General features: G+C 47.6%; 2 protein-coding genes across 3 annotated transcripts in view; both read right to left on the bottom strand.

Moving 5' to 3' along the window:
- The window catches only part of RDM1 (RAD52 motif containing 1), a 230,737-nt gene extending 152,185 nt beyond the window's left edge, over window positions 1–78,552 (bottom strand). Inside the window, exon 1 of the mRNA XM_063959462.1 lies at window positions 78,344–78,552. Coding sequence (XP_063815532.1) covers window positions 78,344–78,442 — 99 coding nt within the window. The 5' untranslated portion in view covers window positions 78,443–78,552. The remainder of the gene's footprint in view (window positions 1–78,343) is intronic.
- An 82,652-nt stretch (window positions 78,553–161,204) lies between these two features.
- Window positions 161,205–282,905, bottom strand: LOC135055418 (ADP-ribosylation factor 1-like). Of its 2 annotated transcripts, none has more exons than XM_063959460.1 (5): window positions 282,787–282,905; window positions 189,566–189,730; window positions 189,371–189,481; window positions 187,843–187,967; window positions 161,205–163,776 (listed from the first exon to the last, which is right to left on the bottom strand). In XM_063959460.1, exons 2-5 carry the CDS (start codon window positions 189,711–189,713, stop codon window positions 163,615–163,617), a joined length of 546 nt encoding a protein of 181 aa, XP_063815530.1. In that variant the 5' UTR covers window positions 189,714–189,730; window positions 282,787–282,905; the 3' UTR covers window positions 161,205–163,614. The 2 variants fall into 2 exon arrangements, with proteins under 2 accessions (XP_063815530.1, XP_063815531.1); XM_063959461.1 differs by having other exon boundaries at window positions 282,790–282,905.
- Between the last annotated feature and the right edge of the window lie 5,453 nt (window positions 282,906–288,358).

Here is a 288,358-nt window from a genome sequence, read left to right as displayed (position 1 = left end):
GGAAATCGTCACAGCCCACCTGTATGAATCACCCTATGACCTTTTGTTATGATGCAGGGCCGAATTCCTTCGGCCAATGGACAATGGGATTGTAGGACCAGGAGATTGCATTGTGTGTGGGGCATAAATAGGCAGGCCGACCACATCCAGCTCTCACTCTCTCATCAACGGTTATCTGCTGATAGCCGGGAGCTGGATATCGAGGCGCAGGCGATCATACCCTTTGTGCGTAAGTTTCTCTCCGTAATCATTGTCTTTCTGTGAGCCAATTTCTCTCATCTCATCTCTCTCTCTCTCTGTTCTGTTCTCTCATATCTCCCCTAGACTAGGCTAGTATTGTATTGTATTAGATAGTATTGTATTGTATTGCATTTAGGTCAGTGTAGTATTGTCTTTTTGTATTTATTGTTTAGTTCTGTGGTTAGGAAGTCTCTGTTATATTGTAGTGTATCATTTGTACTGTTATCCCCTTTTACAAGTATATTAGATATAATACAGTTAATAGGCTTTGGAACCTAAACCAGCATCTGTGTATTTCCTATAGTGTTAAGTGTTCACTTGAGCGTCGGTGACGCTCAAGCAGCTTTGTAGTTAGTCAGGTTACACAAGGTTGCACTTACACCCTGTACTCACATTAAGGTATTCAGTGTATTTCATTGGTATAAGGTTTTATCATAAAGGTATAGTGTTGTGAGCGTATGCGCCGCTGGTGATCTCCTCGTGGTCTCGAGCGTCCGCTACGCCATAGCGAATCATTACCCTAGACATAACCAATAACGTGTCCTGTGATCGCTGGGCCGTGAGCGAACGTGACGCTTGAGCGTCTCGCCTACGGCTGAGCGATCGTTACGCAACTAGCGTACCATTACGGTACTTCTTAAGTAAACAGCGTACAGTGTTCTTAGCTTCATAAAGGGTTGTTTATACGACAAAGGAATTTAGCATTGTCAATTGGGGACTCGTCCTATCCTTCTCATATCTGCACTAGGTAGATCAGCAGACATTATCCCTCCAGCAAAGGGTGGGAGGTTGTCTCACAGTGCTGACGGGATAAGCGTCTGCTTCGCTTAGATAAAGAGTGCTGAAGGAACCCGGTAACCGGAAGTAAGAACAAAACGCTTGTGTCCTTTTAAAACTGTTTATTTTTCTTTTGTCTTGCGTACGCACGCATATATCTGCATTTCTGTTTCATTTTCGTATATCACTATTCCTGTTTGCCAATTTTATAGTTGATAGAAAGTGCTAAAAAGAGATTTGCTGTTATTTCATAGTAGAGGTAATAGTTAAAGTATAGAACAACACACGGTTTGTCTGAGATACAAGGCAGTCAGTGTGGATTGCGGTAGATGATCAGGGATCATTTACATTGATAAAAATAGAAATTGTGTTACGGTGGATCTTTTATATTGCGTACACGTGTCGCTAACAAAGACTAGCGTACGCAATCCAAAGGCAGACGCACGCAGCGTTCATTACGCAACGTAGCGTCCGGTTACGCCCACGTAGCTCAAGTTGTGATAAAGTGAAGTAACGCAAAGGCGATAATTAACGCACAGCGGTAGATAACGCGAAGCGGTAAATAACGCAAATCTATTTTTGGAAAATCTGAAATTTAGTTTAACAGATCCTGCTCCTAATTGGTAACACTGTTGGGCTAAAGACAAATTTCTGCGCAGAAATAGATATAGAAACAAAAGTGTACTTGTGTTGAGTGAGTGTGTTTTGTATACAAAAGTTTATATAACTTTAAGGTGGAACCAAAAGGAAAGCCGGGTACTCGTCAAGGGACATACGTGTAAGTGACATATACGGTGGCTAGGGAGGCATCCCTGGTTAAATAATATTTGAGCATTAGAGTATAGCGGACCATAAGGTAACAAGACCAGGAGGTCATAAGGTAACAGACCAGGAGGTCATAAGGTAACAGACCAGGAGGTCATAAGGTAACAGGTAAAATAGACAAAGAGGTCCGCTATAAAAGTCCAGTGGCACAACGCCTGGGGTGTTGGTGCAGAACCCATATAGGCCATACAAGCTCTTGCTGAAGGAATCGCGGCCGGAAACATCGATTCCATTGATCTTTCAGTACATGACAAGTAGTGCTCGTGTACTGAACGATTGGACCGCACGTAATTGTGTGCAGTAGTTAGTAATCTGACCTAATACCATTAGAGTAAAGTGGTCACAAACGCTATTTGTACATTCTGACGTGATTGTGTAATTTTTTATTTTTGGAAGGGAAGTTCGCTGGTCACTCAGGAACTATCCAACAACCGATACTTGCTGGGGAACGCGCCCCAGTAAATAAAGGTTCACAGGGGCCCTAGGTTGGGTACAGCAGCTCTGGTTACAGTGATTGCAGTACTGGCCAACGTGGGCGAGAAGTAAGTGGGGTACTTGATAAACCACCACCGCCGGCCTGCCCAAGGACATCTTGGTTTGTTTGTAAGGGTTCGCTGAAAGCCTTGATATTCAAGGAGGAATAAGCAACGCCTGCAGATTATGGGGGCCAGTTGTTCAGGTAGGGGGCGATCAACCTCGGTTCGGGTTGATTCAGAGAACCGATCCATCGGGTCGGCACGATATGTGATGTGTAAGAAATATGGAAATCACGCTGAAGTTTTATGTGATGAATGGGAGAGAATGACTGTACAAGACAGGGACAAATTCCCAAGAATAGGTAGCTTCAGTCCAGTAGTGTTACAAAATTTAAGGAGGAGGATAAGTCTCATTGAACCAACGAAGAGACAAAATAAACATTATGAATATTTACAGTTATGGCAACAGGAAAGTGAATTACAAAAAGAGTCTATTGACTTTTCTGACTCTTATCTTGAGAGGAGAGACATGGCAGCAGGAGAGGAGTTGATTGCGGAGAGAAAAGCACAAAGGTGGAACAATAAAAACGCTCTTAGCAACTGTAATATAGATTATAAGGATAAGTGTAATAAATGTAACCATGATTATTGTAATACTGTTGAATGTACAACTATTAACCTGTGCAAGCTGCACCCCATGTCAAACCTCCCTCAGGAATACAAACAAGAAAGTGAGCCCAGAACGATGTCGGCACCTCTTCCAGAAGCCATCCTACAAGACATCCAGGTGGACACGACCAAATTGGTAAAGGCAATAATCGAACCCCCTAACAGAGGGTCAGGTGAGGTCGTGTCCACAGGTACGTACAATGTTTCATATCACGCACAAACAGATGTACCCCATATTGTAAGACCAACACAAGATGATGTAGCTGAGCTCGATCTGGCCAGGGTGATCTCAGTCCCCAATGGGAAGACTGACGATCAGGGAATCATTCCCGTCAAGGACAGTGCAATGCGCTGTCTCTGGTCCCGGACCGAATTGAGATCAATTATGTCTGAATTTCCTGATCCTAGGAGAAATCTAGCCAAATGTCAAAGGTTTATTAAAGAACTAGGAAACGCCACAGAACCCACCAACAAAGAGTGGCGGACAGTGCTGAGGGCATGTTTGCCCTCCAGGGTTGACCCTGAAAAATTCATTGCTGATTGTAAATTAAACACGGAGGTACCTTGTATGGAGGAACACAATCAGGAATGTATTAGGCAGATTAACCGACAGTTAGGAATATATTTCCCAGCTGCTGTCAAGTGGAATGACATTCTCTCCATAAGGCAAAACGAAAGGGAAAATGTTTCTAATTATTTCAATCGAGCACTGCAAATAATGGCTAGAAACACTGGGATCGCAGACATCAAGACAAATGCACAACATAAAGGAATAGCGGTTAAGGTATTAATGAATGGTTTAAAGGATGAATTAAAAACAAGGGTACAGACCACCAACCCAAACTGGAGAGATATCTCGGTGGCCGCACTAAGAGAGGCCGTCATTAATCATGACCAGAATATCACCAGGTACAGAGAGTCACTAAGAGATAAGTTAATGGCAGCAAATATACAGGCCCAAACCACACGACCACCCCAACAAAAGCCCCACACCCCTGCGAGAAACCCAGATATGGTAGTCTGTTACCATTGTCATAAAAAGGGACACATCGCAAGAGATTGTAGATCAAGAGAAAGACAACGACATAATCATGGTATCCAAGGAACCAGGGAAGTACAGGGGAAACGATTGATGATGATGAGCATCCGAGCGTTTGAGGAGGCATCAAATCAACCAAAACCTCAGGTCATTGACACGTGGAGGGAGCCCAGGATTTGTTACCATTGTAGGAGAGAAGGGCATTATGCCAGCAACTGTAATAACACACATAAAGTTAGACCCCCTAGACCAAGAAATGAGCAAAATTACAATACACACCATTATAATCAAGGATCACATAGGCAGGAAAGGTGATTATTAGGAATGGAGGCAAGCCTGAAGTAACGGTTAATGAAATGGGAGGTCATTCACTAAAGACACAGGAATGACCAGGTGAAAAGTTGTAAATGTATTTGTGAAAAATGTTTTTCTCTCCCTCTCTCTATCCCCATCTCTGACTAGTAGTGGTAAGAATTCACACATTACATATCCACTTGGTCCTTGCAGAAGTCTACCAAACCCCAGCATGACCTCCGCCACAATGTATTTCTGGCCAGATACAGACAGTGGAGTAATGCAGGTGCTGGTGGGGAGGGACTGCTCAAGGAGACCAGTAGACACATAGATATGACAGCCTAATAAGTCTGACAATGTTTTTCTAATGCTAACAATGTTTTCTTACAATGTTTAAAAATGCTTTGTTTCTCTTTTCTTATTGATGGTTATTGTCGAGTTATGTAATGTATATATGCACATGAATTGTTCTCTATCTCTTTTGTTTTTTTATTTTCTCTCTCTTCTCACTCATGTTTCCATGGTTTAAAGATGCTATGTCACCCCTCAGTTGGACCAATGGTAATGCCAGATTTTTGCTCCTTACAGAAAGATCGTCGGTTAGGAAGGAATATTGCATCACCAGAATGATCGTTTTTGAAGACTGAGAGACAACACCTTTGAGAGGACAGCAGAACAAGAAGAACAACAAGACGAGAGAACTTATTATCGTAACGAGTTCTCTCCCCCTCAAACTGATTTTCTTATACCCCATTTACAAATTTCTTCTTTTCTCCTCCTGTAAGATGGACTTGCCCCAAGAGACTGTGATATGGATTTTTCCCGTTAACCATGATGTTGACCAGAGCAGTCTGTTTCGGTGAGAGTACCAGTGAGGTCGAGAAAGGATCCAGAAAGGTCCTGATGACTGAGACGGAGGTGTAAATTTCCAATAGCAACCCAATCACCAAGCAAAGGCGAGTACCGGGCACGATCTAACAACCATGTTATTTGTAAACAACTGTGAAGGAATGTTAGTTCAAAAAAGAAAGTTGTATCTGTAGGCTCTGTAACAAAGAAATGCCAATCCAGTTTTAATATCCATATGGACCGGCATCCATTGAGTGACTATCACTCTCTAGTGGGTAACGTGTTAAACCAAACAGATTGTTGGGTATGCTCTCAAGTACCTCAGGGTCACAGCAAATCAGGGCTAGTACCATTTCCTTTAACGTTAGGGGAGGTACTTGAGCTAAGTGGTGGGAGACCGGTGGACCGGAGGTTTAACATCTCCAGCCCTCCTAGTTTGAAGCTCCACCAATACCATGTGGATAGGTCTCTCTTATGTTTTAACATCTCCAATCCTAGAAAACCGGGAAATTGGGAAGTGTCATGGAGTAACCACACCATGACCTTTTCACACAGAGCAGATAGAATGCCTACAGATACAGAGCTCGTACGCCACATAGCCAGTAGAGGAAAATCTTTCCGGTATCGATATACCTTAGGAAATAGGATTACTAGAGTTGGAGAGGTATCACCAGGATACTGTGCACATATCGTACAAACCGATACGTGCATTAGGCAGATGGAAGAATTAGGGTCAGGAGATTTCACCTGGAAGGTTTGTAACATGGTCATGTCCTTCTCCGTCCCATATGTTCTCCCCGATGATGCATATTTCATATGCGGGAGAAAGGCGTACAAGTGGCTTGCCCCAAACTCTGAAGGATTGTGTTATATTGGAAAAGTATTGCCTGAAGTGATGACTGTTACACATGACAAAATGAAGGACATACACCGTGGTGCCCAAGCTCCTTATACTCACACTCATTACGAGCACCGAGTTAAAAGACAACTGTCAGAAAGGTTAGAGCATCCGGCCTCTGATCTTATCCATGAATCCACCGGGATTCAGGTTCTGGTAGCGTTAGATTTCACTCGTACCGCTCGAGGTGTGATGAATTATAGATACATTTCCGCACTCGCCAATTTGTTAGATAATATCACTGAAATGTATGATGACACGTTTAGATACACTGGAAGAGAACTTCAAGCTTATAAAACAGAACTAGTTCAGCATAGGATGGTTCTTAATTATCTTACAGCAGTAACAGGCGGATATTGTGTTACATTGGCAACACAGTACGGCATAAAGTGTTGCACGTATATCACAAATAGCACCGAGGATCCGGTAGAGGTCATAGACCAAAAGATGGACGATATTCTCCAACTAAAGTGGGAATTTCGTCGAAAACACAATCTCACCCTTGCTGCTGTAGGTAATGAGCTGACTGGTTGGGTGTCATGGTTGAACCCGCGAAATTGGTTCTCCGGTTTGGGAGACTGGGCTCAAGGAGTCATAATGGATGTTGGAAAGTTTCTACTATGTATCTTGGGTGTCATTATATCGATTGGATTGATATTTAGATGCGGGCAGGCTTTAATGAGGTGCAAACAAAGTACAAAAGTGATGAGCTTGAGGAGTGAGGAAACCGTAATTAACCTGGATTTGATTTATGACCCAATGATAGAAACCAGAATGTGATGAAAATGCGATTATACGGTCCGTTTCTTTCACCTGTTTTTCTGCTTTTCTCCCAGATACAAAGACCCCCTTGGACGAGGAAGCTGACGAGACGAGATGTATACAGACAACGGATTGACCAAAGAAGAAGATTTGACAACTTTAAATATGGACACTTGATGAACTTTGCCATGGATCCCCAGTTTCCCTAGTATTTTTAAACTCACGCTAGCCCAACATTTTTTGTAAATCTGATGGCACTGACAAAGCTTGTTGCTCATGCCTAAGGAGCAAAACAGCGCAAAGAAGACGACTCTCAACAGATACCGAACACAACTTCAACAACAGATGTACATTTCCCTGACATAGAATATCATTGCATTTTTCGTAAGTGTTCTTTATCTTCATCTCTACAACCCTCAGGTAACGACACACATAGACGATAGGGAATACAGGCACAGATATTAGCAACCACATACCTCCCCCATTCATGTATCATCAACTAAAATGTGCATCCCCATTTTGTTACAACCACAGCCGAAATGAGCTCGGTAGAGTTTGACAGCCCATCCACAGACCTGTACCACAGGATAAGAAGGAATTCAAATGTATACTTCGCAATACCTCGAAGCTTGATTTACAACACGTACGGCACGATGATACATGACCCCCCAAACATGGATTCATACACACATGCTTCTGCTATCTCACTAGGTCATACCCTCTTCACACCTTCTCTCTCCTCCCTTACCCAACCATGGAAATCAATTAACCCCTGACTTACATTTTTCTCCTTAAATGTTTTGTGGCAGTTATTATTGACTGCCAAAGGGTGGACTGTCAAAGTCAGAAAAATGTCTCAATGCACGTTGCCATATTTGCACCGCACACTGGTCCGCGCTGCGCGTGCGTACGCTCTCCCGTGGAGGCGCATACCCGCAATAGCGTGCACTCGCAGGCGCGGTATGCGTATTTACGGTAGAGTTTATATAGTCGTAGCGTGCGACTCATTCGTTACATATTTTCACAATTAATGTAGTTTATAGATCATGGTCCCTTTGATAGATTCTGAAAGTTTGGTTAAAATACAATGTCCCAGAGCTGAGGAATCCCTCTTTATATCGTACGAAGGGTCTAACAGGAATCATACAGCAGTGTTTGGTACCCATCGGAAGAGTATTTAATTAGCAATATTCCGGTGTTGGTTTGGAGCGTATTAATCGCTCGTGCGAATAGTTATGGACATAAGAAGTTTATGTCCATTTCTATTATTTACACATACTCAGGTATGCGGCGGGAAACCCAGTTTCCCACCCACCTGAGCTGTTGGAAATCGTCACAGCCCACCTGTATGAATCACCCTATGACCTTTTGTTATGATGCAGGGCCGAATTCCTTCGGCCAATGGACAATGGGATTGTAGGACCAGGAGATTGCATTGTGTGTGGGGCATAAATAGGCAGGCCGACCACATCCAGCTCTCACTCTCTCATCAACGGTTATCTGCTGATAGCCGGGAGCTGGATATCGAGGCGCAGGCGATCATACCCTTTGTGCGTAAGTTTCTCTCCGTAATCATTGTCTTTCTGTGAGCCAATTTCTCTCATCTCATCTCTCTCTCTCTCTCTCTCTGTTCTGTTCTCTCATATCTCCCCTAGACTAGGCTAGTATTGTATTGTATTAGATAGTATTGTATTGTATTGCATTTAGGTCAGTGTAGTATTGTCTTTTTGTATTTATTGTTTAGTTCTGTGGTTAGGAAGTCTCTGTTATATTGTAGTGTATCATTTGTACTGTTATCCCCTTTTACAAGTATATTAGATATAATACAGTTAATAGGCTTTGGAACCTAAACCAGCATCTGTGTATTTCCTATAGTGTTAAGTGTTCACTTGAGCGTCGGTGACGCTCAAGCAGCTTTGTAGTTAGTCAGGTTACACAAGGTTGCACTTACACCCTGTACTCACATTAAGGTATTCAGTGTATTTCATTGGTATAAGGTTTTATCATAAAGGTATAGTGTTGTGAGCGTATGCGCCGCTGGTGATCTCCTCGTGGTCTCGAGCGTCCGCTACGCCATAGCGAATCATTACCCTAGACATAACCAATAACGTGTCCTGTGATCGCTGGGCCGTGAGCGAACGTGACGCTTGAGCGTCTCGCCTACGGCTGAGCGATCGTTACGCAACTAGCGTACCATTACGGTACTTCTTAAGTAAACAGCGTACAGTGTTCTTAGCTTCATAAAGGGTTGTTTATACGACAAAGGAATTTAGCATTGTCACCTGATATCACTGCCCTTAGAGACTCCATTTTGAACTTGAACTCCCTCAGAAAGGGGTTTAGTGATTTTAAGTTCAGAACAGGCCTGACCGAACCATCCGGTTTCGGTACCACGAAAAGGTTTGAATAATAACCTTTGTTTTGCATATGAGGAGGTACTGATACAATAACCTGTGCCTCAACCAACTTCTAGATGGCTTCTTGCAGGACCGTCCTGTCTGCCAGCAGAGCTGGCAAGCCTGATCTGAAAAATCGGTGAGGAGCGAGATTTTGAAATTCCAGCCTGTGCCCCTGGGACACAATTTCTTGCACCCTGGGGTCCAGGCCAGAGGACACCCAGACATGATTGAAATGTCTGAGTCTCGCTCCCACCGGCCCCACCTCCGGGGCGTGCAGTCCACCGTCATGCGGAGGACTTTGGTGTACCTGAAGTAGAATTCTGTTCCTGGAAACCTGAAGCCGCAGGTTTCTTGAACTTGGGCAGACCTCCCCAAAAGAAGGTGTTGGACGGCTTGGCCTTTGTGGGCTTGTTAGACTGAAAGGGCTGTGATGTAACTGAAGAAAAGGGTTTCTTCGGAGCAGGTGTAGCTGTGGGAAGAAAGGGTGACTTACCAGCCGTAGCTGTGGAGATCCAAACATCTAACGCTTCCCCAAAGAGAGCCTGTCCTGCATAGGGTAGGATCTCCACACTTCTCCTGGATTCCATGTCGGCAGACTACTGGCGCAACCACAGTCCTCGACGAGCTGATACCTACCGACATGGAGGAAATCCCCGCAGCCATGGAACCCATGTCTTTCATGGATTCTACCAGAAATCCTGCCGAATCCTGAATGTTACGTAAAAACAATTCAACATAACATTTCTCTATAGTATCCAAGTCCTCAAGTAACATGCCTGACCACTTTGCTATAGCTTTGGCAATCCAAGCACTGGCAATAGTGGGACGTAGCATCGCCCCAGTAGCCGTGTACATGGATTTGAGCGTATTATCAATTTTACGATCAGCCAGCTCTTTCAAGGCGGTAGATCCTGGAACAGGTAAAACCACCTTTTTTTAAAGTCTGGATACTGACGCGTCAACAATAGGCGGGTTTTCACATTTTTTTCCTATCCTCTACCGGGAAAGGAAATGCTACCAGAACCCTTTTAGGTATCTGGAATTTTTTATCCGGGTTTTCCCAAGCCTTTTCAAATATAGCATTTAATTCCTTTGACACAGGGAAGGTTAGCGAGGCTTTCTTATTTTCAGTGAAGTAAGCCTCCTCAACCTGCTTGGGTGCTGTATCAGCAATATTCAACACATCCCTAATAGCCTCCATCATCAACTGCACCCCTTTTGCAAGAGATGCAGCCCCCCGCAATACATCCCCGTCACCGTCGGCAGTATGAGAATCGGTATTATCCTGCATGATCTGAGCAAGAGCACGTTTATGTGAATATACAGCGGGGAGTCCTGATGTACCAGAAATGGGCCAGACTGCCATAGAGTTCTGTAAAGCCTGAGTTGCAGATTCATTTTGTGCAACCCTATTTGAAATCTGAGAAATCAGATTTGATAGAGGATAACCACTCAGGCTCCCTTGCTGGAATCTGTGCTAAACCAGTGAAATCCTGATTACATGGAATGGAATCATCCTGAGAGGACATATCCTCTGCAGCATATGACACAGAGTCCCTGGACATTGCTTAATGGAGACCACAGACACTCCAAACACACAGGGGAGGGCAGACAGAGTTTTACCCCCAAGAATGGCAAAAGAGAGACAGAGATTGGAGCCAACCCACACCTAGCGCTTTTAATATAAAGGGAGACCCCCTATCAGCACTGACTGTGCACCTTAATAGGTTACACAGTCGTTCTGCAGCCCCCCCCCCCCCCTTCTACAACCCCCTGGTGCCGCGATAGATAGCTGGAGTTGCTGTGGAGGGACTTGCTCTTCACTGACAGCGATTTGCAGGCAGGAAAATGGCGCTGAACACTGCTGGGTCCGCTCTGAGGAAAAGCTCGGCCCCCAAAATGGCGCTGTCTACCTGCTCATCATAGGAATATACTGGCCAGAGGATTTATGCTGGCCGAGATCCGGGGACCCCGACAGGCTGTGTGACCAGTGTAGGGTGTAGACGCTGGCTCAGGGCGCCCCTCACAGCACCGCACTATGTACTGCTGAGCCTCCAGAGCGCAGTTAATACTGCGCTCCTACCCTTATGCCGCCATCTTCACACCAGCCCCCCGCTTGCTAGGGGGATCAGTGACTCACTCGCCACAAATTCTTTAGCTCTGTAAGGGGCTGGCGGCATGCTGCTGGGGTGAGCGATCCCCTTGTCGGGGAACGATCTGTCTCCTCAGGAGCTCAGAGTCCTGTCAGCGAAGATAGTGGCTCAGACCCCGCACGGCGGACAATACTTCCCCCCCCCCCCCCTCCCCTTAGTCTAACGAAGCAGGGAGGCTGTTGCCAGCAGCCTCCCTGTAAAATAATAAACTTTAAACTAAACCTTACTAGAGAAACTCTGTAGAGCTCGCCTAGCTGTGACCGGCTCCTCCGGGCACATTTTCTAAACTAAGTCTGGTAGGAGGGTATAGAGGGAGGAGCCAGCCCACACTCTCAAACTCTTAAAGTGCCAATGGCTCCTGGTGGACCAGTCTATACCCCATGGTACTAATGTGGACCCCAGCATCCTCTAGGACGTAAGAGAAACACAATGAATATGTTATAAATATCTTCTTTGTATTATTCTAATCATTTTTATAGCCAAAACTCTAGAGTAAAAAGTCTACCTCACCTGATTACCTTTTTCACTCATCTCTGATCAAACTCACAAAATTTCCAGGAACTTATACTGCTGCACCTATTTATAATGCCCAGATGCACCGTTTGGCTCATATTACGTGCAAATCTGGCTCTGGTGATAGACAGTGCCTCCTGAGCATTTTAGCTCACCACACATCCCAGCTTTGCTAGGTATGTGCCAAGCGCTGTTAGATGCAGAGGTAATAAACTTGTTCAGGTTATTAGTTCACTTTGTCCAGAAAGTAGCTGAAGAACAGGAATATTGTACTTGGGGGATAATTCAGACCTGATCGCTGCTGTGCGTTTTTACACAGCAGCGATCAGGTCTGAACTGCACATGCGATCGCCTCTGCCTGACTGACATGGGTGGAAGGGGGGGGGGGCGGTCCGGAAGCGTTTGGCTGCCGTTTAGAGGGCGCGGTCCAGGCCCGAACAGTTGGGGGGTGGGCCTCGGCGGCTGCATGACGTCACATGCAGCTGCTGCGACCCGGGTAGCGACCAGTAGCTCCCTACCAGCGCGCAGGAGCTGCGCTGGCTGGGAGCTACTCTTCCAGTGCAAAAGCATTGCTGCTGTGCGATGCTTTTGTACTTGTGCGGAGTGGGGGTCGGGCCTGACCTACGGGGCGGGCTAGCACTTTGCTGCGCGTCCCACCGCATGTCTGAAGACTGATTGTAGACGTGTTAAATTTAGCACATCTACGATCAGGTCTGAATTAGGCCCTTCATGAGTCGAAATCCTTGTGATGTCTGGCTACACAAATAGTGAAAGACCATGGTCACTAATTTTTCTGCACATTTCTTAATCGTTCAAGAAAAAGAAAAAAAAAAAAAATTAGAGTGTACTGATCATGACATGCCTATGTCCCCACTGCTCCAGAGGCAATTTGCACCAAACTGAATTCCCCACTATTTCTGGACTCCAGACAATGGGAGAGATAAAGTACTAACCAGTCAGCACCTGTCAGGTTTCAAATACAGCCAGGTAGAGTAAAGTAGTTAGAAGCTGATTGCTTGGGAATTTAGCTCTCTCTCCAAGCTTTGATACATCTCCCCCAGGGACTGCCAAGACAGTATCACATTGATGTTATGCAGCAAAAAATAGGATTTTAATTACCTACCGGTTAATCTTTTTCTCGTAGTCCGTAGAGGATGCTGGGGTCCACATTAGTACCATGGGGTATAGACGGGTCCACTAGTGTGGGCTGGCTCCTCCCTCTATGCCCCTCCTACCAGACTCAGTCTAGAAACTGTGCCCGAGGAGACGGACAACTTCGAGACAAGGATTTTACACAGATAGTGGAGAGATTCACACCAGCTCACACAAACAAGGAAAACCAAGCTAACTAGCTTGAAAACTCAGCAACAGCTGAATAACATTACTGAACCAAGTAATAACGCAGTACTTAACTAAGAAATAAGCAGTACTGAATCAAGTAACCACTGCAGAACCACGAAGCACTGGGCGGGTGCCTAGCATCCTCTACGGACTACGAGAAAAGGATTTACAGATAGGTAATTAAAATCCTATTTTCTCTTACGTCCTAGAGGAAGCTGGGATCCACATTAGTACCATGGGGATGTACCAAAACACCCAGAACAGGAGGGAGAGCGAAGGAGGCTCCTGCAGAACGGATTGATCAAACTTAAGGTCCTCGAGAGGCAAAGTAACGTACCTGTAGAATTTTGCAAACGTGTTCGACCCAGACCAAGTAGCCGCTCAACAAAGCTGTAAAGCTGAGACACCCCGCGCAGCCGCCCAGGAAGAACCCACCTTACGAGTAGAGTGGGCCTTAACAGATTTTGGACACGACAATCCTGCCGTAGAATACGCATGTTGGATAGTATACCTAATCCAGCGAGAGATTGTCTGCTTAGAAGCAGGACACCCAAGTTTCTTGGGATCATACAGGACAAACAGAGTGCCCGATTTTCTGTGACGAGCAGTCCTCTTCACATATATTTTAAGCGCCCTTACAACAACCAGAAACTTAGAAGGAATTGAGGAGTCAGTAGCAACTGGCACCACAATAGGTTGGTTGATATGAAAAGCCAACACAACCTTTGGAAGGAACTGCTGGTGTGTCCAGAGCTCAGCTCTGTCTACATGGAAGATCAAGTAGGGGCTTTAACAAGACAAAGCACCCAGCTCCGACACACGTCTAGCAGAAGCTAAGGCCAACAGGTGACAGCCTTTCACGTGAGAAACTTGACCTCAACCTCCTGTAGAGGGTCGAACCAATCCAATTGGTGGAACTGCAACACCACGTTAAGATCCCAGGGTGTCGTAGGCGGCACAAAGGGAGGCTGGATGTGCAGAACCCCCTTTCAAAAAAGTCAACCTCAGGGAATGGATGTCAGCTGTTTCTGGAAGAAAATTAATAAGGCTGAAATCTGGACCTTTACGGATTCCAACCTCAGGCCCATATCTTGGAGGAAGAGGAGAAACCGTCCCAGTTGAAACTCCACCGTAGGAAACCTCTTGGATTCACACCAAGATATATACTTCTTCCAAATGTGATGGAAATGTTTAGACATTACTTTCCTAGCCTGTATCAGGGTAGGAATAACCTTGTTCGGAATGCCCTTCCGAGCTAACATCTGGCGTTCAAACTCCATGCCGTCAAACGTAGCAGCGGTAAGTCTTGATAAGAGAGCGGCCCCTGTTGTAGCAGGTCCTCCCGAAGAGGAAGAGGCCTCGGATCTTCCAGCAGTTGACCCAGAAGATCCACGTACCAAGCCCTTCTTGGTCAGTCCGGAGCAATGAGGTTTGTCTGAACTCTTGTTCTCCTTATGAGCTTTAGAATTCTTGGAATGAGTGGAAGCAGAGGAAACACGTACACCGACTGGAACACCCACGGAGTCACCAGGGCGTCCATCGCCATTGCTTGCGGGTCTCTTGACCTGGAACAATAACTCCAAAGCTTTTTGTTGAGGGGGGGAGGCCATCATGTCTATTTGAGGAACCCTCCCAAAGATTTGTCACCTCCATGAACACCTCTGGATGGAGGCCCCACTCTCCTGGATGGAGATCGTGTCTGCTGAGGAAGTCTGCTTCCCAGTTGTGCACTCCTGGAATGAAAACTGCTGACAGCGCCAGCGCGTGTCTTTCTGCCCAAAAGAGGATTCTTGTTACCTCTGACATTGCAGCTCTGCTCTTTGTTCCGCCCTGTCGGTTTATGTAGACCACAGTCGTTACATTGTCTGACTGTACTTGAACGGCTCGATCTCGCAGAAGATGTGCCGCTTGGAGAAGACCGTTGTACACGGCTCTTAGTTCCAGAATGTTTATCGGAAGACTGGATTACAGACTTGACCACCTTCCTTGGAAGGTTTCCCCTTGAGTGACTGCGCCCCATCACCGGAGACTTGCATCCGTGGTTAGAAGGATCCAGTCCTGAATCCCGAACCTGCGGCCCTCCAGAAGGTGAGGTATTTGCAGACACCAAAGGAGTGAAATCCTTGCTTTCGGCGACAGACATATCCTCAGGTGCATATGTAGATGAGAACCCGACCACTTGTCTTTGAGATCCAGTTGGAAAGATCAAGCATGAAATCTTCTGTATTGTAGAGCTTCGTAGAAGGCAACCACCTTCCCCAGAAGGCGAATGCACTAATAAACTGATAACTAGGCTGGCTTCAGGACATCCTGGACCATTGATTGGATCACCAATGCTTTCTCCTCCGGTAGAAACAACCTCTGCACCTCTGTGTCGAGGATCACCCCAGGAAAGACAATCTCCTTGTCGGCTCCAAATGTGACTTTGGAAAGTTCAGGATCCAACCATGTTCCCGGAGCAGATGAGTTGTGAGAGCAATGGACTGCAATAGTGTCTCCCTTGTCGATGCCTTTATCAGCAGATCATCCAGATATGGAATACTGTTTACTCCCTGTCTGCGGAGGAAAACCATCATCTTGGTGAACACCCTCGGTGCCTTGGAGAGACCGAATGGTACTGCCTGAAACGGATAGTGACTGTCTAACAGTGCCATCCGGTTTCGGTACCATGAAAAGGTTTGAATAGTAACCAATGTGTTGCATATGAGGTGGAATTGGAACAATGACCTCTGCCTTTTCCAATTTTTGGATGGCTTCCTGTAGGATAGCCCTGCCTGTCAGTAAAGATGGTAAGCCTGATTTGAAGAACCGGTGAGGCAGGAGTTCATGAAATTCCAGTCTGTACCCCCGGGACACAATATCCTGTACCCAGGGATCCAGGCCGGACGACACCCAGACGTGGCTGAAACGTCTGATCCTCGCTCCCACCAGTCCATCCTCCGGGCTGTGCAGTCCACCGTCATGCTGAGGCTTTTGAGGAACCAGAAGCAGGCTTCTGGTCCTGGGAGCCTGCATGTGCAGGCTTTTTGGATTTTGCACGCCCACCTCTAAAGAAGGTGGTAGGAAGCTTGGACTTTTTTGTCTTAGCAGTCCGAAAGGACTGCGATGCAGATGAAGAAAAGGGTTTCTTCGCAGAAGCTGTCGCTGAGGGAAGAAAAGGTGACTTACCCACGGTTGCCGTGGAAATCCACGCATCCAACGCTTCCCCAAATAGAGCCTGACCTGTGTAGGGTAGGTTCTCCACACTTCTCCTGGATTCCGCGTCTGCAGACCATTGGCGTAGCGAGAGACCCTTGCGAGCTGAGACCAACATGGAAGATATCCTTGCATTCAGCGTAACCAGGTCCTTCATGGACTCCACCATGAACCCCGTAGAATCCTGTATGTTACGTAAAAACAGTTCAATGTCAGTTCTATCCATTGTATCCTAAATCCTCTAGTAACGTGCCTGACCACTTTACTATAGCTTTAGAAATCCATGCACAGGCAATAGTACGCCTTAAGGCCACCCCTGAAGCAGTGTATATGGATTTGAGTGTAGTGTCAATCTTACAATCGGCCGGTTCATTTAACGCGGTAGAACCAGTGACAGGTAAAACCCCCTTTTTGGAGAGTCTGGAGACAGATGCATCAACTATGGGTGGGTTTTCCCATCTTTTTCTATCCTCCTCAGGGAAAGGAAAAGCAACCAGAAACCTCTTGGGGATCTGGAATTTTTTCTCCGGTGTTTCCCAGGACTTTTCAAATAAAGCGTTTAATTCTTTAGACGCAGGGAAGGTTAGCGAGGCTTTCTTATTGTCTGAAGTAAGCCTCCTCAACCTGCTCAGGCGTTGTGTCAGTAATGTTTAACACATCTCTAATGGCCTCAATCATGAGCTGCCACCCCTTTGCCAGGGATGCCACCCCCTTCCCTCCCCCAGCACATCCCCATCACCGTCTGCAGTGTCAGAGTTGGCATCCGTGTCATCTTGCATAATCTGGGCAAATGCACGTTTCTGTGGTTAAATGCTAGGGGTTTTGGAAGGAATAGGAACAGAACCTGACCAAACTGCCATAGAATTCTTTTAAACCTGAGATTCAGTCTCAGTGTGAGCTACCCTAGAAGAGATCTGAGAGATCATTCCCTTAACAGAGGTCAGCCATTCTGGCTCAGCAATAGGGATTTGAGAGAAGACATTACATTCCTGTGTACATGGAATGGATTCCTCTGGAGAAGAAATGTTTTCTGCTGCATAAGACAGAGAGTTCCTGGACATGGCTATGTGAGAAAGCATTTACCCACACACACAGGAAAATGTCAGACAGTTTCCCCACCAAGTACCTTCAAGGAAATACACAGCTTGTAGCCAACACACACACACAGCGCTTCACTAGGCAGTTATAATTAGATTTTACTCACCGGTAAATCTATTTCTCGTAGTCCGTAGTGGATGCTGGGGACTCCGTAAGGACCATGGGGAATAGACGGGCTCTGCAGGAGACTGGGAACTCTAAAGAAAGATTTAGTACTACCTGGTGTGCACTGGCTCCTTCCTCTATGCCCCTCCTCCAGACCTCAGTTAAGGAAACTGTGCCCGGAAGAGCTGACATTACAAGGAAAGGATTTTTGGAATCCAGGGTAAGATTCATACCAGCCACACCAATCACACCGTTTTACTCGTGATAAACTTACCCAGTTAACAGTATGAACAACAAATAAGCATCACTCAACTGATGCCACATAACATAACCCTTTAGTAAGCAATAACTATATACACGTATTGCAGAAAGTCCGCACTTGGGACGGGCGCCCAGCATCCACTACGGACTACGAGAAATAGATTTACCGGTGAGTAAAATCTTATTTTCTCTAACGTCCTAGTGGATGCTGGGGACTCCGTAAGTACCATGGGGAATATACCAAAGCTCCCAAACGGGCGGGAGAGTGCGGATGACTCTGCAGCACCGAATGGGCAAACTCAAGGTCCTCCTCAGCCAGGGTATCAAACTTGTAGAACTTTGTAAATGTGTTTGAACCCGACCAAGTAGCAGCTCGGCAAAGCTGTAATGCCGAGACCCCTCGGGCAGCCGCCCAAGAAGAGCCCACCTTTCTTGTGGAATGGGCTTTCACTGATTTTGGATGCGGCAATCCAGCCGCAGAATGAGCCTGCTGAATCGTGCCACAGATCCAGCGAGCAATAGTTTGCTTTGAAGCAGGAGCACCCAGCTTGTTGGATGCATACAGGACAAACAGCGAGTCAGTCTTCCTGACTCCAGCCGTTCTGGTCACATAAATCTTCAAAGCCCGGACTACGTCAAGCAACTTGGAATCCTCCAAGGCACCAGTAGCCGCAGGCACCACAATAGGTTGGTTCAAATGAAAGGATGACACCACCTTTGGCAGAAATTGCGGACGAGTCCGCAATTCTGCCCTATCCATATGGAAAACCAGATAGGGGCTTTTACATGACAAAGCCGCCAATTCTGACACACGCCTAGCCGAAGCTAAGGCCAATAGCATGACCACTTTCCACGTGAGATACTTTAGCTCCACGGTCTTAAGTGGCTCGCACCAGTGGGATTTCAGGAAACTCAACACCACGTTAAGATCCCAAGGTGCCACTGGTGGCACAAAAGGGGGCTGAATATGCAGCACTCCCTTAACAAACGTCTGAACCTCAGGCAGTGAAGCCAGTTCTCTTTGGAAGAAAATGGATAGGGACGAAATCTGGACCATTATGGACCCTAATTTCAGGCCCATAGTCACTCCTGACTGTAGGAAGTGCAGGAATCGACCCAGCTGGAATTCCTCTGTAGGGGCCTTCCTGGCCTCACACCAAGCAACATATTTTCGCCATATACGGTGATAATGCCTTGCTGTCACTTCCTTCCTAGCCTTTATCAGCGTAGGAATAACTTCATCCGGAATGCCTTTTTCCGCTAGGATCCGGCGTTCAACCGCCATGCCGTTAAACGCAGCCGCGGTAAGTCTTGGAACAGACAGAGCCCCTGTTGTAACAGGTCCTGTCTGAGAGGCAGAGGCCACGGGTCCTCTGTGAGCATTTCTTGCAGATCCGGGTACCAAGTCCTTCTTGGCCAATCCGGAACAATGGGTATTGTTCTCACTCCTCTTTTTCTTACAATTCTCAGCACCTTTGGTATAAGAGGAAGAGGAGGAAACACATAGAACGACTGGAACACCCACGGTGTTACTAGTGCGTCCACAGCTATCGCCGGAGGGTCCCTTGACCTGGCGCCATATCTTTTTAGCTTTTTGTTGAGACGGGACGCCATCATGTCCACCTGTGGCAGTTCCCATCGATTTACAATCTGCGTGAAGACTTCTTGATGAAGTCCCCACTCTCCCGGGTGGAGGTCGTGCCTGCTGAGGAAGTCTGCTTCCCAGTTGTCCACTCCCGGAATGAACACTGCTGACAGTGCTAGTACGTGACTCTCCACCCAACGAAGAATCCTGGTGGCTTCTGCCATTGCCACCCTGCTTCTTGTGCCGCCCTGGCGGTTTACATGGGCCACTGCCGTGATGTTGTCTGACTGAATCAGCACTGGTTGGTTTAGAAGCAGAGGCTCCGCTTGACTCAGGGCGTTGTATATGGCCCTTAGTTCCAGGATATTGATGTGCAGACAAGTCTCCTGACTTGACCACAGCCCCTGGAAGTATCTTCCTTGAGTGACTGCCCCCCATCCTCGGAGGCTTGCATCCGTGGTCACCAGGACCCAGTCCTGTATGCCGAACCTGCGGCCCTCGAGGAGGTGAGCACTATGTAGCCACCACAGAAGAGACACCCTGGCCCTGGGGGACAGGGTGAACAGCCGATGCATCTGAAGATGCAATCCGGACCACTTGTCCAACAGATCCCACTGAAAGATCCTCGCATGGAACCTGCCGAAGGGAATGGCTTCGTATGACGCCACCATCTTTCCCAGGACTCGCGTGCAGTGATGCACCGATACCTGTTTTGGTTTTAGGAGGCCTCTGACCAGAGTCACGAGCTCCTGAGCCTTCTCCTCCGGGAGAAACACCTTTTTCTGGTTTGTGTCCAGAATCATGCCCAGGAAGGGCAGACGCGTCGTAGGAATCAGCTGCGACTTTGGAATATTCAGAATCCAGCCGTGCTGTTGCAACACCTCCTGAGATAGTGCTATGCTGATCAGCAACCGCTCCCTGGACCTCGCCTTTATGAGGAGATCGTCCAAGTATGGGATAATCGTAACCCCTTGCTTCCGAAGGAGCACCATCATTTCCGCCATCACCTTGGTAAATATTCTCGGTGCCGTGGACAGGCCAAACGGCAACGTCTGGAATTGGTAATGACAGTCCTGTACCACAAACCTGAGGTACTCCTGATGAGGTGGATAAATGGGGACATGCAAGTACGCATCCTTGATGCCCAGAGACACCATAAAATCCCCCTCTTCCAGGCTTGCAATGACCGCTCTGAGCGATTCCATTTTGAACTTGAATCTTTTCAGATAAATGTTCAGGGATTTTAAATTCAATATGGGTCTGAACGAACCGTCCGGTTTCGGTACCACAAACATTATGGAATAGTATCCTCTTCCTTGTTGAAGGAGGGGAACCTTTACCACCACCTGCTGGAGATATAACTTGTGAATTGCCGCTAACACTACTTCCCTTTCTATGGGGGAAGCTGGCAGGGCCTATTTGAGGTAACGGTGAGGGGGCATCACCTCGAATTCCAGCTTGTATCCCTGAGACACCAATCTGTATAGCCCAGGGATCCGCCTGTGAGCGAACCCACTGGTGGCTGAAATTTCGGAGACGCGCCCCCACCGCTCCTGGCTCCTGTGGAGCCCCAGCGTCATGCGGTGGATTTAGTGGAAGCCGGGGAGGACTTCTGTTCCTGGGAACTAGCTGAATGGTGCAGCTTCTTTCCTCTACCCCTGCCTCTGGCCAGAAAGGACGCACCTCTGACCTTCTTGCTTCTCTGTGATGGAAAGGACTGCATTTGGTAATACGGTGCTTTCTTAGGCTGTGAGGTAATATATGGCAAAAAGTTTGACTTCCCAGCCGTAGCTGTGGAAACTAGGTCCGAGAGACCGTCCCCAAACAATTCCTCACCCTTGTAAGGTAACACCTCCATGTGTTTTTTGGAGTCGGCATCACCTGTCCATTGCCTAGTCCACAGGACCCTTCTGGCAGAAATTGACATTGCATTTATTCTAGAGCCCAGTAGGCAAATGTCCCTCTGGGCATCCCTCATATATAGGACAGCGTCTTTTATATGCCCCAGGGTCAGTAAAATGGTATCCTTGTCTAAGGTATCCATTTCCTCAGACAGATTATCTGTCCATGCTGCTACAGCACTACACATCCAGGCCGACGCAATAGCCGGCCTCAGTATAGTACCCGAGTGTGCATAAACAGACTTCAGGATACTTTCCTGCTTCCTATCTGCAGGATCCTTTAGGGCGGCCGTATCCTGTGACGGCAGGGCCACCTTTTTAGATAAGCGTGTCAGAGCTTTATCTACCCTAGGGGAGGATTCCCAGCGCATCCTGTCCGTTGGCGGGAAAGGGTACGCCATAAGTAACCTTTTGGAAATCAACACTTTCTTATCGGGGGAATCCCATGCTTTTTCACATAATTCATTTAACTCATGTGAAGGGGGAAAAGTCACCTCTTGCTTTTTCTCCCCATACATATACACCCTTTTGTCAGGGACAGGGTTTTCCTCCGATATGTGCAATACATCCTTCATTGCTATAATCATGTATCGGATGGCTTTAGTCATTTTAGGCTGCAACTTTGCCTCATCGTCATCGACACTGGAGTCAGAATCCGTGTCGACATCTGTGTCAACTAACTTGGATAGTGGGCGCTTTTGAGACCCTGACGGCCTCTGAGCTGTAGAATCAGACACGGGTTGAGACCCTGACTGATTATCCAACCTTTTATGCAAGGAGCTTACGTTATCATATAACACCTTCCACATATCCATCCAATCAGGTGTCGGCGCCGTCGGCGGCGACACCACAGTCACTTGCACTTGTTCTGCCTCCAAGTAACCATCCTCGTCAAACATGTCGACACAAACGTACCGACACACCGCACACACACAGGGAATGCTCTAATTGAGGACAGGACCCCACAAGGCCTTTTGGGGAGACAGAGAGAGAGTATGCCAGCCCACACCCCAGCGCTATATAACCCACAGATTACACAGTAAATTAGTGTTTACCCAGTAGCTGCTGTTTATGATAATTTGCGCCTACATTTATGTGCCCCCCCTCTCTTTTTACCCTTTTTCTACCTTGATACTGCAGGGGAGAGCCTGGGGAGCTTCCTCTCAGCGGAGCTGTGAAGAGAAAATGGCGCTGGTTAGTGCTGAGGAAGAAGGCCCCACCCCCTCAGCGGCTGGCTTCTGTCCCGGGTCTGTGTAAATTAAATGGCGGGGGCTCGTACATATATACAGTGCCCAGCTGTATATATGTGTCTTTATGCCAAGAGGTATCCTAATTGCTGCCCAGGGCGCCCCCCCCTGCGCCCTACAGTGACCGGAGTGTGCGGGTAGTGTGGGCGCAATGGCGCACAGCTGCAGTGCTGTGCGCTACCTCATGTGAAGACAGGAGTCTTCTGCCGCCAATTTCGATGTCTTCTTGCTTCTGCCGGCTTCTGACTTCTGGCTCTGCGAGGGGGACGGCGGCGCGGCTCCGGGAACGGACGACAAGGTCAGGTCCTGTGTTCGATCCCTCTGGAGCTAATGGTGTCCAGTAGCCTAAGAAGCGCAACCTAGCCGCAGTTAGTAGGTTTGCTTCTCTCCCCTCAGTCCCACGTAGCAGAGAGTCTGTTGCCAGCAGAAGCTCTCTGAAAATAAAAAAACCTAACTAAAATACTTTCTTATTAGCAAGCTCAGGAGAGCTCACTAAAAGCACCCAGCTCTCGCCGGGCACAGATTCTAACTGAAGTCTGGAGGAGAGGCATAGAGGGAGGAGCCAGTGCACACCAGGTAGTACTAAATCTTTCTTTAGAGTGCCCAGTCTCCTGCGGAGCCCGTCTATTCCCCATGGTCCTTACGGAGTCCCCAGCATCCACTAGGACGTTAGAGAAAATAGATATACCCGGCGCCAACTGTGTACCTTAATAGACTACACAGTAAATACACAGCCTCCACCCCTTTCTACAACCCCCTGGTACCGCAAAGGATAGCTGGAGTAGTGTGGAGGGACAGCACTACCTGTCAGCGTCTCTGTAGCTTGATCTGCAGGGAGGAAAATGGCGCTGAACGCTGCCGTATCCGCTCTGAGGAACTCCACCCCCTGATGATGGCGCGTCTTCCCGCACTTTCAAATGTTATACTGGCCAGAGGATTTTAGCAATCAGCGTTACAGAGGTCCCTGAAAGCCCTTTTAGTGACCAGTGTAGGGTATTAACGTCGCTGGCTCAGGGCACCCCTCCTGGCACCGCACTGATGTACTGCTGAGCACTCCGGAGCGCCATTCACACTGGCTCCCTGCTTGTCAGGGTGCCGGTGACTCACTCGCCACCGGAATCTTCTGGCTCTGTTAGGGGGTGGCAGCATGCTGCGGGAGTGAGCGGTCACCTGGGGCGGCTAACAATCATAACCCTCAGGTGCTCAGTGTCATGTCAGCAGAGATAGTGGCCATTAACCTCTCAGGGTTGGACACTATTCCCCCCCCCCCTCCCCAAGTCCCACGAAGCAGGGAGGCTGTTGCCAGCAGACTCCCTGTACCTAACTCGAATAAAACTAGAAAAACTCCTATGGAGCTCCCCTAGCTGTGACCGGCTCCTCCAGGCACATTTTCTAAACTGAGTCTGGTAGGAGGGGCATACAGAGAGTGGCCAGCCCACACTCTTAAAATGCCAGTGGCTCCTAGTGGACCTGTCTATACCCCATGGTACTAATGTGGACCCCAGCATCCTATAAGACGCAAGAGGGAAAAAATAAGAATTTACTCACCGGTAATTCTATTTCTCGTAGTCCGTAGTGGATGCTGGGTACTCCGTAAGGACCGTGGGGTATAGACGGGCTCCGCAGGAGACTGGGCACTCTTAAAAGAAAGATTAGGTACTATATCTGGTGTGCACTGGCTCCTCCCTCTATGCCCCTCCTCCAGACCTCAGTTAGGGAAACTGTGCCCGGAAGAGCTGACATTACTAGGAAAGGATTTGGAATCCAGGGTAAGACTCATACCAGCCACACCAATCACACCGTACAACTCGTGATAACTATACCCAGTTAACAGTATGAACAATAACTGAGCCTCTCTCAACAGATGGCTCATACAATAACCCTTTAGTTAAGCAATAACTATATACATGTATTGCAGAGAGTCCACACTTGGGACGGGCTCCCAGCATCCACTACGGACTACGAGAAATTGAAATACCGGAGAGTAAATTCTTATTTTCTCTGACGTCCTAGTGGATGCTGGGTACTCCGTAAGGACCATGGGGATTATACCAAAGCTCCCAAACGGGCGGGAGAGTGCGGATGACTCTGCAGCACCGAATGAGCAAACTCAAGGTCCTCCTCAGCCAGGGTATCAAACTTGTAGAATTTTGCAAATGTGTTTGAACCCGACCAAGTAGCAGCTCGGCAAAGTTGTAAAGCCGAGACCCCTCGGGCAGCCGCCCAAGAAGAGCCCACCTTCCTCGTGGAATGGGCTTTTACTAATTTAGGATGCGGCAGTCCAGCCGCAGAATGTGCAAGCTGAATCGTGCTACAGATCCAGCGAGCAATAGTCTGCTTTGAAGCAGGAGCACCCAGCTTGTTGGGTGCCTGCAGGATAAATAGCGAGTCAGTTTTTCTGACTCTAGCCGTCCTGGAAACAAAGTTTCAGGGCCCGGACTACGTCCAGCAACTTGGAATCCTCCAAGTCCCTAGTAGCCGCAGGCACCACAATAGGTTGGTTCAAATGAAACGATGATACCACCTTAGGGAGAAATTGGGGACGAGTCCTCCATTCTGCCCTTTCCATATGAAAGATCAGATATGGGCTTTTTACATGACAAAGCCGCCAATTCTGACACAAGCCTAATCCAAGCTAAGGCCAAAAGCATGACCACTTTCCACGTGAGATATTTTAGCTCCACGGTCTTAAGTGGCTCAAACCAGTGGGATTTTAGGAATCCAACACACGTTAAGATCCCAAGGTGCCACTGGAGGCACAAAAGGGGCTGAATATGCAGCACCCCTGTAACAACGTCCGAACTTCAGGCAGTGAAGCCAGTTCTTTTTGAGAGAAAAAGGGATAGGGCTGAAATCTTGGCCTTTATGGATCATAGTCACTCCTGACTGTAGGAAGGGCAGGAATCGACCCCCCTGGAATTCCTCTGTAGGGCCTTCCCGGCCACACACCAAGCAACCTATTTTCGCCATATACAGTGAAAAAGTCTTGCTGTCACGTCTTTCCTAGCCTTTATCAGCGTAGGAATAACTGCATCCGGAATGCCTTTTTCCGCTAGGATCCGGCGTTCAACCGCCATGCCGTCCAACGCAGCCGCGGTAAGTCTTGGATCAGACAGGGTCCCTGTTGCAACATGTCCTGACTGAGAGGCAGAGGCCATGGGTCCTCTGAGAGCATTTCTTGCAGTTCCGGGTACCGAGTCCTTCTTGGCCAATCCGGAGCAAAGAATATTGTTCACACTCCTCCGTTTAATACAATTCTCAGCCCTTGGGTCTGAGAGGAAGAGGAGGGAATATATAGACCGACTGGAACACCCACGGTGTTACTAGTGCGACCACAGCTATCGCCTGAGAGTCCCTTGACCCAGCGTAAAACCTTTTTTATCTTTTTATTGAGGTGGGACGCCATGTAGTCCACCTGAGGCAGTTTCCATCAATTTGCAAAACTGCGTGAAGACTTCCTGATGAAGTCACCACTTTCCCGGGTGGAGGTCGTGTCCACTCCGGGAATGAACACTGCTGACAGTGCGCTTACTTGATTCTCCGCCCAGTGAAGAATTCTGGTGGCTTCTACCCTCGCCACCCTGCTCCTTGTGCCGCCCTGGCGGTTTACATGAGCCCCTGCGGTCTGACTGGATCAGAACCGGTTGGTCGCGAAGCAGGAACTCCGCTTGACTTAGGGCGTTGTATATGGCCCTTAGTTCCAGGATATTGATGTGAAGGCAAGTCTGTTGGCTTGACCACAAACCTTGGAATTTTCTTCCCTGTGTAACTGCCCCCCACCCTCGGAGGCTTGCATCCGTGGTCACCAGGACCCAGTCCTGAATGCCGAATCTGCGGCCCTCGAGAAGGTGAGCACTCCGCAGCCACCACAGGAGACACACCCTGGCCCTGGGGGATAGGGTGATTAACCGATGCATCTGAAGATGTGATCCGGACCACTTGTCCAGTAAGTTCCATTGTCCTTGCATGGAACCAGCCGAAGGGGATGGCCTTGTATGATGCCATCATCCTTCCCAGGACTCGAGTGCAGTGATGCACTGACACCTGTTTTGGTCTCTCTCTATCGGGAGATAAACCCTCTTCTGGTCTGTGTCTAGGATCATGCCTAGGCGAGGCAGATGAGCTGTAGGAACCAACTGCGACTTCGGAATATATAGAATCCAGTCGTGTTGCCGTTTCACTTCCAGAGAAGGTGATACGCTGTCCAGCAACTGCTCTCTTGATCTCGCTTTTATGAGGAGATCATCCAAGTATGTGATAATAGTGACACCTTGCTTCCGCAGGAGCACCATCATATCCGCCATTACCTTGGTGAAATTGGTAATGACAATCCCGTACCGCAATTCTGAGGTACGCCTGATGAGGTGGATAAATGGGGACACGAAGGTATGCATCCCTTATGTCCCGATTCATTTCAGGCTTGCAATGACCGCTCTTAGCGATTCCATCTTGAACCTGAACCTTTTCAGGTATATGTTCAGGGATTTTAATACAATATGGGTCTAACCGAACCGTCTGGTTTCGGGATTATAACATGGTCGAATAATAACACCCTCTTGTTGAAGGAGGGGACCCTTGACCACCACTTGTTGAAGATACAATTTACGAATTGCAGTTAACACTGGCTCCCTCTCTTGGGGAAAGCCCGCCGGGTCCTCAGTGAGGGGGCATCTTCTCACAGTCCAGCCTGTATCCCTGCGACACAATTTCTATTGCCCAGGGATCTAACAGGGAGTGAACCCACTTGTGGCTGAACTTACGAAGGCGTGTCCCCACCGGGCCTAGCTCCGCCTGTGGAGCCCCAGCGACATGCGGTGGATTTTTGTAGAGGCCGGGGAGGACTTCTGTTCCTGGGGACTAGCTGTGTTGTACAGCTTCTTTCCTCTGCCCCCGGCTCTGACAAGAAAGGACGCACCTCAGATTTTCTTGTTTCTTTATTCGAAAAGCTGCATTTAATAATGTCGTGCTTTCCTAGGCTGTGCAGGAATCTAAGGCAAAATATCAGAATTACCAGCTATAGCTGTGGAGACCAGGCCCGAGAACCTTTCTCCACACAATCCTCAGCCTTCCATATGCCTCTTAAGTCGGCATCATCTGTCCAATGTATATTCTACAGGACACGTCAAGCAGAAATCGACATAGCTTTTGTCTCTAGGACCCAGTATACTCATGTCCCTTTGGGCATGCTTTATAATTATATATCTATCACTTAAGACAGCATCTTAAAATATTTATATGCATACTAGGGTCTCAATCTCTGCTGATAAGGTACCTGTCCACGCTGCCACAGCGCTATAAACCCATTTCGACACAATCGCCGGTCTGGGTAGTATACTAGAATGTGCGCACTATCTGCAGGATCCCTGAGAATAGCTAGTGCAAACAGGACACCCAAGGGGAAGATTCTCAACACATCCTGGCCCTAGTGGGGAAAAGATACAGCCTGAGAATTCTCTTGTGGGAAGCTGCCGTCTCTTGTCTGGAGATTCCCGCTCTTTTTCCTCATGAGGGGAGGGAAATTTGCCTCAGCATTCTTCCCCTTAACATGTGTACTCTCGTGTCAGGGACAGATGAGTCATCAGTGATATGCAAATCATCTTTTATTCCAATAATCATATTTTGAATATCTTTTAGCCCTCTTGGCTGTTACTTTGCATTATCGTAGTTGACAGTAGAGTTAAACTCCGTGTAGATACTTTGTTATTTTGGATAGTGAACATATAGAGACTCTGAAGGACTCTGTGACATAGGGACAGACCAGGGTAGATTTCCTTTCTGCTCCCTAACCTTTTGTGCAATAATTTTACCTCAGCACTTACACATATCCAAACAGGTGTCGGCGTTGTCGACGGAGACACCCTCCCACACACATATCCGCTCTATCACCTCCTTAGAGGAGCCTTTTACCTCAGACATGTCGACACACGCGTACCGACACACCACACACACAGGGGATGCTCTATTTGAAGACAGTTCCCCCACCAGGCCCTTTGGAGAGACAGAGAGAGAGTATGCCAGCACACCCCACAGCGCTATATAATACAGGGATGTACACTATACTGAGTGATTTTTCCCCTATAGCAGCTTATATACACAGTTTTGCGCCTAAAATTATGTGCCCCCCCTCTCTTTTTTACCCTTTGTGTACCAGGATACTGCAGGGGAGAGCCTGGGGAGCTTCCTTCCAGCTGAGCTGTGAAGAGAAAATGGCGCCGGTGTGCTGAGGAAGAAGGCCCGGCCCCCTCAGCGGCGGGCTTCTGTCCTTTTATGTACTTTAATGGCGGGGGTTAATGCACATATACAGTTTATCATACTGTATTATGTGCTTTTCGCCAAGTAAGGTAATCTAATTGCTGCCCAGGGTGCCCCCCCCCCAGCACCCTGCACCCATCAGTGACCGGAGTGTGTGGTGTGCTAAGGGAGCAATGGCGCACAGCTGCAGTGCTGTGCGCTACCTTAATAAAGACCGGAGTCTTCAGCCGCCGATTTTCAACTTCTCTTCGTTCTTCTGGCTCTGCAAGGGGGACGGCGGCGCGGCTCCGGGACCGGACGACCGAGGACTGGGCCTGTGTTTGATCCCTCTGGAGCTAATGGTGTCCAGTAGCCTAGAAGCCCAAACTAGCTGCAAGCAGGTAGGTTCGCTTCTCTCCCCTAAGTCCCTCGTAGCAGTGAGTCTGTTGCCAGCAGATCTCACTGAAAATAAAAAACCTAACAAATACTTTCTTTTCTAGGAAGCTCAGGAGAGCCCCTAGGGTGCATCCAGCTCTGGCCAGGCACAGATACTAACTAACTGAGGTCTGGAGGAGGGGCATAGAGGGAGGAGCCAGTGCACACCAGATATAGTACCTAATCTTTCGTTTAAGAGTGCCCAGTCTCCTGCGGAGCCCGTCTATACCCCATGGTCCTTACGGAGTACCCAGCATCCACTAGGACGTCAGAGAAAACAAACAAACAATTGAGGATAGATAGATAGATAGATAGATAGATAGATAGATAGATAGATAGATAGATTAGTGCACTCCCAGACAGATGAATGTTATACCCCTTTCAGACAGACAGCTTGTTAACCAGGTTATTGCACGAGCACGCATAACCCTGGGTTGCTGTGCGGTCTGAAAGGGGCCAGGGGAAATATCCTGGGTCGAGCGACCAGATAATTCAACACTGGTAGCGACCAGGGTTAAACACTGTTTCAACAATGGTTGATGTGCGGTGTGAATGGGTTGCCTGGTCGATGGGACCCTTATCCCATTCACACATTATAGGCAGGCGGCGCTTAGATATCATCCGATCTCCAACCGCTGCCTCCGTACGTGTCACCACTGACTTCGCCAACCCGGCATTATGCCGGGCTGGGGATGTCGCTGTGAAAGGGGACGAGGTGGGTCGCACCCGGGAAGCACCTGCGTACGGCTCCCGGGTGCGACTCCAAAGGGATGCAGTTAATTAGACGGCTGTCGGGATCCCGGAAGTCAGGATACCGATGCCGGAATCCCGGCGCACAGGGGCTATTCCCACTCGTGGGCGTCCACAACATTTATAGCATACCGTCCAACATTTTACACATGAAAAAAAAAAAACGGTTCAAATTAGGAAAGGGGTCATGGCCACTGGTAAAGGGGGTGTGGCCATGCTCCCTTTCCTATACTTTCAGTGTAAATTTGGAGAGTCCAAAATCAGTACAAGGTCCCTTTTGGCTGGTACAGACCATTAGGGGTAGAAAAAAAAATAAGAATTTACTTACCGATAATTCTATTTCTCGGAGTCCGTAGTGGATGCTGGGGTTCCTGAAAGGACCATGGGGAATAGCGGCTCCGCAGGAGACAGGGCACAAAAAGTAAAGCTTTTCCAGATCAGGTGGTGTGCACTGGCTCCTCCCCCTATGACCCTCCTCCAGACTCCAGTTAGGTACTGTGCCCGGACGAGCGTACACAATAAGGGAGGATTTTGAATCCCGGGTAAGACTCATACCAGCCACACCAATCACACCGTACAACTTGTGATCTAAACCCAGTTAACAGTATGATAACAGAGGAGCCTCTGAAAGATGGCTCCCTAAACAATAACCCGAATTAGTTAACAATAACTATGTACAAGTATTGCAGATAATCCGCACTTGGGATGGGCGCCCAGCATCCACTACGGACTCCGAGAAATAGAATTATCGGTAAGTAAATTCTTATTTTCTCTATCGTCCTAGTGGATGCTGGGGTTCCTGAAAGGACCATGGGGATTATACCAAAGCTCCCAAACGGGCGGGAGAGTGCGGATGACTCTGCAGCACCGAATGAGAGAACTCCAGGTCCTCCTTTGCCAGGGTATCAAATTTGTAGAATTTTACAAACGTGTTCTCCCCTGACCAAGTAGCTGCTCGGCAGAGTTGTAATGCCGAGACCCCTCGGGCAGCCGCCCAAGATGAGCCCACCTTCCTTGTGGAATGGGCCTTAACAGATTTAGGCTGTGGCAGGCCTGCCACAGAATGTGCAAGTTGAATTGTGTTACAAATCCAACGAGCAATCGACTGCTTAGAAGCAGGCGCACCCAACTTGTTGGGTGCATACAGTATAAACAGCGAGTCAGATTTTCTGACTCCAGCCGTCCTTGAAATGTATATTTTTAAAGCTCTGACAACGTCCAACAACTTGGAGTCCTCCAAGTCGCTTGTAGCCGCAGGCACTACAATAGGCTGGTTCAGGTGAAACGCTGATACCACCTTAGGGAGAAAATGCGGACGCGTCCGCAGCTCTGCCCTATCCGAATGGAAAATTAAATAAGGGCTTTTATAAGATAAAGCCGCCAGTTCAGATACTCTCCTGGCGGACGCCAGGGCCAGTAACATAGTCACTTTCCATGTGAGATATTTCAAATCCACATCTTTTAGTGGTTCAAACCAATGGGATTTGAGGAAATCTAAAACTACATTTAGATCCCACGGTGCCACCGGAGGCACCACAGGAGGCTGTATATGCAGTACTCCCTTGACAAAAGTCTGGACCTCAGGAACTGAGGCCAATTCTTTTTGGAAGAATATTGACAGGGCCGAAATTTGAACCTTAATAGATCCCAATTTGAGACCCATAGACAATCCTGATTGCAGGAAATGTAGGAAACGACCCAGTTGAAATTCCTCCGTCGGAGCACTCCGATCCTCGCACCACGCAACATATTTCCGCCAAATGCGGTGATAATGCTTCGCGGTGACTTCCTTTCTTGCCTTAATCAAGGTAGGAATGACTTCTTCTGGAATGCCTTTTCCTTTTAGGATCTGGCGTTCAACTGCCATGCCGTCAAACGCAGCCGCGGTAAGTCTTGGAATAGACACGGTCCCTGCTGAAGCAGGTCCTGTCTTAGAGGTAGAGGCCACGGATCGTCCGTGACCATCTCTTGAAGTTCCGGGTACCAAGACCTTCTTGGCCAATCCGGAGCCACTAGTATCGTTCTTACTCCGCTTTGCCTTATGATTCTCAATACCTTTGGTATGAGAGGCAGAGGAGGAAACACATACACCGACTGGTACACCCAAGGTGTTACCAGCGCGTCCACAGCTATTGCCTGCGGATCTCTTGACCTGGCGCAATACCTGTCCAGTTTTTTGTTGAGGCGAGACGCCATCATGTCCACCATTGGTCTTTCCCAACGGTTTATTAGCATGTGGAAAACTTCTGGATGAAGTCCCCACTCTCCCGGGTGAAGATCGTGTCTGCTGAGGAAGTCTGCTTCCCAGTTGTCCACTCCCGGGATGAACACTGCTGACAGTGCTATCACGTGATTCTCCGCCCAGCGAAGGATCCTGGCAGCTTCTGCCATTGCACTCCTGCTTCTTGTGCCGCCCTGTCTGTTTACATGGGCGACTGCCGTGATGTTGTCCGACTGGATCAACACCGGTCTTCCTTGAAGCAGAGGTTCCGCCTGGCTTAGAGCATTGTAGATTGCTCTTAGTTCCAGAATGTTTATGTGAAGAGACTTTTCCAGGCTCGACCACACTCCCTGGAAGTTTCTTCCTTGTGTGACTGCTCCCCAGCCTCTCAGGCTGGCGTCCGTGGTCACCAGGATCCAATCCTGTATGCCGAATCTGCGGCCCTCCAATAGATGAGCCCTCTGCAACCACCACAGAAGAGATACCCTTGTCCTTGGAGACAGGGTTATCCGCAGGTGCATCTGAAGATGCGACCCTGACCATTTGTCCAACAGATCCCTTTGGAAAATTCTTGCATGGAATCTGCCGAATGGAATTGCTTCGTAAGAAGCCACCATTTTTCCCAGGACTCTTGTGCATTGATGTACAGACACCTTTCCTGGTTTTAGGAGATTCCAGACCAGGTCGGTTAACTCCTTGGCTTTTTCCTCGGGAAGAAAAACCTTTTTCTGAACCGTGTCCAGAATCATCCCTAGGAACAGCAGACGAGTTGTCGGCATTAATTGGGATTTTGGAATATTCAGAATCCATCCGTGCTGCTTTAGCACCTCTTGAGATATTGCTAATCCCATCTCTAGCTGTTCTCTGGACCTTGCCCTTATTAGGAGATCGTCCAAGTATGGGATAATTAATACGCCTTTTCTTCGAAGAAGAATCATCATCTCGGCCATTACCTTTGTAAAGATCCGAGGTGCCGTGGACAAACCAAACGGCAGCGTCTGAAACTGATAGTGACAGTTTTGTACAACGAACCTGAGGTACCCCTGGTGTGAGGGGTAAATTGGAACGTGGAGATACGCATCCTTGATGTCCAAGGATACCATAAAGTCCCCTTCTTCCAGGTTCGCTATCACTGCTCTGAGTGACTCCATCTTGAACTTGAACTTCTTTATGTACAGGTTCAAGGACTTCAGATTTAGAATAGGCCTTACCGAGCCATCCGGCTTCGGTACCACAAAAAGAGTGGAATAATACCCCTTCCCTTGTTGTAGAAGAGGTACCTTGACTATCACCTGCTGAGAGTACAGCTTGTGAATGGCTTCCAAAACCGTCTCCCTTTCGGAAGGGGACGTTGGTAAAGCAGACTTCAGGAAACGGCGAGGTGGATCTGTCTCTAATTCCAACCTGTACCCCTGAGATATTATCTGCAGGATCCAGGGATCTACCTGCGAGTGAGCCCACTGCGCGCTGTAATTTTTGAGACGACCTCCCACCGTCCCCGAGTCCGCTTGAGAAGCCCCAGCGTCATGCTGAGGCTTTTGTAGAAGCCGGGGAGGGCTTCTGTTCCTGGGAAGGAGCTGCCTGTTGCTGTTTCTTCCCTCGACCTCTGCCTCGTGGCAGATATGAATAGCCCTTTGCTCTCTTATTTTTAAAGGAACGAAAGGGCTGCGGTTGAAAAGTCGGTGCCTTTTTCTGTTGGGGAGTGACTTGAGGTAGAAAGGTGGATTTCCCGGCTGTAGCCGTGGCCACCAAATCTGATAGACCGACTCCAAATAACTCCTCCCCTTTATACGGCAAAACTTCCATATGCCGTTTTGAACCCGCATCGCCTGTCCACTGTCGCGTCCATAAAGCTCTTCTGGCCGAAATGGACATAGCACTTACCCGTGATGCCAGTGTGCAGATATCCCTCTGTGCATCACGCATATAAAGAAATGCATCCTTTATTTGTTCTAACGACAGTAAAATATTGTCCCTGTCCAGGGTATCAATATTTTCAATCAGGGACTCTGACCAAACTACCCCAGCACTGCACATCCAGGCAGACGCTATAGCTGGTCGTAGTATAACACCTGCATGTGTGTATATACTTTTTTGGATATTTTCCATCCTCCTATCTGATGGATCTTTAAGTGCGGCCGTCTCAGGAGAAGGTAACGCCACTTGTTTTGATAAGCGTGTTAGCGCCTTGTCCACCCTAGGAGGTGTTTCCCAGCGCTCCCTAACCTCTGGCGGGAAAGGGTATAATGCCAATAATTTCTTTGAAATTATCAGCTTTTTATCAGGGGCAACCCACGCTTCATCACACACGTCATTTAATTCTTCTGATTCAGGAAAAACTATAGGTGGTTTTTTCACACCCCACATAATACCCTGTTTAGTGGTACCTGTAGTATCAGCTAAATGTAACGCCTCCTTCATTGCCAAAATCATATAACGTGTGGCCCTACTGGAAAATACGGTTGATTGGTCACCGTCACCACTGGAATCAGTGCCTGTGTCTGGGTCTGTGTCGACCGACTGAGGCAAAGGGCGTTTTACAGCCCCTGACGGTGTTTTAGGCGCCTGAACAGGCACTAATTGATTGTCCGGCCGCCTCATGTCGTCAAACGACTGCTTAAGCGAGTTGACGCTATCCCGTAATTCCACAAATAAAGGCATCCATTCTGGTGTCGACCCCCTAGGAGGTGACATCCCCATATTTGGCAATTGCTCCGCCTCCACACCAATATCGTCCTCATACATGTCGACACACACGTACCGACACACAGCAGACACACAGGGAATGCTCTAAACGAAGACAGGACCCACTAGCCCTTTGGGGAGACAGAGGGAGAGTCTGCCAGCACACACCAAAAAGCGCTATATATGACAGGGATAGCCTTATAATAAGTGCTCCCTTATAGCTGCTTTATATATATCAAGATATTGCCATTAAATTTGCCCCCCCTCTCTGTTTTACCCTGTTTCTGTAGTGCAGTGCAGGGGAGAGACCTGGGAGCCGTCCTGACCAGCGGAACTGTGAGAGGAAATGGCGCCGTGTGCTGAGGAGATAGGCCCCGCCCCTTTTTCGGCGGGCTCGTCTCCCGCTATTTTGTGAATACAGGCAGGGGTTAAATATCTCCATATAGCCTCTGGGGGCTATATGCGAGGTATTTTTAGCCTTTTAATAGGTTTTCATTTGCCTCCCAGGGCGCCCAGCGCCCTGCACCCTCAGTGACTGCGTGTGAAGTGTGCTGAGAGGAAAATGGCGCACAGCTGCAGTGCTGTGCGCTACCTTTAGAAGACTGCAGGAGTCTTCAGCCGCCGATTCTGGACCTCTTCTTACTTCAGCATCTGCAAGGGGGCCGGCGGCGCGGCTCCGGTGACCATCCAGGCTGTACCTGTGATCGTCCCTCTGGAGCTGATGTCCAGTAGCCAAGAAGCCAATCCATCCTGCACGCAGGTGAGTTCACTTCTTCTCCCCTCTGTCCCTCGTTGCAGTGATCCTGTTGCCAGCAGGAATCACTGTAAATTAAAAAACCTAAGCTAAACTTTCTCTAAGCAGCTCTTTATGAGAGCCACCTAGAATTGCACCCTTCTCGGCCGGGCACAAAAATCTAACTGGAGTCTGGAGGAGGGTCATAGGGGGAGGAGCCAGTGCACACCACCTGATCTGGAAAAGCTTTACTTTTTGTGCCCTGTCTCCTGCGGAGCCGCTATTCCCCATGGTCCTTTCAGGAACCCCAGCATCCACTAGGACGATAGAGAAAAAAAAGAATTTACTTACCGATAATTCTATTTCTCGTAGTCCGTAGTGGATGCTGGGGACTCCGTCAGGACCATGGGGAATAGCGGCTCCGCAGGAGACAGGGCACAAAAAATAAGATTTTACTTACCGATAAATCTATTTCTCGTAGTCCGTAGTGGATGCTGGGGACTCCGTCAGGACCATGGGGAATAGCGGCTCCGCAGGAGACAGGGCACAAAAAGTAAGCTTTTAGGATCACATGGTGTGTACTGGCTCCTCCCCCTATGACCCTCCTCCAAGCCTCAGTTAGGTACTGTGCCCGGACGAGCGTACACAATAAGGAAGGATCTTGAATCCCGGGTAAGACTCATACCAGCCACACCAATCACACCGTACAACCTGTGATTTGAACCCAGTTAACAGTATGATAACAACGAAGGAGCCTCTGAAAAGATGGCCCACAACAATAACAACCCGATTTTTGTAACAATAATTATGTACAAGTAATGCAGACAATCCGCACTTGGGATGGGCGCCCAGCATCCACTACGGACTACGAGAAATAGATTTATCGGTAAGTAAAATCTTATTTTCTCTAACGTCCTAGTGGATGCTGGGGACTCCGTCAGGACCATGGGGATTATACCAAAGCTCCCAAACGGGCGGGAGAGTGCGGATGACTCTGCAGCACCGAATGAGAGAAACTCCAGGTCCTCCTCAGCCAGGGTATCAAATTTGTAGAATTTTACAAACGTGTTCCCCCCTGACCACGTAGCTGCTCGGCAAAGTTGTAAAGCCGAGACCCATCGGGCAGCCGCCCAAGATGAGCCCACCTTCCTTGTGGAATGGGCATTTACAGATTTTGGCTGTGGCAGGCCTGCCACAGAATGTGCAAGCTGAATTGTACTACAAATCCAACGAGCAATAGTCTGCTTAGAAGCAGGAGCACCCAGCTTTTTGGGTGCATACAATATAAACAGCAAGTCAGACTTTCTGACTCCAGCCGTCCTGGAATTATATATATATATATATATATATATATATATATATATATATATATATATATATATATATATATATATATATATATATATATATTTTCAGGGCCCTGACAACGTCTAGCAACTTGGAGTCCTCCAAGTCCCTAGTAGCCGCAGGCACCACAATAGGTTGTTTCAGGTGAAACGCTGACACCACCTTAGGAAGAAACTGGGGACAAGTCCGCAGTTCTGCCCTGTCCGAATGGAAAATTAAATATGGGCTTTTGTAAGACAAAGCCGCCAATTCTGACAATCGCCTGGCCGAGGCCAGGGCCAACAGCATGGTCACTTTCCATGTAAGATATTTCAAATCCACAGATTTGAGCGGTTCAAACCAATATGATTTGAGGAATCCCAACACTACGTTGAGATCCCACGGTGCCACTGGAGGCACAAAAGGGGCTGTATATGCAATACTCCCTTGACAAACTTCTGGACTTCAGGAACCGAAGCCAATTCTTTCTGGAAGAAAATCTACAGGGCCGAAACTTGAACCTTAATGGACCCCAATTTGAGGCTCATAGACACTCCTGTTTGCAGGAAGTGCAGAAATCGACCTAGTTGAAATTTCTTCGTGGGGCCTTCCTGGCCTCACCCACGCAACATATTTTCACCACATGTGGTGATAACGTTGTGCGGTCACCTCCTTCCTGGCTTTGACCAGGGTAGGTATGACCTCTTCCGAAATGCCTTTTCCCTTAGGATCCGGCGTTCAACCGCCATGCCGTCAAACGCAGCCGCGGTAAGTCTTGGAACAGACATGGTACTTGCTGAAGCAAGTCCCTTCTTAGCTCCCGAGGCCATTAGTCCTCTGTGAGCATCTCTTGAAGTTCCGGGTACCAAGTCCCTCTTGGCCAATCCGGAGCCACGAGTATAGTTCTTACTCCTCTACGTCTTATAATTCTCAATACCTTGGTTATGAGAAGCAGAGGAGGGAACACATACACCGACTGTTACACCCACGGTGTTACCAGGACGTCCACAGCTATCGCCTGAAGGTCTCGTGACCTGGCGCAATACCTGTCCCGTTTTTTGTTCGGGCGGGACGCCATCATGTCCACCTTTGGTCTTTCCCAACGGTTCACAATCATGCGGAAAACTTCCCGATGAAGTTCCCACTCTCCCGGGTGGAGGTCGTGCCTGCTGAGGAAGTCTGCTTCCCAGTCGTCCACTCCCGGAATGAACACTGCTGACAGTGCTATCACATGATTTTCCGCCTAGCGAAAAATCCTTGCAGTTTTGCCACTGCCCTCCTGCTTCTTGTGCCGCCCTTTCTGTTTACGTGGGCGACTGACGTGATGTTATCCCACTGGATCAATACCGGCTGACCTTGAAGCAGAGGTCTTGCTAAGCTTAGAGCATTATATATTTGCTCTTAGCTCCAGTATATTTATGTGGAGAGAATTCTCCAGACTTGATCACACTCCCTGGAAATTTTTTCCCTGTGTGACTGCTCCCCAGCCTCTCAGGCTGGCCTCCGTGGTCACCAGCATCCAATCCTGAATGCCGAATCTGCGGCCCTCTAGAAGATGAGCACTCTGTAATCACCACAGGAGAGACACCCTTGTCCTTGGATATAGGGTTATCCGCTGATGCATCTGAAGATGCGATCCGGACCATTTGTCCAGCAGATCCCACTGAAGAGTTCTTGCGTGAAATCTGCCGAATGGAATCGCTTCGTAATAAGCCACCATTTTTACCAGGACTCTTGTGCAATGATGCACTGACACTTTTCCTGGTTTTAGGAGGATCCCGATTAGCTCGGATAACTCCCTGGCTTTCTCCTCTGGGAGAAACACCTTTCTCTGGACTGTGTCCAGAATCATCCCTAGGACCAGCAGACGTGTCGTCGGAACAACTGCGGTTTTGGAATATTTAGAATCCACCCGTGCTGTCGTAGAACTACTTGAGATAGTGCTACTCCGACCTCCAACTGTTCTCTGGACCTTGTTCTTATCAGGAGGTCGTCCATTTTCTTTGAAGACGAATCCTCATTTCGGTCATTACCTTGGTAAGGACCCGGGGTGCCTTGGACAATCCAACCGGCAGCGTCTGAAACTGATAGTGACAGTTCTGTACCACGAACCTGAGGTACCCTTGGTGAGAAAGGCAAATTTTGGGACATGGAGGTAAGCATCCCTGATGTCCCGGGACACCATATAGTCCCCTTCTTCCCGGTTCGCTATCACTGCTCTGAGTGACTGCATCTGGATTTGAACCTTTGTAAGTGTTCAAATATTTCAGATTTAGAATAGGTCTCACCTAGCCTTCTGGCTTCAGTACCACCATATAGTGTGGAATAATACCCCTTTCCTTGTTGTAGGAGGGGTAATTTTATTATCACCTGCTGGGAATACAGCTTGTGAATTGTTTTCAATACTGCCTCCCTGTCGGAGGGAGACATTGGTACAGCAGACTACAGGAACCTGCGAGGGGGAAACGTCTCGACATTCCAATCTGTACCCCTTGGATACTACTTGTAGGATCCAGGGGTCCTGTACGGTCCCAGCGTCATGCTGAGAACTTGGTAGAAGCGGTGGAGGGCTTCTGTTCCTGGGAATGGGCTGCCTGCTGCAGTCTTCTTCCCTTTCCTCTATCCCTGGGCAGATATGACTCTTATAGGGACGAAAGGACTGAGGCTGAAAAGACGGTGTCTTTTTCTGCAGAGATGTGACTTAGGGTAAAAAACGGTGGATTTTCCAGCAGTTGCCGTGGCCACCAGGTCCCATGGACCGACCCCAAATAATTCCTCCCCTTTATACGGCAATACATCTTTGTGCCGTTTGGAATCTGCATCACCTGACCACTGTCGTGTCCATAAACATCTTCTTGCAGATATGGACATCGCATTTACTCTTGATGCCAGAGTGCAAATATCCCTCTGCGCATCTCGCATATATAGAAATGCATCCTTTAAATGCTCTTATAGTCAATAAAATACTGTCCCTGTCAAGGGTATCAATATTTTTAGTCAGGGAATCCGACCAGACGACCCCAGCACTGCACATCCAGGCTGAGGCGATGGCTGGTCGCAGTATAACACCAGTATGTGTGTGTATACTTTTTAGGATATTTTCCAGCCTCCTATCAGCTGGCTCCTTAAGTACGGCCCTATCTGTAGATGGTACCGCCACTTGTTCTGATAAGCATGTGAGCGCCTTATCCACCCTAAGGGGTGTTTCCCAACGCGCCCTAACTTCAGGCGGGAAAGGGTATACCGACAATAATTTTCTATCGGGGGAAACCCACGCATCTCACACACTTCATTTAATTTATCTGATTCAGGAAAAACTACAGGTAGTTTTTTCACATCCCACATAATACCCTTTTTTGTGGTACTTGTAGTATCAGAAATATGTAACACCTCCTTCATTGCCCTTAACGTGTGGCCCTAAAGGAAAATACGTTTGTTTCTTCACCGTCGACACTGAAATCAGTGTCCGTGTCTGGGTCTGTGTCGACCGACTGAGGTAAATGGGCGTTTTACAGCCCCTGACGGTGTTTGAGACGCCTGGACAGGTACTAATTTGTTCGCCGGCCGTCTCATGTCGTCAACCGGCTTGCAGCGTGTTGACATTATCACGTAATTCCATAATTAAGCCATCCATTCCGGTGTCGACTCCCTAGAGAGTGACATCACCATTACAGGCAATTTGCTCCGCCTCCTCACCAACATTTTCCTCATACATGTCGACACACACGTACCGACATACAGCACACACATAGGGAATGCTCTGATAGAGGACAGGACCCACTAGCCCTTTGGGGAGACAGAGGGAGAGTTTGCCAGCACACACCAAAACGCTATAATTATACAGGGACAACCTTTATATAAGTGTTCCTCCCTTATAGCATTTTAATATATATTCATATCGCCAATTCAGTGCCCCCCCTCTCTGTTTTAACCCTGTTTCTGTAGTGCAGTGCAGGGGAGAGCATGGGAGCCTTCCCACCAGCATTTCTGTGAGGGAAAATGGCGCTGTGTGCTGAGGAGAATAGGCCCCGCCCCCTTTTCGGTGGGCTTCTTCTCCGGAGTCTGTGATATCTGGCAGGGGTTAAATACATCCATATAGCCTCAAGGGCTATATGTGATGTATTTTTCGCCATACAGGTATTATACATTGCTGCCCAGGGCGCCCCCCCCCCCGCGCCCTGCACCCTCCGTGACCGCTGTGTGAAGTGTGCTGACAACAATGGCGCACTGTGCAGTGCAGTGCTGTGCGCTACCTGATGAAGACTGAAAGTCTTCTGCCGCCTGGTTCCGGACCTCTTCAATCTTCAGCATCTGCAAGGGGGGTCGGCGGCGCGGCTCCGGGACGAACCCCAGGGCGAGACCTGTGTTCCGACTCCCTCTGGAGCTAATGGTGTCCAGTAGCCTAAGAAGCCAATCCATCCTGCACGCAGGTGAGTTCACTTCTCTCCCCTAAGTCCCTCGATGCAGTGAGCCTGTTGCCAGCAGGACTCACTGAAAATAAAGAGCCTAAAAACTTTTTCTAAGCAACTCTTTAAGAGAGCCACCTAGATTGCACCCTGCTCGGACGGGCACAAAAACCTAACTGAGGCTTGGAGGAGGGTCATAGGGGGAGGAGCCAGTACACACCATGTGATCCTAAAAGCTTACTTTTTGTGCCCTGTCTCCTGCGGAGCCGCTATTCCCCATGGTCCTGACGGAGTCCCCAGCATCCACTAGGACGTTAGAGAAATAAAGCTTTAGGATTAGGTGGTGTGTACTGGCTCCTCCCCCTATGACCCTCCTCCAAGCCTCAGTTAGGATACTGTGCCCGGACGAGCGTATACAATAAGGAAGGATATTGAATCCCGGGTAAGACTCATACCAGCCACACCAATCACACCGTATAACTTGTGATCTGAACCCAGTTAACAGTATGACAAACGTAGGATCCTCTGAACAGACGGCTTACAACAATAACAACCCGAATTTGTTTGTAACAATAACTATGTACAAGTATTGCAGACAATCCGCACTTGGGATGGGCGCCCAGCATCCACTACGGACTACGAGAAATAGAATTATCGGTAAGTAAATTCTTATTTTCTCTAACGTCCTAAGTGGATGCTGGGGACTCCGTCAGGACCATGGGGATTATACCAAAGCTCCCAAACGGGCGGGAGAGTGCGGATGACTCTGCAGCACCGAATGAGAGAACTCAAGGTCCTCCTCAGCCAGGGTATCAAATTTGTAGAATCTTGCAAACGTGTTTGCCCCTGACCAAGTAGCAGCTCGGCAGAGTTGTAATGCCGAGACCCCCCGGGCAGCCGCCCAGGATGAGCCCACTTTCCTTGTGGAATGGGCCTTGACAGATTTAGGTTGTGGCAAGCCTGCCACAGAATGTGCAAGTTGAATTGTGCTACAAATCCAACGAGCAATCGTCTGCTTAGAAGCAGGAGCACCCATCTTGTTGGGTGCATACAAAATAAACAGTGAGTCAGACTTTCTGACTCCCGCCGTTCTTGAAATATATATTTTCAATGCCCGGACCACGTCCAACAACTTGGAATCCTCCAAATCGTTAGTAGCCGCAGGCACCACAATAGGCTGGTTCAGGTGAAACGCTGACACCACCTTAGGCAGAAAATGAGGACGCGTCCGCAGTTCTGCCCTGTCCGTATGGAAAATCAGATATGGGCTCTTATATGATAAAGCCGCCAATTCTGATACTCTCCTGGCTGAAGCCAGGGCCAGTAGCATGGTTACTTTCCATGTAAGATACTTCAACTCCACCGATTTGAGCGGCTCAAACCAATGGGATTTGAGAAAATCCAAGACTACATTAAGATCCCACGGTGCCACTGGGGGCACAACCGGGGGCTGTATATGTAGTACTCCTTTTACAAAAGTCTGGACTTCAGGAACTGAAGCCAATTCTTTCTGGAAGAAAATCGACAGGGCCGAAATTTGAACCTTAATGGACCCCAATTTGAGGCCCATAGACAATCCTGTTTGCAGGAAATGTAGGAATCGACCCAGTTGAAATTCCTCCGTGGGGGCCTTCCTGGCCTCACACCACGCAACATATTTTCTCCAAATGCGGTGATAATGTTGTGCAGTCACCTCCTTCCTGGCTTTTACCAGTGTAGGAATGACCTCTTCCGGAATGCCTTTTTCCCTTAGAATTCGGCGTTCAACCGCCATGCCGTCAAACGCAGCCGCGGTAAGTCTTGGAATAGACACGGTCCCTGCTGAAGCAGGTCCCGTCTTAGAGGTAGAGGCCACGGATCTTCCGTGAGCATCTCCTGAAGTTCCGGGTACCAAGTTCTTCTTGGCCAATCCGGAGCCACTAGTATCGTTCTTACTCCCTTTTGCCGTATAATTCTCAGTACTTTTGGTATGAGAGGCAGAGGAGGGAACACATACACTGACTGGAACACCCACGGTGTTACCAGAGCGTCCACAGCTATTGCCTGAGGGTCTCTTGACCTGGCGCAATACCTGTCCAGTTTTTTGTTGAGGCGGGACGCCATCATATCCACCATTGGTTTTTCCCAACGGTTCACAATCATGTGGAAGACTTCTGGATGAAGTCCCCACTCTCCCGGGTGTAGATCTTGTCTGCTGAGGAAGTCTGCTTCCCAGTTGTCCACTCCCGGAATGAATACTGCTGACAGTGCTATCACATGATCTTCCGCCCAGCGAAGAATCCTTGCAGCTTCTGCCATTGCTGTCCTGCTTCTTGTGCCGCCCTGTCTGTTTACGTGGGCGACTGCCGTGATGTTGTCCGACTGGATCAACACCGGCTGACCCTGAAGCAGGGGTTTTGCCAGACTTAGAGCATTGTAAATCGCTCTTAGCTCCAGTATATTTATGTGAAGAGACATCTCCAGGCTTGACCATACTCCCTGGAAGTTTCTTCCCTGTGTGACCGCTCCCCAGCCTCTCAGACTGGCATCCGTGGTCACCAGGACCCAGTCCTGTATGCCGAATCTGCGGCCCTCTAACAGATGAGCACTCTGCAACCACCACAGAAGAGACACCCTTGTCCGTGGCGATAAGGTTATCCGCTGATGCATCTGCAGATGTGATCCGGACCATTTGTCCAGCAGATCCCACTGAAAAGTTCGTGCGTGGAATCTGCCGAATGGAATCGCTTCGTAAGAAGCCACCATCTTTCCCAGGACTCTTGTGCATTGATGCACAGACACTTTCCCTGGTTTTAGGAGGTTCCTGACAAGTTCGGATAACTCCCTGGCTTTCTCCTCCGGAAGAAACACCTTTTTCTGAACCGTGTCCAGAATCATTCCCAGGAACAGCAGACGTGTCGTCGGGGTCAACTGAGATTTTGGAAAATTCAGAATCCACCCGTGTTGTTGCAGCACTAGTCGGGTTAGTGCTACTCCGTCCTCCAGCTGTTCTCTGGACCTTGCCCTTATCAGGAGATCGTCCAAGTAAGGGATAATTAATACGCCTCTTCTTCGCAGAAGAATCATCATTTCGGCCATTACCTTGGTAAAGACCCGAGGTGCCGTGGACAATCCAAACGGCAGCGTCTGAAACTGATAATGACAGTTTTGCACCACGAACCTGAGGTACCCTTGATGTGAAGGGCAAATTGGGACATGCAGGTAAGCATCCTTTATGTCCAGGGACACCATAAAGTCCCCTTCTTCCAGATTCGCTATCACTGCTCTGAGTGACTCCATCTTGAACTTGAATTTTTGTATGTACAGGTTCAAAGATTTCAGATTTAGAATAGGTCTTACCGAGCCGTCCGGCTTCGGTACCACAAATAGCGTGGAGTAATACCCCTTTCCCTGTTGTAGGAGGGGTACCTTGACTATCACCTGCTGAGAAAACAGCTTGTGAATGGCTTCCAATACCGTCGCCCTGTCTGAGGGAGACGTTGGCAAAGCAGACTTTAGGAACCTGCGAGGGAGAGACTTCTCGAATTCCAACCTGTAACCCTGAGATACTACCTGCAGGATCCAGGGGTCCACCTGTGAGCAAGCCCACTGTGCGCTGAAATTCTTGAGTCGACCCCCCACCGCTCCTGAGTCCGCTTGTAAGGCCCCAGCGTCATGCTGAGGGCTTTGCAGAACCCTGAGAGGGCTTCTGTTCCTGGGCAGGGGCTGCTTGCTGCCCTCTCTTACCCCTTCCTCTGCCCCGAGGCAGATATGACTGTCCTTTTGTCCGCTTGTTCTTATAGGACCGAAAGGACTGCGGCTGAAAAGACGGTGTCTTTTCTGTTGGGAGGGGGTCTGAGGTAAAAAGGTGGATTTTCCGGCAGTTGCCGTGGCCACCAGATCCGACAGACCGACGCCAAATAATTCCTCCCCTTTATACGGCAATACTTCCATATGTCGTTTGGAATCCGCATCACCTGACCACTGTCGCGTCCATAAACTCCTTCTGGCAGATATGGACATCGCATTTACTCTCGATGCCAGAGTGCAAATATCTCTCTGAGCATCTCGCATATAAAGGAAAGCATCCTTTAATTGCTCTATAGTCAATAAAATACTGTCCCTATCCAGGGTATCAATATTTTCAGTCAGGGAATCCAACCAGACGACCCCAGCACTGCACATCCAGGCTGAGGCGATGGCTGGTCGCAGTATAACACCAGTATGTGTGTATATACTTTTTAGGGTAGTTTCCAGTCTCCTATCAGCTGGATCCCTGAGGGCGGCCGTATCAGGAGACGGTAACGCCACTTGTTTTGATAAGCGTGTGAGCGCCTTATCCACCCTAGGGGGTGTTTCCCAGCGCGCCCTAACCTCTGGCGGGAAAGGGTATAATGCTAATAACTTTTTTGAAATTAGCACTTTTCTATCTGGTTAACCCACGCTTCATCACATACATCATTTAATTCCTCTGATTCAGTTAAAACTACAGGTAGTTTTTTCACCCCCCACATAATACCCCTTTTTGTGGTGCTTGCAGTATCAGATATGCAAAGCCTCCTTCATTGCCGTGATCATATAACGTGTGGCCCTACTTGAAAATACGTTTGTTTCATCACCGTCGACACTAGATTCAGTGTCTGTGTCTGTGTCGACCGACTGAGGTAAAGGGCGCTTTACAGCCCCTGACGGTGTCTGAGACGCCTGGGCAGGTACTAACTGGTTTGCCGGTCGTCTCATGTCGTCAACTGATTTTTGTAATGTGCTGACATTATCACGTAATTCCATAAACAAAGCCATCCATTCCGGTGTCGACTCCCTGGGGGGTGACATCACCATTATCGGCAATTGCTCTGCCTCCACACCAACATCGTCCTCATACATGTCGACACAGACGTACCGACACACAGCAGACACACAGGGAATGCTCTTATCGAAGACAGGACCCCACTAGCCCTTTGGGGAGACAGAGGGAGAGTTTGCCAGCACACACCCAAGCGCTATAATATATATGGGAACAACCTTATATAAGTGTTGTTCCTTATAGCAGCTTAAATATATCAAAATATCGCCAAAAAATGCCCCCCCTCTCTGTTTTACCCTGTTTCTGTAGTGCAGTGCAGGGGAGAGTCCTGGGAGCCTTCCTCACAGCGGAGCTGAGCAGGAAAATGGCGCTGTGTGCTGAGGAGAATAAGCCCCGCCCCCTATTTCGGCGGGCTTTTCTCCCGGAGTTTTAGATATCTGGCATGGGTTAAATACATACATATAGCCTCAATGGCTATATGTGATGTATTCTTTTGCCATAAAGGTATTAAATATTGCTGCCCAGGGCGCCCCCAGCAGCGCCCTGCACCCTCCGTGACCGCTTGGTGTGAAGTGTGTGACAACAATGGCGCACAGCTGCAGTGCTGTGCGCTACCTTCATGAAGACTGAAGAGCCTTCTGCCGCCTGTTTCCGGACCTTCAATCTTCAGCATCTGTAAGGGGGGTCGGCGGCGCGGCTCCGGGACGAACCCCAGGGTGAGACCTGTGTTCCGACTCCCTCTGGAGCTAATGGTGTCCAGTAGCCTAAGAATCCAATCCATCCTGCACGCAAGTGAGTTGAAATTCTCTCCCCTAAGTCCCTCGATGCAGTGAGCCTGTTGCCAGCAGGACTCACTGAAAATAAAAAACCTAAAAACTTTTTCTAAGCAGCTCTTTAGGAGAGCCACCTAGATTGCACCCTGCTCGGACAGGCACAAAAACCTAACTGGGGCTTGGAGGAGGGTCATAGGGGGAGGAGCCAGTACACACCACCTAATCCTAAAGCTTTATTTTTGTGCCCTGTCTCCTGCGGAGCCGCTATTCCCCATGGTCCTGACGGAGTCCCCAGCATCCACTTAGGACGTTAGAGAAAATAAGATTTTAAACCTACCGGTAAATCTTTTTCTCGTAGTCCGTAGAGGATGCTGGGGACTCCGTAAGGACCATGGGATAGACGGGCTCCGCAGGAGACATGGGCACTTTAAGAAAAACTTTAGATCTGGGAGTGCACTGGCTCCTCCCTCTATGCCCCTCCTCCAGACCTCCGTTAGAGAAACTGTGCCCAGAGGAGACGGACAGTACGAGGAAAGGATCTTTGTTAATCCAAGGGCAAGATTCATACCAGCCACACCAATCACACCGTACAACTTGTGATATACTACCCAGTTAACAGTATGAAAACAACACAGCATCAGTCCAAGACCGATGAAAACTAGAACATAACCCTTATGTAAGCAATATCTATATACAAGTCTTGCAGAAGCAGTCCGCACTTGGGACGGGCGCCCAGCATCCTCTACGGACTACGGGAAAAAGATTTACCGGTAGGTTTAAAATCTTATTTTCTCTTACGTCCTAGAGGATGCTGGGGACTCTGTAAGGACCATGGGGATTATACCAAAGCTCCCAAATGGGCGGGAGAGTGCGGATGACTCTGCAGCACCGATTGAGCAAACAGGAGGTCCTCCTCAGCCAGGGTATCAAACTTATAGAACTTTGCAAAGGTGTTTGAACCCGACCAAGTAGCAGCTCGGCACAGCCGTAGTGCCGAGACCCCTCGGGCAGCCGCCCAAGAAGAGCCCACCTTCCTAGTGGAATAGGCCTTGACCGATTTAGGTAACGGCAATCCCGCCGTAGAATGTGCCTGCTGAATCGTGTTACAGATCCAGCGAGCAATAGTTTGCTTTGAAGCAGGGGCGCCAATCTTATTGGCTGCATACAGTACAAACAGTACTTCTGTTTTTCTGACTATAGCCGTTCTGGCCACGTAAATTTTCAAAGCCCTGACCACATCAAGGGACTCGGAATCCTCCAAGTCACGCGTAGCCACAGGCACCACGATAGGTTGGTTCATATGAAAAGATGAGACCACTTTTGGCAGGAATTGAGGACGGGTCCGCAATTCCGCTCTATCCATATGGAAAACCAGATAGGGGCTTTTATGTGATAAAGCCGCTAATTCCGACACTCGCCTAGCTGAAGCCAAGGCTAATAACATGACCACCTTCCAAGTGAGATATTTTAACTCCACCGTTTTAAGTGGTTCAAACCAGTGTGACCTAAGGAAACTTAACACCACGTTAAGGTCCCAAGGCGCCACCGGAGGTACAGACTTGTAATCTGTGCGAAGACTTCCTGATGAAGTCCCCACTCCCCTGGATGCAAGTCGTGTCTGCTGAGGAAGTCTGCTTCCCAGTAGTCCACGCCCGGAAAGAACACTGCTGAAAGTGCGCTTACATGATTCTCCGCCCAGCGAAGAATTCTGGTGGCTTCCGCCATCGCCACTCTGCTCCTTGTTCCGCCTTGGCGGTTTACATGAGCTACTGCGGTGACGTTGTCTGACTGGATGAGAACTGGTTGGTCGCGAAGTAAGGTCTCCACTTGACGTAGGGCGTTGTATACGACCCTCAGTTCCAGGATGTTGATGTGAAGACAAGTCTCTTCTTGACCAAAGACCTTGAAAATTTCTTCCCTGTGTGACTGCTCCCCAACCTCGGAGGCTCGCGTCCGTGGTCACCAGGATCCAGTCCTGAATGTCGAACCTGCGGCCCTCTAGAAGGTGAGCACTCTGCAGCCACCACAGGAGAGATACCCTGGCCCTGGGGGACAGGGTGATCATCTGATGAATCTGTAGATGAGACCCGGACCACTTGTCCAGTAGGTCCCATTGGAAGGTCCTCGCATGGAACCTGCCGAAGGGAATGGCCTCGTATGATGCCACCAACTTTCCCAGGACTCGAGTGCAGTGATGCACTGACACCTGTTTTGGTTTCAATAGGTTCCTGACTAGAGTCATGAGTTCCTGGGCCTTTTCTATCGGAAGATAAACTCTTTTCTGGTCCGTATCCAGAATCATGCCCAAGAAAGTCAGACGAGTCGTAGGAACCAACTGCGACTTCGGGATATTGAGAATCCAGCCGTGTTGCTGTAACACCTTCCGTGAAAGGGATACGTTGTTCAGCAACTGCTCTCTTGATCTCGCTTTTATGAGATCGTCCAAGTACGGGATATTTGTGACACCTTGCTTTCGCAGGAGCACCATCATTTCCGCCATTACCTTGGTGAAAATTCTCGGGCCGTGGAGAGACCAAACGGCAACGTCTGAAATTGGTAATGAAGTAGATAAAGACAACCTTTCTGTCAAACTTGACAGGTGGTAACACCTCCTTGCTCCTAGGCGCCACCCCCTTTAATATTAAATTATAGTGTTTTATATCGCTTTAATATAAAATTTTATATAAATTTATAGTGTTCGATATTAAACCGTATTAAAAGTTAATGGCTTTGAAAAGAATGTCACATATGACACTCACAAAAAAAAAAAAAAAAGATATATTTTGAAGTAACACAAAATGTTCTTACATTCCAGCAGCTGAAACTTCATGCTTGGCACATATGGTACTATTTAAAAATCATACTATGTCACACATGGCACTGGTTTAAAAAGCATACTGATTTTAATGACCGTGTCCATTTTCTTAGATGCACGGAAGCATCACACCTGGTACGGATTTAAAAAGCGTATTGATTTTAATGGCAATGCATGATTACTGATGACAGCACAAATTTCAAAATGACATTCTCACACGTTATTTTTTGCAAACATATGTAGAAACAGCATATTTGGTTTTAAATTGAAGAATATTTAAAAAGCTTAACTGTATATTACAACCTATGTTGCATACATGACATATGTTACTGTGTGTTAAATAGCACTAAAAAGTTTATCTTTATTATGGCCGATCGCTGAACTTTGATTGTAAGCAGACATGAACAGACTTGTCGGTATTACAGCGTGACATGTCCAGACCTGTATATTAACGATAAAAGATTTGCACCAAATACCCCATATTACTGTGTATTAAACCGTTTATATCGATGCATACAGAACACATATTACAGTGTATTACAGAGTGTATAGCACCGTATACAGACCACATATTACAGTGTTTTACAACGTGTATAACGCTGCAAGCATACCACATATTACTGTGTATTAAACCGTTTATATCGCTGCATACAAGCCGTATGTTACAGTGTATTTAACAGTGTGTATATCGCTGCATACATGCCATATATTACTGTGTATTACAGAGTGTATAGCACTGTATATATTACAGACCACATATTACTGGGTATTACAATGTGTATAACGCTGCAAGCATACCACATATTACTGTGTATTAAACCGTTTATATCGCTGCATACAAACCATATGTTACAGTGTATTAAACAGTGTGTATATCGCTGCATACATGCCATATATTACTGTGTATTACAGAGTGTATAGCACTGTATACAGACCACATATTACTGGGTATTACAACGTGTATAATGCTGCAAGCATACCACATATTACTGTGTATTAAACCGTTTATATAGCTGAGCACCATATATTACTGTATATTACATCGTGACATGTCCAGACCTCATGCAGCTCGAGGACTGAGGGCTCACCTCCCCATGTTTTAACGATGATCTAAGAACTAATGACCACAATGAGCCATGAGGTACTACAGGCCTCTGTGGCATAACTAGTTAAAAAATTGATGGGCAAAATCATTCATTTTTGGTCGACGCGGGCTGCGTTTGTTCGGGTTGATACAGCCATGATGTATCCACATAGCCAACGGACTAGCATTCTTCTTTAGGCTGTTATGTCCGATCGAGGGCGTTGCAAATTGTTCGTTCGCCGTTTCAGCGACGGTTGTGCGAATTGTTGTTTTGCCCAATTATGCTAGGACAGTGCATTAGCGCATCTGTAACATTGCAACTTGGTAAACTAATAGGATTGATATATATGAATGGTATTGAATGTGATTTAAAAAAAAAAAAAACAAATCAACTCTAGGTAACAGACTATAATAGGTAGCATGTATCACCATCCCAAGTTTGTGATAAACCCCAGGGCAATTCCACTGGATATTTATCCTATAATTTTGGTATAATTTTTAAACAAATAATACTATGTGATCATGTGCAATCTTCCTATCTACACCAGTATTATGTGTTCCAGAATCATAATATATTTGATAAATGTATATCGTTTAAATAAGACACAGATGCATTAAATTGAATAGTAACAATACTCGTATGTTATGTTGGTAATAATGTAACGAGCTATTTTAACATAACAGATCCTATTTAGGAAAATGATGACATGATATGCCCAGCGACCCAAGTTATTAAAACTTTTTACTGTAAATATAATGTTTGTGCACGCATACACCATGAGATATGTACTTCTATTAAGCACAAACAAGCATATTGGCATTCTACTCTAACATTTAGGGTAAAAGATTAGAATGGATCAAGGTAACATAGCGTAAGGACAGATATAGGTTCAGCGGCCTCTTTGACAATCCATGTTATGGATATGAAGTAAACCCACCATTAATAAGCATTAAAAAGGATACCATCCTATAACTTTGGTATCATTTTTAAACAAATACTACTATGTGATCATGTGCAATCTGACTATCTGCACCAGTATTATGTGTTCCAGAATCATAATATATATGATAAATATATAGCGTTTAAATAAGATACCGTATTCTCACACTGACATGCATATGAAAACCGATAATAAGCAGTTCCGGCTACTGTAATCCTTTACATGATGATTTTGGTATATACACATATACTACAGGCCACTAAGAAGATATGAATCATGATATATAAGATCGCTAAACAAAACAAGTGATCTGTAATGATTTCTGACTAACTAGTTAACTCAGTATACAGTAATCATATAGGTCCCTGTGTCGTATAGATATGTGCTTGGCATAAATATTTCCAAATGTTCCTAAATCTAAGATGTTTCATGCATGTTGTAACACTAAATATTGTAAATAGAATATCAACATGACAGATGATATAACTGAATTTTTCATGATGAATCTTATATGTTCCTATATTTTGCTAATGTAATACCCTTATGGGGGTATGAATTTTAAACAAATAATACTATGTGATCATGGGCAATCTTCCTATCTACACCAGTGTTACGTGTTCCAGAATCATAATATATTTGATAAATATATATTGTTTAAATAAGACACAGATGCATTAAATTGAATAGTAACAATACTCGTATGTTATGTTGGTAACAATGTAACGGGCTATTTTAACATAACAGATACTATTTTGGAAAATTATGACATGATATGCCTAGTGACCCAAGTTATTAAAACTTTTTACTGTAAATATAATGTTTGTGCACGCATACACCATGAGATATGTACTTCTATTAAGCACAAACAAGCATATTGGCATTCTACTCTAACATTTAGGGTAAAAGATTAGAATGGATCAAGGTAACATAGCGTAAGGACAGATATAGGTTCAGCGGCCTCTTTGACAATCCATGTTATGGATATGAAGTAAACCCACCATTAATAAGCATTAAAAAGGATACCAAGAATATGATTTTGACATATGGCCCCAGATTTTCAAATAAAGGACGTGCAGCGTATCTCCTTATTTAATCCTAATGGAGTCATAGTATTCAACAGGCATATGTATCAAGATTTTTCTTTAGTGACTTCTTAGTAATGTTACAACCACTTATACCTAGCTCAAACTGTTCTAGATCATACATTTTCACCTTTTTGTGATTACTAGTGTGGAATCGTAGAAAGTGTCATGCCAAAATTTGTAATTTTCTTCATGTTGCTTATATCTCTTTGTGTATTTTTAATGATATACACATGATCCAATATTCGTTTTTAAAAAGCATCTTAGTCGTGCCGATATATTTATAAATGAAAGGGCCTATTAAGCAGTAAATTACACCAAATGTGTGGAGCAGTTAATTCTTTTTTTTTCTGTTTTATTGTTGTTTCTGTCAGAGAACTTCTGAGTGATATGAATATATTGGCATGCCTGACATGGTCCACAGGGATAACAGACAGATAATGATGTATTTTTCCCTCTGATGCTTGTAAAAGTGATTTCTAAACAAATTATTCCGTAAATTTGTTGATATCTTCCAGATGATCTGTATGGTCTTATCAAATTCTTTCTTCAGAGCAAAAAATAAGAATTTACTTACCGATAATTCTATTTCTCGGAGTCCGTAGTGGATGCTGGGGTTCCTGAAAGGACCATGGGGAATAGCGGCTCCGCAGGAGACAGGGCACAAAAAAGTAAAGCTTTACTAGGTCAGGTGGTGTGCACTGGCTCCTCCCCCTATGACCCTCCTCCAGACTCCAGTTAGGTACTGTGCCCGGACGAGCATACACAATAAGGGAGGCATTTTGAATCCCGGGTAAGACTCATACCAGCCACACCAATCACACCGTACAACTTGTGATCTAAACCCAGTTAACAGTATGACAACAGAAAGGGCCTCTTAAAGATGGCTCCTTAACAATAACCCGAATTAGTTAACAATAACTATGTACAAGTATTGCAGATAATCCGCACTTGGGATGGGCGCCCAGCATCCACTACGGACTCCGAGAAATAGAATTATCGGTAAGTAAATTCTTATTTTCTCTATCGTCCTAAGTGGATGCTGGGGTTCCTGAAAGGACCATGGGGATTATACCAAAGCTCCCAAACGGGCGGGAGAGTGCGGATGACTCTGCAGCACCGAATGAGAGAACTCCAGGTCCTCCTTTGCCAGGGTATCAAATTTGTAAAATTTTACAAACGTGTTCTCCCCCGACCACGTAGCTGCTCGGCAGAGTTGTAATGCCGAGACCCCTCGGGCAGCCGCCCAAGATGAGCCCACCTTCCTTGTGGAGTGGGCTTTTACAGTTTTAGGCTGTGGCAGGCCTGCCACAGAATGTGCAAGTTGAATTGTGTTACAAATCCAACGAGCAATCGACTGCTTAGAAGCAGGTGCGCCCAACTTGTTGGGTGCATACAATATAAACAGCGAGTCAGATTTTCTGACTCCAGCCGTCCTTGCAATGTATATTTTTAAGGCTCTGACAACGTCCAACAACTTGGAGTCCTCCAAGTCGCTAGTGGCCGCAGGCACCACAATAGGTTGGTTCAGATGAAATGCTGATACCACTTTAGGGAGAAAATGCGGACGAGTCCGCAGTTCTGCCCTATCCGAATGGAAGATTAGATAAGGACTTTTATAAGATAAAGCCGCCAATTCAGATACTCTCCTGGCAGAGGCCAGGGCTAGTAACATAGTCACTTTCAATGTGAGATATTTCAAATCCACCTTTTTCAATGGTTCAAACCAATGGGATTTGAGGAAATCTAAAACTACATTTAGATCCCACGGTGCCACCGGAGGCACCACAGGAGGCTGTATATGCAGTACTCCCTTGACAAAAGTCTGGACCTCAGGGACAGAGGCCAATTCTTTTTGGAAGAATATTGACAGGGCCGAAATTTGAACCTTAATGGATCCCAATTTGAGACCCATAGATAATCCTGATTGCAGGAAATGTAGGAAACGACCCAGTTGGAATTCCTCCGTCGGAACCCTCCGATCCTCGCACCACGCTACATATTTTCGCCAAATGCGGTGATAATGTTTCACGGTGACTTCCTTCCGTGCCTTAATCAAGGTAGGAATGACTTCTTCTGGAATGCCTTTCCCTTTTAGGATCTGGCGTTCAACCGCCATGCCGTCAAACGCAGCCGCGGTAAGTCTTGAAAAAGACAGGGACCCTGCTGTAGCAGGTCCCTTCTCAGAGGTAGAGGCCACGGTTCGTCCGTGAGCATCTCTTGAAGTTCCGGATACCAAGTCCTTCTCGGCCAATCCGGAACCACTAGTATTGTTCTTACTCTTCTTTGCCGTATGATCTTCAATACCTTTGGTATGAGCGGCAGAGGAGGAAACACATACACTGACTGGTACACCCAAGGAGTTACCAGTGCGTCCACAGCTATTGCCTGTGGATCTCTTGACCTGGCGCAATATTTGTCCAGTTTCTTGTTGAGGCGAGACGCCATCATGTCTACAATTGGTCTTTCCCAACGGTCTATTAACATGTTGAAGACTTCTGGATGTAGACCCCACTCTCCCGGATGAAGATCGTGTCTGCTGAGGAAGTCTGCTTCCCAGTTGTCCACGCCCGGGATGAACACTGCTGACAGTGCTATCACGTGATTCTCCGCCCAGCGAAGAATCTTGGCAGCTTCTGCCATTGCACTCCTGCTTCTTGTGCCGCCCTGCCTGTTTACATGGGCGACCGCCGTGATGTTGTCCGACTGAATCAACACCGGCTTTCCTTGCAGGAAAAGTTCCGCCTGGCTTAGAGCATTGTAGATTGCTCTTAGTTCCAGAATGTTTATGTGAAGAGACTTTTCCAGACTCGCCCTGGAAGTTTCTTCCTTGTGTGACTGCTCCCCAGCCTCTCAGGCTGGCGTCCGTGGTCACCAGGATCCAATCCTGAATGCCGAATCTGCGGCCTTCTAATAGGTGAGCCTTCTGCAACCACCACAGAAGTGACACCCTTGTCTTTGGTGACAGGGTTATTCGCAGGTGCATCTGCAGATGCGACCCTGACCATTTGTCCAACAGATCCCTTTGGAATATTCTTGCATGGAATCTGCCGAATGGAATTGCTTCGTAAGAAGCCACCATTTTTCCCAGGACTCTTGTGCATTGATGTACTGACACTTTTCCTGGTTTTAGGAGGTTCCTGACCAGATCGGATAACTCCTTGGCTTTTTCCTCTGGAAGGAAAACCTTTTTCTGAACCGTGTCCAGAATCATTCCTAGGAACAGCAGACGAGTTGTCGGGATTAAATGGGATTTTGGAATATTCAGAATCCACCCGTGTTGTCTTAGCACCTCTTGAGATAGTGCTAAAGCTGTCTCCAGCTGTTCTCTGGACCTTGCCCTTATTAGGAGATCGTCCAAGTATGGGATAACTAATACGCCTTTTCTTCGAAGAAGAATCATCATCTCGGCCATTACCTTGGTAAAGACCCGAGGCGCCGTGGACAATCCGAACGGCAGCGTCTGAAACTGATAGTGACAGTTTTGAACAATGAACCTGAGGTACCCCTGGTGTGCGGGGTAAATCGGAACGTGTAGATACGCATCCTTGATGTCCAAGGATACCATAAAGTCCCCTTCTTCCAGGTTCGCTATCACTGCTCTGAGTGACTCCATCTTGAACTTGAACTTTTTTATGTAGAGGTTCAAGGACTTCAGATTTAGAATAGGCCTTACCGAGCCATCCGGCTTCGGTACCACAAATAGAGTGGAATAATACCCCTTTCCTTGTTGTAATAGGGGTACTTTGACTATCACCTGCTGAGCGTACAGCTTGTGAATGGCTTCCAACACCCTCTCCCTTTCGGAAGAGACGGTTGGTAAGGCAGACTTCAGGAAACGATGAGGAGGATCCGTCTCTAATTCCAACCTGTACCCCTGAGATATTATCTGCAGGATCCAGGGGTCTACCTGCGAGTGAGCCCACTGCGCGCTGTAATTTTTGAGACGGCCCCCCACTGTCCCCGAGTCCGCTTGAGAGGCCCCAGCGTCATGCTGAGGTTTTTGCAGGAGCCGGGGAGGGCTTCTGTTCCTGGGAAGGAGCTGCCTGTTGGTGTCTCTTCCCTCTTCCTCTGCCTCGTGGCAGGTACGACAAGCCCTTTGCTCTCTTATTTTTGTAGGAGCGAAAAGGCTGCGGTTGAAAGGTCGGTGCCTTTCTCTGTTGGGGAGTGACTTGAGGTAAAAAAGTGGATTTCCCGGCAGTAGCCGTGGCCACCAAGTCTGATAGACCAACTCCAAATAACTCCTCCCCTTTATACGGCAAAACCTCCATGTGACGTTTTGAATCCGCATCGCCTGTCCACTGTCGTGTCCATAAGGCTCTTCTGGCTGAAATGGACATAGCACTCACCCGAGATGCCAGTGTGCAAATATCCCTCTGTGCATCACGCATATAGATAAATGCATCCTTTATTTGTTCTAACGACAGTAAAACATTGTCCCTATCTAGGGTATCAATATTTTCAATCAGGGATTCTGACCAAACTACTCCAGCACTGCACATCCAGGCAGTTGCTATAGCTGGTCGTAGTATAACACCTGCATGTGTGTATATATTCTTTTGAATAACTTCCATCTTTCTATCTGATGGATCCTTAAGTGCGGCCGTCTCAGGAGAGGGTAACGCCACTTGTTTGGATAAGCGTGTGAGCGCCTTGTCCACCTTAGGGGGTGTTTCCCAGCGCGCCCTAACCTCTGGCGGGAAAGGGTATAATGCCAATAACTTTTTTGAAATTATCAACTTTTTATCAGGAGCAACCCACGCTTCATCACACACGTCATTTAATTCTTCTGATTCAGGAAAAACTGTTTGTAGTTTTTTCACACCATACATAATACCCTGTTTTACGGTATCTGTAGTATCAGCTAAATGTAACGTCTCCTTCATTGCCAAAATCATATAACGTGTGGCCCTACTGGAAAATACGTTTGAATTTCTACCGTCGTCACTGGAATCAGTGCCCGTGTCTGGGTCTGTGTCGACCGACTGAGGCAAAGGGCGTTTTACAGCCCCTGACGGTGTTTGAGGCGCCTGGACAGGCATTAATTGATTGTCCGGCCGCCTCATGTCCTCAACTGACTGTTTAAGGGAAGATAAACCATCACGTAATTCCACAAATAAAGGCATCCATTCTGGTGTCGACCCCCTGGGGGGTGACATCTGCATATTTGGCAATTGCTCCGCCTCCACACCAATATCGTCCTCATACATGTCGACACCACGTACCGACACACACCGCAAACTCACAGGGAATGCTCTAATGAAGACAGGACCCACTAGCCCTTTTGGGGAGACAGAGGGAGAGTCTGCCAGCACACACCACAAAGCGCTATATATACAAGGGATATCCTTATATTAAGTGCTCCCTTATAGCTGCTTTAATATATATATATATAGCCATTAATGTGCCCCCCCTCTCTGTTTTACCCTGTTTCTGTAGTGCAGTGCAGGGGAGAGACCTGGGAGCCGTTCTGACCAGCGGAGCTGTGACAGAAAATGGCGCCGTGTGCTGAGGAGATAGGCCCCGCCCCTTTTTCGGCGGGTTCTTCTCCCGCTATTTTTCCAGTCAGGCAGGGGTTAAATATCTCCATATAGCCCCTATGGGCTATATGTGAGGTATTTTTAGCCTTGTATAAGGTTTATATTTGCCTCTCAGAGCGCCCCCCCCCAGCGCTCTGCACCCTCAGTGACTGCCCAGTGAAGTGTGCTGAGAGGAAAATGGCGCACAGCTGCAGTGCTGTGCGCTACCTTATGAAGACTGAGGAGTCTTCAGCCGCCGGTTTCCGGACCTCTTCACGCTTCAGCATCTGCAAGGGGGTCGGCGGCGCGGCTCCGGGACCGGACTCCACGGCTGGGCCTGTGTTCGATCCCTCTGGAGCTAATGGTGTCCAGTAGCCAAGCAGCAAATCCACTCTGCATGCAGGTGAGTTTACTACTTTCCCCCTAAGTCCCACGTTGCAGTGATCCTGTTGCCAGCAGGACTCACTGTAAAGAAAAAAACCTAAACTAAACTTTCTCTAAGCAGCTCTTTAGGAGAGCCACCTAGATTGCACCCTTCTCGTTCGGGCACAAAATCTAACTGGAGTCTGGAGGAGGGTCATAGGGGGAGGAGCCAGTGCACACCACCTGACCTAGTAAAGCTTTACTTTTTTGTGCCCTGTCTCCTGCGGAGCCGCTATTCCCCATGGTCCTTTCAGGAACCCCAGCATCCACTTAGGACGATAGAGAAACAGTGGTGAGTATATATCGATATTTGTGTAATGACGCATTGATGTGTATCCACTCTTTACAGTATGTAACAATGTATCTTATTTGGCACAAGTTGCGTTCTCTTGTCTTGGTTATAAGTAAGGATATACATTGTTACATACTGTAAAGAGTGGATACACATCAATGCGTCATAATAGAAGTACATATCGCATGGTGTATGCGTGCACAAACATTATATTTACAGTAAAAAGTTTTAATAACTTGGGTCACTAGGCATATCATGTCATAATTTTCCAAAATAGTATCTGTTATGTTAAAATAGCCCGTTACATTGTTACCAACATAACATACGAGTATTGTTACTATTCAATTTAATGCATCTGTGTCTTATTTAAACAATATATATTTATCAAATATATTATGATTCTGGAACACGTAATACTGGTGTAGATAGGAAGATTGCCCATGATCACATAGTATTATTTGTTTAAAATTCATACCCCCATAAGGGTATTACATTAGCAAAATATAGGAACATATAAGATTCATCATGAAAAATTCAGTTATATCATCTGTCATGTTGATATTCTATTTACAATATTTAGTGTTACAACATGCATGAAACATCTTAGATTTAGGAACATTTGGAAATATTTATGCCAAGCACATATCTATACGACACAGGGACCTATATGATTACTGTATACTGAGTTAACTAGTTAGTCAGAAATCATTACAGATCACTTGTTTTGTTTAGCGATCTTATATATCATGATTCATATCTTCTTAGTGGCCTGTAGTATATGTGTATATACCAAAATCATCATGTTAAGGATTACAGTAGCCGGAACTGCTTATTATCGGTTTTCATATGCATGTCAGTGTGAGAATACGGTATCTTATTTAAACGCTATATATTTATCATATATATTATGATTCTGGAACACATAATACTGGTGCAGATAGTCAGATTGCACATGATCACATAGTAGTATTTGTTTAAAAATTACCAATATGCTTGTTGGTGCTTAATAGAAGTACATATCTCATGGTGTATGCGTGCACAAACATTATATTTACAGTAAAAAGTTTTAATAACTTGGGTCACTAGGCATATCATGTCATCATTTTCCTAAATAGGATCTGTTATGTTAAAATAGCCCGTTACATTATTACCAACATAACATACGAGTATTGTTACTATTCAATTTAATGCATCTGTGTCTTATTTAAACAATATATATTTATCAAATATATTATGATTCTGGAACACGTAACACTGGTGTAGATAGGAAGATTGCCCATGATCACATAGTATTATTTGTTTAAAATTCATACCCCCATAAGGGTATTACATTAGCAAAATATAGGAACATATAAGATTCATCATGAAAAATTCAGTTATATCATCTGTCATGTTGATATTCTATTTACAATATTTAGTGTTACAACATGCATGAAACATCTTAGATTTAGGAACATTTGGGAATATTTATGCCAAGCACATATCTATACGACACAGGGACCTATATGATTACTGTATACTGAGTTAACTAGTTAGTCAGAAATCATTACAGATCACTTGTTTTGTTTAGCGATCTTATATATCATGATTCATATCTTCTTAGTGGCCTGTAGTATATGTGTATATACCAAAATCATCATGTAAAGGATTACAGTAGCCGGAACTGCTTATTATCGGTTTTCATATGCATGTCAGTGTGAGAATACGGTATCTTATTTAAACGCTATATATTTATCATATATATTATGATTCTGGAACACATAATACTGGTGCAGATAGTCAGATTGCACATGATCACATAGTAGTATTTGTTTAAAAATGATACCAAAGTTATAGGATGGTATCCTTTTTAATGCTTATTAATGGTGGGTTTACTTCATATCCATAACATGGATTGTCAAAGAGGCCGCTGAACCTATATCTGTCCTTACGCTATGTTACCTTGATCCATTCTAATCTTTTACCCTAAATGTTAGAGTAGAATGCCAATATGCTTGTTTGTGCTTAATAGAAGTACATATCTCATGGTGTATGCGTGCACAAACATTATATTTACAGTAAAAAGTTTTAATAACTTGGGTCGCTGGGCATATCATGTCATCATTTTCCTAAATAGGATCTGTTATGTTAAAATAGCTCGTTACATTATTACCAACATAACATACGAGTATTGTTACTATTCAATTTAATGCATCTGTGTCTTATTTAAACGATATACATTTATCAAATATATTATGATTCTGGAACACATAATACTGGTGTAGATAGGAAGATTGCACATGATCACATAGTATTATTTGTTTAAAAATTATACCAAAATTATAGGATAAATATCCAGTGGAATTGCCCTGGGGTTTATCACAAACTTGGGATGGTGATACATGCTACCTATTATAGTCTGTTACCTAGAGTTGATTTGTTTTGTTTTTTTTTAAATCACATTCAATACCATTCATATATATCAATCCTATTAGTTTACCAAGTTGCAATGTTACAGATGCGCTAATGCACTGTCCTAGCATAATTGGGCAAAACAATTCGCACAACCGTCGCTGAAACGGCGAACGAACAATTTGCAACGCCCTCGATCGGACATAACAGCCTAAAGAAGAATGCTAGTCCGTTGGCTATGTGGATACATCATGGCTGTATCAACCCGAACAAACGCAGCCCGCGTCGACCAAAAATGAATGATTTTGCCCATCAATTTTTTAACTAGTTATGCCACAGAGGCCTGTAGTACCTCATGGCTCATTGTGGTCATTAGTTCTTAGATCATCGTTAAAACATGGGGAGGTGAGCCCTCAGTCCTCGAGCTGCATGAGGTCTGGACATGTCACGATGTAATATACAGTAATATATGGTGCTCAGCTATATAAACGGTTTAATACACAGTAATATGTGGTATGCTTGCAGCGTTATACACGTTGTAATACCCAGTAATATGTGGTCTGTATACAGTGCTATACACTCTGTAATACACAGTAATATATGGCATGTATGCAGCGATATACACACTGTTTAATACACTGTAACATATGGTTTGTATGCAGCGATATAAACGGTTTAATACACAGTAATATGTGGTATGCTTGCAGCGTTATACACATTGTAATACCCAGTAATATGTGGTCTGTAATATATACAGTGCTATACACTGTAATACACAGTAATATATGGCATGTATGCAGCGATATACACACTGTTAAATACACTGTAACATACGGCTTGTATGCAGCGATATAAACGGTTTAATACACAGTAATATGTGGTATGCTTGCAGCGTTATACACGTTGTAATACACTGTAATATGTGGTCTGTATACGGTGCTATACACTCTGTAATACACTGTAATATGTGTTCTGTATGCATCGATATAAACGGTTTAATACACAGTAATATGGGGTATTTGGTGCAAATCTTTTATCGTTAATATACAGGTCTGGACATGTCACGCTGTAATACCGACAAGTCTGTTCATGTCTGCTTACAATCAAAGTTCAGCGATCGGCCATAATAAAGATAAACTTTTTAGTGCTATTTAACACACAGTAACATATGTCATGTATGCAACATAGGTTGTAATATACAGTTAAGCTTTTTAAATATTCTTCAATTTAAAACCAAATATGCTGTTTCTACATATGTTTGCAAAAAATAACGTGTGAGAATGTCATTTTGAAATTTGTGCTGTCATCAGTAATCATGCATTGCCATTAAAATCAATACGCTTTTTAAATCCGTACCAGGTGTGATGCTGTTAGGGTCTCCTGCCCTGTGCTGCCACGTCGTCATGGCAACCGGGAGACAAGTGCTAGCGGAGTAACCTGAGCGCAGCTGATACTCCGGTTCGGGTCTTTTGCTGTGCAGTGGTTATAGGCTCTGTGCATGGCAGGGGATCCGGTGCTGGTTTTTGTGCTCACAGTCTGTGAGGTCTGAGTGGGGCGTGGACAGCACCTGCTTTATAAGGCCTCTTTTCAGGGTAAGCAGATGCTGCTGAATCTTTGTTGGTTAGTCAGTTTCTGAAAGTTAGCCAGTACTGTGTAGCTTTGTATTTGTTTGTTGCTTACTGCAAATAGGCCTGGGGATTTGGTATTACACTCTGCCAATCCAGACCTAGCAGTAAGACTGGAGTCAGTCGTTTAGCTTGCTGGGGTTCTGTTACTACTCTGTGAACTTAGCAAGTTTGCGGCTGTATTCTAAGACTTGCCTGTCTAATCCTGTCTCACTGTGCTAGGTGTCAGGGGTCAGTTTAGTGGCAGTAAACCGAACCTGTGCACTGCAAGTGAGAATTAGGATTGTGGAGAATCTCCTTGTGTCTATCATTCCATCTCTGACCAAGGAGTTTACTGCCACACCCGTTGGTAACCCTTTAGGGTTTTGCTGTTGCCCTTAGCAACAGCATTTCGGGTTTTCTATGTATTAAAACACAACATCTTGCTTTTCACATCTGAGCAGTTCTAATACAAGGGAGATACCCAGTTCCTTAGCCTCTGGGCTTCTCTGTTCACGTTGTGTGTATTTTGTTACCCTACCACCTTCTGTGTACGTTATGTCATATTCCCTAGTCTGTCTGTGAGTCCATTTGTTTTGCATAACAGTTCAAACACCAGTACATTTCTGCAGGCACTGGAGTGCATAACAGTCCTGACACCAGTACTTTCCTGCAGGCACTGGTGTGCATAACATATTCAGCAGCCCAATACTCCTGTTGAAATTTTGTGGGAATATGGAGCATACCCCTCAAAATACGTTGCAACAGGTGGTTGATCAGGTGCAGGTCCTGACTCAAAAATGTAATGAATTGTCCATTAAAATGCACACCTCCCAGGCTGCTGGCGGAGCTCCCGCAGCAGCAGCACCTGCAGGGGTTAAGGAGCCGAAAGTAAATCTCCCGGATCGTTTTTCTGGAGATCGCTCGCAGTTCTTTTGTTTCAAGGAGAGCTGCAAGCTATACTTCCGGCTTAGGCCTCAGTCTTCTGGGTCGGAGATTCAGCGGGTGGGCATAGTGATTTCCTTGCTACAAGGAGACCCACAGGTCTGGGCATATGGGTTGCAGCCTGACTGTCCGTCGCTTAAAAGTGTTGATGCTTTTTTTACGGCACTGGGCATGTTGTATGATGACCCTGACAAGACGGCCTCAGCCGAGGCTCAGATTTCGATCCTTAAGCAAGGGCGAAGGCCAGTTGAGGTTTACTGTACGGAGTTTCGGAGGTTGGCCCATGATACCCAGTGGAATGACCCAGCCCTGAGACACCAGTACCGAAGAGGTCTTTCTAACCAGATAAAGGACCAACTGGTACAACATCCCTTGCCTGATAGCTTGGATCAGCTCATGCAGTTATCCATCCAGGTGGATAGACGGCTGAGAGAGCGTAGGCTTGAAAGGGAGACTGAGATTTCCTTCCTTCCCAAGGGAACCTCAGACTCTGAGGAATTTTCCGAGGAGCCTATGCAGATTGGGGCTACCCGCCTCTCCTCGCGTGAGAAGATGCGGAGGAGACAGCAGGGGTTGTGTTTGTACTGTGGGAATAAAGGTCATGTGGTAGTATCATGCCCAGAAAAGCCGGAAAACTTCAGGGCCTGAGGGTGATGGGAAATATCCTGTCAGGCCAGAAGTCAGAATTTCCCAAGAAGACTTTTATCATTCCGGTGACCTTGAAGATCCTCGGTCAAACTGTCAAGACTGAGGCCTTTGTGGACAGTGGGGCCGACGGGGTTTTTATGGACCGCCAATTCGCCCTGAAACACTCTGTTCCCTTAGTACCCTTGGCATCGGAAATTGAGATTTGTGGGTTAAACGGGGAACCATTATCCCAAGGTAAAATTACCTCTTGCACTAGCCAGATTTCTTTGTTTATTGGAGCCACACACTCTGAAAAATTGTCCTTTTATGTGACTGTCTGTACTTTTGCCCCATTGGTGTTGGGGTTACCCTGGTTAAGGGCCCACAATCCTCAATTTGACTGGGTCTCTGGGGAGATTCTTAGTTGGAGTACTGATTGTTTCAGGAGTTGCTTGAGCCTTCCAGTCAGGTTCTCGCAGCTAAGTTTGCCAGGATTGCCAGGGTGTTATGCAGATTTTGCGGACGTGTTCTCCAAAAAAGTTGCAGAGGTACTACCTCCCCATCGCTCCTATGACTGTGCCATTGATTTGTTGCCAAATGCTAAGCTTCCCAAGAGCAGGTTGTACTCCCTGTCACGTCCTGAGACTCAGGCTATGGCAGAGTACATTCAGGAGAACTTGGCTAAGGGATTTATCAGACCTTCACAGTCTCCAGTTGGGTCGGGGTTCTTCTTCGTGGGTAAAAAGGACGGTTCGTTGCGACCCTGCATCGACTTCAGGGAATTGAACCGTATCACGATTAAAAACTCATACCCACTGCCTCTCATTTCGGTCTTGTTTGACCAGCTTCGTACTGCCACCATTTTTTCTAAGATTGACCAACGCGGTGCGTACAATCTAATCCGAATAAGAGAGGGGGATGAATGGAAGACTGCCTTTAATACCCACTCGGGGCATTATGAATATTTGGTGATGCCTTTTGGGCTCTGTAATGCCCCGGCAGTCTTCCAGGATTTCATGAATGATGTGCTCAGGGAATATTTGGATAGATTCTTAGTTGTATACTTAGATGACATCCTAATCTTCTCCCATTCCCTGGAGGAACATCGGAAGCATGTACGCTTAGTCCTCCAGAAACTCAGAGACCACCGGCTTGGGGCGAAGCTGGAGAAGTGCGAATTTGAAGTTCAGCAAATCGCATTTCTAGGATATATTATCTCCCCAGAAGGTTTCCAAATGGAGGGTTCCAAGGTACAGGCAGTCCTGGATTGGGTGCAGCCCACTAGTTTGAAGGCGCTTCAGCGTTTCCTGGGCTTTGCGAATTTTTCTAGACGATTTATCGCTGGATTTTCGTCTATAGTGGCGCCCTTGGTGGCACTCACTAAGAAAGGGGCGGATGTTGCTCACTGGTCTTGTGAGGCTAAAGCGGCTTTTGCCCGTCTCAAAAGGGCATTTGTTTCGGCCAAGGTGCTGCGACACCCAGATCCAGAGCGTCCTTTTGTGGTGGAGGTGGATGCCTCTGAGATGGGTATTGGGGCAGTGCTTTCTCAGATGGGAGTGTCAGATAATCGCCTTCATCCCTGTGCTTACTTTTCCCGTAAATTTTCGCCTGCCGAGATGAATTATGACGTGGGTAACCGGGAATTGTTGGCTATTAAGGATGCACTCGAGGAGTGGAGACACTGGCTTGAGGGGGCTAAGTTTGTGGTCTCAATTCTCACTGACCATAAGAATCTGGCATATTTAGAGTCAGCGAAGCGTCTCAATGCCAGGCAGGCACGATGGGCTTTGTTTTTTGCTCGCTTTAATTTTTTGATAACATATCGCCCTGGGTCAAAAAACATCAAGGCTGATGCGCTCTCGCTGAGTTTTGCTCCAATCCAGGAGACCACCGAGGAGCCGTTGCCCATTGTTTCCCCATCATGTATTAAAGTGGGCATTACCCAGGACCTCTTATCATTAGTCCTTAGAGCACAGGAGCAGGCTCCTCCAGACCTTCCGGTAGGTCTTTTGTTTGTGCCTCCTAGGTTAAGACAGCGAGTGTTCCTGGAATTCCATGCCAAGAAGTCTGCAGGTCACCCGGGTATTGCCAGAACTCGGGAGTTGCTATCTAGGGCGGTGTGGTGGCCCTCGGTGGCTAAGGATGTGGATCAGTGGGTTCGGGCATGTGACATCTGTGCCCGAAATAAGACTCCTAGAGGGGTTCCTGTTGGCCCACTACATCCACTCTCTATCCCATCTAAGCCATGGACCCACATTTCAATGGATTTTGTGGTGGACTTGCCCAAATCCTCGGGGATGACAGCCATCTGGGTTGTCGTTGACAGGTTTTCGAAGATGGCGCACTTCGTTCCACTGGTTGGGCTGCCATCGGCCAGACGCCTGTCTGAATTATTTATGCTGCATGTTGTGCGTCTCCACGGGTTGCCACTTGATGTGGTCTCTGACCGCGGATCCCAGTTTGTGGCCAAATTCTGGAGGGCATTTTGTTCCGATCTCCAGATTTCTGTCAGCTTGTCGTCGGGCTACCATCCGCAGTCTAATGGGCAGACTGAAAGGGTGAACCAGTCCTTGGAGCAGTTCCTCAGGTGTTATGTCTCCAAGTGTCAGACTGACTGGGTTGCTCATCTGTCCATGGCGGAGTTTGCCTATAACAACGCGGCTCACTCTGCTACAGGGATCTCTCCCTTCCTTTGTGTGTATGGGCATCATCCTAAGGCCAATTCTTTTGACCCCCTGGACTCCACGCCTGGTGGTTCCTCTGTGGTTTCGGTCCTTAGAGGTATTTGGCGGAAAGTGAAGAAAGCCCTTGTGTCTGTGTCATTAGTGACCAAAAGGGTTTTTGATAAGCGGAAAAGACCCTGCAGCTTCAAATTAGGAGACTTCGTCTGGTTGTCTACCAAGAATTTGAAGTTGAGACAGCCATCTCATAAGTTAGGCCCCCGGTTCATCGGCCCTTATAAGATCACCAGGGTTATCAATCCGGTGGCATTTCAGTTAGATCTGCCCCGTTCTTTGGGTATCAATAAAACATTTCATTGTTCCCTTTTAAAACGGGCGATTAGTAATCCTTCTTCCAGTGGAAGACCTTCCCCTCTTCTGATACGTGGCCAGAGGGAGTTTGTTGTTGAAAGGATTCTTGACTCCAAGGTGGTTCGGGGTCGGCTGTCATTTTTGGTGCACTGGAAGGGGTATGGCCCGGAGGAGCGGTCGTGGGTGCGCAGTTGTGATCTTCATGCCCCCAGACTGATACGCTCTTTCTTCTCGCAGTTCCCCGATAAACCCGGTGGTAGGGGTTCTTTGACCCCTCGTCAGAGGGGGGGTACTGTTAGGGTCTCCTGCCCTGTGCTGCCACGTCGTCATGGCAACCGGGAGACAAGTGCTAGCGGAGTAACCTGAGCGCAGCTGATACTCCGGTTCGGGTCTTTTGCTGTGCAGTGGTTATAGGCTCTGTGCATGGCAGGGGATCCGGTGCTGGTTTTTGTGCTCACAGTCTGTGAGGTCTGAGTGGGGCGTGGACAGCACCTGCTTTATAAGGCCTCTTTTCAGGGTAAGCAGATGCTGCTGAATCTTTGTTGGTTAGTCAGTTTCTGAAAGTTAGCCAGTACTGTGTAGCTTTGTATTTGTTTGTTGCTTACTGCAAATAGGCCTGGGGATTTGGTATTACACTCTGCCAATCCAGACCTAGCAGTAAGACTGGAGTCAGTCGTTTAGCTTGCTGGGGTTCTGTTACTACTCTGTGAACTTAGCAAGTTTGCGGCTGTATTCTAAGACTTGCCTGTCTAATCCTGTCTCACTGTGCTAGGTGTCAGGGGTCAGTTTAGTGGCAGTAAACCGAACCTGTGCACTGCAAGTGAGAATTAGGATTGTGGAGAATCTCCTTGTGTCTATCATTCCATCTCTGACCAAGGAGTTTACTGCCACACCCGTTGGTAACCCTTTAGGGTTTTGCTGTTGCCCTTAGCAACAGCATTTCGGGTTTTCTATGTATTAAAACACAACATCTTGCTTTTCACATCTGAGCAGTTCTAATACAAGGGAGATACCCAGTTCCTTAGCCTCTGGGCTTCTCTGTTCACGTTGTGTATTTTGTTACCCTACCACCTTCTGTGTACGTTATGTCATATTCCCTAGTCTGTCTGTGAGTCCATTTGTTTTGCATAACAGTTCAAACACCAGTACATTCCTGCAGGCACTGGAGTGCATAACAGTCCTGACACCAGTACTTTCCTGCAGGCACTGGTGTGCATAACAGATGCTTCCGTGCATCTAAGAAAATGGACACGGTCATTAAAATCAGTATGCTTTTTAAACCAGTGCCATGTGTGACATAGTATGATTTTTAAATAGTACCATATGTGCCAAGCATGAAGTTTCAGCTGCTGGAATGTAAGAACATTTTGTGTTACTTCAAAATATATCTTTTTTTTTTTTTTTTGTGAGTGTCATATGTGACATTCTTATCAAAGCCATTAACTTTTAATACAGTTTAATATCGAACACTATAAATTTATATAAAATTTTATATTAAAGCGATATAAAACACTATAATTTAATATTAAAGGGGGTGGCGCCTAGGAGCAAGGAGGTGTTACCACCTGTCAAGTTTGACAGAAAGGTTGTCTTTATCTACTTAATGACAATCCTGTACCGCAAATCTTAGGTACGCCTGATGAGGTGGATAAATGGGAACATGAAGGTATGCATCCTTTATGTCCAGAGATACCATAAAATCCCCCCTTTCCATGCTGGCGATGACCGCTCTTAGCGATTCCATCTAAACCTTTTCAAGTATAGGTTCAAGGATTTTAAATTTAATATGGGTCTGACCGAACCGTCCGGTTTCGGGACTACAAACAGGGTCGAGTAATATCCCCTTCCTTGTTGAAGCAGGGGAAAACTTGACCACCACCTGTTGAAGATACAATTTGTGAATTGCATTTAACACTATCTCCCTTTCCTGGGGAGAAGATGGTAGAGCAGAGTTGAAAAACCGGCGAGGAGGCACCTCTTCGAATTCCAGCTTGTAACCCTGAGAAACTATTTCTATTGCCCAGGGATCCACCTGTGAGTGAACACAGATGTGGCTGGAAATTCGAAGACGTGCCCCCACTGGGGCGGACTCTGGGAACTAGCTGTGTTGTGCAGCTTTTTTCCTCTGCCCTTACCTCTGGCAAGAAAGGACGCACCTCGTACTTAATTGTTTCTCTGTGATCGAAAGGACTGCATTTGATAATGTGGTGCTTTCTTAGGCTGTGAGGGAATATAAGGCAAAAAATTAGATTTACCAGCTGTAGAGACCAGGTCCGAGAGACCTTCTCCAAACAATTCCTCACCCTTGTAAGGTAAAACCTCCATATGCCTTTTTGAGTCGGCATCACCTGTCCATTGCCGGGTCCATAGGACTCGTCTAGCAGAAATTGACATAGCGTTGATTCTAGAACCCAGTAGACTAATGTCTCTTTGAGCATCTCTCATATATAGGACAGCATCTTTTATATGCCCTAGGGTCAATAAAATGGTATCCTTATCTAGGGTCTCAATCTCCGCTGATAAGGCATCTGTCCACGCTGCTACAGCGCTACAAACCCAGGCCGACGCAATTGCCGGTCTGAGTAAGGTACCAGAATGTGTGTAAATGGACTTTAGGGTAATCTCCTGCTTGCGGTCAGCAGGATCCCTGAGGGTAGCCGTATCCTGGGATGGCAGCGCTACCTTCTTGGATAAGCGTGTCAATGCTTTGTCCACCCTAGGGGAGGATTCCCACCGTATGCTGTCCGTTGGCGGGAAAGGATACGCCATTAGAATCCTTTTGGGAATCTGCAGTTTTTTGTCTGGAGATTCCCAAGCTTTTTCACATAATTCGTTCAACTCATGTGAGGGGGGAAAGGTTACCTCAGGTTTCTTTCCCTTATACATGTGTACCCTCGTGTCAGGGACAGGGGGTTCCTCTGTGATGTGCAAAACATCTTTTATTGCAATAATCATATATCGAATACATTTAGCCACTTTTGGCTGTAACTTTGCATCATCGTAGTCGACACTGGAGTCAGAATCCGTGTCGGTATCTGTGTCAACTATTTGGGATAGTGGGCGCTTTTGAGACCCCGAAGATCCCTGCGACATAGGGACAGGCATGGGTTGACTCCCTGACTGTTCCCTAGCTTCAGCTTTGTCTAATCTTTTGTGCAATAAGTTTACATTAGCACTTAAAACATTACACATATCCATCCAGTCAGGTGTCGGCGTTGTTGACGGAGACACCTCATTAATTTTCACCTCCTCCTGAAAGCCTTCTACCTCAGACTTGTCGACACACGCGTACCGACACACCACACACTCAGGGAATCCTCTTATCTGAAGACAGTTCCCCCACAAGGCCCTTTGGAGAGACAGAGAGATGCCAGCACACCTCCCAGCGCTATATAACCCAGGAAAAAAAACACAATAATTTTATGTTTACCCAGATAGCGCTGTTGTATACAATATGCACCTAATTATGTGCCCCCCCTCTTCTTTAAAACCCTCTTTCTACCGTGGTATAAGCAGGGGAGAGTCCGGGGAGCTTCCTCTCAGCGGTGCTGTGGAGAAAATGGCGCTGGTGAGTGCTGAGGGAGAAGACCCGCGGCGGCGGGTTTCTGTCCCGCTTAAAACAGTAAAAATTGGCGGGGGCTTATATATATATATATATATATATATATATATATACACACACACACACACATATATATATATATATATATATATACACACACACACACACACACACATACATATATATATATATATATATATATATATATATATACACACACACACACACACACACACACACACACACACACACACTGCTCAGCTGTATATATACTTATTTGAGCCAAAAAGAGGTCTATATGCTGCCCTGGGGAGCCCCCCCTGCGCCCTGCACCCTTACAGTGACTGCCGTGTGCGAGGTGTATGGGAGCAATGGCGCACAGCTTTACTGCTGTGCATTAACTCAGTGAAGATCATGAAGTCTTCTGCCGCCTCTGGAGTCTTCTTTTCTTCTCATACTCACCCGGCTTCTATCTTCCGGCTCTGCAAGGGGGACGGCAGCGCGGCTCTGGGACAGATGGCGAGGGTGAGACCTGCGTACCGATCCCTCTGGAGCTAATGGTGTCCAGTAGCCTAAGAAGCAGAGCCTTTCAACTCACAGAAGTAGGTCTGCTTCTCTCCCCTCAGTCCCTCGATGCAGGGAGTCTGTTGCCAGCAGGCTCCCTGAAAAGAAAAAACCTAACAAATATACTTTGTCAGGAAGCTCAGGAGAGCTCCCTGAAAAGCACCCAGTCTCCTCTGGGCACAGTAGTAAACTGAGGTCTGGAGGAGGGGCATAGAGGGAGGAGCCAGTGCACACCCAGATCTAAAGTCTTTCTTAAAGTGCCCATGTCTCCTGCAGAGCCCGTCTATCCCATGGTCCTTACGGAGTCCCCAGCATCCTCTAGGACGTAAGAGAAAAATTAATAAAGTACTGTACCTGCCAAAAGGTATAGTTGGAGGGTACGCTATAGCGGGAATAGAACCTGAGGCAGGCACAGCGAGCCCACAAGGGTTCTTTTTGCCCTCAGCCCGCTGCCAGCATTCTGGCGGACGGGATGCTGCTGTCGGGATACTGACAGCAGGCATCCAGGCCGCTGGGAATACGTATGTATTTTAAAAATAAGATTTTACTCACCGGTAAATCTATTTCTCGTAGTCCGTAGTGGATGCTGGGACTCCGTAAGGACCATGGGGAATAGCGGCTCCGCAGGAGATTGGGCACAACTAAAGAAAGCTTTAGGACTACCTGGTGTGCACTGGCTCCTCCCTCTATGACCCTCCTCCAGACCTCAGTTAGGATACTGTGCCCGGAAGAGCTGACACAATAAGGAAGGATTTTGAATCCCGGATAAGACTCATACCAGCCACACCAATCACACCGTATAACTCGTGATACTATACCCAGTTAACAGTATGAAATATAACTGAGCCTCTCAACAGATGGCTCAACAATAACCCTTTAGTTAAACAATAACTAACAAGTATTGCAGACAATCCGCACTTGGGATGGGCGCCCAGCATCCACTACGGACTACGAGAAATAGATTTACCGGTGAGTAAAATCTTATTTTCTCTGACGTCCTAAGTGGATGCTGGAACTCCGTAAGGACCATGGGGATTATACCAAAGCTCCCAAACGGGCGGGAGAGTGCGGATGACTCTGCAGCACCGAATGAGCAAACTCTAGGTCCTCCTCAGCCAGGGTATCAAACTTGTAGACTCTTGCAAAAGTGTTTGAACCCGACCAAGTAACAGCTCGGCAAAGTTGTAAAGCCGAGACCCCTCGGGCAGCCGCCCAAGAAGAGCCCACTTTCCTCGTGGAATGGGCTTTTTCAGATTTAGGGTGCGGCAGTCCAGCCGCAGAATTTGCAAGTTGAATCGTGCTACAGATCCAGCGAGCAATAGTCTGCTTAGAAGCAGGAGCACCCAGCTTGTTGGGTGCATACAGGATAAATAGCGAGTCAGTTGTCCTGACTCCAGCCGTCCTGGAAACATATTTTCAGGGCCCTGACTACGTCCAGTAACTTGGAGTCCTCCAAGTCCCAAGTAGCCGCAGGCACCACAATAGGTTGGTTCACATGAAAAGCTGATACCACCTTAGGAAGGAATTGGGAACAAGTCCTCAATTCCGCCCTATCCATATAAAAAAATTAGATAAGGGCTTTTGCATGACAAAGCCGCCAATTCTGATACACGCCTGGCCGACAGCATGACCACTTTCCACGTGAGGTATTTTAGCTCCACGGATTTAAGTGGCTCAAACCAATGCGACTTCAGGAAATCCAACACCACGTTGAGATCCCACGGTGCCACTGGAGGCACAAACGGGGGCTGAATATGCAGCACTCCCTTAACAAAAGTCTGAACTTCAGGCAGTGAAGCCAGTTCTTTTTTGGAAGAAAATGTACAGAGACGAAATCTGGACCTTAATGGAACCCAATTTTAGGCCCATAGCCACTCCTGACTGTAGGAAGTGCAGAAATCGACCCAGTTGAAATTCCTCCGTTGGGGCCTTCCTGGCCTCACACCAAGCAACATATTTTCGCCATATGCGGTGATAATGTTTTGCGATCACATCTTTCCTAGCCTTAATCAGCGTAGGAATGACTTCCTCCGGAATGCCTTTTTCCTTTAGGATCCGGAGTTCAACCGCCATGCCGTCAAACGCAGCCGCGGTAAGTCTTGGAACAGACAGGGCCCCTGCTGCAGCAGGTCCTGTCTAAGCGGCAGAGGCCATGGGTCCTCTGAGATCATTTCTTGAAGTTCTGGGTACCAAGCTCTTCTTGGCCAATCCGGAACCACGAGTATAGTTCGTACTCCTCTCCTTCTTATTATTCTCAGTACCTTGGGTATGAGAGGCAGAGGAGGGAACACATACACCGACTGGTACACCCACGGTGTTACCAGAGCGTCCACAGCTATCGCCTGAGGGTCCCTTGACCTGGCGCAATATATTTTTAGCTTTTTGTTGAGGCGGGACGCCGACATGTCCACCTGTGGCCTTTCCCAATGGTGTACAATCATTTGGAAGACTTCTGGATGAAGTCCCCACTCTCCCGGGTGGAGGTCGTGCCTGCGGAGAAAGTATGCTTCCCAGTTGTCCACTCCGGGAATGAACACTGCTGACAGTGCTAACACATGATTTTCCGCCCATCGGAAAATCCTTGTGGCTTCTGCCATCGCCATCCTGCTTCTTGTGCCGCCCTGTTGGTTTACATGGGCTACCGCCGTGATGTTGTCTGACTGGATCAGCACCGGCTGGTGTTGAAGCAGGGGTCTAGCCTGACTTAGGGCATTGTAAATGGCCCTTAGTTCCAGAATATTTATGTGTAGGGAAGTCTCCTGACTCGACCATAGTCCTTGGAAGTTTCTTCCCTGTGTGACTGCCCCCCAGCCTCGAAGGCTGGCATCCGTGGTCACCAGGACCCAGTCCTGTATGCCGAATCTGCGGCCCTCTAGAAGATGAGCACTCTGCAGCCACCACAACAGCGACACCCTGGCCCTTGGAGACAGGGTTATCAGCCGATGCATCTGAAGATGCGACCCGGACCACTTGTCCAACAGATCCCACTGGAAGATCCTTACGTGGAACCTGCCGAATGGAATTTCTTTGTCAGAAGCTACCATCTTTCCCAGGACTCGCGTGCATTGATGCACCGACACCTGTATTTGTTTTAGGAGGTCTCTGACTACAGATGACAACTCCTTGGCCTTCTCCTCCGGGAGAAACACTTTTTTCTGTTCTGTGTCTAGAACCATACCCAGGAACAGTAGACGCGTCGTAGGAACCAGCTGCGACTTTGGAATATTCAGAATCCAGCCGTGCTGTTGTAGCACTTCCCGAGATAGTGCTACTCCGACCAACAACTGCTCCCTGGACCTCGTCTTTATCAGGAGATCGTCCAAGTACGGGATAATTATAACTCCCTTTTTTCGGAGTATCATCATTTCGGCCATTACCTTGGTAAATACCCTCGGTGCCGGGGACAGACCAACGGCAACGTCTGGAATTGGTAATGACAGTCCTGTACCACAATTTTGAGGTACTCCTGGTGAGGAGGGTAAATGGGGACATGCAGGTAAGCATCCTTGATGTCCAGTGATACCATGTAATCCCCTTCCTCCAAGCTTGCAATAACCGCCCTGAGCGATTCCATTTTGAACTTGAACCTTCGTATATAAGTGTTCAAAGATTTCAATTTTAGAATGGGTCTCACCGAACCGTCTGGTTTCGGTACCACAAACATTGTGGAATAGTAACCCCGGCCTTGTTGAAGGAGGGGTACCTTGATTATCACCTGCTGGAAGTACAGCTTGTGAATTGCCGCCAGTACTACCTCCCTTTTCTCCGAGGGCAGCAGGCAAGGCTGATCTGAGGTAACGGCGAGGGGGAGTCGCCTCGAACTCCAGCTTGTATCCCTGTGATACTACTTGAAGAACCCAGGGATCCACCTGTGAGCAAGCACACTGGTCGCTGAAGTTCCCGAGACGCGCCCCCACCGCACCTGGCTCCACCTGTGGAGCCCCCGCTTCATGCGGTGGACTCAGATGCAGCGGGGGAAGATTTTTGATCCTGGGAACTGGCTGTCTGGTGCAGCTTTTTCCCTCTTCCCTTGTCTCTGTGCAGAAAGGAAGCGCCTTTGACCCGCTCGCTTTTCTGAAGCCGAAAGGACTGTACCTGATAATACGGTGCTTTCTTAGGCTGTGAGGAAACCTGAGGTAAAAAATTTTCTTCCCAGCTGTTGCTGTGGATACGAGGTCCCAGAGACCATCCCCAAACAATTCCTCACCCTTATAAGGCAGAATCTCCATGTGCCTTTTAAAGGCAGCATCACCTGTCCACTGCCGGGTCCCTAATACCCTCCTGGCAGAATGGACATTGCATTAATTTTGGATGCCAGCCGGCAAATATCCCTCTGTGCATCCCTCATATATAAGACGACGTCTTTAATATGCTCTATATTAGCAAAATAGTATCCCTGTCTAGGGTATCAATATTATCTGACAGGGTATCAGACCACGCTGCAGCAGCACTATCCATGCTGAGGAAATTGCAGGTCTCAGTATAGTACCTGAGTGTGTATATACAGACTTCAGGATAGCCTCCTGCTTTTTATCAGCAGGCTCCTTCAAAGTGGCCATATCCTAAGACGGCAGTGCCACCTTTTTTGACAAACGTGTGAGCGCCTTATCCACCCTAGGGGATATCTCCCAACGTGACCTATCCTCTGGCGGGAAAGGGTACGCCATCAGTAACTTTTTCGAAATTACCAGTTTCTTATTGGGGGAACCCACGCTTCATTCACTCATCTGATGGGGGAACAAAACACTGGCTGCTTTTTCTCCCCAAACATAAAACCCCTCTTTTTTTGGTACTTGGGTTAATGTCAGAAATGTGTAACACATTTTTCATTGCCGAGATCATGCAACGGATGTTCCTAGTGGATTGTGTATATGTCTCAACCTCGTCGATACTGGAGTCAGACTCCGTGTCGACATCTGTGTCTGCCATCTGAGGTAGCGGGCGTTTTTGAGCCCCTGATGGCCTTTGAGACGCCTGGGCAGGTGAGAAGCCGGCTGTCCCATAGCTGTTACGTCATCCAGCCTTTTACATAAGGAGTTGACACTATCGGTAAATACCTTCCACTTATCCATCCACTCTGGTGTCGGCCCCACAGGGGGCGACATCACATTTATCGGCATCTGCTCCGCCTCCACGTAACCTTCCTCCTCAAACATGTCGACACAGCCGTACCGACACACAGCACACACACAGGGAATGCTCTGACTGAGGACAGGACCCCACAAAGTCCTTTGGGGAGACAGAGAGAGAGTATGCCAGCACACACCACAGCGCTATATAACGCAGGGATTAACACTATAACTGAGTGATTTTCCCAATAGCTGCTTGTATACACAATATTGCGCCTAAATTTAGTGCCCCCCCTCTCTTTTTAACCCTTTGAGCCTGAAAACTACAGGGGAGAGCCTGGGGAGCTGTCTTCCAGCTGCACTGTGAAGAAAAAATGGCGCCAGTGTGCAGAGGGAGATAGCCCCGCCCCTTTTTCGGCTGACTTTTCTCCCGCTTTTTTTATGGATACTGGCAGGGGTATTTATCACATATATAGCCTCTGGGACTATATATTGTGTAGATTTGCCAGCCAAGGTGTTTAATATTGCTGCTCAGGGCGCCCCCCCCCAGCACCCTGCACCCATCAGTGACCGGAGTGTGAGGTGTGCATGAGGAGCAATGGCGCACAGCTGCAGTGCTGTGCGCTACCTTGATGAAGACCGAAGTCTTCTGCCGCCGATTTCCAGGACCGTCTTCTTGCTTCTGGCTCTGTAAGGGGGACGGCGGCGCGGCTCCGGAACCGGACGATCGAGGTCGGGCCCTGTGTTCGATCCCTCTGGAGCTAATGGTGTCCAGTAGCCTAAGAAGCCCAAGCTAGCTACAAGCAGGTAGGTTCGCTTCTTCTCCCCTTAGTCCCTCGTAGCAGTGAGTCTGTTGCCAGCAGATCTCACTGAAAATAAAAAACCTAAAATATACTTTCTTTTCTAAGAGCTCAGGAGAGCCCCTAGTGTGCATCCAGCTCAGCCGGGCACAAGATTCTAACTGAGGTCTGGAGGGGGGTCATAGAGGGAGGAGCCAGTGCACACCAGGTAGTCCTAAAGCTTTCTTTAGTTGTGCCCAGTCTCCTGCGGAGCCGCTATTCCCCATGGTCCTTACAGAGTCCCAGCATCAACTTAGGACGTCAGAGAAATAGTGTAATTTACTTATGTCAGTGAATAAAAAAAAACCTTATGCGTATATTAGATTACCATAGTTTATTAGAAAGAAGACATCATTAAAAGATTACATTTGGACTGTATAATATATGTAAACCACGTATTGTGAATTAAACCCTGTCAAGCACATTACACGCAACAACTGCAGATACTGCTGAGAAGAAAATCCAGAAACCTAAACGCCTAATAAAAGCCAGCAGAGGCAGCATTAGAAGCCAAGCCATGCACTACACATCCCAGCAGCGCACACAGACACCATGCAACAGACGCGCAGCATCACACAACTCACATAGATGTCTCCCTCTGGCAGCTGCGACTTTATGTTCCACACAAAGACAATTTTATTGCTTTCTGTGGGGATGGTGAAAGTCACAACCTCCGGCTCCATCCCCTGCTGCTGCGTCAGACGAACCGGTAAAAACTGCGGCTGCTGTAGACCCAGCACCAACTTCCTTCACTCGTAATCACCGCCACAACTCAAGCCCTGCCTTTATCATCTCTCAGCCAATGCTCGCTTATATTGGGACACGAGCACGCACTGGAAAGGGCAGTGACGTTTTGGAAACCTGCGTCAGCCATCTTTATTTTGGGCACAGAAGCAACGCAACAAGATGCGCTGCTGTAGCTTTCATATTCCATACCTCCCAACATGACCCTCCCAAGGAAGGACAAAATGCTCTACTTCTGGACTTTTCTCTTAGTTTATGATTGCTGGCGCCTGTTTTGAACAAGTTAATGGATAAGAAAGGTGCTTCAGCACAGGTGTTGGCAAATATAAATTAAGAGGGCAGTCCAGGAGCAGATAATTCTGTCCTTCCTGGATAGGGTCATGTTGGGAGGTATGATATTCATAACTTTCGATTATTTAATTTTTAAGGTTACACATGAACAGTTTGTTCCGTGTAACTAGCACGAGAAATGCAGACCAATCACATGGATACATAGCAGCCTCATATATATATGTATATATATATATATATATATATATATACATATATATATATATATAGTACATGGGTGTAACTATAGTGGATGCAAGGGGCCCAGAGGCTTGGGGGTGGGGGGGATTAATATACAATTTTGACTGTTTCGACAACGCACTTTACGTATAAAACGCGTGTCAGTTTTAAACTGGTGAGTCTTGCTTCACTCTCTACATATCTACTTTTAGCCCAGTTCGTTTATTATGTACACAGAAATGTATTCATTTTTATATTATCTAGTTTTATTATGTGTACTACATACTGCTACAGCGGAGGTCGCCTTGTAAGACATTAGACACAGCTTTGCATAGACAAAGTTCAAACTGAGCGGATCAATGATGCACTGAAGTTTAACCTGCTTTCCTGTCAGGGAGATTTTGTGTGTGTACTGTAAATCTGTAATGGTGCCCACACACGGTGCTATCTTGTGCTAGGTGCGATTTAAGCTATACTATGTGTGCTATGCAATTTGTACACTAGTGGTATGCTATTTGAATTACATGCGATTTGAACTACACCCGAATTTGACTACACTACAATATGTAATATATGCGATGTAGTTCAGAAATACCTGCCTGCACATACCATTTTGTCTTGCAATCAGAGCTGGCCTTAACCAATATGATGCCCTAGGCAAGATTTTGTCTGGTGCCCCCTAGCACCACCGCTGGTTCCGCCTCTGACCTTGCACCTCTTTCCCAGCACCATCACCCCTCACCCATAGCAGTCCTTATTTTGGTGTTTGTACCCCCTATTTCTCTTACGTCCTAGAGGATGCTGGGGACTCCGTAAGGACCATGGGGATAGACGGGCTCCGCAGGAGACATGGGCACTAAAAAAGAACTTTAGGTATGGGTGTGCACTGGCTCCTCCCTCTATTCCCCTCCTCCAGACCTCAGTTTGATACTGTGCCCAGAGGAGACTGGGTGCATTACAGGGAGCTCTCCTGAGTTTCCTGAAAGAAATACATTTTGTTAGGTTTTTTATTTTCAGGGAGCCTGCTGGTAACAGACTCCCTGCATCGAGGGACTGAGGGGAGAGAAGCAGACCTACTTTAATGCTAGGCTCTGCTTCTTAGGCTACTGGACACCATTAGCTCCAGAGGGAACGGAACGCAGGTCTCACCCTCGCCGTTCGTCCCGGAGCCGCGCCGCCGTCCTCCTCACAGAGCCGGAAGATAGAAGCCGGGTGAGTATGAGAAGAAAGAAGACTTCAGAGGCGGCAGAAGACTTCAGAGGCGGCAGAAGACTTCGGATCTTCACTGAGGTAACGCTGCGCGCCATTGCTCCCACACAACACACACATGGCAGGCACTGTAAGGGTGCAGGGCGCAGGGGGGGCGCCCCGGGCAGCAATTTAGACCTCCGATCTGGCTAAAAAGAATATATACAGCTCTCCACTGTATATAAGAGATCCCCCGCCAGTTTTTTTAATGATTTCAGCGGGACCGAAGCCCGCCGCTGAGGGGGCGGAGCTTGTTCCTCAGCACTCACCAGCGCCGTTTTCTCCACAGCACACCGCTGAGAGGAAGCTCCCCGGATTCTCCCCTGCTGAACACCGTGAAAGAGGGTTGAAAAGAAGGGGGGGGGGCACATCATTTGGCGCAGATATATATAATAGCGCTATCTGGGTAAAAAAAGATATTGCTTTTTTTTTCCTGGGTCAAATTGGCGTTGGGTGTGTGCTGACATACTCTCTCTCTGTCTCTCCAAAGGGCCTTGGGGGGGAACTGTCTTCAGATAAGAGGATCCCCTGAGTGTGTGGTGTGTCGTACGCGTGTGTCGGCATGTCTGAGGTAGAAGGCTCTCCTAGGGAGGAGGTGAAGCAAATGACTGTGGTGTCTCCGTCGGCAACACCGACACCTGACTGGTTGGATATGTGGAATGTTTTCATTGCTAATGTAAATATATTGCACAAAAGGTTGGACAAAGCTGAGTCCAGGGAGTATACAGGGAGTCAAGCCCTACCTGCCCCTATGTCGCAGGGACCTTCGGGGTCTCAGAAACGCCCACTATCCCAAATAGTAGACACTAATACCGACACGGATTCTGACTCCAGTGACGACTACGATGATGCAAAGTTACAGCCAAAATTGGCTAAAAGTATTCAATATATGATTATTGCAATAAAGGATGTACTGCATATCACAGATGACCCTTCTGTCCCTGACACGAGGGTACATATGTTTAAGGAAAAGAAACCTGAGGTAACCTTTCCCCCATCTCATGAGCTGAACGAGTTATTTGAAAAGGCTTGGGAATCTCCAGACAAGAAACTGCAGATTTCCAAAAGGATTCTTATGGCGTATCCTTTCCCGACTACGGACAGGATACGGTGGGAATCCTCCCCAAGGGTGGACAAAGCGTTGACACGCTTATCCAAAAAGGTAGCACTGCCATCCCAAGATACGGCAACCCTCAGGGATCCTGCTGATCGCAAGCAGGAGGCTATCTTGAAGTCCATTTACATACATTCTTGTACTTTACTCAGACCGGCGATAGCGTCGGCTTGGGTTTGTAGCTCTGTAGCAGCGTGGACAGATACCTTATCGGCGGAAATGGATACCCTAGATAAGGATACCAGTTTATTGACCCTGGGTCATATTAAAGATGCTGTCTTATATATGAGAGATGCTCAGAGAGACATTGGCCTACTGTGTTCGAGAGTCAACGCTATGGCGATTTCTGCTAGACGAGCCAAATGGACCCGACAATGGACGGGTGATGCCGACTCGAAGAGGCATATGGAGGTTTTACCTTACAAGGGTGAGGAATTGTTTGGGGAAGGTCTCTCGGACCTAGTTTCCGCAGCTACGGCATGTAAATCAACTTTTTTGCCTTATGTTTCCTCACAGCCTAAGAAAGCGCCACATTATCAGATGCAGTCCTTTCGGTCACATAGAAACAAGAGAGTGCGAGGATCTTCCTTTCTTGCCAGAGGTAAGAGCAGGGGGAAAAATCTGCAAACCACAGCTAGTTCCCAGGAGCAGAAGTCCTCATCGGCCTCTACAAAATCCACCGCATGACGCTGGGGCTTCGCTGAGGGAGTCCGCCCAGTGGGGCACGTCTTCGACTTTTCAGCCACATCTGGGTTCACTCACAGGTGGATCCCTGGGCAATAGAAATTGTTTCCCAGGGTTACAAGCTGGAATTCGAAGAAGTGCCTCCTCGCCGCTTTTTCAAATCGGCCCTACCAGCTTCTCCCCCAGAGAGGGAGATAGTTTTAAATGCAATTCAAAAATTGTGTCTTCAGCAAGTGGTGGTCAAAGTTCCCCTGCTTCAAAAAGGGAGGGGGTATTACTCAACCCTGTTTGTAGTCCCGAAACCGGACGGTTCGGTCAGACCCATTTTAAAATTTGAAATCCTTAAACCTGTACTTGAAAAGGTTCAAGTTCAAGATGGAATCGCTCAGAGCGGTCATCGCCAGCCTAGAAGGGGGGGATTTTATGGTATCCCTGGACATAAAGGATGCATACCTTCATATTCCCATATATCCACCTCATCAGGCATACCTTAGATTTGCGGTACAGGATTGTCATTACCAATTTCAGATGTTGCCGTTTGGGCTTTCCACGGCCCCGAGGATTTTCACCAAGGTAATGGCGGAAATGATGGTGCTCCTGCGCAAGCAGAGTGTCACAATTATCCCGTACTTGGACGATCTCCTCATAAAAGCGAGATCACGAGAGCAGTTGTTGAACAGTGTATCACTTTCACTGAAGGTGTTACAACAACACGGCTGGATTCTCAAAATCCCGAAGTCACAGTTGGTTCGTACGACTCGTTTGACCTTCTTAGGCATGATTCTGGATACGGACCAGAAAAGAGTTTATCTTCCGATAGAAAAGGCCCAGGAACTCATGACTCTGGTCAGGGACCTATTGAAGCCAAAAAGGGTGTCAGTGCATCACTGCACTCGAGTCCTGGGGAAGATGGTGGCGTCTTACGAGGCCATTCCTTTCGGCAGGTTCCATGCGAGGACATTCCAATGGGACCTACTGGACAAGTGGTCCGGGTCACATCTACAGATTCATCAGATGATCACCCTGTCCCGCAGGGCCAGGGTATCTCTCCTGTGGTGGCTGCAGAGTGCTCACCTTCTAGAGGGTCGAAGGTTGGGCATTCAGGACTGGATTCTGGTAACCACGGACGCGAGCCTCCGAGGTTGGGGAGCAGTCACACAGGGAAGAAACTTCCAAGGTCTCTGGTCAAGCCAGGAGGCCTGTCTTCACATCAACGTCCTGGAGCTGAGGGCCATATACAACGCCCTTCATCAAGTGGAGAATTTGCTTCGCGACCTACCAATTCTGATTCAGTCAGACAACATCACCGCAGTGGCTCATGTAAACCACCAAGGCGGCACAAAGAGCAGAGTGGAAATTGCGGAAGCCACCAGGATTCTTAGCTGGGCGGAAAATTATGTAAGCGCACTGACAGCAGTGTTCATTCCAGGTGTGGACAACTGGGAAGCAGTCTTCCTCAGAGGACACGATCTACATCCAGGAGAGTGGGGACTTCATCGGGAAGTCTTCGCACAGATTGCAAGTCAGTGGGGACTGCCCCAGATAGACATGATGGCATCCCGCCTCAACAACAAACTACAGAGGTATTGCGCCAGGTCAAGAGACCCTCAGGCGGTGGCAGTGGACGCCCTGGTGACACCGTGGGTGTTCCAGTCGGTCTATGTGTTTCCTCCTCTTCCTCTCATCCCCAAGGTGTTGAGAATAATAAGAAAAAGAGAAGTACAGACAATTCTCATTGTTCCAGATTGGCCGCGAAGGGCCTGGTATCCGGATCTGCAGGAAATGCTCACAGAAGATCCGTGGCCTCTTCCTCTAAGACAAGACCTGTTACAACAGGGGCCCTGTCTGTTCCAAGACTTAACGCGGCTGCGTTTGACGGCATGGCGGTTGAACGCCGGATCCTAGCGGAAAAAGGCATTCCGGATGAGGTCATTCCAACTCTGATAAAGGCTAGGAAGGACGTGACAGCTAAACATTATCACTGTATATGGCGGAAGTATGTTTCTTGGTGTGAGGCCAGGAATGCTCCTGCAGAAGAATTCCATCGGGGCCGTTTCCTCCACTTCCTACAAACTGGAGTGAATTTGGGCCTAAAATTAGGCTCCATTAAGGTTCAGATTTCGGCCCTATCCATTTTCTTTCAGAAGGAATTGGCTTCTCTACCAGAAGTAAAGACTTTTGTGAAGGGAGTGCTGCATATTCAGCCTCCTTTTGTACCTCCAGTGGTACCTTGGGACCTGAACGTGGTGTTGCGGTTCCTGAAGTATCACTGGTTTGAACCACTTAAAACGGTGGAATTAAAATATCTCACTTGGAAAGTGGTCATGTTGTTAGCCTTGGCTTCGGCTAGGCGAGTGTCGGAGTTGGTGGCTTTGTCTCACAAAAGCCCCTATCTGGTTTTCCATGTGGATAGAGCGGAATTGCGGACCCGTCCTCAATTCTTGCCCAAGGTGGTTTCATCTTTTCATATGAACCAACCTATTGTGGTGCCTGTGGCTACGCGAGACTTGGAGGATTCCGAGTCCCTTGATGTGGTCAGGGTTTTGAAAATTTACGTGGCCAGAGCGGCTCGGGTCAGAAAAACAGAGGCACTGTTTGTCCTGTATGCAGCCAACAAGGTTGGCACTCCTGCTTCGAAGCAGACTATTGCTCGCTGGATCTTTAACACGATTTAGCAGGCTCTTTCTACGGCTGGATTGCCGTTACCAAAATCGGTAAAGGCCCATTCCACTAGGAAGGTGGGCTCTTCTTGGGCGGCTGCCCGAGGGGTCTCGGCATTACAGCTGTGCCGAGCTGCTACTTGGTCGGGTTCAAACACCTTTGCAAAGTTCTACAAGTTTGAAACCCTGGCTGAGGAGGACCTCCTGTTTGCTCAGTCGGTGCTGCAGAGTCATCCGCACTCTCCCGCCCGTTTGGGAGCTTTGGTATAATCCCCATGGTCCTTACGGAGTCCCCAGCATCCTCTAGGACGTTTCTATTTAAAATAATAAGATTTTAAACCTACCGGTAAATCTTTTTCTCCTAGTCCGTAGAGGATGCTGGGCGCCCGTCCCGGTGCGGACTACATCTGCAAGACTTGTATATAGTTTTTGCTTACATAAGGGTTATGTTACAGTTAAGATCAGTCTCGGACTGAGGCTGTGTTGTTTCATACTGTTAACTGGTTCGTATTTCCCATGTTATACGGTGTGGATGGTGTGGGCTGGTATGAATCTTGCCCTTAGATTAACAAAAATCCCTTCCTCGTACTGTCCGTCTCCTCTGGGCACAGTTTATCTAACTGAGGTCTGGAGGAGGGGCATAGAGGGAGGAGCCAGTGCACACCCATGCCTAAAGTTCTTTTTTAGTGCCCATGTCTCCTGCGGAGCCCGTCTATCCCCATGGTCCTTACGGAGTCCCCAGCATCCTCTACGGACTACGAGAAAAAGATTTACCGGTAGGTTTAAAATCTTATTATTTTAAATAGGAACAGTTCGCACATTTGGCGCACAGCCCAAAAAGGGGTGTGTTTTTCTGGCAAGGGGCATGGCCACACAATAGTAACCCCAATTCCAATTACGCTACACAGTACTGCAACTTTATTCACATTTTATCATGCGATAGTGTCCATAATTCATATTACATCTCACAGTAGTATCACTTTACCTTATAAACGTTACTCCTCACAGTAGAGCCCCTAATTCACATCACATCACACTGAATTGCTCCTTATTCACATTACACCACACCCTATTGCTCTTTATTCACATTAGGCGACACAGTAGTGCCCTTTCTATATGCAACGCCACATAGTAGAGCACCTTATACACATAATGCCACACATTAGTAATGCATTTATACACAATTCCACACAATAATGCCCCTTACACATATGAGACACATTAATGTCCTTATAAACATAATGCGCCTTACACATTATGACAACCTTTATTAATGCCCTTTTACACATAATGTCCCTTACACATATGCCACACATTATTATTGCCCTTATACACATAATGACACACATAGTTCCCCCTACACATTTGCCGCACATTATTAGTGCCCCTATACACATAATGGCACAGATACAGTAGTACCCTGTTACACATATGCCGCATATTATTAATGATCTTATACACATGACACACATAGTGCCCCTTTACACATATGTTGCACATTATTAATGCATTTTTACATGACACACATAATGTTCCTCAAAGATATTCCTAACACTACTGCACAACCAACCCACTCACATGCACACAGCACTCACACTGCTACTAACACTGTGACCTCTGCCTGGATACAGATGTGTCCTCATAAATCTTGCCTCAATGCTAACGTCGGGCACCTTTTTTTATGAAAATGCATCTTATTTGCATTGCTATGTGGCTAGGATGCACAAGCAGCTTCTGCTGATTAAACGGATATGCAGCATGCCTATATACTGTGTATGACTGTTGCTGTATCTGTATATGAAAGGCTACATACAGAATATAGGCATGCCGCATATCATTTTAATCAGCAGAATCTGCTGATGCCCCTAGGCATATCAAATGCCCTAGGCAATTGCCTAGTTTGCCTATGCCCGGCTCTGCTTGCGATATTGACTACACGGGAGTGCGCATCGCATCGCAAGGGACAATACACATGGTGCAATTTGAGCTAGATGTGATGCTAAAAAGATCAAACAGCATGTGAGAATCGCATCGTGTGTGGGCACCATAGGTTTTCTTGTTAATATTATTTTCTAAATAAGCATTGTACCATTTTTTTGTAAATAAAGCCTTTCTTTTTAGTCTCTCATATATGCTTTCAGAACACAATCCTTTGAAGAGATTGCAATTTATGTGAAGAAAATAGAGAATTATACTCACCAATAATTCCATTTCTTCATAGAGACCCCATGGCAGCCTTTACAATGGGATATCACCCCCATCCTAAAGGTTAGACAGGATGGTTTCTAGGGACTGCCAAGCTGCTAGTATAAAGTCTACTCCTCCCCTTCCTTCTGTGTCTTTTGAAGTGTCTCCATTACATAGGTCCCTGGAAAAACTACATTGGGAGGGTATTCTGGAGGCTGCCATGGGGTCTCTCTGAAGAAATGGAATTATTGGTGAGTACAATTCGCTATTTTCTTTTATGTCCCCCCATTGCAGCCTTTATAATGGGATATACCAAAGCAGAATAATAGGTAGGACAAATAATCAAGTACTGATATAAACTTACCAGTTCATTCCGCAAGTGCCCATTGCAAAACTTGACCCCCGAAAGCGGGCGGTAGACACATTAAGTGTATAATGTTTGGAGAAAGTATGAATTGAAGACCATGTAGCTGTTTCACAGATGTCCTTCACTGAGGTTTGAGCCTTTCTAGCCCATGAGGTAGCCATTGCACTAGTTGAGTGTGACTTAATCACAGCTGGAATTTGAAGGTCTTCTCTCTTGTATATGAACACAATCAGTTCTCAAATCCATCTTGAAATGGTATGCTTAGTAGGAGCATGCCTTTTTTACAGCCTTCAAAAATAGCAAATAAATGTTTGGACTTTCTGAAGTCTTTTGTTGTTTCCAAGTATACTGAAAGGGCTCTGATCAAATGTAGCATATGCCACTTTTCCTATTTTTAATTTTTGGGATCAGGAAAAAAATGAAAGTAATATGATTTCCTGGTTTAGATGAAAAGATGTTACAACTTTGGAAAAGAAAAATTGGGTTCGTTCTTCATCCTTTTACCACTTTATCCTCCATCATATTTGAATATGGCTGTTCAGCCCATAAAGCTTGTAGCTCACTTACTCTCCTGGCTGACGTAATTGCCACCAGCAATACAATTTTCCATGTCAACAACTTTAATGAAACATCTCTTAGAGGTTCAAACGGATGCAACATAAGGGAGGACAGAAGTAAGTTAAAATCCCAAGGAGCTACAAAAGATTTAATAGCTGGGCAGTTTCTTTTAATGGCCTGACATAATCTTCTAACCAGATCTTCCTCTGCTAATCTTCTATCCAATAGCACACTTAATACTGCTATTTGACCTTTGATAGTAGAGGTTGCCAATCCCTTAGACAATCCTTCTTGCCAAAATTGTAAAACTTGCGCAGTTGATGCCTTAGTGACATCCTCAGTTGATCCTTTCCACACACATACTGTATGCTTCTGAGCAGTGCCAGATTAAGGTGCACATTGGCTTGGAGCTGAAATGTATGAAGGTCCTATTGCTATCCACCTGATCGCACGCTAGCTTTTTTTTTGCAGCACTGTGATCAGGTCAAAACTCGGCAAAACAGCGCATGCGTATGCACCGCAATGCGCAGGCGCGTCGTACGGGCACAAAGCGGATCGGTGCTGGGCGATGGATGTAACGAAGAATCCATTCGCACAGCCGATTGCAAGGAGATTGATGGGAAGAAGGCGTTTATGGGTGTCAACTGACCGTTTTCAGAGAGTGGTTGGAAAAACGCAGGCGTTCCCAAGCGTTTGCAGGACGGGTGTCTGACGTCAATTCCGGTCCCGGACAGGCTGAAGTGATCACAGCAGCTGAGTAAATTCTGGGCAACTCAGAAACTGCACAAAGTTTTTTGTACCGCTCGGCTGTACAAGCGTTCGCACACTTGCAAAGCGAAAATCTGATCGCAGCACTGCAAAAAATAGCTAGCGAGTGATCAACTCGGAATGACGCCCCCATGTGCACTGCAGGTGTGGCAGATATAACATTTGCAGAGAGAGTTAGAGTTGGGTGGGTTATTTTGTTTCTGTGTAGGGTAAATACTGGCTGCTTTATTTTTACACTGCAATTTAGATTTCAGTTTGAACACAGCCCACCCAAATCTAACTCTCTGCACATGTTATATCTGCCCCCCCCCCCCTGCAGTCCACATGGTTTTGCCCCACTGCTAACAAATTTGCTGCTGCGATCAACTCTGAATTAGGTCCAACATCTCCACACTATGGGGCATATTTATCACAATCCACATCTGAAATGCAGATATGATACATTTGACCAAAATCACATTGCGATTACTGAATACATCGCAGGTATGTATCAATTATCACAAACAGGGACAGAGATTGCGAGAGATACTGGTGGAGAGGCTGGGAGAAGCACACGTGGTGAAGGGGGCAGATGCTGGCAGCACGGGATGGAGCATCTGACAGGTCATTGAGGTTGTTGTTCTTTGGTGGGGTTCAGAGGAGGTGCTTCTGCATGCCCTTTGTCTGACGCAGGAGGGGTTTCTGTTGGGCGGCTGGTGTCAGTGGTTATGTTATTTCCAGTGACCGGGAGGTGAGTGAGCTGCACTGGTGGTGACAGGAATTTTTTATCCTGTCAACACTGCCTATGCTGCAGGGAACTCTGTGGGCCTACTTTCAATGGGGGACCTGGAGCTGCGGCTCCATCTGCCCCATTGTTAATCTGGCCCCGTTTCTGAGGAAACCTTTCTTGCTTACATAAAAACCTGGATTACCTGGTCAAATAAGCCTTTACCTTTCAGGAAATTGTACTCAATCTTCATGCCTTCAGAGAGAGTATTTGTGGTTCTGGGTGATACATCGGTCCTTAATGTAGAAGGTCTGCTCTTATTGGTAAACTACATGGCTCTTGTACTGCTAGGCTCATTGCTGTCACAAACCAGGCTCATCTTATCCAAAATCGAAGGGTAGCTACTACCTCCACTTGATATTCCCTTATTTTCTTCAGAACTCAAGGTTATCAATGGAAATAGAGGGAAAGCATACCACAGGTGGAACTTCAATTGTATTGATAGCGCATCTACTTTCTGTGTCCCAGGAAGACAATATCTGAAAAAGAATAGTCTTCTTGATGTGTGTCGCCAACAGATCCAGCTGTGGTCTGCCAAATCTTTCTATAATCATCTGAAACACTTTTCCATTCAATTCCCACTCTCCAGGAAGAATGTTTCTGCTGAGGAAATCTGCTGCTATGTTTTGCTTTCCAGGAACATGCATTGCTGACAAAGATCTTAGATTTACTTCTGTCCATGCCATCATTTTTACTGTTTCCTGCATTAATAGGTGACTTCTTGTTCTCCCTTGATAATTCAAGTGTGCCACTACTGTGACGTTGTCTAAAAAGACTCTAAAGGAGGGTACACACGGAGAGATCCGTGTTTAAAATCTAAGCAATCTGACTAGATTGCTTAGATTTTAAGCACGGATCTGTCGTGTGTATGCCCCCCAGCGATAGCAATGCGCGGCCCCGTCACCCCTCCCCCCCCCCCCCACCCCCCTGCACAGCACACATCACGCTGTGCTGAGCGGGGGGAGAGATGTGTGCTGAGCGGTCTGTGTTAAGATCGCTCAGCACACCACTCCAGTCAGTACTGGCCTTTAAATGCTTACTAATCAATTGGTTTTGAAAAGCACATATTACTTCCCAGATTGCTCTGGTCTCTCTGCAATTTGAAGACATCAATTTCTCTTTTTTCGACCAGATACCTTGGTTTTTTTCTGCTGGTTGATATGCACCCCCATCCTGAGGAACTTGCATACATGGTCATCACTAAATATTGTGGTTCAGTCAGAGAGGTTGCTCTGTTGATCAGTTCCTTTTTCTGTCCTCCAAGCCAGGGAAGTTCTTGATGCCTGATTTTGAGTCATCAGAGAATCTAAGGACCGATTTTTCCTGGTGTACTGAAGTATTTCCCATTGAAAACACCGCATTCTCTACTGAGCCCAAGGACTATTTCTATTGTGGATGCCATCATTCCCAGTAGACAAAGACCTGATTTTAAAGGACACTTGCCTCCTTTTATTTAGGTTTGAAGCCAATCTTCGAATTTTTGTGCATCTCTCTTCCGAAAGAGTGACATTAAAATTCTTACTGTCTGCATAGGAGTCAATGTTTTCCCATTTCACTATCCATCCACCACTAGGGTATAAGGCAGTCTTTTCCTGTAATGCCACGCCCCTTTATGCAAAGCCACACCCATTGCAGCAAGACCACACACCCTTTTTTGCGGCACGCGCAGATGCATCGCTTTACTGGTGACAATTATGGGGGGGGGGCATAGAATTTTTGGGCTTGGGGAAGAAAAATTTCTAGTTATGCCACTGCCCCCAAAATTGATAAATGACCAGCCAATCAGCTTCCTGCCATGTCACAAGCTGTGTTTGAAATATGACCATTAGGAGCAGGTTGGCTGGTCATTTATCATTCTTTAGCCGTCTCCATTTTATCACTTTTTCAAGGTGCATACACACTGTGAGATTTTGACTACTTGCCACTTTTGACTATGCGATTTCTCTTTAACTCCCCGGAGCCCAAAACCACTAATTTTGACTATGTTTACTTGCGATTTTGACTATATATTATTTGGACTATACTAGAAACTAGATTGTACACAATATAGTCAAACTTGCCTTGCATGCACAGTCTATTTTTTCTTGCGATACCGACCCCGCGGGACCATGCATCGGTATCGCAAGATGTATACACACGGTGCGATATGTGCTAACTCTTCTTACGATTTTGACTATATAGTTAAAATCGTAAGCACACATCGCACCGTGTGTATGCACCTTCAGGTTTAATACATTCGGTCATGTTTCCCAAAGTGGGCGTTTGTAACATCCAACACAGTGGCTAGAGAATGTATGCACCAGGGACATGTGTTAAGGTAAATGGCTCAGGAGGTACCAGAGCCAGATTAACACACAATATATGAGCCAAAGGGTTCATGTGGGCATTATATATGGGCAGCAGTGTATCATGCTGGAAATTTGGTGAGTTTTTATCAGAGATATGTGGAAAAGACAGGCAGTGCCTGACCTGTCATAGACTTTTTACTTCAGAGTTTTGACTATAAAAATTATTAGAATAATACAAAATAAGATATTTCTAAGATATTCTTTGTATTTTTCAAATATTTTATAAAGTCAAAACTCTGGTTTGTTTATATGTTAGTATGACAGGAAAGGCTCTGCCTCACCCCACTTCACTGGTATGCACGGATGACCAGGTAGCTGCCGCACATACAGTCAGGTCCATAAATATTGGGACATCGACACAATTCTCATATTTTGGGCTCTATATACCACCACAATGGATTTGAAATCCAACAAACAAGATGTGCTTTAACTGCAGACTTTCAGCTTTAATTTGAGGGCATTTACATCCAAATCAGGTGAACAGTGTAGGAATTACAACGGTTTCTATTTGTGCCTCCCACTTTTTAAGGGACCAAAAATAATGGGACAATCAACTCAAAAGCTATTTCATGGACAGGAGTGGGCTATTCCCTCATTATTTCATCATCAATTAAGCAGGTAAAAGGTCTGGAGTAGATTCCAGGTGTGACATTTAAATTTGGAATCTGCTGCTGTCGACTTTCAATATGAGATCCAAAGAGCTGCCACTATCAGTGAAGCAAGCCATCATTAGGCTGAAAAATCAAAACAATCCCATCAGAGAGATAGCAAAAAAACATTAGGTGTGGCCAAATCAACTGTTTGGAACATTCAAATGGAATTCTGAAACTACCTCAGGTAGAAAACCCAAATTTGTTCTGGATGAAAAATCAGGTAGGGCTCCTATGCCCAGAGAGCCTGCAACTCACCAACTCTTCTGGCTGAAGTGATGGCCGTTAGAAAGACTACCTTCCAAGTTAATAGTTTTACAGGAATGTCTTGTAATGGTTTAAAAGGAGGCAACATTAAGGCATTCAATATCAAATTCAAATCCCATGGGGCCAGGACTGATCTGATTTGAGGCCGACTCCTTTTAATTGCCTGGCAGAACTTCCTTACAAGATCCTTTTCAGACAGTCTTCTATACAGCAATACACTGAGAGCTGCTATCTGAACTTTAATGGTTGATACTGCCAACCCTTTTTCGAAACCATCGAGCAGAAACTGTAGTAACTGAGGTGTCTCTGCTTCTCTGACATCAAATCTTGAATGAGCCCAAGAAATAAAAGTCTTCCAGGTCCTATAATAATTAATTAGAGGATACTTTCTTGCCTGCAACAAAAGATTAACATGTTCAGAGTCAGACAAACCCTTTTACCTCAGTAGTTAACGTTCAATTTCCATGCAGTCAAACAAAGCTTTTGCAGACTTGGATGAACTAGTGGCCCTTGACATAATAAATCCAATGTTACTGGTAATACCCAAGGCTTTTCTACTGCCATTCTTATCACTGATCGGAACCATACTCTCTCTGGCCAATAACGGAGGATTATTATGACTTGTACCTTCTCCTCTCTGATTTTCTTCAGAATATGAGTGATCATAGGAAACGGGGGGAACACATACCCCAATTTGAAGTTCCATGCCAGGGAGAAAGCATCTACTTCCTCTAGTTCCTGAAGATATCGGGGGGGAAAAGAGACTTACTTTTGCATTAAGATGTGTAGCCATGAGATCCACCTGAGGTTGCCCAACCCTCTCTATGATACTTTGAAATACCTCGTTGTCCAACTCCCATTTCCCTGGTAACACTTGTCTGCGGAAAAAATATGCCATTAAATTGTGTTTTCTTGGCATATGTAGCGCTGACAGGGATTTGAGATGACCCTCTGCCCATTCCAGAGTCTTTGATATTTCTTTTAGTAATACTCGGATGGGGTGGAGGCCCCCATTATCCTTCATGGAGATCGTGTCTGCTGAGGAAGTCTGCTTCACAGTTGTCCACTCCTGGCATGAAAATTGCCAACAGAGCTTTTGCATGTCTTTCTGCCCAGAGGAGTATCTTTGTCACCTCTGCCATTGCCGCTCTGCTTTTTGTTTCGCCCTGGCGGTTTATGTAAGCTACTGCCGTTAATTGTCTGACTGGATCTGTATGGGACGACCTTGAAGAAGGTGTGCCGCTTGATGAAGGCTGTTGTACACAGCTCTCAATTCCAGAATGTTTATGTGAAGGAGTACTTCTTGACTTGACCATCGTCCTTGGAAGCTTTACCCTTGCGTGACTGCTCCCCAACCTCGGAGGCTTGAATCTGTGGTCACCAGGATCCAAGTCTGAATCCCGAACCTGCGTCCCTCCAGGAGGTGAGAACTTTGGAACACACTGGAGGTGAGAACTCATTGGAACACCCTGGCGTGGAAGCGGCCAAATTGTAGAGCCTCGTAGGCCGCTACCATCTTCCCCAGCAGGCGGATGCACTGATGAATCGATAAGCGTGCTGGTTTTAAAACTTGTTTGACCATCCTCTGGATCTCCAGAGCCTTTTCCACCGGTAGGAATACTTTCTGTGCTTCCGTGTCCAATATCATTCCCAGAAATGATAACCTCATTGTGGGTTCCAATTGTGATTTTGGAAGGTTTATGATCCAACCGTGCTGTTGAAGCACCGTCAGGGAAAGTGCAATGTTCTGCACTAGTTTCTCCCTGGATCTCGCATTTATGAGATCATCCAAGTATGGGATGACTGACTCCTTTCTTGCGAAGAAGAACCATCATCTCCACCATCACCTTGGCGAATATTCTCTGAGCTGTGGAGAGCTCGAAAGGCAATGTTTGGAACTGGTAGTGGCAGTCCTGCACCGCAAACCTCAGGTATGCCTGATGCGGCGAGTAGACGGGAACATGTAAATAAGCATCTTTGATGTCCATCGATACCAGAAAATAAGATTTTACTTACTGGTAAATCTATTTCTCGTAGTCCGTAGTGGATGCTGGGGACTCCGTAAGGACCATAGGGAATAGACGGGCTCCGCAGGAGACAGGGCACTTTAAGAAAGAATTTGGATACTGGTGTGCTCTGGCTCCTCCCTCTATGTCCCTCCTCCAGACCTCAGTTAGAGAAACTGTGCCCGGAAGAGCTGACAGTACAAGGAAAGGATTTTGGAATCCAGGGCAAGACTCATACCTGTCACAACTGAGGGCCTGAGCTGACGGGAGGCAGCCTCAGTTGTAGGGGCTGAGATGTACCGGAACCTGGGAGGTTGTATCAGACCCCTGGACATGTAAGTAACATGAATAATAACTGCCCGAAGGCGTGACCACGACAACTTGGATAAAAGTCAATGATGTTTATTATGACAACTCCGCAACACAGCAGCAGTAAAAGAAAACGTAAAAGTCAGCAAAGAATAAATACAGTTCCTGGGTACTACAGGATGGCAGGAGCCACAGGGCACTGGTAGTGTGAGATAGTTCTTATGATCTTCTAGATGGAAAGTCCTTACCAGGCCCGACTGTAGCAATGGAGATAACCCAGGATTGTGCCAGCTGGTGTTCCAGGAAAAGATGGGTTGCTGAAGATAAAACAGCTGCTGTGGATACTGGCTGGAACCAGACTGTTGTTAGCACGGAGTGGATACTGGCTGGAACCAGTTAAATAATAAATGAACTTGGGAGCGATGAAATATGAACTGAAATGTAGAACTTGAGAGCGGAGAAATAATAATACCGGTGGAGAGTGGTAAAGTGTAGAAAGGACACCGGCCCTTTAAGGGAAGCTGTACTCTGCTGGAAGCTGAGCTGGAAGCAGGTAATGTTGTAGCTGGAAACAGATGAATCCACAATGGATTGGAGAGTCAGGCTACACCGCAGGTGGAATGCTGGTGCGGGTCTCTATGGTGGAAGTCTTGAGACAGGAGCTGGAACCTGGAAGACAATCACAGGAGAGAGACAAACAGGAACTAGGTTTGACAACCAAAGCACTGACGCCTTCCTTGCTCAGGCACAGTGTATTTATACCTGCAGCAAGGAAGGGATTGGCTAGGCAATTATGCAGATTAACAATACTGACAACAGATTGGAGGAAATGATCAGCTGACAGAATCCAAGATGGCTGCGCCCATGCAGACACTTGGAGGGAAGTTTGGTTTGTAATCCATGTGGTAATGAAAGCAGTAATGGCGGCGCCGGCCACTGGAGACAGGAGACGCCAGGCTGACAAGTGCACATCCAACCACGCGGACACAGCGGAGGCCGCGGCTGACGTAATCGCCACTCTGACACTCTGCATGCAGAAGCTCAGGGACGGCGGCGGAGGCCGCGGGAGACGCCATGCCAGATGTAATAAGGCGTTACTGTGACAGCGTCTCAGAGAGACAGGAGAGGATGCAGGAATGTGAACATTAGGATAACAGATGGGATCCGGTCCTGGAGCGCTGAGCCAGCCTTAGGAGGCATCTGATGGGTAAGAAATGGCGTCCAGATACCCGGATCGTGACAGCACCCCCCCCTTTAGGAGTGGCCCCAGGACACTTCTTTGGCTTTTGAGGAAACTTGGAATGGAATCTCCGGACCAAGGCAGGAGCATGGACATCAGAAGCATTGGTCCATGAACGTTCCTCAGGGCCGTAACCCTTCCAGTCAATAAGATACTGTAGTTGACCGTAACGGTGACGTGAGTCCAGGATCTTGGCCACTTCATACTCAACGCCTCGTTGAGTTTGGACTTTCGGAGTTGGAGGAAGTGAGGAATGAAACCGATTCAAGATCAGCGGTTTCAACAGGGAAACATGGAATGTCCTGGGTATTTTTAAGAAGGGAGGCAACTGGAGTCTGTAAGCAACAGGATTGATGACTTGTTCAATCTTGAAAGGACCGATATAGCGAGGTGCAAACTTCATACTGGGAACTCTTAACCTCAAATTCTTCGTGGATAACCATACCCGATCACCCACCTTGAGAGCAGGAACTGCTCGACGCTTCTTATCCGCAAACTTCTTGTACCTGAACGATGCCTTGAGCAGAGCTGATCGTACGCTCTTCCAGATATTGGCAAACTGATGCAAGGTGATATCCACTGCGGGAACAGAAGTTGCTGGAAGCGGTTGGAACTCAGGAACTTTAGGGTGGAATCCAAAGTTAGTGAAGAATGGTGTTGAAGCAGATGAAGAATGATACTGGTTGTTATGACAGAACTCGGCCCAGGGAAGTAATTGAACCCAGTCATCTTGAGAGGAGGACACATAGATGCGGAGGAAGGCCTCCAAGTCCTGATTCACCCTCTCGGTTTGACCATTGGTCTGAGGATGGTAAGCCGTGGAAAACTTTAGCTTGACTTGGAGGACTTGACATAAACTTCGCCAGAATTTGGCTGTGAATTGAACTCCTCGATCTGAGATAATTTCTTCAGGAAGACCGTGGAGTCGGAAGATCTCTTGTATGAATACTTGAGCCAACTTGGAAGCTGACGGAAGACCGGTGAGAGGAATGAAGTGTGCCATCTTGGTGAACCGGTCAACTACCACCCAGATGGTATTGAACTTGTTGCACATGGGTAAGTCTGTAATGAAATCCATCGACAAGTGGGTCCATGGTCGACGGGGAACGGATAGTGGAACCAGTTGCCCCGCAGGCGACTGGCGGGATACTTTATGTTGGGCACACTTTGGGCAAGATGCAATAAACTCCAAGACGTCCTTTTTCAGAGTTGGCCACCAATAGGACCTAGAGATAAACTCCAGGGTTTTTTGGATACCTGTATGTCCGGCAAAACGGGAAGCATGGGCCCAATGCATGAGCTTCTTCCTTAGCATCGGCTTCACAAAACTTTTCCCTGATGGGGGCGTAGAGTCCATCCCTACCGTGGAGAATGCCAACGGATTTATAATAGGATGCTTGTCTGAAGACTCTGACTCATTTTCTTGCTCCCATGAGCGGGAAAGGGCATCGGTCTTGCGATTCTGAGAGCCCGGACAGAACTGGAGTTTAAAGTCGAACCTGGAAAAGAAAAGTGCCCATCTGGCCTGACGAGGGTTGAGACATTGTGCGCCCTTCAGGTATAAAAGGTTCTTGTGGTCTGTAAGTATGGTGATTGAATGAGAAGCTCCCTCCAACAGATACCTCCACTCTTCTAGAGCGAGCTTGATGGCTAGCAACTCCTGGTCGCCAATGGCATAGTTGCGCTCAGCTGGGGAGAACTTCCGGGAGAAGAAACTGCAAGGGTGTAAATGGCCATCTTTAGCCCTCTGAGATAACACCGCTCCTACTCCAACGGAGGAGGCATCCACCTCTAAGATGAAAGGAGAGTCGATGTCAGGCTGTTTCAGAACAGGCGCAGAGATGAACCTTTGTTTTAAAAGATGAAATGCTTGCATGGCTTCTTCAGACCACTTGGACGGGTTAGCACCCTTCTTAGTGAAAGCAGTAGTAGGCGCCACAATGGTGGAAAAGTCTCGTATAAACTTTCGGTAATAGTTGGCGAACCCTAAGAACCTCTGGACCCCTTTGAGGGTTAAGGGTACCGGACAATTTTGGATTGCTTGTAGTTTCTCAGGATCCATCTCTAGTCCGGAACCGGACACAATGTACCCTAGAAACGGAATGGACTTGACTTCAAAGACGCATTTTTCTAATTTGCAATAGAGATGATTGACACGGAGACGGGACAGAACCTCTTTAACCCAAAAACGATGTTCCTCTAAATCGTTGGCAAAAATGAGGATATCGTCTAGATAGACCACGACATGACGGTATAGAATGTCTCTGAAGATCTCATTGACAAAATGCTGGAAGACAGCTGGAGCATTGCTCAATCCGAAGGGCATGACGAGGTACTCATAATGTCCGTCACGGGTGTTAAAGGCGGTCTTCCACTCGTCACCCTCACGGATCCGGATGAGATTGTATGCACCTCGCAAGTCCAGCTTTGTAAAGATGGTAGCTCCGCTAACTCTGTCAAAGAGCTCAGTAATCAGGGGTAAAGGATAACGGTTCTTGATGGTAATGTCGTTCAAACCTCTGTAGTCGATGCACGGCCGCAGACCACCATCTTTCTTTTTTACAAAAAAGAAGCCTGCGCCGGCTGGAGAAGAAGAAGGTCGAATGAACCCCTTTGCTAGGTTCTCTTTAATATATTCCTCCATAGAATGCGTCTCAGGCAGAGACAACGGATAAGTTCGGCCTCGAGGTGGAACCTTCCCTGGAACGAGATCAATCGGACAGTCCCATTCTCTATGAGGAGGAAGGATATCAGCAGAAGCTTTACTGAACACATCCGTGAAATCTTGATATGGAGGAGGTGGAACATCAGACGACCTGGGGGAGGAAGAACAGACAGGCAATACTTTAAACAAACATGTCTCAGCACAGGAGGAACCCCATGCCAGGATTTGCGTAGTCGTCCAATCAATTGTAGGATTGTGAAGACGGAGCCATGGAAGGCCCAGGACCACAGGATGTGTGGCTCTTGGAATCACTAAAAAAGAAATAAGTTCGGAATGAAGAACTCCCACTCTCAGACGAACTGGTAGAGTCCTTAAAGAAATGACTGCATCAAAAATTTTGCTGCCATCCACGGCAGTTAAAGAAATGGACGAAGGAAGTCTCTCGGTGGGTAGGGACCACCGTTTAACATAGGCTTCGGTAATAAAGTTCCCAGCTGCTCCGGAATCAAGGAGGGCAATGACGTTCCGATAACGTTGAGCAACTTGAAGCGAGACTGGGAGATTACAATCTTGAGGAGATGGAGAGGAGATCATTACTCCTAGCCGGCCCTCTCCTTGGCGAGCTAGGATTTGGAGTTTCCCGGACGTTTGGGACAGGCATTAATGGTGTGAGACGGAGCTGCACAATAGAGACAGAGAAACTCGGAGAGACGTCTTCGGCGCTCAGCAGGAGTTAAACGGGAACGGCCAAGTTGCATGGGCTCATCTTTAGATGGTGACAGTTGACGAGGAGGAGGAGCAGAAGATTTTGGAGCAGATGATCTTCCACGCTCAGTTGCTCTCTCTCTGAAACGTAAATCAACTTTCGTGCAGAGTGAGATTAGCTCATCTAACTTAGAAGGTAAGTCTCTGGTAGCTAACTCATCTTTAATACGCTCAGATAAGCCATGCCAGAATGCAGCATACAGGGCCTCGTCGTTCCATGCCAGTTCGGATGCCAGGATCTGGAACTGTATCAGATATTGTCCTACAGTACGTGACCCCTGGCGTAAACGGAGAATCTCGGATGAAGCTGAGGTTACCCGGCCTGGCTCGTCGAAGATGCGCCTGAATGTTGACACGAAGGCAGTGTAGGAAGATAGCAGGGTGTCGGACCTCTCCCATAACGGTGATGCCCAATCAAGGGCTGAGCCACTGAGAAGAGAAATAATGTAGGCAATTTTTGTACGGTCACTGGGAAAATTGCCAGGTTGTAGCTCAAACTGAATCTCACACTGGTTGAGAAATCCCCTGCAGAATCTTGGAGATCCGTCAAATTTTGCTGGCGTTGGAAGATGAAGACGTGGAGCAGAAATGGGTAAGGTGGGTGGGGTTATAGCTGGAGTCACTGTGGTTGACGCACCAGACGCGCCTGATCCACGGAGAGTTGTCTGAATCCCATCCAGCCGAGTAGAAAGATCCTGGAGACAGCGGATGATGTGGCCCTGTGCAGCCTCCTGATGTTCTAGTCGGGCTGCCAGTTCTTGCATCGGCCTGGCCGCTTGATCCTGGTCTCCGGCTGGATTCATTAGGTCAGTGCTTACTGTCACAACTGAGGGCCTGAGCTGACGGGAGGCAGCCTCAGTTGTAGGGGCTGAGATGTACCGGAACCTGGGAGGTTGTATCAGACCCCTGGACATGTAAGTAACATGAATAATAACTGCCCGAAGGCGTGACCACGACAACTTGGATAAAAGTCAATGATGTTTATTATGACAACTCCGCAACACAGCAGCAGTAAAAGAAAACGTAAAAGTCAGCAAAGAATAAATACAGTTCCTGGGTACTACAGGATGGCAGGAGCCACAGGGCACTGGTAGTGTGAGATAGTTCTTATGATCTTCTAGATGGAAAGTCCTTACCAGGCCCGACTGTAGCAATGGAGATAACCCAGGATTGTGCCAGCTGGTGTTCCAGGAAAAGCTGGGTTGCTGAAGATAAAACAGCTGCTGTGGATACTGGCTGGAACCAGACTGTTGTTAGCACGGAGTGGATACTGGCTGGAACCAGTTAAATAATAAATGAACTTGGGAGCGATGAAATATGAACTGAAATGTAGAACTTGAGAGCGGAGAAATAATAATACCGGTGGAGAGTGGTAAAGTGTAGAAAGGACACCGGCCCTTTAAGGGAAGCTGTACTCTGCTGGAAGCTGAGCTGGAAGCAGGTAATGTTGTAGCTGGAAACAGATGAATCCACAATGGATTGGAGAGTCAGGCTACACCGCAGGTGGAATGCTGGTGCGGGTCTCTATGGTGGAAGTCTTGAGACAGGAGCTGGAACCTGGAAGACAATCACAGGAGAGAGACAAACAGGAACTAGGTTTGACAACCAAAGCACTGACGCCTTCCTTGCTCAGGCACAGTGTATTTATACCTGCAGCAAGGAAGGGATTGGCTAGGCAATTATGCAGATTAACAATACTGACAACAGATTGGAGGAAATGATCAGCTGACAGAATCCAAGATGGCTGCGCCCATGCAGACACTTGGAGGGAAGTTTGGTTTGTAATCCATGTGGTAATGAAAGCAGTAATGGCGGCGCCGGCCACTGGAGACAGGAGACGCCAGGCTGACACGTGCACATCCAACCACGCGGACACAGCGGAGGCCGCGGCTGACGTAATCGCCACTCTGACACTCTGCATGCAGAAGCTCAGGGACGGCGGCGGAGGCCGCGGGAGACGCCATGCCAGATGTAATAAGGCGTTACTGTGACAGCGTCTCAGAGAGACAGGAGAGGATGCAGGAATGTGAACATTAGGATAACAGATGGGATCCGGTCCTGGAGCGCTGAGCCAGCCTTAGGAGGCATCTGATGGGTAAGAAATGGCGTCCAGATACCCGGATCGTGACAATACCAGTCACACCAATCACACCGTATAACTTGTGATAAACTTACCCAGTTAACAGTATGAACAACAACGGAGCATCAGATCAACCCTGATGCAACCACAACATAACCCTTATTTAAGCAATAACTATATACAAGTATGGCAGAAGAAGTCCGCACTTGGGACGGGCGCCCAGCATCCACTACGGACTACGAGAAATAGATTTACCGGTAAGTAAAATCTTATTTTCTCTAACGTCCTAGTGGATGCTGGGGACTCCGTAAGGACCATGGGGATTATACCAAAGCTCCCAAACGGGCGGGAGAGTGCGGATGACTCTGCAGCACCGAATGAGCAAACACAAGGTCATCCTCAGCCAGGGTATCAAGCTTGTAAAACTTTGCAAAAGTGTTCGAACCTGACCAAGTAGCTGCTCGGCAAAGCTGTAATGCCGAGACCCCTCGGGCAGCCGCCCAAGAAGAGCCCACCTTCCTTGTGGAGTGGGCTTTTACTGATTTTGGAAGCGGCAATCCAGCCGCAGAATGAGCCTGCTGAATCGTGTTACAGATCCAGCGAGCAATAGTCTGCTTTGAAGCAGGAGCACCCAGCTTGTTGGATGCATACAGGATAAACAGCGACTCAGTTTTCCTGACTCTAGCCGTTCTGGCTACATAAACCTTCAAAGTCCTGACCACATCTAGTAACTCGGAATCCTCCAAGTCACGAGTAGCCACAGGCACCACAATAGGTTGGTTCATATGAAAAGATGACACCACTTTTGGCAGAAATTGTGGACGGGTCCGCAATTCTGCCCTGTCCATATGGAAAACCAGATAGGGGCTTTTATGTGACAAAGCCGCTAATTCTGACACACGCCTACCTGAAGCCAAGGCTAATAGCATGACCACCTTCCACGTGAGAAATTTTAACTCCACGGTCTTGAGTGGCTCAAACCAGTGTGACTTCAGGAAACTCAACACCACGTTAAGATCCCAAGGTGCCACTGGAGGCACAAAAGGGGGCTGAATATGCAGCACTCCCTTTACAAACGTCTGAACTTCAGGAAGAGAAGCCAGTTCCTTTTGATAGAAAATGGACAGGGCCGAAATCTGGACCTTAATGGAACCCAATTTCAGGCCCAAAGTCACTCCCGACTGTAGGAAGTGAAGGAAATGGCCCAGCTGGAATTCCTCCGTAGGGGCATTCCTAGCCTCACACCAAGCCACATATTTTCGCCATATACGGTGATAATGTTTAGCCGTCACGTCCTTCCTAGCCTTTATCAGCGTAGGAATAACCTCATCCGGAATGCCTTTTTCTGCTAGGATCCGGCGTTCAACCGCCATGCCGTCAAACGCAGCTGCGGTAAGTCTTGGAACAGACAGGGCCCCTGTTGCAACAAGTCCTGTCTTAGAGGCAGAGTCCATGGGTCCTCTGTGAGCATTTCTTGTAGATCTGGATACCAAGTCCTTCTTGGCCAATCCGGAACAATGAGTATTGTTCTCACTCCTCTTTTTCTTATGATTCTCAGCACCTTGGGTATGAGAGGAAGAGGAGGAAATACATAAACCGACTGGAACACCCACGGTGTCACTAGTGCGTCTACAGCTATCGCCTGAGGGTCTCTTGACCTGGCGCAATACCTCTGTAGCTTTTTGTTGAGGCAGGATGCCATCATGTCCACCTGTGGCAGTTCCCACCGACTTGCAATCTGCGTGAAGACTTCTTGATGAAGTACCCACTCTCCCGGGTGGAGTTCGTGCCTGCTGAGGAAGTCTGCTTCCCAGTTGTCCACTCCCGGAATGAACACTGCTGACAGTGCTCTTATGTGATTCTCCGCCCAGCGAAGAATTCTGGTGGCTTCCGCCATCGCCACCCTGCTCCTTGTGCCGCCTTGGCGGTTTACATGAGCCACTGCGGTGATGTCTGACTGAATCAGCACCGATTGGTCGCGAAGCAGGGTCTCTGCTTGACTTAGGGCGTTGTATATGGCCCTTAGTTCCAGGATATTGATGTGAAGGCAAGTCTCCTGACTTGACCACAGACCTTGGAAATTTCTTCCCTGTGTGACTGCCCCCCACCCTTGGAGGCTTGCATCCGTGGTCACCAGGACCCAGTCCTGAATGCCGAATCTGCGGCCCTCGAGAAGGTGAGCACTCTGCAGCCACCACAGGAGAGACACCCTGGCCCTGGGGGATAGGGTGATCAGCCGATGCATCTGTAGATGTGATCCTGACCACTTGTCCAACAGATCCCATTGAAAGGTCCTCGCATGGAACCTGCCGAAGGGAATGGCCTCGTATGATGCCACCATCTTTCCCAGGACTCGCGTGCAGTGATGCTCCGACACCTGTTTTGGTTTTAATAAGTCTCTGACCAGTGTCATGAGCTCCTGAGCCTTCTCCATCGGGAGATAAACCCTCTTCTGGTCTGTGTCCAGAATCATGCCCAGGAAGGGCAGACGGGTCGTAGGAATCAACTGCGACTTTGGAATATTTAGAATCCAGCCGTGCTGTTGTAACACTTCCCGAAAGCGTGCTACGCTGATCAGCAACTGCTCTCTGGACCTCGCCTTTATGAGGAGATCGTCCAAGTATGGGATAATTGTGATCCCCTGCTTTTGTAGGAGCACCATCATTTCCGCCATTACCTTGGTAAAAATTCTCGGTGCCGTTGAGAGACCAAACGGCAACGTCTGGAATTGGTAATGACAATCCTGTACCACAAATCTGAGGTACGCCTGATGAGGTGGATAAATGGGGACATGAAGGTATGCATCCTTTATGTCCAGAGACACCATAAAATCCCTCCCTTCCAGGCTTGCGATGACCGCTCTGAGCGATTCCATCTTGAACTTGAACCTTTTCAGGTATATGTTCAGGGATTTTAAATTCAATATGGGTCTGACCGAACCGTCCGGTTTCGGAACCACAAACATGGTCGAATAATAACCCTTTCCTTGTTGAAGGAGGGGAACCTTGACCACCACCTGCTGAAGATACAATTTGTGAATTGCAGCTAACACAATTTCCCTCTCTAAGGGGGAAGCTGGCAGGGCCGATCTGAGGTATCGGTGAGGGGGCATCTCCTCGAATTCCAGCTTGTATCCCTGAGACACAATCTCTATTACCCAGGGATCCACCTGGGAGTGAACCCACTCGTGGCTGAAATTTCGGAGACGCGCCCCCACCGGGCCTAGCTCTGCCTGTGGAGCCCCAGCGTCATGCGGTGGATTTAGTAGAAGCCGGGGAGGACTTCTGTTCCTGGGAACTAGCTGTTTTGTGCAGCTTCTTTCCTCTACCCTTGTTTCTGGCAAGAAAGGACGCACCTCGGACTTTCTTGCCTTTTTGTGAACGAAAGGACTGCATTTGGTAATACGGTGCTTTCTTAGGTTGTGAGGGAACATATGGCAAAAAATTTGACTTTCCAGCAGTAGCTGTGGAGACCAGGTCCGAGAGACCCTCCCCAAACAATTCCTTACCCTTGTAAGGTAAAACCTCCATGTGCCTTTTTGAGTCGGCATCGCCTGTCCATTGCCGAGTCCACAGGACCCTTCTGGCAGAAATCGACATTGCATTTATTCTAGAGCCCAGTAGGCTAATGTCTCTTTCAGCATCTCTCATATATACGACAGCGTCTTTTATATGCCCCAGGGTCATTAATATAGTATCCTTGTCTAAGGTATCCAGTTCCTCAGATAAGGTATCCGTCCATGCTGCTACAGCACTACACACCCAGGCCGACGCAATTGCCGGCCTTAGCAAGGTACCGGAATGTGTATAAATGGACTTCAGGGTACCCTCTTGCTTTCTATCAGCAGCATCTTTTAGGGTGGCCGTATCCTGTGACGGCAGGGCTACCCTCTTGGATAAGCGTTAGAGCTTTATCCACCCTAGGGGAGGATTCCCAACGCAACCTGTCCGTTGGCGGGAAAGGATACGCCATAAGCATCCGTTTGGAAATCTGCAGTTTCTTATCTGGAGATTCCCAAGCCTTTTCACATAACTCATTTAGCTCATGTAAAGGGGGAAAGGTCACCTCCTGCCTTTTTTCCCCATACATATGAACCCTCTTGTCAGGGACTGGGGTTTCCTCTGTGATGTGCAACATCTGCTTCATTGCTATAATCATATAACGTATAGCTTTAGCCAATTTAGGCTGTAACTTTGCATCATCATAGCCGACACTGGAGTCAGACTCCGTGTCGGTGACTGTGTCAACAATTTGGGATAGTGGGAGCTTCTGAGACCCTGACGGCCTCGGCGACATAGGATCAGGCATGGGCTGAGACCCTGACTGTCCTAAGGTTTCAACTTTATCCAACCTTTTATTCAAGGAATTAACATTATCATTTAAAACCTTCCACATATCCATCCAATCAGGTGTCGACGCCGTCGGCGGCGACCCCACATTCATTTGCTCCCGCTCTGCTTCCACATAGCCTTCCTCGTCAAACATGTCGACACAAGCGTACCGACACACCACACACATACAGGGGATGCTCTTTTTGAAGACAGTTCCCCCACAAGGCCCTTTGGAGAGACAGAGAGAGAGTATGCCAGCACACACCCCAGCGCTATATGACCCAGGAATCACACAGTAACTTAGTGTTAACCCAGTAGCTGCTGTATATAAAGCTTTTTGCGCCTAATTTATGTGCCCCCCCCCTCTCTTTTTACCCTCTTTCTACCGTGTTTCTGCAGGGGAGAGCCTGGGGAGCTTCCTCTCAGCGGAGCTGTGGAGAGAAAATGGCGCTGGTGAGTGCTGAGGAAGAAGCCCCGCCCCCTCAGCGGCAGGCTTCTGTCCCGCGTTTGTGTGTAAAATAATGGCGGGGGCTCATGCATATATACAGTGCCCAACTGTGTATATGCTACTTTTTGCCAAGAGGTTCCTAATTGCTGCCCAGAGCGCCCCCCCCTGCGCCCTGCACCCTACAGTGACCGGAGTGTGTGGGTTTAATGTGGGAGCAATGGCGCACAGCTGCAGTGCTGTGCGCTACCTCAGTTTGAAGAATGGAGTCTTCTGCCGACGCTTTTAAAGTCTTCTTGCTTCTGTCACCGGCTTCTGTCTTCCGGCTCTGCGAGGGGGACGGTGGCGCGGCTCCGGGATCGGACGACAAAGGGTGAGATCCTGTGTACGATCCCTCTGGAGCTAATGGTGTCCAGTAGCCTAAGAAGCAGGACCTATCTTCAGTGAGTAGGGCTGCTTCTCTCCCCTCAGTCCCACGCTGCAGAGAGTCTGTTGCCAGCAGATCTCTCTGAAAATAAAAAAACCTAACAAAATACTTTCTTATAGCAAGCTCAGGAGAGCTCACTAAGTAGCACCCAGCTCGTCCGGGCACAGATTCAAACTGAGGTCTGGAGGAGGGACATAGAGGGAGGAGCCAGAGCACACCAGTATCCAAATTCTTTCTTAAAGTGCCCTGTCTCCTGCGGAGCCCGTCTATTCCCCATGGTCCTTACGGAGTCCCCAGCATCCACTAGGACGTTAGAGAAATTCCTTTTCCTCCAAGCTGGAGATCGCCGCTCTCAGGGATTCCGTCTTGAATTTGAACCTTTTCAAATAAAGATTCAGAGTCTTTAGGTTTAAAATCGGTCTGACCGAGCCATCCGGTTTCGGCACTACAAACAGGCTTGAATAAAACCCTTTTTCCTGTTGTGACACAGGAACTAAGGAAATTACGTTGTCTTGACATAATTTCTGTATTGCGTTCAGCACTTTTGCTCTGTCCTGAACAGAAGCTGGTAAGGCTGATTTGAAAAATCGGCATGGGGAAGGTCCTGAAATTCCAATTTGTACCCTTGAGATACTATCTGCAATACCCAAGGATCCAGATCTGAGTGAACCCAGACCTGGCTGAAAGACAGTAGACGTGCCCCCACCCAATCGTATTCCCGCAGAGGAGCCCCAGCGTTATGCTGAGGTTTTAGCAGAAGTAGCTGTTGACTTCTGCTCCTGCGAGCCTGATGGTGGTGTCGATTTTTTACCTCTTCCTCGTCCTCTTCCTGCGAAGAAAGTTGTACCCTTTGCCTTTTTGGACTTGTTGGGCCGAAAGGATTGCATCGTATGAGAATGAAATCCTTTAGGTGGAGCAGCTGCTGAAGGCAGAAATGCTGACTTGCCTGATGTAGTTTTTGAAATCATGGCAGCCAGCTTATCTCCAAAGAGGGCTTCTCCATTGTAAGGAAGCGCCTCAATATTCTTTTTTGATTTTGCATCAGCATTCCATTGGCAGATCCAGAGCGCCCTGCGGGCTGAAATCGCCATAGCGGAGGATCTTGAACTAAGCAACCCAATATCCTTCATAGCTTCAACTAAACCTGCAGCATCTTTGATATGGCCGAGAGTTAGGACTATTTCATCCCTATCAACTGTGTCTATGTTAACAAGCAAGCTGTCAGACCATTTTTCCACAGCGTTACCTACCCACGCACAAGCAATGGTGGGCCTGAGCACCGTTCCGTTAGCCGTATATATGGATTTTAGGGTTGTTTCTAATTTACGGTCAGCTGGATCTTTTAAAGAGGCTGAACCAGGGGCAGGCAAAACTATTTTCTTAGACAGCCGAGAAACTGAGGTGTCTATCATTGGGGGTGTCTCCCATTTGTGCCCGTCTACCTCAGGGAAAGGGTACGCTACACGTATCCTTCTGGGAAGGGTACATTTCTTCTCAGGGTTAGCCCAGGATTTTTCAAAGAACACATTCAAATCCTTTGAAGGAGGAAAAGTCACAACCTGCTTTTTATTTAATTTAAAATAATCCTTTTCCTCTGGGACTAGTGTTGTTTCAGGAAACTCCAACACTTCCTTTATAGCAACTACCATACATTGTATGCTTTTGGCTAATTTGGGGTCTACCCCTCTCAAATCCCCAGTGTTGACGTCAGAGTCGGAATTTGTGTCTGTGTCCCCTTGCATTATCTGGGCCAGAGACCTTTTCTGGGAACTGGATGGGACCCGAGTGGATGATATGGAGGGGTCAATAAACAGGGCATCCTCCACAGACTGCCTCCAATATTTAGTCTGTTGTTCAGACTCACAGAATGTCTTTGCAAGCATTGACATTCTTTTGCAACATTCTCACCCACTCCGGCTCCTTCTGAGTGGGAAGGGCCACCACATTACCCTCTTGTGCATCTAAAATGGGTTCTTCCTGGGAAAAACCCTCCCCAATGTCCGACATGTTACACACTTGTACACACACCCCCCTATCACACAGTGGAGCTATTGGGGACAGACCCACACTAAAGTCTGTCAGAGAGACACAGAGGGATTTGCCAGTCCACACACTGCACCTTATTGTGGAAATATTACCCACTTACAGTGCATATAACAATAATAGGCCCACAGACCTAATTATAATGAACACTCTCTGCCCCTTCTATAACACCCTGTACTTGTATCAGTGTTGTCATGAGGAGAAACAGCATTCAGAAGCTTCACACTGGAGTTTCTGCAGGAGAAAATGGCACCCAGTGAGTGTTCTGGCAAGTCTGAGGAGAAGCCCCGCCCTTCAGCCTCAGCAATGTAATATTTATACTGGCTGGGGATGGCACATCAGCGGCTGTACATGTATGTACCCTTTTTGCCAGTGAGAGTAAGGTTTTAAAACATGCCCTCAGAGTGTTCCCCCCCGCGCTCTGCACCCTTGTGCTGATAGACATGGCGCGCAACGTACCGCCGCTGCGCGTGTACCTGTATGCCGCCAACGATGACCTGAGGATCTCCTTTCTGCAAGACTCCGGTAATATACTCACCAGCCTTCTGAGTTCTGGCTCTGTTAGGGGGTGGCGGCAGTGCTGTGGGAGTGAACGCTGTCCAGGCTTGGGCTGTGTTCAGTACCCTTCAGGAGCTAATGGTGTCCTGTCAGCAGAAGCAGAACCATTAACTAATTGAGAAGTTGGTTCCTACTTCCCCCCCTAAGTCCCACAAAGCAGGGAAGCTGTTGCCAGCAGCTTCCCTATAAAATAAAAAAACCTAAGAAAGTCTTTTTCCAGCAAAGCTCTGTAGAGCTCCACTAGTGTGCATCCAGTCTCCTGGGCACATTTTCTAAACTGAGGTCTGGAGGAGGGGCATAGAGGGAGGAGCCAGTTCACACTGTTGAAAAGTCTTAAAGTGCCAAAGGCTCCTGCAGAAGTCTATACCCCATGGTACTAAAATGGACCCCAGCATATTCTAGGACGTAAGAGAAATAGGATCTTGGTTTCCAAGCGACCCAGGCAAAGTAAGGGACTGGTGCCCCCCCCCCCCCCCCCCAATAATGTAAATATGGACAGCGCATGCTGAAAAGGGGGTATACCGATATCGGCACCCCGGGCACCAGAATGCCAGCAGGGGGGACAGCCCAACAAAGCCCCTTGCAGGCTCGCTGCACTCACCACAGGTTTTATTCTCCCTCTATGGGAGTCGTGGACACCCGCAGAGTGGGAATCACCTACCTCGCCAGTATTCATGTGGCGGTATAGTACCCCTGTTGAAATCCCGGCGTTGGTATGGAGACAGCCAGGATACCGACCGCATGCCGTAGTGTCCATTATTCACATTATGCCACACACAAAGAGGAATAAAGCCACCCCATGAGGGAGAACCAGTCAGTGAGAGGGGGTGGGTGGTGGGGGTATAGTACATACATAGGGAGGAATAAAAAAGACCCAGGAGGGAGCAGCAGTCAGTGGGGTTGGGTGTATAAAACATATGTACATGGGGAGGTATAAAGCTGCCAGAAGATAGCAGTCAGAAAGAAGTGGGGAAGGTGGCGGGTATAGTACAAACATGGGGAGAAGTACAGCCCCCCAGGAGGGAGCAGCAGACAGTGGGGTGGGGGTGTATAATAAATACATGCATACATGGGGAGGAATACAGCACACCAGGCGGGATCAGCAGTCAGTAAGGGGGGTAAATACATACATGGAAACCAATACAGCCTGGCAATGAGAGCAGCAGACATCAATTCCCGCCCCCCTCACATACCATCAAGCCCATTATCTGTCACATCATGCCGCAGTGCCCCAGGGTCAGTACCTGGAGGCCACCTTTGTTCCCATAATTCACTGCAATCCCAGCCGTGACACTGCTGTGTGGGGTCTGCCTCCCCATTGTGGCCAGTATGTGTTTCAATTTACCGAACACATCCAGCGGTATGAGCTGTACCCTTACCTTAGCAGTTAGCAGGAGAATGACCGATGCATGCAGCCACCGCCTCGGGACTGATCAAGTAGTTCAGAAATACTATAAGATTCTATCCCTTAGCCACAGAGTGCACCCCCAGGCGGCGCCCCTGGCGAGTGCCTTCCTGGCCAATGGATCGATACGCCTCTGACCTACCGGTAAATCCTTTTCTCATAGTTCATAGAGGATGCTGGGGTCAACATTAGTACCATGGGGTATAGACGGGTCCTACCAGACTCAGTTTAGAAACTGTGCCTGAGGATATCTTCGAGAGAAGGATTTTACACAGATAGTGGCGAGATTCACACCAGCTCACACATACAAGGCACATCAAGCTAACTAGCTTGAAACATCAGCAACCGCTGAAACATTACTTACCCAGTAACAATGCAGTACTCAACTAAAACAAAGTTGTACTGAACCAAATAACGATAGCAGGAAAACGAAGCGCTGGGCGGCCGCCCAGCATCCTCTACAGACTGCGAGAAAAGGATTTACCGGCAGGTAACCAAAATACTATTTTCTCTTACGTCCTAGAGGATGCTGGGGTCCACATTAGTACCATGGGGATGTACCAAAGCTCCCAGAACGGGAGGGACAGCGCGGAGGCTCCTGCAGAACTGATTGACCAAACTTCAGGTCCTCAGCGGCCAAAGTATCAAGCTTGTAGAACTTTGCAAACGTGTTCGACCCTGACCAAGTAGCCGCTCGGCAAAACTGTAAAGCCGAGACACCCCGTGCAGCCACCCAGGAAGAACCCACCTTACGAGTAGAGTGGGCCTTAACAGACATAGGATATGGCAATCCTGCCGTAGAATACACATGCTGGATAGTGAATCTGATCCAGCGAGAAATAGTCTGCTTAGAAGCAGGAGACCCAAGTTTCTTGGGATCATACAGGACAAACAGAGAGTCCGATTTTCTGTGACAAGCAGTCCTCTTCACACAGATTTTCAGAGACCTTACAACATCCAAGGACTTTGAAGAAATTGAGGAGTCAGTAGCAACTGGCAACACAATAGGTTGGTTAATATGAAATACCGACACAACCTTCGGAAGAAACTGCTGACTTATCCGAAGCTCAGCTCTATCTTCATGGAAGATCAAGTATGGGCTTCTACAGGACAAAGCCCCCAACTCCGACACCCGTCTAGCAGAAGCTAAGGCCAACAATGTGACAGCCTTCCACGTGAGAAACTTGACTTCAGCCTCCTGTAGGAGGCTCAAACCAGTCCGACTGGAGGAACTGCAACACCACGTTAAGATCCCATGGCGCCGTAGGCGGCACAAAGGGATGTTGGATGTGCAGAACTCCCTTCAAAAAAGTCTGAGCCTCAGGGAGGGCAGCCAACTGTTTCTGGAAGAAAAAGGATAGGGCCGAAATTTGTACCTTTATGGATCCCAACCTCAGGCCCGTATACACACCTGCTTGCAGGAAGAGAAAACGTCCCAGTTGAAACTCCACCGTAGGAAACCTCTTGGACTCACACCAAGAGACATATTTTTTCCATATACGATGGTAATGTTTAGACGTAACTCCTTTCCTAGACTGTATCAGGGTAGTAATAACCTTGTTCGGAATGCCCTTCCAAGCTAGTATCTGGCGTTCAACCTCCATGCCGTCAAACGCAGCCGTGGTAAGTCTTGATAGGGCGAACGCCCCCTGCTGCAGCAGGTCCTCCCGAAGAGGAAGAGGCCTCGGCTCTTCGAGCAGTAGATCCACATACCAAGACCTGGAGCAATGAGGATCGCTTGAACCCTTGTTCTCCTTATGAGCTTTAGCACTCTTGGAATGAATGGAAGTGGAGGAAACACATACACCGACTGGAACACCCACGGAGTCACTAGGGCATCCACCGCCACGGCTTGCGGGTCCCTCAACCTGGAACAATACCACCGAAGCTTCTTGTTGAGACGAGAGGCCATCATGTCTATTTGAGGTACACCCCAAAGATTTGTCACCTCCGTGAACACCTCCATATGGAGTCCCCACTCTCCTGGATGGAGATCGTTTCTGCTGAGGATGTCCGCTTCCCAGTTGTCTACTCCCGGAATGAAGATTGCTGACAGCGCCAACGCATGTTTCTCTGCCCAGAGGAGGATTCTTGTTACCTCTGACATTGCAGCTCTGCTCTTCGTTCCGGCCTGTCGGTTGATGTAAGCCACTGTCGTTACATTGTCCGACTGCACTTGAGTGGCCCAATTTCCCAGAAGGTGGGCTGCTTGGAGTAGACCGTTGTAGATGGCTCTTAGTTCTAGAATGTTTATTGGCAGGCCGGCTTCCAGACTTGACCACCTTCCTTTGAAGGTCTCCCCTTGAGTGACTGCGCCCCAGCCTCGGAGACTTGCATCCATGTTTAGAAAGAGCCAGTCCTGAATCCCGAACCTGCAGCCCTCCAGAAGGTGAGGTAGTTGCAACCACCAGAGGAGTGAAATCCTGGCCTTTGGCGACAGACGTATCCGCTGGTGTATATGTAGATGGGATCCCGACCAATTGTCCAGGAGATCCAGTTGGAAGGACCAAGCATGACACCTCCCATACTGTAGAGCAGGCATTCCCAACCACGGTCCTCAAGGCACACCAACAGTGCAGGTTTTAGTGATATCCAGGCTGCAGCACAGATGGTTAAATCAAAATAACTGAGCTACTAATTAAGTCACCTGTGCTGAAGCCTGGATATCACTAAAACCTGCACTGTTAGTGTGCCTTGAGGACCGTGGTTGGGAATGCCTGCTGTAGAGCCTCGGAAGAGGCCACCATCTTCCCCAGAAGGCGAATGCACTGATGAACCGGCATCCGGGGCTGGCTTCAGGACATTCCGGACCATTGTTTGTATCACCGCTTACTCCTCTGGAAGAAACACCCTCGGCACTCCCGTGTTGGTTGGTTCCAAATTTGATTTTGGAAGATTCAGGATCCAATCGTGTTCCCTGAGTAGGTGGTTCGAGAGAAGGATGGACTGTAACAGCTTCTCCTTGGACAGTGCCTTTATCAGCAGATGGTCCAGATATGAAATTATGTTCACCCCCTGTCTGCGGAGGAAAACCATCATTTCCGCCATCACCTTAGTGAATACCCTCGGTGCCGTGGAGAGGCCAAATGGCAGAGACTGCAACTGGTAGTGACAGTCCAACAGTGCGAATCGGAGATAATCTTGATGCGGCGGCCAAATCGGAATGTGGAGGTACGCATACTTGATATCCAGGGATACCAGAAATTCCCCCTCTTTCAGACCGGATAGCACCGCCCTTAGAGACACCATTTTGAACTTCAACTCCTTCAAAAATAGTATTTTAATTACCTGCTGGTAAATCCTTTTCTCGTAGTCCGTAGAGCAGGGCTGGCCAAACCGGTCCTCGAGATCTACCAACAGTTCATGTTTTCCAGGCCTCCTGGAGACCTGTAGAATTGTCAGTTAGGAATGAATGCAGCACATCTTAATTAGTAATGACTAAACCTGTGCACCAGCTAGGTGATCTGGAAAATGTGTACTGTTGGTAGATCTCGAGGACTGGTTTGGCCAGCCCTGCCGTAGAGGATTCTGGGATCCATTTTAGTACCATGGGGTATAGACTGTTCCGCAGGAGCCTTCGGCACTTTAAGACTTTTTAACAGTGTGAACTGGCTCCTCCCTCTATGCCCCTCCTCCAAACCTCAGTATAGGAACTGTGCCCGAGGAGACGGACAACTTCGAGAGAAGAATTAACATTAAACAAGTGGTGAGATTCACACCAGCTCACACCAAATGTAACCCTGATTAAGGGTTTATACAACATTTATACTGATGTAGTTCAAATATTTTAATAAAAATTAAGTATAAGCATATTGAAGTTAACTAATGTTTTTATATGCATTTTCTGAGGTAAATAATATAGTTCACATATATGTAATTGTATGTACATTGATGTAAATGTAGTGGTAAATACAATGAAAGCTTATTTTATGGTTTCACAGATCATCTAAACGGTTAAGGTCCTTGTGCTCCTAACTGTCAATCACCTAGTGGGGTGATTGCCAGTGGGCGGGGCATCACCTCAGAGTGGGTCATGTGACTACTAGAGACGGGTGGATAGGTGCTGTCAGTGTAGCTGACAAGGAGACTGCAGATCCTCTGGTGAGAGCATACACCTCATTGCTGCTCCGGACGTCGCCCACATTAGAGCTGAGTGGTATACATTGCGGCGGCCGGAGGGGGCTTAGTGTGTGAAGCCAGAGCAGAGCTTCCTGGCTGTAAAGGTGGCGTCAACAGCATTGAGGCTCAGCACTGTTCACAGAACCCAGCATCAGTGCTAGTCAAATCAACCAGCAGTATTAGAAGGGAGCGTCTGTGACAGGGAGGCGGAGAGGTTTCCTTCCTGTACCCCGAGTTATGGCAGCTCTACCTACTACAGACACAGACTCTGACAGTCACAACACAGAAGCCGCAGCAGCAGAGGCTCCATTCTGTGTGGCTGTAAGTGTAAGGGAGAAGTTGGGGGAGTGTCAGCAGGAGGCGGAGACTGAGCAGCAGTGAGGCATTTGTAAGTGTAATACTATACTCACCCCAGCTACACCGAGGCAAAGTGACAGCCCCTGCACTGCAGCTAATATTGCATGCACTTGTAACTTCAAAGGAGTACATATCTTAGACTAATACTTTGTAGCTATTATAGCAGCTAAGTGACAGTTAATCCAAGAAGATAAAGTACAGTATAGCTGCATAAAATATAATTGATCTCATCTACGGAGGTTCATAAACATTGTAGAGATAGCTACATTACTCAGCTCACATAATAAGCAACACCATCTGTGACATTGCTACCTATTGCGTTAACTCCATAACAGTTGCAGAGGGAAGAGTAGCTAACAGAACTACACACAAGTTAGTAGAAGAGTGGCAGGACCGTAGAGTGGCTGCATGTGTGACTCCATATAGTAAATGAGAGGCTCGTAACTAAGATCTAATGGAGGCAGATGAAGAGAAATATGCTGCCTTTTTGGATTTTAAACAAATGTAGCTATAATATGTAAAGCAAAGTTAAAAACTGGAAAGGAATTTTTTATTTGATGGTTACAGATGAGTTTTATGGAGGAGTGCATGAAATATAAAAAGGACTGAACTCTTTCCTGAAGGAGATTAAACGCAGCTATATTGAGTAGGTGAATTGTAATTTTCTGCGTGAATCAAAAACATTTCTACATTCAACTAAAGAGTTTGTTAAACAGAGAAATATAACTTCAAACTCAGTTTAGGCTTACAAGGAGAAGCGACAACATACAGTACAGCACATATAGTGCTGACTAATCCTTCACAGTGGAACTAGTGAAATACTTAAAGATATCTCACAGTTAACGAAACTTAAGATCCTCCTTAAAGGGTCCCAATGTAAGTGCACCGACGTTACTGCAGTACACAGTGAGACAAATTTGAACCCGGGTTTATAGTTATGATTTTTGTTTTTGTTTTGTTATTTGTATTTAATAGGGCATATCTATGTGTTCTACAACTACATACGGTGCAACTATTCGATAAATGTTAATGTTGGCAATGTTATTATACCTATGTGCTTACACTAAAACCTATGTACTTGTCTGTTGCATAACATTCTAGTGTAATATTCTTTGTGAAAGCAGATAAAGAATACAGGTATTCTTATACAGCAAGAATTTCAGGAGTAAATGTCATGGTATTGTTTAAAATAGTACAATTGTAATCTCACATGCCTATACATAGGACACAGATTGCCTACCTATCAGGCTTACCCAAGCAAGCCAAATAGAATATAGCTTGGGTGGAGGCACATATGTATTAAGTACCCCTGGGTGGTGAGAGAGGGGTTACACATACAACAAAACATGCCACCTAAGATGGCCCTTAACATAACCCATGCAAACGTGCATGCGTAACGATACAGCAACCGCTGTAAAACATCTTAACACATGAGAATTTGTGTAAAAAGATAAACGCAATACTGCAGGAAAAATGAGCACTGGGCGGGCGCCCAGCATCCTCTACGGACTACGAGAAAAGGATTTACCGGCAAGTAATTAAAATCCTATTTTCTCTTAGAGGATGCTGGGGTCCATTTTATTACAATGGGGATGTACCAAAGCTCCCAGTACGGGCGGGAAAGTGCTAATGTTCCTGCAGAACTGAGACCAAATTTAAAGTCGTCAGCAGCCAAGGTGTCAAACTTATAAAACTTAGCAAACGTGTTTGCACCTGACCAAGTAGCAGCCTGGCAGATTTGCAAGGCCGAGACACCCCGGGCAGCCGCCCAGGACGAACCCACTTTCCTTGTAGAGAGGGCTTTTACCGAAATCGGCAACGGCAATCCTGCCGTGGAATGAGCGTGCTGAATGGTACCCCTGATCCAGCGCGCAATAGTCTGCGTAGAAGCAGGACCCCCAATCTTGTTGGGGTCATAAAGGACAAAGATTCTGTTTTCCTTATTCGAGCCATTCTTGAAACATAAGTCCTCAACGCTCTGACGACATCCAAGGACTTTGAAACGGCTGAGGTGTCAGAAGCCACTGGCACCACCACCACCACTGGTTGGTTGGTTGGTTGATATGGAAAGAAGACACAACCTTCATGAAATATTAAATAAGGACTCTTGTGCGACAGAGCTCCTAACTCAGACACTCATCTGCCTGAAGCCAAGGCCAACAGCATGACCACTTTCCAAGTGAGAAACTTCAACTCCACCTCTTGCAGAGGCACAAACCAGTCCAATTTAAGGAACTGCAGCACCACGTTAAGATCCCATGGCGCCGCAGGAGGCACAAAGGGAGGTTGGATGCGCAGAACCCCTTTCACGAACGTCTGGACCTCAGGAAGGGAAGCCAACTGTTTCTGAAAGAAAACGGACAAGGCCGAAATTTGGACCTTGACAGACCCTAATCTCAATCCAACATCCAAACCCACCTGTAGAAATAGGAGAAGTCGTCCTAATTGAAACTCCACCGCAGGAGACTTCTTGGATTCACACCAAGATACATATTTTCTCCAAATACGATGGTAATGTTTGGATGTTACCCATTTCCTGGCCAGAATAAGTGTGGGAATGACTTCATTGGGAATACCCTTATGGGCTAGAATCTGGCGCTCAACAGCCATGCCATCAAACGCAGCCGCTGTAAATCCTGATAAACTAACGGCCCCTGCTGAAGCAGGTCCTCTCGAAGAGGAAGAGGCAGAGGATCTTCCAGTAATAACTCTTGAAGATCTGGATACCAAGCCCTCCTTGGCCAGTCTGGAGCAATGAGGATTGCTCGACCCCTTGTTCTTCTGATGATCTTGAGAACTTTTGGAATTAGCGGAAGTGGAGGTAATAGATACACCGACTGAAACACCCACTGGGTCACCAGTGCATCTACTGTTATTGCTTGTGGGTCTCTCGACCTGGAACAATATTTCTGAAGCTTCTTGTTGAGGCGTGATGCCATCATATCCACTTGAGGAACGCCCCAACGACTTGCTACCTCCGCAGAGACTTCTGGGTGGAGGCCCCATTCTCCTGGATGGAGATCGTGTCTGCTGAGGAAGTCTGCGTCCCAGTTGTCCACTCCCGGTATGAAAATCACAGACAGAGCTTTGGCATGCCTTTCTGACCAGAGGAGTATCTGTCACCTCTGCCATTGCCGCTCTGCTTTGTTGTTCCACCTTGACGGTTTATGTAAGCTACTGCCGTTACATTGTCTTTATGGGACGACCTTGAAGGTGTGCCGCTTGATGAAGACTGTTGTACACAGCTCTTAACTCCAGAATGTTTATGTGAAGGAGAGTTTCTTGACTTGACCATCTTCCTTGGAAGCTTTCGCTTTGCGTGACTGCTCCCCATCCTCGAAGACTTGCATCCGTGGTCACCAGGATCCAGGTCTGAATCCCGAACCTGTGTCCCTCCAGGAGGTGAGAAATTTGTTGCCACCACAGGAGCGAAATTCTGGCTTTCGCTGACAAGATTATCCTTTGATGCATGTGGAGATGCGACCCGGACCACTTGTCTAGTAGGTCCCACTGGAAGACCCTGACATGGAATCGGCCATATTGTAGCGCCTCGTAAGCTACCACCATTTTCCCCAGTAGGCGAATGCACTGATGAATTTATACTCTTCGTGGTCTCAAAATTTGTTTGACCATGCTCTAGATTTCCTGAGCCTTTTCCATCGGTAGAAAAACTCTGTACCTCGGTGTCCAGTATCATTCCCAGAAAAGATAATCTCATCGTCCGTTCCAACTGAGATTTTGGAAAGTTGATTATCCAACCGTGCTTTGAAGTACAGTCAGGGATAATGCTATGTTCTGGAGTAGCTTGTCCCTGGATCTCGCTTTTATGAGGAGATCGTCCAAGTATAGAATTATGTTGACTCCTTGCTTGCGAAGGAGAACCATCATCTCCGCCATCACCTTGGTGAATATTCTCGGAGCCGTGGAGTGCCCGATCGGTAATGTTTGGAATTGGTAGTGGCGATCCTGAATCGCAAACCTCAGGTATGCTTGATGTGGCGGGTAAATGGGGACATGCAAGTAAGCATCCTTGATGTCCACTGACACCAGAAATTCCTTTTCTTCCAAGCTGGAAATCACCGCTCTCAAGGACTCCATCCTGAATTTGAACCTTTTCAAATAAAGATTCAGATATTTTAGGTTTAAAATCGGTCTGACCGAGCCATCCGGCTTCAGCACCACAAACAGGCTTGAATAAAAGCCTTGGTTCTTTTGTTCGGCAGGAACCAAGGAAATTACTTTGTCTTGACATAATTTGTGTATTGCGTTCAGGACATTTGTGCTGTCCTGAGCAGAAACTGGCAAGCCTGATTTGAAAAATCGGCATGAGGGAAGGTCTTGAAATTCCAACTTGTAACCTTGGGATACTAGCTGTAATATCCAAGGATCCAGATCTGAGTGAACCCAGACCTGGCTGAAAAATAGTAGACGTGCCCCCACCTGATCGCACTCCCGCAGGGGAGCCCCAGCGTCATGCAGTGGCTTTTGCAGAAGTAGTTGCTGACTTCTGCTCTTGGGAGCCTGATGGTGTTGTAGGTTTTCTACCTCTTCCTCTCCCTTTTCCTGTGAAAAAAGGGGTACTCTTAGCCTTTTTGTACTTGTTGGGCCGAAAGGACTGCATAGTATGAGAATGATATACTTTTTTAGCCGGTGCAGCTGCCGACGGCAGAAATGCTGATTTGCCAGATGTAGTAGTTGATATCATGGCATCCAGCTTCTCACCAAAGAGGGCCTCACCATTGTAGGGGAGCGCCTCAATATTTCTTTTGAATTCAGCCTCAGCATTCCATTGGCGGATCCAGAGTGCCCTGCGAGCTGAAATCACCATAGCAGAGGCCCTTGAGCCCAGTAAGCCAACGTCCTTCATAGCCTCAACTAAGTAACCTGCAGAATCTTTGATATGACCTAGAATTAGAAGCATATCATCTTTATCGACCGTGTCAATATTAACAATCAAGTAGTCTACCCACTTTTCCACTGCGTTACCTACCCACGCAGAAGCAATTGTGGGCCCGAGTAACGTACCCGTAGCAATATAGATGGACTTTAAAGTCATCTCTAATTTGCAGTCAGCAGGTTCTTTTAATGAAGTTGACCCTGGCGCAGGTAAAATGATTTTCTTCGACAACCTAGAGACTGAGGTGTCTACCATTGGGGGCGACTCCCACTTACGCCTGTCCTCTTCAGGGAAAGGGTACGCTACCCGCAACCTTCTAGGAATAGCAAACTTCTTTTCCGGGTTAGCCCAGGATTCCTCAAAGAATGCATTTAAGTGCTTAGACGGAGGAAAGATCACCACCTGTTTTTTTTATTTAATTTAAAATCTTTTTCCTCAGGTGCAGGTGTTAGAATTTACTGACACCTCTTTTATAGCGACTATCATACATTGAATGCTCTTAGCCAGTTTGGGGTCTACCTCCCTCAAATCCCCAGCGTCGACCTCAGTGTCGGAATCTGTGTCAGTGTCCCTTTGCATAATTTGGGCCAGAGACCTTTTCTGGGAACTGGAGGGGTCCCGAGTGGATAACGTGGAGGAATCAGCAAACAGTGCATCCTCCACAGACCGTCTCCAACACTTTGTCTGTTGTTCAGACTCAAGAGAATTTCTTTGCCAGTTTAGACATATTATTCTGCAACTTTCTCACCCACACCGGCTCAGACCACTCTTGTGCCTCCAAAATGGGTTCCTCTGGGAAAGAACATTCTCTAGACATGTTACACACCGGTACAGTCACACCACTCACACACCGGGGAGCTATTGGGGACAGATCTACCCTAATGTCTGTCAGAGGGACTCAGAAGGAATTGCCAGTCCACAGCATGCGCCCTATATGTATTGCATACTATATATATATATATATATATATATATATATACATACACACACACATACATATATACACACACACACACACACAACCACAGCGCTTTTATCCATTATGAAGTCTGCAGACCTCAACACACTATGTGCTCCCCTCCCTTTCTATAACACCCTGGTACTTGTATCAGCGATGAGTGAGGAGAAGCAGCGTTCAGGATCAACGCTCCGGCGTCTCTGTGAGGAGAAAATGGCGCCAACTGAGTTACTAGCAAGTCTGTGGAGAAGCCCCGCCCCCTGTAGTGGCGCAGTTCAGCCTCAGTAAATACAATATTTATACTGGCAGGGGTATGTACACCAGCGGCTCCCATGTGTGTACTGTTATGCCAGTGAGAGTAAGGATTTCACCATGTCCCCCCAGAGCACGTCCCCACCCCAGCACGCTCTGCACCCTGTGCTGAGAGACATGTTTGTGCGCAGCGTCCCGCGCTGCGCTGGTACCTTTATGCCGCCATGATGACCCCTCTCTGCAGGTCTTCGGTAAATACTCACCAGCCTTCTGACTTCTGGCTCTGTTAGGGGGTGGCGGCAGTGCTGTGGGAGTGAGCAGCAGCCAGGCAAGGGCTGTGTTCAGTACCCTTCAGGAGCTAATGGTGTCCTATCAGCGGAAGCAGAGCCATTGAACTAATGGAGAAGTTGGTTCCTACTCCTCCTCCCTCCCCCCCCCCCTAGGTCCCACGAAGCAGGGAAGCTGTTGCCAGCAGCTTCTCTGTAAAAATATTTTAAACCTGCCGGTAAATCTTTTCCTCCTAGTCCGTAGAGGATGCTGGGGACTCCGTAAGGACCATGGGGTATAGACTGGCTCCGCAGGAGATATGGGCACTCTAAAGAACTTTTAGTATGGGTGTGCACTGGCTCCTCCCTCTATGCCCCTCCTCCAGACCTCAGTTAGAGAAACTGTGCCCAGAGGAGATGGACAATACGAGGAAAGGATTTTGTAAATCTAAGGGCAAGATTCATACCAGCCCACACCAATCATACCATATAACTTAGAATATACGCAACCAGTTAACAGTATGAACGAAAAAAAACAGTATCAGTCAAAGACCGATTCCAACTGTAACATAACCCTTATGTAAGCAACAACTATATACAAGTCTTGCAGATTTAGTCCGCACTGGGACAGGCGCCCAGCATCCTCTACGGACTAGGAGAAAAAGATTTACCGGTAGGTTTAAAATCTTATTTTCTCTTACGTCCTAGAGGATGCTGGGGACTCCGTAAGGACCATGGGGTTTATACCAAAGCTCCAAACTGGGCGGGAGAGTGCGGATGACTCTGCAGCACCGATTGAGCAAACGCGAGGTCCTCATCAGCCAGGGTATCAAACTTGTAGAATTTAGCAAAAGTGTTTGAACCCGACCAAGTAGCAGCTCGGAACAACTGCAATGCCGAGACGCCTCGGGCAGCCGCCCAAGAAGAGCCCACCTTCCTAGTGGAATGGGCCTTAACCGAATTAGGTACCGGCAATCCAGCCGTAGAATGAGCCTGCTGAATCGTGTTACAGATCCAGCGAGCAATAGTCTGTTTAGAAGCAGGCGGTCCAATCTTGTTGGCTGCATACAGAGCCTCAGTTTTCCTAACCCTAGCTGTCCTGGCTACGTAAATTTTCAAAGCCCTGACCACATCCAGGGACTCGGAATCCTCCAAGTCACCCGTAGCCACAGGCACCACAATAGGTTGGTTCAAATGAAAAGAAGAGACCACCTTAGGCAGAAATTGAGGACGAGTTCTCAACTCTGCTCTATCCACATGAAAAATCAAGTAGGGGCTCTTGTGAGACAAGGCCGCCAACTCCGACACCCGCCGTGCAGATGCCAAGGCTAATAACATAACCACCTTCCAGGTGAGAAATTTTAATTCCACCGTTTGATGAGGTTCAAACCAGTGTGACTTAACGAACTGTAACACCACGATAAGGTCCCATGGCGCCACTGGTGGCACAAAAGGAGGCTGGATGTGCAGCACTCCCTTCACAAAAGTTTGGACTTCTGGGAGAGAAGCCAATTCTTTTTGAAAAAATATAGATAGGGCCGAAATCTGTACCTTAATGGAGCCTAATTTAAGGCCCATATCCACTCCCGTCTGAAGGAAGTGGAGAAAACGGCCCAGATGGAAATCTTCCGTAGAAGCATTCTTGGTTTCACACCAAGATACGTACTTCCTCCAGATACGGTGATAATGCTTCGCCGTTACCTCCTTCCTAGCCTCTATCAGAGTAGGGATAACTTCCTCCGGAATACCTCTCTCTGCTAGGATTTGGTGTTCAACCGCCATGCCGTCAAACGCAACCGCGGTAAGTCTTGGAACAAGCAAGGCCCCTGCTGTAACAGGTCTTCCCTGAGAGGAAGAGGCCACAGATCTTCCGTGAGCACTTCCTGAAGATCAGAATACCAGGTCCTTCGAGGCCAATCTGGAACCACGAGTATCGCCTGTACTCTGTTTCGTCTTATGATTCTCAACACTTTTGAGATGAGAGGAAGAGGAGGGAACACATAGACCGACTGAAACACCCATGGTGTCACTAGGACGTCTACCACTACTGCCTGAGGGTCCCTTGACCTGGCACAATACCTCCAAAGCTTTTTGTTGAGGCGTGACGCCATCATGTCTTTTTGAGGAAGTCCCCAAAGACGTGCTCTCTCTGCAAAGACCTCTTGATGAAGTCCCCACTCTCCCGGATGAAGATCATGTCTGCTGAGGAAGTCTGCTTCCCAGTTGTCCACTCCCGGTATGAAGACTGCTGACAGAACACTTACGTGATTTTCTGCCCAGCGCAGAATTCTTTTGGCTTCCGCCATTGCCACTCTGCTCCTTGTCCCGCCTTGGCGGTTTACATGAGCCACTGCTGTGATGTTGTCTGATTGAATCAGAACCGGTAGGTCGCGAAGAAGATACTCCGCTTGTCGTAGGCCATTGTATATGGCCCTCAATTCCAGTACGTTGATGTGTAGACAAGCCTCCTGGCTTGACCATATTCCCTGAAAATTTCTTGCTTTTGTGACTGCTCCCCATCCTCGGAGGCTCACGTCCGTGGTCACCAGAACCCAGTCTTGAACGCCGAACCTGCGACCCTCTAGAAGGTGAGCACTCTGCAGCCACCACAGGAGAGACACCCTGGCCCTGGGGGACAGGTTTATCTTTTGATGAAGGTGTAGATGGGACCCCGACCATTTGTCGAGAAGGTCCCACTGAAATGTCCTTGCATGGAACCTGCCACCATTTTTCCCAGAACTCGAGTGCATTGATGCACCAACACTCTTTTTGGTTTTAGCAGGTCTCTGACCATGTTCTGGATGTCCTGGGCTTTTTCTATTGGTAGAAAAACCCTCTTCTGTTCCGTGTCCAGACTCATGCCTAGGAATGATAGTCGAGTCGTTGGAAGCAACTGTGACTTTGGCAGATTGAGAATCCAACCGTGTTGATGTAACACTCTCAGGGAGAGTGACACACTTTTCAGCAATTGATCCCTTGATCTCGCCTTTATCAGGAGATCGTCCAAGTACGGGATAATTGTGACACCCTGCTTGCGCAGGAGCAGCATCATTTCTGCCATTACCTTGGTGAAAATCCTCAGTGCCGTGGAAAGCCCAAACGGCAACGTCTGAAACTGGTAATGACAGTCCTGTACCACGAAACGTAGGTATTCTTGATGAAGAGGAAATATGGGGACATGAAGGTAGGCATCCTTCATGTCCAGCGACACCATAAAATCCCGCTTCCAGACTGGATATCACAGTCCGGAGTGATTCCATCTTGAATTTTAACTTTTTCAAGTATAGGTTTAGTGATTTTAGATTCAAAATTGGTCTGACCGAACCATCCGGCTTCGGGACCACAAAAAATAAGATTTTACTTACCGATAAATCTATTTCTCGTAGTCCGTAGTGGATGCTGGGGACTCCGTCAGGACCATGGGGATTAGCGGCTCCGCAGGAGACAGGGCACAAAAATAAAGCTTTAGGATCAGGTGGTGTGCACTGGCTCCTCCCCCTATGACCCTCCTCCAAGCCTCAGTTAGGATACTGTGCCCGGACGAGCGTACACAATAAGGAAGGATTTTGAATCCCGGGTAAGACTCATACCAGCCACACCAATCACACCGTACAACTTGTGATCTGAACCCCGTTAACAGTATGACAAACGTAGGAGCCTCTGACCAGACGGCTCACAACAATAACAACCCAATTTTTTTGTAACAATAACTATGTACAAGTATTGCAGACAATCCGCACTTGGGATGGGCGCCCAGCATCCACTACGGACTACGAGAAATAGATTTATCGGTAAGTAAAATCTTATTTTCTCTGACGTCCTAGTGGATGCTGGGGACTCCGTCAGGACCATGGGGATTATACCAAAGCTCCCAAACGGGCGGGAGAGTGCGGATGACTCTGCAGCACCGAATGAGAGAACTCCAGGTCCTCTTTAGCCAGGGTATCAAATTTGTAGAATTTTACAAACGTGTTCTCCCCCGACCACGTAGCTGCTCGGCAGAGTTGTAATGCCGAGACCCCTCGGGCAGCCGCCCAGGATGAGCCCACCTTCCTTGTGGAATGGGCCTTGACAGATTTAGGCTGTGGCAGGCCTGCCACAGAATGTGCAAGTTGAATTGTGCTACAAATCCAACGAGCAATCGTCTGCTTAGAAGCAGGAGCACCCAGCTTGTTGGGTGCATACAGTATAAACAGCGAGTCAGATTTTCTGACTCCAGCCGTCCTTGAAATATATATTTTCAATGCCCTGACAACGTCCAGCAACTTGGAATCCTCCAAATCGCTAGTAGCCGCAGGCACCACAATAGGCTGGTTCAGGTGAAACGCTGACACCACCTTAGGCAGAAACTGAGGACGCGTCCGCAGTTCTGCCCTGTCCGAATGGAAAATCAGATATGGGCTTTTATACGATAAAGCCGCCAATTCTGACACTCTCCTGGCTGAAGCCAGGGCCAGTAGCATGGTTACATTCCATGTAAGATATTTCAAATCCACCGATTTGAGTGGCTCAAACCAATGGGATTTGAGAAAATCCAAAACTACATTAAGGTCCCACGGAGCCACTGGGGGCACAACCGGGGGCTGTATATGTAGTACTCCTTTTACAAAAGTCTGGACTTCAGGAACTGAAGCCAATTCTTTCTGGAAGAAAATCGACAGGGCCGAAATTTGAACCTTAATGGACCCCAATTTGAGGCCCATAGACAATCCTGTTTGCAGGAAATGTAGGAATCGACCCAATTGAAATTCCTCCGTGGGGGCCTTCCTGGCCTCACACCACGCAACATATTTTCTCCAAATGCGGTGATAATGTTGTGCAGTCTCCTCCTTCCTGGCTTTTACCAGTGTAGGAATGACCTCTTCCGGAATGCCTTTTTCCCTTAGAATTCGGCGTTCAACCGCCATGCCGTCAAACGCAGCCGCGGTAAGTCTTGGAATAGACACGGTCCCTGCTGAAGCAGGTCCCGTCTTAGAGGTAGAGGCCACGGATCTTCCGTGAGCATCTCCTGAAGTTCCGGGTACCAAGTTCTTCTTGGCCAATCCGGAGCCACGAGTATCGTTCTTACTCCCCTTTGCCGTATAATTCTCAGTACTTTTGGTATGAGAGGCAGAGGAGGAAACACATACACTGACTGGAACACCCACGGTGTTACCAGAGCGTCCACAGCTATTGCCTGAGGGTCTCTTGACCTGGCGCAATACCTGTCCAGTTTTTTGTTGAGGCGAGACGCCATCATATCCACCTTTGGTTTTTCCCAACGGTTCACAATCATGTGGAAGACTTCTGGATGAAGTCCCCACTCTCCCGGGTGTAGATAGTGTCTGCTGAGGAAGTTTGCTTCCCAGTTGTCCACTCCCGGAATGAACACTGCTGACAGTGCTATCACATGATCTTCCGCCCAGCGAAGAATCCTTGCAGCTTCTGCCATTGCTCTCCTGCTTCTTGTGCCGCCCTGTCTGTTTACGTGGGCGACTGCCGTGATGTTGTCCGACTGGATCAACACCGGCTGACCCTGAAGCAGGGGTTTTGCCAGGCTTAGAGCATTGTAAATCGCTCTTAGCTCCAGTATATTTATGTGAAGAGACATCTCCAGGCTTGACCATACTCCCTGGAAGTTTCTTCCCTGTGTGACCGCTCCCCAGCCTCTCAGACTGGCATCCGTGGTCACCAGGACCCAGTCCTGTATGCCGAATCTGCGGCCCTCTAACAGATGAGCACTCTGCAACCACCACAGAAGAGACACCCTTGTCCGTGGCGATAAGGTTATCCGCTGATGCATCTGCAGATGCGATCCGGACCATTTGTCCAGCAGATCCCACTGAAAAGTTCTTGCGTGAAATCTGCTGAATGGAATCGCTTCGTAAGAAGCCACCATTTTTCCCAGGACCCTTGTGCAATGATGCACTGACACTTTTCCTGGTTTTAGGAGGTTCCTGACTAGCTCGGATAACTCCCTGGCTTTCTTCTCCGGGAGAAACACCTTTTTCTGGACTGTGTCCAGAATCATCCCTAGGAACAGCAGACGTGTCGTCGGAAACAGCTGCGGTTTTGGAATATTTAGAATCCACCCGTGCTGTCGTAGAACTACTTGAGATAGTGCTACTCCGACCTCCAACTGTTCTCTGGACCTTGCCCTTATCAGGAGATCGTCCATTTTCTTTGAAGAAGAATCATCATTTCGGCCATTACCTTGGTAAGGACCCGGGGTGCCGTGGACAATCCAACCGGCAGCGTCTGAAACTGATAGTGACAGTTCTGTACCACGAACCTGAGGTACCCTTGGTGAGAAGGGCAAATTGGGACATGGAGGTAAGCATCTGTCCCGGGACACCATATAGTCCCCTTTTTCCTGGTTCGCTATCACTGCTCTGAGTGACTCCATCTTGATTTGAACCTTTTTATGTAAGTGTTCAAATATTTCAGATTTAGAATAGGTCTCACCGAGCCGTCTGGCTTCAGTACCACAATATAGTGTGGAATAATACCCCTTTCCTTGTTGTAGGAGGGGTACTTTGATTATCACCTGCTGGGAATACAGCTTGTGAATTGTTTCCACTACTGCCTCCCTGTCGGAGGGAGACGTTGGTAAAGCAGACTTCAGGAACCTGCGAGGGGGAGACGTCTCGAATTTCCAATCTGTACCCCTGGGATACTACTTGTAGGATCCAGGGGTCCACTTGCGAGTGAGCCCACTGCGTGCTGAAACTCTTGAGACGACCACCCACCGCACCTGAGTCCGCTTGTACGGCCCCAGCGTCATGCTGAGGACTTGGCAGAAGCGGTGGAGGGCTTCTGTTCCTGGGAATGGGCTGCCTGCTGCAGTCTTCTTCCCTTTCCTCTATCCCATGGCAGATATGACTGGCCTTTTGACCGCTTGCCCTTATGGGGACGAAAGGACTGAGGCTGAAAAGACGTTGTCTTTTTCTCCTTTATACGGCAATACTTCCATGTGCCGTTTGGAATCTGCATCACCTGACCACTGTCGTGTCCATAAACAACTTCTGGCAGATATGGACATCGCACTTACTCTTGATGCCAGAGTGCAAATATCCCTCTGTGCATCTCGCATATATAGAAATGCATCCTTTAAATGCTCTATAGTCAATAAAATACTGTCCCTGTCAAGGGTATCAATATTTTCAGTCAGGGAATCCGACCAAGCCACCCCAGCGCTGCACATCCAGGCTGAGGCGATCGCTGGTCGCAGTATAACACCAGTATGTGTGTATATACTTTTTAGGATATTTTCCAGCCTCCTATCAGCTGGCTCCTTGAGGGCGGCCCTATCTGGAGACGGTACCGCCACTTGTTTTGATAAGCGTGTGAGCGCCTTATCCACCCTAAGGGGTGTTTCCCAACGCGCCCTAACTTCTGGCGGGAAAGGGTATACTGCCAATAATTTTCTATCGGGGGAAACCCACGCATCATCACACACTTCATTTAATTTATCTGATTCAGGAAAAACTACAGGTAGTTTTTTCACACTCCACAAAATACCCTTTTTTGTGGTACTTGTAGTATCAGAAATATGTAACACCTCCTTCATTGCCCTTAACAAGTAACGTGTGGCCCTAAAAGAAAAATACGTTTGTTTCTTCACCGTCGACACTGGAGTCAGTGTCCGTGTCTGTGTCGACCGACTGAGGTAAAAAGACGTTTTAACGCCCCTGACGGTGTTTGAGACGCCTGGACAGGTACTAATTGGTTTGCCGGCCGTCTCATGTCGTCAACCGACCTTCACGTAATTCCTTAAATGAGCCATCCATTCCGGTGTCGACTCCCTAGAGAGTGACATCACCATTACATGCAATTGCTCCGCCTCCTCACCAACATAGTCCTCATACATGTCGACACACACGTACCGACACACAGCACACACACAGGGAATGCTCTGATAGAGGACAGGACCCCACTAGCCCTTTGGAGAGACAGAGGGAGAGTTTGCCAGCACACACCAAAACGCTATAATTATACAGGGACAACCTTTATATAAGTGTTTTTCCCTTATAGCATCTTAATATATATAATCATATCGCCAAATAAGTGCCCCCCCTCTCTGTTTTAACCCTGTTTCTGTAGTGCAGTGCAGGGGAGAGCCTGGGAGCCTTCCCACCAGCATTTCTGTGAGGGAAAATGGCGCTGTGTGCTGAGGAGAATAGGCCCCGCCCCCTTTTCGGCGGGCTTCTTCTCCCGTTTTTCTGAGACCTGGCAGGGGTTAAATACATCCATATAGCCCCAGGGGCTATATGTGATATATCTTTTAGCCAGTATAGGTATTTCATTGCTGCCCAGGGCGCCCCCCACAGCGCCCTGCACCCTCAGTGACCGCTGGTGTGAAGTGTGTGACAACAATGGCGCACAGCTGCAGTGCTGTGCGCTACCTCATGAAGACTGAAAAGTCTTCTGCCGCCGGTTTCTGGACCTCTTCACTTTTCGGCATCTGCAAGGGGGTCGGCGGCGCGGCTCCGGGACCGGACTCCATGGCTGGGCCTGTGTTCGATCCCTCTGGAGCTAATGGTGTCCAGTAGCCTAAGAAGCCAATCCATCCTGCACGCAGGTGAGTTCACTTCTTCTCCCCTAAGTCCCTCGTTGCAGTGAGCCTGTTGCCAGCAGGACTCACTGTAAAATAAAAAACCTAAAAACTTTTTCTAAGCAGCTCTTTAGGAGAGCCACCTAGATTGCACCCTGCTCGGACGGGCACAAAAACCTAACTGAGGCTTGGAGGAGGGTCATAGGGGGAGGAGCCAGTGCACACCACCTGATCCTAAAGCTTTATTTTTGTGCCCTGTCTCCTGCGGAGCCGCTAATCCCCATGGTCCTGACGGAGTCCCCAGCATCCACTAGGACGTCAGAGAAATTGTTGAATAGTACCCTTTTCCCTGTTGGCCTAGGGGAACCTTGACAATCACTTGCTGTTGACACAGCTTTTGAATTGCATCTAACACCACTCCCCTCTCCGGGGAAGAAGTTGGCAAAGCCGACTTGAGAAATCGGCGAGGGGGCAACTCTTCGAACTCCAGTTTGTAACCTTGGGATACAATTTCCAACGCCCAAGGATCCACGCCCGATAGGACCCAGACCTGGCTGAAGAGTCGAAGACGTGCCCCCACCGGTGCGGACTCCCTCCGTGGAGCCCCAGCGTCATGCGGTGGATTAAGCAGAAGCCGGGGAGGACTTCTGCTCCTGGGAACTAGCCGAAGCAGGTGTTCTCTTACCTCTACCCTTACCTCTGGCAAGGAAAGGGGGAGCCCCGACCTCTTATGCCACCGAAAGGACTGCATCTGATATTGTGGGGTTTTCTTTTGCTGTGGGGAACAAAAGGCAAAAATGTAATTTACCCGCGGTAGCTGTGGAAACCAGGTCCGCGAGACCATCCCCAAACAAAACTTCACCCTTGTAAGGTAAAACCTCCATATGCTTCTTTGAGTCGGCATCACCCGACCATTGGGGGGGTCCACAGAGCTCGCCTTGCCGAAACTGCCATGGCGTTGGCTCTGGAACCAAGCAGCCCCACGTCTCTTTGAGCGTCTCTCATATACAAGACTGCGTCCTTAATGTGGCCTAGAGCCAGAACAATGGCATCCTTGTCCATGGTATCCATGTCAGCCAACAAGATATCTGTCCATGCTGCAACAGCGCTACAGACCTATGCCGATGCCATTGCCGGCCTGAGTAAAGCCCCTGTATGTACATAGACTTTAAGGTAGTCTCCTGTCTACGATCCGCAGGATCCTTAAGGGCCGCGGTGTCTGGAGACGGTAGCGCCACCTTCTTGGACAGACGCGTTAATGCCTTGTCCACCCTGGGTGAGGATTACCAACGTACCCTGTCCTTTGCAGGGAAAGGATATGCCATAAGGATTCTCTTGGGAATCTGCAGTTTTTTTGTCTGGAGTTTCCCAAGCTTTTTCAAACAATTCGTTCAGTTCATGAGATGGAGGAAACGTTACCTCAGGTTTCTTCCCCTTACATGTGTACCCTCGTGTCAGGAACAGAGGGGTCATCTGTAATATGCAAAACATCTTTTATTGCCATAATCATATAATGAATACTTTTGGTCACCTTAGGGTGCAACCTTGCCTCATCATAGTCGACACTGGAGTCAGAATCCGTGTCGGTATCAGTGTCTACTATTTGTGATAATGGACGATTTTGAGATCCCGACGGGCCCTGTGACCCAGTCAAATCCGCGGATTGACTCCCTGCTGTTTCCTTGGACTCAGCTTTGTCCATTCTCTTATGTAATAAGGTCACATTAGCATTTAAAATATTCCACATATCATACCAATCATGAGTCAGCGTTGCCGACGGAGACCACAATCATCTGCTCCACCTCCTCCTTGGATGAGCCTTCCGCTTCAGACATGTCGACACACGCGTACCGACACACACACACGGATCTATCTATAAGGGGACAGGTCCCCAACAAGGCCCTTTGGAGAGACAGAGAGAGAGTATGCCAGCACACACCCAGCGCCAACTGACACTGGAAACAATTCCCAGATATAGCGCTTTTATATTATGTCAATCGTGTAATACACTCACTGCGCCAAAATGTGCCCCCCCTCCTTTTCATCCCTGTATCACCGTTCTGCAGGGGAGACAGCTTCTCTTCAGCACACTGTGGAGAAAATGGCGCTGGTTAGTGCTGTGCGCCCAAGCTCCGCCCCCTTAAGTGGCAGGCTTCGGTCCCGCTCAAATTTACAATTAATGGCGGGGGATATACATATTCACTGACTCCGCAGCCCATATGTGTCTAACATGTCAAAAATAGAAGTATATATTGCTGCCCAGGGCGCCCCCCCCTGCACCCATCAGTGCCTGCCGTGTGTGTATCATGTGGGAGCAATGTCCTCAGTGAAGATCTGAAGTCTTCTGCCGCCTTAGAAGTCTTCTTTCTTCTTATACTCACCCGGCTTCTATCTTCCGGCTCTGCGAGGAGGACGGCGGCGCGGCTCTGAGACGAACGGCGGGGGGAGACCTGCGTTCCGATCCCTCTGGAGCTAATGGTGTCCAGTAGCCTAAAAAGCAGTGCCTATCATTTAAGTAGGTCTGCTTCTCTCCCCTCAGTCCAACGATGCAGGGAGCCTGTTGCCAGCAGTGCTCCCTGAAAATAAAAAACCTAACAAAATTCTTTTATCAGAGAAACTCCGTAGAGCTCCCCTGTAGAGCACCCATTCTCCTCTGGGCACAGAATCTAACTGAGGTCTGGAGGAGGGGCATAGAGGGAGGAGCCAGTGCACACCCATACTAAAAGTTCTTTAGAGTGCCCATATCTCCTGCGGAGCCCATCTATACCCCATGGTCCTTTACGGAGTCCCCAGCATCCTCTAGGATGTAAGAGAAATAAAAAACCTAACAAAGTCTTTTCCAGCAGAACTCTGTAGAGCTCCACTGGTGTGCATCCAGTCTCCCGTGCACATTTTCTAAACTGAGGTCTAGAGTAGGAGCCAGTTCACACTGTTGAAAAGTTTTAAAGTGCTGAAGGCTCCTGCGGAAGTCTATACCCCATGGTACTAAAATGGACCCCAGCATCCTCTAGGACATAAGAGAAAAGGGATTCAGCGATTTTAGGTTCTGATTGGGCCTGACCAAACCATCCGGTTCCGGTACCACAAAAAGGTTCGAATAGTAACCTTTGTTTTGCATATGAGGAGGGACCGATGCAATAAACTGTGCCTCCACCAATTTCTGGACGGCTGCCTGCAGGACCGTCCTGTCTGCCAGCAAAGCTGACAAGCCTGATTTGAAGAATCGGTGAGGAGGGAGATCTTGAAATTCCAGCCTGTACCCCCCTGGGACACTATCTTTCACCCAGGAATCCAGGCCGGACGACACCCAGACGTGACTGAAATGCCTGAGTCTCGCTCCCACCGGCCCCACCTCTGGGGCGTTCAGTCCACCGTCATGCGAAGGACTTTGGTGTACCTGAAGCAGGTTTCTGTTCCCTGGAACCTGCAGCAGCAGGTTTCTTGGACTTGGCCTGACCTCCCCGAAAGAAGGTGTTGGACGGCTTGGCAGGCCGAAAGGGCTGTGGTCCAATTGAAGAAAAGGGTTTCTTCGGAGCAGGTGAAGCTGAGGGAAGAAAAGGTGACTTACACGCCGTAGCTGTGGAGATCCACGCGTCTAATGCTTCCCCAAAGAGAGCCTGACCTGTGTAGGGTAGGGTCTCCACACTTCTCCTGGATTCCGTGTCGGCAGACCACTGGCGCAACCACAGTCCTCGACGAGCGAAGACAGACATGGAAGAAATTCCCGCAGCCATGGAAGCCAGGTCTTTCATGGATTCTACCAGAAATCCTGCCGAATTCTGAATGTTACGTAAAATAGGATTAAATCCATAGGGGGCACTGGAGTACTCTTGGGATATGGACGGCTTCCGCAGGAACAGGGCACTGAATATTTAAATTTAGAACTCTCCACCCCTCCCTATCCCAGAGTACCTCAATATTTTTTACTGAGCCGAACAGGAGCTATAGAGAGGTTGACAATGGAGAATTACATATAACATAACGGACATCCATAAAGTTGACACATAACGTTACTGACAAATAAACAGTTGACACCATAACCGATAGAACTTGAGAATTTGAACCAGTCGGTGAGAGTGTGTTACCATAAGATCCCCTGAACTTACCACAAACCAGGTAAAACTGCTCTGGGTGGGCGTCCAGTGCCCCCTATGGATTCAAAGAAAAGGATTTACCTGGTAAGTACCAAAATCCTATTTTCTTTTCCATCCACTAGGGGTCACTGGAGTACTCTTGGGACGTACCAAAGCTTCCCCCGTGGGCGGGAGAGCTGTTAGGCACCTGTAACACTAGGCGGCCAAAGCTAGATGCTGATGCCGCAAACGTATCAAACTTGTAAAAGCGCACAAACGTGTGCAGTGATGACCATGTAGCCGCATGGCAAAGCTGCGTCGTAGAAGCCCCACGACCAGCTGCCCATGAAGTTCCCACAGAACGTGTGGAATGAGCTGTTACTGATGTAGGCGGCTGTAACCTAGCATGAAGGTAAGCCTGACGTATAGTCCGTTTAATCCATCTGGATAAGGTCTGCTTAGACCCTGGCCAACCCATCTTGGCAGCATCATAGAGAATAAACAACGTATCCGTCTTACGAACTTTAGACGTTCAGGATACATAAACGCGTAATGCGCGTACCACATCCAAAGTTCCAGAATTTCCTGTTAACACAGGAACTACTATTGGTTGATTGATGTGAAAAGATGACACTACCTTTGGCAAGAAAGCGGGATTCGTCCGAAGCTCCGCTCTGTCATCATGAAACACTAAATACGGTGGCTTGCATGACAAGGCACCCAAATCTGAAACACGCCTTGCCGAAGCTAAGGCTAGGAGAAAAATTGTTTTCCAAGTGAGAAACTTAATATCCACTTGTTGTAAGGGTTCAAAATATTAAGACTGTAAGAAATCTAAAACCAGATTCAAGTCCCATGGCGCTGTAGGTGGAATGAATGGAGGCTGTACTCTGAGGACACCTTGCAGAAAGGTGTGTATAGACGGCAAGAGAGCCAATCTTCTTTGAAAGTAAATTGACAAAGCAGACACCTGCACCTTTAGTGTAGATAAACGCAGTCCTCCATCTAACCCCGTTTGTAGAAATAACAAAAGACGGGATAACTTGAAAGATGATGTCGGAAACTTCAGAGCTTCACACCAACCTATATAGGCACGCCAAATTCTGTAATAATGGAGCTGCCGTAACTGGCTTCCTAGCTCGTAACATGGTTGGTATAACAGATTCTGGAATGCCCTCTCTTCTTAAGAGGGCGGTCTCAACAGCCACCCCGTCAAACGCAGCCGCGCTAAATCGGGGTACAGGAACGGACCCTGTTGTAACAGGTCCGGACAGTGGGAGGGGCCAAGGATCGTCTGCGAGTGGTCCGCGTAGATCCGAGAACCAAGCTCTCCGAGGCCAATGAGGCACCACTAGTATGACACTGGCGGACTCTCTTTTGATCCGTTTTAGCAACAGAGGGAGCAGCGGAAACGGTGGAAACAGATACACGAGGCTGTACGGCCATGCGATTGTGAGAGCATCCACCTCCACTGCCTTTGGATCTCGCGTTCTGGACACATACTGGGGTGTTTGGTGATTGTGGCGAGATGCCATCAGGTCCACTTGAGGGTAACCCCACCTCTGGACCAACATGTGAAACACTTATGGATTTAATGCCCATTCTCCTGGATGAAAATCCCGTCGGCTGAGATAATCCGCCTCCCAGTTGTCCACTCCCGGAATGAACACTGCCGACAATATCACTTGGTGATGCTCGGCCCAATTGAGGATTCGAGCTACTTCCCGCATTGCCATGCGGCTTCTCGTTCCTCCTTGTTTGTGGATGTACGCGACCGCCGTTGCATTGTATGACTGCACCTGGACAGTCTGAGACCGAAGCATGTGCACTGCTTGTCGTAGCGCATTGTAAATTGCCCGGAGTTCCAGGACATTTATAGACAGCAATCTTTCCGTAATCCGCCCAGAGACCCTGGAGCTGACAATTTTGAACTACAGCTCCCCAACCTCTGAGACTCGCGTCAGTCGTTAGAATTATCCAATTCCAGGCGCCGAACCGTTTCCCTGCGGTTAGATTGTGTACTTTGAGCCACCAGAGTAGAGATACCCTGGCCCGTGGCGACCTCACCCTGTGGTGAATCTGCAGATGCGAGCCCGACCACTGTGCGAGCACATCCAGTTGAAAAGGACGTGAGTGAAATCGTCCGAACTGAAGCGCTTCGAAAGCCGCCACCATTGTGCCTTTGAGGCGAATGCACAATTGTACCAGATGACGAATAATCTGTACTCTCTGTTATGGTAAATTCTTTGATTTACCGTATCGAGAATCATACATAGGAATTGAAGTCGTTGAGACGGAATTAGATGCGATTTCTTGAAGTTGACAATCCAACCGTGCTGAACTAGTACATTGTACGTTAGCAACGCATGTTGGAGGAGCATCTGTTGAGACGGAGCTTTGATGAGCAGATCGTCCAAGTACGGAACTATGATCACTCCCAGGGACCGGAGATGAGCTATCATCACAGACATCACTTTGGTGAATACCCGAGGCGCTGACGAGAGGCCAAACGGTAAAGCCTGAAACTGGTAATGGTTCTGCCATATCTCAAAACGCAAGAACCTCTGATGAGGTGGCCAAATCGGAATGTGTAAGTACGCAACCTTGAGATCTAGTGCAATCATGAATTCCTGTGGCTCTAAACCTGCAATTACTGACCGCAGAGATTCCATCTTGAATCTGTAGTAAGTGACATACTGATTGAGACCCTTTAGGTTCAATATTGGCCTGACGGAGCCATCCGGCTTTGGTACCACAAACAGACTGGAATAATAACCCTGACCTTGTTGTTGTACAGGGACCGGAATCAAAACTGCAGGGACTGAATGGCAATTTGCAAAACCGCCCTCTTATCGTCCGACAGAGGCAGTCCTGTCTTGAAAAACCGCAGTGGCGGGAGACAGTCGAACTCTATTTCGTAACCTTTTAACACTAAATTGCGGATCCACCCATCTGTGGATGTCTGGAACCACGCCAAATGGAACGTCTGAAGGCGTGCTCCCACAATTGGAGATCCGAGATGGGCTGGGAGCCCGTCATGCCACTGGCTTGTCGGTGACCTTAGCGTCCTGACGACTGGTGTTAGTTTGTTGGAAACCACGTCCCCGACCTCGTCTACCAGGCGTGGCTGTTCCTCTACCACGGCCCCGAAAGGGCTGAGGTCTAAAGGATTTGAATGCCGGACCAGAGTATTTCCGTCTTGGTACCGTCGGAGGCAATGGTAAGAAAACACTTTCCTCCCGTAGCCTCAGAAATCCATTTGTTCAATTCAGGACCAAACAACTTCTCGCCACCGTAAGGTAACGCCTCTATACCTCTTTTGACCTCTGCCTCCGCTTGCCAAGAACGCAGCCAGAATGCTCGTCGTACTGTAACTAGCGACGATGAAATGCGAGAAGTGAGCTGACAGACGTCAGTAGAAGCTGTACATAGATACTCAGCAGCTTCACAGATTTGATCAGCAAGAAGTATAAGGTGATCGTCATGTAGGGCAGACTTGAGTTCTGTTATCCATACAATTAGCGCCTTAGTGACCCAAATGCCAACCAACCAGGTCTAAGCAACACTCCTGCTGCTATATACATGGACTTTAGCATAGCTTCTATTTTACGGTCTGAAGGGTCTTTGAGCGTAGTAGCCGTTGGTACTGGTATGGTTAATTTCTTTGTAAGTTTTGACACAGACGAATCCACCATTGGCGGATTCTCCCATGTACATGTCACAGACTCTGGAAACAGGTAACTAGACTTAAATCTGCGAGGTATAGAAAACCGTTTATCTGGATTATTTCTGTTTCTACTAACATCTTATTAAGAGATTCCGAAACAGGAAAACACATTGGAGATCTCTTTCGTTTAGTAAAGACGACTTCATCATTTGTCAGAGGCTCCTCAGTTTCCGTAAACTTCAGAGACTGACGCACCGCTCTGATGAGATTATCAATGCCTGGGCTGTCAAAATCTTCACTGACTGCTGGTCTAATTCGCCCTCCTCACCCTCTTCTTGCGCAGTGAGGTCTGGCATAGAATCGTCAGAATGCAACATAGCAGAAACTGGTAAATCATAGGACAAATTAAATTTATCCCTTCTACCCAAAATGGATTTGGACTTTTGGCAAGGCTGAGACGCCTCCGGTAGTTCTGGCGGTCTCAGATCTTGCCGCTTCCCGCTCTTGTCGAGCGGCGGCCAATTCTGATTGCAATCCAGCCATGACATCTGTTAGCATAGCCCATGGAGGGTCCGGAAATGAAACAGACTTTGAAACCGGAGCGGAAATTGTATTCGTAGCTGAATTCATAAAACATACTGTACATGTGGTAGATCCATCCGGTAACACACTGTTACAGACTTTGCAGTGAAACTGCTTTTTAGTTTTTGCTGGTGCCATACTTATTATGCACAGACAATACAATACACAAAACCAGACAACTTGCACGACTCAGTAAAATAGTACTAAGGTGTGTCTATATATTGCACGGGGGGGAGGGGGTCTCACACAAGGGGGGAGAAGTGTGCCCATAAGCAGCAGCAGTATGAACGCTGAATGGGTTATATAACAGCATAGACTATTAAGCCTTTTTTATCAGGATTATTCCCAGGTTATATATGTTTTGCAAAGTTAACCTGTACTGTGATTTTAACTGTAAGCATGGCATGGTGGCCATTTTAACCATTCTTCCTGTTGTGATTCCAGAACGTTCCTGTCCTACATCTCTACTCCACCGGAGGCGCAGGGGTATTAGTGGGAATTTGGGATCACATTTCATATAGGACTGGCCACGTGTACTGCACTTGGCCAGATATATATATATATGTGTATATGTGTATATATGTATGTATGTATGTATGTATGTATATATATATATATATATATATATATATACACATATATACATACATACATACATATATACACATATACACATATATATATATATCTGGCCAAGTGCAGTACACGTGGCCAGTCCTATATGAAATGTGATCCCAAATTCCCACTAATACCCCTGCGCCTCCGGTGGAGTAGAGATGTAGGACAGGAACGTTCTGGAATCACAACAGGAAGAATGGTTAAAATGGCCACCATGCCATGCTTACAGTTAAAATCACAGTACAGGTTAACTTTGCAAAACATATATAACCTGGGAATAATCCTGATAAAAAAGGCTTAATAGTCTATGCTGTTATATAACCCATTCAGCGTTCATACTGCTGCTGCTTATGGACACACTTCTCCCCCCTTGTGTGAGACCCCCTCCCCCCCGTGCAACGCTGTGCGGGTACACGGAGCCGGGGCTTACATGACTGAGCTATCCGCTCTGATTACGGGGAGCGAGGTAAAGGGAGCCGGGGAGCGGGTAGCGGCGTCTATGGTGTGCAGCAAATGCGGCCGGCGCGGCTGCTAGCGGCGGGACTGAGCGGGTTCGGCATCTGCTCACAAGCTCCTCACATAGCGGCAAGCGGCGCACATAGCGGCGGGTGGCGCTACACAGTATAGTGTCCCCACACAGCGGGGCGGCAGCTGACCGCCCCGTCCCCCAACATACCTGGACGCCTGTGGTGAGGGCTATGACGGGGCTTCTCTGCAAGCTCCGTCCAGCCTCTTCTGCAGGTAGTCTGCACGTGGTTGTGAGGGTGGTCTGTAGTGAGGACCAACACGCCACAGCTGCTTGCAGCAGCTTCCACTATCCCGGACCCTCGCGTTTTGGAATGGGGGAAGGGATGTGGATAAAGTGAAAAAGAAAAATCAAAAATAAAAATATATTCAAAAGAAGTGTGGTTGAGCTCCACACAAGCCTGTTGCTACGTTAAGCACAGAAAAAACACTGAGGTACTCTGGGATATGGAGGGGTGGAGAGTTCTAAATTTAAATATTCAGTGCCCTGTTCCTGCGGAAACCGTCCATATCCCAAGAGTACTCCAGTGACCCCTAGTGGATGAAAAAGAAGAACAATTCAGCACATTTCTCCATAGTATCCAAATCTTCAAGTAACGTGCCTGACCACTTTACTATAACTTTGGCAATCCAAGCACTGGCAATAGTGGGATGTAGTATTGCCCCAGAAGCCGTGTACATGGATTTGAGCGTATTATCAATTTTACGATCAGCCTGGTCTTTCAAGGCGGTAGATCCTGGAACAGGTAAAACCACCTTTTTTGAGAGTCTGGATACTGACGCGTCAACAATAGGCGGGTTCTCCCTTTTTTTTCTATCCTCTACCAGGAAAGGAAATGCCACCAGAACCCTTTTAGGGATCTGGAATTTTTTATCCGGGTTTTCCCAAGCTTTTTCAAAAAATAAGAATTTACTTACCGATAATTCTATTTCTCGGAGTCCGTAGTGGATGCTGGGGTTCCTGAAAGGACCATGGGGAATAGCGGCTCCGCAGGAGACAGGGCACAAAAAGTTAAGCTTTACGATCAGGTGGTGTGTACTGGCTCCTCCCCCCATGACCCTCCTCCAAGCCTCAGTTAGGTACTGTGCCCGGACGAGCGTACACAATAAGGAAGGATTTTGAATCCCGGGTAAGACTCATACCAGCCACACCAATCACACTGTACAACCTGTGATCTGAACCCAGTTAACAGTATGATAACAGCGGAGCCTCTGAAAAGATGGCTCACAACCATAATAACCCGATTTTTGTAACTATGTACAAGTATTGCAGACAATCCGCACTTGGGATGGGCGCCCAGCATCCACTACGGACTCCGAGAAATAGAATTATCGGTAAGTAAATTCTTATTTTCTCTATCGTCCTAGTGGATGCTGGGGTTCCTGAAAGGACCATGGGGATAATACCAAAGCTCCCAAACGGGCGGGAGAGTGCGGATGACTCTGCAGCACCGAATGAGAGAACTCCAGGTCCTCCTTAGCCAGGGTATCAAATTTGTAGGATTTTACAAACGTGTTTGCCCCTGACTAAATAACCGCTCGGCAAAGTTGTAAAGCCGAGACCCCTCGGGCAGCCGCCCAAGATGAGCCCACCTTCCTTGTGGAATGGGCATTTACATATTTTGGCTGTGGCAGGCCTGCCACAGAATGTGCAAGCTGAATTGTATTACACATCCAACTAGCAATAGTCTGCTTAGAAGCAAGAGCACCCAGTTTGTTGGGTGCATACAGGATAACAGCAAGTCAGTTTTCCTGACTCCAGCCGTCCTGGAACATATTTTCAGGGCCCTGACAACATCTAGTAACTTGGAGTCCTCCAAGTCCCTAGTAGGTGCAAGGCACCACAATAAGCTGGTTCAGGTGAAACACTGACACCACCTTAGGGAGAGAACTGGGGACGAGTCCGCAGCTCTGCCCTGTCCGAATGGACAAACAGATATGGGCTTTTTTGAGAAAAAACCACCAATTTGACACTCGCCTGGTCCAGGCCAGGGCCAAGAGCATGGTCACTTTTCATGTGAGATGCTTCAAATCCACAGATTTGACTGGTTTTAAACCAATGTGATTTGAGGAATCCCAGAACTACGTTGAGATCCCACAGTGCCACTGGAGGCACAAAAGGGGGTTGTATATGCAATACTCCCTTGACAAACTTCTGGACTTCAGGAACTGAAGCCAATTCTTTCTGGAAGAAAATCGACAGGGCCGAAATTTGAACCTTAATGGACCCCAATTTGAGGCCCATAGACACTCCTGTTTGCAGGAAATGCAGGAAACGACCGAGTTGAAATTTCTTTGTGGGGCCATCCTGGCCTCACACCACGCAACATATTTTCGCCACATGTGGTGATAATGTTGTGCGGTCACCTCCTTTCTGGCTTTGACCAGGGTAGGAATGACCTCTTCCGGAATGCCTTTTTCCCTTAGGATCCGGCGTTCCACCGCCATGCCGACAAACGCAGCTGCGGTAAGTCTTGGAACAGACATGGTACTTGCTGAAGCAAGTCCCTTCTTAGCAGCAGAGGCCATAAGACCTCTGTAAGCATCTCTTGAAGTTCCGGGTACCAAGTCCTTCTTGGCCAATCCGGAGCCATGAGTATAGTTCTTACTCCTCTACGTCTTATAATTCTCAGCACCTTAGGTATGAGAAGCAGAGGAGGGAACACATACACCGACTGGTACACCCACGGTGTTACCAGAACGTCCACAGCTATTGCCTGAGGGTCTCTTGACCTGGCGCAATACCTGTCCCGTTTTTTGTTCAGACGGGACGCCATCATGTCCACCTTTGGTATTTCCCAACGGTTTACAATCATGTGGAAAAAACTTCCCGATGAAGTTTCCACTCTCCCGGGTGGAGGTCGTGCCTGCTGAGGAAGTCTGCTTCCCAGTTTCCATTCCCGGGATGAAACACTGCTGACAGTGCTATCACATGATTTTCCGCCCAGCGAAAAGTCCTTCAATACCGGCTGACCTTGAAGCAGAGGTCTTGCTAAGCTTAGAGCATTATAAATTTACCCTTAGCTCCAGTATATTTATGTGGAGAAAAGTCTCCAGACTTGATCACACTCCCTGGAAATTTTTTCCTTGTGTGACTGCTCCCCAGCCTCTCGGGCTGGGCTCCGTGGTCACCAGCATCCAATCCTGAATGCCGAATCTGCGGCCCTCTAGAAGATGAGCACTCTATAACCACCACAGGAGAGACACCCTTGTCCTTGGATATAGGGTTATCCGCTGATGCATCTGAAGATGCGATCCGGACCATTTGTCCAGCAGATCCCACTGAAAAGTTCTTGCGTGAAATCTGCCGAATGGAATTGCTTCGTAGGAAGCCACCATTTTTACCAGGACCCTTGTGCAATGATGCACTGTTTTTAGGAGGTTCCTGCCTAGCTCGGATAACTCCCTGGCTTTCTCTTCCGGGAGAAACACCTTTTTCTGGACTGTGTCCAGAATCATCCCTAGGCACAGCAGACGTGTCGTCGGGATCAGCTGCGATTTTTGAATATTTAGAATCCACCCGTGCTGTTGTAGCAGTATCCGAGATAGTGCTACTCCGACCTCCAACTGTTCCCTGGACTATGGCCTTATCAGGAGATCGTCCAAGTAAGGGATAATTAAGACGCCTTTTCTTCGAAGAAGAATCATCATTTCGGCCATTACCTTGGTAAAGACCCGGGGTGCCGTGGACAATCCAAACGGCAGCGTCTGAAACTGATAGTGACAGTTCTGCACCACGAACCTGAGGTACCCTTAGTGAGAAGGGCAAATTTGGGACATAGAGGTAAGCATCCCTGATGTCCCGGGACACTATATAGTCCCCTTCTTCCTGGTTCGTTATCACTGTTCTGAGTGACTCCATCTTGATTTGAACCTTTGTAAGTGTTCAAAAATTTTTTAGAATAAGTCTCACCTAGCCTTCTGGCTTCAGTACCACAATATAGTGTGGAATAATACCCCTTTTCTTGTAGTAGGAGGGGTAATTTAATTATCACCTGCTGGGAATACAGCTTGTGAATTTTTTTTCCATACTGCCTCCTTGTCGGAGGGAGACCTTGGTAAAGCAGACTTCAGGAGCCTGCGAAGGGGAAACGTCTCGACATTCCAATCTGTACCCCTGGGATACTACTTGTAGGATCCAGGGGTCCTGTACGGTCTCAGCGCCATGCTGAGAACTTGTCAGAAGCGGTGGAACGCTTCTGTTCCTGGGAATGGGCTGCCTGCTGCAGTCTTCTTCCCTTTCCTCTATCCCTGGGCAGATATGATCTTATAGGGACGAAAGGACTGAGGCTGAAAAGACCGTGTCTTTTTCTGCAGAGATGTGACTTAGGGTAAAAACGGTGGATTTTCCAGCAGTTGCCGTGGCCACCAGGTCCGATGGACCGACCCCAAATAACTCCTCTTCCTTTATACGGCAATACACCTTTGTGCCGTTTGGAATCTGCATCACCTGACCACTGTCGTGTCCATAACATCTTCTGGCAGATATGGACATCGCATTTACTCTTGATGCCAGAGTGCAAATATCCCTCTGTGCATCTCGCATATATAGAAATGCATCCTTTAAATGCTCTATAGTCAATAAAATACTGTCCCTGTCAAGGGTATCAATATTTTTAGTCAGGGAATCCGACCAAGCCACCCCAGCTCTGCACATCCAGGCTGAGGCGATCGCTGGTCGCAGTATAACACCAGTATGTGTGTATATACTTTTTATGATATTTTCCAGCCTCCTGTCAGCTGGTCCTTGAGGACGGCCCTATCTATAGACGGTACCGCCACTTGTTTTGATAAGCGTGTGAGCGCCTTAGCCACCCTAAGGGGTGTTTCCCAACGCGCCCTAACTTCTGGCGGGAAAGGGTATACCGCCCATAATTTTCTATCGGGTGGAACCCACGCATCATCACACACTTTATTTAATTTATCTGATTCAGGAAAAACTACGGTAGTTTTTTCACATCCCACATAATACCCTCTTTTGTGGTACTTGTAGTATCAGAAATATGTAACACCTCCTTCATTGCCTTTAACGTGTGGCCCTAATAAGGAATACGTTTGTTTATTCACCGTCGACACTGGATTCAGTGTCCCTGTCTGTCTGTGTCGACCGACTAAAGTAAACGGGCGTTTTAAAACCCCTGACGGTGTTTTTGAGACGTCTGGACCGGTACTAATTGTTTGTCGGCCGTCTCATGTCGTCAACCGACCTTGCAGCGTGTTGACATTATCACGTAATTCCCTAAATAAGCCATCCATTCCGGTGTCGACTCCCTAGAGAGTGACATCACCATTACAGGCAATTGCTCCGCCTCCTCACCAACATCGTCCTCATACATGTCGACACACACGTACCGACACACAGCACACACACAGGGAATGCTCTGATAGAGGACAGGACCCACTAGCCCTTTGGAGAGACAGAGGGAGAGTTTGCCAGCACACACCAAAAACGCTATAATTATATAGGGACAACCTTATATAAGTGTTTTCCCTTATAGCATCTTTTTTATATATTTCTAACGCCAAATTTAGTGCCCCCCCTCTCTGTTTTAACCCTGTTTCTGTAGTGCAGTGCAGGGGAGAGCCTGGGAGCCTTCCCTCCAGCCTTTCTGTGAGGGAAAATGGCGCTGTGTGCTGAGGAGATAGGCCCCGCCCCTTTTTCGGTGGCCTCGTCTCCCGCTCTTAACGGATTCTGGCAGGGGTTAAATATCTCCATATAGCCTCCGGAGGCTATATGTGAGGTATTTTTAGCCAAAATAGGTTTTCATTTGCCTCCCAGGGCGCCCCCCTCCCAGCGCCCTGCACCCTCAGTGACTGCCGTGTGAAGTGTGCTGAGAGGAAAATGGCGCACAGCTGCAGTGCTGTGCGCTACCTTTAGAAGACTGAGGAGTCTTCTGCCGCCGATTCTGGACCTCTTCTTACTTCAGCATCTGCAAGGGGGCCGGCGGCAAGGCTCCGGTGACCATCCAGGCTGTACCTGTGATCGTCCCTCTGGAGCTGATGTCCAGTAGCCAAGAAGCCAATCCATCCTGCACGCAGGTGAGTTCACTTCTTCTCCCCTAAGTCCCTCGTTACAGTGATCCTGTTGCCAGCAGGACTCACTGTAAAATAAAAAACCTAAGCTAAACTTTTCTAAGCAGCTCTTTAGGAGAGCCACCTAGATTGCACCCTTCTCGGCCGGGCACAAAAATCTAACTGAGGCTTGGAGGAGGGTCATGGGGGGAGGAGCCAGTACACACCACCTGATCGTAAAGCTTTACTTTTTGTGCCCTGTCTCCTGCGGAGCCGCTATTCCCCATGGTCCTTTCAGGAACCCCAGCATCCACTAGGACGATAGAGAAATAGCATTTAATTCCTTTGACGCAGGGAAGGTTAGCGAGGCTTTCTTATTCTCAGTGAAGTAAGCCTCCTCAACCTGCTCAGAAGTTGTGTCAGCAATATTCAACACATCTCTAATAGCCTCTATCATCAACGGCACCCCTTTAGCAAGAGATGCAGCCCCCGCTACACATCCCCACCATCGTCTGTAGGGTCAGAATCTGTTTGTGTCATCCTGCATGATCTGTGCAAGAGCACATTTTTGGAAATATACAGCGGGGAGCCCCGAGGTACCAGAACTGGGCCACACTGCCATAGGATTTCTGTAAAGCCTGAATTGCAGATTCATTTAGTGCAACCCTATTTGAAATCGTAGATTTGATAAGAGGATAACCACTCAGGCTCCCTTGCTGGTATCTGTGCTAAACCAGTGCAATACTGATTACATGGAATGGGATCATCCTGAGAGGACATATCTTCTATGGGTGGTATTCAGTTTGCCGGCTGTCCGGATCCCAACGCACAGTATAACGACACATTTTTTTTTAGATAGCAAGGCGCACTACTGTGCCCGCAGCAAGGCTAGCGCAGCGAGCCCCCAAGGGGCTCATTTGCGCTCGTTACGCTGTCGGTATGCCAGCGGTCGGGATTCCGGCGCCGGTATGCTGGACGCCGAGAGCCCGGCCGCCGGTATACCCTACTACACCCATCCTCTACAGCATATGACACAAAGTCCCTGGACACTCTACACCAGGGGTGTCAAACTCAAATTCATCGGGGGCCGCATTAGCAGTTTGGTCCCCATCAAAGGGCCGGTTGTATCTGTAGGTCTATGTGTCCACTCTTTATTATCATAAATTAATGTCACTGCATTCAATTATTACTGTTTTTTGTAATAATGTAAGTAATAACTAGCTCTGAAAGCAGAAACATAGTCAGAATAATGACGAGTAGATATTCAAATGTACAATTATTGTACAATGTATTGAAAAATGTTTTTTGGTAACAAACATTAATTTTTTTTTAAACATACAAATATTGCCAAATACTGTTTATTAAACATATGGAAAACACAAGGCCATGTGCCCCCTTTTATAGTGCCCAGCCATCTGCCCCCTTTTATAGTGCCCAGCCATGTGCCCCCTTTTATAGTGCCCAGCCATGTGCCCCCTTTTATAGTGCCCAGCCATGTGAACCCTTTTATAGTGCCCAGCCATGTGCCCCCTTTTATAGTGCCCAGCCATCTGCCCCCTCCATTTACTTTACTTACCTTTTACTTCTTTCTTTCTTTTACTTCTTTCTTCTTGCTCCTCTCCGCGGCGTCCGCGCGCTCCTCTGATCCCTGGAGATGTCGGGCGGACGTCACGTGATGACGTCACGTCCGACACCCAGGGAGCAGTGCGGGGCAGGAAGAAGTCGGGCCAGGTCCCGGAAGGTAAGTAAATTTTTTTATTTTATTTTTTAACTTGAGCCATTTTTAAAATGAATTTACTCCGTGCAGGCACGGAGTAAATTCATTGAAAAAAAAAAAAAAAAGGGGAGGCTGCAAGGCTGGCGGCGGCACCGCGGGCCATCAGACGAGGTCTGGCGGGCCGGATTTGGCCCGCGGGCCTTGTGTTTGACACCCCTGCTCTACACGCACAGGGGAGGGCAGTTTCACCCCCAAGGATGGCAAGAGAGAAAATAAGAATTTACTTACCGATAATTCTATTTCTCATAGTCCGTAGTGGATGCTGGGAACTCCGTAAGGACCATGGGGAATAGCGGCTCCGCAGGAGACTGGGCACAAAAGTAAAAGCTTTAGGACTACCTGGTGTGCACTGGCTCCTCCCCCTATGACCCTCCTCCAAGCCTCAGTTAGGATACTGTGCCCGGACGAGCGTACACAATAAGGAAGGATTTTGAATCCCGGGTAAGACTCATACCAGCCACACCAATCACACCGTACAACCTGTGATCTGAACCCAGTTAACAGCATGATAACAGAGGAGCCTCTGAAAAGATGGCTCACAACAATAATAACCCGATTTTTGTAACAATAACTAAGTACAAGTATTGCAGACAATCCGCACTTGGGATGGGCGCCCAGCATCCACTACGGACTATGAGAAATAGAATTATCGGTAAGTAAATTCTTATTTTCTCTGACGTCCTAGTGGATGCTGGGAACTCCGTAAGGACCATGGGGATTATACCAAAGCTCCCAAACGGGCGGGAGAGTGCGGATGACTCTGCAGCACCGAATGAGAGAACTCCAGGTCCTCCTCAGCCAGGGTATCAAATTTGTAGAATTTAGCAAACGTGTTTGCCCCTGACCAAGTAGCTGCTCGGCAAAGTTGTAAAGCCGAGACCCCCTCGGGCAGCCGCCCAAGATGAGCCCACTTTCCTTGTGGAATGGGCTTTTACAGATTTTGGCTGTGGCAGGCCTGCCACAGAATGCGCAAGCTGAATTGTACTACAAATCCAACGAGCAATAGTCTGCTTAGAAGCAGGAGCACCCAGCTTGTTGGGTGCATACAGGATAAACAGCGAGTCAGATTTTCTGACTCCAGCCGTCCTGGAACATATATTTTCAGGGCCCTGACTACGTCCAGCAACTTGGAGTCCTCCAAGTCCCTAGTAGCCGCAGGTACCACAATAGGCTGGTTCAAGTGAAACGCTGAAACCACCTTAGGGAGAAATTGAGGACGAGTCCTCAATTCTGCCCTGTCCGTATGAAAAATTAGGTAAGGGCTTTTATAGGATAAAGCCGCCAATTCTGAGACACGCCTGGCTGACGCCAGGGCTAACAGCATTACCACTTTCCATGTGAGATATTTTAAGTCCACAGTGGTGAGTGGTTCAAACCAATGTGATTTTAGGAACCCCAAAACTACATTGAGATCCCAAGGTGCCACTGGAGGCACAAAAGGAGGCTGTATATGCAGTACCCCCTTGACAACGTCTGAACTTCAGGAACTGAAGCCAGTTCTTTCTGGAAGAAAATCGACAGGGCCGAAATTTGAACCTTAATGGACCCTAATTTTAGGCCCATAGACAGTCCTGTTTGCAGGAAATGCAGGAAACGACCCAGTTGAAATTCCTCTGTAGGGGCCTTCCTGGCCTCACACCACGCAACATATTTACGCCAAATACGGTGATAATGTTGCACGGTTACATCCTTCCTGGCTTTGATCAGGGTAGGGATGACTTCATCCGGAATGCCTTTTTCCTTCAGGATCCGGCGTTCAACCTCCATGCCGTCAAACGCAGCCGCGGTAAGTCTTGGAACAGACAGGGTCCCTGCTGGAGCAGGTCCTTTCTTAGAGGTAGAGGCCACGGGTCCTCCGTGAGCATCTCTTGAAGTTCCGGGTACCAAGTCCTTCTTGGCCAATCCGGAGCCACGAGTATAGTCCTTACTCCTCTCCTTCTTATGATTCTCAGTACCTTGGGTATGAGAGGCAGAGGAGGGAACACATACACTGACTGGTACACCCACGGTGTTACCAGAGCGTCCACAGCTATTGCCTGAGGGTCCCTTGACCTGGCGCAATATCTGTCTAGTTTTTTGTTGAGGCGGGACGCCATCATGTCCACCTTTGGTTTTTCCCAACGGTTCACAATCATGTGGAAGACTTCTGGGTGAAGTCCCCACTCCCCCGGGTGGAGGTCGTGTCTGCTGAGGAAGTCTGCTTCCCAGTTGTCCACTCCCGGAATGAACACTGCTGACAGTGCTATCACATGATTTTCCACCCAGCGAAGAATCCTTGCAACTTCTGCCATTGCCCTCCTGCTTCTTGTGCCGCCCTGTCTGTTTACGTGGGCGACTGCCGTGATGTTGTCCGACTGGATCAACACCGGCTGACCCTGAAGCAGAGGCCTTGCTTGACTTAGGGCATTGTAAATGGCCCTTAGTTCCAGGATATTTATGTGAAATGATGTTTCCATGCTTGACCACAAGCCCTGGAAATTTCTTCCCTGTGTGACTGCTCCCCAGCCTCTCAGGCTGGCATCCGTGGTCACCAGGACCCAGTCCTGAATGCCGAATCTGCGGCCCTCTAGAAGATGAGCACTCTGCAACCACCACAGGAGAGACACCCTTGTCCTTGGAGATAGGGTTATCCGCTGATGCATCTGAAGATGCGATCCGGACCATTTGTCCAGCAGATCCCACTGAAAAGTTCTTGCGTGGAATCTGCCGAATGGAATCGCTTCGTAAGAAGCCACCATTTTTCCCCAGGACCCTTGTGCATTGATGCACTGACACTTGGCCTGGTTTTAGGAGGTTCCTGACTAGCTCGGATAACTCCCTGGCTTTCTCCTCCGGGAGAAACACCTTTTTCTGGACTGTGTCCAGAATCATCCCTAGGAACAGCAGACGTGTCGTCGGAATCAGCTGCGATTTTGGAATATTTAGAATCCACCCGTGCTGTCGTAGTACTACTTGAGATAGTGCTACTCCGACCTCTAACTGTTCCCTGGACCTTGCCCTTATCAGGAGATCGTCCAAGTAAGGGATAATTAAGATGCCTTTTCTTCGAAGAAGAATCATCATTTCGGCCATTACCTTGGTAAAGACCCGGGGTGCCGTGGACAATCCAAACGGCAGCGTCTGAAACTGATAGTGACAGTTCTGTACCACAAACCTGAGGTACCCTTGGTGAGAAGGGCAAATTGGGACATGGAGGTAAGCATCCTTGATGTCCAGAGACACCATATAGTCCCCTTTTTCCAGGTTCGCTATCACTGCTCTGAGTGACTCCATCTTGAATTTGAACCCTTGTATGTAAGTGTTCAATGATTTCAGATTTAAATTAGGTCTCACCGAGCCGTCCGGCTTCGGTACCACAAACAGCGTGGAATAATACCCCTTTCCCTGTTGTAGGAGGGGTACCTTGATTATCACCTGCTGGGAATACAGCTTGTGAATGGCTTCCAATACCGCCTCCCTGTTGGAGGGAGACGTTGGTAAAGCAGACTTCAGGAACCGGCGAGGGGGAGACGTCTCGAATTCCAATTTGTACCCCTGAGATACTACCTGCAGGATCCAGGGGTCCACTTGCGAGTGAGCCCACTGCGCGCTGAAATTCTTGAGACGACCCCCCACCGTACCTGAGTCCGCTTGTAAGGCCCCAGCGTCATGCTGAGGACTTGGCATTAGCGGGGGAGGGCTTCTGTTCCTGGGAAGAGGCTGCCAGCTGCAGTCTTTTTCCCCTTCCTCTGCCCCGGGGCAGATATGAGTGGCCTTTTGCCCGCTTGCCCTTATGGGGACGAAAGGACTGAGCCTGAAAAGACGGTGTCTTTTTCTGCTGTGAGGTGACCTGGGGTAAAAAGGTGGATTTCCCAGCCGTTGCCGTGGCCACCAGGTCCGATAGACCGACCCCAAATAACGTCTCCCCTTTATACGGCAATACTTCCATATGCCGTTTGGAATCCGCATCACCTGACCACTGTCGCGTCCATAACCCTCTTCTGGCAGAAATGGACAGCGCACTTACTCTTGATGCCAGAGTGCAAATATCCCTCTGTGCATCTCGCATATATAGAAATGCATCCTTTAAATGCTCTATAGTCAATAATATACTGTCCCTGTCCAGGGTATCAATATTTTCAGTCAGGGAATCCGACCAAGCCAGCCCCGCACATCCAGGCTGAGGCGATTGCTGGTCGCAGTATAACACCAGTATGTGTGTATATACTTTTTAGGATATTTTCCAGCTTCCTATCAGCTGGCTCTTTGAGGGCGGCCGTATCAGGAGACGGTAACGCCACTTGTTTTGATAAGCGTGTGAGCGCCTTATCTACCCTAGGGGGTGTTTCCCAACGAGCCCTAACCTCTGGCGGGAAAGGGTATAATGCCAATAATTTTTTAGAAATTAGCAGTTTTTTTATCGGGGGAAACCCACGCTTCATCACACACCTCATTTAATTCATCTGATTCAGGAAAAACTACGGGTAGTTTTTTCACACCCCACATAATACCCTTTTTTGTGGTACTTGTAGTATCAGAAATGTTCAAAACCTCCTTCATTGCCGTGATCATGTAACGTGTGGCCCTACTGGAAAATACGTTTGTTTCCTCACCGTCGACACTGGAGTCAGTGTCCGTGTCTGGGTCTGTGTCGACCATCTGAGGTAACGGGCGCTTTAGAGCCCCTGACGGTGTTTGAGACGCCTGGACAGGTATTAACTGTTTTTCCGGCTGTCTCATGTCGTCAACAGTCTTTTGTAAAGTGCTGACGCTATCACGTAATTCCTTCCATAAGACCATCCAGTCAGGTGTCGACTCCCTAGGGGGTGACATCACTATTACAGGCAATTGCTCCGCCTCCATACATGTCGACACAACGTACCGACACAGCACACACACAGGGAATGCTCTGATAGAGGACAGGACCCCACTAGCCCTTTGGGGAGACAGAGGGAGAGTTTGCCAGCACACACCAGAGCGCTATATATATATATATATATATATATATATATATATATATATATATATATATATATATATATATATATATATATATATATATATATATATATATATATATATATATATAAGGCAGGAAAAAACGGCTGGCACTCAGAGACTTGCAAAAACGACTCAGACTAAGTGGTTAAATGCCAACGTTTCAGGGGATAACCCTTTTATCAAGACAACCAGATAGTACAATGTAATAAAATTTATAGCTTACCTAATCACCGCGTGTACAATCCGACCACGGCACCCGCAGGGACCCGATGACGTCATTGGCGCTGGCCAGCGCCGGCGACCCGGCGTCAGAGGGGGGCGTGGCGGATGACGTGAGAAGTGAACCCATCACCAAGGAAACCAAACATAGAAACGGCTGCAGGAGAAAATGTAAACAATGACTCATTCCTGTCCAGTATTCTGCAGTGCAAGATGCAGTCAGTGAGGGGAAGGGCATATGGCAAATTCTAACCAAAATAGAAATAATATTATGCACTATATTGTCTACGTAAAAAGCGGTGTGCATAAACAGTTTATCTGTGGTTAATGAATCACAAATGAAGACATGTGTTTCTAAGCTGTATTGTTGCCCCTTCAATAACTGTCCAGCATTATGCAGTGCAAGATGCTGTCAGTGAGAGCAAATAGCAACTTCTATCCAAAAATGAAACATTATAATGCATTAAAATATCAACGTGGAAAAACGGTATGCATAAATAGTTAAGCTGTGGTTAATGAATCACAAAAGAAGACATGTGATTCTAGGCTATACTATTGCCCCATCAATAACTGTATAATGTATATACTGATGACTATACTCCAATCAACTAACAGACTATAAAGTGATCAATTAAAGGAAGTTCATGTCGCATCAAAGAAAGCTAGTGTAAGAAAGAACATCATTAAGTCCCTGGGGTTTGACGGTCTGTAGCGTATGGATCCAATTGGCCTCTTTCTGTAACAACGTGCGACCTCTATTTCCTCCTCTTGGGGATTCTGACACTCCATCTATAATTTTGTAGCGAATGGAAGAGATGCTGTGGTTGAATTCTTTAAAATGCCGAGCCACAGGCTGGTCCCCTCCACGACCTTCTAAGGCAGCTCTTATACTTGATCGGTGTAGTGCTATTCGTTCCTTGAATTGACGAATAGTCTTTCCAATGTATAATAGGCCGCATGGGCACTTGATGTAATAGACTACATACCGACTCGTGCATGTATAAGGTTTCTTGATCTTGAATTCTTTGCCCGACCTTGGATGATAAAAGGTGGCTCCTGTTTCCAAGCTGCTGCATGTGGTGCAACCGAGGCATTTGAAGTTACCCGGTTTGCGAGATAGAAAATGTGTGGTCTGAGGGGATCTGAAGTTAGTGATATCGTTATGTACCACTGCATCTTTGATGTTACGCCCCCGCCGGTATGAGGGTAGGATAGAAGTGTCCTTGAGTGCACTGAGTTGTTTGTCTCGTGTCACAATTGGCCAAATTTTTTTCGCCTTTCGCATAACTTCAACGTTAGAAGTAGAATATTCTTGTGGCCATACTATGCAATTGAAATTCTTTTTGGACTGTGTTTTCAATAATAGATTTGCACGATCTTGTGATAGTGCTCTTTCTTTAGCTTTTTTTAAAGGTTTTAATTTATACCCTCTGAGGATAAATTTGCGTATCATGATATCCATTTGTTTACTTGCTTCCAAAGGATCACTGCAAATGCGCTTGATTCTGATGAACTGCGAATAGGGTAATCCCCATTTCAATGCTGGAGGGTGGTGACTATTCGCATGTAGAGTAGTATTTCTGTCAGTGTCCTTTGTGAACAGGGAGGTATGCAATTGATGGGAAGCGTCTTGTCTGATGGACACATCTAAAAAATGAATCTCATTATAACTAGAGGAAAAAGTGAACTTGATTGAAGAATCTAAATTATTGATTTCTTGCATTGCTTGTACGAAATGATTTTCAGTGCCTGACCACAAAACAAAGATGTCATCGATGTATCTATAGTATGCCTTGATGTTGTTAGATACTTTGGGGTTGAATAAGAACAAATCATCTTCAACCTCCCTCATAAAGAGGTTGGCAAAGCTCGGAGCCACGCAAGACCCCATCGCGCAGCCCGAGCCCTGCCTGTATATCTTCCCATCAAACAAAAAATAATTGTGAGTCAGGGTCAATTCTAAGAGCCGAATGAAAAATTCAGAATCAGGACCAGAGTATTTTTGTGAACCCGTGATGTAACGCCTGACTGCCTCAATACCTCTGTGATGGGGAATATTGGTATATAGGCTAATGACGTCAATGGTGCACATCAAATACTTTTCGGGAAGTGGAGATAATTTCTCAATTTCTATCAGGAATGCAGTGGTGTCTTTGAGGCAAATTGCTTGATCCTGCACAATCGGTTGTAGATAGAAATCCAAAAATTTTGAAATGTTGTAGAAAAGGGAATCCCGGGCTGCAATGATTGGCCGGCCGGGTGGGCTCGTAGGGTTCTTGTGGAGTTTTGGAATGGTGTATAACACCGGAATTACCGGCCATTCCACTGTAAGAAGATCCTTGGTCTTAGAATTAATGACGCTTTCCTTGACAGCTTCATCCAGAATGTCGTCAATTTCTCTTTTGTAGGTTGTCGTTGGATCCGAGCTGTAGATTTCTGATTTATAAGCCTGTAGGTCTTGTACCACTATGCCTCCGCCCTTGTCTGCTGGGCGGATGACAATATCAGTGTATTTAGCCAGGTTGTTCAATGCTGTATGTTCAGCAACAGATAGATTATTCTCTTTAGAGTTATGATGTGGCTGAAGATCTTCATAAACGCCATTGATATGGTTGATGAAACATTTAATGTTTAAATTTGTGGAAACCGGATCAAATTGTGAAGGTTTGTGTAGAGGGATGTCCTGCGCCATAGATGATGCATCTTCTCCAAAGTATTCCTTCAGTCTTACCCTCCGACCGAATTTGTATAGATCTACTTTGTTGGTGAATACATCTGGTTTCTGGGTTGGGACATATGACAGGCCTCTATTGAGTACGGCTAGCTCGTCTGGTGTTAAAGTCCGGGTAGATAAATTGAAAACTATGTTTTCTTGTTCTTGGCTTTGCTTGATTTGCCTTGCCCATTGTCCACCTCTGCGGGTGTAGGGCCTTTTTTGGGTTGTCGAGCTGCCCGAGTAGTGACCCCCGCTGGGGGTTTCTTTACGTTTTTTGACGTTGTAGCCTCTACACATTCTGCCTCGCTAGATGATTGAGCGCTAGAGTTATCTGTTTCCAGATTAAATTTTCTTTGGCGTCTATATTTAGGTTTCCTGTTTGTGTCTGGATGTCGACTAAAAGCCCAGGCGTAGACTTTCTGTTCTAAGTAGTCTCTATCCACGGTATTACGTTTAGTTTTTTTAAATTGAATCAGCTCCTGGCGATATTTTTCAATGTCCACTGCTAGTTTGTTAGACAAATCCAGAGACGTCTCTGCTTGGATGATATCGATATGACTCTGCTCGTAAGTTGTTATTCGTTCTTTAGAAATGCCCAGTTCCCTACGCGATTCCTCTATTACTAAGAGGATCAAATCGTAGGAACACTTATTCAATACGGCAGCCCAACGCCGGCAAAAATCTGGGTTGTGTCGACCAATCGTCGGAATGTTCCGGATCCTAAATCCACGAGGGATTTTTTTATCCCGGTAATAATCAGATAGCGTTACTCCATGGAAGTAATAATCAATTTCCCTTTTCTTTAAACGATTTAGGGTTGTAAATACTTGTTCAGCTGTTTCTGCTCCACAAGCATCCTCTAGTTTGTCAGTGAATAAAATTGCGTCTGCTTCAGAATCCGTCAGACATAGTCCTTCCCCAACTGGAAGCGTTACACTGCAAAACGACATCACTAACTTCAGATCCCCTCAGACCACACATTTTCTATCTCGCAAACCGGGTAACTTCAAATGCCTCGGTTGCACCACATGCAGCAGCTTGGAAACAGGAGCCACCTTTTATCATCCAAGGTCGGGCAAAGAATTCAAGATCAAGAAACCTTATACATGCACGAGTCGGTATGTAGTCTATTACATCAAGTGCCCATGCGGCCTATTATACATTGGAAAGACTATTCGTCAATTCAAGGAACGAATAGCACTACACCGATCAAGTATAAGAGCTGCCTTAGAAGGTCGTGGAGGGGACCAGCCTGTGGCTCGGCATTTTAAAGAATTCAACCACAGCATCTCTTCCATTCGCTACAAAATTATAGATGGAGTGTCAGAATCCCCAAGAGGAGGAAATAGAGGTCGCACGTTGTTACAGAAAGAGGCCAATTGGATCCATACGCTACAGACCGTCAAACCCCAGGGACTTAATGATGTTCTTTCTTACACTAGCTTTCTTTGATGCGACATGAACTTCCTTTAATTGATCACTTTATAGTCTGTTAGTTGATTGGAGTATAGTCATCAGTATATACATTATACAGTTATTGATGGGGCAATAGTATAGCCTAGAATCACATGTCTTCTTTTGTGATTCATTAACCACAGCTTAACTATTTATGCATACCGTTTTTCCACGTTGATATTTTAATGCATTATAATGTTTCATTTTTGGATAGAAGTTGCTATTTGCTCTCACTGACAGCATCTTGCACTGCATAATGCTGGACAGTTATTGAAGGGGCAACAATACAGCTTAGAAACACATGTCTTCATTTGTGATTCATTAACCACAGATAAACTGTTTATGCACACCGCTTTTTACGTAGACAATATAGTGCATAATATTATTTCTATTTTGGTTAGAATTTGCCATATGCCCTTCCCCTCACTGACTGCATCTTGCACTGCAGAATACTGGACAGGAATGAGTCATTGTTTACATTTTCTCCTGCAGCCGTTTCTATGTTTGGTTTCCTTGGTGATGGGTTCACTTCTCACGTCATCCGCCACGCCCCCCTCTGACGCCGGGTCGCCGGCGCTGGCCAGCGCCAATGACGTCATCGGGTCCCTGCGGGTGCCGTGGTCGGATTGTACACGCGGTGATTAGGTAAGCTATAAATTTTATTACATTGTACTATCTGGTTGTCTTGATAAAAGGGTTATCCCCTGAAACGTTGGCATTTAACCACTTAGTCTGAGTCGTTTTTGCAAGTCTCTGAGTGCCAGCCGTTTTTTCCTGCCTTATACTGACTTCAGCTGGCAGGGCACCGGAGCAGCTTTCAGCCTTCAAGTACAGAGTGCCGAACACCACCTCCATTTATATATATATATATATATATATATATATATATATATATATATATATATATACACACAGGGATAACCTTATATAAGTGTTTTTCCCTTATATAGCTGCTGTATTTATTAATCTGCCAAATTAGTGCCCCCCCCCCCCCCTCTCTTGTTTTACCCTGTTTCTGTAGTGCAGGACTGCAGGGGAGAGCCAGGGAGCTTCCCTCCAACGGAGCTGTGAGGGAAAATGGCGCTTGTGTGCTGAGGAGATAGGCTCCGCCCCCTTCTCGGCGGCCTTTCTCCCGCTTTTTTAAGGAAAAACTGGCAGGGGTTAAATGCATCCATATAGCCCAGGAGCTATATGTGATGTATTTTTAGCCATCTAAGGTGTTTTTATTGCGTCTCAGGGCGCCCCCCCCCCAGCGCCCTGCACCCTCAGTGACCGGAGTGTGAAGTGTGCTGAGAGCAATGTCGCACAGCTGCAGTGCTGTGCGCTACCTTATTGAAGACAGGACGTCTTCTGCCGCCGATTTTCCGGACCTCTTCTGTCTTCTGGCTCTGTAAGGGGGCCGGCGGCGCGGCTCTGGGACCCATCCATGGCTGGGCCTGTGATCGTCCCTCTGGAGCTAATGTCCAGTAGCCTAAGAAGCCCAATCCACTCTGCACGCAGGTGAGTTCGCTTCTTCTCCCCTTAGTCCCTCGGTGCAGTGAGCCTGTTGCCAGCAGGACTCACTGAAAATAAAAAACCTAATTTAAACTTTTACTCTAAGCAGCTCAGGAGAGCCACCTAGTATGCACCCTTCTCGTTCGGGCACAAAAATCTGAGGCTTGGAGGAGGGTCATAGGGGGAGGAGCCAGTGCACACCAGGTAGTCCTAAAGCTTTTACTTTTGTGCCCAGTCTCCTGCGGAGCCGCTATTCCCCATGGTCCTTACGGAGTTCCCAGCATCCACTAGGACGTCAGAGAAACAAGAGATTGGAGCCAACCCACACACAGCTCCCTTTAGGAAAATGGTGATCCCCTACCAGCGCTGTCTGAGCACCTTAATAGGCTACAAAGTCTATTTAGCCGACCCCCACTTCTACAACCCCCTGGTACCGTGAGAGATAGCTGGAGTTGAGGTGGAGGGACTTGCTCTTACTGGACAGTGCTGTGCAGGCAGGAAAATGGCACTGATCCGCTCTGAGAAGCCCCGCCCCCAAAATGGCGCTGTCTTCCCGCACTTCACAATGATTACACTGGCCTGAGGATAATGCTGGCTGAGATCCACGGACCCAGACAGACTTTGACCAGTAGAGAAAAAACAGAAGACTGCTTCTACAGCGCCTCAATTGCAGGAGGCTAATAATCAAATTACCCTGATACATGCGCGGCTGAAAAACACTATGTGGGTGTTTGGTTGGAGAATATAGAAACAGACAAAATCAGCTGCGCAAAGTATCAGGGAAAGGACAGTACAATTTTAGGAGAACCGATGTATGTATATAAATTGATTTATTAATGAAAAAGCATAAAATAGCAGTAAAAGATGACATAAAATTGTTGGATATAAAAAGGCACACCTTGACTAAGTTTATCCGTTTAAACAGACACCAAATAGTGTCGGTTCTCTATATGGAAGTCCACAAAGGGAAATAAAGTCCAGCTGTTTGTTGGAAAGCAATAGATGGTAATAGCCGTAATGTTAATACTGGAAGTGAATGATCAGTGCAGTAGACATCCCATAATAATAAATTGGGGGAGTGATCCAGTTATTTATTGTTCAATTACCTCTCCTTAGGTGGGCTGGTCCAAAGCCGAGCGTCCTCGGCGATGTGTCCTGCAATGCCCACTGTGCGAATGCCGCAGGGGAGAGGGAGCCGTGGATTCACTGTAAAGTGTATGCCGTGTGCTGGTTTATCCGGCTGACGGGGAGCCGTATGTTGATACGGGCGGCTCGAGAATTCAGATCCGCGGCTATTCTGGGATCTCTGTGGAGATGAAGGACGGCTTGCGGGGAGAACAAACCCGCTAATGCAGGCCTGGCCAACCTGTGGCTCTCCAGATGTTGTGAAACTACACATCCCAGCATGCCCTGCCACAGTTTTAGCATTCCTTAATAGCAAAACGGTGGCAAAGCATGATGGGACTTGTGGTTTTACAACAGCTGGAGAGCCACAGGTTGGCCAGGCCTGCGCTAATGCTTTCAAATCGGATACCTCGGCAGGTGTGCAGACAGGAGGCGTGGCCTAACTAGTTTCGTCACGTGACCCGTGACTTTCTCAAAGGAAATATTTCTAGACTTTGACCAGTGCAGGGTTTAGGCGCCTCCTCACAGCGCCGCACATTGTGCCTCTGAGCTCTCCCTACCCTGTTGCCGCAATCTTCACACCAGCCCCCTGCTTGCAAGGGGCGTCCGTGATTAACTCGCCACCGATCTTCTGGCTCTGTAAGGGGGTGGCGGCATGCTGCTGGGGTGAGCGATCCCCTGTTGTGGGGAACGATCTATCCCCTCAGGAGCTCAGTGTCCTGTCAGCGGAGATAGTGGCTCAGACCCCACAGGGTGGACACTACTCCCCCCTTAGTCCCATGAAACAGGGAGGCTGTTGCTAGCAGCCTCCCTGTAAAATAATAAGCTCTAAAATAAACTTTTACTAAAGAAGCTCTGTAGAGTTCCCCTAGCTGTGACCAGCTGCTCCGGGCACATTTTCTAAACTGAGTCTGGTAGGAGGGGCATAGAGGGAGGAGCCAGCCCACACTCTCAAACTCTTAAAGTGCCAATGGCTCCTGGTGGACCAACCTATACCCCATGGTACTAATGTGGACCCCAGCATCCTCTAGGACGTAAGAGAAAATTGAGCGAAAACCATTTTAAGACTGTTTTTGCCAGTGTGGTACTGTGTAAAGTGTACTGAGACGCAGCTCTGTACTGTCTGGAGATGCATTCCGCCCCAGTTAGAAGCCATGCGTCTCCATACCCTCATGCCGCCATAATGGCCAGCAACCCGCTAGTCGTGACGCCAGTGTAGTACTCACCACTCTTCTGGCTCTGTTAGGGGCAGTGGCGTGCTGCGGGAATGTACACTTGCCGTGGTGGGACTTGCGAATAGTTCCCTCAGGAGCTCAGTGTCCTGTTCAGCGGGGAATGGGACCATTAACCCTTCAAGAGGTTGGGCCCGTTTCAACCCTCCCGCCTACCAAGTCCCACGAAGCAGGCAGGCTGGTGCCAACCCACCCTGCCTGAAAATAACAAACATAAAATAAATGCAGAAAACTTTTCAGGAGTTTCCATAAGCGTGACCGGCTCCTCCGGGCACATTTGCTAAACCGAGTCTGGTAGGAGGGGCATAGAGGGAGGAGCCAGCCCACACTATCAAATTCTTAAAGTGCCCATGGCTCCTAGTGGACCAGTCTATAACCATGATACTAAATGGAACCTCACTATCCTCTAGGATGTAAGAGAAAAAAAATAATGCAAATACCAGTTATTCCAATACAGAACTTTTAATATAGAGTATTTCAAACAAATTACAACATGGTTAGAAAACAAAACTAAAAAGAAACTCAAATTTCGGTCCAATTGTACATCACATTTCACACTTTCAAATCTGGTTTTCTTCATTTTTTATTTTATACAGGAAAAAAAAGAAAAGAATAACAAAAAAGAAGTTTACTTTAAAGCTCCAATGTGCTATATGCCTGGTGGTGATATGAAATCTGTGTCATTTACAGACTGAAGTATATATATATTGTTATTTAAAAACAGTAAGAGCTACATCCCTGTCCCCACAAAATAAACCTAAAGATTTTAGATGCAGCTAAAAAGAAAATAGAAATTCCCATTTTAAATAGTGTGCTGTAAAGCTCACAAAGCCACATGCGCAATACAGGTAACCGACTCCCAGCAAAATCAACAAAATGTGGGTTTGTAGATTATAATTTGAGAGAGAACTATTGATATAATTCTGGATTGAGTCAAAATGCTGGTGATTAACCCTACTACCAGGGTAGAAAGAAACACAAAGATAGTATATGACTCCTCTAGAATCTGGAGGAATAAGATTTCATTTATTTAAAATTGAAAACATTTTTCCCTGAACAAATATATTTGAAAGATTTTTTAAATTTTAACAAAACCATTGATTTCTCAATACTAAAGTGTACTGCCATTTGTAAAATTATATATTTAAGGAATCCACCTACATTCGTAATACATCCAGCTGATGCAATGTACAATGTCCTTGTAACCTGGGTATTTTGTACAGCTGCGCCAGTGTCCACAAGTCTTCTAGGCAGACTTGCCCAGTACAAGTGTCTTTTACCAGTTTTAACCTTTTACTTTTTATTGTCTGCAAATCAGACTGCTTACTTCCCTTTCATCTGTATACCCCTTGCCTCCCTCTGCTCCTTCATTCTTATATAACAAAACATTGGTCTTTCAGATAAGACAAATAGGGCTAGAAATGATGACACAGATGAGTGGGTGAGCATAAGGTTGAAATTCATAAATTAGAACAATACTACTGTACAAACTTCCTTCAAAGTAAGGAATATCACATTTCAGATACCCCATACCAAAAAGAACATTTAAAAAAACAAAAAAACACAGCGAGGAGTGGGAGCAGACATCTCAGTAGCCTCCATCAGCCAGGTGGATGCTATGTGCACGTCAGTATGAAGGGAACATGTTCCAAATTAGAAATGGGCTATTCACAAAAGGTTGCATGCAATGGCTGTATGTGTGCATGCTGGAAAGTCTGAGGTATTTAGAAAGAAAAATTATTTTCATGAGACTGTCATTTCAAAATTCACTCTTTTTTTAAGTTACCTGGAATAGTTTGTCGAACATGCATTTTCCTATAATAACCCATCATGCCCCTTTTGTAGATGTACCTTGTGATACACCAATCACTATCTAAAAATTAGCCCAGTGTGCGTAAACAAGTCAGGGAATCAAGTCTGTATAGCTGGTGAGATATAGCAAAGTCACACCACAGCACTAGGTCAATACATGCTATGAAACCCCCTATAGCTCAAAAAAGAACAAAACTCAAGAACCCGATGACTAACAATTGAAATGCAAATTACAACAAAAAATTCCTATGGTATTAACATGCTGGCATCTTATTGTCATAACCAGCTATTGGAAATCTAACCCCACTTGTTTTCACGTAATGATCTCTAATTATAACTGCTATAGTTTCTGAAAAGCTTATCCGAGGTAGCAACATGATGAACTGGACCGTTTATTTGGGAGATATGTCTATTAGGAGAGAATATACAGTGCACACAGCACAAAATCCCCACTGCTTCCTACACCCAAGCAGGTGGAATAGAGAGGAATAGTGCCCTGTGTAGTACCCAAATAGAACTTACACAAACAGGTTCTCTAAGAGTGCAAGTTGATACACATGGGAACAGATCAGTTCTTTTAATTGCAAAACACATATTAAGAAACCTTATATACCAGCAGTTATTGCCAAAAATGGGAAAAGTTTGTGTCTAGCATATTAATGCATGAAGAAATTACATTATTTTGTTGTAGTAGAAACTAGGCTACACTGCCGCATACTAGTACATAGCCTTTTCTCTGTCACTACTGTTTGATTATCCCGAGGGTGGAAAGAGGGGTAAAGCTGTGTACAGATGGTTTAATTTGTGGGTAGTGTTTTGTTGAGGGTATTAATACTGCTAAGCATGTATAAGGCACAGTGTGAGATCACTGCTCCCACTCGAACAGGCGTGCAGACACACACGACACTAATGTGTGTGGAAATGACATTCCCGCCTGGGAGGCAACAGAGGCGCTGGCCAGCTCTGATGCCAAGAAGCTGAACAAGATGGGAGTTGGGTGGAATTGGGGCAGAGGGAGGGTGGTATTCACTCAGGGAGGGATCACTTTTGATTTTTCAGCTGATTGGACAGCCAATCTAAACCCTCGTATAGACCATCCCCGCTGGTTGCACAGGTTGCCTGGATGTACCAGTTTCTCTGACGTAGGGAATGCAGGCCTAATTTGTCTGTGATTTCCGCAGCATTCATTGCATTGGGAAGGTCCTAGGAATACAATAAAACCTTGTTAAACCAAAGAGATTAGAGGAAAATATAAATATATCCATATGTAATACATAAAACCTGCATCCATTTTTTTACCAGTTTACAGTCAGTGGTACTTGCAACAGGTATTTCTTAGTAGTCAGAATAATTTAATCTTCAAAATAAAAATGTTGTTTCACAAGGAACTTGTTGGTATTCCAATAATTTGCAGTACTATACAACCAACTACTATACAATATTAACATTTTAAAGGCCTTTCACATTCTATAAAAAATGAGACTTAGAACAGGCAGATCTTACTGAGCCTTCGTATGCAACATTATTACCTTTTATCTATATTGCAAAACTACAGAGAAAGTGCAATGATTTTTTGAGTCATTGCTGCCTATGACGAAATAGCATTTATTGGATTAAACACTTCAGAATTAGAATGTTATTTGTTGGATCCCGATTAAACATTCTGATTACTACATGAAAAACACGAGATTTATGGTAAGAACTTACCGTTGTTAAATCTTTCTGCGAGGTACACTGGGCTCCATAGGTTATGACATTGGGGGTGTAGAGTAGGATCTTGATCCGAGGCACCAACAGGCTCACAGCTTTGACCTTCCTAGAATGCCTAGCGACGCCTCCTCTAAAACCCCGCCTCCGTGCACAGGAGCTCAGTTTTTGTTAACCAGTCCAATAGAGTAGCAGGCAAAAGAGACGACAACTATTAGTAGCCACATACACATTCTCATGACAGGAGAAAGTGTCAGCAGCTAATGCCATACCAACCCAAAGAAGCTAAGTGCGTCAGGGTTGGCACCCTGTGGAGCCCAGTGTACCTCGCAGAAAGATTTAACAACGGTAAGTTCTTACCATAAATCTCGTTTTCTGCTTCGGGGTACACTGGGCTCCACAGGGAAAGACATTGGGGATGTCCTAAAGCAGTTCCTTATGGGAGGGGACGCACTGTAGCGGGCACAAGAACCCGGCGTCCAAAGGAAGCATCCTGGGAGACGGAAGTATCGAAGGCATAAAACCTTATGAACGTGTTCACGGAGGACCAAGTAGCCGCCTTGCACATTTGTTCAAGGGTCGCACCACGGCGGGCCGCCCAAGAAGGTCCGACCGAGTAGGATGGGCCTTTATGGTAGCAGGAGCTGGAAGGCCAGCCTGTTCATAAGCATGTGCAATCACCATTCTAATCCATCTGGCTAGGGTCTGCTTGTGAGCAGGCCAGCCACGTTTGTGAAAACCAAAACAGAACAAAGAGAATTCCTAATGGAGGCAGTTCTCTTCACGTAGATACGGAGAGCCCGTACCACATCCAAAGACCGCTCTTTGGAAGACAATTCAGGAGAGGCAAAGGCCGGAACCACAATCTCCTGATTAAGGTGGAAAGAAGACACCACCTTAGATAAATACTGTACCGGGGACGTGTTCTAAGAACCGCCCGATCACAGTGAAAAATCAGATATGGTGACCTACAAGATAAGGCACCCAAATCTGACACCAGTCTAGCAGAGGCAATAGCCAGCAGAAACAAAACCTTAAGAGAAAGCCACTTAAGGTCTGCAGATTCAAGGGGCTCAAACGGAGACTCTTGTAACGCCTCTAGAACCACCGACAAGTCCCAAGGAGCCACAGGCGGGACATAAAGGAGGTTGAATCCGTAACACACCCTGAGTGAACGTATGAACATCAGGTAAAGTCGCAATTTTCCTCTGGAACCAAACTGACAAGGCAGAAATATGAACCTTGATGGAGGCCAGACGAAGGCCCAAGTCCAGGCCCAGTTGTAGAAAGGCCAAAAGTTTGGCCGTACTAAACTTGTAAGCGTCAGGATTGTTAGATGTGCATCAAGCAAAGTAAAAATTCCAAACCCTACGGTAAATCCGAGCAGTAGCCGGTTTCCGGGCCTTCAACATCGTTTAAATGACCGCCTCAGAAAAACCTTTGGGCCTCAAGACGGAAGCTTCAAGAGCCACGCCGTCAAAGCCAATCGGGCTAAATCCCAATATACACAGGGGCCCTGAACGACGAGATCTGGGTGCTGCGGAAGTAGAAGGGGACGCTCCATCGAGAGACCCCGAAGGTCTGAGAACCAGTGGTCTGGGCCATGCGGGAGCAATCAGAAGTAGGATTCCTCCTTCTTGCTTGAACTTCCTTATTACTCTGGGCAGTAGTGACACCGGAGGGAACACGTATGGCAGCTGAAAGTTCCATGGAATTGCCAGTGCGTCCACGACCGTTCCCTTGTCCTTGCTCCGAAGACCGGAACCTTGTGATTGTGTCGAGACGCCATCAGGTCCACATCTGGAAGGCCCCACCTGTCCACGAGGAGTTGAAACTCTTCTGGATGGAGGCTCCACTCTCCGGCGTGTACGTCCTGACGACCGAGAAAGTCCGCTTCCCAGTTTAGGACCCCTGTAATGAATACTGCTGATATGGCTGGCAGATGGCGTTCCGCCCACTGAAGAATCCTTGAGACTTCCCTCATTGCCATGCGGCTTCGGGTGCCGCCTTGATGATTGATGTACGCCATTGTGGTGGCGTTGTCAGACTGTACTTGAACAGGTCTGTTCTGTATTAAATGCTGAGCCAAGTTCAGAGCATTGAACACTGCCCGCAGTTCCAGAATGTTTATCAGGAGGAGAGATTCCTCCTTGGACCACCAACCCTGAAGGGAGTGTTGCTCCAACACCGCGCCCCCAACCTCTCAGACTGGCATCCGTTGTCAGAAGGACCCAGTTGGAGATCCAGAAGTGACGACCCCTACTCAATCGTTGGTCCTGAAGCCACCAGCTCAGTGACAGAAGGACCTCCGGAGATAAGGAGATAATTTGAAACCTGATCCGGTGAGGCAGGCCGTCCCACTTGGCAAGAATCAACTTCTGCAGAGGGTGGGAATGGAATTGAGCGTACTCCATGTCGAAAGCAGACACCATGAGACCTAGCACTTGCATTGCCGAATGTATCGACACTTGTGGACGAGATAGGAAGCATCGAATCCTGTCCTGAAGTTTCAGGACTTTCTCCTGAGACAAGAACAACCGCTGGTTGTGAGTGTCCAACAACGCCCCCAGGTGCACCATGCTCTGAGCAGGAACCAGGGAAGATCTCTTCCAGTTCATGGGCCACCCGTGTGCTTGCAGAAACTAGATAGTCAGATCCAGATGATGTAGGAGAATTTCTGGGGAATTTGCCAGGATCAACAAGTCGTCCAGGTACGGAAGAATCCTGACCCCTTGACAGCGGAGTACAGCAGTCATTACCGCCATGACCTTGGTGAAGACTCGGAGCTGTGGTCAAACCAAAAAAGGTAAAACCCGAAATTGGAAATGGAGGTTGCCAACCGCAAACCTCAGGTACTGCTGATGCGACACTGCGATGGGTATATGCAGTTAAGCATCCTTTATGTCCAGGTAGACCATATAATCCCCAGGTTCCGAGACCAAAACAATAGAGCGAAGTGTTTCCATACGAAACTTTAAGACCCTGACAAATTTGTTCAAGGACTTGAGGTTGAGAATGGGCCAGGAGGACCCATTTGGTTTCGGGACTAGGAACAGCAGTGAATAGAACCCCTTGCCTCTCTGAACCAGAGGCACCTGTACTACCACTCCTGTGTCCAGGAGGGACTGTACCACCGAATGAAGAGTTTTGCCTTCACCTAATCCGAAGGGACATCTGTCAGGCAAAATCGATGAGGGGGACGATTCTTGAAGGATACGGCGTAACCTTGAGTGACAACTTTCCGTACCCAGGCATCTGAAGTGGTACTCAACCATTCCTGGGTATACCATAGAAGTCGGCCCCCCACCCTGGGATCCTCCCAGAGGGAGGCCTGCCCCTTCATGCGGCAGGCTCGTCAGTTTTGGAAGCAGGCTGACGGGCAGCCCAGGCCCTTTTGGGTTTGGGCTTATTGGGTTTGGAAGTGCGAACCTGTTTCGGGTACGCCTGACCTTTTGCTTTCCCTGAAGTACGAAAGGAGCGAAATGGAGTACTTTTAGCCTTCGGTACCGAAAGAGCAGTACTAGGTAGACATGCTGTTTTAGCAGAGGCTAAGTCAGCCACTATCTTGTTGAGATCTTCTCCGAAAAGAAAGTCTCCCTTAAAAGGGAGTACCTCCAGGGTTTTCTAAAGAGTCCAGATCCACAGACCAGGACCGTAACCAGAGAATCCGGCAAACCAAAATGGACGTAGAAGCCTTGGCCGCCAGAATATCGCCATCAGAAGCCGCCTCCTTAATGTAATGAGAAGCAGTGACAATATAAGACAGACATTGTCTAGCATGATCAGAAGCGTTGGAAGGCAACTCCGCCTCCAGCTCCTGAGACCACGCTTCTACAGCCTCTGCAGCCCATGTCGCTGCAATGGTGGGATTATGCGCAGCACCAGTTAGGGTGTAAATTGCCTTTAAACAACCCTCCACATGCTTATCCATCAGAGACGTGACGGAGCCGCGCCACCTGTGAATCCACTGGCGGAGGTGTCTCCCAATTTTTACTTAGCTCCGCAGCGAGGGGGTAGCGAGCCAGCATCTTCTTGTGAGGCGTTTATTTCTGCAGGTCAAAGCCTTATCCCCCTGCTGGACTTCACCACCGGGTACTGTGGGCTTATATAAACTGTTTATGAGAGAAAAACGACCTGTGCCCTTGCCCTGGTGGTCTAGTGGGGTCCCTGTACTACCACAGTGTCCACGCCAGCGCGCACGGCCCGCCTCCCACCATCTGTGCGGGATCGCGATTTACAGCGGTTCCCGTCGGGGGAACCCACTTACCTCCTCCCTGAGTGCGGCCACGCGATGCAGGAGAACAGCAGTCGTGTGTGTTATTAACTGGAAAAAAAAACGGAGCCTCCACTGTAGGTATCCGGCAACCAGGGCGCGGGAGTGTACAGCGCCGCTGGGGGAGGTGATGGAGCTGCAGCAGGAGATGTCTGACTGACATCTAACACAGAGTGTCTCTGCTGCAGCCCTTGAAGTCTTCATTTTTCTTTTAAAAGCTTCTTCTCAGGGCTGCTGGAACAGCCCCCTGTTGTATGCCTGCTTACTGCATGGCACCAACTACAAAACTGAGCTCCTGTGCACGGAGGCGGGGTTATAGAGAAGGCGGCGCTAGGCATTCTGGGAAGAAGGTCAAAGCTTTGAGCCTGTTGGTGCCTTGGATCAAGATCCTACCCTACACCCCCAAAGTCATTCCCTGTGGAACCCAGTGTACCCCACAGCAGGGAAAAAATAAAACTCTGCCCTTACTATATGGATGTGAATGGATTAGTGAGAACACTAAAGACATAGGGGGTTATTCAGAGTGGGTCGCAGATTTTGCTTTTTTAGCAAAATCTGCTACCATTAAAATCACATGCTGTGGCCTAGGGCAAGGCCATCCAGCATGTGTCGCTCCACCCAGGAATGTGATCTCAATTTAATTGCGATCGCATTGCAAAATCCCCAAATAACCCCTACGCAGCCATGCACTGGGCAGGCACACCGCCGCCATGTTTCTGATCACATTTCATGGTACACTGCTCTCCAGTGCCGCCCGTGAATCATGATGCAAACGCACTGCCGCTGTTATTTAGAACTGGTCGCAGTGTTCTAAAAATACTATCAAATGTGCATGAAACGTCTTTGCTAAATCTGAAAATTAAGTGTTACAGTATTTGACAACACCCAGAACAAGCAGATTTAAACCCTCCTTCTTTGACTGTAAATGTAACGGAATATAAAGCGGATATATTATGGAATATGTTATCTTAAACATAACCTCTAAGCGCCTCTATTCACATGGAGAACATTAGAAGCACTCCTTATGCACTGATAAGCGATACTGAACTGCACTACAACTAGGTAGGTGTCTTGGTATTACACATAATGACATAGAAAGCCATCAAACATCAAGCTGTCCCCCCCCCCCCCCTTCCCTCCCCCCAATATATACAGATGATCTTGCACAATTTTAATAAATGCTTTTCCAGACAGCTATGTTATATACGTCATACAATATCCTAATATGTAAGCTAATGCTTCCAGGGCCCACTGCACTCCCGTTCCCCCTTTGCACTATCCTTGTGGTGTTCCCTTGTCACCTTCTCAGTTTGTTCACCCAGTTTGGGCAGAGGATCACTGAGCACGGATTTTTGAATTGCTTCTAAATTCTCCTGCTAGCTTCAGCAATTTGTCCTACCCGATCTGTGGGGTGTTAATTGGTAGATGAAATACCGATGCCAGAATCTAACCAGGGAGGGTAGGGTTAGGCAATAATGCAGGTGGTTAGGGTTAGGCTGCAGTAAGTTAGAAAACTTAACTCGCTCCCTTCGGGACCTTCATCGGGATGCCAGCGTCGGTATTCTAACCGCCGGCATCCTGTGCGCAGGAATCCTTTTTGCCACGTACGTATGTGTTGATCTGCTGCTGCATTTTGCATATTGTACTTATGATCTGATCATTTATGACGTTGAAAACAGGGCAATACATTTATTGTTTTTTAATTTTAGTGGATTTTCGCCCTATTTGTTATCAATCAACATCTGCTTACATTGATTCTGCTACTTTCAATATAAAAAAAATAAAAATCTATTTAATGATCGCTGTTTTTCATTAACATACTTCATTGCAACCATTAAAAAGGGTATCTTCCAATCTAGGTAAGGTAGAAATAATAGAGATTAAAATTCCCAACCACAGAACATATAAAACAGCTCCGCTTCTTCCCATGTGTACCAGTAACGTCCCGTGCTGTATGAAAAATGTATTCCTCTTCAAATAACATGAGAAATGTGGACAGCTATGACACGTTTCAAGCAAAAGGAATAATCCATATAATTTGCCAAATTCTTGTCCAATCTCCCAGGGCAGTGGTAAAAAAATAAGAATTTACTTACCGATAATTCTATTTCTCGGAGTCCGTAGTGGATGCTGGGGTTCCTGAAAGGACCATGGGGGATAGCGGCTCCGCAGGAGACAGGGCACAAAAGTAAAGCTTTTCCGATCAGGTGGTGTGCACTGGCTCCTCCCCCTATGACCCTCCTCCAGACTCCAGTTAGGTACTGTGCCCGGACGAGCGTACACAATAAGGGAGGAATTTTGAATCCCGGGTAAGACTCATACCAGCCACACCAATCACACCGTACAACTTGTGATCTAAACCCAGTTAACAGTATGATAACAAAAGGAGCCTCTGAAAGACGGCTTCCTACAACAATAACCCGATTTTTGTAACAATAACTATGTACAAGTATTGCAGAATAATCCGCACTTGGGATGGGCGCCCAGCATCCACTACGGACTCCGAGAAATAGAATTATCGGTAAGTAAATTCTTATTTTCTCTATCGTCCTAGTGGATGCTGGGGTTCCTGAAAGGACCATGGGGATTATACCAAAGCTCCCAAACGGGCGGGAGAGTGCGGATGACTCTGCAGCACCGAATGAGAGAACTCCAGGTCCTCTTTTTTGCCAGGGTATCAAATTTGTAGAATTTTACAAACGTGTTCTCCCCCGACCACGTAGCTGCTCGGCAGAGTTGTAATGCCGAGACCCCTCGGGCAGCCGCCCAAGATGAGCCCACCTTCCTTGTGGAATGGGCATTTACATATTTTTTGCTGTGGCAAGCCTGCCACAGAATGTGCAAGCTGAATTGTACTACAAATCCAACGAGCAATAGTCTGCTTAGAAGCAGGAGCACCCAGCTTGTTGGGTGCATACAGGATAAACAGCAAGTCAGATTTCCTGACTCCAGCCGACCTGGAAACTATATTTTCAGGGCCCTGACAACATCCAGCAACTTGGAGTCCTCCAAGTCCCTAGTAGCCGCAGGTACCACAATAAACTGGTTCAGGTGAAACGCTGACACCACCTTAGGGAGAAACTGGGGACGAGTCCACAGCTTTGCTCTGTCCGAATGGACAATCAGATATGGCTTTGTGAGATAAAGCCGCCAATTCTGACACTCGCCTGGCCGAGGCCAGGACCAACAGCATGGTCGCTTTCCATGTGAGATATATCAAATCCACAGATTTGAGTTGTTTAAACCAATGTGATTTTAGGAATCCCAAACTACGTTGAGATCGCCCAGTGCCACTGGAGACATCAAAAGGGGGTTGTATATGCAGTACTCCCTTAACAACTTCTGGACTTCAGGAACTGAAGCCAATTTCTTTCTGGAAGAAAATCGACCGGTCGAAATTTGAACCGTAATGGACCCCAATTTGAGACCCATATACACTCCTGTTTGCAGGAAATGTAGGAATTAACCTAGTTGAAATTCTTCCGTGGAGCCTTCCTGGCCTCACACCATGGAACACATTTTCACCTAAGCAGTGATAATGTTGTGCGGTCACCTCCTTCCTGGCTCTGACCAGGGTAGGGATGACCTCTTCCGGAATGCCTTTTTCCCTTAGGATCCGGCGTTCACCCGTCAACGCGGCTGCGGTAAGTCATGGAACAGACATGATTCTTGCTGAATCAAGATCCTTTCTAGTATCTCTTGAAGTTCCGGGTACCAAGTTCTTCTTGGCCAAACCGGAGCCACGAGTATAGTTCTTACTCCTCTCCTTCCTATCATTCTCCATACACTGGGTATGAAAGGCAGAGGAGGGAACACATACACCGACTGGTACACCCACGGTGTTACCAGAGCGTCCCAGCTATTGCCTGAGGGTCTCTAGACCTGGCGCTTCATGTGGGACGCCATCATAACCACCTTTGGTCTTTCCCAACGGTTTACAAACATGTGGAAACTTCCAGATGAAGTTCCCACTTTTCCGGGTGGAATTCATTCATGCTGAGGAAATCTTCCTAGTTGTCCACTCCCGGAATGAACACTGACGACAGTGTTATCACATGATTTTTCGCCCAGCGAAGAATCCTTGCTGTCATTGCCCTCCTGCTTCTTGTGCCGCCCCGTCTGTTTACGTGGGCGACTGCCATGATGATGTCCTACTGGATCAGCACCGGTTGACTTTGAAGCAGAGGTCTTCCTAGGCTCAGAGCATCGTAAATTGCCCTTAGCTCCAGTATATTCATGTGGAGAGAAATCTCCAGACTTGACCACACTTCCTTGGAAATTTCTTCCCTGTGTGACTGTTCCCCAGCCTCTCAGACTGGCATCCGTGGTCACCAGAACACAGTCCTGAATGCTGAATGTGCTGCCCTCTAGAAGATGAACACTCTGCAGCCCCCACAGAAGAGACACCCTTGTCCTTGGAGACAGGGTTATCCGCTGATGCATCTGAAGATGCGATCCGGACCATTCGTCCCGCAAATCCCCCTGAAAAGTTTTTGCGTGAGATCTGCCGAATGGAATCGCTTCGTAAGAAGCCACCATTTTTCCCAGGACTCCTGTGCATTGATGCACTGATACTTGGCCTGGTTTTAGGAGGTTTCTGACTAGGTCGGATAACTCCCTGGCTTTCCCCTCCAGGAGAAATACCTCTTTCTGGACTATGCCCAGAATCATTCCTAGGAACAGCAGACGTATCATCGGAAAACAGCTGCGATTTTTGGAATATTTAGAATCCACTCGTGCTGTCGTAGAACTACTTTAGATAGTTCTTTTCCGACCTCCAACTGTTCTCTGGAAACTTGCCCCTTTCAGGATATCGTCCAAGTAAGGGATAATTAAGATGCCTTTCTTCTTTTAAGAATCATCTTTTCGGCCATTACCTTGGTAAAGGCCCGGGGTGCCGTGGATAATTCAACGGCAGCGTCTGAAACTGATATTGACAGTTCTGTATCACGAACCAGAGGTACCCTTGTTGAGAAGGGCAAATTTGGACATGGAGGTAATCCTTGATGTCCAGGGACACCATATAGTCCCCTTTTTTCCGGTTCTCTATCACTGCTCTGAGTGACTCCATCTTGATTTGAACCTTTTTATGTAAGTGTTCAAAGATTTCAGATTTAGACTATGTCTCACCAAGCCGTCTGGCTTCAGTACCACAATATAGTGTGGAAGACTAATACCCTTTTCCTTGTTGTAGGAGGGGTACTTTGATTATCACCTGCTGGAAATACAGCTTGTGAATTTTTTCCCAATACTGCCTCCCTGTCGGAGGGAGCCGTTGGTAAAGCAGGCTTCAGGAACCTGCGAGGAAAAAATGTCTCGACTCTCCAATCTGTACCCCTGGGATAATACTTGTACGATCTAGGGGTCAACTTGCGAGTTATCCCACTGCGCGCTGAGACTCTTGAGACTACCCCCCCACCTCACCTGAGTCCGCTTGCACGGCCCCAGCGTCACGCTGAGGACTTGGCAGACTCGGTGGAGGGCTTCTTTTCCTGGGAAGGGGCTGCCTGCTGCAGTCTACTTCCCTTTCCTCTATGTCTGGGCAGATATGACTGGCCTTTTGCCCGCTTGCCCACATGGGAAACGGAAGGATTGAGGCTGAAAAGACAGTGTCTTTTTCTGCTGAGATGTAACTTGGGGTAAAAAGGTTGGATTTCCCAGCTGTAGCCGTGGCCCCCAGGTCCGATGGACCGACCCCAAATAACTCCTTCCCTTTATACGGCAATACTTCCATGTGCCGTATGGGATCTGTATCACCTGACCACTGTCGTGTCCATGACATCTTCTGGGAGATATGGACAACGCACTTATCTTGATGCCAGAGTGCAAATATCCCTCTGTGCATCTCGCATACATATATATAGAATGCATCCTATTAAATGCTCTATATCAATAAAATATTTTTAGTCAGGGAATTCGACCAAGCCAACCCAGCACTGCATCTCCAGGCTGATGGCGATCGCTGGTCGCAGTATAACCACCGTATGTGTGTATATACTTTTTAGGATATTTTTCCAGCTGCCTATCAGCTGGCTCCTTGAGGGCGGCCGTATCTGGAGACGGTAACGCCACTTGATAAGCGTGTGAGCGCCTTATCCACCCTAAGGGGTGTTTCCCAACGCGCCCTAACTTCTGGCGGGAAAGGGTATAACGCCAATATTTGCTATCGGGGTAAACCCACGCATCATCACACACTTCATTTTATTTTATCTGATTCAGGAAAAAATAAGAATTTACTTACCGATAATTCTATTTCTCGGAGTCCGTAGTGGATGCTGGGGTTCCTGAAAGGACCATGGGGAATAGCGGCTCCGCAGGAGACAGGGCACAAAAAAGTAAAGCTTTTACCAGATCAGGTGGTGTGCACTGGCTCCTCCCCCTATGACCCTCCTCCAGACTCCAGTTAGGTACTGTGCCCGGACGAGCGTACACAATAAGGGAGGCAATTTGAATCCCGGGTAAGACTCATACCAGCCACACCAATCACACCGTACAACTTGTGATCTAAACCCAGTTAACAGTATGATAACAGAAAGAGCCTCTTAAAGATGGCTCCTTAACAATATAACCCGAATTTGTTAACAATAACTATGTACAGTATTGCAGATAATCCGCACTTGGGATGGGCGCCCAGCATCCACTACGGACTCCGAGAAATAGAATTATCGGTAAGTAAATTCTTATTTTCTCTATCGTCCTAAGTGGATGCTGGGGTTCCTGAAAGGACCATGGGGATTATACCAAAGCTCCCAAACGGGCGGGAGAGTGCGGATGACTCTGCAGCACCGAATGAGAGAATTCCAAGTCCTCTTTTGCCAGGGTATCAAATTTGTAGAATTTTACAAACGTGTTTTCCCCCGACCACGTAGCTGCTCGACAGAATTGTAATGCCGAGACCCCTCGGGCAGCCGCCCAAGATGAGCCCACCTTCCTTGTGGAATGGGCCTTAACAGATTTAGGCTGTGGCAGGCCTGCCACAGAATGAGCAAGTTGAATTGTGTTACAAATCCAACGAGCAATCGTCTGCTTAGAAGCAGGGGCACCCAACTTGTTGGGTGCATATAGTATCAACAGCGAGTCAGATTTTCTGACTTCAGCCGTCCTTGAAATGTATATTTTTAAGGCTCTGACAACGTCCAACAACTTGGAGTCCTCCAAGTCGCCAGTGGCCGCAGGCACCACAATAGGTTGGTTCAGGTGAAACGCCGATACCACCTTAGGGAGAAAATGCGGACGAGTCCTCAGTTCTGCCCTATCCGAATGGAAGATTAGATAAGGGCTTTTATAAGATAAAGCCGCCAATTCAGATACTCTCCTGGCGGAAGCCAGGGCCAGTAACATAGTCACTTTCCATGTGAGATATTTAAAATCCACCTTTTTCAATGGTTCAAACCAATAGGATTTGAGGAAATCTAAAACTACATTTAGATCCCACGGTGCCACCGGAGGCACCACAGGAGGCTGTATATGCAGTACTCCTTTAACAAAAGTCTGTACCTCAGGAACTGAGGCCAATTCTTTTTGGAAGAATATTGACAGGGCCGAAATTTGAACCTTAATAGATCTCAATTTGAGACCCATAGACAATCCTGATTGTAGGAAATGTAGGAAACGACCCAGTTGAAATTCCTCCGTCGGAACACTCCGATCCTCGCACCACGCGACATATTTTCGCCAAATGCGGTGATAATGTTTCGCGGTGACTTCCTTCCTTGCCTTAATCAAGGTAGGAATGACTTCTTCTGGAATGCCTTTCCCTTTTAGGATCTGGCGTTCAACCGCCATGCCGTCAAACGCAGCCGCGGTAAGTCTTGAAAGAGACAGGGACCCTGTTGTAGCAGGTCCCTTCTCAGAAGTAGAGGGCACGGGTCGTCCGTGACCAACTCTTGAAGTTCCGGGTACCAAGTCCTTCTTGGCCAATCCGGAGCCACTAGTATTGTTCTTACTCCTCCTCACCGTATAATCTTCAATACCTTTGGTATGAGAGGCAGAGGAGGAAACACATATACTGATTTGTACACCCAAGGTGTTACCAGTGCGTCCACAGCTATTGCCTGTGGATCTCTTGACCTGGCGCAATACTTGTCCAGTTTCTTGTTGAGGCGAGACGCCATCATGTCTACCATTGGTCTTTCCCAACAGTTTATTAGCATGTGGAAGACTTCTGGATGAAGACCCCCCTCTCCCGGGTGAATATCGTGTCTGCTGAGGAAGTCTGCTTCCCAGTTGTCCACGCCCGGGAAGAACACTGCTGACAGTGCTATTACGTGATTCTCCGCCCAGCGAAGAATCTTGGCAGCTTCTGCCATTGCACTCCTGCTTCTTGTGCCGCCCTGTCTGTTTACATGGGCGACCGCCGTGATGTTGTCCGACTGAATCAACACCGGTTTTCCTTGCAGGAGTGGTTCCGCCTGGCTTAGAGCATTTTAGATTGCTCTTAGTACCAGAATGTTTATGTGAAGAGACTTTTCCAGGTTCGTCCATACCCCCTGGAAGTTTCTTCCTTGTGTGACTGCTCCCCAACCTCTCAGGCTGGCGTCCGTGGTCACCAGGATCAAATCCTGTATGCCGAATCTGCGGCCCTCCAATAGATGAGCCTTTTGCAACCACCACAGAAGATATACCCTTGTCCTTGGCGACAGGGTTATTCGCAGGTGCATCTGAGGATGCGACCCTGACCATTTGTCCAACAGATCCCTTTGGAAAATTCTTGCATGGAATCTGCCGAATGGAATTGCTTCGTAAAAAGCCACCATTTTTCCCAGGACTCTTGTGCATTGATGTACAGACACCTTTCCTGGTTTTAGGAGGTTCCTGACAGGTCGGATAACTCCTTGGCTTTTTCCTCGGGAAGAAAAACCTTTTTCTGAACCGTGTCCAGAATCATCCCTAGGAACAGCAGACGTATCGTCGGAAAACAGCTGCGATTCTTGGAATATTTAGAATCCAGTCGTGCCGTCGAAGAACTACTTTAGATAGTGCTCTTCCGACCTCCAACTGTTCTCTGGAACTTGCCCTTTTTAGGTCGTGCAAGTAAGGGATAATTTAGATGCCTTTTTTCTTTGAAGAAACATCTTTTCGGCCATTACCTTGGTAAAAAGGCCCGGGGTGCCGTGGATAATTCAAACGGCATCGTCTGAAACTGATATTGACAGTTCTGTACCACGAACCAGAGGTACCCTTGATGAGAAGGACAAAATTTGGACATGGAGGTAATCCTTGATGTCCAGGGACACCATATAGTCCCCTTTTTTCCGGTTCGCTATCACTGCTCTGAGTGACTTTATCTCGATTTGAACCTTTTATGTAAGTGTTCAAAACATTTTAGATTTAGACTATGTGTCACCAAGCCGTCTGGCTTCAGTACCACAATATAGTGTGGAAAAATAATACCCTTTTCCTTGTCGTAGGAGGGGTACTTTGATTATCACCTGCTGGATATACAGCTTGTGAATTGTTTCCAATGCTGCCTCCCTGTCGGAGGGAGCCGTTGGTAAAGCAGACTTCAGGAACCTGCGAGGAGAAGATGTCTCGACTCTCCAATCTTTACCCCTGGGATAATACTCGTACGATCTAGGGGTCAACTTGCGAGTGATCCCACTGCGCCCTGAGACTCTTGAGACTACCCCCCCACCTTGAGTCCGCTTGCACGGCCCCAGCGTCATGCTGAGGACTTGGCAGACGCGGTGGAGGGCTTCTTTTCCTGGGAAAGGGCTGCCTGCTGCAGTCTACTTCCCTTACCTCTATGTCTGGGCAGATATGACTGGCCTTTTGCCTGCATGCCCTCATGGGAAAGGAAAGATTGAGGCTGAAAAGACGGTGTCTTTTTTAGCTGAGATGTAACTTGGGGTAAAAAAGGTTGGATTTCCCAGCTGTTGCTGTGGTCCCCAGGTCCGATGGACCGACCCCCAAATAACTCCTTCCCTTTATACAGCAATACTTCCATCTGCCGTATGGGATCTGTATCACCTGACCACTGTCGTGTCCCTGACATCTTCTGGGAGATATGGACAACGCACTTATCTTGATGCCAGAGAGCAAATATCCCTCTGTGCATCTCACATACATATATATAGAATGCATCCTATTAAATGCTCTACATGAATAAAATATTTTCAGTCAGGGAATCCGACCAAGCCAACCCAGCACTGCATCTCCAGGCTGATGGCGATCGCTGGTCGCAGTATAACCACCGTATGTGTGTATATACTTTTTAGGATATTTTTCCAGCTTCCTATCAGCTGGCTCCTTGAGGGCGGCCGTATCTGGAGACGGTAACGCCACTTGATAAGCGTGTGAGCGCCTTATCACCCTAAGGGGTGTTTCCCAACGTACCCTAATTTCTGGCGGGAAAGGGTATAACGCCAATATTTGCTATCGGGGTAACCCTACGCATCATCACACACTTCATTTTATTTTATCTGATTCAGGAAAAACTACAGGTAGTTTTTTCCACTCCCACATAATACCCTTTCTTGTGGTACTTGTAGTATCAGAAACACGTAACACCTCCTTCATTGCCCTTAACGTGTGGCCCTAATGAGAAATACGTTTGTTTATTCACCGTCGACACTGTATTCAGTGTCCGTGTCTGTGTCTGTGTCGACCGACTGAGGTAAATGGGCGTTTTTAAAACCCCTGACGGTGTTTCTGAGACGCCTGGACCGGTCCTAATAGATTGTCGGCCGTCTCATGTCGTCAACCGACCTTGCAGCGTGTTGACATTCTCACGTAATTCTCTAAATAAGCCATCCATTCCGGTGTCGACTCCCTAGAGAGTGACATCACCATTACAGGCAATTTCTCCGCCTCCTCACCAACATCGTCCTCATACATGTCGACACACACGTACCGACACACAGCACACACACCGGGAATGCTCTGACAGAGGACAGGACCCACTAGCCCTTTGGGGAGACAGAGGGAGAGTCTGCCAGCACACACCAAAAACGCTATAATTATATAGGGACAACCTTATATAAGTGTTTCTCCCTTATAGCATCTTTTATATATATACAATATCGCCAAAATCAGTGCCCCCCCTCTCTGTTTTAACCCTGTTTCTGTAGTGCAGTGCAGGGGAGAGCCTGGGAGCCTTCTCTCCAGCTTTTCTGTGAGAGAAAATGGCGCTGTGTGCTGAGGAGATAGGCCCCGCCCCTTTTACGGCGGGCTCGTCTCCCGCTATTTTTGAAGTTAGGCAGGGGTTAAATATCTCCATATAGCCTCTGTGGGCTATATGTGAGGTATTTTTTTGCCTCTAATAAGGTTTTTATTTGCCTCTTAGAGCGCCCCCCCCAGCGCTCTGCACCCTCAGTGACTGTTGTGTGAAGTGTGCTGAGAGGAAAATGGCGCACAGCTGCAGTGCTGTGCGCTACCTTTATGAAGACTCAGGAGTCTTCAGCCGCCGATTTTGGACCTCTTCTCTCTTCAGCGTCTGCAAGGGGGCCGGCGGCGCGGCTCCGGTGACCATCCAGGCTGTACCTGTGATCGTCCCTCTGGAGCTAGTGTCCAGTAGCCAAGCAGCAAATCCACTCTGCACGCAGGTGAGTTCACTACTTCTCCCCTAAGTCCCTCGTTGCAGTGATCCTGTTGCCAGCAGGACTCACTGTAAAGTAAAAAACCTAAGCTAAACTTTCTCTAAGCAGCTCTTTAGGAGAGCCACCTAGATTGCACCCTTCTCGTTCGGGCACAAAATCTAACTGGAGTCTGGAGGAGGGTCATAGGGGGAGGAGCCAGTGCACACCACCTGATCTGGTAAAAGCTTTACTTTTTTGTGCCCTGTCTCCTGCGGAGCCGCTATTCCCCATGGTCCTTTCAGGAACCCCAGCATCCACTTAGGACGATAGAGAAACTACAGGTAGTTTTTTCACTCCCACATAATACCCTTTTTTGTGGTACTTGTAGTATCAGAATATATGTAACACCTCCTTCATTGCCCTTAACGTGTGGCCCTAATGAGGAATACGTTTGTTTATTCACCGTCGACACTGGATTCAGTGTCCGTGTCTGTGTCTGTGTCGACCGACTGAGGTAAATGGGCGTTTTTTTAAAAACCCCTGACGGTGTTTCTGAGACGCCTGGACCGGTACTAATTGTTTGTCGGCCGTCTCATGTCGTCAACCGACCTTGCAGCGTGTTGACATTTTCACGTAATTCCCTAAATAAGCCATCCATTCCGGTGTCGACTCCCTAGAGAGTGACATCACCATTACAGGCAATTTCTCCGCCTCCTCCAACATCGTCCTCATACATGTCGACACACACGTACCGACACACAGCACACACACCTGGAATGCTCTGACAGAGGACAGGACCCCACTAGCCCTTTGTAGAGACAGAGGGAGAGTTTGCCAGCACACACCAAAAAACGCTATAAATACATAGGGACAACCTTATATAAGTGTTTCTCCCTAATAGCATCTTTATATATATATTTATATCGCCAATTAGTGCCCCCCTCTCTGTTTAAACCCTGTTTCTGTAGTGCAGTGCAGGGGAGAGCCTGGGAGCCTTCTCTCCAGCCTTTCTGTGAGAGAAAAAATGGCGCTGTGTGCTGAGGAGATAGGCCCCGCCCCTTTTCCGGCGGGCTCGTCTCCCGCTCTTTAGTGAAGTTTGGCAGGGGTTAAATATCTCCATATAGCCTCTGGGGGCTATATGTGAGGTATTTTTAGCCAGTATATAGGTTTACATTTGCCTCCCAGGGCGCCCCCCCCCCAGCGCCCTGCACCCTCAGTGACAGCGTGTGAAGTGTGCTGAGAGGAAAATGGCGCACAGCTGCAGTGCTGTGCGCTACCTTTAGAAGACTGTCAGAGTCTTCAGCCGCCGATTCTGGACCTCTTCTAACTTCAGCATCTGCAAGGGGGCCGGCGGCGCGGCTCCGGTGACCATCCAGGCTGTACCTGTGATCGTCCCTCTGGAGCTGATGTCCAGTAGCCAAGAAGCCAATCCATCCTGCACGCAGGTGAGTTCACTTCTTCTCCCCTCAGTCCCTCGTTGCAGTGATCCTGTTGCCAGCAGGACTCACTGTAAAATAAAAAACCTAAGCTAAACTTTCTCTAAGCAGCTCTTTAGGAGAGCCACCTAGAATTGCACCCTTCTCGGCCGGGCACAAAAATCTAACTGGAGTCTGGAGGAGGGTCATAGGGGGAGGAGCCAGTGCACACCACCTGATCGGAAAAGCTTTACTTTTGTGCCCTGTCTCCTGCGGAGCCGCTATCCCCCATGGTCCTTTCAGGAACCCCAGCATCCACTAGGACGATAGAGAAATAAGAATTTACTCACCGGTAATTCTATTTCTCGTAGCCCGCAGTGGATGCTGGGAACTCCGTAAGGACCATGGGGAATAGACGGGCTCCGCAGGAGACTGGGCACTCTAAAAGAAAGATTAGGTACTATCTGGTGTGCACTGGCTCCTCCCTCTATGCCCCTCCTCCAGACCTCAGTTAAGGAAACTGTGCCCGGAAGAGCTGACACAACAAGGAAAGGATTTGGAATCCAGGGTAAGACTCATACCAGCCACACCAATCATACTGTACAACTTGTGATAACCATACCCAGTTAACAGTATGAACAACAACTGAGCCTCAGTAACAGATGGCTCATAACAATAACCTTTTAGTTAGGCAATAACTATATACAAGTATTGCAGACAATCCGCACTTGGGATGGGCGCCCAGCATCCACTACGGACTACGAGAAATAGAATTACCGGTGAGTAAATTCTTATTTTCTCTGACGTCCTAGTGGATGCTGGGAACTCCGTAAGGACCATGGGGATTATACCAAAGCTCCTAAACGGGCGGGAGAGTGCGGATGACTCTGCAGCACCGAATGAGCAAACACAAGGTCCTCCTCAGCCAGGGTATCAAACTTGTAGAATTTTGCAAACGTGTTTGAACCCGACCAAGTAGCAGCTCGGCAAAGTTGTAAAGCCGAGACCCCTCGGGCAGCCGCCCAAGAAGAGCCCACTTTCCTCGTGGAATGGGCTTTTACAGATTTAGGATGCGGCAGTCCAGCCGCAGAATGTGCAAGTTGAATCGTGCTACAGATCCAGCGAGCAATAGTCTGCTTAGAAGCAGGAGCACCCAGCTTGTTGGGTGCATACAGGATAAATAGCGAGTCAGTTTTCCTGACTCCAGCCGTCCTGGAAACGTATATTTTCAGGGCCCTGACTACGTCCAGTAACTTGGAATCCTCCAAGTCCCGAGTAGCCGCAGGCACCACAATAGGTTGGTTCACATGAAAAGCTGAAACCACCTTAGGAAGGAATTGGGAACGAGTCCTCAATTCCGCCCTATCCATATGAAAAATCAGATAAGGGCTTTTACATGACAAAGCCGCCAATTCTGATACACGCCTGGCCAAGGCCAACAGCATGACCACTTTCCACGTGAGGTATTTTAGCTCCACGGTTTTAAGCGGCTCAAACCAATGCGACTTTAGGAAATCTAACACCACGTTGAGATCCCACGGTGCCACTGGAGGCACAAAAGGGGGCTGAATATGCAGCACTCCTTTAACAAAAGTCTGAACTTCAGGCAGTGAAGCCAGTTCTTTTTGGAAGAAAATCGACAGAGCCGAGATCTGGACCTTAATGGAACCCAATTTTAGGCCCATAGTCACTCCTGACTGTAGGAAGTGCAGAAATCGACCGAGCTGAAATTCCTCCGTTGGGGCCTTCCTGGCCTCACACCAAGCAACATATTTTCGCCATATGCGGTGATAATGTCTTACGGTCACATCTTTCCTAGCTTTAATCAGCGTAGGAATGACTTCCTCCGTAATGCCCTTTTCTTTTAGGATCCGGTGTTCAACCGCCATGCCGTCAAACGCAGCCGCGGTAGGTCTTGGAACAGACAGGGCCCCTGCTGCAGCAGGTCCTGTCTGAGCGGCAGAGGCCATGGGTCCTCTGAGATAATTTCTTGAAGTTCTGGGTACCAAGCTCTTCTTGGCCAATCCGGAACCATAAGTATAGTTCTTACTCCTCTCCTTATTATTCTCAGTACCTTGGGTATGAGAGGCAGAGGAGGGAACACATAAACCGACTGGTACACCCACGGTGTCACTACAGCGTCCACAACTATCGCCTGAAGGTCCCTTAACCTGGCGCAATATCTTTTTAGCTTTGTTGAGGCGGGACGCCATCATGTCCACCTGTGGCCTTTCCCAACGGTGTACAATCATTTGGAAGACTTCTGGATGAAGTCTCCACTCTCCCGGGTGGAGGTCGTGCCTGCTGAGGAAGTCTGCTTCCCAGTTGTCCACTCCCGGAATGAACACTGCTGACAGTGCTAACACATGATTTTCCGCCCATCGGAGAATCCTTGTGGCTTCTGCCATCGCCATCCTGCTTCTTGTGCCGCCCTGACGGTTTACATGGGCGACCGCCGTGATGTCGTCTGACTGGATCAGCACCGGCTGGTGTTGAAGCAGGGGTCTTGCCTGACTTAGGGCATTGTAAATGGCCCTTAGTTCCAGAATATTTATGTGTAGGGAAGTCTCCTGACTCGTCCATAGTCCTTGGAAGTTTCTTCCCTGTGTGACTGCCCCCCAACCTCGAAGGCTGGCATCCGTGGTCACCAGGACCCAGTCCTGTATGCCGAATCTTCGGCCCTCTAGAAGATGAGCACTCTGCAGCCACCACAACAGCGACACCCTGGTCCTTGGAGACAGGGTTATCAGCCGATGCATCTGAAGATGCGATCCGGACCACTTGTCCAACAGATCCCACTGAAAGATCCTTGCATGGAACCTTCCGAATGGAATTGCTTCGTAAGAAGCTACCATCTTTCCCAGGACTCGCGTGCAGTGGTGCACCGACACCTGTTTTGGTTTTAGGAGGTCTCTGACTAGAGATGACAACTCCTTGGCCTTCTCCTCCGGGAGAAACACCTTTTTCTGTTCTGTGTCCAGAATCATCCCCAGGAACAGTAGACGCGTTGTAGGAACCAGCTGCGACTTTGGAATATTCAGGATCCAGCCGTGCTGTTGTAGCACTTCCCGAGCTACACTCCGATCAACAACTGTTCCCTGGACCTCGCCTTTATAAGGAGATCGTCCAAGTACGGGATAATTATAACTCCCTTTTTTCGAAGGAGTATCATCATTTCGGCCATTACCTTGGTAAATACCCTCGGTGCCGTGGACAGACCAAGTGGCAACGTCTGGAATTGGTAATGACAGTCCTGTACCACAAATCTGAGGTACTCCTGGTGAGGAGGGTAAATGGGGACATGCAGGTATGCATCCTTGATGTCCAGTGATACCATGTAATCCCCTTCGTCCAGGCTTGCAATAACCGCACTGAGCGAATCCATTTTGAACTTGAACCTTCTTATATATGTGTTCAAGGATTTCAAATTTAAAATGGGTCTCACCGAACCGTCCGGTTTAGGTACCACAAACATTGTGGAATAGTAACCCCGTCCCTGTTGAAGGAGGGGTACTTTAGTTATCACCTGCTGGGAGTACAGCTTGTGAATCGCCTCCAGCACCGCCTCCCTGTCTGGGGGAGTAGTTGGCAAGGCTGATTTGAGGAAACGGCAAGGGGGAGACGTCTCGAATTCCAGCTTGTACCCCTGAGATACCACTTGTAGAATCCAGGGATCCACCCGTGAGCGAACCCACTGGTCGCTGAAGTTCCGGAGACGGGCCCCCACCGCACCTGGCTCCACCTGTGGAGCCCCAGCGTCATGCGGTGGACTTAGAGGAAGCGGGAGAGGACTTTTGTTCCTGGGAACTTGCTGTTTGGTGCAGCTTTTTCCCCCCACCTCTGCCTCTGGGCAGAAAGGACGCGCCTTTAACCCGCTTGCCTTTCTGGGGCCGAAAGGACTGTACCTGATAATACGGTGCTTTCTTTGGCTGTGAGGGAACATGGGGTAAAAATGTCGACTTCCCAGCTGTCGCTGTGGAAATGAGGTCCGAGAGACCATCCCCAAACAATTCCTCACCCTTGTAAGGCAAAACCTCCATGTGCCTTTTAGAATCCGCATCACCTGTCCACTGCCGAGTCCATAATACTCTCCTGGCAGAAATGGACATTGCATTTATTCTAGATGCCAGTTGGCAAATATCCCTCTGTGCATCTCTCATGTATAAGACTACGTCTTTAATATGCTCTACAGTTAGCAATATAGTGTCCCTGTCAAGGGTATCAATGTTATCAGACAGGGAATCTGACCACGCAGCTTCAGCACTGCACATCCATGCTGAAGCAATAGCCGGTCTCAGTATAATACCCGAGTGTGTATATACAGACTTCAGGATAGCCTCCTGCTTTCTATCCGCAGGCTCCTTTAGGGCGGCCGTATCCGGAGACGGTAGTGCCACCTTCTTTGACAAGCGTGTGAGCGCTTTATCCACCCTAGGGGATGTCTCCCAACGTATCCTATCCTCTGGCGGGAAAGGGTACGCCCTTAGTAACTTTTTGGAAATTACCAGTTTCTTATCGGGGGAAACCCACGCTTCATCACACACTTCATTTATACTCTTCAGAAGGGGGAAAAACCACAGGTTGCTTTTTCTCCCCAAACATAATACCCTTTTTTTGTGGTACCAGGGTTAATGTCAGAAATGTGCAACACATTTTTCATTGCCGTAATCATGTAACGGATGGCCCTATTGGAATGTAGACTAGTCTCATAGTCGTCGACACTGGAGTCAGTATCCGTGTCGACATCTGTGTCTGCCATCTGAGGTAGCGGGCGTTTTTGAGCCCCTGATGGCTTTTGAGACGCCTGGGCAGGCACGGACTGAGAAGCCGGCTGTCCCACATCTGCTATGTCATCAAACCTCTTATGTAAGGAGTTGACACTGTCACGTAATTCCTTCCACATATCCATCCACTCAGGTGTCGACCCCGCAGGGGGTGACATCACATTTATCGGCACCTGCTCCGCCTCCACATAAGCCTCCTCATCAAACATGTCGACACAGCCGTACCGACACTCCGCGCACACACACAGGGAATGCTCTGACTGAGGACAGGACCCCACAAAGTCCTTTGGGGAGACAGAGAGAGAGTATGCCAGCACACACCACAGCGCTATAAATCACAGGGATGTACACTATAATGAGTGATTTTACCCTATAGCATATATATATATATATATATATATATATATATATATATATATACCAACTAGGACAAATGAGGCGGCACTCAGAGTCTTCAAACAAGTGAAAAATTGTAATGGTGCTTCAACGTTTCGGGGTCTCCCCCTTCGTCAGGAATAATGCAGTGCAAAATACAATGTGTTTAAATAGAACTTACCCTCCTTCAGGAACATCCCATCCAGCGTGCATCCGTGGCCGCGCCATCCCGGCGCCCAGCCCGCCGTCCTCAGCGTCTCAGCGGAAGTGACGCGTCGGCGCCTGGAGGCGCGTCCACGGGCCCGCTGCCTAGCAACAGAGAGGGATGTAAACACCCATTAGTGATACAGGGACGTGAACTTTGCTTTGAGTCACTGTTCCCGTGTCTATACAATTATCATACAACGAAGATAAAAATTAGTGTACTCTCTTAAAATAGTGCTAGACAATAAAACATTAATAACATGTGCATATACACAACTTTTTTTAAAAAATTTCAGGCAATTAGTGAAAAACACAAAGTGACAGTTAATAATACACAACACAATATCTCATTGACTGTTCGATCCCTCTGGAGCTAATGGTGTCCAGTAGCCTAGAAGCCCAAGCTAGCTGCAAGCAGGTAGGTTCGCTTCTCTCCCCTAAGTCCCTCGTAGCAGTGAGTCTGTTGCCAGCAGATCTCACAGAAAATAAAAAACCTAAATATACTTTCTTTTCTAGAAGCTCAGGAGAGCCCCTAGTGTGCATCCAGCTCGAGCCGGGCACAGATTTTAACTGAGGTCTGGAGGAGGGGCATAGAGGGAGGAGCCAGTGCACGCCAGGTAGTCCTAATTCTTTCTTAGAGTGCCCAGTCTCCTTCGGAGCCCGCTATTCCCCATGGTCCTTACGGAGTTCCCAGCATCCACTAGGACGTCAAAGAAATAAAGATTGCACTTCTCCAGTTCCACCTGATGCGGCCCCATCCCAAACGCGCACTCCCGGCGTGACTAGGCGGTCCGGCGCCTGGCCACGCTATGGGAGTGCAGAGACACTTCCATTGCAGTGAATGGGGTGCGTGGACGTCCCAGACGTTGCGTTAGGTGCACCCCGGCACAGACGGAGCCACGATTAACGTGGCTCCATCTGTACCTCTATAGGAAGAATCTCTATTCTACAAGAATGTATGTGTTTTGTCGTTAGCAACAGTGTTATGCAATTACCTGCTTGTTTGCAAACACTAGAAGTACAGCCTCCCGTAATTCATCTTCTGCCAACATCCTTGTTAACTCCTCTCTAGCTTCATTAGTTCTCTCTCTGTCATTGCTGTCTACCACAAAAATGAGACCTGTGTTTGGAGAGATGTTTAAAATTACCACCTATTTAACTATATAAGACTTCAATCACTTCACGGAACATTCTAGCATTATATGCATGTCAACCTGAACCTTGCAATTAAACATAGTACATTTTCTTAAGGAAATTACATTGCAAGTGCCATGCTCTTTCAACATTTACTTGCAGGCAACCTGTGGCTCTAACTTTTGTGTAGCTACAAGCACCAACCATAGCCAATTCTTGCCTTCATTAAGCAAATTTTTTTAGGTTCACTACTGTGACATCTAGGGGCAATGTAATTGCTTTTGCGCACCCCCTGCTGGGTATCTATACGAATAGGTGCCCAAAGGAGCAATTCAATTGTTTCTCTTTTCGGGCGACCATTAGTATTGACACACTTAAATGCATAAAGGCTGGTACACACCACCCAATGTTTAAATGCAGGCGTTGAACAATATAGCATTCAACAATATAGCAAGTACACAGTGAACGTTATTGTTCAACGATAACGTTCAGTGAGGTCACCGCCGACAGCACCGCCGGCATTCCCAAACATGCAGCTCAGCCCGACATTGATGGGTTGAGCTGCATGTCCACTCAATATTGGTGAACACAGAATGAGGATTTCAGGCTAGACGATTTCAAGCTAAAAATAGACGATCACATAAAGGTCGTTATTGTTCATTTTTTAGCCAGAAATCGCCTAGTGTGTACATCCCTTAAGACCAAGGCCAGTTATGTCACAGAAGCACAACAAAAAATTTAAACTTTACAATCTCTAGCAGATCCCTTTACAACACTACACTAAAAATGTAGCTCTCTAATGGAGACAGAGATGCTGAAAAAAAGCCAGGTAATGTTGCAGTTAAGTAGTTTAGAAACACTTATACTCAGTGATTGATTGATTGATTGATTGATCAATTACTTAATAGTGAATTGGCATGCAAGAATGTATTGCGATTATTATGGTGATCATTATAAAAAAAAGTTTACAAAAAAAATAAAAAAATAAAATAATGTGAGCTGTACGCCATGAAATGAAATACAGTGAAAAATAACCGATACATTTTCATAAACATAAAAGCAAAGTGGGAGATGCTGTGGCTAGAACATGGACAATAATTAGTCGAGTAATGAGATCTAGGGTATGATGAGCATGTTGAGATTGCAAAACAGATTATTAACAACATTGGTTACTTAAAAAGCATATCTAAGGGAACATAATACAAACAAATTACAAGCAATGACCTGGAACAGAAGGTTAAGATGACCCTGTCCTGATGAATGTACAGTTTATGATTTGGGAATAACCAGATACACAAGGAAGAGAAAAATTAGCAACCTCTTCCTTTTAGAAATATGAAAACTTTGGTTAATAGAAATGTAATGCACACAACCAGTAAATATACAAACCCTGAGTGTTCTGGAAATAATGACGCCACAGAGGTCTGATTTTGTCCTGACCACCAACGTCCCAGACTGTAAAACTGATATTCTTATACTCTACGGTCTCAACATTAAAACCTGAGAAGAGACAAATGCACTGCATTAGAAAGGCTGTGCTGGTACTACCCTGACATGAGTGGAGCAGTGAAATAAGCTATGTACCTATTGTGGGGATGGTGGTCACAATCTCGCCCAGTTTCAATTTATACAGGATTGTGGTCTTTCCAGCAGCGTCCAAGCCCACCATGAGAATTCTCATCTCCTTTTTTCCAAAGAGACCTTTAAATAGGTTGGCAAAGATGTTTCCCATTGTAGTGTTTGTTTTACCTGGTAGAAACAAAACAGTAAAAGGTCAGAGAAGTCATTATTGACTGAAGTGCAAAAATAAGATTTTACTTACCGATAAATCTATTTCTCGTAGTCCGTAGTGGATGCTGGGGACTCCGTCAGGACCATGGGGATTAGCGGCTCCGCAGGAGACAGGGCACAAAAGTAAAAGCTTTAGGATCAGGTGGTGTGCACTGGCTCCTCCCCCTATGACCCTCCTCCAAGCCTCAGTTAGGATACTGTGCCCGGACGAGCGTACACAATAAGGAAGGATTTTGAATCCCGGGTAAGACTCATACCAGCCACACCAATCACACTGTACAACCTGTGATCTGAACCCAGTTAACAGCATGATAACAGCGGAGCCTCTGAAAAGATGGCTCACAACAATAATAACCCGATTTTTGTAACAATAACTATGTACAAGTATTGCAGACAATCCGCACTTGGGATGGGCGCCCAGCATCCACTACGGACTACGAGAAATAGATCGGTAAGTAAAATCTTATTTTCTCTGACGTCCTAGTGGATGCTGGGGACTCCGTCAGGACCATGGGGATTATACCAAAGCTCCCAAACGGGCGGGAGAGTGCGGATGACTCTGCAGCACCGAATGAGAGAACTCCAGGTCCTCTTTAGCCAGGGTATCAAATTTGTAGAATTTTACAAACGTGTTCTCCCCCGACCACGTAGCTGCTCGGCAGAGTTGTAATGCCGAGACCCCTCGGGCAGCCGCCCAGGATGAGCCCACCTTCCTTGTGGAATGGGCCTTGACAGATTTAGGCTGTGGCAGGCCTACCACAGAATGTGCAAGTTGAAATGTGCTACAAATCCAACGAGCAATCGTCTGCTTAGAAGCAAGAGCACCCAGTTTGTTGGGTGCATACAGGATAACAGCGAGTCAGTTTTCCCGACTCCAGCCGTCCTGGAAACCTATATTTTCAGGGCCCTGACAACATCTAGCAACTTGGAGTCCTCCAAGTCCCTAGTAGCCGCAGGTACCATAATAAGCTGGTTCAGGTGAAACGCTGACACCACCTTAGGAAGAAACTGGGGACGAGTCCGCAGCTCTGCCCTGTCCGAATGGACAATCAGATATGGCTTTTGTGAGACAAAGCCGCCAATTCTGACACTCGCCTGGCCGAGGCCAGGGCCAACAGCATGGTCACTTTTCATGTGAGATATTTCAAATCCACAGATTTGAGCGGTTTAAAATGTGATTTGAGGAATCCCAGAACTACGTTGAGATCCCACAGTGCCACTGGAGGCACAAAAAGGGGGTTGTATATGCAATACTCCCTTGACAAACTTCTGGACTTCAGGAACTGAAGCCAATTCTTTTTGGAAGAAAATTGACAGGGCCGAAATTTGAACCTTAATGGACCCCAATTTGAGGTCCATAGACACTCCTGTTTGCAGGAAATGCAGAAATCGACCGAGTTGAAATTTCTTCGTGGGGCCTTCCTGGCCTCACACCACGCAACATATTTTCGCCACATGTGGTGATAATGTTTTGCGGTCACCTCCTTCCTGGCTTTGACCAGGGTAAGAATGACCTCTTCCGGAATGCCTTTTTCCCTTAGGATCTGGCGTTCCACCGCCATGCCGTCAAACGAAGCCGCGGTAAGTCTTGGAACAGACCTGGTACTTGCTGAAGCAAGTCCCTTCTTAGCGGCAGAGGCCATGAGTCCTCTGTGAGCATTTCTTGAAGTTCCGGGTGCCACGTCCTTCTTGGCCAATCCGGAGCCACGAGTATAGTTCTTACTCCTCTACGTCTTATAATTCTCAGTACCTTGGTTATGAGAAGCAGAGGAGGGAACACATACACCGACTGGTACACCCACGGTGTTACCAGAACGTCCACAGATATTGCTTGAGGGTCTCTTGACCTGGCGCAATACCTGTCCAGTTTTTTGTTCAGGCGGGACGCCATCATGTCCACCTTTGGTCTTTCCCAACGGTTCACAATCATGAGGAATACTTCCCGATGAAGTCCCCACTCTCCCGGGTGGAGGTCGTGCCTGCTGAGGAAGTCTGCTTCCCAGTTGTCCACTCCCGGAATGAACACTGCTGACAGTGCTATCACATGATTTTTCGCCCAGCGAAGAATCCTTGCAGTTTCTGCCATTGCCCTCCTGCTTCTTGTGCCGCCCTGTCTGTTTACGTGGGCGACTGCCGTGATGTTGTCCCACTGGATCAATACCGGCTGACCTTGAAGCAGAGGTCTTGCTAAGCTTAGAACATTGTAAATTGCCCTTAGCTCCAGTATATTTATGTGGAGAGAAGTCTCCAGACTTGATCACACTCCCTGGAAATTTTTTCCCTGTGTGACTGCTCCCCAGCCTCTCAGGCTGGCATCCGTGGTCACCAGGACCCAGTCCTGAATGCCGAATCTGCTGCCCTTTAGTAGATGAGCACTCTGCAGCCACCGCAGAAGAAACACCCTTGTCCTTGGAGACAGGGTTATCCGCTGATGCATCTGAAGATGCGATCCGGACCATTTTTCCAGCAGATCCCACTGAAAAGTTCTTGCGTGAAATCTACCGAATGGAATCGCTTCGTAAGAAGCCACCATTTTTCCCAGGACCCTTGTGCAATGATGCACTGACACTTTTCCTGGTTTTAGGAGGTTCCTGACTAGCTCGGATAACTCCCTGGCTTTCTTCTCCGGGAGAAACACCTTTTTCTGGACTGTGTCCAGAATCATCCCTAGGAACAGCAGACGTGTCGTCGGAAACAGCTGCGGTTTTGGAATATTTAGAAACCACCCGTGCTGTCGTAGAACTACTTGAGATAGTGCTACTCCGACCTCCAACTGTTCTCTGGACCTTGCCCCTATCAGGAGATCGTCCATTTTCTTTGAAGAAGAAGAATCATCATTTCGGCCATTACCTTGGTAAGGACCCGGGGTGCCGTGGACAATCCAACCGGCAGCGTCTGAAACTGATAGTGACAGTTCTGTACCACGAACCTGAGGTACCCTTGGTGAGAAGGGCAAATTGGGACATGGAGGTAAGCATCCCTGATGTCCCGGGACACCATATAGTCCCCTTCTTCCTGGTTCGCTATCACTGCTCTGAGTGACTCCATCTTGAATTGAACCTTTGTATGTAAGTGTTCAACTATTTCAGATTTAGAATAGGTCTCACCGAGCCGTCTGGCTTCAGTACCACAATATAGTGTGGAATAATACCCCTTTCCTTGTTGTAGGAGGGGTACTTTGATTATCACCTGCTGGGAATACAGCTTGTGAATTGTTTCCACTACTGCCTCCCTGTCGGAGGGAGACGTTGGTAAAGCAGACTTCAGGAACCTGCGAGGGGGAGACGTCTCGAATTTCCAATCTGTACCCCTGGGATACTACTTGTAGGATCCAGGGGTCCACTTGCGAGTGAGCCCACTGCGTGCTGAAACTCTTGAGACGACCCCCCCCCCACCGCACCCGAGTCCGCTTGTACGGCCCCAGCGTCATGCTGAGGACTTGGCAGAAGCGGTGGAGGGCTTCTGTTTCTGGGAATGGGCTGCCTGCTGCAGTCTTCTTCCCTTTCCTCTATCCCATGGCAGATATGACTGGCCTTTTGCCCGCTTGCCCTTATGGGGACGAAAGGACTGAGGCTGAAAAGACGTTGTCTTTTTCTCCTTTATACGGCAATACTTCCATGTGCCGTTTGGAATCTGCATCACCTGACCACTGTCGTGTCCATAAACAACTTCTGGCAGATATGGACATCGCACTTACTCTTGATGCCAGAGTGCAAATATCCCTCTGTGCATCTCGCATATATAGAAATGCATCCTTTAAATGCTCTATAGTCAATAAAATACTGTCCCTGTCAAGGGTATCAATATTTTCAGTCAGGGACTCCGACCAAGCCACCCCAGCGCTGCACATCCAGGCTGAGGCGATCGCTGGTCGCAGTATAACACCAGTATGTGTGTATATACTTTTTTGGATATTTTCCAGCCTCCTATCAGCTGGCTCTTTGAGGGCGGCCCTATCTGGAGACGGTACCGCCACTTGTTTTGATAAGCGTGTGAGCGCCTTATCCACCCCTAAGGGGTGTTTCCCAACGCGCCCTGACTTCTGGCGGGAAAGGGTATACCGCCAATAATTTTCTATCGGGGGAAACCCACGCATCATCACACACTTCATTTAATTTATCTGATTCAGGAAAAAATAAGAATTTACTTACCGATAATTCTATTTCTCGGAGTCCGTAGTGGATGCTGGGGTTCCTGAAAGGACCATGGGGAATAGCGGCTCCGCAGGAGACAGGGCACAAAAAAGTAAAGCTTTACTAGGTCAGGTGGTGTGCACTGGCTCCTCCCCCCATGACCCTCCTCCAGACTCCAGTTAGGTACTGTGCCCGGACGAGCATACACAATAAGGGAGGCATTTTGAATCCCGGGTAAGACTCATACCAGCCACACCAATCACACCGTACAACTTGTGATCTAAACCCAGTTAACAGTATGACAACAGAAAGGGCCTCTTAAAGATGGCTCCTTAACAATAACCCGAATTAGTTAACAATAACTATGTACAAGTATTGCAGATAATCCGCACTTGGGATGGGCGCCCAGCATCCACTACGGACTCCGAGAAATAGAATTATCGGTAAGTAAATTCTTATTTTCTCTATCGTCCTAAGTGGATGCTGGGGTTCCTGAAAGGACCATGGGGATTATACCAAAGCTCCCAAACGGGCGGGAGAGTGCGGATGACTCTGCAGCACCGAATGAGAGAACTCCAGGTCCTCCTTTGCCAGGGTATCAAATTTGTAAAATTTTACAAACGTGTTCTCCCCCGACCACGTAGCTGCTCGGCAGAGTTGTAATGCCGAGACCCCTCGGGCAGCCGCCCAAGATGAGCCCACCTTCCTTGTGGAGTGGGCTTTTACAGTTTTAGGCTGTGGCAGGCCTGCCACAGAATGTGCAAGTTGAATTGTGTTACAAATCCAACGAGCAATCGACTGCTTAGAAGCAGGTGCGCCCAACTTGTTTGGTGCATACAATATAAACAGCGAGTCAGATTTTCTGACTCCAGCCGTCCTTGCAATGTATATTTTTAAGGCTCTGACAACGTCCAACAACTTGGAGTCCTCCAAGTCGCTAGTGGCCGCAGGCACCACAATAGGTTGGTTCAGATGAAATGCTGATACCACTTTAGGGAGAAAATGCGGACGAGTCCGCAGTTCTGCCCTATCCGAATGGAAGATTAGATAAGGACTTTTATAAGATAAAGCCGCCAATTCAGATACTCTCCTGGCAGAGGCCAGGGCTAGTAACATAGTCACTTTCAATGTGAGATATTTCAAATCCACCTTTTTCAATGGTTCAAACCAATGGGATTTGAGGAAATCTAAAACTACATTTAGATCCCACGGTGCCACCGGAGGCACCACAGGAGGCTGTATATGCAGTACTCCCTTGACAAAAGTCTGGACCTCAGGGACAGAGGCCAATTCTTTTTGGAAGAATATTGACAGGGCCGAAATTTGAACCTTAATGGATCCCAATTTGAGACCCATAGATAATCCTGATTGCAGGAAATGTAGGAAACGACCCAGTTGGAATTCCTCCGTCGGAACCCTCCGATCCTCGCACCACGCTACATATTTTCGCCAAATGCGGTGATAATGTTTCACGGTGACTTCCTTCCGTGCCTTAATCAAGGTAGGAATGACTTCTTCTGGAATGCCTTTCCCTTTTAGGATCTGGCGTTCAACCGCCATGCCGTCAAACGCAGCCGCGGTAAGTCTTGAAAAAGACAGGGACCCTGCTGTAGCAGGTCCCTTCTCAGAGGTAGAGGCCACGGTTCGTCCGTGAGCATCTCTTGAAGTTCCGGATACCAAGTCCTTCTCGGCCAATCCGGAACCACTAGTATTGTTCTTACTCTTCTTTGCCGTATGATCTTCAATACCTTTGGTATGAGCGGCAGAGGAGGAAACACATACACTGACTGGTACACCCAAGGAGTTACCAGTGCGTCCACAGCTATTGCCTGTGGATCTCTTGACCTGGCGCAATATTTGTCCAGTTTCTTGTTGAGGCGAGACGCCATCATGTCTACAATTGGTCTTTCCCAACGGTCTATTAACATGTTGAAGACTTCTGGATGTAGACCCCACTCTCCCGGATGAAGATCGTGTCTGCTGAGGAAGTCTGCTTCCCAGTTGTCCACGCCCGGGATGAACACTGCCGACAGTGCTATCACGTGATTCTCCGCCCAGCGAAGAATCTTGGCAGCTTCTGCCATTGCACTCCTGCTTCTTGTGCCGCCCTGCCTGTTTACATGGGCGACCGCCGTGATGTTGTCCGACTGAATCAACACCGGCTTTCCTTGCAGGAGAAGTTCCGCCTGGCTTAGAGCATTGTAGATTGCTCTTAGTTCCAGAATGTTTATGTGAAGAGACTTTTCCAGACTCGTCCATACTCCCTGGAAGTTTCTTCCTTGTGTGACTGCTCCCCAGCCTCTCAGGCTGGCGTCCGTGGTCACCAGGATCCAATCCTGAATGCCGAATCTGCGGCCTTCTAATAGGTGAGCCTTCTGCAACCACCACAGAAGTGACACCCTTGTCTTTGGTGACAGGGTTATTCGCAGGTGCATCTGCAGATGCGACCCTGACCATTTGTCCAACAGATCCCTTTGGAATATTCTTGCATGGAATCTGCCGAATGGAATTGCTTCGTAAGAAGCCACCATTTTTCCCAGGACTCTTGTGCATTGATGTACTGACACTTTTCCTGGTTTTAGGAGGTTCCTGACCAGATCGGATAACTCCTTGGCTTTTTCCTCTGGAAGGAAAACCTTTTTCTGAACCGTGTCCAGAATCATTCCTAGGAACAGCAGACGAGTTGTCGGGATTAAATGGGATTTTGGAATATTCAGAATCCACCCGTGTTGTCTTAGCACCTCTTGAGATAGTGCTAAAGCTGTCTCCAGCTGTTCTCTGGACCTTGCCCTTATTAGGAGATCGTCCAAGTATGGGATAACTAATACGCCTTTTCTTCGAAGAAGAATCATCATCTCGGCCATTACCTTGGTAAAGACCCGAGGCGCCGTGGACAATCCGAACGGCAGCGTCTGAAACTGATAGTGACAGTTTTGAACAATGAACCTGAGGTACCCCTGGTGTGCGGGGTAAATCGGAACGTGTAGATACGCATCCTTGATGTCCAAGGATACCATAAAGTCCCCTTCTTCCAGGTTCGCTATCACTGCTCTGAGTGACTCCATCTTGAACTTGAACTTTTTTATGTAGAGGTTCAAGGACTTCAGATTTAGAATAGGCCTTACCGAGCCATCCGGCTTCGGTACCACAAATAGAGTGGAATAATACCCCTTTCCTTGTTGTAATAGGGGTACTTTGACTATCACCTGCTGAGCGTACAGCTTGTGAATGGCTTCCAACACCCTCTCCCTTTCGGAAGAGACGGTTGGTAAGGCAGACTTCAGGAAACGATGAGGAGGATCCGTCTCTAATTCCAACCTGTACCCCTGAGATATTATCTGCAGGATCCAGGGGTCTACCTGCGAGTGAGCCCACTGCGCGCTGTAATTTTTGAGACGGCCCCCCACTGTCCCCGAGTCCGCTTGAGAGGCCCCAGCGTCATGCTGAGGTTTTTGCAGGAGCCGGGGAGGGCTTCTGTTCCTGGGAAGGAGCTGCCTGTTGGTGTCTCTTCCCTCTTCCTCTGCCTCGTGGCAGGTACGACAAGCCCTTTGCTCTCTTATTTTTGTAGGAGCGAAAAGGCTGCGGTTGAAAGGTCGGTGCCTTTCTCTGTTGGGGAGTGACTTGAGGTAAAAAAGTGGATTTCCCGGCAGTAGCCGTGGCCACCAAGTCTGATAGACCAACTCCAAATAACTCCTCCCCTTTATACGGCAAAACCTCCATGTGACGTTTTGAATCCGCATCGCCTGTCCACTGTCGTGTCCATAAGGCTCTTCTGGCTGAAATGGACATAGCACTCACCCGAGATGCCAGTGTGCAAATATCCCTCTGTGCATCACGCATATAGATAAATGCATCCTTTATTTGTTCTAACGACAGTAAAACATTGTCCCTATCTAGGGTATCAATATTTTCAATCAGGGATTCTGACCAAACTACTCCAGCACTGCACATCCAGGCAGTTGCTATAGCTGGTCGTAGTATAACACCTGCATGTGTGTATATATTCTTTTGAATAACTTCCATCTTTCTATCTGATGGATCCTTAAGTGCGGCCGTCTCAGGAGAGGGTAACGCCACTTGTTTGGATAAGCGTGTGAGCGCCTTGTCCACCTTAGGGGGTGTTTCCCAGCGCGCCCTAACCTCTGGCGGGAAAGGGTATAATGCCAATAACTTTTTTGAAATTATCAACTTTTTATCAGGAGCAACCCACGCTTCATCACACACGTCATTTAATTCTTCTGATTCAGGAAAAACTGTTTGTAGTTTTTTCACACCATACATAATACCCTGTTTTACGGTATCTGTAGTATCAGCTAAATGTAACGTCTCCTTCATTGCCAAAATCATATAACGTGTGGCCCTACTGGAAAATACGTTTGAATTTCTACCGTCGTCACTGGAATCAGTGCCCGTGTCTGGGTCTGTGTCGACCGACTGAGGCAAAGGGCGTTTTACAGCCCCTGACGGTGTTTGAGGCGCCTGGACAGGCATTAATTGATTGTCCGGCCGCCTCATGTCCTCAACTGACTGTTTAAGGGAAGATAAACCATCACGTAATTCCACAAATAAAGGCATCCATTCTGGTGTCGACCCCCTGGGGGGTGACATCTGCATATTTGGCAATTGCTCCGCCTCCACACCAATATCGTCCTCATACATGTCGACACCACGTACCGACACACACCGCAAACTCACAGGGAATGCTCTAATGAAGACAGGACCCACTAGCCCTTTTGGGGAGACAGAGGGAGAGTCTGCCAGCACACACCACAAAGCGCTATATATACAAGGGATATCCTTATATTAAGTGCTCCCTTATAGCTGCTTTAATATATATATATATAGCCATTAATGTGCCCCCCCTCTCTGTTTTACCCTGTTTCTGTAGTGCAGTGCAGGGGAGAGACCTGGGAGCCGTTCTGACCAGCGGAGCTGTGACAGAAAATGGCGCCGTGTGCTGAGGAGATAGGCCCCGCCCCTTTTTCGGCGGGTTCTTCTCCCGCTATTTTTCCAGTCAGGCAGGGGTTAAATATCTCCATATAGCCCCTATGGGCTATATGTGAGGTATTTTTAGCCTTGTATAAGGTTTATATTTGCCTCTCAGAGCGCCCCCCCCCAGCGCTCTGCACCCTCAGTGACTGCCCAGTGAAGTGTGCTGAGAGGAAAATGGCGCACAGCTGCAGTGCTGTGCGCTACCTTATGAAGACTGAGGAGTCTTCAGCCGCCGGTTTCCGGACCTCTTCACGCTTCAGCATCTGCAAGGGGGTCGGCGGCGCGGCTCCGGGACCGGACTCCACGGCTGGGCCTGTGTTCGATCCCTCTGGAGCTAATGGTGTCCAGTAGCCAAGCAGCAAATCCACTCTGCATGCAGGTGAGTTTACTACTTTCCCCCTAAGTCCCACGTTGCAGTGATCCTGTTGCCAGCAGGACTCACTGTAAAGAAAAAAAAACCTAAACTAAACTTTCTCTAAGCAGCTCTTTATGAGAGCCACCTAGATTGCACCCTTCTCGTTCGGGCACAAAATCTAACTGGAGTCTGGAGGAGGGTCATGGGGGGAGGAGCCAGTGCACACCACCTGACCTAGTAAAGCTTTACTTTTTTGTGCCCTGTCTCCTGCGGAGCCGCTATTCCCCATGGTCCTTTCAGGAACCCCAGCATCCACTTAGGACGATAGAGAAACTACAGGTAGTTTTTTCACACTCCACATAATACCCTTTTTTGTGGTACTTGTAGTATCAGAAATATGTAACACCTCCTTCATTGCCCTTAACAAGTAACGTGTGGCCCTAAAGGAAAATACGTTTGTTTCTTCACCGTCGACACTGGAGTCAGTGTCCGTGTCTGTGTCGACCGACTGAGGTAAAAGGACGTTTTAACGCCCCTGACGGTGTTTGAGACGCCTGGACAGGTACTAATTGGTTTGCCGGCCGTCTCATGTCGTCAACCGACCTTGCAGCGTGTTGACATTATCACGTAATTCCTTAAATAAGCCATCCATTCCGGTGTCGACTCCCTAGAGAGTGACATCACCATTACAGGCAATTGCTCCGCCTCCTCACCAACATCGTCCTCATACATGTCGACACACACGTACCGACACACAGCACACACACAGGGAATGCTCTGATAGAGGACAGGACCCCACTAGCCCTTTGGGGAGACAGAGGAAGAGTTTGCCAGCACACACCAAAAACGCTATAATTATACAGGGACAACCTTTATATAAGTGTTTTTCCCTTATAGCATTTTAATATATATAGTCATATCGCCAAATAAGTGCCCCCCCTCTCTGTTTTAACCCTGTTTCTGTAGTGCAGTGCAGGGGAGAGCCTGGGAGCCTACCCACCAGCATTTCTGTGAGGGAAAATGGCGCTGTGTGCTGAGGAGAATAGGCCCCGCCCCCTTTTCGGCGGGCTTCTTCTCCCGTTTTTCTGAGACCTGGCAGGGGTTAAATACATCCATATAGCCCCAGGGGCTATATGTGATGTATTTTTAGCCAGAATAAGGTACTATCATTGCTGCCCAGGGCGCCCCCCCCCAGCGCCCTGCACCCTCAGTGACCGCTGCTATGAAGTGTGCTGACAACAATGGCGCACAGCTGCAGTGCTGTGCGCTACCTTATGAAGACTGAAAAGTCTTCTGCCGCCGGTTTCTGGACCTCTTCACTTTTCGGCATCTGCAAGGGGGTCGGCGGCGCGGCTCCGGGACGAACCCCAGGGTGAGACCTGTGTTCCGACTCCCTCTGGAGCTAATGGTGTCCAGTAGCCTAAGAAGCCAATCCATCCTGCATGCAGGTGAGTTCACTTCTCTCCCCTAAGTCCCTCGATGCAGTGAGCCTGTTGCCAGCAGGACTCACTGAAAATAAAAAACCTAACAAAACTTTTACTCTAAGCAGCTCTTTAGGAGAGCCACCTAGATTGCACCCTTCTCGGCCGGGCACAAAAATCTAACGGAGGCTTGGAGGAGGGTCATAGGGGGAGGAGCCAGTGCACACCACCTGATCCTAAAGCTTTTACTTTTGTGCCCTGTCTCCTGCGGAGCCGCTAATCCCCATGGTCCTGACGGAGTCCCCAGCATCCACTAGGACGTCAGAGAAAATAAAAACCTTCAAGGACTAAATTTTAATGGTAAACTGTAGGAACACCTTAAGAGAACATACACGAATACACATACAGTGCTCGAATATACCCAGAACCACAACAATATCCTATTCAGTCCCTTACAATTACGGATATAACCTTCACTCTGGCTCTATGATTTGGCCATAGGCAAATGCCATCATCCAAAAGAAAATAGGTCACCATATTTTATAACAAACACGGGTTTAGTTTATTAGCTTTACAACATAAGAACAATTCAATGAATTCTGTGGAATTTAGGGTCCTGGCTAATTGCTATTCAATTACTTCCCATGATAGCCACTTTTTTTTCCACAATAATGTCCATAAATACTTGTGTTAAGCTGCAGCTTCCTGGTTAGATACCAGGATCGATGCAGCTGTCAGGGCGTAACTAGCCCCGAAGCGCTACTTAACGTGGATTTCCGTTCGCTCCTCCGGAGGGAAATGCAGCCTCAGAGCAAATCACGGGAAGTAACTGAATAATCCCTGTACACAAAAGCTCCCATACATCGGCGGGCGCGATCCCTGGGTGCCCAAGCGTCATTTATCGTGATCAGCGATAATGTCTGAATGTAGGACCATAACCAAAGATGATACAAATGGTTCATTAGATTATTCTTAAGCATCCTGCAACACTATTTGTCCAATTTGCCAATACAGCCAGCAGTATTTCAGTGTGAATACATAATATTCATGAAATTCGCAGTTAGATATTACTTCTCAATATCCGGTCTACAACATTAGTAGTTTTTTTTTTAGGTTTTTGCACAAGCCCACTTTTAAAATGGTCTTGCAAGGGACACAGTAGAAGACTTAGTAGAAGAACAGTTGCCAAGGCAACTTTAGACAGATGACAGTCAGTGTGCTGTACAAACAGGAACACATTGCTAGATGTAACAAAGCTAGCATATTGTAATAAGCAGTTACAGAATAATTCCACATCAGCACAAAGGGTCAGGTACAGGAGAAATAGGCTTATGTCCCCACCCAGTGGCTCATCTGTTAGTGGCTCGTCTGTGGTTTTGCAGCTTCAGATGTAATCATGTCTAATTTCTACATCTTCTTACGTAACAAAAAGTGCACAGTTTTGGGTTGTTTTTTTTTTACAACTTGAAATGATCAATTCAGTCTGCTCAGATATCACATATTTCAATTGAAGACACTGGGGTATATGCAATTGCGGTCGAATTCGCGGCAATTTTCGCCGTTTTTTAATTCGACTCAATTCGACAGGTGAATCCCGGAAGGTGGCTTCCGGAATTCACCATATTCAATGAAAAACGGATTCGCCAGAGTCGCGGGCGAAAATCGGCCGATTTGGCGGATTTTGCCGCGATTTTAAAAAACGGTAAAAAAACGTGAAAAACCCGGAAAAAAAATGGCGTGGGGTCCCCCCTCCAAAGCATAACCAGCCTCGGGCTCATCGAGCTGGTCCTGGTTCTAAAAATGCAGGGGGAAAATTGGCCAGGGATCCCCCGTATTTTTAAAACCAGCACCGGGCTCTGCGCCTGGTGCTGGTGCCAAAAATACGGGGGACAAAAGGAGTAGGGGTCCCCCGTATTTTTAACACCAGCATCGGGCTCCACTAGCTGGACAGATAATGCCACAGCCGGGGGTCACTTTTATGCCGTGCCCTGCGGCCGTGGCATTAAATATCCAACAAGTCACCCCTGGCCGGGGTACCCTGGGGGAGTGGGGACCCCTTCAATCAAGGGGTCCCCCCCCCCCCAGCCACCCAAGGGCCAGGGGTGAAGCCCGAGGCTGTCCCCCCCCATCCAATGGGCTGCGGATGGGGGGGCTGATAGCCTTTTGTGATAATAAAAAGATATTGTTTTTTTCCAGCAGTACTACAAGTCCCAGCAAGCCTCCCCCGCAAGCTGGTACTTGGAGAACCACAAGTACCAGCATGCGGGAGAAAAACGGGTCCGCTGGTACCTGTAGTACTACTGGGAAAAAAATACCCAAATAAAAACAGGACACACACACCTTGATAGTAAAACTTTATTACACACTACCGACACACACATACTTACCTATGTTGACACGCCGACTGCCACGGTCTCCGACGATCCGAGGGTACCTGTGAAAAAATTATACTCACCTTCCAGCGTCCAGAGGTACATCCACGTCCAGAGAGTAAAATCCACGTACTTGTTTAAAAAAAAAAACCGCAAAAACCCGCTCCATACCGAACTAGAAAGGGGTCCAATGTTTTCACATCAGACCCCTTTCTCCCGAATGCCGGGACATCACGTGACTGCTGTCACTGACGTCCCTTCAGCCAATCAGGAAGCGCTACTTCCGTGGCGCTCACCTGATTGGCTGAGCGCTGTCTGTACTGTGACAGCGCATCGCAAAGCCGCTCCATTACTTTCAATGGTGGGAACTTTGCGGGTAGCGGTGGGGTCACCCGCCGGTCAGCCGCTGACCGGCGGGTGACCTCACCACTAGCCGCTAAGTTCCCACCATTGAATATAATGGAGGGAGCTGTGCGATGCGCTGTCACAGTACAGGCAGCGCTCAGCCAATCAGGTGAGCGCAACGAAGTTGCGCTTCCTGATTGGCTTAGAGACCTTTCTGTGACAGCTGTCACTGACAGGTCTCTCTGCATTCGGGGATAGGGGTCTCATGTGTCAGCATGGGACCCCTTTCAGTTCGGCATGGAGCGGGTGTTCGGTTTGTTTTTTTGCCAAGTACGTGGATGTATCTCTGGACCATGGCTGAGGTGAGTATATTTAACTTTTCTTTTCAGGTATCCGTGGATTCTACATGGAGAAGAGGACCGATGTCGGCGTGTGAACATAGGTAAGTATGTGTGTGTCGACGTATGAAATAATGTTTTACTGTCGACGGTGTGTGTGTCCTGTTTTTATTTGGGTATTTTTTTCCCAGTAGTACTACAGGTACCAGCGGACCCGTTTTTCTCCCGCATGCTGGTACTTGTGGTTCTCCAAGTACCAGCTTGCGGGGGAGGCTTGCTGGGACTTGTAGTACTGCTGGAAAAAACAATATATTTTTATTATCACAAAAGGCTATCAGCCCCCCCATCCGCAGCCCATTGGATGGGGGGGGGACAGCCTCGGGCTTCACCCCTGGCCCTTGGGTGGCTGGGGGGGGGGACCCCTTGATTGAAGGGGTCCCCACTCCCCCAGGGTACCCCGGCCAGGGGTGACTAGTTGGATATTTAATGCCATGGCCGCAGGGCACTGTATAAAAGTGACCCCCGGCTGTGGCATTATCTGTCCAGCTAGTGGAGCCCGATGCTGGTGTTAAAAATACGGGGGACCCCTACTCGTTTTGTCCCCCGTATTTTTTGCACCAGCACCAGGCGCAGAGCCCGGTGCTGGTTTTAAAAATACGGGGGATCCCCTGTCAATTTTTTCCCCGCATTTTTAGAACCAGGACCAGCTCGAAGAGCCCGAGGCTGGTTATGCTTTGGAGGGGGGACCCCACGCCATTTTTTTTTATGATTTCACCGTTCCAGCATAAAAAAATAAAAATAAAAAAAAATAATATTTTAAAAAATATATAAATAATATTTGTGCCTCCAAAAAAAAAAAAAAAAAAGTACCTAATCCCTTCTAATATAAATAGATCTGCTATTCCCCAAAAAAAAAAACACAAAAAAAAACATGTTTAAAATTTTTTTATTTGTTTTCACCCTCCAAAGTGTGGCGGATTGAAAATGACGAATTTGCTGTCTAAAAGCACTGCTGTCGAATTTCCAAACTTGAATTGAATATGCTTTGGTCGAATTGCAGCACTTATATCATTGCAGAAAAGTCGAATTTGCAAAAATTCGAATTTCAAAAAGTCGAATTTTGAAAGTCCGTTTTTTGGTCGGAAAGCACTGAATTGCATAGGCGATTTTTTTTTTTTGGTCGAAAATGACCCGAAATTCGACAATTTCGGGAATTCGACCACAATTGCATATACCCCACTATTTATCAAGAGTCGCACTCTTGTCTAATATACTTTTTTTTTTAAAAGGCTAAAATAACCATACGATATCCTTCTCATATGACTCAAATGCATTAATTCAAATAGAGGCGACTGGACACTGCGCTTTTAGGAGGTAATTCAATTATTGAGATATGCCGCAGAGTGCCTACAGAAAGGTCATGAACAATTACATAACACCCCATCTAAAGTGACAGTGGAAATGCAATTTAGGGTGCCCATTAAACAACCGATTCAATTGTTTATGCACACCCAATCTCCTAAAGCGATGGCAGAGTGGGGGGCGCTATTCAATGGTTTGTTTTTGAAAACGTTGATTTAGGCGCGTGAAATGGCTAAACCTGACTAAAGTTCTGGGTGCGGCACAAAAACTGCCATTTGGGCACCCAAGCGGGTCATTTTTGGCACATTTCTGCTCTCTCCTGGCAGCACTGGGGAGCTGCGAGCAGAAGCGTCAGTTTCAGCAGCTGTAAATGTCCAAATGGAGCAACAATTTAATTGCTCTGTCGTGTGCCAGACACCGACAGCACAAATCATTTAATCCCCCCCCCCCCCCCCCCCCCCCATGTCTTTATTAATCTCTACCAATATGACAAATTCAACCACTAAAAACTTGTGTGGGTGCAATAAAACATACAAAACAGCAGCAGGCTTTGCCTTAACACACTAGAAATTAGCAGTATGACTATGGGTTCATGTCACAAATAGGCAGCATTTGATTAAGTCATGTATAGCTAAACGAAATCAACCAGCTCTGTAAAACTAACAAAACAAAAACAGACATCATGTGCAATAATTGCACCCTAAGACAATGGGGAATACCATCTCCAGCCATCAAACATCTAAATCAGTGATTTTCAACCTTTTTTTACTCGCGGCACACCGAACAATATTTTAAAATTGCCAAGGCACACCATCAGTTCCCCACAGAAAAAAAAAAAAAAAATTAGATTTTACTTACCGATAAATCTATTTCTCGGAGTCCGTAGTGGATGCTGGGGTTCCTGAAAGGACCATGGGGAATAGCGGCTCCGCAGGAGACAGGGCACAAAAAGTAAAGCTTTTCCAGATCAGGTGGTGTGCACTGGCTCCTCCCCCTATGACCCTCCTCCAGACTCCAGTTAGGTACTGTGCCCGGACGAGCGTACACAATAAGGGAGGATTTTGAATCCCGGGTAAGACTCATACCAGCCACACCAATCACACCGTACAACTTGTGATCTAAACCCAGTTAACAGTATGATAACAGCGGAGCCTCTGAAAGATGGCTTCCTTCAACAATAACCCGAATTAGTTAACAATAACTATGTACAATTATTGCAGATAATCCGCACTTGGGATGGGCGCCCAGCATCCACTACGGACTCCGAGAAATAGATTTATCGGTAAGTAAAATCTTATTTTCTCTATCGTCCTAGTGGATGCTGGGGTTCCTGAAAGGACCATGGGGATTATACCAAAGCTCCCAAACGGGCGGGAGAGTGCGGATGACTCTGCAGCACCGAATGAGAGAACTCCAGGTCCTCCTTAGCCAGAGTATCAAATTTGTAAAATTTTACAAACGTGTTCTCCCCTGACCACGTAGCTGCTCGGCAAAGTTGTAATGCCGAGACCCCTCGGGCAGCCGCCCAAGATGAGCCCACCTTCCTTGTGGAGTGGGCCTTTACAGATTTAGGCTGTGGCAGGCCTGCCACAGAATGTGCAAGTTGGATTGTGCTACAGATCCAACGAGCAATCGTCTGCTTAGACGCAGGAGCACCCATCTTGTTGGGTGCATACAATATAAACAACGAGTCAGATTTTCTGACTCCAGCTGTCCTTGCAATATATATTTTTAATGCTCTGACAACGTCCAGTAACTTGGAGTCCTCCAAGTCACTTGTAGCCGCAGGCACTACAATAGGCTGGTTCAGATGAAATGCTGACACCACCTTAGGGAGAAAATGCGGACGAGTCCGCAGTTCTGCCCTGTCCGAATGGAAAATCAGATATGGGCTTTTGTAAGATAAAGCTGCCAGTTCTGACACTCTCCTGGCCGAAGCCAGGGCTAGAAGCATGGTCACTTTCCATGTGAGATATTTCAAATCCACCTTCTTTAGTGGTTCAAACCAATGAGATTTTAGAAAGTCCAAAACCACATTGAGATCCCACGGTGCCACTGGAGGCACCACAGGAGGCTGTATATGTAGCACTCCCTTAACAAAGGTCTGGACTTCAGGGACTGAAGCCAATTCTTTTTGAAAGAAAATCGACAGGGCCGAAATTTGAACCTTAATAGATCCCAATTTGAGACCCATAGACAATCCTGATTGCAGGAAATGTAGGAATCGACTCAGTTGAAATTCCTCCGTCGGAGCACTCCGATCTTCGCACCACGCAACATATTTTCGCCAAATTCGGTGATAATGTTGCACGGTTACTTCCTTCCTTGCTTTAATCAAAGTAGGAATGACTTCTTCCGGCATGCCTTTTTCCTTTAGGATCCGGCGTTCAACTGCCATGCCGTCAAACGCAGCCGCGGTAAGTCTTGAAACAGACAGGGACCCTGCTGAAGCAAGTCCCTCCTTAGAGGTAGAGGCCACGGATCTTCCGTGATCATCTCTTGAAGTTCCGGGTACCAAGTCCTTCTTGGCCAATCCGGAACCACTAGTATCGTCCTTACGCCTCTTTGCCGTATAATTCTCAATACTTTTGGTATGAGAGGCAGAGGAGGAAACACATACACCGACTGGTACACCCAAGGCGTTACCAGCGCGTCCACAGCTATTGCCTGCGGATCTCTTGACCTGGCGCAATACCTGTCCAGTTTTTTGTTGAGGCGAGACGCCATCATGTCCACCATTGGTCTTTCCCAACGGGTTACCAGCAAGTGGAAGACTTCTGGATGAAGTCCCCACTCTCCCGGGTGAAGATCGTGTCTGCTGAGGAAGTCTGCTTCCCAGTTGTCCACTCCCGGGATGAACACTGCTGACAGTGCTATCACATGATTCTCTGCCCAGCGAAGAATCCTTGCAGCTTCTGCCATTGCACTCCTGCTTCTTGTGCCGCCCTGTCTGTTCACATGGGCGACTGCCGTGATGTTGTCCGACTGGATCAACACCGGTTTTCCCTGAAGCAGAGGTTCTGCCTGGCTTAGAGCATTGTATATTGCTCTTAGTTCCAGAATGTTTATGTGAAGAGACGTTTCCAGGCTCGTCCATACTCCCTGGAAGTTTCTTCCTTGTGTGACTGCTCCCCAGCCTCTCAGGCTGGCGTCCGTGGTCACCAGGATCCAATCCTGTATGCCGAATCTGCGGCCCTCCAATAGATGAGCACTCTGCAACCACCACAGAAGAGACACCCTTGTCCTTGGAGACAGGGTTATCCGCAGGTGCATCTGAAGATGCGACCCTGACCATTTGTCCAACAGATCCCTTTGGAAAATTCTTGCGTGGAATCTGCCGAATGGAATTGCTTCGTAAGAAGCCACCATTTTTCCCAGGACTCTTGTGCATTGATGTACAGACACCTTTCCTGGTTTTAGGAGGTTCCTGACAAGCTCGGATAACTCCTTGGCTTTTTCCTCCGGGAGAAAAACCTTTTTCTGAACCGTGTCCAGAATCATCCCTAGGAACAGCAGACGAGTTGTCGGCATTAACTGGGATTTTGGAATATTCAGAATCCACCCGTGCTGTTTTAGCACTTCTTGAGACAGTGCTAATCCCATCTCTAGCTGTTCTCTGGACCTTGCCCTTATTAGGAGATCGTCCAAGTATGGGATAATTAATATGCCTTTTCTTCGAAGAAGAATCATCATCTCGGCCATTACCTTTGTAAAGACCCGAGGTGCCGTGGACAATCCGAACGGCAGCGTCTGAAACTGATAGTGACAGTTTTGTACAACGAACCTGAGGTACCCCTGGTGTGAGGGGTAAATTGGAACGTGGAGATACGCATCCTTGATGTCCAAGGATACCATAAAGTCCCCCTCTTCCAGGTTCGCTATCACTGCTCTGAGTGACTCCATCTTGAACTTGAACTTCTTTATGTACAGGTTCAAGGTTGTTGTAGAAGAGGTACCTTGACTATCACCTGCTTAGAGTACAGCTTGTGAATGGCTTCCAAAACCGTCTCCCTTTCGGAGGGGGACGTTGGTAAAGCAGACTTCAGGAAACGGCGAGGTGGATCTGTCTCTAATTCCAACCTGTACCCCTGAGATATTATCTGCAAGATCCAGGGATCTACCTGCGAGTGAGCCCACTGCGCGCTGTAATTTTTGAGACGACCACCCACCGTCCCCGAGTCCGCTTGAGAAGCCCCAGCGTCATGCTGAGGCTTTTGTAGAAGCCGGGGAAGGCTTCTGTTCCTGGGAAGGAGCTGCCTGTTGCCGTCTCTTCCCTCGACCTCTGCCTCGTGGCAGATATGAATAGCCCTTTGCTCTCTTATTTTTAAAGGAACGAAAGGGCTGCGGTTGAAAAGTCGGTGCCTTTTTCTGTTGGGGAGTGACTTGAGGTAGAAAGGTGGATTTCCCGGCTGTAGCCGTGGCCACCAAATCTGATAGACCGACTCCAAATAACTCCTCCCCTTTATACGGCAAAACTTCCATATGTCGTTTTGAATCCGCATCGCCTGTCCACTGTCGCGTCCATAAAGCTCTTCTGGCCGAAATGGACATAGCACTTACCCGTGATGCCAGTGTGCAGATATCCCTCTGTGCATCACGCATATAAAGAAATGCATCCTTTATTTGTTCTAACGACAGTAAAATATTGTCCCTGTCCAGGGTATCAATATTTTCAATCAGGGACTCTGACCAAACTACCCCAGCACTGCACATCCAGGCAGTCGCTATAGCTGGTCGTAGTATAACACCTGCATGTGTGTATATACTTTTTTGGATATTTTCCATCCTCCTATCTGATGGATCTTTAAGTGCGGCCGTCTCAGGAGAGGGTAACGCCACTTGTTTAGATAAGCGTGTTAGCGCCTTGTCCACCCTAGGAGGTGTTTCCCAGCGCTCCCTAACCTCTGGCGGGAAAGGGTATAATGCCAATAATTTCTTTGAAATTATCAGCTTTTTATCAGGGGCAACCCACGCTTCATTACACACGTCATTTAATTCTTCTGATTCAGGAAAAACTATAGGTAGTTTTTTCACACCCCACATAATACCCTGTTTAGTGGTACCTGTAGTATCAGCTAAATGTAACGCCTCCTTCATTGCCAAAATCATATAACGTGTGGCCCTACTGGAAAATACGGTTGATTCGTCACCGTCACCACTGGAGTCAGTGCCTGTGTCTGGGTCTGTGTCGACCGACTGAGGCAAAGGGCGTTTCACAGCCCCTGACGGTGTTTGAGTCGCCTGGACAGGCACTAATTGATTGTCCGGCCGTCTCATGTCGTCAAACGACTGCTTTAGCGTGTTGACACTATCCCGTAGTTCCATAAATAAAGGCATCCATTCTGGTGTCGACTCCCTAGGGGGTGACATCCTCATATTTGGCAATTGCTCCGCCTCCACACCAATATCGTCCTCATACATGTCGACACACACGTACCGACACACAGCAGACACACAGGGAATGCTCCTAACGAAGACAAGACCCACTAGCCCTTTGGGGAGACAGAGGGAGAGTTTGCCAGCACACACCAAAAGCGCTATATATAACAGGGATAGCCTTATAATAAGTGCTCCCTTATAGCTGCTTTATATATATCAAAATATCGCCATAAATTTGCCCCCCCTCTCTGTTTTACCCTGTTTCTGTAGTGCAGTGCAGGGGAGAGACCTGGGAGCCGTCCTGACCAGCGGAGCTGTGAGAGGAAATGGCGCCGTGTGCTGAGGAGATAGGCCCCGCCCCTTTTCCGGCGGGCTCGTCTCCCGCTATTTAGTGAATCCAGGCAGGGGTTAAATATCTCCATATAGCCTCTGGGGGCTATATGTGAGGTATTTTTAGCCTTTATATAGGTTACATTTGCCTCCCAGGGCGCCCCCCCCCAGCGCCCTGCACCCTCAGTGACTGCGTGTGAAGTGTGCTGAGAGGAAAATGGCGCACAGCTGCAGTGCTGTGCGCTACCTTTAGAAGACTGCAGGAGTCTTCAGCCGCCGATTCTGGACCTCTTCTGACTTCAGCATCTGCAAGGGGGCCGGCGGCGCGGCTCCGGTGACCATCCAGGCTGTACCTGTGATCGTCCCTCTGGAGCTGATGTCCAGTAGCCAAGAAGCCAATCCATCCTGCACGCAGGTGAGTTCACTTCTTCTCCCCTCAGTCCCTCGTTGCAGTGATCCTGTTGCCAGCAGGACTCACTGTAAAATAAAAAACCTAAGCTAAACTTTTTCTAAGCAGCTCTTTAGGAGAGCCACCTAGATTGCACCCTTCTCGGCCGGGCACAAAAATCTAACTGGAGTCTGGAGGAGGGTCATAGGGGGAGGAGCCAGTGCACACCACCTGATCTGGAAAAGCTTTACTTTTTGTGCCCTGTCTCCTGCGGAGCCGCTATTCCCCATGGTCCTTTCAGGAACCCCAGCATCCACTAGGACGATAGAGAAAAACACACATTGGCCCTTATAGTAAAAAAAAAATCCACCCATACATTGGCCTACACAGAAAAAACAATCACAATGCTCCCCACATAAATCATATTGCTCCCTATATAAATGCTATTGCTCCTCACATGAATTATTCACATTGTTCCCCCCCATAAATCTTTATTCTCCCCACATAAATCCTATTGTTCCCCATAGGAGAAGAAAACCCCCAAATATTAGCCCCTACTGGTCAGCTGTCCTCCCTGTTCCTCAGTGGCGGGTGTTGTTCATAGTGGAGTGCTGCGAATACTGAGCAGCGGGCGGTCGGGCAGGTGTGGATGTGGGTGGGGAAGGAAAGCTGTGTATGCAGGCGTGAACTGGAAGATGTGTATACAGGTGGGTGGGCTGAATCAGGTGAGACGCGGCGGCCGTGACCTATGATATCACACCGCCGCGTCTTCAAGGCATACGTCACGGCCGGAGCACGACTGATCCTCCAAGAAGAGCCCGGGCCAACAGTTCACTCTAAAGGCTCCGTGGCACACCTTGCAACTGGTCGCGGCACACTGGTTGAAAAAGCCTGATCTAAATGCTCTGTCTTACACCATTCTGCTATATTCTCACAAGCACACTCGATGTTTCAGTTGGTGCTACAGGCATGACAAAATGGTTCCGGTATGAATGGTCGACCATGTTATGGTCGACAGTCATTAGGTCGACCACTATTGGTCGACATTGACATGGTCGACATGGACACATGGTCGACATGGACACATGGTCGACACATGAAAATGGTCGACATGAGTTTAACTTTTTTTGGTGTCGTTTTTTGCGTAAAGTGACTGGGAACCCCAATTAGTGCACCGCGTTTTCTCGCCATGCTTCGGGCATGGTGCCTTCCCTCCGCTACCGCTTCGCTCGGCACAGATTACCTTTCCAATCGTAGTCCACGTGGATCGTAAAGTATGGAAAAGTTCCCCAAAAGAAAAAAAAAAGTTAAAAAACTCATGGCGACCTTTTCATGTGTCGACCATGTCAATGTCGACCAATAGTGCTCGACCTAATGACTGTCGACCATAACATGGTCGACCATGTGAACGGATACCTGACAAAATATACATGCAAAGCTGCCTATGGAATAATGTACCTAAAAAGTGTATTACTAATTATTGATGATTCACACATGGGGGCTAGCAATGTGAGGAAGATTGAAAGTGTATGATTTGTGTAGGAGGATTTCTACACCACTGAGAAATCTGTGTGCTCAGCGAATGGAGCCTTGAAGCCCACAAGATAGAGCAAACAAATGTAGCGTTTAGTAGTCATATTTTGAGTGACAAGATTTTTACATAATTATAGCTAATTTAGCAGCAACAAATACATCTGAGAAGCTACCTAGTAACATGTATCCTAACAGGACCTACATATTTCACTGTATTATTGGTCTTTATACTCATACACCTGTATTTCTGACAAATATGCAAAGCATACAGACAAATGCTGACCATTGTGCTCAAAGGCTGATTTACAATAGTTTTCTGGGATCCTGGCATAAACATAGTTGTGAATAGTGATTGTTTTAAATAAGCCTGAACAAATTCATCCAGATTGAGAGCCAGCATTTAGCATGCCACAACAATATGAATAAGTGTGGAGTTCTGTACCTTGGCAGAAAATAAGAATTTACTCACCGGTAATTCTATTTCTCGTAGTCCGTGGTGGATGCTGGGAACTCCGTAAGGACCATGGGGAATAGCGGGCTCCGAAGGAGGCTGGGCACTCTAGAAAGATGACTACCTGGTGTGCACTGGCTCCTCCCACTATGACCCTCCTCCAAGCCTCAGTTAGGATACTGTGCCCGGACGAGCTGACATAAGGAAGGATTTAGAATCCCGGGTAAGACTCTTACCAGCCACACCAATCACACCGTACAACTCGTGATACTATACCCAGTTTGACAGTATGAAATATAACTGAGCCTCTCAACAGATGGCTCAACAATAACCCTTTAGTTAACAATAACTATTTACAAGAATTGCAGACAATCCGCACTTGGGATGGGCGCCCAGCATCCACTACGGACTACAAGAAATAGAATTACCGGTGAGTAAATTCTTATTTTCTCTGACGTCCTAGTGGATGCTGGGAACTCCGTAAGGACCATGGGGATTATACCAAAGCTCCCAAACGGGCGGGAGAGTGCGGATGACTCTGCAGCACCGAATGAGAGAACTCCAGGTCCTCCTCAGCCAGGGTATCAAATTTGTAGAATTTAGCAAACGTGTTTGCCCCTGACCAAGTAGCTGCTCGGCAAAGTTGTAAAGCCGAGACCCCTCGGGCAGCCGCCCAAGATGAGCCCACCTTCCTTGTGGAATGGGCATTTACAGATTTTGGCTGTGGCAGGCCTGCCACAGATTGTGCAAGCTGAATTGTACTACAAATCCAGCGAGCAATAGACTGCTTAGAAGCAGGAGCACCCAGGATAAACAGCGAGTCAGATTTTCTGACTCCAGCCGTCCTGGAAACATATTTTCAGGGCCCTGACAACGTCTAGCAACTTGGAGTCCTCCAAATCCTTAGTAGCCGCAGGCACCACAATAGGCTGGTTCAGGTGAAACGCTGACACCACCTTAGGGAGAAATTGGGGACGAGTCCTCAATTCTGCCCTATCCATATGGAAAATCAGATAAGGGCTTTTACATGATAAAGCCGCCAATTCTGACACTCGCCTGGCTGAAGCCAAGGCCAATAACATGACCACTTTCCACGTGAGATATTTCAGATCCACGGTTTTTAGTGGCTCAAACCAATGTGATTTTAAGAAACTCAACACCACGTTGAGATCCCAAGGTGCCACAGGAGGCACAAACGGGGGCTGAATATGCAGCACTCCTTTCACAAATGTCTGAACTTCAGGTACTGAAGCTAGTTCTTTTTGAAAGAAAATCGACAGAGCCGAGATCTGTACTTTAATGGAGCCTAGTTTTAGGCCCATATTCACTCCTGCTTGCAGGAAATGCAGAAATCGACCTAGTTGAAATTCCTCTGTTGGGGCCTTTTTGGCCTCGCACCATGCAACATATTTCCGCCATATGCGGTGATAATGCTTTGCCGTAACATCTTTCCTGGCCTTAATAAGCGTAGGAATGACTTCTTCCGGAATACCCTTTTCCTTTAGGATCCGGTGTTCAACCGCCATGCCGTCAAACGCAGCCGCGGTAAGTCTTGGAACAGACAGGGCCCCTGCTGTAGCAGGTCCTGTCTGAGCGGTAGAGGCCACGGGTCCTCAGAGCATCTCTTGAAGTTCCGGGTACCACGCTCGTCTTGGCCAATCCGGAACCACGAGAATTGTGTTTACTCCTCGCTTTCTTATTATTCTCAATACCTTTGGTATGAGAGGCAGAGGAGGGAACACATACACAGACTGGTACACCCACGGTGTCACTAGAGCGTCCACAGCTACCGCCTGAGGGTCCCTTGACCTGGCGCAAAATCTTTTTAACTTTTTGTCGAGGCGGGACGCCATCATGTCCACCTGTGGTTTTTCCCAACGGTTTACCAGCATCTGGAAGACTTATGGATGAAGTCCCCACTCTCCCGGGTGGAGGTCGTGTCTGCTGAGGAAGTCTGCTTACCAGTTGTCCACTCCCGGAATGAACACTGCTGACAGTGCTAGTACATGATTCTCCGCCCATCGGAGGATTCTTGTGGCTTCTGCCATCGCCATCCTGCTTCATGTGCCGCCCTGTTGATTTACATGGGCGACTGCCGTGATGTTGTCTGACTGGATCAGCACCGGCTGGTGTAGGAGCAGGGATTTTGCTTGACTTAGGGCATTGTAGATGGCCCTTAGTTCCAGAATATTTATGTGAAGGGAAGTCTCCTGACTCGACCATAGTCCTTAGAAGTTTCTTCCCTGTGTGACTGCCCCCCAGCCTCGAAGGCTGGCATCCGTGGTCACCAGGACCCAGTCCTGTATGCCGAACCTGCGGCCCTCTAGAAGATGGGCACTCTGCAGCCACCACAGTAGAGACACCCTGGTTCTTGGAGACAGGGTTATCAAGCGATGCATCTGAAGATGCGATCCGGACCACTGGTCCAACAGGTCCCACTGAAAGATTCTGGCATGGAACCTGCCGAAGGGAATTGCTTCGTAAGAAGCCACCATCTTTCCCAGGACCCGCGTGCAGCGATGCACTGATACCTGTTTTGGTTTCAGGAGGTCTCTGACTAGAGATGACAACTCCCTGGCTTTCTCCTCCGGGAGAAACACTTTTTTCTGGACTGTATCCAGAATCATACCCAGGAACAGTAGCCGTGTCGTCGGAACCAGCTGTGACTTCGGGATATTCAGAATCCAGCCGTGCTGGTGCAGCACCTCCTGAGATAGTGCTACTCCCACCAACAACTGTTCCTTGGACCTCGCTTTTATTAGGAGATCGTCCAAGTACGGGATAATTAAAACTCCCTTTTTTTGAAGGAGTATCATCATTTCCACCATCACCTTGGTAAATACCCTCGGTGCCGTGGACAGTCCAAACGGCAGCGTCTGGAATTGGTAATGGCAATCCTGTACCACAAATCTGAGGTACTCCTGGTGAGGATGGAAAATGGGGACATGCAAGTAAGCATCCTTGATGTCCAGGGATACCATGTAATCCCCCTCTTCCAGGCTCGCAATAACCGCCCTGAGCGATTCCATCTTGAACTTGAATTTTTTTTATGTATGTGTTCAAGGATTTCAAATTTAAAATGGGTCTCACCGAACCGTCCGGTTTCGGTACCACAAATAGTGTGGAATAGTAACCCCAGCCTTGTTGAAGTAGGGGTACCTTGATTATCACCTGCTGGGAATACAGCTTGTGAATTGCCGCTAGCACCGCCTCCCTGTCTGAGGGAGCAATCGGCAAGACAGATTTTAGGAACCGGTGGGGTGGAGACGCCTCGAATTCCAGTTTGTACCCCTGAGATACTATTTGAAGGATCCAGGGATCCACCTGTGAGCGAGCCCACTGATCGCTGAAATTCTTGAGGCGGCCCCCCACCGTACCAGGCTCCGCCTGTGGAGCCCCACCGTCATGCGGCGGACTTGGCAGAAGAAGCGGGGGAGGACTTTTGCTCCTGGGAACCTGCTGTTTGTTGCAGCCTTTTTCCCCTACCTCTGCCTCTGGATAGAAAAGACCCGCCTTTTCCACGCCTGTTTTTCTGGGTCCGAAAGGACTGAACCTGATAAAACGGCGCCTTCTTAGGCTGTGAGGGGACATGGGGTAAAAATGCTGACTTCCCAGACGTTGCTGTGGAAACTAGGTCCGAGAGACCATCCCCAAATAATTCCTCACCCTTATATGGCAACACTTCCATGTGCCTTTTAGAAACTGCATCTCCTGTCCACTGGCGAGTCCATAAGCCTCTCCTAGCAGAAATGGACAATGCACTAACTTTAGATGCCAGTCGGCAGATTTCCCTCTGTGCATCTCTCATATATAAGACTGAGTCTTTTATATGGTCTATGGTTAACAGGATCGTGTCTCTGTCTAATGCAGGCTTTTTCAACCAGTGTGCCGTGGCACACTAGTGTGCCGCGACCAGTTGCAAGGTGTGCCGCGGAGCCAGAGCAGCTTCCTGCACCTTCAGAGTGAACTGTTGGCCCAGGCTTTTCTTAGAGGATCAGTCGTGCTACAGCCATGACCTATGCCTTGAAAATGGTGTGATATCATATGTCACAGCTGCCGCGTCTCACCACCCAGCCAGCCCACCTGCCTGCATGCACATCTTCCAGTTCCTGCCTGCATACACAGCTTTCCTTGCCAACCCACATCCACACCTGCCCGATCGCCCGCTGCTCAGTATTCGCAGAACTCCACTATGAACAACCCCCGCCACTGAGGGACAGGGAGAAGGACAGCTGATAATAATATTGTTATTTTATTTCTCCTGTGGGGAACAATAGGATTTCAATAGGATTTATGTGGGGAGAATAAGAATTTATGGATGTATTTGGGGAACAATGTGAATAAATAAGAATTTACTTACCGATAATTCTATTTCTCGGAGTCCGTAGTGGATGCTGGGGTTCCTGAAAGGACCATGGGGAATAGCGGCTCCGCAGGAGACAGGGCACAAAAAGTAAAGCTTTAGGATCAGGTGGTGTGCACTGGCTCCTCCCCCTATGACCCTCCTCCAAGCCTCAGTTAGGTACTGTGCCCGGACGAGCGTACACAATAAGGAAGGATTTATGAATCCCGGGTAAGACTCATACCAGCCACACCAATCACACTGTACAACCTGTGATCTGAACCCAGTTAACAGTATGATAACAGCGGAGCCTCTGAAAAGATGGCTCACAACAATAATAACCCGATTTTTGTAACTATGTACAAGTAATGCAGATAATCCGCACTTGGGATGGGCGCCCAGCATCCACTACGGACTCCGAGAAATAGAATTATCGGTAAGTAAATTCTTATTTTCTCTATCGTCCTAGTGGATGCTGGGGTTCCTGAAAGGACCATGGGGATTATACCAAAGCTCCCAAACGGGCGGGAGAGTGCGGATGACTCTGCAGCACCGAATGAGAGAACTCCAGGTCCTCCTTAGCCAGGGTATCAAATTTGTAGGATTTTACAAACGTGTTTGCCCCTGACTAAATAGCCGCTCGGCAAAGTTGTAAAGCCGAGACCCCTCGGGCAGCCGCCCAAGATGAGCCCACCTTCCTTGTGGAATGGGCATTTACATATTTTGGCTGTGGCAGGCCTGCCACAGAATGTGCAAGCTGAATTGTATTACACATCCAACTAGCAAAAGTCTGCTTAAAAGCAAGAGCACCCAGTTTGTTGGGTGCATACAGGATAACAGCAAGTCAGTTTTCCTGACTCCAGCCGTCCTGGAACCTATATTTTCAGGGCCCTGACCACATCTAGCAACTTGGAGTCCTCCAAGTCCCTAGTAGGCGCAAGACACCACAATAAGCTGGTTCAGGTGAAACACTGACACTACCTTAGGGAGAGAACTGGGGACGAGTCCGCAGCTCTGCCCTGTCCGAATGGACAAACAGATATGGGCTTTTTTGAGAAAAAAAAACACCAATTTGACACTCGCCTGGTCCAGGCCAGGTCCAAGAGCATGTTCACTTTTCATGTGAGATGCTTCAAATCCACAGATTTGACTGGTTTTAAACCAATGTGTTTTGAGGAATCCCAGAACTACGTTGAGATCCCACAGTGCCACTGGAGGCACAAAAGGGGGTTGTATATGCAATACTCCCTTGACAAACTTCTGGACTTCAGGAACTGAAGCCAATTCTTTCTGGAAGAAAAATCGACAGGGCCGAAATTTGAACCTTAATGGACCCCAATTTGAGGCCCATAGACACTCCTGTTTGCAAGAAATGCAGGAATCGACCGAGTTGAAATTTCTTCGTGGGGCCTTCCTGGCCTCACACCACGCAACATATTTTCGCCACATGTGGTGATAATGTTGTGCGGTCACCTCCTTTCTGGCTTTGACCAGGGTAGGAATGACCTCTTCCTGAATGCCTTTTCCCTTAGGATCCGGCGTTCCACCGCCATGCCGTCAAACGCAGCTGCGGTAAGTCTTGGAACAGACATGGTACTTGCTGAAACAAGTCCCTTCTTAGCGGCAGAGGCCATAAGTCCTCTGTGAGCATCTCTTGAAGTTCCGGGTACCAAGTCCTTCTTGGCCAATCCGGAGCCATGAGTATAGTTCTTACTCCTCTACGTCTTATAATTCTCAGTACCTTAGGTATGAAAAGCAGAGGATGGAACACATACACCGACTGGTACACCCACGGTGTTACCAGAACGTCCACAGCTATTGCCTGAGGGTCTCTTAACCTGGCGCAATACCTGTCCCGTTTTTTGTTCAGACGGGACGCCATCATGTCCACCTTTGGTAATTCCCAACGGTTTACAATTATGTGGAAAACTTCCCCATGAAGTTCCCACTCTGCCGGGTGGAGGTCGTGCCTACTGAGGAAGTCTGCTTCCCAGTTTCCATTCCCGGAATGAAACACTGCTGACAGTGCTATCACATGATTTTCCGCCCAGCGAAAAGTCCTTGCAGTTTTTGCCACTGCCCTCCTGCTTCTTGTGCCGCCCTGTCTATTTACGTGGGCGACTGCCGTGATGTTTTATCCCACTGGATCAATACCGGCTGACCTTGAAGCAGGTCTTGCTAAGCTTAGAGCATTATAAATTTACCCTTAGCTATATTTATGTGGAGAAAAATCTCCAGACTTGATCACACTCCCTGGAAATTTTTTCCTTGTGTGACTGCTCCCCAGCCTCTCGGGCTGGCCTCCGTGGTCACCAACATCCAAAACTGAATGCCGAATCTGCGGCCCTCTAGAAGATGAGCACTCTGTAACCACCACAGGAGAGACACCCTTGTCCTTGGATATAGGGTTATCCGCTGATGCATCTAAAGATGCGATCCGGACCATTTGTCCAGCAGATCCCACTGAAAAGTTCTTGCATGAAATCTGCCGACTGGAATTGCTTCGAAGGAAGTCACCATTTTTTTACCATGGCCCTTGTGCAATGATGCACTGATTTTAGGAGGTTCCTGACTAGCTCGGATAACTCCCTGGCTTTCTCTTCCGGGAGAAACACCTTTTTCTGGACTGTGTCCAGAATCATCCCTAAGCACAGGAGACTTGTTGTCGGGATCAGCTGCGATTTTGGAATATTTAGAATCCACCCCTGCTGTTGTAACAGTATCCGAGATAGTGCTACTCCGACCTCCAACTGTTCCCTGGACTTTGCCCTTATCAGGAGATCGTCCAAGTAAGGGATAATTAGGACGCCTTTTCTTCGAAGAAGAACCATCATTTCGGCCATTACCTTGGTAAAGACCCGGGGTGCCGTAGACAATCCAAACGGCAGCGTCTGAAACTGATAGTGACAGTTCTGTACCACGAACCTGAGGTACCCTTAGTGATAAGGGCAAATTTGGGACATGGAGGTAAGCATCCCTGATGTCTCGGGACACCAGATAGTCCCCTTCTTCCCGGTTCGTTATCACTGCTCTGAGTGACTCCATCTTGATTTGAACCTTTGTAAGTGTTCAAATTTTTTTAGATTTAGAATAGGTCTCACCTAGCCTTCTGGCTTCAGTACCACAATATAGTGTGGAATAATACCCCCTTTTCTTGTTGTAGGAGGGGTAATTTAATTATCACCTGCTGGGAATACAGCTCGTGAATTTTTTCCCATACTGCCTCCTTGTCGGAGGGAGACCTTGGTAAAGCAGACTTCAGGAGCCTGCGCAGGGGAAACGTCTCGACATTCCAAACTGTACCCCTGGGATACTACTTGTAGGATCCAGGGGTCCTGTACGGTCTCAGCGTCATGCTGAGAGCTTGTCAGAAGCGGTGGAACGCTTCTGTTCCTGGGAATGGGCTGCCTGCTGCAGTCTTCTTCCCTTTCCTCTATCCCTGGGCAGATATGACTCTTATAGGGACGAAAGGACTGAAGCTGAAAAGACGGTGTCTTTTTCTGCAGAGATGTGACTTAGGGTAAAAACGGTGGATTTCCCAGCAGTTGCCGTGGCCACCAGGTCCGATGGACCGACCCCAAATAACTCCTCTTCCTTTATACGGCAATACACCTTTGTGCCGTTTGGAATCTGCATCACCTGACCACTGTCGTGTCCATAACATCTTCTGGCAGATATGGACATCGCACTTACTCTTGATGCCAGAGTGCAAATATCCCTCTGTGCATCTCGCATATATAGAAATATATCCTTTAAATGCTCTATAGTCAATAAAATACTGTCCCTGTCAAGGGTATCAATATTTTTAGTCAGGGAATCCTACCAAGCCACCCCAGCTCTGCACATCCAGGCTGAGGCGATCGCTGGTCGCAGTATAACACCAGTATGTGTGTATATACTTTTTATGATATTTTTCCAGCCTCCTGTCAGCTGGCTCCTTGAGGACGGCCCTATCTATAGACGGTACCGCCACTTGTTCTGATAAGCGTGTGAGCGCCTTATCCACCCTAAGGGGTGTTTCCCAACGCGCCCTAACTTCTGGCGGGAAAGGGTATACCGCCCATATTTTCTATCGGGGGGAACCAACGCATCATCACACACTTCATTTAATTTATCTGATTCAGGAAAAACTACGGTAGTTTTTTCACATCCCACATAATACCCTCTTTTGTGGTACTTGTAGTATCAGAAATATGTAACACCTCCTTCATTGCCCTTAACGTGTGGTCCTAATAAGGAATACGTTTGTTTATTCACCGTCGACACTGGATTCAGTGTCCCTGTCTGTGTCTGTCGACCGACTAAAGTAAACGGGCGTTTTAAAACCCCTGACGGTGTTTTTGAGACGTCTGGACCGGTACTAATTGTTTGTCGGCCGTCTCATGTCGTCAACCGACCTTGGCGCGTGTTGACATTATCACGTAATTCCCTAAATAAGCCATCAATTCCGGTGTCGACTCCCTAGAGAGTGACATCACCATTACAGGCAATTGCTCCGCCTCCTCACCAACATCGTCCTCATACATGTCGACACACACGTACCGACACAGCACACACACAGGGAATGCTCTGATAGAGGACAGGACCTACTAGCCCTTTGGAGAGACAGAGGGAGAGTTTGCCAGCACACACCAAAAACGCTATAATTATATAGGGACAACCTTAAGTGTTTTCCCTTATAGCATCTTTTTTATATATTTCTAACGCCAAATTAGTGCCCCCCCTCTCTGTTTTAACCCTGTTTCTGTAGTGCAGTGCAGGGGAGAGCCTGGGAGCCTTCCCTCCAGCCTTTCTGTGAGGGAAAATGGCGCTGTGTGCTGAGGAGATAGGCCCCGCCCCTTTTTCGGCGGCCTCGTCTCCCGCTCTTAACGGATTCTGGCAGGGGTTAAATATCTCCATATAGCCCCCGGAGGCTATATGTGAGGTATTTTTAGCCAAAAAAGGTTTTCATTTGCCTCCCAGGGCGCCCCCCTCCCAGCGCCCTGCACCCTCAGTGACTGCCGTGTGAAGTGTGCTGAGAGGAAAATGGCGCACAGCTGCAGTGCTGTGCGCTACCTTAAGAAGACTGAGGAGTCTTCTGCCGCCGATTCTGGACCTCTTCTCGTTTCAGCATCTGCAAGGGGGCCGGCGGCGAGGCTCCGGTGACCATCCAGGCTGTACCTGTGATCGTCCCTCTGGAGCTAATGTCCAGTAGCCAAGAAGCCAATCCATCCTGCACGCAGGTGAGTTCACTTCTTCTCCCCTAAGTCCCTCGTTGCAGTGATCCTGTTGCCAGCAGGACTCACTGTAAAATAAAAAACCTAAGCTAAACTTTTCTAAGCAGCTCTTTAGGAGAGCCACCTAGATTGCACCCTTCTCGGCCGGGCACAAAAATCTAACTGAGGCTTGGAGGAGGGTCATAGGGGGAGGAGCCAGTGCACACCACCTGATCCTAAAGCTTTACTTTTTGTGCCCTGTCTCCTGCGGAGCCGCTATTCCCCATGGTCCTTTCAGGAACCCCAGCATCCACTAGGACGATAGAGAAATACACGTGGGGAGCAATAGGATTTATGTGGGGAGAAATGTGATTGATTTATGTGTGGAGCAATAGGATTTATGTAGGGAGCAACATGATTTATGTGGGGAGTGATTGTTTTTTCTGTGTAGGCCAATGTGTGTGTGTGGATTTTTGTTTTACTGTGTGTGTTTTGTTTTTTTTCTGTGGGGAACTGATGGTGTGCCTTGGCAATTTAAAAATATTGTTCGGTGTGCCGCGAGTAAAAAAATGTTGAAAATCACTGGTCTAATGTGTCAATATTTTCTGACAGTTTATCTGACCACGCAGCGGCAGCACTGCACATCCAAGCTGACGCAATAGCTGGCCTAAGTATAATGCCTGAGTGTGTATATACAGACTTCAGGATCGCCTCCTGCTTTCTATCAGCAGGTTCCTTGAGGGCGGCCGTATCCGGAGACGGTAGTGCCACCTTTTTAGACAAACGTGTGAGCGCTTTATCCACCCTAGGAGGTGTTTCAGGGAAAGCCCACGCTTCTTCACACACTTCATTTAATTCATCTGATGGGGGAAAAAATAAGAATTTACTTACCGATAATTCTATTTCTCGTAGTCCGTAGTGGATGCTGGGGACTCCGTAAGGACCATGGGGAATAGCGGCTCCGCAGGAGACTGGGCACAAAAGTAAAGCTTTAGAACTACCTGGTGTGCACTGGCTCCTTCCCCCATGACCCTCCTCCAAGCCTCAGTTAGGATACTGTGCCCGGACGAGCGTACACAATAAGGAAGGATTTTGAATCCCGGGTAAGACTCATACCAGCCACACCAATCACACCGTACAACTCGTGATCTAAACCCAGTTAACAGCATGATAACAGAGGAGCCTCTAGAAAAGATGGCTCACTACAGCAATAACCCGATTTTTTGGTAACAATAACTATGTACCAGTATTGCAGACAATCCGCACTTGGGATGGGCGCCCAGCATCCACTACGGACTACGAGAAATAGAATTATCGGTAAGTAAATTCTTATTTTCTCTAACGTCCTAAGTGGATGCTGGGGACTCCGTAAGGACCATGGGGATTATACCAAAGCTCCCAAACGGGCGGGAGAGTGCGGATGACTCTGCAGCACCAATGAGAGAACTCCAGGTCCTCCTCAGCCAGGGTATCAATTTTGTAGAATTTTACAAACGTATTTGCTCCTGACCAAGTAGCTGCTCGGCAAAGTTGTAAAGCCGAGACCCCTCGGGCAGCCGCCCAAGATGAGCCCATCTTCCTTGTGGAGTGGGCATTTACAGATTTTTGGCTGTGGCAGGCCTGCCACAGAATGTGCAAGCTGAATTGTACTACAAATCCAACGAGCAATAGTCTGCTTAGAAGCAGGAGCACCCAGCTTGTTGGGTGCATACAGGATAAACAGCGAGTCAGATTTTCTGACTCCAGCCGTCCTGGAAACATATATTTTCAGGGCCCTGACAACGTCTAGCAACTTGGAGTCCTCCAAGTCCCTAGTAGCCGCAGGCACCACAATAGGTTGGTTCAGGTGAAACGCTGAAACCACCTTAGGGAGAAACTGAGGACGAGTCCTCAATTCCGCCCTGTCCGAATGGAAAATCAGATAAGGGCTTTTACAGGATAAAGCCGCCAATTCTGACACGCGCCTGACCCAGGCCAGGGCCAACAGCATGACCACTTTCCATGTGAGATATTTTAACTCCACAGATTTAAGTGGTTCAAACCAATGTGACTTTTGGAACCCAAAAACTACATTGAGATCCCAAGGTGCCACTGGAGGCACAAAAGGAGGCTGTATATGCAGTACCCCTTTTACAACGTCTGAACTTCAGGGACTGAAGCTAGTTCTTTTTGGAAGAAAATTGACAGGGCCGAAATTTGAACCTTAATGGACCCCAATTTCAGGCCCATAGACACTCCTGTTTGCACGAAATGTAGGAATCGACCCAGTTGAATTTCCTCCGTCGGGCCTTACTGGCCTCGCACCACGCAACATATTTTCGCCAAATGCGGTGATAATGTTTTGCGGTTACATCCTTCCTGGCTTTGATCAGGATAGGGATGACTTCATCCGGAATGCCTTTTTTCCTTCAGGATCCAGCGTTCAACCGCCATGCCGTCAAACGCAGCCGCGGTAAGTCTTGGAACAGACAGGGTCCTTGCTGGAGCAGGTCCCTTCTTAGAGGTAGAGGCCACGGATCCTCCGTGAGCATCTCTTGAAGTTCCGGTTACCAAGTCCTTCTTGGCCAATCCGGAGCCACGAATATAGTGCTTACTCCTCTCCATCTTATCAATCTCAGTACCTTGGGTATGAGAGGCAGATGAGGGAACACATACACTGACTGGTACACCCACGGTGTTACCAGAGCATCTACAGCTATTGCCTGAGGGTCCCTTGACCTGGCGCAATACCTGTCGAGTTTTTCCCAACGGTTTATAATCATGTGGAAGACTTCTGGGTGAAGTCCCCACTCTCCCAGGTGGAGGTCGTGTCTGCTGAGGAAGTCTGCTTCCCAGTTGTCCACTCCCGGAATTGCTGACAGTGCTATCACATGATATTCCGCCCAGCGAAGAATCCTTGCAGCTTCTGCCATTGCCCTCCTGCTTCTTGTGCCACCCTGTCTGTTTACGTGGGTGACTGCCGTGATGTTGTCCGACTGGATCAACACCAGCTGACCTTGAAGCAGAGGTCTTGCTAAGCTTAGAGCATTGTAAATGGCCCTTAGCTTCAGGATATTTATGTGAAGTGATGTCTCCAGGCTTGACCATAAGCCCTGGAAATTCCTTCCCTGTGTGACTGCTCCCCAGCCTCGCAGGCTGGCATCCGTGGTCACCAGGACCCAGTCCTGAATGCCGAATCTGCGGCCCTCTAGAAGATTAGCACTCTGCAACCAACACAGGAGGGACACCCTTGTTCTTGGTGACAGGGTTATCCGCTGATGCATCTGAAGATGCGACCCGGACCATTTGTCCAGCAGGTCCCACTGGAAAGTTCTTGCGTGGAATCTGCCGAATGGGATTGCTTCGTAGGAAGCCACCATTTTACCCAGAACCCTTGTGCATTGATGCACTGAGACTTGGCTCGGTTTTAGGAGGTTCCTGACTAGCTCGGATAACTCCCTGGCTTTCTCCTCCGGGAGAAACACCTTTTTCTGGACTGTGTCCAGGATCATCCCTAGGAACAGAAGACGAGTCGTCGGAACCAGCTGCGATTTTGGAATATTGAGAATCCAATCGTGCTGCCGCAACACTACCTGAGATAGTGCTACACCGACCTCCAACTGTTCCCTGGATCTTACCCTTATCAGGGAATTGTCCAAGTAAGGGATAACTAAAATTCACTTCCTTCGAAGGAATATCATCATTTCGGCCATTACCTTGGTAAAGACCCGGGGTGCCGTGGACCATCCATACGGCAGCGTCTGAACTGATAGTGACAGTTCTGTACCATAAACCTGAGGTACCCTTGGTGAGAAGGGTAAATTTGGACATGAAGGTAAGCATCCTTGATGTCCCGAGACATCATGTAGTCCCCTTCTTCCAGGTTCGCAATCACTGCTCTGAGTGACTCAATCTTGAATTTGAACCTCTGTATATAAGTGTTCAAAGATTTTAGATTTAGAATCTGTCTCACCGAGCCGTCCGGCTTCGGTACCACAACAGTGTGGAATAATACCCCGTTCCCTGTTGCAGGAGGGGTACCTTGATTATCACCTGCTGGGAATACAGCTTGTGAATGGCTTCCAAAACTGTCTCCCTGTCAGAAGGAGACATCGGTAAAGCCGACTTTAGGAAACGGCGAGGGGGAGACGTCTCGAATTCCAATTTGTACCCCTGAGATATCACCTGAAGGATCCAGGGGTCTACTTGCGAGTGAGCCAACTGCGCGCTGAAATTCATTGAGACGGGCCCCCCACCGTGCCTGATTCTGCTTGTAAAGCCCCAGCGTCATACTGAGGGCTTGGCAGAGGCGGGAGAGGGTTTCTGTTCCTGGGAACTGGCTGATTTCTGCAGCCTTTTTCCTCTCCCTCTGTCACGGGGCAGAAATGAGGAACATTTTGCCCGCTTGTCCACGAAAAGACTGCGCCTGATAATACGGCGTCTTCTCATGTTGAGAGGCGACCTGGGGTACAAACGTGGATTTCCCAGCTGTTGCCGTGGCCACCAGGTCTGAAAGACCGACCCCAAATAACTCCTCCCCTTAATAAGGCAATACTTCCAAATGCCGTTTGAAATCCGCATCACCTGACCACTGTCGTGTCCATAACCCTCTACTGGTAGAAATGGACAACGCACTTAGACTTGATGCCAGTCGGCAAATATTCCGCTGTGCATCACGCATATATAGAAATGCATCTTTTAAATGCTCTATAGGCAAAAATATACTGTCCCTATCTAGGGTATCAATATTTTCAGTCAGGGAATCCGACCACGCCAACCCAGCACTGCACATCCAGGCTGAGGCGATTGCTGGTCGCAGTATAACACCAGTATGTGTGTAAATACATTTTAGGATACCCTCCTGCTTTCTATCAGCAGGATCCTTAAGGGCGGCCATCTCTTACAAGCGTGTGAGCGCTTTATCCACCCTAGGGGGTGTTTCCCAACGCACCCTAACCTCTGGCGGGAAAGGATATAATGCCAATAACATTTTAGAAATTATCAGTTGTTATCGGGGGAAACCCACGCATCATCACACACCTCATTTAATTTCTCAGATTCAGGAAAACTACAGGTAGTTTTTCCTCACCGAACATAATACCCCTTTTTGGTGGTACTCGTATTATCAGAAATGTGTAAAACATTTTTCATTGCCTCCATCATGTAACGTGTGGCCCTACTGGAAGTCATATTTGTCTCTTCACCGTCGACACTGGAGTCAGTATCCGTGTCGGCGTCTATATCTGCCATCTGAGGTAACGGGCGCTTTAGAGCCCCTGACGGCCTATGAGACGTCTGGACAGGCACAAGCTGAGTAGCCGGCTGTCTCATGTCAACCACTGTCTTTTATACAGACCTGACACTGTCACGTAATTCCTTCCAACAGTTCATCCACTCAGGTGTCGACCCCCTAGGGGGTGACATCACTATTACAGGCAATCTGCTCCGTCTCCACATCATTTTTCTCCTCATACACGTCGACAAAAACGTACCGACATACAGCACACACACAGGGAATGCTCTGATAGAGGACAGGACCCCACTAGCCCTTTGGGGAGACAGAGGGAGAGTTTGCCAGCACACACCAGAGCGCTATATATATACAGGGATAACCTTATATAAGTGTTTTTCCCCTTATAGCTGCTGTATCTTTAATACTGCGCGTAAATAGTGCCCCTTCTCTCTTTTTTAACCCTTTCTGTAGTGTAGTGACTGCAGGGGAGAGCCAGGGAGCTTCCCTCCAACGGAGCTGTGAGGGAAAATGGCGCCAGTGTGCTGAGGAGATAAGGCCGCCGATAAGGGGGCGGAGCCTATCTCCCGTTTTTCTATGTATTCTGGCAGGGGTTAAATGCATCCATATAGCCCAGGAGCTATATGTGATGCATTTTTTGCCATCCAAGGTGTTTTTATTGCGTCTCAGGGCGCCCCCCCCAGCGCCCTGCACCCTCAGTGACCGGAGTGTGAAGTGTGCTGAGAGCAATGGCGCACAGCTGCAGTGCTTAGCGCTACCTTGTTGAAGACAGGACGTCTTCTGCCGCCGATTTTCCGGACCTCTTCTGTCTTCTGGCTCTGTAAGGGGGCCGGCGGCGCGGCTCTGGGACCCATCCATGGCTGGGCCTGTGATCGTCCCTCTGGAGCTAATGTCCAGTAACCTAAGAAGCCCAATCCACTCTGCACGCAGGTGAGTTCGCTTCTTCTCCCCTTAGTCCCTCGATGCAGTGAGCCTGTTGCCAGCAGGTCTCACTGAAAATAAAAAAACTAAAAACTAAACTTTTCACCAAGCAGCTCAGGAGAGCCACCTAGTGTGCACCCTTCTCGTTCGGGCACAAAAATCTAACTGAGGCTTGGAGGAGGGTCATGGGGGGGAGGAGCCAGTGCACACCAGGTAGTTCTAAAGCTTTACTTTTGTGCCCAGTCTCCTGCGGAGCCGCTATTCCCCATGGTCCTTACGGAGTCCCCAGCATCCACTTAGGACGTTAGAGAAACTACGGGTAGTTTTTTCTCCCCAAACATAATACCCTTTTTAGTGGTACCTGTATTTATATCAGAAATGTGTAACACCTCTTTCATTGCCTCAATCATGCAGTGAATGGCCTTAGTGGGCATCAGATTAGACTCATCGTCGTCGACACTGGTGTCAGTATCAGTGTCGACATCTGGGTCTGCGGTCTGAGGTAGCGGGCGTTTTAGAGCCCCTGATGACCTGTGCGACGCCTGGACAGGCACGAGCTGAGAAGTCGGCTGTCCCACATTTGGCATGTCGTCAAATTTCTTATGTAAGGAGTCTATACGTGCACTCATTTCTTTCCATAAGCTCAACCACTCAGGTGTCTGCCCCGCAGGGGGTGACATCCCTTCTAAAGGCATCTGCTCCGTCTCCACATCATTATCCTCATCAAACATGTCGACACAGCCGTACCGACACACCGCACACACACAAGGAATGCTCCAACAGAGGACAGGACCCACAAAAGCCCTTTGGGGGGACAGAGTGAGAGTATGCCAGCACACACCAGAGCGCTATATAATGCAGGGACTAACTGAGTTATGTCCCCTATATCTGCTTTTTCTATATAATTTATACAGCGCCTAAATTTAGTGCCCCCCCTCTCTTTTTTTACCCTTTTCTGTAGTGTAGACTGCAGGGGAGAGCCAGGGAGCTTCCTTCCAGCGGATCTGTGAAGGAGAAATGGCGCCAGTGTGCTGCAGGAGATAGCTCCGCCCCTTTTCCGCGGCCTATTCTCCCGCTTTTTTCTGGATTCTGGCAGGGGTATTTTCCACATATATAGCCTCTAGGGCTATATATTGTGGTATTTTTGCCAGCCAAGGTGTTATAATTGCTTCTCAGGGCGCCCCCCCCCCAGCGCCCTGCACCCTCAGTGACCGGAGTGTGAAGTGTGTGTGAGGAGCAATGGCGCACAGCTGCAGTGCTGTGCGCTACCTTGGTGAAGACTGATGTCTTCTGCCGCCGATTTTCCGGACCTCTTCTTGCTTCTGGCTCTGTAAGGGGGACGGCGGCGCGGCTCCGGGACCGAACACCAAGGACTGGGCCTGCGGTCGATCCCTCTGGAGCTAATGGTGTCCAGTAGCCTAAGAAGCCCAATCCGGCTGCAAGCAGGCGAGTTCGCTTCTTCTCCCCTTAGTCCCTCGCTGCAGTGAGCCTGTTGCCAGCAGGTCTCACTGAAAATAAAAAACCTAAATCTATACTTTCTTTCTAAGGGCTCAGGAGAGCCCCTAGTGTGCATCCAACCTCGGCCGGGCACAAAATCTAACTGAGGCTTGGAGGAGGGTCATAGTGGGAGGAGCCAGTGCACACCAGGTAGTCATAAATCTTTCTAGAGTGCCCAGCCTCCTTCGGAGCCCGCTATTCCCCATGGTCCTTACGGAGTTCCCAGCATCCACTAGGACGTCAGAGAAAACAGCATTATGCTTTACAATAATGATTGGACGTTTAATTGACTTAACATAAACAAACTGTGCAACACGTTAATCGGACTATAGGCCCCTACGCTTTGGTATTGGGATCTCGGCATGGGATGGGATGCCAGTGGTCAAAATATCGACAGCAGAATCCAGATAATTAAAACAGTCACATGCAAAGTTAGGAATCCAACCCTGATCCATACTAGCCTTAACCCACCTTTTCTGCATCCAAAATCTAACCATCCTAACCCACCTCGGTGGTGCCTAACCTGCCCCTCCCCACAGCCTAAACCTAACCCTCTGTTGCAGGCTAACCCTCAAACCCCAGCAGCTTACCTACACGTGAAAGCATTTTCCGGTATCCCAGCACCAAGACAGTGATGAATGTCAGGATCCCAGCGCTGGCATTCCGAGTAGTGTCAGGATTCAGTTGTCGGTATTTTGACTACCGGGATCCTGACCGAATACCACCCCTACAAAGGGCATGCCAACCAGTACACACGCGCCTTTAACTGCACTGAATACTTTCTCATGTGCCAGGAATCATTAGGATGTGCTGACACTTTTTGAAAGGAGAACTGTAATTGTTAAAACCACAACAGGGAAGACATCCTCTAGGAGACTTTGGCAAAGAGGATGGTGACTGGCATTTCTTGCAGTTATGTAAAAAGGGAACTGTATCACAAACTGAATGCAAACATAGGAGTTACATATCTGCTCACCCCAAGCGCAATGAAAGATTCCTACTTCCAGCTGTAGAAATGGTCTAAAATTAGGCCCTGTTCAACTGCTCTAGTCAGGATTATCCAATTTATAGACCACTACATAAAGACCTATATAAAGAGATGTCAGTTTTCTTGAGCAAATTTGAATTATACAGGTTGAGTATCCCTTATCCAAAATGCTTGGGACCAGAGGTATTTTGGATATCGGATTTTTCCGTATTTTGGAATAATTGCATACTTTTCCGTATTTTGGAATAATTGCATACCATAATGAGATATCATGGCAATGGGACCTAAGTCTAAGCACAGAATGCATTTATGTTTCATATACACCTTATACACACAGCCTGAAGGTAATTTTAGCCAATATTTTTTATAACTTTGCGCATTAAATAAAGGGGTCGATTAAATTCGGCAACTTAAGGATAGCGCCGGGAATTAGCTCCCGACGCTATTCAATTCAGCTAAAGTTAAGTCGGCAAAAGCCCGTTCTCGCCGACTTAACAGGTAGTTTTGTCGGGAGAACGGGCATTCTCCGACTTAACTACCCGTGGCGATGCCGATTCCCGACAGAATCAGCCTCGCGCGGCAGCACTTTTGTCGGTTTTCTTCTCTCACCCCCCAGGGATGAGAGAATTCCCGACAATTGCAGGTAACTAGCAGCTGAATTGAATAGCGTCGGGAGCTAATTCCCGGCGCTATTCTTAAGTTGCCGAATTGAATCGACCCCAAACTTTGTTTAATAAACAAAGTTATTAAAAATATTATATTAAATGATCTTCAGGCTGTGTGTATAAGGTGTATATGAAACAAACGAATTGTGTGAATTTACACACACTTTGGGGTCGATTCAATTCGGCAACTTAAGAATAGCGCAGGGAATTAGCTCCCGACGCTATTCAATTCAGCTGCTAGTTACCCGCAATTGTCGGGAATTCTCTCATCCCCGGGGGGTGAGAGAAGAAAACCGACAAAAGTGCTGCCACGCAGCCGGCGCAAGGCTGATTCTGTCGGGAATCAGCATCGCCGCGGGTAGTTAAGTCGGAGAATGCCCGTTCTCCCGACAAAACTACCTGTTAAGTCGGCGAGAACGGGCTTTTGCCGACTTAACTTTAGCTTAATTGAATAGCGTCGGGAGCTAATTCCCGGCGCTATTCTTAAACTGCCGAATTGAATCAACCCCTTTGTGTGCATTGAGCCATCAGAAAACAAAGGTTTCACTATCTCAAGCTCACACAAAAAAAAATTCTGTATTTCGTAATATTCCGTACTTCGGAATATTTGGATATGGGATACTCAACCTGTATTAAGAGCTGGAATATAGGATCTATAAAGTTAACATGACTATTCTTCTTCACTTCACTGGTTTGCCTGAATAGAATTCCTACATAATTGCGTCTACTACCAACTACAGAGTGCATTATATGACATTCTGAAGGACCATACACACTAGCCGATTTTGAGCTCAAAGTAGCTCACTTTTGGTGTTTTGATCTACTTTGAGATCAAATTTGGCGAGTGTGTATGGACGGGCGATGAGCACTGATGCACGCTCCCGCATCATCTCTCTCGACGATGTCCAGCTGTGTACATACCGGACATTTACATCAGTGCCAGCATTTAAAGTTTCCGTTGTACATACAGTACCAGTCAAAAGTTTGGACACACCTTCTCATACAATGGTTTTATTGATTTTAATTATTTTCTACATTGTAGATTAATACTGAAGACATCAAAACTATGAAAGAACACATATGGAATTATGTTGTAAATGTAAACAAAAAAGTGTTAAACAAATCAAAATATGTTTTATATTGTAGATTCCTCAAAGTAGCCCCCTTTTGCTTTGATGACAGCTTTGCACACTCTTGTCATTCTCTCCGCTTCATGAGGTAGTCTCCTGGAATGGTTTTCCAACAGTCTTGAAGAAGTTCCCAGAGGTGCTGAGCACTTGTTGGCTGCTTTTCCTTCAGTCTGCTGTCCAACTCATCCCAAACCATCTCAATTGGGTTTAGGTCGGGTGATTGTGGAGGCCAGGTCATCTGACGCAGCACTCCATCACTTTCCTTCTTGGTCAAGTAGTCCTTACATAGCCTGGAGGTAGGTGTGGTCATTGTCTTGTTGAAAAAGAAATTATGGTCCCAGTAAGCGCAACCCAGATGGGATGGCATTGCAGAATGCTGTTGTAGCCATGCTGGTTAAGTGTGCCTTGAATTTTGAATAAATCATCAACAGTGTCACCAGCAAAGCACCCCCACACCATCACACCTCCTCCTCCATGCTTCACAGTGGGAAACACACATGCGAAACCACCCGTTCAACTTCTCTGCGTCTTACAAAGACAAGGTGGTTGGAACCAAAAATCTCAAATTTGGACTAATCAGACCAAAGTACAGATTTCCACTGGTCTAATGTCCATTCCTTGCGTTTCTTGGACCAAACAATTTTCTTCTTGTTCATCCTCAGTAATGGCTTCTTTGCAGCAATTCGACCATGAAGGCCTGTTTCACGCAGTCTCCTCTGAACAGTTGATGTTGAGATTTGTCTGCTACTTAAACACTGTGAAGAATTTATGTGGGCTCTAATCGGAGGTGCTGTTAAGTAGCTGTTTCTGAGGCTGGCAACTCTAATAAACGTATCCTCTGCAGCAGAGGTTACTCTTGGTCTTCCTTTCCTGGGGCAGTCCTCATGAGAGCCAGTTTCATCATAACGTTTGATGGTTTTTGCAACTTTACTTGAGGATACATTCAAAGTTCTTGAAATTTTCTGTATTGACTGACCTTCATGTCTTAAAGTAATGATGGACTGTTATTTATCTTTGTCGGGTTGAGTGGTTTGTGCCATAATATGGATTACAACAGCAATCAAATAGGGATGTCCACTGTGTACTAACCCTACGTCTACACAACACAACTGATGGTCTCAAAGGGTGTGGCATTGAAGGTCGACAAGACTTAGGTCGACCACTATTGGTCGAAAGTAACTAGGTCGACAGGGTCTCTAGGAAGACATGAGTTTTTTAAAAATCTTTTTTGGTGTTGTTTTTGCCGGACAGTGACCGGGAACCCCAATTAGTGCACTGCACACCCTTGTATGGCGGGCGAAGGCAAGGTGCCTCACTGCGCTCGGCACAGGTTACCGTTCCCTATCGTAGTCCACGTGGATCATAAAGTATGAAAAATTGTAAAAATAAATAAAAGTGAAAACCTCATGTCGACCTAGAGACACTGTCGACCTAGTTACTGTCGACCTAATGCGCCCTATACATTTAAAGATCCGCCGCCGAGCTGCCCAACGGCGGATACGGGCGACCCGGCGGCGGAGGGGGCAGTGAAGTTCCTTCACTCCCCCCGTCACCATAGAGGTGCAGGCAAATATGGACGAGATCATCAATATTGGTCTGCATGCACAGCCGACTGGGCACCAGCAATGAACGAGCGCGGGGCCTCGCATCGTTCATCGCTTGTGCCTCCACACTGAAAGGTATGAACAATATCTCATTCATTAATGAACGAGATCGTTCATATCTTTCAGTGAGATTGACCAGTGTGTAGGGCCTATAAGTCTTGTCGACCTAGAGACCGGATACCGATCTCAAACACATTAAGAAGGTAATTCCACAGATTGACTCTTGACCAGGCACACCTGTTAATTCAAAACAATTCCAGGAGACTACCTCATGAAGCTGATTGAGAGAATGCCAAGAGTGTGCAAAGCTAATCTAAAATATATAAAATATATTTTGATTGTCTTAACACTTTTTTGTTTACAATATAATTCCATGTGTGTTCTTTCATAGTTTTGATGTCTCAGTATTAATCTACAGTATTGAAAATAATTAAAATAAATAAAAACCATTGAATGAGAAGGTCTTCCAAACTTTTGACTGGTACTGTTTATGCCCTCATAAACCTAGCCTCAATACGCCATATAGAGTGAGAAACATGGCACAAGTAAGCCACCAGGTATTGTGCGAATCAGCTTGTGCCAAGTGCATTTCACCCGTATTTGCATCTTATTCGTAATGTGATAAAACTGCTTCACGAAACTGCATTGATTTATTAGATGTGTGACATTTTTTTGTATGTGTGTGCGCATGTCTGAATCTGGATATAAAGCACAACAGATCTTGGTATGAAAAAAATTCCATGGCTGCTGCATTGTAGTACTTCATATACAGATTCAGACTCTGATATGCAGCATTTTTGTATCTGTGTGCGACAAATTATAAAGTAGCTTTTTCAAGTCACATTGGGGTCGTTTCAATTCGGCAACTTATGAATAGCGCCGGGAATTAGCTTCCGACGCTATTCAATTCAGCTCCAGTAAAGTCGGCGATGTCCCGTTCTCGCCGACTAAACAGGTTGAATTGTCGGGAGAACAGGCATTCTCCGACTTAACTCCCCGGCGCGAGGCTGATTCCCGACAGAATCAGCCTTGCGCCGGCCGCGAGGCAGCACTTTTGTTGGGTTTTTTCTCTCATCCCCCCGGGGATGAGAGAAGAATTCCCGACAATTGCGGGTAACTAGCAGCTGAATTGAATAGCGTCGGGAGCTCATTCCCGGCGCTATTCATAAGTTGCCGAATTGAATCGACCCCATTGTAAGAGAAAATTCCCGCAGCTGCAGCTCTCAGAGGGACACTGTGTCCCTCTGCCTCTCTGCATCTTCCAACAGATTTTGCCATACTGCCGATCACTGCTGATCGCTCAGCACGGCAGGACCCTGCACCCGGTGGTTGCAGACAACAGCAGCCACTGGGGTAGTGTATATTAGCCCCCCAGCATGCACCTGGTGGCTGTTAAAATGAAAGTTGCGATGTTCCAGTCCGATGCTTGAAAAACGTCAATATAAACAAAGAAAAAATAAATATTTTAAATATAATTTTTTTTTTTTTTAAATAAGAATTTACTTACCGATAATTCTATTTCTCATAGTCCGTAGTGGATGCTGGGGACTCCGAAAGGACCATGGGGATAGCGGCTCAGCAGGAGACTGGGCACAAAAGTAAAAAGCTTTAGGACTACCTGGTGTGCACTGGCTCCTCCCCCCATGACCCTCCTCCAAGCCTCAGTTAGGATACTGTGCCCGGACGAGCGTACACAATAAGGAAGGATTTTGAATCCCGGGTAAGACTCATACCAGCCACACCAATCACACCGTACAACTTGTGATCTGAACCCAGTTAACAGCATGATAACAGAAGGAGCCTCTGAAAAGATGGCTCACAACAACAATAACCCGATTTTGTAACAATAACTATGTACAAGTAATGCAGACAATCCGCACTTGGGATGGGCGCCCAGCATCCACTACGGACTATGAGAAATAGAATTATCGGTAAGTAAATTCTTATTTTCTCTAACGTCCTAGTGGATGCTGGGGACTCCGAAAGGACCATGGGGATTATACCAAAGCTCCCAAACGGGTGGGAGAGTGCGGATGACTCTGCAGCACCGAATGAGAGAACTCCAGGTCCTCCTCAGCCAGGGTATCAAATTTGTAGAATTTAGCAAACGTGTTTGCCCCTGACCAAGTAGCTGCTCGGCAAAGTTGTAAAGCCGAGACCCCTCGGGCAGCCGCCCAAGATGAGCCCACTTTCCGTGTGGAATGGGCTTTTACAGATTTTGGCTGTGGCAGGCCTGCCACAGAATGTGCAAGCTGAATTGTACTACAAATCCAACGAGCAATCGTCTGCTTAGAAGCAGGAGCACCCAGCTTGTTGGGTGCATACAGGATAAACAGCGAATCAGATTTTCTGACTCCAGCCGTCCTGGAAACATACATTTTCAGGGCCCTGACTATGTCCAGCAACTTGGAATCCTCCAAGTCCCTAGTAGCCGCAGGCACCACAATAGGCTGGTTCAAGTGAAAAGCTGAAACCACCTTAGGGAGAAATTGAGGACGAGTCCTCAATTCTGCCCTGTCCGTATGAAAAATTAGGTAAGGGCTTTTATAGGATAAAGCCGCCAATTCTGAGACACGCCTGGCTGAAGCCAGGGCTAACAGCATTACCACTTTCCATGTGAGATATTTTAAGTCCACAGTGGTGAGTGGTTCAAACCAATGTGATTTTAGGAATCCCAAAATTACATTGAGATCCCAAGGTGCCACTGGAGGCACAAAAGGAGGCTGTATATGCAGTACTCCCTTGACAAACGTCTGAACTTCAGGAACAGAAGCCAGTTCTTTTTGGAAGAATATTGACAGGGCCGAAATTTGAACCTTAATGGACCCTAATTTGAGGCCCATAGACAGTCCTGTTTGCAGGAAATGCAGGAAACGACCCAGTTGAAATTCCTCTGTAGGGGCCTTCCTGGCCTCGCACCACGCAACATATTTACGCCAAATACGGTGATAATGTTGTACGGTTACATCCTTCCTGGCTTTGATCAGGGTAGGGATGACTTCATCCGGAATGCCTTTTTCCTTCAGGATCCGGCATTCAACCGCCATGCCGTCAAACGCAGCCGCGGTAAGTCTTGGAACAGACATGGTCCCTGCTGGAGCAGGTCCTTTCTTAGAGGTAGAGGCCACGGGTCTTCCGTGAGCATCTCTTGAATTTCCGGGTACCAAGTCCTTCTTGGCCAATCCGGAGCCACGAGTATAGTCTTTACTCCTCTCCTTCTTATGATTCTCAGTACTTTTGGTATGAGAGGAAGAGGAGGGAACACATACACTGACTGGTACACCCACGGTGTTACCAGAGCGTCCACAGCTATTGCCTGAGGGTCCCTTGACCTGGCGCAATATCTGTCCAGTTTTTTGTTGAGGCGGAACGCCATCATGTCCACCTTTGGTTTTTCCCAAAGGTTCACAATCATGTGGAAGACTTCTGGGTGAAGTCACCACTCCCGCGGGTGAACATCGTGTCTGCTGAGGAAGTCTGCTTCCCAAGTTGTCCACTCCCGGAATGAATACTGCTGACAGTGCTATCACATGATTCTCCGCCCAGCGAAGAATCCTTGCCACTTCCATCATTGCCCTCCTGCTTCTTGTGCCACCCTGTCTGTTTACGTGGGCGACTGCCGTGATGTTGTCCGACTGGATCAACACCGGCTGACCCTGAAGCAGAGGTCTTGCCTGACTTAGGGCATTGTAAATGGCCCTTAGTTCCAGGATATTTATGTGAAGTGACGTTTCCATGCTTGACCACAAGCCCTGGAAATTTCTTCCCTGTGTGACTGCTCCCAAGCCTCTCAGGCTGGCATCCGTGGTCACCAGGACCCAATCCTGAATGCCGAATCTGCGGCCCTCTAGGAGATGAGCACTCTGTAACCACCACAGGAGAGACACCCTTGTCCTTGGAGACAGGGTTATCCGCTGATGCATCTGAAGATGCGATCCGGAACATTTGTCCAGCAGATCCCACTGAAAAGTTCTTGCGTGGAATCTGCCGAATGGAATCGCTTCGTAAGAAGCCACCATTTTTCCCAGGACCCTTGTGCATTGATGCACTGACACTTGGCCTGGTTTTAGGAGGTTCCTGACTAGCTCGGATAACTCCCTGGCTTTCTCCTCCGGGAGAAACACCTTTTTCTGGACTGTGTCCAGAATCATCCCTAGGAACAGCAGACGTGTCGTCGGAATCGGCTGCGATTTTTGGAATATTTAGAATCCACCCGTGCTGTCGTAGCACTACTTGAGATAGTGCTACTCCGACCTCTAACTGTTCCCTGGACCTTGCCCTTATCAGGAGATCGTCCAAGTAAGGGATAATTAAGACGCCTTTTCTTCGAAGAAGAATCATCATTTCGGCCATTACCTTGGTAAAGACCCGGGGTGCCGTGGACAATCCAAACGGCAGCGTCTGAAACTGATAGTGACAGTTCTGTACCACAAACCTGAGGTACCCTTGGTGAGAAGGGCAAATTGGGACATGGAGGTAAGCATCCTTGATGTCCAGAGACACCATATAGTCCCCTTCTTCCAGGTTCGCTATCACTGCTCTGAGTAACTCCATCTTGAATTTGAACCTTTGTATGTAAGTGTTCAAGGATTTCAGATTTAAAATAGGTCTCACCGAGCCGTCCGGCTTCGGTACCACAAACAGCGTGGAATAATACCCCTTTCCCTGTTGTAGGAGGGGTACCTTGATTATCACCTGCTGGGAATACAGCTTGTGAATGGCTTCCAATACCGCCTCCCTGTTGGAGGGAGACGTTGGTAAAGCAGACTTCAGGAACCGGCGAGGGGGAGACGTCTCGAATTCCAATTTGTACCCCTGAGATACTACCTGCAGGATCCAGGGGTCCACTTGCGAGTGAGCCCACTGCGCGCTGAAATTCTTGAGACGACCCCCCACCGTACCTGAGTCCGCTTGTAAGGCCCCAGCGTCATGCTGAGGACTTGGCAGAAGCGGGGGAGGGCTTCTGTTCCTGGGAAGAGGCTGCCTGCTGCAGTCTTTTTCCCCTTCCTCTGCCCCGGGGCAGATATGAGTGGCCTTTTGCCCGCTTGCCCTTATGGGGACGAAAGGACTGAGCCTGAAAAGACGGTGTCTTTTTCTGCTGAGAGGTGACCTGGGGTAAAAAGGTGGATTTCCCAGCCGTTGCCGTGGCCACCAGGTCCGATAGACCGACCCCAAATAACTCCTCCCCTTTATACGGCAATACTTCCATATGCCGTTTGGAATCCGCATCACCTGACCACTGTCGCGTCCATAACCCTCTTCTGGCAGAAATGGACAGCGCACTTACTCTTGATGCCAGAGTGCAAATATCCCTCTGTGCATCTCGCATATATAGAAATGCATCCTTTAAATGCTCTATAGTCAATAATATACTGTCCCTGTCCAGGGTATCAATATTTTCAGTCAGGGAATCCGACCAAGCCACCCCAGCACTGCACATCCAGGCTGAGGCGATTGCTGGTCGCAGTATAACACCAGTATGTGTGTATATACTTTTTAGGATATTTTCCAGCTTCCTATCAGCTGGCTCCTTGAGGGCGGCCGTATCAGGAGACGGTAACGCCACTTGTTTTGATAAGCGTGTGAGCGCCTTATCTACCCTAGGGGGTGTTTCCCAACGCGCCCTAACCTCTGGCGGGAAAGGGTATAATGCCAATAATTTTTTAGAAATTAGCAGTTTTTTATCGGGGGAAACCCACGCTTCATCACACACCTCATTTAATTCATCTGATTCAGGAAAAACTACGGGTAGTTTTTTCACACCCCACATAATACCCTTTTTTGTGGTACTTGTAGTATCAGAAATGTTCAAAACCTCCTTCATTGCCGTGATCATGTAACGTGTGGCCCTACTGGAAAACACGTTTGTTTCCTCACCGTCGACACTGGAGTCAGTGTCCGTGTCTGGGTCTGTGTCGACCATCTGAGGTAACGGGCGTTTTAGAGCCCCTGACGGTGTTTGAGACGCCTGGACAGGTACTAACTGATTTGCCGGCTGTCTCATGTCGTCAACAGTCTTTTGTAAAGTGCTGACGCTATCACGTAATTCCTTCCATAAGACCATCCAGTCAGGTGTCTACTCCCTAGGGGGTGACATCACTATTACAGGCAATTGCTCCGCCTCCATACCATTTTCCTCCTCATACATGTCGACACAACGTACCGACACACAGCACACACACAGGGAATGCTCTGATAGAGGACAGGACCCCACTAGCCCTTTGGGGAGACAGAGGGAGAGTTTGCCAGCACACACCAGAGCGCTATATATATATATATATATATATATATATATATATATATATATATATATATATATATACACAGGGATAACCTTATATAAGTGTTTTTCCCTTATATAGCTGCTGTATTGATTAATCTGCCAAATTAGTGCCCCCCCTCTCTTGTTTTACCCTGTTTCTGTAGTGCAGGACTGCAGGGGAGAGTTAGGGAGACGTCCTTCCAGCGGAGCTGTGAGGGAAAATGGCGCTTGTGTGCTGAGGAGATAGGCTCCGCCCCCTTCTCGGCGGCCTTTCTCCCGCTTTTTTAAGGAAAAACTGGCAGGGGTTAAATGCATCCATATAGCCCAGGAGCTATATGTGATGTATTTTTCGCCATCTAAGGTGTTTTTATTGCGTCTCAGGGCGGCCCCCCCCAGCGCCCTGCACCCTCAGTGACCGGAGTGTGAAGTGTGCTGAGAGCAATGGCGCACAGCTGCGGTGCTGTGCGCTACCTTATTGAAGACAGGACGTCTTCTGCAGCCGATTTCCCGGACCTCTTCTGTCTTCTGGCTCTGTAAGGGGGCCGGCGGCGCGGCTCTGGGACCCATCTATGGCTGGGCCTGTGATCGTCCCTCTGGAGCTAATGTCCAGTAGCCTAAGAAGCCCAATCCACTCTGCACGCAGGTGAGTTCGCTTCTTCTCCCCTTAGTCCCTCGGTGCAGTGAACCTGTTGCCAGCAGGACTCACTGAAAATAAAAAACCTATACTTAAACTTTTTCACTAAGCAGCTCAGGAGAGCCACCTAGTGTGCACCCTTCTCGTTCGGGCACAAAAAATCTAACTGAGGCTTGGAGGAGGGTCATTGGGGGAGGAGCCAGTGCACACCAGGTAGTCCTAAAGCTTTTACTTTTGTGCCCAGTCTCCTGCGGAGCCGCTATTCCCCCATGGTCCTTACGGAGTTCCCAGCATCCACCAGGACGTCAGAGAAATAATATCAGGTAAGTTTAAATACACCTAGTTAGCTCATAGAAAAAAACCCTGACAATATAATTTTTTTTTGGGGGGGGGGGGGGGGGGGGAGGGTGTAACAAAAAAAAATAATTGTCAGTTAAGTGGTTAAGTATGATCCCTGGATTTTTTCTTTTTTTTTTTTAGCAGTTTTCGAAGTGGAGCGATCGAAAATAAAAGAAGCGAAACTAAACTGCCTTCATCTCGCAGTTTCTACTTTTTTTTTTACAACCAGACCCAACAGCATAAACTGTCCTATAATACTACAGTCAGATATGCTGGAAAGTCCTGCTCTAACAAGCAGCACTTCCTGAAAAGCATTTCCTGGGGTGCACTGCATAAGACCTGCATCTGCTACTTCAGTACATGACTATGACCAAACAGGGCATTAAGCTGCACAACTGAGAAACCATCACTTTACTACCAGGAGTACAGAGAAGAAGAAAAAGAAAAAAGAAAACCACCAGAAATTATTAACAATAGGAGTTATTTCAAACATGAAAGGTGAGATACAATTTATCAATATCACTGTAGCACAAATGTTATGCAACAGCAGTACATTTGCAGATAGTATGCCTATTTATGTTATGAGATTTGAACAGCCCTGCCAAAAACGATTCTGCCTCAAATTTAATTTGTATTTAATTAGGGTTAGCTGGTTTCAACCACCATGATTTAAACCAAATGCAAAGCGGCTAAACTCATCTAAAAAGCCTGAATGGGCATCCAAAGTCAGTAGCACTTACTTGCCTGTGCCTTAACAGCCACGAGAAACAGGAATACCAGCAAATCATTACTGGGCCACCACTTTATAAACACATCACCTGCCTTTTGCCCTTAAATTTGGTAAGGCTTTCACAAAGTTCGAGATTATATATTTTTATAAGCTTTACAACCTTGAAAAATTAGATTTATGGTAAGAACTTACCGTGGTTAAATCTCTTTCTGCGAGGTACACTGGGCTCCACAGGGAATGACATTGGGGGTGTAGAGTAGGATCGTGATGCGAGGCACCAACAGGCTCAAAGCTTTGACCTCCTTCCCAAGATGCATAGCTCAGTTTTTGTTAACCAGTCCAATGCAGTAGCAGGTAAAAGAGACGACAATCGTTAGTAGACACAAACACCACACACTCACGTCAGGAGAGGGTGTCAGCGGCTAATGCCATACCAACCCAAAGAAGCTAAGTGCGGCAGGGTGGGCGCCCTGTGGAGCACAGTGTACCTCACAGAAAGAGATTTAACAACGGTAAGTTCTTACCATAAATCTCGTTTTCTGCTGCGGGGTACACTGGGCTCCACAGGGAATGACATTGGAGATGTCCTAAAGCAGTTCCTTATGGGAGGGGACGCACTGTAGCGAGCACAAGAAACCGGCGTCCAAAGGAAGCTGAATGTGTTCACTGAGGACCACGTAGCCGCCTTGCACAATTGTTCAAGGGTCGCACCACGGCGGGCCGCCCAAGAAGGTCCAACAGATCGAGGAGAATGGGCCTTAATAGTAGCAGGAGCTGGGCGACCAGCCTGTACATAAGCATGTGCAATCACCATTCTAATCCATCTGGCCAAGGTCTGCTTGTAAACAGGCCAGCCACGTTTGTGAAAACCAAACAGTCCCTGAAAATTTCTTCCTTGGGTTACTGCTCCCCATCCACGGAGGCTCGCGTCCGTGGTTACCAGGATCCAGTCCTGAATGCCGAACCTGCGACCCTCTAGAAGGTGAGCAGTTTGCAGCCACCATAGAAGAGACACCCTGGCCCTGGGGGACAGTGTTATTTTTATTTATTTTTAATTGTAGATGGGAACCGGACTATTTGTCCAGAAGATCCCATTGAAACGTCCTTGCATGGAACCTGCCGAAGGGAATGGCCTCGTAAGTTGCCACCATTTTCCCCAGAACCCGAGTGCATTGATGAACTGACACTCTTTTTGGCTTTAGCAGGTCTCGGACCATGTTCTGGAGGTCCCGGACTTTTTCCCACGTGAGGAAAAATAAGATTTTACTTACCGATAAATCTATTTCTCGTAGTCCGTAGTGGATGCTGGGGACTCCGTCAGGACCATGGGGATTAGCGGCTCCGCAGGAGACAGGGCACAAAAAGTAAGCTTTTAGGATCACATGGTGTGTACTGGCTCCTCCCCCTATGACCCTCCTCCAAGCCTCAGTTAGGTACTGTGCCCGGACGAGCGTACACAATAAGGAAGGATCTTGAATCCCGGGTAAGACTCATACCAGCCACACCAATCACACCGTACAACTTGTGATTTGAACCCAGTTAACAGTATGATAACAACGAAGGAGCCTCTGAAAAGATGGCCCACAACAATAATAATAACCCGATTTTTGTAACAATAATTATGTACAAGTAATGCAGACAATCCGCACTTGGGATGGGCGCCCAGCATCCACTACGGACTACGAGAAATAGATTTATCGGTAAGTAAAATCTTATTTTCTCTAACGTCCTAGTGGATGCTGGGGACTCCGTCAGGACCATGGGGATTATACCAAAGCTCCCAAACGGGCGGGAGAGTGCGGATGACTCTGCAGCACCGAATGAGAGAACCCCAGGTCCTCCTCAGCCAGGGTATCAAATTTGTAGAATTTTACAAACGTGTTCCCCCCCTGACCACGTAGCTGCTCGGCAAAGTTGCAAAGCCGAGACCCCTCGGGCAGCCGCCCAAGATGAGCCCACCTTCCTTGTGGAATGGGCATTTACAGATTTTGGCTGTGGCAGGCATGCCACAGAATGTGCAAGCTGAATTGTACTACAAATCCAACGAGCAATAGTCTGCTTAGAAGCAGGAGCACCCAGCTTTTTGGGTGCATACAATATAAACAGCAAGTCAGACTTTCTGACTCCAGCCGTCCTGGAATTATATATATATATATATATATATATATATATATATATATATATATATATATATATATATATATATATATATATATATATATATATAATAAGATTTTACTTACCGATAAATCTATTTCTCGTAGTCCGTAGTGGATGCTGGGGACTCCGTCAGGACCATGGGGATATAGCGGCTCCGCAGGAGACAGGGCACAATAATAAAAGCTTTAGGATCAGGTGGTGTGCACTGGCTCCTCCCCCTATGACCCTCCTCCAAGCCTCAGTTAGGATACTGTGCCCGGACGAGCGTGCATAATAAGGAAGGATATTGAATCCCGGGTAAGACTCATACCAGCCACACCAATCACACCGTACAACCTGTGATCTGAACCCAGTTAACAGTATGATAACAACGAAGGAGCCTCTGAAAAGATGGCTCACAACAAGAATAACCCGATTTTTGTAACAATAACTATGTACAAGTATTGCAGACAATCCGCACTTGGGATGGGCGCCCAGCATCCACTACGGACTACGAGAAATAGATTTATCGGTAAGTAAAATCTTATTTTCTCTGACGTCCTAGTGGATGCTGGGGACTCCGTCAGGACCATGGGGATTATACCAAAGCTCCCAAACGGGCGGGAGAGTGCGGATGACCCTGCAGCACCGAATGAGAGAACTCCATGTCCTCCTCAGCCAGGGTATCAAATTTGTAGAATTTAGCAAACGTGTTTTCCCCTGACCAAGTAACTGCTCGGCAAAGTTGTAAAGCCGAGACCCCTCGAGCAGTCGCCCAAGATGAGCCCCCTTCCTTTTGGAATGGGCTTTTACCGATTTTGGCTGTGGCAGGCCTGCCACAGAATGTGTAAACTGAATTGTATTACAAATCCAGCGAGCAATCGTCTGCTTAGAAGCAGGAGCACCCATCTTGTTGGGTGCATACAGGCTAAACAGCGAGTCAGATTTTCTGACTCCAGCCTTCCTGGAAACATTTTTCAGGGCCCTGACAACGTCAAGTAACTTGGAGTCCTCCAAGTCCCTAGTACCCGCAGGTACCACAATAGGTTGGTTCATGTGAAAAACAGAAAACACCTTAAGGAGAAATTGAGGACGAGTCCTCAATTCTGCCCTGTCAGAACGAAAAATTAAGTAAGGGCTTTATATATGATAAAGCCGCCAATTCTGACACACGCCTGGCTGAAGCCAGGGCTAATAGCATCGTCACCTTCCATGTGAGATATTTTAAGTCCACAGTGGTGAGTGGTTCAAACCAATGTGACTTTAGGAAACTCAAAACAACATTGAGATCCCAAGGTGCCACTGGGGCACAAAAGGAGGCTGTATATGCAGTACCCCTTTTACAAACATCTGAACGTCAGGCACTAAAGCCAGTTCTTTCTGGAAGAAATTCGACAGGGCCGAAATTTGAACCTTAATGGACCCTAATTTTAGGCCCATAGACAGTCCTGTTTTCAGGAAATGTAGGAAACGACCCAGTTGGAATTCCTCTGTAGGGGCCTTCTTGGCCTCACACCACGCAACATATCTTCGCCAAATGCGGTGAAAATGTTTTGCGGTTACATCCTTCCTGTCTTCGACCAGGGTAGGGATGACTTCATCTGGAATGCCCTTTCAGGATCCGGCGTTCAACCGCCATGCCGTCAAACGCGGCCGCGGTAAGTCTTGGAACAGACAAGGCCCCTGCTGGAGCAGGTCCTTTCTTAAAGGTAGAGGCCACGGGTCTTCCGTGAACATCTCTTGAAGTTTCGGGTACCAAGTCCTTCTTGGCCAATCCGGAACCACGAGTATCATTCTTACTCATCTCCCTCTTATGATTCTCAGTACTTTTTGTATGAGAGGCATAGGAGGGAACACATACTCTGACTGGTACATCCACAGTGTTACCAGAGCGTCCACCGCTATTGCCTGAGGGTCCCTTGACCTGGCGCAATATCTAGTTTTTTGTTCAGGCGGGACGCCATCATGTCCACCTTTGGTTTTTCACAACGGTTTACAATCATGTGGAAGACTTCCCGATGAAGTCCCCACTCTCCCGGGTGGAGGTCATGCCTGCTGAGGAAGTCTGCTTCCCAGTTTTCCACTCCCGGAATGAACACTGCTGAGAGTGTTATCACATGATTTTTCGCCCAGCGAAGAATCCTTGCAGTTTCTGCCATTTCCCTCCTGCTTCTTGTGCCGCCCTGTCTGTTTACGTGGGCGACTGCCGTGATGTTGTCCCACTGGATCAATACCGGCTGACCTTGAAGCAGAGGTCTTGCTAAGCTTAGAGTATTGTAAATTGCCCTTAGCTCCAGTATATTTATGTGGAGAGAAGTCTCCAGACTCGATAACACTCTCTGGAAATTTTTTCCTTGTGTGACTGCTCCCCAGCCACTCAGGCTGGCATCCGTGGTCACCAGGACCCAGTCCTGAATGCCGAATCTGCGGCCCTTTCATAGATGAGCACTCTGCAGCCACCGCAGAAGAAACACCCTTGTCCTTGGAGACAGGGTTATCCGCTGATGCATCTGAAGATGCGATCCGGACCATTTTTCCAGCAGATCCCACGTAAAGGTTCTTGCGTGAAATCTACCGAATGGGATCGCTTTGTAAGAAACCACCATTTTTCACAGGATCCTTGTGCAATGATGCACTGATACTTTTCCTGGTTTTAGGAGGTTCCTGACTAGCTCGGATAACTCCCTGGCTTTCTTCTCCGGGAGAAAACATCCTTTTCTGGACTGTGTCCAGAATCATCCCTAGGAACAGTAGACGTGTCGTCGGAAAAAACTGCGATTTTGGAATATTTAGAATCCACTCGTGCTGTCGTAGAACTACTTAAGATAGTGCTACTCCGACCTCCAACTGTTCTCTGGACCTTGCCCTTATCAGGAAAGCGTCCATATTTCTTTTAAGAAGAATCATCATTTCGGCCATTACCTTGGTAAAGACCCGGGGTGCCGTGGACAATCCAAACGGCAGCGTCTGAACGGATAGTGACAGTTCTGTACCACGAACCTGAGGTACCCTTGGTGAGAAGGGCAAATTTGGACATGTAGGTAAGCGTCCCTGATATCCAGTGACACCATATCGTCCCCTTCTTCCTGGTTCGCTATCACTGCTCTGAGTGACTCCATCTTGATTTGAACGCTTGTATGTAAGTGTTCAAATATTTCAGATCTCACCTAGCCGTCTGGCTTCAGTACCACAATATAGTGTGGAATAATACCCCTTCCCTTGTTGTAGAAGGGGTACTTTGATTATCACTTGCTGGGAATACAGCCTGTGAATTGTTCCCAATACTGCCTCCCTGTCGGAGGGAGACGTTGGTAAAGCAGACTTCAGGAACTTGTGAGGGGGAGACGTCTCGAATTTCCAATGTACACCTGGGATACTACGTGTAGGATCCAGGAGTCCACTTGTGAGTGAGCCCACTGCGTGCTGAAACTCTTGAGATGACCCCCTACCGCACCTGAGTCCGCTTGTACGGCCCCAGCGTCATGCTGCGGACTTGGCAGAAGCTGTGGAGGGCTTCTGTTCCTGGGAATGGGCTGCCTGCTGCAGTCTTCTTCCCTTTCCTCTACCCCTGGGCAGATATGACTGGCCCTTTTGCCCGCCTGCCCTTATGGGGACGAAAGGACTGAGACTGAAAAGACTGTGTCCTTTTCTGCTGAGATGTGACTTGGGGTAACAAAAGGTGGATTTTTCAGCTGTTGCCATGGCCACCAGGTCCGATGGACCGCCCCTTTATACGGCAATACTTCCATGTGCCGTCTGGAATCTGCATCACCTGACCACTGTCGTCTGGCAGATATGGACATCACATTTACTCTTGATGCCAGAATGCAAATATCCCTCTGCGCATCTCGCATATATAGAAATGCATCCTTAAAATGCTCTATAGTCAATAAAATCTTGTCCCTGTCAAGGGTATCAATATTTTCAGTCAGGAAATCCGACCAAGCCCCCTCAGCGCTGCACATCCAGGCTGAGGCGATTGCTGGTCGTAGTATAACACCAGTATATGTGTATATACTTTTAGGATATTTTTCAGCTTCCTATCAGCTGGCTCCTTGAGGGCTGCCGTATCTGGAGACGGTAACGCCACTTGTTTTTATAAGCGTGTGAGCGCCTTATTCACCCTAAGGTGTGTTTCCCAACTCGCCCTAACTTCTGGCGGGAAAGGGTATACCGCCAATAATTTTCTATCGGAGGAAACCCACGTATCATCACACACTTCATTTAATTTATCTGATTCAGGAAAAACTACAAGTAGTTTATTCACACCCTACATAATACCCTTATTTGTGGTACTTGTAGTATCAGAAATATGTAACACCTCCTTCATTGCCCTTAACATGAAACGTGTGGCCCTAAAGGAAAATACGTTTGTTTCTTCACCGTCGACACTGGAGTCAGTGTCCGTGTCTGTGTCTGTGTCGACCGACTGAGGTAAATGGGCGTTTTTACAAGCCCCTGACGGTGTCTGAGACGCCTGGACAGGTACTAATTTGTTTGCCGGCCGTCTCATGTCGTCAACCGACCTTGCAGCGTGTTGACATTATCACGTAATTCCTAAATAAGCCATCCATTCCAGTGTCGACTCCCTAGAGAGTGACATCACCAATACAGGCAATTTGCTCCGCCTCCTCACCAACATCGTCCTCCTACATGTCGACACACACGTACCGACACACAGCACACACACAGGGAATGCTCTGATAGAGGACAGGACCCCACTAGCCCTTTGGGGAGACAGAGGGAGAGTTTGCCAGCACACACCAAAAACGCTATAATTATACAGGGACAACCCCTTATACAAGTGTTTTCCCTTATAGCATTTTTATATATGTAATCATATCGCCAAATAAGTGCCCCCCCTCTCTGTTTTAACCCTGTTTCTGTAGTGCAGTGCAGGGGAGAGCCTGGGAGCCTTCCTCACAGCAGAGCTGAGCAGGAAAATGGCGCCGTGTGCTGAGGAGAATAGGCCCCGCCCCCTTTTCGGCGGGCACTTCTCCCGGAGTTTGTGAGATCTGGCAGGGGTTAAATACATCCATATAGCCTCAAGGGCTATATGTGATGTATTTTAGCCATAAAAAAGGTATTATACATTGCTGCCCAGGGCGCCCCCCCCAGCGCCCTGCACCCTCAGTGACAGTTGGTGACTGTTGGTGAAGTGTGCTGACAACAATGGCGCACAGCTGCAGTGCTGTGCGCTACCTTATGAAGACTGAAAGTCTTCTGCCGCCTGTTTCTGGACCTCTTCAACTTCGGCATCTGTAAGGGGGGTCGGCGGCACGGCTCCGGGACGAACCCCAGGGTGAGACCTGTGTTCCGACTCCCTCTGGAGCTAATGGTGTCCAGTAGCCTAAGAAGCAAATCCATCCTGCACGCAGGTGAGTTTTCTTCTCTCCCCTAAGTCCCTCGTAGCAGTGAGCCTGTTGCCAGCAGGACTCACTGAAAATAAAAAACCTAACTTAAACTTTTATTCTAAGCAGCTCAGGAGAGCCACCTAGATTGCACCCTTCTCGTCGGGCACAAAAATCTAACTGAGGCTTGGAGGAGGGTCATAGGGGGAGGAGCCAGTGCACACCACCTGATCCTAAAGCTTTTATTATTGTGCCCTGTCTCCTGCGGAGCCGCTATATCCCCATGGTCCTGACGGAGTCCCCAGCATCCACTAGGACGTCAGAGTAATATATATATATATATATATATATATATATATATATATATATATATATATATATATATATATATATATATATATATATATATATATATATATATATATATATTTTCAGGGCCCTGACAACGTCTAGCAATTTGGAGTCCTCCAAGTCCCTAGTAGCCGCAGGCACCACAATAGGTTGTTTCAGGTGAAACGCTGACACCACCTTAGGAAGAAACTGGGGACGAGTCCGCAGTTCTGCTCTGTCCGAATGGAAAATCAAATATGGGCTTTTGTAAGACAAAGCCGCCAATTCTGACAATCGCCTGGCCGAGGCCAGGGCCAACAGCATGGTCACTTTCCAAGTGAGATATTTCAAATCCACAGATTTGAGCGGTTCAAACCAATATGATTTGAGGAATCCCAACACTACGTTGAGATCCCACGGTGCCACAAAAGGGGCTGTATATGCAATACTCCCTTGACAAATGTCTGGACTTCAGGAACTGAAGCCAATTCTTTCTGGAAGAAAATCTACAGGGCCGAAACTTGAACCTTAATGGACCCCAATTTGAGGCTCATAGACACTCCTGTTTGCAGGAAGTGCAGAAATCGACCTAGTTGAAATTTCTTCGTGGGGCCTTCCTGGCCTCACCCACGCAACATATTTTCACCACATGTGGTGATAACGTTGTGCGGTCACCTCCTTCCTGGCTTTGACCAGGGTAGGTATGACCTCTTCCGGAATGCCTTTTCCCTTAGGATCCGGCGTTCAACCGCCATGCCGTCAAACGCAGCCGCGGTAAGTCTTGGAACAGACATGGTACTTGCTGAAGCAAGTCCCTTCTTAGCTCCCGAGGCCATTAGTCCTCTGTGAGCATCTCTTGAAATTCCGGGTACCAAGTCCCTCTTGGCCAATCCGGAGCCACGAGTATAGTTCTTACTCCTCTACGTCTCATAATTCTCAATACCTTGGTTATGAGAAGCAGAGGAGGGAACACATACACCGACTGTTACACCCACGGTGTTACCAGGGCATCCACAGCTATCGCCTGAAGGTCTCGTGACCTGGCGCAATACCTGTCCCGTTTTTTGTTCGGGCGGGACGCCATCATGTCCACCTTTGGTCTTTCCCAACGGTTCACAATCATGCGGAAAACTTCCCGATGAAGTTCCCACTCTCCCGGGTGGAGGTCGTGCCTGCTGAGGAAGTCTGCTTCCCAGTCGTCCACTCCCGGAATGAACACTGCTGACAGTGCTATCACATGATCTTCCGCCTAGCGAAAAATCCTTGCAGTTTTGCCACTGCCCTCCTGCTTCTTGTGCCGCCCTTTCTGTTTACGTGGGCGACTGCCGTGATGTTATCCCACTGGATCAATACCGGCCGACCTTGAAGCAGAGGTCTTGCTAAGTTTAGAGCATTATAAATTTGCTCTTAGCTCCAGTATATTTATGTGGAGAGAATTCTCCAGACTTGATCACACTCCCTGGAAATTTTTTCCCTGTGTGACTGCTCCCCAGCCTCTCAGGCTAGCCTCCGTGGTCACCAGCATCCAATCCTGAATGCCGAATCTGCGGCCCTCTAGAAGATGAGCACTCTGTAATCACCACAGGAGAGACACCCTTGTCCTTGGATATAGGGTTATCCCCTGATGCATCTGAAGATGCGATCCGGACCATTTGTCCAGCAGATCCCACTGAAGAGTTCTTGCGTGAAATCTGCCGAATGGAATCGCTTCGTAATAAGCCACCATTTTTACCAGGACTCTTGTGCAATGATGCACTGACACTTTTCCTGGTTTTAGGAGGATCCCGATTAGCTCGGATAACTCCCTGGCTTTCTCCTCTGGGAGAAACACCTTTTTCTGGACTGTGTCCAGAATCATCCCTAGGACCAGCAGACGTGTCGTTGGAACAACTGCGGTTTTGGAATATTTAGAATCCACCCGTGTTGTCGTAGAACTACTTGAGATAGTGCTACTCCGACCTCCAACTGTTCTCTGGACCTTGTTCTTATCAGGAGGTCGTCCATTTTCTTTGAAGACGAATCCTCATTTCGGTCATTACCTTGGTAAAGACCCGGGGTGCCGTGGACAATCCAACGGCATCGTCTGAAACTGATAGTGACAGTTCTGTACCACAAACCTGAGGTACATTCGGTGAGAAAAGCAAATTTTGGGACATGGAGGTAAGCATCCCTGATGTCCCGGGACACCATATAGTCCCCTTCTTCCCGGTTCGCTATCACTGCTCTGAGTGACTCCATCTGGATTTGAACTTTTTTAAGTGTTCAAATATTTCAGATTTAGAATAGGTCTCACCTAGCCTTCTGGCTTCAGTACCACCATATAATGTGGAATAATACCCCTTTCCTTGTTGTAGGAGGGGTAATTTTATTATCACCTGCTGGGAATACAGCTTGTGAATTGTTTTCAATACTGCCTCCCTGTCGGAGGGAGACATTGGTACAGCAGACTACAGGAAACTGCGAGGGGGAAACGTCTCGACATTCCAATCTGTACCCCTTGGATACTACTTGTAGGATCCAGGGGTCCTGTACGGTCCCAGCGTCATGCTGAGAACTTGGTAGAAGCGTTGGAGGGCTTCTGTTCCTGGGAATGGGCTGCCTGCTGCAGTCTTCTTCCCTTTCCTCTATCCCTGGACAGATATGACTCTTATAGGGACGAAAGGACTGAGGCTGAAAAGATGGTGTCTTTTTCTGCAGAGATGTGACTTAGGGTAAAAAACGGTGGATTTTCCAGCAGTTGCCGTGGCCACCAGGTCCCATGGACCGACCCCAAATAACTCCTCCCCTTTACACGGCAATACATCTTTGTGCCGTTTGGAATCTGCATCACCTGACCACTGTCGTGTCCATAAACATCTTCTTGCAGATATGGACATCGCATTTACTCTTGATGCCAGAGTGCAAATATCTCTCTGCGCATCTCGCATATATAGAAATGCATCCTTTAAATGCTCTATAGTCAATAAAATACTGTCCCTGTCAAGGGTATCAATATTTTTAGTCAGGGAATCCGACCAAGCCACCTCAGCTCTGCACATCCAGGCTGAGGCGATCGCTGGTCGCAGTATAACACCAGCATGTGTGTGTATACTTTTTAGGATATTTTCCAGCCTCCTATCAGCTGGCTCCTTAAGTACGGCCCTATCTGTAGATGGTACCGCCACTTGTTCTGATAAGCATGTGAGCGCCTTATCCACCCTAAGGGGTGTTTCCCAACGCGCCCTAACTTCTGGCGGGAAAGGGTATACCGCCAATAATTTTCTATCGGGGGAAACCCACGCATCATCACACACTTCATTTAATTTATCTGATTCAGGAAAAACTACAGGTAGTTTTTTCACATCCCACATAATACCCTTTTTTGTGGTACTTGTAGTATCAGAAATATGTAACACCTCCTTCATTGCCCTTAACGTGTGGCCCTAAAGGAAAATACGTTTGTTTCTTCACCGTCGACACTGAAATCAGTGTCCGTGTCTGGGTCTGTGTCGACCGACTGAGGTAAATGGGCGTTTTACAGCCCCTGACGGTGTTTGAGACGCCTGGACAGGTACTAATTTGTTCGCCGGCCGTCTCATGTCGTCAACCGGCTTGCAGCGTGTTGACATTATCACGTAATTCCATAAATAAGCCATCCATTCCGGTGTCGACTCCCTAGAGAGTGACATCACCATTACAGGCAATTTGCTCCGCCTCCTCACCAACATTTTCCTCATACATGTCGACACACACGTACCGACATACAGCACACACATAGGGAATGCTCTGATAGAGGACAGGACCCACTAGCCCCTTGGGGAGACAGAGGGAGAGTTTGCCAGCACACACCAAAAAGCTATAATTATACAGGGACAACCTTTATATAAGTGTTCCTCCCTTATAGCATTTAATATATATTCATATCGCCAAATCAGTGCCCCCCCCTCTCTGTTTTAACCCTGTTTCTGTAGTGCAGTGCAGGGGAGAGCATGGGAGCCTTCCCACCAGCATTTCTGTGAGGGAAAATGGCGCTGTGTGCTGAGGAGAATAGGCCCCGCCCCCTTTTCGGCGGGCTTCTTCTCCGGAGTTTGTGATATCTGGCAGGGGTTAAATACATCCATATAGCCTCAAGGGCTATATGTGATGTATTTTTCGCCATACAGGTATTATACATTGCTGCCCAGGGCGCCCCCCCCCCGCGCCCTGCACCCTCCGTGACCGCTGTGTGAAGTGTGCTGACAACAATGGCGCACAGCTGCAGTGCTGTGCGCTACCTGATGAAGACTGAAAGTCTTCTGCCGCCTGGTTCCGGACCTCTTCAATCTTCAGCATCTGCAAGGGGGGTCGGCGGCGCGGCTCCGGGACGAACCCCAGGGCGAGACCTGTGTTCCGACTCCCTCTGGAGCTAATGGTGTCCAGTAGCCTAAGAAGCCAATCCATCCTGCACACAGGTGAGTTCACTTCTCTCCCCTAAGTCCCTCGATGCAGTGAGCCTGTTGCCAGCAGGACTCACTGAAAATAAAAGAACCTAAAAACTTTTTCTAAGCAACTCTTTAAGAGAGCCACCTAGATTGCACCCTGCTCGGACGGGCACAAAAACCTAACTGAGGCTTGGAGGAGGGTCATAGGGGGAGGAGCCAGTACACACCATGTGATCCTAAAAGCTTACTTTTTGTGCCCTGTCTCCTGCGGAGCCGCTAATCCCCATGGTCCTGACGGAGTCCCCAGCATCCACTAGGACGTTAGAGAAACTTTCTTTTGCTCCATGTCCAGTATCATGCCTAGGAACGTCAGTCGAGTTGTCAGAACCAACTGTGACTTTGGCAGATTGAGAATCCAACTCTGTTGCTGAAGCACTCTTTGAGAGAGTGACGCGTTCTCCAGTAGTTGTCTTTACCTCGCTTTTATCAGGAGATCGTCCAAGTATGGGATAATCGTGACTCCTTGCTTGCGCAGGATCACCATCATTTTCTGAAACTGATAAGGACCATCCTGTACCGCGAATCTCAGGTACTCCTGATGAGAGGGATATATGGGGACATGAAGGTAAGCATCCTTTATGTCCAGTGACACCATAAAATCCCCCCCTTCCAGGCAGGCTATCACCGCTCGGAGCGATTCCATCTTGAATTTGAATCTTTTCAAGTACAGGTCTAGGGATTTTAGATTTAAAATGGGCCTGACCGAACCATCCGGCTTCGGGACCACTTAATATGAGCTAATGTTAACATAATTGTATCCCTATCAAGGGTATCCGGATCAGCTGACAGGGTATCTGTCCACGCTGCTACTGCACTACATACCCATGCCGACGCAATTGCCGGTGTAAGCAAAGTACCAGTATGTGTGTAAATAGACTTTAATGTAGTCTCTGCCTGCGGTCCGCAGGGTCCTTGAGGGCTGCTGTGTCAGGGGTCGGTAGCGCCTCTTGGAAAGGCGTGTTAAGGCTTTGTCCACTGTGAGAGGATTCCCAACGTACCATGTCCTGTGTAGGGAAAGGGTATGCCATAAGAACCCTTTTGGGAATCTGCAGCTTCTTATCTGGAGTTTCCCAAGCTTTTTCACATAACTCATTTAGTTCATGGGAAGGAGGAAAACTCATAACCTGTTTCCTTCCCTTAAACATGTGTATCCTCGTGTCAGGCACCGAGGGCTCATCAGTGATATGTAAAACATCTTTTATTGTAATAATCATGCACTGAAAACTTTGTCACCCTGGGGTGCAATCTTGCTTCATCATAGTCGACACTGGAATCAGAGTCCGTGTCGGTATCTGTGTCCCCTATTTGTGAGAAGGGACGTTTCTGAGACCCCGACAGGTCCTGTGAGTCGGTGTCATCCATAGATTGAACACCTGTCGACACCCTGGACTCTGCTTTGTCCAGCCTTTTATGTAGTGAAGCTACACTTGCATTTAACATATGCCACATATTCATCCAATCCTGAGTCGGCACCGCCGACTGTGACACACCACTCATCTGTTCCACCTCCTCTATGGATAAGCCTTCCGCTTCAGACATGCCGACACACATGTACCGACACCCCACACACACTGGGATATAACTATAAGGGGACAATTCCCTAAAGAAGGCCCTTTGGAGAGACCGAGAGAGAGTATGCCAGCACACACCAGCGCCAAACTGACCCAGGAAAACCCAAACAGCGCGCGCGTGTATATATATATATATATTTATATATTTTGATTTCCCCCACTCACTGCGCCAATTATGTGCCCCCCTCTCTTTTTTTCAGCCCTCTGAGCTCTTCAGCAGGGGAGAGTCCGGGGAGCCAGCGTTCTCTGCAGCTTCTGTAGAGAAAATGGCGCTGGTTAGTGCTGAGGGATTAAGCTCCACCCCCTCCAGCGGCGGGGTCGGTCCCGTTCTGCATCTGAAAATAATGGCGGGGAATCGTTTATTTACTACCTCAGCAGCCTAATAACATCCTTTTGTGCCAAAACGAGGTTTATTGCTGCCCAGGGCGCCCCCCCTGCGCCCTGCACCCATCAGTGCCATGTGAGTGTGTGTTATGTGGGAGCAATGGCGCGCAGCTTACTGCTGCGCGCTTACCTCAGGAAGATCTGAAGTCTTCTGCCACCTTCTTTCTTTTCTAATACTCACCGGCTTCTTTTTTCCGGCATCTGTTAGGAGGATGGCGGCGCGGCTCCGGGACGAACCCCAGGGTGAGACCTGTGTTCCGACTCCCTCTGGAGCTAATGGTGTCCAGTAGCCTAAGATGCAGAGACCTTAAACTCTTAAGAAGTGGGTCTGCTTCTCTCCCCTCAGTCCCACAATGCAGGGAGTCTGTTGCCAGCAGAGCTCCCTGAAAATAAAAAACATAACAAAATTCTTTTCACAGAAAACTCAGGAGAGCACCCTCCTCTGGGCACAAGATCTAACTGAGGTCTGGAGGAGGGGCATAGAGGGAGGAGCCAGTGCACACCATACTAGAAAGTTCTTTTAGGTGCCCATATCTCCTGCGGAGCCCGTCTATACCCCATGGTCCTTAAGGAGTCCCCAGCATCCTCTAGGTCGTAAGAGAAAATCAGATATGGTGACTTACAGGACAAAGTACCCAAATCAGACAACCATCTGGCAGAGAAAATAGCCAGCAGAAACAACACCTTAAGAGAAAGCCACTTAAGGTCTGCCGATTCAAGAGGCTCAAACGGAGACCCTTGCAACGACTCCAGAACCACCGACAAGTCCCAAGGAGTCACCGGCGGTACGTAAGTAGGTTGAATCCGCAACACACCCTGAGTAAATGTATGAACATCAGGTAAAATTGCAATTTTTCTCTGGAACCAAACCAACAAGGCAGAAATATGAACCTTGATGGAGGCCGGACGAAGCCCCAAGTCCAGGCCCTGTTGTAGAAAGGCCAAAAGTTTGTCCGTACTAAACTTGTAAGCGTCATGATTGTTAGATGCGCACCAAGCAAAGTAAGAATTCCAGACCCTATGGTAAATCCGAGCAGAAGCCGGTTTCCGGGCCTTCAACATGGTTTGGATGACTGCCTCAGAAAATCCTTTGGCCCTTAAGACGGAAGCTTCAAGAGCCTGAACGAGGAGATCTGAGCAATGCGGAAGTAGAAGGGGACGCTCTCTCAAGAGACCCCGAAGGTCTGAGAACCAATGCCGTCTGGGCCACGCGGGAGCGATCAGAAGTAGGATTCCTCCTTCTTGCTTGAACTTCCTTATTACTCTGGGCAGGAGTGACACCGGAGGGAACACGTATGGCAGCCAAAAGTTCCATGGAATTGCCAGTGCGTCCACGAATGCCGCTTGAGGATCCCTTGTCCTTGCTTCGAAGACAGGTACCTTGTGATCGTGTCGAGATCAGGTCCACATCTGGAAGGCCCCACTTGTCCACGAGCAGTTGAAACATCTGGATGGAGGCTCCATTCTCTGGTGTGTACATTCTGACGACTGAGAAAGTCCGCTTCCCAGTTTAGGACCCTCGGAATGAACAGTGCCGATATGGCTGGCAGATGGCGTTCCGCCCACTGAAGAATCCGTGATACTTCACTTAATGCCATACGGCTTTGAGTGCCCCCTTGATGATTGATGTACGCCACCATGGTGGCGTAGTCAGACTGTACTTGAACAGGTCTGTTCTGTATTAAATGCTGTTCAATGAGTTGAACACTGCCCGCAATTCCAGAATGTTTATCGGGAAGAGAGACGACTCCTTGGTCCACCGACCCTGAAGGAAGTGTTGCTCCAACACCGCGCCCCAACCTCTCACACTGGCATCCGTCGTCAGAAGAACCCAGTTGGAGACCCAGAAGGGACGACCCCTGCTCAATCGTTGGTCCTGAAGCCACCAGCTCAGTGACAGACGGACCTCCGGAGACAAGGAGATCATGCGAGACCTGATCCGGTGAGGTAGGCCATCCCACTTGGCAAGAATCAGTTTCTGCAGAGGGCGTGAATGGAACCGAGTGTACTCCACCCTGTTGAAAGCAGACACCATGAGACCTAGCACTTGCATCGCCGAATGTGTTGACACTTGCAGACGAGATAGGAGGTATCGAATATTGTCCTGAATCTTCAGGACCTTCTCCTGAGACAAGAACAACTGCTGGTTGCGGGTGTCCAGCAACGCTCCCAGGTGCACCATGCTTTGCGCAGGGATCAGGGAAGATTTCTTCCAGTTGATAAGCCACCCTTAGGCTTGCAGAAACTGGATAGACAGATCCAGATGGCGTAGGAGAACTTCTGGGGAATTTGCCAGGATCAACAAGTTGTCCAGATATGGTAGGATCCTGACCCCTTGACGGCGGAGTACAGCAGTCATTACCGCCATGACCTTGGTGAAAACACGCAGAGCCGTGGTCAAGCCACAAGGTAACACGACATTGGTAATGGAGGTTGCCCACAGCAAACCTCAGATACTGCTGATGCGACATTGCAATGGGAATATGCAGGCAAGTATCCTGTATGTCCAGGGAGACCATATAATCCCCAGGTTCCAAGGCCAGAATAGAGCGAAGGGTTTCCATATGAAACTTGGAAACCCTGACAAATTTGTTCAAGGACTTGAGGTTGAGAATGGGCCATGAAGACCCATTCGGTTTTGGGACTAGGAACAGCGGTGAATAGTACCCTTTGCCTCTCTGAGCCAGAGGCACTTGTACTAGCACTCCTGTGTCCAGGAGGTACTGTACCACCGAACGAAGAGTTTTGCCTTCACCTGTTCCGAAGGTACGTCCGTCATGCAAAATCGATGAGAGGGACGTTTCTTGAAGAATACGGCGTAATCTCTAGCGACGACTTCCCGTAGCCAGGCATCGGAAGTGGTCTTCAACCATTCCCGGTTAAAACCTTAGAAGTCGGCAGCCCACCCTGGGATCCCCCATGGGGAATCCGCCCAGTCATCCGGCAGGCTTGTCAGTTTTGGAAGCAGGCTGACGGGCAGCCCAGCCCATTTGGGTTTGGGCTTAGCAGGTTCAGAAGTGCGACCGTATTTCGGGTACACCGGACCTTTTGCTGTTCCGAGAGGACGAAAGGAACGAGAGGAAGTACTCTTAGCCTTCGACGCCGAAGGACCAGTACTAGGCAGACATGCCGTTTTAGCAGAAGCTAAGTCAGCCACTCTTGTTGAGGTCTTCTCCAAAAAGAATGTCTCCCTTAAAAGGGAGTACCTCCAGGGTTTTCTTGGAGTCCAGATCTATGGACCAGGACTGCAACCAAAGAATCCAGCGAGCCAGGATAGATGTAGTAGAAGCCTTGGTCGCCAGAATACCGGCATCAGAAGCCGCCTCCTTCACATAATGAGAAGCTGTGACAATATACGACAGGCATTGTCTAGCGTGATCGGAAGCATTGGAAGGCAACTCAGCTTCCAACTCCTGGGCCCACGCCTCAATGGCCTCTGCAGCCCAAGTTGCTGCAATAGTGGGCCTATGCGCAGCACCAATGAGGGTGTAAATCGCCTTTAAACAACCCTCCACACGCTTATCCGTCGGTTCCTTCAGAGATGTGACGGTAGTCACAGGCAGAGCTGAGGATACTACCAACCGCGCCACCTGCGAATCCACTGGCGGGGCAGTCTCCCAATTTTTACTTAGCTCCACAGCAAGAGGATAGCGAACCAGCATCTTCTTGTGAGGTGTGATTTTCTTACCTGGAGTTTCCCAGAATTCCTGACGTATGTCCACTAAGTAGTCAGAGCGAGGTAAAACTTGCTTAACTACTTTCTTTCGTTTTAACCTGTCTGGTTTCTTAGGAACGGCATCAGGCTCTGTGTCATTAGTGATCTGAAGAATCATCCTGATTGCCTCCAACAAGTCAGGAACATCTACCTGTGAACCAGCCTCCCCATCAGACCTATCAGGATCAGTATCTGAGGGGTCAGTATAGACACCATCCTCATCAGATGAGATGTCTGGGACAGTGGTAGACTGTGAAGAAGTAATGGCCTGTTTAAATGACCCCTTGTCACACGGTGAGATAAATCTGTGAGATTTTGACTATATAGTCAAAATCTTATGAAAAGTTAGTGCATATCTCATGGTGCTAGGCAGCTTGCGATACAGATTCGATCCCGATGCATGCTCCCGTGGGGTCGGTATCGTAAGGCTAGATTGACTTGCCTGCACAGTCTATCTTGACTATCTAGTGTACAATCTAGTACAAAGTATAGTCAAAATTGGCACTTAGTCGAAATCGTACATAGACAAAATCTCAAGCACAGAGTCAAAATCTGTACAATCTGTGCTATCAAGGGAAATCGCATAGTCAAAATCCCAGCAAGTTGTACTGCATTTGCCGATTATCTCAAATGAATATCATGATTGAATAGTTTAGGTATATTGAAATAGCGAGGTTTTTTTTTTTTTTTTTTTTTCTCTTTGTAAAGATATAGTTGGCTGCCTTATTGGTATGTAATGTCTGTTTTTCTAAGCTAATTTATGGCCTTAGCTTAAAGGGGGATTGTATTGGGTGGAGTTTGCAATTATTGCATTCACATGGCTATTGTGCCTATTTAAAGTCTAGTATACGGCTGGATAGCCATCGGCTGGTAGTGCTTCCATAGAAGTGCTGATATAAAAGTGTTATTATAAAAATAGCGTTATACCTGCGTTAAACCGAAGGAAAGCAGAAGTGAAACAACAACACACCAACACTACCACTAATGGTTTGCCTTAATGCCTCAAAAGTATGTAAATCTTATGCATATTATCTGTTTTTTCAAACCTATGAAAAGGCATCCCCAAACTGCTCACTACAGTTCTCTCTTATGCAAACTCATGTATGTTTCTTGATGTAATGATTTCTTGTAATTGTCATTGCATGTGTGGGGAAGTTGCTCGGTGAAACAGTTTATTATTGCATACTGACTGGTGTTTACCTCCTTTGAACATTTACCCATTGTGGTCAGGTGTACTATATCTTTATATTTAGTAAGGTGTAGTCATGGTGTAAAGGACAGAGTATGATTACTGATTAGTAAAAGAAAACAAATACTGAGCAACATCCCCAAACAGGTAATTTCAACTTTAAACTTGTCATTTATTTTGTACGCTCTGGACATGGCTACGTATAACAAATGCACAGTCAAAATTCTTACAGCTATGTCTGCAAATGCTAGGAGCTTAGGAGATAAAATTCCAGAGCTAATTGCGATAATGACAAGGGATAACCTGGATTTTGTGGCAATTACAGAGTCTTGTTGCAATGAGAATCATGACTGGGACATAGCTATACCAGGATACAATTTATTTAGGAAGGATAGAATAGGAAGAAAAGGAGGAGGGGTAGCAATGTATGTGAAAAAAAAGCATAAATGCTACTTTAATACAAAATATTGAAGCCAAAACGGAGGCCCTTTGGGTCACCATAGAAACTGGGAAGAAGGACATTATTCGCATTGGGGTGAGCTATAGACCACCAGGCCAGGGGCAGGATTTGGACAGGAATCCATTGTTGGACATCTCTAAAATGGCTTTAAAGGGAGAAGTCATAATCATGGGAGACTTTAATTTACCTGATGTAAATTGGGAGGGGTCTTTTGCAAGTTCAGCTACAAGTGGCAAATTTCTACATTCCTTACAGGGAGCATCTCTCAAGCAATTGGTGAGGGAGCCCACTCGCAAAGACTCAATATTAGATCTAATTCTTACAAATGGTGATAGGATATCTGATATATATGTGGGTGAGCACCTGGGATCCAGTGATCATCAAGCAGTATGGTTTAATATAAAGACAGGATCCAACTCCTGCCACACAAAAACAAAAGGTGTTGGATTTTAGAAATGCTGACTTTGCAAAAATGGGGAGATGTTTAAGTGATTCATTGGCAGACTGGAGGAACTTGGAAGAAGTGCAGGAGAGGTGGAAAAAACTGAAAAGTGCAATACTAAGTGCAAAAGACCTTTGTATCAAAATGGTTAGGAAAAGCACCAGGAAAAGGAAGCCAGTGTGGTTCATAAAAGTAGTATCAACTAGTGTGAAAGCAAAAAAGATGGCTTTTAGGAAATACAAACAGACTCAAAATAATAACGACAAAGAGGTGTATCTGGACAGACGGAAGGATGCTAAGAAAGTGATCAGACGTGCAAAGGCAGAAGCCGAGGAGAAAATGGCCCAGTCAGTAGATAAAGGGGGCAAAACTTTTTTTTAAGTATATAAGTGAAAGGAGAAAATCAAATGGAGGAATAATAAGACTTAAGACAGAGAGTGAGCATTTGGTGGAGGGTGACAAAGCAATAGTAGATCACCTAAATAATTATTTTTGCTCATTATTTACTACAGAAGAAGGGATGGGGCTACAGTTAAGTTGCAAGGACATTCATAAAAATAAGGTAGATGAAAGTACATTTACAGAGGAGAAGGTCCTAACAGAACTTTCAAAACTAAAAGTGGATAAATCAATGGGACCAGATGGGATACACCCAAGGATACTCAAAGAGCTAAAAGATGTGCTGGTTACACCTTTAACAGAATTATTTAACCAGTCACTAAATACAGGTGCTATTCCAGAGTATTGGAAAATAAGATTTTACTCACCGGTAAATCTATTTCTCGTAGTCCGTAGTGGATGCTGGGAACTCCGTAAGGACCATGGGGAATAGCGGGCTCCGAAGGAGGCTGGGCACTCTAGAAAGATTTATGACTACCTGGTGTGCACTGGCTCCTCCCACTATGACCCTCCTCCAAGCCTCAGTTAGGACACTGTGCCCGGACGAGCTGACATAATAAGGAAGGATTTTGAATCCCGGGTAAGACTCCTACCAGCCACACCAATCACACCGTATAACTCGTGATACTATACCCAGTTAACAGTATGAATATAACTGAGCCTCTCAACAGATGGCTCAACAATAACCCTTTAGTTAGGCAATAACTATATATACAAGTAATGCAGACAATCCGCACTTGGGATGGGCGCCCAGCATCCACTACGGACTACGAGAAATAGATTTACCGGTGAGTAAAATCTTATTTTCTCTGACGTCCTAGTGGATGCTGGGAACTCCGTAAGGACCATGGGGATTATACCAAAGCTCCCAAACGGGCGGGAGAGTGCGGATGACTCTGCAGCACCGAATGAGAGAACTCCAGGTCCTCCTCAGCCAGGGTATCAATTTTGTAGAATTTTGCGAACGTGTTTGCCCCTGACCAAGTAACAGCTCGGCAAAGTTGTAAAGCCGAGACCCCTCGGGCAGCCGCCCAAGATGAGCCCACCTTCCCTGTGGAATGGGCTTTCACTGATTTAAGATGCGGCAGTCCAGCCGCAGAATGCGCCTGCTGAATCATGTCACAGATCCAGCGAGCGATAGTCTGCTTAGAAGCAGGAGCACCCAGCATGTTGGGTGCATACAGGATAAATAGCGAGTCAATTTTCCTGACTCTAGCCGTCCTGGAAACATAATTTTTCAAGGCCCTGACTACGTCCAGTAACTTGGAATCCTCCAAGTCCCTAGTAGCCGCAGGCACCACAATAGGTTGGTTCAAGTGAAAAGCTGATACCACCTTAGGGAGAAACTGGGGACGAGTCCTCAATTCTGCCCTATCCATATGGAAAATCAGATAAGGACTTTTATATGACAAAGCCGCCAATTCTGATACACGCCTGGCCGAAACCAAGGCCAATAACATGACCACTTTCAACGTGAGATATTTTAGATCCACGGTTTTTAGTGGTTCAAACCAATGTGATTTTAAGAAACTCAACACCACGTTGAGATCCCAAGGTGCCACTGGAGGCACAACCGGGGGCTGAATATGCAGCACTCCTTTTACAATGTCTGAACTTCAGGTACTGAAGCTAATGCTTTCTGGAAGAAAATCGACGGAGCCGAGATCTGTATCTTAATGGAGCCTAATTTTAGGCCCATAGACACTCCTGCTTGTAGGAAATGCAGAAATCAACCTAGTTGAAATTCCTCTGTTGGGGCCTTTTTTGGCCTCACACCAAGCAACATATTTCCGCCATATGCGGTGATAATGTTTTGCAGTTACATCTTTCCTGGCTTGAATCAGCGTAGGAATGACTTCCTCCGGAATGCCCTTTTCCTTTAGGATCCGGCGTTCAACCGCCATGCCATCAAAACGTAGCCGCGGTAAGTCTTGGAACAGACAGGGCCCCTCCTGCAGCAGGTCCTGTCTGAGCGGCAGAGGCCATGGGTCCTCTGATACATTTTCTTGAAGTTCTGGGTACCAGGCTCTTCTTGGTCAATCCGGAACCACGAGTATCGTTCTTACTCCTCGCTTTCTTATTATTCTCAGTACCTTTGGTATGAGAGGCAGAGGGGGGGGGGGGGGGACACATAAAACAACTGGTACACCCACGGTGTTACCAGAGCGTCCACAGCTATCGCCTGAAGGTCCCTTGACCTGGCGCAATATCTTTTATAGCTTTTTGTTGAGGCGGGACGCCTTCATGTCCACCTGTGGCCTTTCCCAACGGGTGTACAATTCTTTGGAAGACTTCTGGATGAAGTCCCCACACTCTCGGGTGGAAGTCGTGTCTGCTGAGAAGATCTGCTTCCCAGTTGTCCACTCCGGGAATGAACACTGCTGACAGTGCTAACACATGATTTTCCGCCCATCGGAGAATCCTTGTGGCTTCTGCCATCGCCATCCTGCTTCCTGTGCCGCCCTGTTGGTTTACATGGGCGACTGGTTTTGAAGCAGAGGCCTTGCCTGACTCAGGGCATTGTAAATGGCCCTCTGTTCCAGAATATTTATGTAGGGAAGTCACCTGACTTGACCAAAGTCACTGGAAGTTTCTTCCCTGTGTGACTGCCCCCCAGCCTCAAAGGCTGGCATCCATGGTCACTAGGACCTAGTCCTGTATGTCGAACCTGCGGCCCTCTTGAAGATGGGCACTCTGCAGCCACTACAGTAGAGATACCCTGGTCCTTGGAGACAGGGTTATCAGCCTAATGCATCTGAAGATGCGATCCGGACCACTTGTCCAACAGGTCCCCCTGAAAAGTTCTTGCATGGAACCTGCCAAATGGGATTGCTTCGTAGGAAGCTAACATTTTCCCCAGGACTCGCGTGCAATGATGCACCGATAACTGTTTTGGCTTCAGGAGGTCTCTGACTAGAGATGACAGCTCCTTGGCTTTCTCCACCGGGAGAAACACTTATTTCTGGTCTGTGTCCAGAACCATCCCCAGGAACAGTAGATGTGTCGTAGGAACCAGCTGTGACTCTGGACTGTTTAGAATCCAACCGTGCTGTTGTAGCACTTTCCAAAATAGTGCTACCCCGACTAGCAACTGCTCCTTGGACCTCGCCCTTATAAGGAGATTGTCCAAGTACGGGATAATTAAAACTCCCCTTTTTCGAAGGAGTATCATCATTCCGGCCATTACCTTGGTAACACCCTCGGTGCCATGTACAGTCCAAACGGCAGAGTCTGGACTTGGTAATGGTAATCCTGTACCACAAATCTGAGGTACTCCTGACGAGGATAGTAAATATGGACATGCAGGTAAGCATCCTTGATGTCCCGGGATACCATGTAATCCCCCTCGTCCAGGCTTGCAATAACCGCCCTGAGCGATTCCATCTTGAACTTGAATTTTTTTATGCATGTGTTCAAGGATTTTAAATATAAAGAAGGGTCACACCGAACCATGCGGTTTCGGTACCCCAACCGTGTGGAATAGTAACCCCGTCCTTGTTGAAGTAGGGGCACCTTAAGTATTACCTGCTGGGAATACAGCTTATTAATTGCCTCTAGCACAGCCTCCCTGCCTGAGGGAGTTGTCGGCAAGGCATATTTGAGGAAACGGCGGGAGGAAGACATCTCGAATTCCAGCTTGTACCCCTGAAATACTACTTGAATGAAACAGGGATCCACCTGTGAGCGAGCCCACTGATCGCTGAAACTTTTGAGACGGCCCCCCACCGTACCTGGCTACACCTGTGGAGCCCCCGCGTCATGCTGTGGACTCAGAGGAAGCGAGAGAAGAATTAGGATTCTGGGAACAGGCTGACTGGTGCAGCTTTTTCCCTCTTCCCTTGTCTTTGTACAGAAAGGAAGCGCCTTTGACCCGCTTGCTTTTCTGAAGCCGAAAGGACTGTACCTGATAATACAGTGCTTTCTTAGTCTGTGAGGAAAACTGAGGTAAAAATATTTCTTCCCAGCTGTTGCTGCGGATACGAGGTCCCAGAGACCATCCCCAAATAATTCCTCACCCTTATAAGGCAGAATCTCTATGCGCCTTTTAAGGTCAGCATCACCTGTCCAGTGACAGGTCTCTAATACCCTCCTGACAGAATGGACATTACATTCATTTTGGATGCCAGCCGGCAAAATATCCCTCTGTGCATCCCTCATATATAAGACGACGTCTTTAATATGTTCTCATGTTAGCAAACTAGTATGTTTGACAGGGTCACCGACCACGCTGCAGCAGCACGCTCTGCAGGTTTCAGTCTAGTACCTGAGTGTGTAAATACAGACTTCAGGATAGCCTCCTGCTTTTTATCAACAGGTACCTTCAAAGTGGCCGTTCCTAAAACGGCAGTGCCACCTATTTTGACAACCGTGTGAGCGCCTTATCCACCCTAGGGGATATCTCCCAGCGTAACTTATCCTCTGGCGGGAAAAGGTACGCCATCAGTAACTTTTTAGAAATTACCAGTTTCTTATCAGGGGGAACCCACGCTTTTCACACACTTCATTCATTCATCTGATGGGGGAACAAAACACTGCCTGCTTTTTCTCCCCAAACATAAAAACCCCATATTTAGAGGTTAATGTCAGAAATGTGTAACACATTTTTATTGCCGGGATCAAGTCACGGATGTTCCTAGTGGATTGTGTATATGTCTCAACCTTGTCGACACTGGAGTCAGACTCCGTGTCGACATCTGTGTCTGCCATCTGAATGAGCGGGCGTTTTTGAGCCCCTGATGGCCTTTGAGACGCCTGGGTAGGCACAAGCTGAGAAGCCGGCTGTCCCACAGCTGTTACGTCATCCACCCTTTTATGTAAGGAGTTGACATTGTCGGTTAATACCTTTTACCTTAACCATCCACCCTGGTGTCGGCCCCACAGGGGGCGACATCACATTTATCGGCATCTGCTCCGTCCCTATATAAGCCTCCTCCTCAAACATGTCGACACAGCTGTACCGACACACCGCACACACACAGGGAATGCTCTGACTGAGGACAGGACCCACAAAGCCCTTTGGGGAGACAGAGAGAGAGTATGCCAGCACACACCAGAGCGCTATATAATGAGGGGATTAACACTATAACTGAGTGAATTTTCCCCCATAGCTGCTTGTATATACAATATTGCGCCTAAATTTAGTGCCCCCCCTCTCTTTTTTACCCTTTGAGCCTGAAAACTACAGGGGAGAGCCTGGGGAGCTATCTTCCAGTTGCACTGTGAAGAGAAAATGGCGCCAGTGTGTCTGAGGGAGATAGCTCCGCCCCTTTTCCGCGGCCTATTCTCCCGCTTTTTTCTGGATTCTGGCAGGGGTATTTACCACATATATAGCCTCTGGGGCTATATATTGTGGTATTTTTGCCAGCCAAGGTGTTTTTATTGCTGCTCAGGGTGCCCCCCCCCCAAGCGCCCTGCACCCTCAGTGACCGGAGTGTGAAGTGTGTATGAGGAGCAATGGCGCACAGCTGCAGTGCTGTGCGCTACCTTGGTGAAGACTGATGTCTTCTGCCGCCGTTTTTCCGGACCTCTTCTTGCTTCTGGCTCTGTAAGGGGGACGGCGGCGCGGCTCCGGGACCGAACACCAAGGACTGGGCCTGCGGTCGATCCCTCTGGAGCTAATGGTGTCCAGTAGCCTAAGAAGCCCAATCCGGCTGCAAGCAGGCGAGTTCGCTTCTTCTCCCCTTAGTCCCTCGCTGCAGTGAGCCTGTTGCCAGCAGGTCTCACTGAAAATAAAAAACCTAAATCTATACTTTCTTTCTAAGGGCTCAGGAGAGCCCCTAGTGTGCATCCAACCTCGGCCGGGCACAAGATCTAACTGAGGCTTGGAGGAGGGTCATAGTGGGAGGAGCCAGTGCACACCAGGTAGTCATAAATCTTTCTAGAGTGCCCAGCCTCCTTCGGAGCCCGCTATTCCCAATGGTCCTTACGGAGGAGTTCCCAGCATCCACTAGGACGTCAGAGAAAAGAGCAAATGTAGTTCCACTGCACAAAAGTGGAAGCAAGGAAGAAGCAAGTAACTACAGACCAGTAAGCCTTACATCAGTAGTAGGGAAAGTAATGGAAAAACTATTAAAAGAAAGAATAGTGGAATATCTTAAATCAAACCACTTACAGGATCCAAAACAGCATGGATTTACTGGTGGGAGATCATGCCAAACAAATCTTATTGACTTTTTTGACTCTGATTAAAATAATAGATCAAGGGGGAGCTGTAGATGTAGCATATCTAGACTTTAGTAAGGCATTTGACACTGTCCCACATCGCAGACTGCTAAATAAACTTGAAAGCCTGGGGGTGGATTATAAATCCGTTAAATGGATAAGAACCTGGTTGCAGGATAGGAAACAGACAGTCGTAGTTAATGGAGTGCAATCTATGGAAGGAAATGTTACCAGTGGAGTACCCCAGGGATCTGTACTTGGTCCAGTTCTCTTTAATATCTTTGTTGGTGACATTGCAGATGGTATGGAAAGGAAAATATGCCTTTTTGCAGATGATACAAAGATATGCAACAGGGTAGACACACCGGGAGGGGTAAAACAAATGATTAATGACCTAGGTAGGCTTGAGAAATGGTCAAGAATGTGGCAACCACAGTTTAATGCTAAAAAATGCAAAATCATGCACTTGGGTCTCAAAAACCCAAAGGCTAAATATAGTATCAAGGGTACTATAATGGAAACTACCGAGGATGAAAGATTTAGGAGTCACTATTTCAAGTGACTTGAAGGCAGGAAAGCAATGCAACAAAGCAATGAGAAAGGCAAGTCAGATGCTTGGTTGCATAGGGAGAGGAATCCGTAGCAGGAAAAAAGAAGTGATAACGCCACTGTATAGGTCATTGGTACGGCCCCATCTGGAATACTGTGTCCAGTTCTGGAGACCCTATCTCCAGAAGGATATAAATACATTAGAGAGTGTACAAAGAAGGGCAACTAAAATGGTGCATGGCCTACATCACAAAATTTACCCGGAAAGGCTAAAAGATCTTAACATGTATAGTTTGGAGGAGAGAAGGGAAAGGGGGGACATGATAGAAACTTTCAAATATATCAAGGGTCTTAACAAAGTTCAGGAGGGAAACATTCTTCAAAGGAAAAGAAGTATTAGAACTCGAGGGCATACATTGAGACTGGAAGAGGGGAGGTTCAGGGGAAATTTAAGGAAAAATTACTTCACAGAAAGGGTAGTGGATAAGTGGAATAGCCTCCCATCAGAGGTGGTAGAGGCTAAGACTGTAGGGCAATTTAAACATGCTTGGGACAGGCATATGAATATCCTTACAAAGAATTCAGGTTAAAAAAGGGTTGAGATTGCCTAAAAGATAAAATAAAAAAGGGGCAGACTAGATGGGCCAAGTGGTTCTTATCTGCCGTCAAATTCTATGTGTCTATGTAAAATCGAGCATAGCAGGGATCTCACCGTGTGTACACACCCTTAGACGGACGAGAGTCAGATTTCATTTTAATGAGTAACTGGTTTAATTGCTGTAACTGATTGGAGATTTGATCCGCCCAGGGCAGATTAACTGCAGGGACCATGATCGGTTGTACCGATACAGGGGGTCCCATAGGGGGCATAGTTAATAACGAAGAAAATGTAGCCCACTGTGGGTCATTTTGAACCCTCGTTGCCACTATTCCACTGGGGGGGGGCCCTAGAACCTGAAATCTCTGCTGGCAAATTTTCCTCAAACACGCCTGCAGCGTCACCTCCACACACTGTGGGATCAGCTCCAGCTTTGTTGCCCCCTGTAGCCGACATAGCTAAAAGTACAATCTTAGGCAACACAGTACAATATCAGCAGCAATATACCTGACAAGCACCCCCTGTGCAGCTTATGTACTCCACAAACAGGGAATTCAAGAGGTATATGGTGACTAAAAAAAATCACAAAGAAAAAGACAGGAGTATATATTGTGAGACACCTATATCAGATAATAAACGTGATGCACTGAGCCCCCTCAGGTCATAGAATATAGGGATAGCAATCTGAGTGAGACACACGAAATGGAGGTCACACAGCAGCTACATGCACACACAGTCACAATGTACAATGCAGAAATTATGACATGCAATAAAACTGCACTGGACTAGCAATACAAAGTAATACTCAGTATAGCTATATAGTTAGTAGATATATCAATGCACAGTAAAGACTGGATGTATATCACATGGTACTTGTACTACATAACCCTGACCAAATGCACTGTTTCTAAACTAACACTGTCAGTCAGACATGTAGAATACTTAAGTGTCTTGTAAAATGCACAGCGCTGACGTGCAGGTGGCTTTACAAAGGAGGATTTGCCCAAACAGTCCCAGGAACAGTGCTGCTCTGTGTAATGGCGCCCACACACTGATTGGGAGTGAGGGAGAGATATATGCAGCTCCAGGGCAGGAACATTACTGTAAATGGTGCCCTGAGGCTACAGGTCCAAGCCTTATCCCCCTGCTGGACCATGCCACTGGTACTATGGGCTGTAATAAACACGTTTTTTTAGGAGGTTAAAACCGACCTGTGCCCTTGCCCTGGTGGTTTAGTGGAGTCCCTGCTTGACCACAGTGTCCACGCCAGCACGCAATTTCAGCGGGGACCAACTTACCTCCTCCATGAGTGCGGCCACGCGATCCAGGAGAACTTCGTCGAGTGTGTGACTAACGGTGAGCAAACCGGAGCCTCCGCTGTAAGTACCCGGCAACCAGGGCGCGGGATTATACAGCGCCGCTGGGGGAGGTGATGGAGCTGCAGCAGGAGATGTCAGACTGACATCTATCACTGCTGCAGTCCTTGAAGTCTTCTATCGTCGCTTAAAAAGCTCTTCTCAGGGCTGCTGTAGCAGCCCACCTGTTGTATGCCTACTTACTGCATGGCACCAACTACAAAACTGAGCTCCTGTGCACGGAGGCGGGGTTATAGAGGCAGCAGCACTATGCATCTTGGGAAGAAGGTCAAAGCTCTGAGCCTGTTGGTGCCTCGGATCAAGATCCTACTCTACACCCCCAATGGCATTCCCTGTGGAGCCCAGTGTACCCCGCAGTAGAAATATTATTTTACTAGGGTGGTCGATCCATCTACTCAGAGCTCAGCTATACTCCGATAATATAGTACCATCATGTTAATTTTCTTAATTAACTTTATATGACTGCAAAATCTAGAGAACCAATAAGTGAGGGAAAATTAGATTTTAAACCTACCGGTAAATCTTTTTCTCGTAGTCCGTAGAGGATGCTGGGACTCTGTAAGGACCATAGGGATAGACGGGCTCCGCAGGAGACATGGGCACTTTAAGAAAGACTTTGGATCTGGGTGTGCACTGGCTCCTCCCTCTATGCCCCTCCTCCAGACCTCAGATAGAGAAACTGTGCCCAGAGGAGACTGACAGTACGAGGAAAGGATTTTTGTTAATCCAAGGGCAAGATTCATACCAGCCACACCAATCACACCGTATAACTTGTGATATACTAACCAGTTAACAGTATGAAAAACAACATAGCATCAGTCCAAAACCGATGAAAACTATAACATAACCCTTATGTAAGCAAAACTATATACAAGTCTTGCAGAAGAAGTCCGCACTTGGGACGAGCGCCCAGCATCCTGTACGGACTACGAGAAAAAGATTTACCGGTAGGTTTAAAATCTTATTTTCTCTTACGTCCTAGAGGATGCTGGGACTCCGTAAGGACCATGGGGATTATACCAAAGCTCCCAAACGGGCGGGAGAGTGCGGATGACTCTGCAGCACCGATTGAGCAAACATGAGGTCCTCCTCAGCCAGGGTATCAAACTTATAGAACTTTGCAAAGGTATTTGAACCCGACCAAGTAGCAGCTCGGCACAGCTGTAGTGCCGAGGCCGCCCAAGACGAGCCCACCTTCCTAGTGGAATGGGCCTTAACCGATTTTGGTAACGACAATCCTGCCGTAGAATGCGCCTGCTGAATCGTGTTACAGATCCAGCGAGCAATAGTCTGCTTTAAAGCAGGGCCGCCGACCTTGTTGGCTGCATACAGGACAAACAGTGCTTCTGTTTTTCTGATCCTAGCCGTTCTGGCCACGTAAATTTTCAAAGCCCTGACCACATCAAGGGACTCGGAATCCTCCAAGTCACGTGTAGCCACAGGCACGACAATAGGTTGGTTCATATGAAAGGATGAGACCACCTTAGGTAGGAATTGAGGACGGGTCCGCAATTCCGCTCTATCCATATGGAAAACCAGATAGGGGCTTTTATGTGATAAAGCTGCTAATTCCGAAACTCGCCTAGCCGAAGCCAAGGCTAACAACATGACCACCTTCCAAGTGAGATATTTTAACTCCACCGTTTTAAGTGGTTCAAACCAGTGTGACTTAAAGAAACTTAACACCACGTTAAGGTCCCAAGGCGCCACCGGAGGTACAAAAGGAGGCTGCATATGCAGTACTCCCTTCACAAAAGTCTGTACTTCAGGTAGAGAGGCCAATTCCTTTTGAAAGAAAATGGATAAGGCCGAAATCTGAACTTTAATGGAGCCTAATTTTAGACCCAAATTCACTCCAGTTTGTAGGAAGTGAAGAAAACGGCCTAGATGGAATTCTTCCGTAGGAGCATTCCTGGCCTCACACCAAGAAACATATTTTCGCCATATTCGGTGATAATGTTTAGAGGTCACGTCCTTCCTAGCCTTTATTAGCGTAGGAATGACCTTCTCCGGAATACCCTTTTCCGCTAGGATCCGGCGATCAACCTCCATGCCGTCAAACGCAGCCGCGGTAAGTCTTGGAACAGACAGGGACCCTGTTGCAACCGGTCCTGTTTTAGAGGAAGAGGCCACGGATCTTCTGTGAGCATTTCCTGCAGATCCGGATACCAGGTCCTTCGTGGCCAATCCGGAACAATGAGTATTGTTCTCACTCCTCTTTTTCTTATTATTCGCAACACCTTGGGTATGAGAGGAAGAGGAGGAAATACATAGACCGACTGGAACACCCACGGTGTCACTAGGGCGTCCACAGCTACCGCCTGAGGATCTCTTGACCTAGCGCAATACCTTTGTAGCTTTTTGTTGAGACGGGACGCCATCATGTCTATTTGGGGCAGTCCCCACCAACTTGCAATCTGTGCGAAGACTTCCTGATGAAGTCCCCACACTCCCGGACGCAGGTCGTGTCTGCTGAGGAAGTCTGCTTCCCAGTTGTCCACTCCCGGAATGAACACTGCTGACAGTGCGCTTACATGATTCTCCGCCCAGCGAAGAATTCTGGTGGCTTCCGCCATCGCCTCTCTGCTCCTTGTGCCGCCCTGGTGGTTTACATGAGCTACTGCGGTGACGTTGTCTGACTGGATCAGAACTGGTCGGTCGTGAAGTAAGGTCTCCGCTTGAGGTAGGGCGTTGTATATGGCCCTTAGTTCCAGGATGTTGATGTGAAGACAAGTCTCTTAACTTGACCAAAGGCCTTGGAAATTTCTTCCCTGTGTGACTGCTCCCCAACCTCTGAGGCTCGCGTCCGTGGTCACCAGGATCCAATCCTGAATGCCGAACCTGCGGCCCTCTAGAAGGTGAGCACTCTGCAGCCACCACAGGAGAGATACCCTGATCCGCTGATGCATTTGCAGATGTGACCCGGACCATTTGTCCAATAGGTCCCATTGGAAAGTCCTTGCATGGAACCTGCCGAAGGGAATGGCTTCGTACGTCGCCACCATTTTTCCCAGGACTTGAGTGCAATGATGTACTGACACTTGTTTTGGCATCAACAGGTTCTTGACTAGAGTCATGAGTTCCTGCGCTTTTTCTATCGGAAGAAAAACCCTTTTCTGGTCTGTGTCCAGAATCATGCCCAAGAAGGGCAGACGAGTCGTAGGATTCAGCTGCGACTTTGGAATATTGAGAATCCAGCCGTGTCGCTGTAACAGCTTCAGTGAAAGTGATACGCTGTTCAGCAACTTCTCCCGTGATCTCGCTTTTATGAGGAGATCGTCCAAGTACGGGATAATTGTGACACCCTGCTTGCGCAGGAGCACCATCATTTCCGCCATTACCTTAGTGAAAATTCTCGGGGCCGTGGAAAGCCCAAACGGCAACGTCTGAAATTGGTAATGACAATCCTGTACCGCAAATCTCAGGTACGCCTGATGAGGAGGATATATGGGAACATGCAGGTATGCATCCCTTTATGTCCAGAGATACCATAAAATTCCCCCCTTCCAGGCTGGCGATGACCGCTCTGAGCGATTCCATTTTGATTTTAAACAGTTTTAAGTAAAGGTTCAGGGATTTTAAATTCAAAATGGGTCTGACCGAACCGTCCGGTTTCGGGACCACAAATAGAGTTGAGTAGTACCCCTTCCCTCTTTGAAGCAGGGGAACCGCGACCACCACTTGTTGAAGACACAATTTGTGAATCGCATGTAACACTATCTCCCTTTCCAGGGGAGAAGTCGGTAGCGCCGATTTGAAAAACAGGCGAGGAGGCACCTCTTCGAATTCCAGCTTGTATCACTGGGAAACAATTTCTATTGCCCAGGGATCCACCTGTGAGTGAACCCAGATGTGGCTGAAAAGTCGAAGACGTGCCCCCACTGGAGCGGACTCCCTCAGGGGAGCCCCAGCGTCATGCGGTGGATTTTGCAGAGGTCGGGGAGGACTTCTGTTCCAGGGAACTAGCTGTGTTGTGCAGCTTTTTCCCTCTGCCCTTACCTCTGGCAAGAAAGGACGATCCACGTACTCTTTTGCTTTTATTTGAACGAAAGGACTGCATTTGATAATGAGGCGCTTTCTTAGATTGTGAGGGAATATAAGGCAAAAAATTCGATTTACCTGCCGTAGCTGTGGAGACGAGGTCAGAGAGGCCTTCTCCAAACAATTACTCACCCTTGTAAGGCAAAAACTCCATATGCCTCTTTGAGTCGGCACCACCTGACCACTGTCGGGTCCATAAGACTCGCCTAGCAGAAATAGACATAGCGTTTATTCTGGAACCCAGTAAACTAATGTCTTTGAGCATCCCTAGTATCTAAGACAGCATCTTTTATATGCCCTAGGGTCATTAAAATGGTATCCTTATCAAGGGTCTCAATATCTGCTGATAAGGAATCTGTCCATGCTGCTACAGCACTACAAACCCAGGCCGACGCAATTGCCGGTCTGAGTAAAGTACCAGAATGTGTGTAAATGGACTTCAAGGTAACCTCCTGCTTACGGTCAGCAGGATCCTTGAGGGTAGCCGTATCTTGGGATGGGAGCGCTATCTTTTTTGATAAGCGTGTCAAAGCCTTGTCTACCCTTGGGGAGGATTCCCACCGTATTGTCCTTTGGCGGGAAAGGATACGCTATAAGAATCCTTTTGGGAATCTGCAGTTTTTAGTCTGGAGTTTCCCACGCTTTTTCGCATAATTCGTTCAGCTCATGTGAGGAGGGAAAGGTGACCTCAGGTTTCTTTCCCTTATACAGGTGTACCCTCGTGTCAGGGACAGGGGGTTCCTCTGTGATATGCAAAATATATTTTATTGCAATAATCATATATCGAATACATTTAGCCACTTATGGCTGTAATTGTGCATCATCGTAGTCGACACTGGAGTCTGAATCCGTGTCGGTATCTGTGTCTACTATTTGGGATAGTGGGCGCTTCTGAGACCCCGAAGGTCCCGGCGACATTGGGACAGACATGAGTTGACTCCCTGACTGTACCCTAGCTTCAGCTTTGTCTAATCTTTTGTGCAATAAATTAACATTAGCACTTAAAACATTCCACATATCCATCCAGTCAGGTGTCGGCGCTGCCGATGGAGACCTTACATTCATACACTCTCCCTCCTCCTTAGGTGAGCCTTCAACCTCAGACATGTCGACACACGCGTACCGACACACCACACACACACACACACAGGGAAGCTCTTTTCTGAAGACAGGTTCCCCACCAGGCCCTTTGGAGAGACAGAGAGAGAGTATGCCAGCACACACCCCAGCGCTATATGACCCAGGAAAAAACACAGAATGTTTACCCAGTAGCGCTTTTCAAGTATGTATATGCGCCAATTATGTGCCCCCCCTCTACTTCAAAACCCTCTTTCACCGTGGTATCAAGCAGGGGAGAGTCCGGGGAGCTTCCTCTCAGCGGTGCTGTGGAGAAAAATGGCGCTGGTGAGTGCTGAGGAAGAAGCCCCGCCCCCTAGGCGGCGGGCTTCTGTCCCGCTCAAAATTTTGAAAAACATGGCGGGGGCCCTTTATATACATGTACAGTGCCCAGCTGTACATGTATATATGTATATTTGCCACAGGAGAGGTTTATATTGCTGCCCAGGGCGCCCCCCTTGCGCCCTGCACCCTTACAGTGACCGATGTGTGTGAGGTGAATGGGAGTAATGGCGCACAGCTTCACTGCTGTGCGTTACCTCTATGAAGATCAAGCTGTCTTCTGCCGCCTCTGAAGTCTTTTCCTCTCATACTCACCCGGCTTCTATCTTCCGGCTCTGCGAGGAGGACGGCGGCGCGGCTCTGGGACGGACGGCGAGACCTGCGTACCGATCCCTCTGGAGCTAATGGTGTCCAGCAGCCTAAGAAACAGAGCCCTGAAACTCAGAGAGGTGGGTCTGTTTCTCTCTCCTCAGTCCCTCGATGCAGGGAGTCTGTTGCCAGCAGGCTCCCTGAACATAAAAAACCTAACCAAAATACTTTCTTTACAGGAAACTCAGGAGAGCTCCCTGAAATGCACCCAGTCTCCACTGGGCACAGTATCAAACTGAGGTCTGGAGGAGGGGCATAGAGGGAGGAGCCAGTGCACACCCAGAATCAAAGTCTTTCTTAAAGTGCCCATGTCTCCTGCGGAGCCCATCTATCCCCATGGTCCTTACGGAGTCCCAGCATCCTCTAGGACGTTAGAGAAAGAGAAAATGCTGCAGGAATGGGGCAACCTAAGTGGTAGTACAATTTTGAGGGGACCAGTGACTGCAAACTACACGCTATACCGCCTTTTTATGCGCAGGAAGTGAGAGACCCGGTTTTGAAAAATGAGTGGGTACCAAAGGACGCGCTGTCTCAGTGCGCCAATAGGAATCCTCAGACTGTCTCCCATTCAATCACTGCCACATCTCCCTAGCCCAATTGCTCCACGCGCTCCCAGAAGGCTTCACCCCTACCTCAGAAAGGCAGACCCTGAGCACTGACAGAGTCCCATGGATACCACTGTCACTGATGCCGGGAGTACAGTTACCCTGACAATGAGGAGTACGTTACAGTGAGCAGTGTGTGGTCCCCAAGCAGCTTGGTGCGCCAGCCACCTCCAACATGGGGGAGATTCCTTGCACAGTGGTTTCCACAACTTTCCGGACCTTTCCACCTAGAGGATATGGACTCTCGCTATGGGTGCAGAGTAAGCAGTGGGTCTGGGGAAGGGGGGAGGTAATTATGGGGCAAATTTGATGGTAAGCAGAGCTGGGAGTTATACACACTCACCTTTCTGTTACATCAGGCTGAACAGGGGGGCAACCTGTGGCTCTCACACCTCTGCCCATTCTGAAACTTGTAGCTCCACGGCGGTTTAAATATTATACGTGTGTGTGTTTTAAGAGCATGAAATCACTCTTTAATGGCACAACAGGAACATGCAGGTCACCATTCAATGTCCCAGATAGATGGCACACAGGAAGATAGCAGGGTTTCAGTTCCGGATACTATACCGGTCTCAGAGAATGCCCAGTAACCACCAGCGAAGTTTTAAATACAGAGCCAGGTTTAATAGATTATATACATGCTACAGAATGTGCACGATAATTTGCTCATTGGGATGGGCAAATGTTGTGCAGCAGGCCAAATCAAATGAGCAGGTTTTTAAACCATAATTGGCCCTGAGTGCTGTGTACGCATTGTGTAATAATCGGATTGAGCAGGTAAAAAGTGAGCTGTTAAGTGCATTAAATATATAACCTACTAAAAGGTATCTGCACTACTGCTTGATTGTCTTGTGCCTTCCCCACCCATGCTGAATTTGCACACGGGAGGAGCATACATGCATTGTTTAAGGAAAGGAAGATAATTCCATACATCGCATTATTATTGTGGAAAGTTCTGTGGGGTTATACCCCTTTTCCACCTACGAGCACGGGTCGCAGTCGTGAGCCTGACACGGGAGCTGCCCGGCTGCGACCCGTGCTCAGCCTCTTTCCCATCAGCAGTCATATTGCCGGGATGGTGACGCTGCTAGTGACGCGGCAGGAGCGGCGCTGGGAGATCACATGATCTCCCAGCGCTGCCCATCCATACAGTGCAAACGGGAGCCCGTTTACACTACAACCCTACCCGGATCATTCCCGTGTCCTACCCAGGTAGATAGCTGGGTAGGATTCACGGGTCACTTGATCCGGGTTTTTGCAGGGGGGGGGACGGGGGACCCTTTTCCACTTGCAAAAAACACGGGTAAATGCGCGCCCCCGTGCATTAACCCGTGTTTTTTGAGCTAGTGGAAAAGGGGTAGTCAGAAGGGCTCTCTACATGGGACTTCTCATAAATAAAGGACACTTTAAATGGTGATTAACTTTTTGTTACATTGGTGTATGGCATTGCACCTCATGTTTTATTACCGTTCACTTTCGGTGTTTAAGTAAACATGCTGAAGAGGGGGTGCGCTGGAGTATTGCATATCTTCTTTTACATAATCTGTCTGACATGGTTCATTTAAAAACGTTACTTTTACAATCTTTAGTACATAAAATATTCAGGTAGGAACAGATAATTTAGTAGTGTGTACCCTGAATTATCAAGATTGTTTTAATGCTCAAAAACTCATGTGCTGTGAGTAAAATCCAACCCAGGTAGCAAGCAGGGCTGGACCCGAACCTATGGAGAGGATGCCATCTCCAAGCGCCAGCAGATGAAAGCCCCAGCAATAACTCGGGTCCAGTCTGCGGTGTAAGCAGGGTTTCAAGCCACCGTAACGAGGCTTGAAACCCGGGCTGCCACTGTATACTGATAAAAATGTTCCCAATGTATCCCGATCCTAGGGGCATATCCCTCCCTCTGGGACTGCCAGTCCAGAGCGTGATTAGCAGACAGATCTTCCAGCAGGAAGCCCATGCTGATCTAAATCTCCGTATATAATGTGCTTCTAGAGACTACAGACTATGCAGCTCTAGAGTCTTTTACTGCAGCTGCTCATGCACAAAAATTAAGTGATGTCAGCAATTAGGGAGAATCATTTCAAGGTATACTGACAAGGAAAACTCAATTACATATCGACTAAACTGTCATAAATTCACTGTATTCTTGGATTATTTTTTATTTTTATTTTTTTATAATAGTGGCTTAGCATTCGAAAGCCTTTTACTTAGTAGTTTTATAGGTTTAATTTCCCACATGTCAGCACCTGACCAAGCTTTATCTTTTGAACACTATAAAGGCCCATATAGATGGGCCGATGCAGGAGAGATGTGTGCTGAGCGAACCGCTCAGCACACATCTCTCCCGCCGCTCAGCACAGCGCGATCTGTGCTGAGCGTGCGGGGGGAGACGGGGGGGGGGGGCGCTCACTCCACCCAGCGGCCTGCATGCAGGTCAATCTAGCAGCAGCGATAGCGATGCACGGGTCTGCGCATCGCTGTAGGGGGTACACACGGAGCGATAATGCTGAAATTCTAAGCAATCTACTCAGATTGCTTAGAATATCGCTCTGCGAGTACCCCCCTTTAAAGTATTATACAATGAGATTACTGTTTAAAAGATAAAGCTTGATTGCAGGGGGGAAATTAAACCTATAACATTAATAAGCAAAATTACTTTAACACTAAAGGTGGGTACACACGCAGCGATATAGTGAACTATATAGCTCATTTCCCGATACCATTAAAAATATGGTAGTTTCTAAATCTTGCCCAAGGACTTGATAATCAGGGGATGTGGTTACATTGATGGCTGTCGGGATCCCTGCAGTCTGGATACGGCGGAATCCGGACCACTGACAATGACAACAGAAGGAATCCCGGCTCACAGTGGCTTTCCACAACACCGGTAGAGTGGGAATAAAACCTGTGACGAGCGCAGCGACCCACCAAGCCCGCAGGGGGCTCCATTGCGCTCGCCCCCGTCGGCACTCTGGCAGACAGGATCCCGGCCACTGGCATACCATACCCAATGCAATAATCAGGACCCCATTCACTGCAAGTAAAATATAAATCTGCAAAATACAGTGTTTTGTGCTCCCAGCAAACACAGCTGAGCAAGGATATCCCACCAATGGGGACTATGGTCAGCTATTCTAAATATTTTACATTATCGGATGGTATATAGTCATGTTGCCATTCTGGTGTCTGCATCTTGAACATTGACTTAATATACCACACCCTATCTAATTGCCACTTAATTCAAAAGTGGTCAAAACAGGGTATTACTACTTAGTGCCAAAGTAGTCAAATAAAGGAGCCACTGAAGCTTTGAAAATATATGCATGGATTCATCTCAACAGAAAGGACTCAAGCTGGCCATACCCCTAAAGATGTATTGTCCGATCTGGCTGGGTGGACCAAAATCTGGTAATGGATGAGAGCAAATGAAAAATTGACCATTTGCTCCCAAACACTAAACAGACAAAAACTAGTCAAATTGGTTAAATCCATTTGATTTAAACAATTTGTCTGAACAATCGTTTTTGACAGTTTTCCGGCATTTCAGAGCAAATGGTCAATTGTCATTTGCTCCCATCCATTACCAAATTTTCGTTCCAACCAGCCAGATCGGACAATACATTTTTAGGTGTATGGCGAGCTTTAAGCACCAGCAATTATTTTGTAGGTACAATGGCTAGCGTTCTTATGAGATTTGTCCTGCCCTTCCCTAATCAAGAATTCATTAACTACTCAATTTACTTGTATTACTGCAGCATAAACGTATAATTATACAAAATCACTAGGCAATTCTCATGATCAGATTATGTCTGCCACTGTATGTGCATATAGCTAGGCCAATGCCTTACAAACTTTAATCAACACTTGAAAGTTCAGTGGGATTATGCACTAGTAATGCACAAATAGATTTGCTTTCACGACTTCACTTGCAGGAGATCTACATCTAGCTGCTTGCTATGAATTAGGCTCAGGCCACATATAGCGCCCAAGCGGGTCCCACTTGGCCGCTATGTGTGGCCCAAGCCTTACTGTATATTTGCACACTACTGCTAAATACACGCGTGACATACTCCCTTGGGAAGGGAGGTGTGCATCAGGATTTCACAACTCGTGGTCTATGGAAATGCCATTGTTATCAGGAGAACCTGTCACCTCTTTCACACAATAATGTAATAGAGTAAATAGACTATGACAACAGGAGCTGTTCCACTTGTTTTACACAGCTCACTGGAGTTAAGGTAGGATGAGACTTCCTCGTAGGGTGTGGGGGATGGTCAGTACTGACAGGTAAGTAAAGGCCTTAATAAATCTACAAACTGCTGGCACGCAGAACAGAGTCATTCCCTACGATTACTAAAGCATAGTACACAGGGTTACAATGTGCTGGAGGTAAGCATGACACAAAGGTACACTCAGAAGAGTGCAGACAGCACCCAATGAGTGTGTGACAGGAGCCCAACATCTGAGGTAGCCCCACGGTATCCCCACAGCTGACAGACCACACAACGCACACGCAGGCTAAATGAACCGCTCTCACCACCGTCTTTCCTTCTCCGACTTCCTCCTCCCGCCGCCTCTGTCTTGCTTCTGCTGCTGCTGCTCGGTCACACGAAATGGCGGCGGTTGCTCACGTCACCGAAAGGAGAGAGCCGGGGGGTACTGCTGCGTGCGCAGACATCTGCGCCAACCAATCACAGCACCGCTTTCCGACACAGTTAGGCGTGCACCAATCACGTGGGAGTACGGTGGCCAACCACGGAGTGAAGCGTCATACACGTTCAGCCGCTGCTATGAATGCGGAAGCGAGAGTGCGGCCATGTTGATACTCTGTAAAGGTTGTTTATGCGCAGCCGGGAAGTGACCATGTGTTTCGTGCACCTCTGTTACCGTAACATAGAAGGCAGTGATGTGCCGCTTTAGATGTCTATATTTTCAGTGTGTTTCGTGATGTGCACTAACATTGGTGTTATGCAAACGTAGTAAGCTATCGCAGCATCTCCATGGTTACAGAGTATTTCTTATTGAAAAGGTGGGTATAGCAAGATGGCCGCCCTCCAGCGTCACTAGGTGGAACGTTTAGACCAGTCATAGCTAACGTTGTCATTAGGGAAGCTGGGACCGCCCGATCTGGCGACCAATGGAGTTGAGATTCGTTTGATAGACGGTCTGGGCGAGGCCTAGCACCAAGAGTATATAAGCAGGAAGCAGGCCGCGTACTATATTTAACTTGAACTGGAGGCTTAATGTTAATATGAGGCAGGAAGTCTGTGACTGTTAGTTGTTGTGGCACACGCCCAAGGCATTTTGGGACTTGTAGTTTAAAATAAGTGGGTCTTGCAGGGCACTATTGTAGATACCCAAGAGCTGAAGAGAGACGTATTGCAGAACCATACCCTCCAATATTTTACACAGAAAAATCGGTACAAATCCGAAAAGGGGGCGTGACCACTGGTAAAGGGGGGGGGGGGCGTGGCCACGCCCCTTTTCCTATACTTCAATGGAAGTTTGGAGAGCCAAAAATCGGTACAGACCATGAAAAAAAGGTACTGTACCTATTAAAAAGGTACAGTTGGAGGGTATGTGCCATATTGGCAGAGGGATTAACAATACAATTGTACATCAAGTACTTTGAATAACACAATGATACAACCAAACTCTCCTTGAATGTCAGTGATTCCTATGGCTACATGCATTTTCAAATAAGGTTTCTCGTAGGCATGGCCTAACGGGGCCGTCGCCTAGAAGGGTACACCTATCTAGTTCTGTCGGGAAATACAACAGCCGGCGGAGCCCAGCTACTATGCAAACTTCTCTGTCACCCCACAGGCTGCTATCTCACATCCTCCAAGACCACTTTTAATCTTTTTCTTTTAATCATTCGTACAAATACCTTAAGTAGGAGAGGTGCCTGGAGTGATTGCATTGATGCATGCTGGACTCGCCTCCAACTGCTGGTGGGTGGGATCTCTGGGAATGCCGTCTGGCAGAGGCAAGTGTTGTTATCTGATTGCCCGGCAGTCCTCGAAGTGTAAAAGGGAGGGGACCTGGATTACACAGCCTATTACTAAAGATATCAAGAGGTGCTATCATGCTGAGGCTTCTAATACTATGCTGGAGGAAGAGATGCAGATGCACACTCTTAGCACTAAGAACAATTATAGTAAAAATAATTGAAATAAGCCCTCACAATTAACATGGAGTATAATTGAAGTTCTTAGCACACATTTGCGCAAATATGCGGGCCCATGTACCGCGGCCAGGTGACTTCATCATAGTGCTAAGAGTGTGCATCTGCGAGAGGGCCGAACGGACTGGCCGCATCTTAAACTGAGCTATCCCTCCAGGCTGCCCTCGCTGCTCATTATCACCGTCCGTACCTGGACTGGGGTTCCGATCTCCCATCTACAAGACCCGGAGATAGTGGGGGGCGAAGAGGAACCATTTCCCGGCTCGCCCCTACCCTATAACCACCGCCGTAGCCCACACACGCTTTGGGCACTACATGACGGTGGCCATTTTGGATCCCGGCTGTGTCAGGGTTCAGGCTTCCTGAGGGAACACTGACGGGCTCCCGTATACCGCTGCAAACCATCCAGCGGACCGCTCCCCTCTCTCCCGCGCCTTACGCAGACTCGGCTTCAGGAACTACCCGGCGGTGCTTCACACTGAGTGCGGCACGTGACGGCTGTCACCCGCACTTCCAACTATGCCTGGAGAAGGGGATACACTGGGCTCACAGGTACTGCGCTGGACGCTGCCTGCTGCACCACCGTCAGTGACTGGGGATAGAGGGTTCTCCTCCCCCCCCCCCCCCCCTACTGTCTGAACGGGACTCTCCAGCTCCAGAGCCCCTTGTGCCCCGACGCTGACAGTATCCAACTGAAGGCTGCAGCATCCGGTGACAGGGTTATAGAGACGGCTGCATCTGACGGCACTGCCTCCCCCCCCCCCCTCTCCTCCATCCCTCGCTGGCATATCACCACCACTCCACGGGGAGCTGCACAGCACCTTATCTGCATATCCCTGCCTTACCTGGGTCATACTGCTTGGAGGTGGAAGGCTTTCACCTCCTTGGCTCCTCTCCTCACCAACAGCCTATATAACATCTACCGTTCTCTTAAAGTGTCACTCTCTCACTCCGCCACATCCATATCTGGAACGTTCCCTCTCTCTTCCTTAGTGGGTCATGCTTAAATAACCACTAACCATGGAGAAGTGTGTGGCTAAAACGCCACGGACATCCAAAAACTCCCAAAATAAAAATAAAACAACAGCTAAAGAAAAAAGATCATAGTCCTGCTCATTCACAATCCCCCCACCTCGCCTGGTAGAGGAAACTCCGTGGATATGTTGACCGCAGCTGATCGTTTCAGTCCGTCTTCCATTCAGAGGGCCAAGGAAATCTCGGACATTATCTCGCCCCTATTGGATGCGAAACTAGCACCGTTGATGGAGGCCATTAATCGGCTGCTGCTCAAATAACACAACACACTCAACGTTTAGTGGAAGCTGAAGACTATATTTCCACCCTGGAGGATGACCAGCTCGAGGTCAAGTCGCAATTGCAAACACACGACACCATTTTTGCGGCCTTAACCGTCAAGATTGAAGATTTGGAAAATCGCAAATGCGCAATAATTTGCGCCTCATCGGCCTTCCAGAATCTGTTCGACCAAAAGATTTATTGGACTTGGTCTCTCGCTGGCTTCCTACCACTCTGGGCCTCCCTCCCTCGCCCACGTCCTATATGGTGGAAAGGGCCCACCGTATTGGCCCCGACAGACAGTCCTCCCAAACTCGCCCTCGACCAGTGATCTTCAAGTTATTGAATTACCTGGACAAGGTGAAAATTATGGAGGCCTACCGTAAACTCTCAGACTTGAATTTTGAGGACTCCAAGCTTCTCCTCTTTCAGGTTTCATCGCAACTAAGGGAATTTTCTCCGGTATGCAAGGAACTTTTCTCCAGAAATATCCGATTTGCACTCCTATACCCTGCGAAATTGAGAATCTTCCATGCTGGTAATCTGCATTATTTTGACACTCCTGATGTTGCTCTGAACTTTCTCAAATCTTTATCTTCACTTTCGTCTGATTCCCGCATGGATGATGCGGATTGACTGTCCATGGCCTAAGTATCGTTCTACCATGTCTTCTTTTTGCTTTTCTAATGAGTGACACACTGTTTGATTTATATATGTTGCTTGTATTGTTGTTACTGTTGCAAGAGATTTTTCCTTCTTCGTTGCAGCCGTGGGGATGGTGGGATGGCGCTTTTCTATTTTCTCTGCCAGTTCTCTCTTTCTCTTCTTTTTCTATTCGTATTAATGTTCGTGTTGAACTTCGATGGGTTTTGAAACCTTCCCACTGGGTTCAGAAATTTTAAAAATGCTTTGACAGGTGGCAAATGTTATATTATTCTGTGGTTCTCGTATGATGGTACATTTTAGTCTTTTCAATTGTAAACAGCACCTTTGCTTGCTATTTAGCATTAGTGTCCCCCCCCCCCCCTCTCGCTGGGACAAGTGGTTGGACGCTTTGATGTGGCTTATCCTTCCATGTTCCACCAGACTGGGCATTGGATAATGTCGTGATCAGTTGTTACTGACGTTCCTGTAGATAGTTCAAGGACTTCTCTTAAGCTAGTCTCTTGGAACGTGGAAGGATTGAAAACACCGGTTAAGAGAAAGAAAATTTTGGGTCATCTTAAAAGGTTTCATCCAGATGTTGTATTCTTACAAGAGACACACTGGCGCATTACCGACCCTAACAGACTTAGGGATACTTGGGTTAGTGACTTCAGGAGTGCCTCTTACACTACTAAGACAAGGGGAGTATTGCTTTTATTTAGTAAATCTTTACATTATGAGATCAAGGATGAATGGATAGATCCTGAGGGGCGGTTCCTGTTTTGTTTTTTTAAATAGAGTATTTTTTATTTCGAAGGAGAACAGTTTGTACACAGAAAATGCATAACAGGAACATAACATGTACAGTATGACATGGCATCACTGGAAAAAAAACAGTATTCACTTTCGGCATATCATCTTACTATGTCAAAGGCTCAGGAGCGCGTATGTACACACAGTTATTTATACCAATAAACTTGCATAATCCGTACAATCATGTAAACAAGAAACCTCATTAGACTTTTTTTTTCGTTTGTTTTCCCTTAAAACATTTACAAACACCCCAACCGAAAAGAAAACCCTCAAAGAAAAGAAAAAAGGGAAGAGACACAAAGGAAAGACTAACACTCTAAGCCTTACCCTGTCTAACTGAGCACAGAACTATCTTCCCACTCATAACCCATCGGGTGAGAGGGAAGCCTATATCACAACAACCGTACATTAGCGAATCCAGGTTCTAATAATATCCCTACAGCCATTAAGTTGCAGGGTCTGGGAGGGAGTATATGGATTCCATCCATGGGGACCAAATTCTTTCAAATTTAGCAGAGGCATTATGTTTCATGTAAATGTATCGTTCCTTAAAACCAGTGTCGTTTACTAGTACTTTAAGAGCAGGGAGCGAAGGGCCCTTGGGGGCCATCCATAGCCTCGCGATGCACACCTTTGCCAAGGTACATATATTACGAGCATAGAGGCCTTCTGGACTGGATACGAAATCAGAGCAACCCATCCCCAGGATACAAAATTGTGGAGTAAGCATGGCTTCCTCCAGTCCCGTGTTCCCCAGAATCGACCTGACCCCCGACCAGAAGGCCCGCAACAGCGGACAGTCCCAAATGAGGTGCCAGAAAGTACCCGCAGCCAACCCACATTTAGGGCAGTCACCGGATCGTCCCCCTCCGAATCTAGCCAGTCTAACCGGGGTCATATATGTTCTATGCAAAAGGAAGTATTGTATTTGTTGATACCTAATGAATTTGGTAACCGTGCTCGGATTTTCCAAAGCAAGGGTCCAGTTCTCTTCAGTTATGCGGCCCAGATCCTCCTCCCATTTGCCACGGAGACGTGTCAAAGGGTCTATATGGAGTTTAGCGAGAAGATAACCATATGCAATGGAAATCATCTTAACTCGACCCAACATACTTACAAAGGTCTTAATGGGAAATGGAAGGATCTTAGGGGGAGAACTAGCGAATTG

Source organism: Pseudophryne corroboree, chromosome 3 (assembly GCF_028390025.1).
Source record: "Pseudophryne corroboree isolate aPseCor3 chromosome 3, aPseCor3.hap2, whole genome shotgun sequence".
NCBI classification, from domain to species: domain Eukaryota; kingdom Metazoa; phylum Chordata; class Amphibia; order Anura; family Myobatrachidae; genus Pseudophryne; species Pseudophryne corroboree.
The sequence above is the reverse complement of the archived record's forward strand: the minus strand, read 5'-3'. Positions and strand labels throughout refer to the sequence as shown.

Bases quoted from the DNA above. Each gene is read 5' to 3' on its own strand.
- LOC135055418 (XM_063959460.1), bottom strand. From the start codon at position 189,713: ATGGGAAACATCTTTGCCAACCTATTTAAAGGTCTCTTTGGAAAAAAG. The intron at 189,482-189,565 runs GTACATAGCTTA...GTCTCTTCTCAG, and splicing joins GACCACCATCCCCACAATAG to GTTTTAATGTTGAGACCGTA. The intron at 163,777-187,842 runs GTAATTGCATAA...TTGTATTCCTAG, and splicing joins TAGTGTTTGCAAACAAGCAG to GACCTTCCCAATGCAATGAA.